Source organism: Siniperca chuatsi, linkage group LG6 (genome assembly GCF_020085105.1).
Source record: "Siniperca chuatsi isolate FFG_IHB_CAS linkage group LG6, ASM2008510v1, whole genome shotgun sequence".
NCBI lineage: Eukaryota > Metazoa > Chordata > Actinopteri > Centrarchiformes > Sinipercidae > Siniperca > Siniperca chuatsi.
The window spans coordinates 24,949,623-25,237,980 of NC_058047.1; the positions used below are offsets into that span (position 1 = coordinate 24,949,623).

Sequence of the window (288,358 nt, forward strand, 5' to 3'; positions counted from 1 at the left end):
GATCGTGTTGGAGGGTTGCTACTGTGATAGTCACTGTTAAGGAAATGTATTAAAAATGCTTTTTATCTTTCTAGTGCTGGGACAACCAAATAGATTGTTCATCTATGGACTTGATACAGAACTGCTGGTTTTACATCAAGCGAGGAAAGGTAACCTTTAAATCAAACCTTTTACTGTAGAAAAAGATTATTAATAGAGGTTAACTTGCAGGATTATGCACTTTATTTAATCAATGTAGAGCAAGCAAGCAGCAAGCATATAAGTTTGAGGGATTAAATAAGTGTAGATCAAATATCAAAACAAAAGGCTAATTGAACAAATGCTAATAAAATATCATGATTTGATGCCTAGTGAAATATTGATGATATATTTACCATCATAACAACTGGATAAATTTCAAAATTCAATAAACGTCAGTATTTATGTACCAATTCATTTTTAGTTTTTTTCCTCACACATGTAAAATTTATTTTGTGTTTATCTCTTTTGTCAGTTTTTAGCCATGCTAGCAACATGGCTTTTAGTGATGGCAATGTCGGTCTGACGGTCAGTCAGTTCACCACTTTGGTCCAGACTGAAATATCTCAACTATTACATGGATTGTCATGAAATTTTGTACAAACATTCATGGTTGCCAGAGGATGAATCCTAATTACTTTGGTGATCCTCTGATTTTTCCTCTAGTGCCACCAGCAGATTGACATTTTTGGCTTTTACTGAAATATCTTGACAACTGTTGGATGGATTGCCATGTAATTTGGTACACACATTGATGGTCTCCAGATGATGAATCCTAATTACTTTGGTGATCTTCTGACGTTCCTCTAGCGCCACCATGACATTTGTAGTTTTGAGTGAAATGTCCCAACAACTGTTGTAAAGCCCTCAGGATAAACTGTAATCACTTTGGTGATTCCCTGACTCTTCATCTAGCGCCACCATCAGGTCAAAATTCCAATTTGTCTAATACTTTGGTTTCTGATCAAATACCTGCAAAACTAATGACAATCCCATCAGCCTCAGCTGTACTTTGTGCTAATTAGCAAATCCTTGCATGCCAACATGCTGAAAAAAGATTGCATAGGCTTAGATTACAAAGATACATTGGTTCTAGATGTTTTGGCCCCAATAAACCACTCTCATCTGCTTGTCACTTGTAAATAGTAATTTCCCATATTTTGCCTAGCTCTTTTTAGCTAGACAGTCAAAAGCATTTCAGCCATGTATGTAACATCTTGTCCTCTTTCTCAGTTTACCTAAATACTCACAGAATTTTAGCATTATTTCATTCTTATTTCTTATAAAGAGTAATTGTCAATCAACCACATTTTCTTTTTTTTTATCTTTATTCTTGCACACATTTAAAATGTAGAATGATCATTACTTGTTAAACAAATCCCAATGTGTATGAACTCTGACACACAGACAGAGGACATTACATTGACTTACATTCATTTCCTGGAGACTTACCCTAACTCCAGCAGAGCTCCACCTTGAACCTGAGAGACAATAAAACAATACGGGAGTGTGGATGCGGCATGAGTCACTTCCCTTTGTACGCACGGATGGTGATGGCAGCAGGCCTGTGCCCAAAAGGCGTTAACCCCATAAACCCCAAATCCAACCTCAAAACCTAACCTTAAAGACCAGAGAAAACAGAGAAAAAGGACTGTGGTATTCCCATTTGCTCAAAAACAACCAGAATGCAGTGGGCCTGTTGCCTTCAAAGGCCACTCCCACTCCTAAACTTCCCTAATTCCTACAGCAGGTCAGAGCTACTAACGTTAGGCTAAACTCTGCACCACCGGGTAACAAACTGAGGCAGTGTATGTGCTAAGCCTCATAAAAAAGTGCATTGTATGTTTTCACACTGTAACGTTGCCGTGCTAGTAACAAAACACTGTCGCTATTGCACTTACTCTATGCTCAGACGTCCGTCTCGCCCTGCTGGCTTTGGTTGTTTTTTCCAGTTTTTTTCTTTTCGGGATCCACCTCTGTTTCCATTGGTGCACATTTACCGCAGCTGCACCTGACCACTGGGTCAGCTCTGCGCCGCTATCCTCATTGGCTGCCGGTGCTTGACTCTCGGCTATGGCGGCCTCTTCCTCCTCCATATGCTGTAATTCCTCCTCACTGTATTCTGGCTCATATAAGTAGCTCTGAATGTCTGATTCTTGCACTACACTATTAAAATCGTTTTCTTCCATATCTACAAGAACATTGTCTTCTGCCAGTGGTTGTTCTAGCCAGTTGATTTTGGACAGGATGTTTTAATTTTGGAGCAGTGAGGATCCGACTGTCCGTGGAGGCGAGCATACAAAAAATGTAGAAGTACAATCTCTAGTTTGAACAACAGCCCTTGGGACCGAAATGGATGATGCAAAATGCATCATCTGGTGGACTTTTGCCGGCAAATGAATGGGGAGCTTTGGGTGCAGGCAACATTGAGGGAAGTTAACCATTGTTCATTTGCACATATTATCCACATGGTAATGATACAAAGCTGGTTGAAAATCTGCAAAGTTTCCCTTTAACCTAAACCTAACCTTATCCTAACCTTAAAGGAGCAGTGTGTAGGATTTAGTGCCATCTAGTGGTGAAATTGCAGTTTGCAACCATTTGAATACTGCTCGCCTCACCCTCCCCTTCCAAGCTTGTAGGAGAAACTACGGTGGCCGTGAAACTCGCGAAAACGAAATGTCCGTTGCTTGGTTTGTCCGTTCTGGGCTACTGTAGAAAAGGAAGGTGAGTCCCCACAATGTGACTGTGTAAACAGATTTATGTCCCCACAATATGAGTAATACATGTCCACACACACATAACCTACACACAAAATCATTATTATTTTTAACCCACCCGTATTGTATTACTGTTCCAGCTGACACAGAAACACAAACTCGGAGGGTGCCTTTTACAAATAGGTATAATATAGTAACTTTCACCACTTGTCATTTTAGAAAGGCCTCCTCAAGAAAACATGTTCTTTGATCAGATTATCAATGACAATGGATCATAGATGTTTGTTTCTGGCTTCCAACATTAGCTAGTGAGCCTTCATTTTCCCAGGATTGTGCCCGGTGGACGGAGAAGGGTCCAACTGCAGTCCTCCCTCCTGAGCCCCCTAGTTCTGTGAGACAATGGACTTTGAGGATGCGTAGTAGGGTTCCGTTGTATGAAGTAGGCTACATAAACTTTCACTTATTTTACCATAGCAGTCCCCCAAAATCTGTTTGTGGACAAATTTAAGACAAGAAATAAGCAATCCAGTTGCTAAAACTGAACTCATATATAGATAGATCTACAAGGCCTAATTTAAAGGTTTGTCCAGACTTTCGTAAGGCAAGGAAACTACGGCACTTCCAATTTCCACTGCTTTTCTAGCCTGTTAGCTTACTACTGTAATTTCCCATAGAGGTTAGCAAGTTAGCTAACATTAGCTTGCAGTTTACTGCATACAGCCTGTGGTAGCTCATTAGCAGCCAGTGTCTAGCTTTCCAACAAAATTTGCGACATGTGATTTCTAAAATGAGCAGTGGTGAAAGTTACTATATTCTGTTATCAAAGTTGTCTACTTTCACTTTAAAATGTTGATTAAAAATGTTGCTGTCTGTTGATACTTTGGTCCTTTGACTAGAGCTGAAAACTTCTAAATCTAAACATTGAGAAACAGAGCAACTTTGCTTCTTTGTGTTGAACCTCCTCCTTCTCCTATGAGGAAGATGATTGACAACTGGTTCAGGCTCCTTATTGGTGAAACATGTTTTTGATTAGCCAAAGTAAAAACTGATTGACAGTTACCCCGACCATTTAAAGTTTCCGCTAAATATTATCATGCTAACATGCTAACAATGACAATTTTCAAATGCTGATGTTGATAATAGCAGGTAAAATGTACCATGTTCACCATCTTAGTTTCTCTTGTTAGCATGTTAAATTTGCAAATTAGCGCTAAGCAAAGTACAGCTGAAGCTGATGGGAATGTCATTAGTTTTGCAGGTATTTGGTCATAACCCAAAGTACTGGAACATTTTTAATTTTAACCTGATGATGCCGCTAGAAGAAAAGTAAGAAGATCACTACATTTATCCTGTGGTGAACATGAACAAACCAATAGTTGTGTTGTCTGTCATATTTCATTCTGGACCAAAGTGTCTATCTATAATCTCTATCGTCTGACCGACTGACAGACCAATGTTACTATCCATAGTTTCTGCTTGTTTCTGCTGCCCCCAAGTGCCCCCCAAAAAACAAAAAACAAAACAACAGCAACAAAAAACAGTTAATGCAGGTTTAAAGTTTAATTTCACTCAAACCATATCCTCTCACTTACCCCTAGTTCCATCATGCTATGCAGAATTTCTGCTTCCAGCTCAATGCAATGGAGATGAATGGAATTCTATCTGTGGTGCTCACAGCATTGAAAAAATACATTACAAAATTTATCAGCAACATCTTAAGGATCAAAAGTCGACCAGTACTCTGAATATTAAGAACTATTGTAATGTCAGACCAACACGTTGAAGCTTGTGACCTTCACCAGCGACAACACACAAAACTTCACAAAGAACATTTAAATACTTTTTTTTTCATCTTGCAGGAGTTTTGACTCTGTAAGACTACTTACCTGTCTCCATGCATCTTGCAGGTAGGTGAAATTGTGTCAGAAACCTCTACGCTACCGTGGATAACCCACACACTTCACCGTGGACAATTTTCTACCAAAGAAATAATCACTATTTCAATTCATTTATTCATTTTGATTTTGGTGACCTGACCTTTTTAATACGTAATAATTTAGAGCACTTTTAGTGATGTTTTATGTTCAAGATGGTGATCTTAACACTCACTACACTGCAAGTGTTTGTGTGTGTAAAAAACAGGCCACAGGCCATGTTCAATGCAGAGACGTGTATTTTGCCCATGTGGTGAAAGGGCAAAAACAATTTCATCATTTATTTATTGGGTGTAAGCAAACTGTTTTTCAAGGGACACCCAATTGTGTTACTTCTCTCCTCCTTTAGGAAAAGCCTTATTGGATTTCAGACATGTACAATTGAATTTGAAGACAGACTGGCGGCCATTTTGTCTTTTTGTTGCAGGTTATTGACAGTTCATGTTCCCCAATAGGTCCCATTGTGCTTCTGACTTTGGCAAAACACCAGTGGTGTACAAGGAGCAGCTGAGGTAAGACTGTCTATCAGGAGGCACATTTTCTAATAAAACCATACCATCCTTCTAAAAAAGCTTCAGTTTAAATACATTTAAACAAGACATTTTAAGTGCAAAATTGACTGCATTGATGTACATTTATGAAAAAACTTTATTCCATATTTTCTGGTCCTTGGTAGTAATGCACATTTCAAATATAAAAAGAACCATAGGTATGAAAATAGCATGGGTATCAGAAATGGATTGTAGATGCTGGAACCAAAGAAGCAAAATCATGAAAACAACCCCACTCACAGGACACCACGTTGTTGAGGAGTACAAATCTCAACACTTGCACTTTACTGTACCATTGAGTAATGAGATATCTATGTCACACTGAAGCCACAAATATGAAAACACAAAGCAGAAAAAAGTCTACAGTTGAGTATTGTGTATATAGTTAAGTTAGATAGGAGATAATACATGTCAACAAAAATATGATTCACCACTGTTGAAATACACTGCAGATAAAAGTTTGGCTACAGAATGAAAGCTTGTGGTAGAGACACACTTTGTGTACAGCGTCAGAGACAATCCCCTTCATCGTGTACAGTAGCTGTTACTGACATTTTTGCCACAAATAATACAACAGTGGATGAATTGGCAAATGACATCAACCATCTTAGAGCACTTCTAGGCTAATTATTTCTGTTACGCTCATAGTTTCCAATCAAATGCCACTTCACAGTACTGCACTGTATACATGAAGCCGTACTATTTTTTTAAACCCAAAACACAACAATTTCCTCAAACATGATTTAAACCATCAGAGAATAAAACTGAAACAGAAATGTCTTTGGCTTATTCATCACAATAATACTTTCTGAATGTGGCTTAGAATCAATGCAGTGTTTTGTACTGAGTTTATTGTACTTCAAGTCACCAAAACTGCACTAAAACTGAAAATTCTGTCAAAATTTTCAGAATCACAAAAACACGCAACTTTCTTTGCAAGGGATTTACATAGTACGTTAGTGACAGACAGATAAGTTTCATGTCTAAATGTCTGTCCCTCAGATGCCCCATCTGCATAATGCTGCTGATCCTCAGCACAAATGACACAGTGCCCAGAGCTGGTTCACTGGTTCAGTCTGGAGCCACACACATGCCCATACTGGCCTGGGATCAAATCCCAGCCTGAATCCCCCGCCCTGTGTTTACCCCCTTTGCTTTCCCAGAGTCTGGAAAGATATTACTGAAAAATGTGGACTGTCCAGCTGGAAAAACATGACGCAAAATCAACAGCAAATATGACGGGGAGGGTGGAAATTAGCTTTTTAAACTTCAAATGGCACGCAGGAAGCGTTGGGGACAGCGAATGGAATTTATTTTGTCCAAATCTGTCATCCTGCATGCTAACTCCAATCTACAGTTTTTATTAAAGCATATTAGACAATGTATCAGTTCAAGCTGAATCTTTGTCCTATGTAAATCCCTTAACAGCCTTATGACAAAAGATTTTTAAGTACTGTCAATAAGATCTTACAGAAAATGTGATAACAATGAACTTTCAAAGACCATCCTGAGCCATGTTCACAATAACTCTTGACCTTATGCATTTATTACTCAAGAAAAGCCACTGAGTTAAATGATGCAAGAACGTTCTTGTGTCTGTTGCTGCTGTGTGTTTTAGACACTATTGCCTGATAATACAGAGTGAGACAAGAATGAGACAGTCAGTATGATTTTAACAGTCAGGGCCCTGTTGTACGTTTCTATTGGCAGAATACAAACTTACAAATGGGTGCATCTCAGTGGCTCAGCTGGTGAAGGTGAACCAGCCTGGGATCTCTGTCACATGCCTCCCCTTTCTCATTCAGTTATCTAATGATGGCAAACATGCCCCAAAAAAGTGTATGTTCTTTGAACTTTAATCACTTTTCATCCCAAAATGGTAATGGCAAGAGTTATTGTAAAGTATAGCACCACTCAGATTACCTTATTGCATCACCCTTCATCTGTCAGCAGAAGGGAGTCAGAACACTGTAACATCTGGGAGTAATGAATCAATTAACACTGCAAAACAAACACTGATCATAAATGTGATATAAAACAATAGTTTTGCATTCACATTGTGGCCAACAAAATACCACGTGTAGCAGGTTAAAGTTTGCTATTGTTATTATTATTATTATGATTAATTGTATAAATGACTACATTGTCATAGAAAAGAACCAATCAAAGACAGTCAGGAGAACTGCTGTCAGTACTTTGTGTTTGTTGAGGAGATGAACAGGTGCACTAACATATGTGGCTGCATCCATTTTCAGTCAGCATCTTGTTTGTCTGCAGGCACAGTAGGCGACACTTTGCACCAGGGCTGGCTGAGTTGAGTGTTCCTCTACTATTGGAAATAATGACCGTTCAGTTTAACATCTACTGCATATTGCCACAATGTGAACGCAGCATCAACCCTGGCATCGCTAAATACCCCCCACTTAAAAATTCATAATTCATTTTTTTCCTTAAGATTTTCATCACCACACTCAAAACATCAAACATATTAGTGTAACCATTTCAAACTTGCCTGAAAACATAAATGACTGGGCACATATGTGAAATATTTGGCTGGCACATACATAGCAAATATAATAAAAACAAAACAGCTCAAAAAAAGGGATATAAAAAGTTCCACTTAAGTATACTGCCCAAGGCAAAGAAGTAGCCTTCACTAAAGTGAGGTCTTCACCACCTTGCTGAGGTTATTATCAGAGGTAAATATGTATTTCTGGTGTTCATCTCAGCTCTGTGCGGGCTACACTAAGGCAATTCAACGGTTGCTAATGCCAAATCTAAAAACAGGGAAATCTAATTATGATACTTACAGTCCATATTAAAACTATAATTCTATCTCTGAACGTATTACAACTTCTTCAGGGTAATGTTTAATTGTCTATTGCATGCAAACAAGAGTCAACGGCCAAACAGAGATGAGTGATCCTAATGAGTGGGATTATCATATTTGTGCCTACAGTAATGTACAAATGACACCCATTATATTTCATTTGGGCATCCCGCTCACCAACTGTGTTCGGAAAAAAAACGGCTGAAAGAAGAAACACATCTGCCTGTTCACTTCATCTAGTGTGTGTTAAGAGCTCTGGCAAGAAGAGGCTGCTGTGCAACACCAATACATGGTGTGAATATGTGTTACATCTAGAAAAATAACACTCATTTGAATTATATGCATGGCTGCCTTTGTTCCCTCTGTGTTTCATCTCAGAGGGCCCCAATCTGTGACAATGCAGTTGGTAGACATTATAAACTGCTTTGTTATGTCTGCTATCTATAATTATATTTAACTCAAGATTTGTTATTTTTACAACCCCTAAAACCACAATTAGAAGATTGATACCAGTCTCATGTCTGTACGCTGAATCTGAAGCTAAAGCCAGCAGCCATTGTGCTTAGATTAGCATAAAGACTGGAAACAGGGAAACAGCTAGCCTGGCTCTGTCCTGAGGTAAAAATGAATCTCAGCAATTAACACATCTCGTTTATTGAATCCGTACAAAAGCCAAAGTGCTGGTAGGCAAATTTAGTTACCTTTGGACAGAGTAAGGCTAGCTGTTAGCCCCTGTTTCCAGCCTTTACACAAGCTAAGCTAACTGGCTGCAGACTGTAGCTAAGTTACATATTTAGCGTACAGACATGAGAGTGTATGCTGTTCCCAAAATATCCCCAAACTATTCCCTTAAAGGAAAGGTATTCTTTAAAATATGTCATGGTTGGTGCTCTATGCTGGATTGTCTTTTGCACCCACAGCAGTTAGCAAAGGTACTTTCCCATAATACTTTTCGTTTCTCTTGAGCCCCTGGGTGCATATCCAGGATACTCTGATGCCTGCCATGAACACAAACATAAATAAAATAAAAAAGAACAATTCAAATAATTGACGTCACATCCTCTTACGTAAAAAAAATCTGCCAATAAAGCACATATTGTTCTTTCTGCTGTAAGGTGAAATTTAAATCGTTCTCTTCCCTGGGAACCAAGTTATTTATTATACTTTATACGGGTACTAATAGTGTTGCGAGCAGGAGGAATGAGTGATGCCCAATGGCTGAAAGTCAGTATGAAGAGATAAAAACCTAATGATTTTTTATGTGGTTGTTAACAACAAATGGCTGTTTTATAAATGTAAAAGCTCTGAATGAGAACAGCCATAATCAGTCAAAGCCAGGCTCTTCTATTTCATTAATTTTTTTATAAATCATTATTCCCTGATTATTGTAGCAGATAGTATCTACCCCTCCAGAGGAAGGCACTATGAATGGTTTGAATGTCCTTGGATTTTCATCAACTGGATTTGACTGATGGCTGGATAATAACGTACTGGTACATTCCCTACAACACAAGTCATCCTCCTGATTGTGAAGGTTGGGGTAGCATTGCAAAGCACATTTTGTTCTTTGTCTTCATATCGTCATTAGCACACAGTCCATCCTGTCCTCCCTCTGTGTACAGCATATGAAGGGAATCAGTAGAAATCTCTGCTTGGCACAGGCCTGCCGACACACACTGTCCTCTCTTTTTATCTCCAGGTGACTGCTTCAGGTACCACAGGAAAGAGTTTATTTGGTGTTACCTTTTTATTAATCTTGAATTTCTTTCTGTTAAACTGTGCTGTCCTTCTGTTGTGACCACGCAGGCTCCTGCAGTGTGCTAAAGGTAGAGATAGCCTACCCAGTAGACGACGTTGAACAGCAAGAAAGAGGTGGGAAAAAAGACGCGCGAGTATGCGTCCAGTTCAAGTAAATCTATGTGGAGACGTCCTTTTCTCCAGGCACCTCCTTTACACTCCTCGAAGCAGCAGAAGAAGCTCTGGCAGTCTTTTCCGTCCAGACACTCGTAGACACAAGCATCCTCAAAGTCCTGCCAGTACATGGAGTTGTTTAAAGTGATGACGGTGTGTGGAGGTCTCACATCCAGGACGGAATAGTTCTGAGAAGAAGAAGAGACAGTCACACGGAGTCACAGGAAGCATGCTTTTTTGTTCTGGTACAGACTAGTTGTTCTACAAGGATTTTTAGTGGAACTTGGATAGGTCTGTTTTCCCATTAACAACTAGAATGCAGAATGCACCGTGCTTTGAAAAATGTAAAAGTGATTCTAGCATGTTTCATCAACTTGTTTAATACAGTACTACACTATTACACTCACAGACTGTTTACAATTTGTGGTCGCTTTGCTCAGTATTTATTATCCACATCAGAACCATCACATCACATCGTTGTTTCGATGTACAGAAGACTAATGTAACTGTAATTTTGACCCTAGTATGGGTCAAAAGTTCAAAAAAGCTGGATCCTACCCTTACCATAATGCAACTGCAGCAAAAAAGGGGTAGATGGTGGATTGTACAATTTACAAATATGAAGTTAGTGTATAATACACAATTCATTTATATTTCTTTTTTGAACATATTTCAGTCTTGTAGAGGGATGTAAAGTCTACTAGTCTCAATCATGTGGAGATGAATGAATGAATGTTTTTATTAGTGTATAATCACCTGAAAATAAGAATTGTTTTTATTACCTAAGAATAAGCCATTTTTATCTACATAGGGAGCGGGTCCCCTTACACGGAGGTCACCATGTTGCACCACCATACTTCTACAGTAGCCCAGAACAGACAAACCAAACACTGTCTCTACATAGGGCCGTTCGCATTTTCCGCGAGTTTCGCAGCCATTGTAGTTTCTCCGACACGCTTGGAAGGGGAGGGTGAGGCGAGCGGTATTTAAATGGTTGCAAAATGCAATTTCACCGCTAGATGCCACTAAATCTTACATACCTTTAATGTTGATGTTTCATGAAATGTGCGCTAAAGATGTGCTTTTGGAGTTTATGGAACAGGCTTACACTTGTTTTTTTCTCTCCAAAGGGACCACCAGTCACTCATAGTCATTTGGAAATGTGTGAGGAAAAAATAGTGTTTCATTTCAGGCGACAGCAGAGGAGAGCAGCAGTTAAAATTATGGAACTTTTTCCAATATTAACATTTGATTAAAAAAAAAGATCCTCCAGTTAAGGGCATTGACTGACTTCTGCTCAGCTTTGAATGATGCTCCCAAGTCTTCATTGTAGTGGTGCGTATTATTCCTATTAAATCATTTTATTTAATTTTAAGGTGATTGAATAAGCACTTGGATAGACCATCCTAGATTTACATGGGTGGGAAATACATTGATTTCTCTAAAGCTTCACCAAGCTGGGGTGGGGAAACAAATTTAACTAAAAAATAACATTTAATTTTGTTTAGATACTTGGTGTTCCAAAGGCTCATGTACGAAATGATTTTCTAACTCACACTGTTGTAGCCTCATATTATCTTATAAAGTCTGTGGATTTTGTTCTCCATTTCTTACAGTTGTGTTATGAAGGGATCACTTCAAAGCCAGTATGGACAGGAGGAATGATTACACACACCAACAACTCTTTCAACCTGCAAATGGCATGTGTATGTATGTGTTTCATGTTATGTTCAGGAAAAATGTTCTCACTCTTACAAACATTTACAAAACTTCTTCCAAAGGTATGGGGACACCAACTCTGAAACACTTGCGAATATATATTATGTAGTTTGACAGAGATATAGGCATATTTTCATTTTAAAAACAATAAAAATGTGCTATTTTGGAGGAAAAAGCTCACACTAATATCCATAGTCACTCTCCAGTGCATTAATGCACACTACTGATAAGAGTTTTGTTTTTTTTGCAGAGAACATGAGGTGACAATCTGCACTCCCTTCCTTCAGTTGTTGTTCCTTCTGTCTTGGAAGCTTATTCAGTCTGATGCAGTGTCCCTTAAAATAGTAACAGTCTTATCAGAAGAGCTTATAAAGGGCAGCATCACATCATCTCTACCCTGAAAGGTTTTCTCACTTCCATGTTGTGATAACAAAACCAAAGCACTATCAGAGAAAAGCTACTTTTGTAACAAGTGACAGTACTCCTGTACATACGAGCATCACCTCAATCTACATTTCTATCATTTCTATCACTCATGAGTTCACTATTAGGTGATTTTAAGGAATATTGCTGCAAGAATATTTAATATCTGTATATAAAAAAACTGATTCAAGACCAACTTACCGATCTTTTAGGTTCCATGCAGCTGGGTCTTCGAGCGCTGTATGAATAGTAATTTAAAGTTGCATACTCCATCAGAGCAGCAAAGACAAACAGGAAGCACACAGTGACGAAAAGGTCCATGGCAGTAACATAAGACACTCTGGGTAGTGACGTCCTGGCCACACTACTAAGAGTAGTCATAGTCAGCACTGTGGTTATACCTGAAGGAACAAAGAAAGGACAAACTCATCTTAGGCACTGCTAACAGGTAATAATGGAAATCACCAAGGTTTGTGCTGGGTCTACTTTCAGTTTGATTGTGACATTGAAATTAATTTAAGGTCATATTTTCTATTTCCTCTACCTGACGTTCATTTTAATGAAGAAATATGAGCTAATGCAGGATACAAAGAACATACAATATAAAATCCTGTCTTTGTTTAAGTGCAAAATCTAAATTGACTGAGTCAAACTTTTGACAGATCCTTGCATTGTTTGCCTCAAGAGCCTTCATGATCACTTTAAACTCAGGAATGAGATGAACACTTCAGTTTTATATAGCCTTGGACTGGTTTCCGAGAAGAGAAAGCAGACTACATGAAAACATTGTTGACCCCTGAATTTGAAGCTCAGGAGCAGAGACCAATTATACTGTACTGTTCCTGTAAGGTTTTATGTTAGTAAAAGTTTTTTGGACAACCCCTTTGTGCACGCATTTTGTAATGTTGTGCATTTGTTAAGCTTTTGAAATGTGCCCAAAACAGAATGTAAAGAATCCCACCACGCTGTGCTCTTAAAATGGGAATTGTGTCAAATGTCCAAACGAAGATAGTGAAAACTCTAAATCCACAGAGACAGACACTTGGACTTGACACATACTGTATGACAGGGTCAGGTACACAGATATGAGTTCCTAACCATCCCATCATAATGTACATAAAGTTTAAAATCTGCCTAGTCATTACAATGGAGAGGGACGCAGTGAGGGAAGAGGGAATTTCGTACTAAACAGACTGTAACTTTGGAGAATACCTTCTTGATTTAGCTAACTCAGATTGCTGAAGTCTCATGTTAGCTTTGAATTAATGAATTATCAAGGAGCTAGCCTGACTATACCTTTTCCTTTGGAGTCAGGCTAGGAAGGGATCACTTTATGGCTGGTATGAACAGGAGGACTGATCACAGTAACCAATTTGAGCATATGAGTATTATATTAAGATTCAATATACATTTTCTCCTTGCTCTGCTAAGAGTGCTTGAAGAACCTTTATATTTGAAAACTATTCTCATCTTCAATAACACCTTAGTGTTACATTTTTCTTGGCCACCTAGGAGCAGTGCAAAAAGCTGTCAACACAACACTGACATATTATCAACAGCTGTTGATACGTGAACCTGTTAGCAAACAGTTGCTTTTTTGTGCAAACACGGAGCAACATTATCATTCATTGGAAGTTGCGTCTCTGGCCACCTGACAAATGTAAGTAAAATATTCACTCTCTTTTAAGCTCTTTTTTGGTTCTCCACCAACTCCTGAGGGAAAAATCTTTAGGTCTCTTTAGCTGCTAAATGGTCCACTGTGTTTACCAGCTAGTTGCTAACATTGTTTGTATGCTGTTTGGTGCTGAGCAGGTAGCATACAGTGGGTTTCTAGAGCTTTTTCGCAGAAAACAGTCTTCAGAAGAACAGAACAGTCTTCAGCTGCACATGAGACACTGATGAAAGCAGTGAGACTGAACCAAAACAGTAAAGTCACAGCCTTAAAACCAAAACAATGAGCTGAAAGAAGCTAAAATGCTCTGTAGAGCTGAGAGGAAGTCGAATGATAATTCTCTGTGGGTTCATCACTTCAGGCAATTCCTTTCACATTACACATATTTATTTGATCTATTTTTAATATAAAAATATTGATTGGTGCAGCTTTAAGATTTTCTGGATTCAATGCATGTAAAAGTACCTTTTAGTAATTTGTTTTAATGGTTAAACTAACCTTATCGTTCTCTTAGCATTGTCACTTAGCTGCTAAGTTAGAAGCTAACATTTTCATTTTGATGTTGATGTCACTCAGATTGACAGACATGAGAAAAACCTCTTTTCCTGTTCATTCTTTCCTCTCCCATCTCCTCCATGAGCATTATAGAGATGCCTATAAGAAAAAAACATCTGTGACTGTTTCACTGAGGTTCCCATGGTAACAAGCTGGCCCCATCTATTTCAGGCGGACATCTCACACTTTTCCTTTAGCCTCTGCTTGCCACAGTGATTACACTTACCTGCCTTCTGCTGATGCTGTGGCACAGATTTGAGAGTTTTTTGCTCTAAACAATAGAATCAACAACAGGTTTGAAGAGAGGAAAACTCTCAAAAGCGTTTATCTTTACTGACAGCTTAATGTGGAGGAAATTGAGGTTCTGTATATAATGTGTCAAACATAAATGGTTCAAGGGCCCAATGTATGTAACCGCTTTCCTAAGAAATTAAGTATGTAAAGTGTGTGGTAACTTGCTACTGAGCTACAAAGTTAGTACTGTAACTATCGGTCATTAAGGCTCAAACCTGAGCTGCAAGGTTTGCTGCCCTAGGTGGACTCACCACAGTCTTTTTCTACACCTAAAGGGCTTTATCTTTACTCCCACACTGGCTTGGCTTGCCCCTGTACTTCTATCCATTCATTATCTTCATTTCTTCTCCTGATTTGCATGCAATTGATCCAGATGCTTTACAGCAAAGATGACCGATTCATAGTACTCGTTAATTTTCTACCTTTGTCCCTTTCATCAGCTGTGAATGTACAGTATGGGACACAGTGGCTCTGAGCAGATGATACGACTGCTGCAGGGCCGAGTGTGACACTGTGAGGAGTGGCTGGTGTAATGTTTTTGTAACACTGGGCACAACGGGTTAGATGGTTCCTTTAAGAGCTGAGTGACAAGCACACATTCATACAAATTATTCAGAAGCCAAGGATATAATTTCTTAGCTCAGTAGTTTGCATTTGTATTGTTAAAAAAAGGCACACTTACACACTTCCTTCCTTATATTTCTGTAATGTCTGTCTACTTAAACTAGTATTTCTTAACTGAAGGCCCAGGCAAACACAACCTCACTCCCTCGAACGTGTGAATAATGGATAAAATGTAAACAAAGACAAAGAAAAAGAAATTGGACGAAATCAATTACCTTCACCTTTACCTTCCATGGGACTGCACAACAACAAATAGAGAGCACGTACAAAAGAGTGAAAAAGCATAACCAAACAGAAAAAGCAGATGGAGTGACTCAAGTTAAGTGAGAAACACATATCCACGCAGTATAGCTAAAACAGAGCTTTTTCAAAGTAAAACATGAAATGTGAACCTTGAAAGTAGGACCTTGAGATGATGTCTGCATCAGTATTTCCAATTATCTCTACAGCTGAAGCTTAAAGCAATTAAAAGCAATGTTCCAGACATAAACCTACAGTGTGTCCTGGTATGGACAGACCTGTTGAACTGCAGTGAGATCACAGTACCTAAAGCCGTTCTGGCTGGCGTGGCGTCTTTTTTGATCCAGAAGGAGACCCAGGAGAGGACCACGGTGAGAATGCAGGGGATGTAAGTCTGGATGGTGAAGTAGCCCATTCTTCTACTCAGGTCAAAGTACACTGTCATCACCACATAGTCACCTGTGTGTGAAAACAACACGACTTTATATGAAACTTCAACCACATGCCTCCAATCACTGTAGGCACTGGCTAAAATTTTGCCAGATGACTCAAACAAATGTGGGTTAAGGCTGACATCTTTGAAGGTCCTGCATGTAATATGAGAATACAAGAGTGTAATAGTAAACAAATTGTCACAGATCTATATGTAAAATAACTCTATAACTAACATCATGGTAACACTCCCATTTAGCATTTATATGCAGAATATAAACACATAACAGTAGGTTATTACACACTACAGTACATTATACTGTAGTTGTAAGCAAATACAAGGACATTAAGTGTTTATTAATGTATTTGTCAACAACTATAAGTCCTCATATGAAGCAACTATAACAGATAATGACTGACAATATAAGCTAGCAGTCGTATTCATAAAATATGTCTTCATATGATGTATTAATCATTATCAATTAAGTACTTATTAAATGTAAATATATTATGAAGGACTAATCCTAAGTAGGTAATTATATTCATGTATGTATTCAAAAATACTGCTTCTTCACTCTCATGACAACTGAACAAACTCCAGCCGCTGATGAAAGCCCTGAGATGTGGCTGAAAGCTCCAGAGGAAATCTGGTAAGTGGACATTGAGTTAAAATGGGGGTTAAAGTGCTTACTGTAAAGGTTAACTGTCATGCAAATGATGCATAACATTTCTAAAAATAAATGAACAGAGTCTGCTCTATGCAGATCACGTACAGCATCATCAAGTGATTCCTCTCTTCAGCTGATTTCGGTTATTATTACCGGTAGTAAAATTGAATTGCATTATAAACCTGTATAATAGAAATTGTGGTTGCCAGTGAACTGGTCTGCAGAGAAGCCTTCTTACACACTGACAGTTATCTTTTTGATGCACGCAATCAATGAAAATCCATATGTGATCAGTTTCTTGCCCCAAAGTTGTTTCAATGACACATTTTAATTTTATTTTCAGCAATACCCATTCAATGTATTTACATTCTGTAATTATCTCTCTATATAGTAGTTTTCATTGTAAGTGGCGGAGTCCGCCTACCTACGCATGAGGGATTCACAGGAAACGCTGCAGCATGCAATCCAGCATTAATGTATGTAATCTTATGTCATTGATAACAGCCTCATTGTACTGTTCACTCTCCGACAGCTGTATCAGAGCTGTATTAAGTTACTGCTAATGCTAAGCTAACATTTCCCACTACTTCTAGTTAACATTAAAAGCCTTCAACTGGTGAAGCCTGGGGTGGCTTTTCTTGTGAAGCAGTCACAGGAAACGCAATGAGTTTGTCACCAAAGTTAGCACTGACCAAAATCGTTCATCAAAAATGCATCTACAAAACAAAACACAGTGAGCTGTTAGATGAGGAGCTGCAGGCGACAGGCTGCACACCTCCAACTCCTCAGCGAGGTAACCAACTGTGTCCTGCTGTTGTGTGGAAAACTACTTGCGCCGTGCACAGCATCAAACCAGATTGCGATAGCAATTATTATTGACTGACTTTTTTATTAAAACAACATGAATTTGTTTGTCTGCTATGTAAACAGTTGCTCTTCTGTTGTATTTCTAACAAATTAGCTGCTCAAGGAGAATTTGCTGCAGTATTAAACTGAACTTGCTGTTACAACACTGGTGTCAACCAGGACTGAAATCTTAAGGAATAAAACCTTAACTTAAATGATGTCAAAGATCTGTAGCATGACAACATTTTATTCATGTGGAAGAGGATTAGCAACTCTCTGAAACAGAGCATGATGATGTAGTCTTAAGTAATAAGGACAGCTTGCTCAGTGTGGCGCCTGCAAAACTAAAATTCAAGTGGTTTAAAAAAAGATTCCATGCAGTGGATGGCAACAGCAGATGGCGTAGAGGAGAGATAGGTGTTTTTGTGACTTGTACTTTCTATCTTTCGAAAGCTCAGTGTACAGTAAACGAGATGACGTTACATAAGCAATAATAGGACAATAAGTGGTCTGACTTATGGATTTGTCCGTTTATCTTGGAATTGATTTGGTGATCTCTACAGGAGCTTGACAAAAAGGCAGAGTTTCCTTTTCCCATTTACAAACTGAATTAAATTGTGGCAAGTACTAGTACGTAGGCAGGGAAAACTATAGATATCAGCTTATTTCTTGCCATATTTCTTGCTTCAGATTGCCAATACATGTTTTCTTGTGTGATATTCATTTAACAATCATGTAAGTTTCTTCTCCTCAAATCAGTTTGGCTGGACTTTAATTTCAAAATTTTGAAAACTAACAACAATGTTCATTTATTTATCAGCATTTCATTTATTGTGCAGCATGTTGTGGTTGTCAACGTGACAACCACAACATGCTGCACAATAAATGAATGAAAAGGACTGATAATGAACTGAAACTGATTTCTGCCACTACTTCTAGAAAGCGAGTGTCTCTGTCTGTGTACTGACACTGAACATCAACATATTTACAATGAGCTTGTCAACAACACGTTTGAAAATATTCAAAAGAAACAGTACAATAGACAGATCCTACCTGCTGTAGTCTTTATTATGTCTGTAGTGTTTCTCAGGCCCATAAAATCAAACTGGTAGAGACGCCAGGACTTTTGGTCAGCTGCCTCCACAGAGTTCTTCCGCCACTTGTAAATCATCTCATCTCGTGGGTATCCATCTGCAATTACACAGAGCATGTGTGTGTGACCCTTGGCGCTACATGGCACATTCTATTGATGGATAACCTGTGCAGACAGACCTAGGGCCACCCAGAGCAACATTTGTCTTGTGCTGGAGGCTGGCTAATGAAAGACAGTCTGGAATGAAGACAGAGGCAGAAGGAAAGTAGATTAAATGAAAGCTTTGGTTCAATAATGTACTGAATCCATCTTGATGTTGGACCTGACCTTCATATGATGCGCACGGAGTCTGGGAGTGCTTTTACAATCGATCATGTGAGGTTAATGATTGCATTTCTGCTTTGGTGTCGCACTAGCCTGGATCTTTCCTGTCTTAAACAGACACATAATCATTTTAAGTTGAAAAGCTAACAAAATTATGATCTTGCCTGATAGCAATTTGATGTAATAGGCTTTCGATTAACAAAAACATTAACTGTGAGCGAAGATGTTGCCCAAACTACTAATTGTTTTCAAACATGCTTGATGAATGAATTCCATTAACATTTGCCACAGTTCTCTCATTTGTTATTAATGATGCCATTAAAGATTCAGCAATAGCTACTCATATCAAAATGTTCCGAAAATAACAGTTTACTGTTGAAAATAGCTCTTTAACCAAGTAAACTTTTATGAATGGCTATATTCTCTACGACATTTGCCTAAAACATTAGTAATGGGCTCAAAGCACAATTCATTATGCATTTATAAATTAACAATATTTTTAAGACTTAACACACATTAGCCTAACAGCAAGACATAGTACCTTTCACAATAAAAGTGCTTTAGAGTGCTTAAGTAGTTATCCCTCGAATATCTCTGCTTTTACAGTGTGAAGCACAGTAAATGTGATAAAGTAAATTGATTTGTCAGGTATTTTGGATTGGATAAGCCAGAAATGGACATCTGGTTACCTTAGCTATGAATGGTTTTTCAATGAATTTAGAAATATATGTACAGTACTATATCACAGTGTAAAAAGGATTGTATCGATATCGGCCATCCCTAGTCACACCTTAAAGGAGTACTGAACCCTTGCATTATGTTAGACATCATCTATCTGTTAAGTACAGAACATACAGTACCATACTGTATGTTCCAGGAGGTAAATGTTGTGGCACCTACTTCAGTTAGTAGTTCTCCGCATGCCTGACTGTGCTCCTTTCAGCTGTGGATTATTGTTAGCAGAATGTAACTAAGTATATTTATTCAAGTACTATTCTTTAGTACAATTCTACTTTACTTGAGTATTTCCATTTAAATGCCACTTTTACTCCACTACATTTCAGAGAGAAATATTGCACTTTTTACTACACTATATTTATTACTTGATAACTGCTTTCAATTTGTCTACTGTATGTATACTGTATCTTTCCCTATCAAATAAACCATAAATAAATTAATACGTTTGACAGCAATAGTTACTGGTTACTTTATAAAGTAAGATTTGCCATACAAAACATATGAAGAGCTTATAAAATATATAATATATGCATTGTTGTAGATTAACCAGCAGATAACCAGTAGATGACCAGCTACAACACTAAAATGCTGCTTACACATGCATGTATCAGTAATAATCTATTGATATAATAGCATAACATTCAGAGGGGACATTTGTCTGCATTGAGATACTTTCACTTTTGATACTTTAAGTACATTTGCTAATAATACTTATATTCAAGTAACATTTTCAATGCATGACTTTTATGTACAGTAATATTTTTTACTGTAGTACTTTCTCCACCACTGATTGGTGGAAATCGTGGTATAGTAATACTGGTGACAGTGAGTGCTAGACTGAGAGTGTGAGTTTTCCCAGTTGAAAATGTGTCATGCTCCTCAAATGCCCCTTTATTCTCTTTGAGCTCTGGTGTAAAATAGCAAATTTGCAGATTTGTAAATCCGATTCTTATTAGCTGACAACAATTTTTGTCATTTGTTTTGTTTTTCTGTTAAAGTGCTTTGTAGTGTAGCTACAATTACTACACTGGAATCATCTGGATGTGACCAATTATCTGCTTTAAAAGTAGAATAGGCCAGAGTCTCAGTGTGGCAATTTTAGCAGAAAAATCCAATAAAAAAGGATTATCATGATCCTACAAAAGAACTATGAATTTACAACTAGAGGAAATTGGACAACACTCAGTAATAACATTGAAATGAAAAGGTCTGATCATCCCAAAACATGTAATTCTATGAGTCAGCAGCTTTATGTTACTGAGAATTCCACTCCAAAAAGTTACTGTATTGGAGATCTGTGTCTTTAACATGGAAGTACTAAGCCATAAAAGCACTATATTCTTCATAAATATGAAGGTATTATGACAGTAACTTGAGTTAAACGGCACTATTTCAAATAAATATTTGTGTTCATTAATGCAGAGACTTGACCGAATCACATTTACTGCAAAGCAGTGCCTGCAATGAAAATACTGGGCCAAAAATATGTTGTTCAAAAGAATAGCTTTAAGTTGGGTACAACTTGACCTTTAGCAAAGTCCTTAAAAGACTAAACTAAACCTATATTAATTGATTTTTCTTTTTGCAACTTTTAGCACAGCAGCAAGTTATAAAGTTGGTATGGCGAACTTGTTAGCAAACAGCTACCTATTTACACTTCCAACACACACACAGCAACATTAGCATCCATTTGAATTTGTCTTTCTGACCACCTGGAGAATAATATTCACTCTGCTTTTCGCTCTGTTTTGGGTCTCAACCACTTCCTGAAGGAAAAACTCTGGCTCTTAAGTTGCTACATGCTTCACTATGTTCACCAGCTAGCCGCTGCTATGTCTGTCTGCCATTTGGTGCTGCACAGGTAGCATACAGTCTGTTTTGAGCATTTTTGCTAAAAAAACAGCTGCCTGCAGCGACTGGAAACAAGGTTAATGAGAGCAGTGAGAGTGAAACAGTAAAACCAAAACAATGATCTGGGGGATGCTAAAATGCTCAGAAGTAGGGGTGGGCGACACCGCAAAATGTGGTTTCGATATGATACCAAGTAATACAGAGCCAGAATCGCCAATATCAATACAGATACTTTTTATTATTAAAAGTAGCTTATGTACTTTCATGTAGGGGAGAGCAGTGTGTTATGATTTATGAATTGAATGCATCATCTGAAGGCTACATCTGAATACATTTTCATGACCACTAAAATGATTTGCCAAAAGCTTAGCAATCATTGTACGGTTAGCTGAGTTAGACGGTGTAGTCCCTCATTCGTCCAGGAGTGTTCTATCGTAGAAAAGGTTTCAGTCGTAGTCATCTGGACACTGTTTCTCAATTGAGAATGACTTCCGGATGGGAGCCGAAACGTCTTGATTCTGAAAGCAGTGTTCAGATGACTACGACTGAAACCTTTTCTACGGTTAGCTGAGTTGCAAAATTTCTACCTGCCACCTGTGAGACCCGGGTTTGACACACACATCACAGATAACAACGTTTTCATTCACAACTGTGTAATAGCTCAATGGTCATCTTTCGTTCAGCCATCACTGTAATTATGTGTCAGATTGAACTAGTTAGGGTGCGCGGACACGTATGTTGTTTGAGTGCACAGTGGGGAAGCAAAGAGTAGAAGATGTGTTCATGACAACGGAACGTTTGCACAGACAGTTCTACTCTTTGATGAAATACGAAATGGGTACAACAGAGAAGAGACAAACTGATCCCTTTTTTGGTATTGATCCTATTGATGTGAGAATCGATCTTCAAAACGAGACGCAGTATCTGTAGTAATGATATTTTGGTATGGATCCGCCCACCCATACTCATAAGAGCTGAGGGGAACTGCAGAGTTGAGTGATGATTCTTTGTGGGTTCATCGCTATGAGCAAAGCTTTTTACTAGCGATGCCCTGATCATGTTATTTGCCGCCAATACCGATTGCTGGTCGTCTGAGCCATATCGGCTGATTCATTTTTGTTTTATAGCAGCTGGTATAGCACTATTAAAAAATCAAGTACTGGAATACTTTGAAAATAGCCCCCTTTTTAACAAAGTGCTAAAAAAGTCCTTGAAATTCAAATGAACCACATAACTATATTTTGACCAAAGTTTTGTTCATCAAGGCATTATAAATAAATTGCTCAGAATCAGAAATCGCTTAGCTTTTTCTTTTTTTAAATTCTGACTTGTCACCAGCTCTCCCTCTCCTTTCTTCCTCGCCTTGATGAGCCCGTTACCGAACACTAAATATGCCCAGGGAGTGTAAATTTAATCCGACATGGCTGGAAATTGAGCGATTGGCTTTTGACTGCTCTGTTTTATACTCCTGACTCCTCTTAACCAGCTGGTAGGGGGTGGAAGTGATCAACAACTGCTAGGCTAAAAACAAGGCTTACTTAGTCTATTGTAGACCACATTTTGGCCTTTGTCATGGCTCAACCAGAGCATCTGCAGATTAATTTCATATCCGATATGTTATGATCCACTAAAGTTAGACACGATACGAGATGTATAAATCTCCGTTTTTGTTAGCGTCGCCGCCATCTTGACTGAAAGGGAGCCTGCTGTATGTCGCCACTATGCGTCTGCTTGGTTGCCATATTGGTGAGGTTGCTATGCGTCTGCGCGGGCGCCATATTGGAGAGGTCAAGATCTGCTAGTAAACAAAATGTGCATTCTCGGTCGGTTTTCGCAATTGGCGACTAAAAAGCATTAATCCCGACCCTCTGATCGCATATTTTTACTGAATATAGGCCAATAACTATCGGCGTCCAATCGATCTGGGCAGCCCTACTTTTTACATTAAGCATAGTCATTTGATCCATTGTTAAAATAAAAATATTGATTATTGCAGCTTTAATAATGTGAAGAATTTTCTCAAAATTAGTTGACAAAACATGTCTATCTCCTTAATGGCACATCCTAAATATGCATTCATTTAGAGTTGTTTGTTGAGTTTTTTCCCAGGTCATGATTGAAGACTACAAATATTGTTTCTATCTTAGCAGGCAAGCTGACAAGCTTTACCAGATGTGTGCTTATTATCTACAGAATCTATACGCTGCTCCCTAAATGTCTGTCTATTCAACTATGCGTCATATTTGCATTGTACTCATTTGATTATTCCAATCCCCCAGAGGCCTGATGGCTTTAAAGATAAGCAATTTTTTTCTTAATCAGAAAACAGAGACGTTGTCATGGAAACCAGTGTAATGCCTGATGTTTTCCTTAGGTAAGAAAATTAGTTTGATGGATCACAGCAGGATGGGCCGACACGCGGCAGTACAGTGAGCAGGTTTTAAGCTCTAATAGGCTGCACAAGGTGCAAGGTCTTATCACATTAAATCACTCTATGAGCTTGATAATAGATCTCTGTGAGGCGAATATAGGTCCACAGCAGAAAACACATGCATACAGTCATACAGCATGCTTCATTTTCAACACACTGCTCCATTCCTCAGAGCATCATCAGGTTTACTGGATGTCTTGTTAGATGGACTGACAGCCCTGTACATGTCATACATCTAAACACCAAACATTCAGAATAAATTCCACAATGTTAATTTTACAGTGCAGTTTCGAGTAGATAAGCAAATTTCACCCCGTAGAGCTCTCCCGTTGAGCTTACTTGGACCACAGTACTGTATATTATACAGTATTTGCAATACAGATGAGGAAACTTTTTTCTTTATAATGGGGAGGGAATCTGCTACTGGTGATTATGCATTTAGTACTTCAGTGCACTGCAAGTGCTTGAATGCACTTATGCTTCAGTTTACTGTACTTATCTTTCCCCTAGTTCTGTAGACACCTCTGTGTGAGCTTCCGCTAAGTCAGACTGTTCAAATGTTGCCATAGCTACCTGCAAACCAGCCTGAATTTGAGGGCTAAGGATATACCATGTTGCTTCCCAATGATGGCTTGCAAATGAATACATTTTGGTGCAGGTTTTAACACATGAGCATTAATCATGGTACGGTACATTTTATGTGGATCTCAATAATGATAGATTTCGGAGGGGGGGGGGGGTCTGTGACACTCCTGGCCACCAACCTGGCCACGCCCCTGGAGAGTGAATGCATACCAACTCCATGCAAAAATTTATTTGCTGTCTGTGTTTAGATTTTCCCTTCATGGATTATTAGCACACTGCAAAAAATGCCAACAAAAAAAGGGACTATTGACATAAAAGAAACATCTTTTAACTCTGCAGTATGTACAGTGTAGTGTAAGTGTGGCATAAATAACAGAACATTAATTACTTCTTTTCCCTGCTGGTGCACTTTACTTCATTACCATCATTGTCCTCCACCACTACTTGCACAGATTTAAACCATCGCTTCTAAAATCATATTTGCTTATAAGTGGGCACTTCAAAATTATTCTGCATTTCTCTGTCTACTTTTTTAACACAAGCTGTTCACAAGCAGCTGTATCCAGATGTGACAACAGTGATGGACATTAACATCAGCTCATGTTCAGTGAGTACTTGCTGTGTGGAAAGACATAAATCCAACATAATCACCTGAAACATACCAGATAAAATATGGTATTTTGTTTTACAAGATACTCCAAAACAAGTATTTTAGTTTTTCATACTGGGTGATAATTGTAAATAAATGCTATAGACAGACATAGCACAATCAGACTGACCCTATAGAGAACACTACATCGAGCAAGGTGTACTCACAGCTGGAGAAGATGAGCGGACAGGAGTGTTCGTCCATTGGAAAGTTGTGCAGCTGCAGCTGGCATTCTGCGTTTATTGTCAGCCTGAAAAGAGAACAATAGAATCGGTTTGTGTTTTTCTTCAGACTTTCAAAGTATCACATCTATGAAAATAATTTGTTGGATATTATCTAAAAAAAGGGACAAGAATGCATGCATGAATGCATTAATGCACGTTAATTTTGATTAAAAAACGCTCTCAGCCTTGAGTGGGGCAGGGATTTTTAACTAGCCGTCATCAACCTACAGTGTTGGGATTCAAGGACCATAATCAGTTAGTGGGAGACAGCTGTGAGTGAGTTTCAAAATCACCAAGCTACAGTACAGGTCCTATAGGGGCAGAGGAAGAATCTGCCCTTCATAGCTTGTTTTAATATAAATTGCTTCTTGAATTTCCCTCAAGGCCGTTTGTAGCCAGCAAATGTAAAAAACATTATAAAACAGTCTTTTAAAAGTCTAGTCTAAGTTTTTCAGACCCAGACAGATAATATCAACAATCTGACCTTTTACTCAGTTTACATCTGATTCTTTAAAACACACCATCAGATTTTAGCTCAGCATGGTGCCCTGTATACAGTATATCGATTAGTCCATTAATCGATGAATTAATCGACAGAAAGTTAAAGGAACCCTGTGGAGTTTTTGACCATTAGTACAGCTATGAAGCATGTTTTGATGAGTGGGTCCATGTTTTGTTTGCATGTTGTATGGAGAAGCACATGCTAACACACATTCCTGCCAATTGTTTTCACTATTCTACTGATCGACAAGTGGCAGTAATGCTCTAAAAAAAGTAGCAATGCACCAGAAAAATCCAGAGAAGATGACTGCAAGCTTGTAAACACGGTTGTAAACAAGGCAGGCTTAACCCCTCCCCCCAAAAGATCACTTTGCAAATGTTTTATTAAAGATATAAATGCATTCAATACGTTTGTCAGGCCTCAAGGACTCACACAATGCGTTTTGGTCAGAAACAATGAATATAAACACAACTTTGCTTGTTTTGAAAAAAGTCCATTGGGGACCTTTAATCTGAAACTATTTTGAAAAATGACTGTTCTTTAAAGGTCGGGTATGCAATTCTAACCCAATACACGTCTTTTTGTCAAATTCAATGAATATCTCCTCATGGCTGTCTGTTCAGTGTGTGCGCTGAAACAAATTCCAGCTTCTCCAAAATTTTCTTTTGGGCATTTTGCCTTTATTGGACAGAGAGAGAGGGGATGACATGCAGCAAAGGGTCCCAGACTGGGATTGAACCCAGGCCATTGCAGTAAGGACCCAGCCTTAATGGTATGCAATCTACCAGGTGAGCTACTGGGGAGTGCTCTTGCTTCTTCAATATGAAGCTTTGCCGCTTTTCTCTGTTTTGTATCATTGTAAACTGAATATCTCTGGGTTTTGGACTGTTGCTGATTAATCAGTCAATCAATCAATCAATCATGAAAATAATTGTTAGTTGAAGCCCCAATTTAGTGTATATTACTATCCTAAAATGACTGCATTTGGTCTGTAGTTCAAGTATCAGGAACTATAAATTTCATATACTGTAAGTAGTTGAAAATAATTTATATTTTCCTAGTATATATCAGTGTAATTTGTTAACATGTTCTCACTGTTACCTTGCATTAAATGACATACAAGTATCTATGGGCGCAATAATCTTAATTGAAAAATTTAAGGTGGACTTCTATGACTTTTATCAGCCTTCAGTGGCCTGTAGTTCACAAAACTCATAACAGACACAGTGATGGGACCAGCTGTAGTCACTCTGTGGACTAGGATTGGGAAAAATTGGTGTGGGGAGACAATGTGACATTGTATCTTGATTTTCCCCACTGCTCTGCTATCATGTGTACTTCCGCAATGATGATGATGATGATGTACCAACAAACCAACACACTTGTCTTAGAAAACAGCCCACTGCAATTACCATGTGTAGATTCTTTGGAAGTCTGTCTGTCATGTAGCTAAAGGCCAGCAGTCCCTTCAGACTAGACACACCCATGTAATTATGCAGCCAATGTGTTGTTGACCCTCAATTATAAATCAGTTAAAGAAAGCAAGTAACATTTATTATCTCAATGGAAAAAGAGGCTACAGGAAGCATTAAGAGTGCCCTGACCTCTTTAAACATGATGAAATAGAATGGCTGGTTTCACACATCATGGATGCTTTGTATGAAACTACAGTACAAACCACCTGACTGAGAAAACAACGAAGGCAATATGAAAGAAAGTATGTTGAAAGCAGGGTATTGGTGGTTAAAGGATGTGTTGCATTTTTCCAAAATGGTTTTGTCAATCAGATACAGAGAGTGCAAGCTAAAGACCAAAAAAGAGAAAAAGGACAAGAATATTTGTGAATTATATATGTAATGTTAAAGAGTGGACACATAGGGCAGGAAAAAGAAGAAGAAAGTAGAGAAAAAAGTCTTTGTAATGTAATTCTGGTATGATCTTTAAACCTCATTAAAGCATGGAATTGGGACAATACCATGCATGTGGGAGAGGCATGGATATCACAAAATGTCATCTCTGTTTACTGCAGCCAAGCCAATGCACAATTAATACCCAATGACATTTCATTGTCTTTCTCTCATGCCATCAACGGATATTACTCCTCAAGTTTGCACGCTCCTGAATACTCAATATCAATGGAACTGCATGAGGGAGGATCTAGCCGGGCTTTGTTTGTGACTTGACTTGCTCATAGAAATGGTGTTACATTTTTTGTTCTGGCGGAAGTGTGCTAGCTTTGTGTGAATTGTTACGCTTCCCCAGGTCCAACACAATGTTTTACAGACTGACATTAATTGAAAAAGTCACTGCAAAAAAAGTTTTAGAATGCTCGACTAATTGTATCTTCCACATGTACAATACATTCTACTAAAACAGCGAAAAGTCAAGTAAAGTAAAGTAAAATATTATCAATTAAAAATCTAGAGATATCTCAAAACATAAGGACAGTTCCAAAAAGATTGAGGACAGTCTAGAGATGCTTATTACTGAAGGAGCAGTTTATATTAATGTCGAGTGCTCCAATTACAAAGAGTAAGTAGTAGTAGTACAAAGAGTTGGTGGTTGATTTAGTAAAGCTAAAGCTCAAGCAGGCAATTTGCACTTACAATTGGTAATGACAGAGGTTAATTGCTTTTGCGCTGCTTTTTGGGGGGAATGTTTTGCACACATTTCTGAGTGAATAAGACTGCTACAATATCAAATGATTGATAAACATCATTTATTCCCAAGGGGAAGTTTAAATGGTCACACTGCACAGAGAACATGGAGATTCAGGGAACTAACTATAGGAACCATGTTGAGAAATGTTGATACAGCTTTCAGAAAACAGGCTACATAATATCCCATAAACAAGACTGTATATTAACTGTAAGTAAAGTTCTAAAAACTTAGAAGGAACCAAGAAGCCCCAAAATTCTCCAAACCATATTAGCCTGTTGCGGTGTCCCAATTTCATACTGTACACTAAAACTATGTACTACATAATCTTTATAGCATAGTTTTTACAGTTAGTATACAAGAAGTTGAGGTATTTTAGCATTTTGTACAAAAACTAAAAATAACACAAGTTTTGTGCAAACTGGGATTTTGGGAAACTAATAGACCAGAAACAATTAATCCATTAATCAATAAATCGACTGACAGAAAATTAATCAGCAACTGTTGATTAATTTCAGTGATTGTTCAAGAAAAAACACCCAACATTTTCTGGCTCCAGCTTCTGAAATGTGAAGATTTGCTGCTTTTCTGTGATTTATATCATTGTAAACTGAAAATTTTGGAAATCTTTGGGTTTGGACAAAACAAGCAAACATCAACTTAAGCTTTGGAAAACTGTGATGAGCATTTTTTCACAATTTTTTGACATTTCATAGACTAAACGATTTATTGAGAAAATAAATGGCAGATTAATTGATAATGAAAATAACTGTTAGTTGCAGCCCTTTTAATAAACAGAAAGCTTTATACTTTTTTGTTATCGAAGATGTCCCAGGAGTTGTCGCATCGCTGTGCATAGTTTTAGAGCTGTGAGCAGCTTTTCATTTCTGTTGTGCACTGCTTTGTGAGACAATAGTGTCCATCAACATCTCACACAAAACTTAAGCCAATTTAGCATGCTCAATGACATCTTTTAGTATACTTAATTATACTTTTCCAGTATTAACACACATCATACTAAAAACCCAGTAAGAATAAATAAGTACAATGGAATTGGGACACAGCTAATGTAATTTCTCAACAAGTTAGAACATCACAATCACAAAAAGCAGAGCTGGTATGTTTTCACACTAACATCCCATCCTGCAAACTAGCTAAGATATTGCTGAAACATCACACAGTACACAAATAGAGTGAAACAAGACAAGAGTTTACAGCCGTGCTAACAGCTCTGTGAGGCTGTACTTAGTAACAATGGTGTTTTGTGCTAAATGCTAAGCATTCTAACATGCTCACAATGACAATGCTAACAGGCGGATATTTAGCAAATATAATGTTTATCTCATTTTAGTGTGCTAGCATGCTAACATTAGCTAATTAGCACAAAATACAAAGTACAGCAGAGGCATAAAGTCATATTTAGTCATAAACCTAATTTTGACCTGATGATGGCACTACATGAAAAGTTAAGGATTCACAAAGTTATTACATTTGATCCTGAGGGGAACATACATTTCTGTAACAAATTAAATGGCAATCCATTCAATAGTTGAGTTTGAGATATTTTACTCAAAACCACAAATATAAACCTTGTGGTGACGCTAGAAGATAACTAAAGTCAGTAGGACTCATCCTCTGGGGACCATGAATGTCTGCATTATAATTTAATGGCAAGCCATCCAATAGTTGCTGAGATATTTCAGTGTGGACCAAAGTGATGGACCGACTAACCGAGCAACATTGCCATCCACAGAGCCATGCCACTCGCATGGCTAAAAATGTCAGCATCAGAACTCCTGCACTAAATACAATGAGGTGCATGTATGAAACCAAAACAGTATGAGGTATATTCATGCCTTACTAACCTCCTACAGTTTGTCCAGCTCCTAATTCGGAATATTCAATAACTTACCCAGTCTATTTTCCCCAAATAATGGGGTCGTCCTGTGTCCAGTCATAAAATAAACTACAAAAGACAGCAAACCTGGTGTCCTACAGTAACACTCGATTTTTCTGTGCATTCCAACACATGCAATTTGATCTTAGACATGCTGACACAAGTTGTCAGGTAACAGCATAGTCTAACTCACTGTTATGAGTTATGTATGATAATATAGTTATAGCTGTAGTGCTATTCAGTAATGATTAACATGATTAAAATATTTCCCCTTAAAATTTGCTTGGGTATGCAGAACATAAATTCTGCATAAGCTTTTGCATTTCTTCACTGAAGCACTGAAGTCCTCCACTCTAAAAGAGTAGCTTTGGTTTTACTTCACCAGGGATAAAGTGGCCAAAAAATCTACTTTTCTGTGTTTACCTTAAGGTGTAAAGTATCTTCCCATCGTTCCATATTCTGAGCAGCTGGTTAGGCATTGTAATCCAGTGGGAATCTGCATTCTTGGAGTTTCTGAAGATGGTATCTGGTAGCCAAATAAGTCCAACCATATTGCTGTTCAAAGTCAATTTTTTCATTGTGCTGTTGTAACTGAGACGGCTGTCTGTCCACGTCTGGGCAAAGATGATGTCGATTTGGTATTCCTAAAAAGAGAAAAACAAAGACATGTAAGTGGATATGCAGTGCTGTATCTTTGATGCTATTTCATTTCAAAAACATAAAAACATCACTAATGCTGTTCTGTGTCCTTCGCGAAAGAGAGAAAAAGGAGCGATTTCACCTGCTACTCAAAAGTATTGATTGTCTTTTTAAATTGCTGGATTATAGGTTTCAGCAACACATCTCTGGATGCCATGTATCATTCATCACTTTCACCAGTGGGAGCATTTATGATTTTACTTGTTCAATGACCCATATGTCAAGCACAGACTTTACCTGGCACCTCTCAGTGATTTGCAAACTCTTCATGGCTGCAGTGCATCTGGGAGTGAGCCTGTGGTTTTAAACTCCTGTCAGGGCCTCCACAGCAACTCAGTGTTTGTTGATAATTGTTTGATAAATAATCAAAAAGCATAATTTATTAAATTTTTTAGTAATGTATGGAAAAAAATATGTCCCAGTTAATGTAAAGTTAATGCACTTGCCAAGTTGAATCACACCCCTGGAGAGTATGCAGTCAATCAGATTGCTGATGGACTGGCCTATAACAGATATGTTTGACCAGTGACCATATTTGACAGTAAATTTATCTAATCAGTTATACATTCATCCACTCCTTTTCTGTTATGATCGTCGGGGAACCATGAATCTCTCCACAAAATTTGGTACCAATCCATCAAGTAGATATTAGATATTTCACTGGATAAGTGAAAGCTTTTGACCTATTGGTAGCGCTAGAGGAAAAGTCAGGGGATCTGTAGGTTTCATCCTCTGGGGACCATGAATGTCTGTACAAAATGTAATGTCAAACCATCAAATAGTCGTTGAGATATTTCAGTCTGGACCAAGTGGTGGACTGATCACATGACCCAAACATGGCAAAAAAACAAAACAAAACATAAAAATATGGAAATAAAGCAGCACTGTTTTCGTATAGTCTATGACTCAGAGACCCTCTGCAGAGGTTAACAGCATACACGTTGCTCGCTAAAACGTCCTGTTGCTTTGCAGAAACCTTTGGCTCCTTTATCCAGGCTGCTGTCACTTAGAAATCCGTCCAACTCGCTGACTTGCTTTTTCTTATTCTTACTAACAGGGGTTATGTGGTTGAGTTCTCAGCACAGTGGAATTAGGGAACACAAAAGTAAACACAGCAGATACATGTGTGTTTGGAAACCTTAAGGGTTTTAAGCCTACTGATGCTTTGTAGTTTCTCTGTACAAGGAAAAGGACCCAGATGCAGACACTCTGGCAGAGCAGGCTGAACTAAAGGCATTTCTCTAGAAACTGTGGTCAATAAACAGGCTTACAGTCAATAACTTGGAGACCAGGATAACAAATCCAAATGGGTAAAAGCAGGACTTATACACAGGCTGCAGATAACAGGCAGGTTTACAGGTACATGGGCATGACTGGACCACTGTATCAAGAGAACAACATTGATGAATACATGCTGAATAGCCTGCCCATAAATCATTGCCTTGTAAGACTACTAACTATGCCAAGATACCAGGTAATGGTTTCCTGATCCCATTTAGCCTGTTGTTAGAAATGCATGATGTCTATATCAAGTAACCTTACATTATCTCATTCATTCAGGTAGCAAAACGTCAAGTCAAAATGAAACCATCCACTAGGTTGCTGTTGCAGAGATGAACATGCTTTGGTTTCAACTGATGAACCCTATCAATGACGTTGGGTATTTACTATAAGTGTCCAACCAAATACAAAAAAAATATATTTTTCACATTTTTTATTATGTTGTATTGTTTAAATGAAAAGAGGGGGGCCCGTTTATAGGTGATAATACCCTCAGATGTGTCAGTTCCTGGTGATTTTAGCACCTAGAGGTGTAAAGTATTGACAGTGAAAAGCCAATTCATGCTGGTAACACATTTCCAAGGAGTAAATGTACATTCTCAACATACATCCAGGTATAGTTGTATAGCCTTACATTAATCGGAAACTAGTGGCAATGAGGCAAACAAATGCTCCATTAATTGTGTATAAGATGATATGTGGCTACTTATAGCTACTTACTGTACATAGGTGACGATGCAAACAATGTTTATGCCGCAACAACAAAAGTTAAAAATTATGCAAATAAACATGACTAGTCCCTACTTTCTAACTGGCTTGACAGCGATGCCGCTGTGCAAGCTCAGACAAAGCCACAAATCTCTTCAGCAACAGTTCTAAGGGTCCTCTTTAGCAACAATACAGATAAAGATGTACAGTGTAATGAAATTAATTATAGTCTGCCCACCTCCAGGAATCTACACCTTTTCATGTTGCTGCCACCGCCTGAAATGCATTTGACCTTTTACCCGTCTCTGCACCAGTTTGAATAGCTCACCAATTAGAATGAAGTCTATAATCAAGAGAACCACTGGACGCTCATGACCTTTAATTGTATGGAGCTCAGGGGATTTGAAAAAACTGAACATTATCCAGGATTTAATGACCAGTGGAGGAAAAGTGCTACAAATTAAATAAACAGAACTAATAGGAGCTGAAGCAATCCCATCTGGAATTAGAAATAGTCAGTTGCAGATGGAGGGTGAAAGGTAAATCTCTAATAACACACCAAAATATCAAGCTTTGTAATCTCTTAAATAATTTCACACTAGAAGGAAATTATAACTATGCTGAAAGAGTATCGATCTCATTTCCCCTCCCCGCTGCTTGCAGCTGCTTTTCAGCCCCTACAGCAGGCACTGCTATGAAGAAAATGGGTCTTTCACCTCAACTGCCTCAGAGGAGCTGCTATATTGAGGTTGCTGATCTGGAGGTACTGTATATACGCACAGTAAAATCAAAGATATTCCTGTACAGTTGACATAGACCCCACATGATAAATTAATTCAAACTGAAGTACAGAACAATTTATCCCCTGAGACATGCAGCCCTGATAGATGCTTAATACTGCATGGAAATACCACCTGGAAGTGTCAGGAGACGAGAGGTGTGTCTGTTCACATATTGTTGTGTATTGTTTTGTCTGTGGCTATTTTTCATGGTTTGGACCAGTCCCCTTAGTTCCAATTAAGGAAAACTTTAATGCTACAGCATTAAATAGCATGTTAGACAATAGCACTTCCAACTTTGTGGCAACAATTTTGGGAAGCCCTTTCCTGTTTCAGTGTGACAACTCCTCCATGCGCAAAGCCAGGTCCATAAAGAAATGGTTTTGAGTTTGGGTTGGATGAACTTGAATGGCCTGCGCACAGCCCTGTCCTCCACCCCATCCAGCATCTTCAGGCTGAATTGCAATGTCAACTGCCAGCCATCAGTTTCCGACCTCACTAATGCTCTTGTGGCTGAATGGGAGAAATCCTTGCAGCCAGGTTTAAAATCTTAAAGCCTGAAACGAGAAGAGTGGAGGCTGCATATTACAGGTTTTGGAATGAAATGCTAAATAGCGTAATGTTCAGGTGTCCACATACTTTTGGTATGTGGCCATCCGCCGCTGCCGTGTTAGGTTTTCGAGAGAGAGAGAGAGAGAGAGAGAGAGAGAGAGAGAGAGGTTTTGGGAAGGGGGGGGGCGCAATGCAAATACCACCTAGAATTGAACACCCTGTTTTGTATGCAAGAGCACTGCACTGCCTTTCTAATATGGCAGTGTTTATATATATGTCGCTGCTGATTGGGTAACACCTCCGACACACCCACCAAACGAGAGAAAACATACCTCAAAGCCCGTTACACACCTTTGCACACCGTTTTGAGGAAACATGTTGTTCAACCCGTTTTCAGACTATACGTGCCCCAGGGCTTCAGAAAGCTGCTGCACTGTCAACGTAAAACTCTCTTCTCTGCCTTCTGTGATTCAGTGTGGATTTAGTTTTAAAAGATACCGTGTGGAAAGTGAAATATTTAATTCCATCATCCATCATTCACTCCTGTCTAAAAGATGTTAAGTTGGGTCACGCTGAACAGATTTACTCTTATAATGGAATATTTCCCCATTAATTTTGAAATCATGTGGACAAATGAGAATATTACTCATTATTGAAAATCTGCACATGGCTTAATGTCGACTGTGGTATGTGTGGAATTATTCTGCCACAGTTTATCCGGTGTTAAAAATGACCAGAATACAAATCAGACAGCGACTGGGCTGACTAATGGCTCAGGATGGAATAAACAGCTGGAATGTGAAGCAGCCTGGTTGAAGCCACCTACCATGATGACACCATTGCTCTGCAGTGGTGCAGCTTTTCATTTCTGTGAAAAGAGAGCGGAAGCATATGCCACTGACCTTCCTGTCCACTTATGCAAATAAGGCATTAGTAATGATTTTTTTTAGTAATGATTTTTTGAGAATTTTGAACCTTGGTACACACTATGTTGTCTGAGCAGGGTAGGATTCCCCTTATCATCACCACATTCTGTATATGCAGAGTGCAGGCATACTAGTACAATAACATCCCATTACTAATGTTCCTTCTTGTACCCCTGTATGGAATTGTGTGTGTATAAACTGGTATTGTAACTAAGAAACACACAAATACTACATTTTCCTGCTTTTTGTTGGGTTGATAAACAAGATATTGGGGAAAACATGCAATACAAAAACTACCTTTTTAACTTTCTTTTCTTGTATTCATGTAGGTTTCTTTCAGTAGATTTTGTAGTTGCACCGTTTAGACCTGACATTATTGTGAACTCAAGGACTTGGATAAAACCTCTATGTTTCAGCTCTCCAGCCCTTTTTAACCGAACAGAGTACTTAATCTCTTTTAAACACTGAACAGTCTTCTTCTCCTCCCACAGATCAAAGTAGAACTGATCCATTTTCAGATGTAAAAAAGTCAGAACATCCTAGTCAAATAAACATGTTCCTGACAATTCTATGGTATATTTAAGTTAGATAGTTAATTTCCAAAAGTCCAGTACTGGTCGCTGCACCAGATACTGTAAACTAGGACAAAGCATACGGCTCAGGTTCTGCAGTGTGAAGGTGGCACTTTATGACTATGCAGCAAAAGCCATACAGCGCATACTGTATTTGTCCTGTGCTTTGAGACATCTCGTCATGTTCATGTTGTTGGCTTGAAGTCTCTCCTTGTGTCCTCATTAGAGGCAGATAAAGGTTGCTTGGAACGAGGAGACAAACTTTCATCATCCACCTGGTGTGACCTGCTGCTTTGAGTTTTTGTCAAGTGCACAGATACAGCATGTTAGGGCTGAAAATAACTCTATTTGATTGTGAGTGTGACGATGCAACAAAATCCAGGTTTTCAAGGAGCACAGCTGTTCAGATATTTTCATCTACGTTTACTAAATGTGTCCAAACCGCCACTTTTAAATGAGAGTAAGCAAGCCATATTTTCGTGAGTTTCCTCCCATAGTCTGACAACATGCAGGTCAGGTGAACTGGAAACTTGAAATTGCCCAAAGGCTGTACCCCACCTCTCGCCCAGTGCATGCTGGGAAGGGCTTCAGTCCCCCTTCCACCTGCAGAGAATAAAGGGTATAGAGAATAAATGGATGGATGGATAGAGGTTGGAGTTTGTTAACAACATGCTCCATTGCCCTCGAGGTAGCTTTACACATGGAACACTTGGTTTTGTTGTCTATTTACAGTATGTTTCACAGTTCACTTAATTTAATCAACCTCCAACATAACTGTTCAACATTGCTCTCTTCAACTTTGTAGTTACTCTTTTCTACTCTGCAAATTCTTCAGCCTATCACACACACAATATGATGGTTAGGGATTGCTTGGCCCTCCTCAGACCCAACCAGGTTCTGTCTTTTTGGTGCAAATAAAGTTTTTCTAGCTCCAGCAACTTCCAACATGGCGGGGAGAGATAAACACAAATCCAAATTTAAAAATGGGTACGTCACAGATGCTGGGTCCTTGTTTTTCTATAGTCTAAAGGTTAAAGTAACATTTCTACCCGTAAAAACATTTGTTGACATTTCATGCGATCAAGGAGAAATTAAAATTGGATTTCAGTGCTGCAACTGTCAGGACTGCAAAGGAGAAACATGTGAAACAAGCACCCTTTTTCTTTCTTAGTTTTTCTGGAACTTCCCTCTTCCCTTCCAAATTTCAGTCTGCTAAGTATATCATTACTGAGAGCAAAACATTTCTAAAGTACAATTTATGCAATCATCAGGAGGCAGACGCACATCCATAAATTCTTTGCAGGTGCTGGGTAACAATAATCTGCACAAAAAGATGACAAAATTCACACTGCAATCTAGTTCCCAATCTTTCAACCAATGGCCTTCTATCACAAGACCTCAAAAGGCCTTCTACCTGAGAAAGACCATTTGTGGTCGAAATGTTGTACTATCCACGTAAAATAAAAGAAGAATTGGGAACGAGACAGCAGTCTTTTTGTCTTTATATACACCTTATAACATCAAACTGCACATGAAACTGGCAAGGAAAGTTCACACTAGCTTCTCCAGGTAAGAATGTTAACATTACTTTTGGATGTGTAGGGTGCAATGTGAATAGCAAGTAATAAACTACAGTGCAACTGATAGATAGATAGATAGATAGATAGATAGATAGATAGATAGATAGATAGATAGATAGATAGATAGATAGATAGATAGATAGATAGATAGATAGATAGATAGATAGATAGATAGATAGATAGATAGATAGATACACACACATATATACATACATATATATACATACTGTATATATGTATAGTTACACACATAACAGAAATATTTTTCATAGGAATTGTGACCAAGATATGTACTGAACGGGATATTTTACAGTTATAAAATAAACTTGTCAGTGAACTCTGGTGGACAAACTATGTAATGAGACACTAAATTACCTCAAGCATATATTTGGAATTTCTGTACTGCAATTATATGTAACTTATTATCTGCTGTATACACCAATACAGATATATCTGCAACTGCAGAACTGCTCAAATCTGCTAATATATCAGTCTAGCTCTAGTATATATGACACTACGACAATGTGACTGTTATGTTTGGGAGATATTGCAAGATTGATTTGCTTGTGAGCTTAGCAATCAGTGTAAGTTCTCATCATGTACCAGTGCAAATAAAGTAGCAGTTCTCAATACTTTATACACTATATCTTTAGCAAGGATGCAGGTAACACAAAAAGTGAATATATAGTCCCTTTGAGTGCCTGCACTCTGAGATGCCTGCATGAAATATTCTATGTAAACTATGCTAAAAGGAACATCAAGATATACAGTATTGTGGCCCAACATCCAATTGTTTGATAACTGCTAAATCAAACTGAATCTCAAACTCCCCTAACATTACACCCTGAATCCTCCTTTTTTGCAGTTGCTACATAAAGTATCTTCTACCACGCCTCACTCAGTCATACATTACTCCTTCTAAAACGGTCGAGCAGTGGTAGTACAGTACATCTGCTCATCTTTCTTGTCTTGTTAGGAATCAAAACACTATACAAAGCAGTGCCATGGTTCTGCAGATCAGGTACTGTCTGGCTGCAACACAGTAAAACAGACAGAGGATGCTCAGTACTGTGGACACACAGGTATCATGAAAGTCACGAACACTGGTGAAACAGGAAAGATATTTTTGTTAGTTCATTACATGCTGATTGAACCACACTAACAGCATATTAATATTCCACTGAGATCTGTTCTGTTTGTGGCGTTACCAAGAGCCTCATTATATGATCCTCATGCTGATGACTTCATTACCCAAATCTTCCAGCCAGAAAAATGAAAAAAATCTAATGCATCACTCAGGCTTATTAAGTGAAAACATACTTTTCTTTTTGTATCTGAGCCATCCTGTAACTAAGTTGAACTAGCTGACCCAACTATTGAAGAAAGATTTTTATGGACTGAATAAAACATTTTCAAGGCAATTTTCTATCACAGCAGGTATGAGCCAAACAATTACAGTAGGTTGCAAATTTCAGGAACATTACAAATTAATATTGTGCTGGGAGCTAAAGAAAACCACAGTACCAAGGATGTTGCAGTAGTCCTGCCAGCAGCTCGCTTACGCAGTGGGAAATGAACTGGCATGAATATTGTATTTCTCTGGGTATCCAGTGTGTGATGGCCTGTGAGTGGGCAGCTCTCTCCACAGGGTGAGAATAGCATCAGGGACCCCACTGGCACCGACTTTCGTTTTGGCAGGAATTCCTGGATGACACCAGGTTGCCTTGGACACTGCATGACCCAGAAGTATAAAAATAGCTTCTTTATAATTACAAAGACGCTGCCTTCTCCAATTTAACATATTGTTCATTGCCTATTAAAACATCGCTCAGTTTATTGTTTATTCTGAATGGGTCATTCGTGGTGTGCTTCATCGTCACTGTGCCTAATGAAGAGAAAATGAAGAAAGAATAAACAGGTTTGCCATTTACAAACAATGCAGGATGCGTGTGCAGCAGGGGGTAGAAAACACATTGCCCCAATGCCATGATAGCTTAATTATGGACGTTTTTTAGAATTTAGAAATGAAGCAACTAGCTGGAAACCAGGTAAAAAACTGTTAAAAGGCATATGTGTATGTAGTACTTGTCCTTGTATTTTTTTAACTTTACCACACACCTGTCTTGGCACAACATGACACATGGAATTCCAGTTAGAAACAGCAGCTAATAGAAATGATAATGCTAACCGAGACTATACACAAAGCTGTGCAGGTAGTGAGAAATGAACTGTGAGTGCCAAACCATCAGCAAAACTTCCCACCACCTTTGCACCATATATAATCCAGGGCTCTGAGCAAATCGCTATAAAGCTAATAGCTAATTCTGCACTCTGAGCTTACCTGGATGTATACTCCTTGGGATAATAAACTTTTTCCACCCATTACTTTGGTGATTGGTGCAGTTTAAGGCACAAACGTAAGTCTTCATGTTGATCTATCCATAAACTCTCAGTCATTTTGGTTTGTTTTCTACCCCCCTCGTGTGGGCGCATCTCACTAATGGCGTTGCTCGGAAACCCATCTATAGGCAGTGTATTACTTTTTTAGTGATGACAAAGTGTTTGTGCTTATGTGGCACATAGGATATTTAAGTGTATTGCCCACTTAAATCTGTTAGTTTATGCGTATATGCACTTTATCTTGCATGTTTACAGACACCCCCCCCCTTCAATTTTAAACAATTCTATTCTGAGTATAAAAGGCACGAGATCACCTAGCGGGTATATCAGCTGTGGGCTGGCACTGCGTTCTTCAGTTGGCAGTTAAGCCTGAATCAGTAAAGCCACTGAAGACCAGCCGACTCACAATATTGTTTTTCATTCATTCTTTCAGGTGGGTAAATATCAAATAAGCATTCATATAGTTTGCTGTCAGTAATGTAGGCTTTCTGTGTAGTGTACTGTTTGTAGTTTATATTTTCTTCATTTGTTTTATTGTTAGTGACATTCAATGGTCAAAAATGATCAGATGAAATTATAATGTAATAATATTGCCTACTTCGGCTTAAATTGAATATATCTAGTGAATGTATGGTTTATTACTGTATTTTTTAAATATTGAGATTTTGATATAATACTGTGATTGATATTATATTGTTATTGTTTTACATTGTGATATGTATTGTTCCAACTAAGTTCGACTCACAATATTGTGTCAGAATACGCCCTTTTTAAAATATGTCACCCCTTGAGTCAGCTTGCACTCTATGGGTGTAACACTAGCCGTATTCATGCTGAACTCTGATTTGCTTTATTTGAGGAAAACGTCAGCATTTTTTGGTCAGGTCATGTTTAACTGGTTCACTTTTCAATTCTTCGTTCAGGTCTTCTCAGCCATTACAGTTATTGATATTCCATGCAAATGATAAAGGCTACTTCATGTGTGCACAGGTGTGGTGGAGTCATTGAGGCTCTGCATACATAATCTTTTCCCCTTTTTTCCCCTCTGGTGTCTTAAAACTACAATTTTGTCATTTTGTGTCTTTTTTAAAAGACACAAAATTGGTCCTTACCTTCTGGCAGGGATATGCTGTTAATTAAAGGGTGTTGCAGAAAAGTAATAGTTTTCTGAATATATTTATCTATATTAACCTGGTACACTATTTGGCAGTTGTCCATCATGTATTTGTTAAATGTCAAAACTTACATTTACATGTATTTATGCTTTTGTGGCTATTTAAGGGGAAACTTCCTGGTAATAAACTTGGAAATGTGTGACTTAATAAGGTGATGAAGAGTGCCAATTTGAACCATTGATTTGGGATTCAGAGTGAACTTCCCAGCTTTGGAAATTCTTTTGGGCTACTTTAAAATTAAATAAACACTACAACTTATAAGTGTTTCCAAATTTTGCATTCATTGTAATGCTTTTACATTTAAGTTATTGTAATTGATTCATATTTTATTGTTTCAGACAAAATTTTAATTTGGCACAGATATTTGTGACCTGTGCTGTGTTAACTTCCAGGATGTGGTCTTCCTGGCTGGTATGCTTGCTGTAATTTCAATATGCAGCTACTGTATATCAGTATAATTTATCATTACACTGTGTCTCAATAGTTGAATTTTTTTTTGTTTGGAAGTTATGCAATTCTAGCACTTGGCATGAATTTTTTTTACAGACATTCATGGTCCCCAGAGGATGGATCTTACCAACTTTGGTGATCCAATGACTTTTCCTCTAGTGCCACCATGAGGTTAGGGTTTGAGTGAAATGTCGCAGTAACTATTGGATGAATTGTAATAACATTTGGAGCAGACATTTATGTTACCCTCAAGATGAATTAAAATCACTTTGGTGATCCCTTAACTTTTCATCAAGTGTCATCATCTGGTCAAAATTTCAATCATCCAATACTTTGATCTATGACTAAATTCCTGCCACTAATGACATCAGCCTCAGCTGTATATTTTGCTTTGTGCTAAGTAGCAAATGTTAGCATGCTAACACGCTAAACTAAGATCGTGAACATTATATTTGCAAACATCAGCATGTTAGCATTGTCAGTGTGAGCAAACAAACTGAATTTAGAAATAGCAGTAGGTGTGAGTAGTAACTTAGTAACTGTAAAACGAAGAGTACAGTAACTTTCTAAGATTACTTTCTTTGTTGATCTCCTTGAGGATATTTGACCTGCCAGAAGTGCTTGTTTATTAATTTAACTGTCAGACCATGAGAAAGAGCAAGCAAAATTGCCTTCAAATTTTCTTATTAACTACTACTTCATCTGAACGATACTTCAAGAATGAATCGGTCAACTGGTTGAATACAAGTTTCAAATACACTTGCAAGTACTAGAATGTCAAGGGTGCATGACCCTCGCAGCCACCATAGTTTCTCCTACACGCTTGGAACAGGACGGTGAGGTGAGCGGTATTCAAACCTCTCAGTTTGGGACCGGCACCTATTTGATTGGATCCGGCACCTCCTTTGTCACTCTCAGAATCTGCATACCGGTAGATACACTGTATGCTGGCATGGTTTAATGCTTTTTGGTGTCTAAATATTTTGGCATATGATTACTGTAAGCCCCACAGCTAAGCAGGGGGGCGCTTGTGCTGTGAAATGGTGAAATGAGTATGGCTAAATTAGGGGGTGCGGTACTGTCAAGAGTACTGAAGCGGAGCGGAGGAGATCGATAGACAGGCAGGCAGAACACGTCACTTAGTTCGGTTTCTTGTTTTTCCTGGTTGCAAATACAACTTTCGGCCCTAATTCCATTTCCCCCATTGTAGCAGCGATCCACAGACAGAAGGGAAACGACGGGGAAGTGAAGGGACAGTCAACGAGAGAGAGCTGCAAACCCCAAACAGCTGTTTCTACTTTTGAGTGATTATTGTGATTAATAAATGTAAATAAATAATGCTTTGTTTGTGATGACAGTTTTGCTTAGGTTTAACAGCTAGCACCTAGGCGTTGTCCACTGTGCTCCAGGCGCTGTGGATTTTTGATGCCTTCCATGACTTTTCCTCTCCCCCTGACCCACCGGAGCAGCACCCTCTCTGTGCTCTGGGACCTCCTGATTTACAAATTAAGCACTGGCTAGATGGATTACACATCCCATCTGTCCTGAGAACGCCTCAGTAAGTGGTGAAAAATGGATGGATGAATGGATAGATGAAAAGATAAATTAATAGGTTGATAGCTCAAGCATCAAGTGATCACCTTTTGTTAAAGTACAGTACAAATGGAAGTGATTTACTATGAATGAAAAGCTGAGTTGCTGCAGTACACTCCAGCAGCCACTCCCCACCTTTCCGACACTGTACGTAGGCCACCTTTATGTCAAAATACTTGGTACAATAATTTTGTGGGCTTATGAACATTATTAAGCCCATTTCTTTTGAATTTTAAATAGAAATTTCTCCGAAGGTGTGCAGAATAGTTTTCTCTTTGATTGTACTTTTGATGTGAAAATGGCCTATAGCGAAGGGAATTAATCACGCCTGTCTCCTGGAGAAGTCATGACACCCTGAATTATACACTGCATTGTAATTAGAAACAATAGATGTATGACAACTGATACTGTATATGAATTCTTCTTTGACAATGGGGCTTAAAATTAGCTTGTCACACAGAGGGGGTGCTTGAGTGCTTTCTGTAGTAGCACCAAATATGCACTAAAAATGCAGTAGTACTTATTTAAATTAAACCAAATGACAGGCTCTCATGTATACACACTGAATATTCCACAAATGGCGATATAAAGCACAGGCCTTTGTCATGTGGATACAACTTCCCATATACTGGTGCAGCAATACTGAGCCATTTACAGCTGCAGTATATGACAGGATTAACAAGAGGGACTGCACTGTTTGATCTATAACACTAGTAAGAAAGCATGTAAAAATCCTTCTCACTGGAGGCAGAACATTTGGCTCAAAGTGTCACCTTTCTGTGACAATAAAAAATACATTCAAAAGCAAAACATTGGTCACTTATTAGTTGTTTGTTGGTTGCTCACATAGGTCTGTGCAGGCACAGATTATTCCTTTTTCAGATACTCTGACCAAATGTGGCTCTCAGCTTGCACCACCAGCAGGTGTTCTGCCAGCAGAATTGGATCAAGATCGGGGGAAAAAGCTGATGCCTGCTCAAAAAGTAGTTCAGTTCTTTTTTGAAATAAAGTCACAAAAGGGTCTGAACGTTTGCCAACTGTAGACTCTAAGTCACTCAGGTGGTAAACAGTGACGACAAGGTTAGAGCCCCACACACCCATGGTACAGGCACACGGGTGTTTTCACTTACTGTAATTTGGCTGATTAGACCTCATCAAGACTGTGTGTGGGTGTGTGCAGGCTGCTTGATACAACAGTAATGTCGCAAATGCTAGAGTGGAAAAACCTACACCTTTATGTTAAACCCAATTTAAACCTGAGACACCCAGAATAACTGAAAACACCTGTGTGGTTTAGCAGGGCCTTTAAGTTAATGCAAACATGTAAATGTTAGCATGCTAACATTAGCCTGATGTAGGCTATAGCTAAGCTTTATAATTGAATGTGAGATGTCCGGAATATTCCAGCCTTATGAAATGTGACAATCTCATGAACAGAGTCCACACTTCAAGGAGTAGTTCAACATTTTTGGAAATACGCTTATTTGCTTTCTCTCCAAGAGTTAGGTGAGAAACTATAATGTCTGTGTGTTACTGAAGGAGCTGTAGCACGAAGGCAACTAGCTTAGCTTAGCATAAAGACTGGAAGCATCTCTAAGCTCACTAATTAACATCTCGTTTGTCAATTCTTTAAAACAAACAGAAATGTAAAAGAGGAAGTTACATAATGTAACTATTTCGTAACAACAGTTTAGTTTATAGGTATTTTTCAACTTTAGACAGAGCCAGGCTAGCTTTTTCCCCCTGCTTCCAGTCTTTATGCTAAGCTAAGCTAACATCTCATGGCTCCATCTCTTTTAAACGCGCATACATAAGAGTGGTATCAATCTTCTCATCTGACTCTCACAGTGAAAGTAAATAAGTGTATTTCCCAAAATGTTGAACTATTTCTTTGAGCCTCTCTTGTATGAATAACAGTAATATTCTTCATATTTTTCATAAGAGGCAAGGAAAAGCTCTGGCATTATAGGTATAACATAATAATAGTGTGCTATTAAATTTAATTTACCTAAGTCTGCAACTAACAATTATTATCATCATCAATTAATTATTTAGGCAATACAATGTCAGAGAATGACCAACTGTCCAACACCCAAAGATATTCAGTTTACTGTCACATAAGAAAAGCAGGAAACCCTCACAACTGAGATTGTGGAATGTTTGGCAGTTTTCCTTGAAAAATGACGTAAACATTGATCGATTAGCAATATACTGTACTTGCAGATTACTTTTGTGTTAACCATCTAATTGATTCATTGATCGCTTGTGTCAGCTCTAAATGTATGTTTAGGTAAAGAGAGAAAACTAGATTTACAGAGCACTATGCAGTTAAAAAGGCCATGACTGAGAAACATACAGTATCTTATTTAATAAACATTCCATTTAGCTGAAGAAACTTTGATGTATAAGTGGAGCAGAGGGTTAGACAGGTAGACAGAACACAGAGGGTCTTTAATTCACTGACTCTCATGTTTGTTGCATTTTCTCATGTCATAATTGATTCATTAATGTGTAAGACGATGTCTGTTGGTCCTCTTGAGCCAGCATTCTGCTTCTGTTCCCACTCTGAATGCATGTCACACTCTCTCAAGGTTTGGACAGTGTTTTCTGCAGTCATGATCAATGAACGTGGTCATATCCTGCCTCTGTCAGAGTCCTACAATACAGTATGTCTGATCAACATCATTACATGCCTACTGTACATGAAGCAGACAATGAGTTGTTTGAAGGTGCTATGAGGTGTTTTTTATGACGTACAACAGAACAGACTTCATAAGCTTTCATGAAAAAATGCATAAAGTGGTTATGAGCTTGTAAAATGCCTTGTGACTGTTGTAAAACAGCATAATGCATTATAGCACACAGAAACTTACAAATTACCTTACATACATACTTTATATGTATACTTATGTTATAATGCTTGATGTAGGTACAAATAATGCATCACTATACAAATGTGGGATTCACAGAAGTGTTGCCACTGGTAATATTGGAAAATATGATACAGCAGTACAGGTGAAGGTCTAATGGTTACTACTGACCATGCTGCACTGTCTGATAGTAAAATAATGAACAGAAAGTGAACATTACAATTTACTAGCGATGAAGGGATCTTATACTCTGGATGGGTGACTTTATTTAGTGGATCAAGCATCAGCCATGACCCGATTTATTTCTTTGGCTGCTCTTTGCCTTGTCACTCTGTGCCGACCCACTTTTCAGTGCCACAGCAATCCTTTGCCTTGTGTTTCCTTACATACAAATGGATTCCAAAGAGTTCCATGCAATGAGGTGTACAAATTTCAGTATCATAATCGATATTGGGAGAACAAAAGTTGGATCAGTGCAACGAGCCATCAAAGTATATCTCAACTAACCTCACCCACCCTCCCAGCCACACTTGTACATAGGGACTCACTGATAGGAATCGGCTCAGATACTGACCTCATTAAGCGGATCAGGTATCGGCCAAACGTTGCATATTCACTTTAAATACGCTAATTAATTTAATACACTAACTACATTTGCAGGGATTAGTTAACATGCGCAAAGGTACCGCTGAGACTTTGCCACTTACCGCATGTAGTTCACAATAAATGCATCTTATCTTAATGTGAAGGCAGTGGTAGGCTTTAACTGTGAAACCGGAAGTGTTGGCAATGACACGGTTAGCTGACGTTACCAAAGATTTACTCCATATAGTTTTTCTAAAAGTAGATTTAGACATTTTACATATCGGAGAATGGTTCAGGAATTAAGGACTGGTGTTATGTTTTAACAACAATCTTTTAGCAAATGGAGTTTAAAAATACTCCTGGAGGAGCTACTTTGTTGTGTAGGTCTTGGCACTAAAGTGCTTTGGTTTTTGGAGCAACACCAATGATACTAAATTGTGTGTGTTACATATTACAAAACATAATGTGTCTGTCATTATGAGGTTGATGCATTATAATGATGCAATTTCGGAAACCCTCGATTTTCATAAGCCTAAAAAGTATGTTGCTGTCTGAACGTATGCACTTATAGTTAAGAAGTGACCTGTAGTTACAGATCTTAGCTTGCACATATCATATATTAATCTGTTCAACATAAAGAGTTTTTGAATTTTGCATTTTTGAAAAAGAGAGCACTGGTATCAGATCAGTGCTCGGCTGATACCCTGAGTTTGAGTTTGGGTTTGGAATCAGTATAGGAGAAGACATATTTGGATTGGTGCATCCCTACCTGCACAGATACTAATGATATGAGCCAAATTATTAGTCTGACCATTTGCCCTAAAACACAGACCTCATAACAGAATACAATATCAACAGATGTGATCCTGATCAGATAGGCTGCCCGAGAAAATGCCTTATCTGTTTGTCTTTCAACCTGTTTCCCCTCTCAACTAAAGATCTCCTCCCTCCGCCTGTCCATCTGACTGTCGATACTCTCTGTATCCTTTTCTAAAACCCATAACGCTCCCTCCCTTGACCATTCTTCACCCACACTCAACTCTAAGTATCCTAAAATCTCCTGCCTTTCACCCATCTCTTAAGAATTTCCATGCTTTCCTTCCATTTATATAACCATCCTAGACTCCCTCATCCCTCTCTGATCTGCCTCTCCCCTTCCTTTCCTCCCCTCATCCAGTAAGTCACACCTTTGACACAACTTTGCCAGCACCTTTATGAAACAGCAATGTCTCATAAACGGTAAACAGATGCTAAATAATAAAATACAGAAACACTAGTATATGATCACAAATTAGACGCTGATAAATTGCCATTGCTAAAAAAAAATCTTTACCCTTTTCTTTTATCCCTGCAAACCCAGACACCCTAAAATCTAACAGCATCAAGGCAGTTTGACGCTCTATTGGACATCTTGAGTGCATTCAAATTGGTGGTCATGGTGAGTTCTACAAAATCTGCCATCTCAGTTAAAAGAGTACTTCACCAATTTAGCATTGCACTCCTATAACATTGTCACACTCACGATGGACAGTTTAAAAAAAAAGGGATCAAAATCAATGCAGCAGAACTAGAGATATCGTCTTTTTAAGTGACGTAACGAGTGACATCACTTGAGTCAATTGATCAGACTTTGCACAGCTCCCTCTGCAGCAACAAACAGCTTTTTAAAGTTGTTAATTGTCCTCTGTCATTCTTGTGACGGCCCTAGGCCTTATGCCAGTATTTGTGTTGGCCTGCTTCTGCTTCCCTCTTTCCAGATTCTCCCTGATTGTCTGGCCCCTTCCATTTCACTGAGAGAGTGGTGTCACAAGCTGGGTGATTCCAAGATGGCTCCCACCTTTCTTTCTGTTAACTATTTCCATAAATTGCACTACTTTATATTCATTGCACTACTGTTCTGCCCAGTCCAATTCATTATTGTACATATCCATCAGTATACTTCTGTTTATAGTAATTCAATTCAATTCAATTTTATTTATATAGCGGCAATTCATAACAGAAGTTATCTCATTGCACTTTTCCTATAGAGCAGGTCTAGACCGTATCCCATCATGGCCATGTAATATAAAGTCCATAAAGTCCATAGTACCACTTGTAAAATATTTTCATTATACTGCTCTATCCTGCATTTATGCACACACTTTATATCCCGCACTTGCTTATTGCACTTCTGGTTAGACCTAAACTGCATTTCGTTGCTTTGTACTTGTACATGTGTAATGACAATGAATCTAATCTAATCTAATCTCTCTCTCCCTCCTGGAAGGCTGGTGCCTTTCACACACCCACTTTGGTTTTGTTTGGGTTTTGATTGTGTTTAGTTTAGCCTCGGTTCATGTTACAAATAGTTTAGGTTTGCACCTACAGTCTCATAGCACCCAACACCCATCCTCCGCTACTAACTACTGACTTCCTAGTTTGCTTATGTTGAGTTATGCTTAATAAATGATTTGTTTACTTAAAATGTTACTGTGTGGACCTCCCTTCGTTGTTATGCTCCTGAACGAGCCAAGCATAAAATTCTGTAAAACTAATAGACCTTTTATGAACTACTCCCTTTTCAACATTTGAATGTGAATGCAAATATGCTAAATGTTATTTAGATTTTTATGTGAATAGAGCACTCATGTGTTGTGAGCAGATCAGCTAGATATTGGATATCAAAAAAGCTATCAATGCATCCAAGAAAGCATTTGAGACGGATTGAAATCCAATTAGTTAAACCACCTGAGGAGGTGATTTGAAATACGTTCTAGCTGAATGATGAAAAGGTGTAAATGCATCCCATTAGCCCAATAAAACCAAGATGGCTTGCAATCAGATTTGTGAACTGGCCAACGGAGACACATATATGTGGCTAAAAGTAAATGAAAGTGTATTAAATTGCATCTGAATTTAATTCAGGTACCAGACACTTAAAATGACAAATGTAAATAGGGCCTCGTGGCCCTGGGTTAGATCTGCAGCATGCATTGCTGTTTGCCACATAACAACTACATACTACCACCTGATGGCGCCAATGTAACGAATTTTCAAATCCTACACATAGCGACTTTGAAGCGGCTATAATCTTTTTTTTTTTTTTACAATAACAATGTATCAAATGACAAATGTGAAATCAATGTGACAATGTGAAATAGGTCACTTGTAGTGATGAATCTGCAGAGAATTATCACCCGAATCTGCAGCTCCACTCGGCTTGATGGAGCTTTATATTGAGTTTCAGCTCGTTGTTTAGCTGTCCTCAACTTTACTGTTCTGGTTCACTCTCACCGTTCTCATAGCATCGATTCGGCCGCAGCAGGCTGCTGTTTTCATCGAAAAAGCTCTAGAAACCCACTGTACACAACCTGCTCAACACCGAACAGCAGACAGACACATTTAGCGACTAGCTGGTGAATATAGTGGAGCATTTAGCAGCTAAAAAGCCAGATATTTTGCTCAGGAGTTGGTAGAGACCAAAAACAGAGCTAAAAAGGAGTGAATATTGAGCTCACATTCATCAGGTGGACACAAACACGACTCCAAATGAATGATCATGTTGCTCCATAACTGCTAGATGTGTAAATAAGTAACAGTTTGCTATCAAGTTCACCATATCAACTTAAAAGGTGATGATATGTCAATATGGCCAACATAATCAGTTATTGCAGTTTTGAGTAGATGACATTTTGAGGGCTTATTTGGGGACAAATAATCTTTATTGTTGATATATACGCACAGCGCACTTTGCGCAAAGGGGTTGTGTGAGGTGGAGCATTCGGTAAGTAGATGGTTGTGGTGAGTTATTGACCCTGGTTTTGTTTTTGTTGCACATGATTTAAGGAAGATAACCTCAACAGATTTAAAAGAACAATTAAAAGCTAAAGATATAAAATATATTTGCCACCATGAAGACCTGCATTTGAACAGATGCAGAGCTGTGCGTATACGAAGTGTAAAGAAAATAGGAAGAACATAATAAAAGGGATGGACTTACCATATTTATCGATGACACTGGACCGATGCTGTTCACAAATATGTCGACATCTATAACAGTTGGTTTAACTGTGGAAAAAAACAACAAAATAATTATTGATCAAGACTTTCATATAGGCACCATACCTGCCTCTTTTGTAAATCAAAGGGAGGCAAAGTGAAGATCGATGAGACTTTGTTGTTCTGAATCCTTTGAAGAGCGAATAGCTGCTTGTGAAGCAGCCCTCAGGGAGCTGTGGTTGTTAATAATGATCACACATTATTCACAAATGATTTGAGCAACAGGCCACTGACTGCACCATAACGCAACATAGTATTAGATATTGCTGACAACACCATGTAGAATATTAGGGGAACATCAGAGGAAGTGCAGGGTAGTCCACTGGTTCTCAATCCCACTTATCCCTGCTGGTTTTCACTCCAGCCAACTAATCATGAACGTAATTACACCTAGGATGCCAGATGAATGCAATTAACTGATAAACAAGCAGCGCTTCAATCCCTGATTGGACTAAGATGAAGCGTTGTGGTGGTCTATGTCCTACCCCAAATTCCAATGTTTTCTACCTAACCTGAAGGCAGAAGATAATTCCACAAAAAGGGCCAATCCCTCCAGTTTGAAACATTAAACAATGCTGTTCATTAGCAGCAGGATAGGGAACACAAGTTTGACGCACAGTGGCCGAATCAGTACAGCTAGCGAGGAGCTAACAGACTAAAAATTATTACCTGTGGTGGGTTGCCTTATTTTACAAACTACTGATTTAATCACAGCTTGATATAAATGTTATTTGACCATAGTCTTGTTGAGATCATTTAGTCTTCATTCAGTTTACATGGGATTTACCTGGACAATAATCCTACAAAATTTGGGTCTGTCATCATCTTGATGTTAACGTAATCATTTTATATACCTTAGGAGGAATAAATAAGTAAATAATAATGATGAAAGTATCTGAATGTAATGGACAATGAGCCCTGTGTTGTGAGTTGAATCAAATTCAATCTGGTAAATTTCTAATCAGTTTATATGACCTTTTTCAAAATTCTAACATCACTATAATAACATCATAGAAAAGGTTTCAGTCGTAGTCATCTGGACACTGTTTTCAGAATCAAGACGTTTCGGCTCCCATCCGGAAGTCATTCTCAATTGTGAAAATGGTCTGAGAACTCAGAATTTTAAGCTACTCTGTGTTGCTTAAACCCTGCCCTCGGGAAGGAGTCTTCCTGAGTGCTGTTTACCCTGCCTAGTTTCACCTGAAACTGACCTTCTTTTGTTTCCATGATGGTCCAGTAATCAGGCCTGTGGTTTTCTGGCTGCACCTCCCTCATCATTGTTAAGTACCTGATTAGCATATGATTGGCTTGACCATGGTGTTAACACAATGTGGTAAACGGTTGGCAAATTGAATCTCAGACCACCATTTCTGTTTAAAGAGGGGTTTTCTTTTTTCACAAAAATGGCTTCTTTGACTCCTCTTTCAAACAAACTCTTCTCTCTACTTAGAATCTTCACCTCACTGTCTTCAAATATGTGGTTTGTAGCTTTTAGATGCAAATGCACGGCGCTCTGCAATCCCAAGTTAGCGTAAGACCATTGTCACAATTGAGAATGACTTTCGGATGGGAGCCGAAGCGTCTTGATTCTGAAAACAGTGTCCAGATCCTACGACTCAAACCTTTTCTACGATGGAACACTCCTGGACGAATGAGGGACTACACCATCTTATATCACTATAATAAAATATTCTTGTGGTAACTCAAAATGTTTCACTCAGTATTGAATTTATTCATAGTGACTTTATCAAACTTGTATAATATATTTTTATTTTATATTTTTACAAGATGTTTTGAGTGATGTTTTGAGACACTGTTATAATAAGAAAATGTATTTAAGTATTTTCTGTAAAAATCTATTAACTTCTAGTTAAAGTTACATTAATTTTATGGCCACTTGGGGGCAGTGGCACAAGCCAGACACACATCATTGACATATTATAACCTTACAATTCGATTGGCAAACTAATGCTTATTTACAAATCCAGCAGACACAGAACAACATTAGCATTCATTTTGAGTCATGTTTCTGACCACCTGGCAAATGTCCAATAATCACTCTCCTTTTAGCTCTGTCTACCAACTCCTGAGGGAAGTTGTAACTCTTTAGCTGCAAAATGCTCCACTATGTTCAATAGCTAGCGTTAGTTGTTAACTTTGTCTGTCTGTCTGTCGTTTGGCGCTAGCCAGGTAGTGTACAGTGGGTTTAACAGAGGTATTTAACTGAAAACATCTGCCTGCTAGTGCTGGAAACGGGGTTGATGAGATCGATAGAGTGAACCAAAAGTAAAGTTGCGACCTGTAAAACCAAAACAATGAGTTGACAGATGCTAAACACTCTGTGGAACTGAGGAGAACTGCAGAGTTGGTGATAATTCTCTGTGGGATCATCATTGCGAGACACCTTTTACATTACACATAAAAATATCAATTAGTGCAGCTAAAAAGGGGAATTCCACTGATTCTACACAACAAAGTCTGTTTACAGGTCTTGGGCAGTACTATTACCTATGTGAAAAAAGTTGCGCGATGTCTGATAAATTGCCTCAAGTGATGTCACTTGAGTTAGAGTCGGTGGGGGCTGAAGACTAAATTTGAAAATGAAAAAAAATCTGGCGGTGTGGAGTTAGAAAGAAGTGAGCTTACAGGACCTCTGTAGCAGATCGAGGCTACTAGCAAAACACACCCGAATCTTCGACTGAACGGTCGGCAGCTGCATTGTGGGTAATGTAGGTGCCAGATTTTGACAAGGAAGAATAATGCATGGAATAAAAAAGACGTTATCTCTGGTTCTGTTGCAGGGTTTTTTCAGCTGTCCATCTTGAGTCCGACACATGTTGTAGGAGTGCAATGCTAAATCAGTGGAGTACTCCTCTAATGCACCTTTGCTGTGAACTGTCAGTGGGGCTCAGTCATATATAATTACACACGTGTTACACTTAGTCAACAATCTCCTCCACCAGGAAGGTCCTGGTAGACTGAGGAGAAAGGTCTGCCACGGTCTTCCAACCAGATTTCATAGCCTGCAGCACCACATCAACATACCAACACGGTCCTCACAGTGCAAACAAACAAAATAGTAAGAATACATTCCTTTTCCTTACTATTGTCTACAATCTAACTCCTCCTCCCAGTTCAGTCAGCTTCACTCGTGGTGGAACACCCCTGGCTTTCCCCAACTTTGCTGCTCTCAAGGATTTGATGCTCTGCGTAAAAGTGTCATTTGAAGCTTCAACTTCGAAACCAGCTAAGTGACAGCTGTGACATACTGCTGCCATGAGCGTTCACATTTACATAGCAAAGAGCTCCCCAATCATTTTACATTACCTGTCTTTGGAGTCTTCATGTCTCGGCCAATTAAATCCACAGCGAGAATTTTTCCACCTGCCAGTCTCCGTTCGGTTCACATGCTAACAGATGGCACACTAGAGAACACTTCTGGAGAGTCCCTGCTGAGGCAGCTTTTCAAAAGCACTATAATCATAACCACACAACACCTGGTGAGCAAACGGCATAGATCCACTGTATAAACCTCTATAAATAAAATACGAAAAATAGCTTTAAAGATCTCAATGTAATATTTGACAAAATCATTTCAAAACCTTTTATGATTATGACTGTTCTCATTTGTACATTTCTGTAAATCACGGTATAACCAGCACCTGTTTCATGCCATACAACCACCAGATGGGACAGGGCTGCAAACACTTCAAACACACACCTACAAGTGAGTTAACAGCTCATTGTGTGGAAGCTGTCAGGTAATAATGGCAGCTCCTGCAACAGGATGTGTTTTGGCTAGCACGGGAAGGATGGTACTGTAGGGGCTGCAGCCACGTTAAATAGTCCAAAACCAAACTAAAAACAGGCTATATAGAAAAGCGTCCAGTAGTGAGGGTGAGGCTGCGTGTTATTTGTACATCCACATGTGTATTTAGTCAGAATTTACACTGGTTTTTACACTGTCTGGAGGCTTTTTGCCTGTAAATCCAGTGTATTCTTATTTCGTTGAAATAGAATCTCGGTGTCCTCTCGTGCGCACAGAGCAGCAAATAACCCATTGTCGACTTGTGGAGGTAAGGAGATATAAACAAACATCTACACAGAGAAAGTACTGACAGCTGCTCATTCTGAGGACAGACAGGATGGAAGTCTATCTAAAACATGATGCATCATTAATAACAGGTTGAATAAAACACCAAAGTAAATGGTAATCAGCATCCATACATGTTAAGCCTGTATGTTTAAGATTTTTAAACATTGTTGCACGTTTAGACTACTGAAAAACTACTGAACGTTTAGACAAGTTCTTAGACAAGAATTGAATTGGAGACAATCACCCCTGCTGGTTGGCCCTCAACACAATGCTGATCTTCTTTCCCAAACAGTGTCTCCATATGCAGCTAATTTACATTAGTAATTTATGTTCAGCAGGAAGTAGCTTGACGTTCATACAGTACAATGAAAAGTAAGAATGAAGAGGTCGTGTAGGCGATGGGCACACAAGGATGTTATTGAAATACACTGAGAGCGTTTTTCATCTTCCTGCACAGATTACATTTGAATTGATTATCTTTTTATGATCTTCACCTTGTGTCTCTTTTTAGATTAGTACCCACTTTAAAATGATAAATTACTAATTTAGACATCCGTGTGACGTCATGTCCAGCAGTACAGTTATAAAAAGATGTCCAACAGGAACATCTGGATTCGCAACCTCTACATAAAATCTACAGAGAAAAGATCAGCAGGATATCCAGATTTGAATTTAGGATGCGGTCATGTAACTCATGATAAATTACAGACTATGCAAAAGCACCTATTTTCATTCATATCGGCACAGTGTGCTATGCGCTAAAGGGTCAGGTGAAGTGGACTATAAATCAGAGTGATTTCTTATTATATTCTCAGATACATTTGATGATTCACAGATTTTTAAAGGCTGTGCCAATCACAATGGCACAAGACGAAATGACCAAACGGAGAGCAAACTCTAGACCGGCTTTCTCCAAGTAGGAAAATAGGAAAATGTTCGGGAAGAGGCTTTTCGGGGTGAAATGTGAAATACGGTCATGTCATGGTTTCTGTGCTTAATGCTGTACATTTTAAGTTTGTACACCATTGATCCAAATAATAATCATTATGCATAGTTAATGTTGTATTCTTGTGACAATCACATTAAAGTTGTATTTTTGATCCGTTTATATTGGAGAGGATATGTATATAAAAAGCATTTCTTTACAGTATTCTGCATTATTCTGTAGTTACGGCACAGGTATTTAGCTTGTACCTCCTGCTGGTGTCACTGAGAGACACTATGTGTAGAATTTGAAAATGAAAGACTACTATATTTTTAACAAAGTTATAATCACATAATAATTCTACACCTAGTGGCTGTCATTATTTACCGAGTAACATTGTGCTTAAAAGAGACCTGATGTCAGTTGACATGTCCAATCATAGCTTAGATACTGTAACTAGGAAGGTCTGTCAAGCTTTTGAATTCTCCACATGTTGAAGCGGTGTACATGTGGCTGTATAGTAAAGTAAGCATCCAACATTTACTGTACTATAACTAGCTAACCTGTAATACAATAATAATGCTGCTCCTATTTTCCATGTCATCTCCATGATCATTGACTGGTGAGGATGGTGACTTTTTGGCTTGGACATGTAGCTTTAGCCTCAGTCTTTTCACATGTTATCATGTAAGAGGCCATGAAGCGCATATTTAAGACCCTTTTTACAGGGTTCTTGTCTTAACAAACTAACGTCTACAGCCTGAAGTATCATTGACGACAATGCAGATAACCAGGATAGAGTAGAACTGAATGTTTACTTTTTGTGTCTCAGTGGTACAGGCATCACATATTGACTTCCGTGTTATTTACCTATCACTCTGTGCTGCGTACTACACATTTTACACGTCTTAGACATATCACAACACCCCCCCCTGTTTAGCTGGAGTGCCCCACAGACTTTAACATAACAAAACCTGTTCTAAAAGTCTTGTAAATATTGTCTCTTGGAGTAACATCAGATTTTTTTTCTTTCTTTAAAGAAACCAACATATTTAGAAACGTATACATGAAAAATAAAGAAAATACAAGAGTCCACATCAGGGCAGGCTATACTACTGTTCTGGATGTTATTCTGACTCTATACATAGTCCTTGTAGTGAGCTGGTCTGGTTATAGTCCTTCCAGATCTTATGCGTATTGGATTTGGACTCTTAAGTTCCTCTGAGTCTATGTTGGTTTCACAAGGTGGTGTGGTAGATGTTTTGGCCGGGTTACTGTGAGACTTGTGAGCTTCATCTTGAGGTTGTGGCTCAGCAAAGCAGCAGCGCTGGAGTCATGGCAGTGCAGCATGTAGTGGTTTTGCACATATGGTGACAAGCAGTTTGTGATCTGTTATCACAAGGAATGACTTCCCGTACAGGTAGGTGTGGTATCGCTGCATCCCATAAAAAATGGCAAGCATTTCACGTTCTATGTTGCTGTATCTCGATTTGTTTGAGCCAAAAGCAATGGGTCTGTTGTTTTGCACCAAGGCTATACCTAGGCCTTTCTGTGATGCATCTACTTCAAGGGTTAAGGGTGTGTTTGGATCACAGTATTTTAAGCAGGCGTCCTCAGTGATTGTTGACTTCAAGTCTGCAAAGCATTTTTGGTGGTCAGTGTCCCATATCCATGGCACTTCATTCTTTAGTAACCTTCTCAAGGTGTGAGCTTTTTCTGCATATGTAGGATGATAGATAGATCCACATTCCCATGAACCTATGCTGATCATCTTTGTTTTGGGGAGTTGGCATTTTTTTGTATGTCTCTGAACTTGGCTGGGTCTGGTCTGATACCGTTGTCTGTGTACAGAGTTCCGAAGAATGAGATGCTACACTGTTTTGTGCATTTGTCTCTGTTGAACACCATACCTGCTTCAGCTGCTTGTTCCATCAGGTTTATCAGGTTCCTGTCGTGTTCTTCCGCATTTTCTCCATAGACTGCTATATCATCGGATATGACTGACTACGCCTCAGAGACCGTGGAGGATCTGGTCTATCTTGGCCTGGAAGAGATCTTGAGAGACCAAATGGTAGGTGTTTCCAGCAGTACCTGGGTCTGGGTTCACTAGATCTGCACTGGTTGCCATGCTTTTTGGTGGATTTGTTTTTTTGCCTGTGCTTTTTCCTTTCTCGGTTACTGTATCAACACTGACAGTTACAAGGTTCAGCAGTTCACTTGTGTGTAGTCCAACTACAGCTGGCCCTGGTACATCCGCAACGTAGAACTTGGCATTGACCCATTTGGACTTTTTATACTGGCATGGAATGTTAATAGTTCCAAGGCAAGGGATCTCATGCAGATATTTTTTTTTTCTGGGCACAGGATTTCTTGCCATACATTTGTCTGTACGTAGTGGGAGCGTATTTCCTGACACCTCTGTATCAATTTTCAGACGGAGTGCATGCCTAGGGTCTGGTAGGTCAGGTGGTCTCACCTTCAAGGTTGTGTATGCCTCCTCTCTTTGTGGTTTTCTGTCATTGCAATGCATGCACTTTTCACTGATGGTGATGGAATACAACTGTTTTTGGTATATGCATTCTTCATCAGCCTCTTTGCTGTCTATAATGTCAATGTGGGACTCACTCCGTCACCTGTTGTTATTTTTGGAGGTCTGGTGTCTGTGATTTTGTTTTGTGGTGGTCGAGACTTACTGCTTCAGCTGAAGTGTTGTTGTCTCTTCCGTTTGTTCTTTTTGCAGCATCTTGCCCAGTGTCCTCTAATACCACAAGCAGAGCATTCATCGTTATATGCAGGACATTGACGTGGCTTATGATTTGTACCACAGTTCTGGCATGTTCACCCCCTATTCAGAACATGGATTTTGTCAGTGTGTGACAGACCAAGTTGATGTAGCTGTTCATTGCCTGCAGATAGGGCTTCATGTTTTCGTCCTTCTGCAAGTACATCAGCTAAAGAATAACCTTTGGGTTTGCTGTAAAGATCATTCCTCACGGCATCACGGGGTGTGCTAGCAATTATAAGCTCGATCAGACGTTCATTAAGCTCTTCATCAGTAAACTGGCATTTTTGTGCCTAGCTCTGGTCACAAAATCATCAATGCTCTGATCTGGTTTCTATCTATATAGCATTAAGTGGAGCCTATGGATTCTAAAGTTCACATTCAACTTCAGCTAACCTTAAAAAAATTCCACTGATTAGTGGGCATTTTCTTGTCATCCTCACTGAGTCCTCTAGCATTCAGCCGTTTTAGTCCTTCATCTCCAATGCCACGACATATTATCCTTGCTTGTTTGGCTGCATCTGGTATTTCCTCATCTTCTAGGTAAAGAGACATTTTTTGTTTGAACAGTGAAATAGCCTCACTCAAAACAGGGTCGGACTAATTCATTGTTGGTAAGTGTGACGCCATTATGTCCTCCCTTTCTTTTTCTTTTCTTTTGGTCTGCACACAATTAGCTGCTGCTAGCACTGCTACAATTCACACCTACTCCCTCCAAACAGTGACAGAAGTTATCCACAGAGTATCTCCTATTTATCTCTCATTGTGCACAGCATTTTGGCATTCTCATAGGCGTTTCATTACCGCTGCCACCATGAAGTATTAATGATGACAATGCAGACAACCAGGGTAGAGTAGAATTAGAATTAGAGTTTACTTTTTGTGTCTCAGTGGTTCAGGCATCACGTATTGACTCCCGTGTTATTTACGTATCACTCCGCATCTATGTACTATGCATTATACACGTCTTAGACATATCACAACACAGCCATGCTAGCAGATCAGTGAGGCTAAACTTAGGCACAGTAAGCTAACAGCTTAGCAAGCTAACATTTGCTAATTAGCACTAAACACAAATTATGTCTGAGGCTGATGAGAATGTCATTAGTTTTGCTGGTATTTGGTCATAAACCAAAGTATTAAATTACAATTTTGGCCTGATGATGGTGCTAGATGAGTAAGAGGATCACCAAAGTTATTATAATTCATAATTTTTTGGTAATGTTAATCATTCTAATAGTTGATATTTCAGTCTGGACCAAAGTGATAGACCGACAGACCGACATTATCATCCCTAGAGCAACACCGGTAGTGACAGTTCAGTTATTTCAGCCAACAAGATTAACTGTCGCCATTTAGATGAGAAGCTGCTTTTGTTTACCTCTGTGTGAAATCAAGGACCCATCGTTTAAAAAATTATTTTAGTGGTGAATCTGCCATTGTCATTATTGTAAACTGTATGTGTGACATGCTACAATGGAAAGCTTGATATAACAGTAAGTAAGGGGGTGGGGCTTAGCAAAGGGTCAACTGTCAATGTCAAAGAGCCAGTATTCAGCACCAACTAACAACACCTCACCACCGCTCTCATTTTGTTGAGTCTTGCCATGAAATACCAAGGGGACAGACAAAGCAGATCTCACGGTCAGGAAAGTACCATATTGTAGCACTGCTTGTCAGTCTTTGCGCTGCAGCAAAAATAGACCCTAAGGCGTGGGTTGTAAAAGACTAAAAACAATAGATGGTTCAGTTGTTAATTATGTCCCTTTGAAAATTTGCACCTTTGGCAATGAAGGTGCATTACATTACTTTCTTCATTATGCGGTGCTAATTGTGTTGCAGGCTATAATTCTGCACCTGCCAACAGCGCCACTTAGCAGCAGTTAGGCTCATTCAGTAAATGGGAACAGCTCATTAACTTTAGGAAACTAGATAGCATGAACTAGAAATGAATTATTAGTTGTGTGTGGGTTATTTATCAGTGAAGCCATCAGTGAAACATGGTATATTAAATATACTGTGTGCTGTTCAGAATGCTGTCCCCTCAGATACCAATATAATAGAAGTATATTGTCTGAAGATGGGCAGTTTTAAATAACAACAGGAAGACAGGAGAATAACAAAGAATGAACTCTCTCATGGGACGGTATAATCTGCTCTACAATGGTGAACGAGTACTTAGAGACATGTATAAAAACATCCAGTGAGGGGGAGAGGGAAGCCAACCCCTTGTGAGATTTATTTGTCATTAGGGTGGGCAGAGGATGATGAACAGGTCCACGGAGACATTAGCTAATCTCTGTCCAGGTCTGCCTGGCCCTGTCTGATGAATGGATGTACATTAGCTGCTAGTGAAGAGCGGGGAAAAACTGCAGCCTTGTCTCTCTATTTGAAAAACTGATAGTGATATTTATGGCAAAATAAGAACATGTGACCAAGGCTAGATATTTGCCTTTTTATGTTCATATAAAATTAGAAGTGTCCTTGTCAGGCCTGTCTTCCATATTCAAAGAAACTGAGTTTGAGCAAAAAAAGAAATAAAGGAAGAAAAGAAAAAACAGACATAGAAGATTCATACAGGATTCAAAATCCACAACACGCTAGTTACAAATGTTGAACACTTTCTGCACTCTATTCTAGAATCAGACATTCTGATTCTGATTCTGATTTCTTATTTCTGATCAGACCTTTGTCACATTAATTCCAACTTCTCTTTACCGTTTCGTACCTTTGTCTATGTGAACTGTTTACCAAATGAAAAATCAGCATTGCAGATGCAGATTCATTGTGTCTGTCCTTACCAAGGGTATCTCTCCCTGTTTACGGTCTGAAATATTTAATGAGTTGATTAGACTTCCACTTATGTGAAGCATCAAACGGATCAATTCTTTTGACCTCTGTTGGCCTGCATGTGTCCATGAGTGGGTTTGGATCTTCCCACCACATCTACTGAATGGCTCCTCAGTCAGGAAGATAATCCATCTTTGATTCTCAATAATTCGTCATCACCAATTACAAAAAAGGTACGGGGCAGGGAGTAGGCGTTGCCTACACTGCATATTAGCAATGGCTGGTCAGTGCCAGAATAAAGAGGATTAACTCTCCTCTTTGAATTCAAAATAGTGCTGGGCAACTTAGTAGAAATATGAGCAATTTATATAGTATATAACTGATATAGCAAAATTGCAAAATCACAAAATAATCATACTGAGGTTCACTGCAATGAACTGTTATGAAAATTCTTCACACACGAAGCAAAAACTTTAATAACTTTTTTTGTTTCTAATCACAATTTGTTCTGATTAATTTATTTGGACAACAGAAAAAAATGGTAACAAAATATGATTGTATCATCATAATACAATAGCACTGAAAGTCAATATATAATTTTTAAATCATTTAAAATAATACAATTTTAAATATGAAAAGACACGTAAAAAAGACTTCACTAACATAGATAAACCTGCCCCAAAGTATGGAAGCCCATTCCGCCAGGAAAAGGAAAAAATAGATAAAAAATTAGACTTGATAAATATAAACATACTCATTGTTAGTCAAAACTCTGACATACTATGTCAATATTATGAGTTACAAAGTCAAAATTATAAGATAAGTCAGAATTTTTTATTTATTTCATCATTTTGACTTACTGTCTTGTAATTATGACTTAGTAACTCAAAATTGTGACTTACTAACTTTTAATTTTGACTATCCGATCATTTTGACATGATAACTCAAAAGTTTGGCTTATTATCTCATAAACTGACTTTGTAAGTACAGATTATGGCTTCCTATCTCATAGTTTTGACTTACTATCTCATAATTCTGACTGAGTAAGTAAAACGTTTGACTTAGCATCTCAAAAGTTTGACTTACTGTGAGTATATTTACTTTTACCGTGCACACCATAATTTTTCATCTGCTTCTTTTCTTTTCCTGGCAGAAATGGTCTTCCGTACTAACGTGTAAGAATAAAATGTATCTATTATATTATATGTTACTTTATTTCCCTTGAATACTCTAACCTTTAAGAGCAAAGTAGAGTTATATCATTGTCTACTTTCTCAAACGTGGGACGTGTTTCTTGTCTGTCCCAATCTCTGGAGTAACTGGTCTCCACTGCTGCACATTTTTGTCTACTCATTAATCACATAAGCTAGCAGGAACTCCCGATGACATAACTACATGTGGGAAAGTCGCAGCCTATTCTTGGTTGGCGTCTATGTACTCTGAGCTGCAGCATAATGACTTATGGCATAAAGACTTAAATTTCTCCTCTCACTGTCCAGGCTCATTACTAAAAGAAATACCAAGGGCTCTGAAATATTCAAAAAGCAGAACAGATCACCTCCCTCCGGCTAACTGTACCACAGCCAATCATCTGTCACCCAGTAAGTAGCTAGATACCAAAGCTAGTTTAAGGAGGGCACATGAATGTGTGGGAAAATAACAGCAGCTGCAACAAAAAACTAGATATAAATCTTAGTGTATTTAACACATTTCCTCCGTATCTTCTTGCAAGTATAAATGGAGTAAGTCTGTCATTCTTTTTCCAAAAAAACAGGTGCAATAGCCTGTTGAGTGGCACTGTGGAGTGGTTCAAGTTTGGTTGGTCTATGAAATGTGAACTCCAAATCCAATTATTAGCATACTACAGAATGATGTTAACAAATAATGCCCTAGATATCATCATCAAATAGAAGAGACCTGTTGAGTCTTTGATACCCTGTCCATTCATTTCACAAACATGGGAGGGCATAATGCATTTTTAGGGGGCTAAGCACCAAAGGAACATTGGTACACTATTGTTTTTGTAAGCTTCTTGCTTTTTCTACAGTGAAAGTGTGTGGAAGCCTATTAAACAGAGTTTTGTATTTGCCCTGTTCAGAAACATCACTAATAGAAACATATCAGCAAATATTTCTCTGAGTTCCTCGGGTCAAGACAACTCCATCAAACATTGTGAGGTCAATTTTAGCTCATTTATTTGGCTGCCAATTTGACTGGTAACAAACGCATTTTTTACTACTTCTTCTACAAAATTGATCCAGTGTTAGCAGTGACGATACTGAAACAGTAAGTTAAGTACATCTATAATGCTTTTCTCCATCATGATCAAAATTTACTCAGTACAAGCCATCAGCCTCTCCATTATCCTGTTAGCTTAGCAGTGGTACAGGTAACAGTGATATATTAGAGCATTTTGAAGAAAATTGTGGTCTGCAGCGTGAGTGCTTTCAACATTGAGTTTTTGTTAACAGCATGAATTACTCTCATTACTTGAGTTAGCTTTTTACATGGGCACGGGACTAATGTACGGTGGCCGACAAAACACAAGCAAATTAAGAAAACATCTTCATTAACTTGACAACACATGAGCAGCACTTAGAAAACAAGCTGCAAATCCAAAAACGCGCTGCAAAAACACACAACACAACCAAATACAGAAACGCGCTGCAAACACAAAACAACAATGGAAGTGTTTCCAGAGGACACTAAAAATGTTTGTGACTTATGATTCTCTGTATCATCTGTTTATTGTTTTTCTGTTTTGTTTTGTACTGTTTCTCCACTTTGCGCATGCGTAGTCTGATCTGCAGCGTACACTTACCCTGCGGGAGCACACAGATTCAAAGATAAAATTTGTAAAGCATTTTTGAAACTGAAACGTAAATAAGGTAAATTTGAAGGAATTTGAAAAAAAATGTTGGAAAACTACTGTTAATCAGAGATAATAGCCAAGTTTATCAGTGTTGACAGACTGCAGCCTTTCTGCAACGTTTCCTGCGTTAAACCCACTGGTGAAATTTTTCGTACTCACATCGTTTTTAACTGTGGGAGTTTAGAGTTATCCTGTGATGCGCTATGAGGAGACAATAAAGCGCCTTGATTTGATATGCCTAGGTCGTACAGCGGCATCTTGTGACCACGGTCGTCAAAGCGGCTTCATTAGTTAAGATAATTTTGGGATGTCTTTCCAAAACATAGCTTGTCAACTTTTGGTGAATCAGTTCTATTTGTGACACACAAATAGAACTGATTCAAATAGAATTTATTCCTTACAAATCATTAAAATTACTGATAGAATTCCACTTTTTTGCTCTGCAAGATCTTGCGAGGTGCGTGCAGCGGTCAGGAATGTAACTGGTAAATTTCAACCTTGTGCATTATTTAAAAATTATTCCTCAATCTTCACACAACTCATTTGACTGTGACAGACTGAGCTTCAACATTTCTAGAACAAAACTCAGAAGGTTTTCTGCTTTCCCCCCGACATTGGAACATGCAGCTCTTATTAATTACTGTGAACTAAACATACAATGTGTAAGGCACATCACTCAATCACTGTCATCTACTGAGCTGAGTCTGACAGATCCTGACAGCATCTTTTGTAACCAACTTAGTTACTAGGTGATGGTCTACACAAAAGCCTCAGTCATTTTTCTGTGTGAAAGGTAGAGTTTGAAACAGGCACATTCTTATTTTCCTTTTTCGTGGTTGATGTTCTTCTGTTATGCCATGCTGCTTTGAAAGCCTATTATACTACTGAGATGGTGTCAGCTTTTAACTGCTTTTGTCTTGACATTATGCACAATGGAGAAAGAAAATACACAGCTGTTAATTATAAGGGGATTTTCTCAAAGTCCATCAGAGAGCTACACATGTACTCTTGGAACTGGAGCTGCATTGAGATAACTTTCCAGTTTATAATTTTAATCTTTCAGATTTTCATGAAATCAAACCCCATTTTTGATACTATTTATGGTCTGCATTTTTTAGCAGTATTAATTCAATGTATTTACATTCTGTAATTACCTCTCTATGGTAGTTTTTATTGTTAGTGGTGGAGTCCGCCATTCCTATGCTGGATTTCAATTGTCTACCTACGTACGAGAGATTTATAGGAAACGTTGCAGCATGTAATCCAGTGTTACTGTTTGTAATTTTAACTCACTGATATCAGCCCCGCTGTTAACTGTTAAATCTCCTAATGCCAACATTTCCAAATGCTGCTAGTTTACATTAAAAGCATTCAAACGATGAAACACAGGGCAGCTTTTATTGTGAAGCAGTCACAGAAAGGTCAGCTGTGACCCTGATACTTCATCAAAAATGCCTCTACAAAACAAGACATTGTCATTTTCGGTATTTTGCATTTTTAACATTAGGTTTAAAGTGAGTCTATTTAACTTTTGCTGAACAGCGGCCACAAATAACATTTGCAGGATCATGCTATATGCTAAAACCTAGCATAATAGTATATATATATAATTAAAAAAGATTCATTAAGTCAGTGAACTGACTCAGTAATGTCAGTTACACAGCAATATCTGTCTAAAGTTTGCTAACACTGGATAGCATTAGCTACAATAAACTGCTGGTCACACCAGGGCGTACTGAATTGAGTGAGAGTGTGTTTTATTGCTAACGAATTAAACTTCATTTTTAACACGAAGCAAGTGTTATTTATTTCTTCTTTCAAAAGTTACATAGTCTCGCTTTAAGATATGACACTAGGTGAAAATAATGAAGTCCAACTGAAAGTCACTTTTTTAAATATTCCTCTCTTGTAAACATTAACCATTAAATACCACTACAGGCAGACATGACATGAGACACTGCTCACACGTTCAGTTCAGTGTGGACTGTCTCTCAACATCACCAGCACAAGTATCACTTTACATTCAAGTCACATGGTGGAAATGCCCCTTGTTTAACCATGGGCCATTACAAGCTTTAAAAAGTCACATTCATTAATGCTCAAGAGGACAAGGTCAAATGACTTTCGTGCACCATCTGCCATCAAAGGGCCAGCATCACAACAAATGACTTTATAATTTACTTATCTGTGGTTTGCGGTCAGGGGAATTGAAAAAAAACGCTAATTGCCCACATCCTATTTATCATTGCTTCTTTGAAATTATCCATACAAGTTAATTTAATCAGCTTTGGCTGGGCAACCAAGGAGGAATACAGATGTGTGATACACAATAGAATAATAATTTACTGTGTGATTGAGTGTGTGTGTGTGTGTGTGTGTGTGAGGGTAAAAAAACTGAGAGAAAAAGAGAGGATCTGGTAGTCCCTAAAGTAGCTTAGTGAAAAGGTCACTGTGTTTAATACTCAGACACTTAGTTGCTACATCCAGTGGTTACCAGCTGAACAGTGTTGCATGCACAACATCCATAAAATGTGACATTTCTTCTCAATTCATGATGTTCACTGGTTTCCTGGATTACTTTATTACTCCTCCATTACATGTGCAACTATAAACATAGTATGCAGTTTCTATGACTCATATTTTCCAGCTTATACAGTGTGCTCAAATTTAAAAATGATTCATTATAAAGTTATAACTGGACAACTCCTTGGCATGTCCATACTTTTGTGCATACATAATGTTATGCACTGTTTCTTCTGTCTAGAAAACTTAAGTCATATTGACAGTAATAGTTTAAGTTAATTATTAATCAATAATCAATATTTTTATATTAACAATGGATCACGAGACTGCTTGTATGTGAAAGGGGTCGCCAGTTGTGACGAACCCAGAGATAATTATCACCAGACTCTGCAGTTCGCCGCAGCTTTATAGCATCTGTTAGCTAAGTGTTTTGGTTTTCTCATAGCGTCATCTTCTTCCACAGCTGTTTTCAGTGTAAAAGCTGTAAAAACCCACTGTTCACTACCTGCCCAGCTCGAAACAGCCGACCAAGGACGTGCACAAGGCCAGGCAAAAGTTGCACAAGCAACAGCCCGTTTGTCCTCTTCGGCTGAGCCGCACCGCTCTAAAGTTAGACCAAATAAAATCGCCATAGCATCCAAACTTTTATTACTTTTTGATAAGCATGCCTCCGCTGGACACAGAGATGGGGGGCCCTATGCCCCCTGTCATGTGACACTGTAGCATCAAAACTTGGTATTGTTACCGTTGTGTGCGGGCTCCAGTGAGTCTTTTGAAGTTGTGGAAATGAGTAGCAACCAATGGTATAAACAATGGGATGCCTTATGAATAAAAATCTCCACATATGCTTCCGAACGATGCACAACGTGTCCTTATATTATGTGATCACATGAACCAATCTTAGCTATCTAAGCTAGCTGGCTAACATATAGGCAGCAGACTAGATGCAAGATAACTCCTCAGTTATGCAGGCTGGAATGCTTGGAGATGGTAGGAAAGCACACACAAAAACTCCTCATAACTTGTCATACACGGGTCATATGAATAGCCTTATTATTATGGGGGCTAACGTTCTGATAACCCCCAAACTTCAACAGAAGTTATTTTTCTCTAAATTGTATAAATGTCTATAAAGTTTCTTTCTGACAAACGCTTTGTTAAAGCACTATAGAAATAAAATGGAATTGGACTGAAAAGAATAATAGCATTTTGCCTGGCACTGTCTTTATATTATTGTCTCTGGAAATTTCATAGACTGAAATGTTTATTATGGAAATCCAGAAATTCTGTGGTATTCTTTCATGGAGATATGAGTACAATCAAAACTTGGTTTTGGATGATACAGTGAAGTACATGAAATTTGGAATGACTCAAATTTGCAAAATCTACTTTTAAATTGTTACTTTACATGATGTACACAATATCAACTCATAATCATCTGAGTCCAAAGAGTTTCTGTTTGAAGTTTGAATATTGTGGTTTTCACTTTTTTGGTTTCAAAAATGTTTCCTCAAAGTTTGAATGCTTTACATAGCTTCTGCTGCCATTGTGCCATGTTGAAACGGTGTGATCACCTACAGGTACACGTCTTTTACAATCAGGGATAGATGGCAGTGTTAAGATCAAAATGCAAAATCATATTGCTGCTTAAACTAGTTACATTAAACTATATCTGCAATAATGTGTTAACTTAAACACAGTGTGCAGTTTTTTTTAGGGTTTTCAGGTTAGATCAACAGCCCCTCTAAAGGTCTGTCCACGTCCCTGCAGCCGAAAGTCACAGTTAGCTACTAGCTGGTGAACATAGCGGAGTAGCCAGACACACGAAGCTAATGCTGCTCTCTATCTGCTGGATGTGTAAATAAACAACTGTTTGCTAACACGTTAGCCACCTTAATATAAGTCAGCTTGTTTCCACTGCCCCCAAATGGCCAAAAACATTATTGCAGGTTTAAAGTGCTCAGAAAAAAACATCTACAATTCCACAACAACTGGGAAAACTCCATCTGCTGATGAAGATCAGGTGATATGATTGAAAGGACCAGATAAATAAACCTTGAGGTGAGATTATTTTGTCAACTGCTGTTGACAATACTGTTAATATTAAGATTACATTTTAGACACTACAAAGCTTTGCAAAACTTACATAGAATTTATTCTCTGTAATATATTATTCTCTTCCCGCAGGGCAGCTTGGTCGGTATTAGTATTCACTTTTGTCCTCTGTCACTTAAAGATTCACCCACTCAATGGCAAACACATGGCCAACGTAATGAAGAATACAGTCGAGAAGATGAAGAAGCTAATTTGCATGACATGGTTTATTTAAAAGTAATTGTGCAGCTGAGCATTCTGTGACTCTAAAAGATATCTGTTATTTTAGGTCATGGAGACCATCAGTGTGCAGGGATAGTGCATAGTCCCCTTTGTGTTTCCCTCTCTGAGTCTTTTTTTCATGTGAAGAGGCTACCAACTGATTTGTCAACATAAATGCTTGGGTGGAACATTGTCTGTATGTCAAAACGATGTTGCTGGAAAATCTTTAATTGATTACACTGACTTATGTTTGCATGCGCTAAAGGAGACAGAGGAGTTAAAGCATTGAAATAAAAGCACCTGAAAGTGTCCACTGGGTGATTGGAAGTACAAAAAACCTCAGATGCGTTCCATACGAAAAGAAAGCGAGAGGTTATGGTTATTTATTGGAGTCAAAGTGACACATGAAGAAACTGACACAGAGAAAATGGCACTTAGGATGTGAGAGAGAGCCATCAACTCTCACAGGACAGCATCAAAAGGTCTTTTCCACCGCTCAGTGTGTGAAGGCATCTACATCTGCCCCTCAGTGACATCCTGTGCACCAGAAATATTTGTTCTTTTCTGTTGCCTCTCTGTCAGGCCAAAATAACAGAGCTTACCTTACTTGTTAACAATAAATCAGGGGCAATACTGCTTGCCAAATTGCTGGCCAAAAACTTTACTGACCTGGGCCCCAGACCCTCAGGGACACAGAGAACGCTAGGTCCACTGTGTGGCATTTCCTGTGCGGTTATTTTATAAATCGCACATTTGCTTGGTGCTGTAATATGCACCACTCTAGCACAATATAAACTGAAATGATAATGGCCTTAAAGGAATAGTCAGATATGGGAAATACACTTATTCGCTTTCTTGCCGAGAGTTAGATGAGAAGATCGATACCACTCTTGTGTCTGTACGCTAGATATGTAGCTGGAGCAAGCAGGTGATTAGCTTAGCTTAGCATAAAAACTGGAAACAGCTAGTCTGACTCTTTATGTTAAGCTAAGATAATCACCTCCTGGCTCTAGCTATTTAGTACTCCGTACAATTTTGAGGGCCTTTCTTCTAAAGGGACCCTAGGTCAAAGTCTAACTTTAACACCATTATGCTCACAAGGTGCATATTTCTAAATAAATTTGTGTTTATTCAAATCACTACTTGACTGACACACGGAAAGCCTGACAGGGTAGTATTCCAGCATTGGAGTACTGCTTTTTTTCTGGGGTTCAAGGCAAAAGATAATGAAGCTGGCTTGTGAAGTCTGCCATGCTCTCTCTAGCTGATTCGCCTTAAAGGCAAAAAAGGGCAGTGGTGGCCTAAAGGTTAGAGAAGCAAGCTTGTGACCGGGAGGTCATCCCTTCAATCCCCAGACTGGCAGGATAAATCTGACAGCGCTTGCCCCTCCCTCATTACCACCACTGAGGTGCCCTTGAGCAAGGCCCTTAACCCCAACTGCTCCAGTGAAGCTGCTCAGTGGCCAGCAGATCAGACTGTGGTTGTACTGGGCAGCATCCAGGTGTGAATGTGTGTATACTGTGCGAATGTGATCTGGGTGTTCCTGCAAAAGAGAGGCTTCATCTCAGTCAAACTTCCCTGAACAGATGGTGTTCAGAAAGTGGGAAAAAAGGGGGGCATTTGGGTGTCCACAGCTCACATGTGCCCTGAGCTACCCTAGCAGCTTAAGCCAGTTCTGACTGTGCTATTATGCTGTGAAATATGTGTGAGTTACCCACTTTATTTTTTTCAGGTATAACTGTGCCATTGCAGCAACCTGCAATGTACAGGTATTTACATCACATATTATTTGTTACCTGCAATGACTGATTTCTAGGCCACTTGGGGACAAACACAACAATGACACATTAACACTTTGTGTTATTGATAAGGCGATATGTAAGCAAGCTGCTTATACATCCAGCTGACACGGAGCAACATTATCATTCATTTGGAGTTATGTTTCTAGCCACCTGGCGAATGTAAGTCCAATATTCACTCTCCTTTTATCTCTGTTTTTGGTCTCCACCAAAAATATCTGCCTCTTTAGCTGTTAAATGGTCCACTATGTTCACCAGTTAGTCACTAACTGTGTCTGCAGGGTTGGTGCTGAGCAGGTAGTGTACAGTGAGTTTATCAGAGAGCTGTTTTGCTGAAAACAACTGCCTGCTGTTGTCTGGAAACCACGCTAATGAGAGGGGTGAGAGTGAACCAAAACAATAATGTTGCGGGCTGGAATAACAAAAACGTTCATAGAGCTGAGGGGAACTGCAGAACTGGGTGATAATTCTCTGCAGGCTCATCACTACACATTATACATGGTCCATCTTACATATACTAACCTCTTAACAAAAACAAGTACAGAAGCAACAGTCATATTAAGATGAAGGGGTGAGTTTTCAAATACTGATGACACAATTCACAGAGGAAGTTAGCCAGATGCCAGCTGGTCTACCACTTCATCAGTGATAGACACTGCAGAATTTCTAAATGTATCAAGACATGATGAAAATCATGACAAGTGCTAAAGATAGACAAACTGCATTTGCAAAGAAGATTTGTGGTCACAAGTTGAAGCTGAGCATGTCTGAAGCAGTGCATCTATAATACAACAGGTTGTTGAAATCCTAAGTGTCAGCTGGGCATCTTCTTACAGTGACCATGTGTACTGTTACAATTCAGTTTCTCGGGTGGATGAAAACCTGACCTCCAGCTCCACTCTGAGCTATGGTAACTGTGGTCTGCAACCAATTTGTGCTTCATCAGTTTGATGGTTAGAAAATACCATAACCTAGTTTTTTTTGTTTGTTTGTTTGTTTTTTTTACCAAAAGAAAAAGCTACAAGTCCATCTCCATCTCGTTATGCATCCATTATAACTCATAAACCGTATGGCAGGGTATGACTGTCATACTCTGTCTTTATCCTGACACCAAAGACATTCCGAGAGGAAAGAGAGGCAGGGCCTGGTTAAAGGAAGTGAGTGTGAATGCCGGCTCTACATGACCAACAAACAACATATTCTCAGATCCTCTCACATTGTATATGACATGAGAAAATACAACAAGCACAAGAGTCTGTGAATAATAGAACTCCTCGTGTCTTTCTCCTGCACTCAAAGTTTCAACCTCCAAATGCAATTTATATTCATGAGGATATGCTGATGAGTAACATCTTGACCTTTGTTGCTGTAGGTCAGCAAGTAGCAAACAGCTGAAAAACTGGCGGATTTTCTTCTTGCTTGAAACCAACAACCAAGGATTGAAAAATGTAAAAATGTTAGATATGTCATACTGCACGTATTCCTCAAAAAATTAGTTTTTGCTATCCCCCTATTGAATTTGTTTTTCTTTTACCTCTTAAATGAGGTTTTTGTATCATTACATCAACTGTCCATAAGTGGGTCAAAAATGACCCTATATGGGTGTATATCTGAGTCAGGTATAGATTACATTTACTGTGGCCACACATCACTTGTCATTAGCATTACCACTCAGCAATGTTCCCTGGTAATTACTCAAAATTGTGTGTCCCTTATTGAAAAGTGTTACCACACATCCTAAGCTATTCTGGTATGGAAATACAATACAAATATTTATTTTGTGCACAATTATGAGGACGGCACATCTTTATTATTAACATAAACTACTGATTTTGAAAGTGATTTTGACTACTGATACTGGTTCAAATGACATATATGCTTCTAAGGGTTAGGTCTTAAATATAAAAGCACTCTGACTTTAAGCAGACAATGTCACAACCACATTACAAAAAGCACAAAGATGTTACCTTATCACCTCACTTCACCGCAGCTGTAATGCCTGACCATGTAAAGTATTATAACCATGCTTATGTGCCATAGGAATGCAGCTATAAGACATCTTAAAGCATTATTACATTGCATGATTTTTGCATAATCATATTGTATATATGGCATTTTTATAAAGTGTAGGCCCAGTTAATGATGACATATTTGTTGTACTTTAATTACAAGTGACTCTTAAGACTGACAGGCACTGCTCATTTATCAGATTATAATACCAACTGAATCTCCAGGTATACACAGGTCATTTCGAGGTGTGTGTGATTAGTTGTGCTCAATGCGGGCAGCAGTTATCAGTGCCAATTAAATAGCTGATTTACATCTATGAATGTCACGGATTAACAGTCTGCAGCTAGTTAGGTGCAAAATATCTTTTAGAATCTCTTTTGCCAAAACATGACAGTGGCTGAAACAAAAGTGTCAAATACCTCCGATGTCTGGTCGCAGTTTCTTATCATATTCTTTCAGTAAATTGTTGAGTATTTCCGTGGCGTCGGTTTCCTGTGATTTAGGAGCCAGCATTTGATTCACAGTGACATCCTCGTAGTCCTCGTACTCGATTGTTAGAGAGCTGTAAAGGTGAAATGAAAGAAGGCGATGCCATGTAGTGTGTTCTACAGATTGCATGCATATAAACATCATCTCAGTGTCATCGAGAGTTCTTCAGATAAACTTAGAGCTAAGCATAAAGTTGTCTTTAGGAAAATTAGTGACAAATATCTCCGCATTATGAGAGCATAAGTTTATCTTATCCAACGTCCCTGAACACAACACATTTTCCCCCACAGCTTTTTAGAGCTGTTTGAAAGAAAAGTAGCTACGCCACTTACCATGTATGAAGGACAGACAGGAGTAAGACATAAGCCAATAATTTGGATGGCATGTTTCTCGCAGGATGACAACAAGTAGAGATGTGTCAGATGATGGTGCGTGTCGGTGTCTGGACACGGTGGTCACAGCTGCTCAGAGGATAAAGCGAGGGAAAAGCTCCTCATAGTTTGTAATCTGACAGAAATTTCCGTCATTGTTAAAAATTAGGCGGTTTAAAAAAAAAATCCTTCCCCTCAGGCGTTTTTCAGACGAAGGAGCAGCTTCTCACTTGTAAGGTTGCAGATTGCGGACACTGCTGGTCTTACGCAGGTGCGCACACTCTGAATGCATCCTCTGAAAAGCCCCTAATTCATCCAAAACTCCTCTATGTGTAAATCTGCGTCACTCCACTTTCTTAGGGACTACTTTACAGTTCCCATTTGAACTGTTAACCCCCACCTTCTTCCTTCATAATTATTTGGGATATATGCCAAATAAAAATAAAACATGCCTTTGTGATTGGATCGAACTGGACTGGAATACTTTAGGAGAATATTTGAATTATACAGCCTATTATACTAGTAGACAAGGTATTAACTAAATCTGTAATATAAATTATATCCCAGTTACCAGTATTTGCAAGTCCTTCATGGTAAAAAAAAAGTTATTGTAAATATGCTTATTTTCTTTCTCTTGTTTTTAAAATGTTGTGATTACTGTTATTATATTATTATTTTCCATTGATTAATTAATTTATCTGTTTTGGTGATGCACCTGCAGTTTGAGCACATGGTGATGTGGACCTCTTTGGAGCTCTTGTTAGTTGCCACATATTAATTTGAAAGCTTCCATATCAAAGTGCTGCAAGAGCTCTTTTATAGCTGCCAAATTCTACTAATTGGCATGCAACCTAACACAGCATAAAGCCACCTTTGTACCAGTGTTTGTAATTGTAATTGAGGGCCCCTGTCCTGCTGTGTTTATATTGTCTATCTCCTACAGTAGCAGTGGTGTGCACAACCAGTGGTAGAGATTTAACACTTGAAGGAGTACTCCAGCAATTTAGTATTACATTTTCATAAAGTCTGGGGACTCACAAGAGACAAGTTTAAAAAAATAAATACAAAAGTCAAAACCTGAAGTGAGTGGCTGAGATATCCTGAGTTTTAGACATTAGTATGGGTCAAGCTCCCAAAACACAGAATCCTGCATTTCCCATAATGCAATTGGATAGTGCCTGCCTCCTAAATGCCCTCTTCTTTCAAACCCCACACCTCCAGTATATAATGCAGGCTTTCTGGTAAAGATTTTAAGTCTGAAGCCAAAGCCAATTTCACTAACAAAAGACCACGTCAATAAAGATATGGATTTAGAATAGTTTAATGTGTATTATGGATGGAGGAGAGCCAAGATGATGTAGGAGGGATGGATTGAGGGATGGGGGGTGAGGGTTGAGGGAGGAAGGGTGAGGGATGAGGGTATGAAGGGTGAGGGATGAAGGGGTAAAGGTAGAGAGATGAAGGGATGAGGGGAGGAGGGGTGAGTGGTGAACAGATAAGGGGAGGAATCAGGGTTGTGGACAGATGGATGGAGGAGTACGATGATAGACCAGAGCCAGCTGGTGGCGGGAAGATAGGAGGGAACCAGGGGAGTCAAGACTCTGAGTGGGGGAGCCGTCTCTTAATGTACTCTGATTCAGATAGAGCCCCAAAAAGAAACTTCAAATGGAAAGAAGTACGTGGATGTTTCTAATGTCACTCAGATCATTATGGATGAAGGTAAGGTGTGCTGGAGAAGGCCAGCGGCCAAGAATTTTGATGATGTGGTCAGGGATTTCCTGCCTGGAAGCAGTGGAGGCGGCTCCAATGCAGAAGGAATGACCTGAGTGTAGTTCGGGGGATATTCCAGTTCTGGATAGGATTTGGCTATCAACAGCAGTGAAACCGGAAGCGTGTGGCCAGCTCATCTGTCTCTGACACGAATGGAGGGTCTTGGGGGGAAGCTCGACTTGCTAGTCTTAAGTTTACGCAGTCATGTGTAGGTTTGTGTGGACTTGGTACGAGTTGAAAGAGGTAGATGGGTTGAGGTAGAACAGACTGGTTGGTCTAGCTGAAATTGAGGTGATAGAGTTGTTGGACGACTGGATGGAAATGTCAAACATAGTTGTGTTTCAAGATGGATATGTTTGAGGGTAGAAGCGGTGAACTCTGAGCAGCGCAGAAAGCTGAAGAATGCCAGAAGGAACATGGAATCTGAGACTTTGTCTGTGTACGGAGACAGGTAGCCTGTGTGAAGAGTTCTGATGCAGCGGGCAAGGAGGTCTGAATTGAGGGGCGAACGTTTTGGTGTGGGAGGTGGTTCAATCTTACAGAGGCCATTGATTAACATGCTGATGTGACTAGGACAGGGTGGGACACGGTGCCCCTGAGGACAGTTTTGCGAAGAAGTTAATTCCACTGATGCAGACCTGTATGGTGGAAGATTTAATCTTGAGAATGGAATGGGCGAATGTGATAAACTAGATTGGCGAGAGGATTCGGGAGGGATAGGATGAGGGTCCTGTACAGTGGGATGATTAGGTTCGAAGGGAGGGATGAAAGGGGGTCGAGGGGAGGGATGAAAAGGGTCAAGGGGAGGAATGAAAGGGGTCGATTGCATGGATATGAATGGGGGTTGATTAGAGTCGTGGCTAGGGTCGAGACTCAGGGTTGGGCATGTCTTGATGAGCTTCTGCTTCATAATCCCCCCCCCCCAGAAAATCCCTGACTTTGGCAGAGGTGGTGGTGGAACCAGAAGCGCGTAGCAACGCTGCCTGATTTGGCGGTGAAGAGCGGAAATTATGGAGAAGCGCAGTGGGCTAGTCTCTGGTTTAGGAAGGTTTGGATGGGTTCGAAAGGGCTCAGATAAGAGTTTAAATGGAGGAGGAAAATGGGGTGAGTGAGGCCGAGCTGGTTGGTTTTGCTTGGTTAAATTTGAGGGTATCTGGAGAGTGGATATAAATGTCAGTGGATGAGGTGGTGGTGAATTCCGAGCATCATAAAGAACCAAAGAGGAATATTGCTTCGAGGGTTAAGTCGATGGATGGGGATAAGTATCCTGCACAGAGAGTTTGGATGCAACGGATGAGGTCTGCTGACAGGGATAAGCATTTAGGTGCGAGCTTAGGTTCTTAGGAGTGCATTATAGCACAGAGACAGCACTGGTGAAAATTACACATAACCTTTTAATTGCATCAGACAATGGTCTCTGTACTTGTCTTGTTAGATCTTAGTGCTGCATTTGACACCATTGACCATCACATCCTATTACAGAGACTGAAACATTTAATTGGCATTAAAGAAACCGCATTAAGCTGGTTTAAATCCTATCTATCAGATTGATCTCAGTTTGTACATGTTAACGGTGAGGTTCTGTGCTTGGACCGATTCTATTCACCTTATATATGCTTCCTTTCGGCAATATTATTAAGAAACACATAAACTTTCATTGTTATGTGGATGATACCCAATTATATCTATTAATCAAGCCAGATGAAACTAATCAGTTAGCTAAACTTCAAGAATGCCTTAAGGACATAAAAACCTGGATGACCTGCAATTTTCTGATGTTAAACTATGACAAAACTGAAGTTATTGTACTTGGCCCCAAACACCTCAGAGACACATTATCAAAAGATATAGTTACTCTAGATGGCATTGTGCTGGCCTCCAGCACAACCGTAATTTTGGCGTTATCAAACTCCCACATGAAACAAACTTCAACGACTGCCTTCTTTCACCTATGTAACATTGCAAAAATCAGGCACATCCTCTCAAAATGATTTGTTACTTCTAGGCTGGATTACTGCAATTCCTTATTATCAGGTTGCCCAAATAAGTCCCTTAAGACTCTCCAGTTGATCCAGAATGCTGCGGCACATGTACTGACAAGAATTAGTAAGAGAAATCATATTTCTCCAATATTAGCTCCTCTGCACTGGCTCCCTGTAAAATGCTCAACAACTGCTACAATTGTTATTAATAGTCTTATTACTATTATTATCATTATTATTCCTATCACGTTCATTCCTATTATTGTTATTTTATTAGTATTGATATTACCACTACCATTACATTATTTTAATTTTAATATTCCAGGTGGAATTTGCATTGTGCTTCCCTCTCCCACAACCCCCATCTCTCTCTCTCTCTCTCTCTCTCTCTCTCTCAATCCAACATGGCAGCAGCAGATGGCCACCCACCTTTCAATCTGGTTCTGCCCGAGGTTTCTGCCTCTTGAAGGAAGTTTTTCCTTGCCACTGTCGCCAAGTGCTTGCTCATGGTAGGATTTGTTGGGTCTTTGTAAATAATATTATAAAGAGTATGGTCTAGACTTGCAAGGAAAAGTGCAATGAGATAACTTCTGTTATGAATTGGCACTATAAATAAAATTGAATTGAATTGAATTGGGACAGGGATGAGAGAAAATAGGAAAACACACAAGAAAAATCAGACACAGAGTGAGTGGGCACAAATGGTGATACGACCCGGGCTGAAGTAGTTGTAGTGGGCTGCGAAGTGACATCATTGGCGTGGAATGGGATTTGCCCTTCCTTGAGGGGGCACTTGAGGCAGATGACTATCCAGTCAGAGATGGTTGTGGCACGGGAAGGCGCTGAATCCGGGGGCTGCGAGTTGGCCGCTGTGGGTTGGGCGTTGAGTATCTGGCAGGTCGGAAGTCAGGCGTCTGGAAGAATGGGTCAGTGATGTCGGCTACAGCCTCTGTGTGAGTTCGGTATGACTCGAGTAATGTGTATGTCTAAGCCAAAACATATTGTCCTGAAAACTGAGTTGAAAGTGAAGTTAAGTAAGTAAGGGTAAGGTGTGCTTCAATACTTGTGCATGGAAATGGGATGTGTTCAAGGTGTGGTCTTTGTTCCCGAATCTAGTTCTTCATGTAACTCTAATGACATCACTATGAAATCATGCGGGTTATTTTTTCAAACTTTGGAAAGCTCTCTCCAGAGCTGAAAACTGAACTTCATGTGTAAAATCTGTGGAGTTCCCCTTTAAATATAAGTTGTTCTATCTTTAGAGACATGCACCAGAGAGAGAGAAGAGAAATGCAGTAAGTGTAGTGAAAATGGCAAGAAATAACACAAATGAGCACATGCTGTATATAAGGGTACCTTCAGTTAGTATTAGGAGGTATGAAGTGGTTCCCTCTCAGCAGTCCATATAAAGGGTCATTCAGAGGTTTTCTTCAGAGATTAATGTGACTGTCCCTTAGCTCTTCTTGGCTATCATGTCAAATGAATGGATAACTCTGGCTGAGCCTCTGTAAAGCACTTTCACAAGAACGAAACAACAATTTCTCCCTCTGTCGGCCTCTTGTGTTTTTCCTCTGACACTTAGGCCTACAAGAGATTCTTGACGGTTAGAAATGAACTGCTGAGATAAATAATCCCTCAATGACAGTCAGCTACCACAATATGGCTTAATTATAATTTCATGTGGTTTTGATGGTACCAAACAATGTGAATCATGTCTTTACAGCATCAAAGTAAGACTAATAACATATTCTCTTTCACCCTGACTTTAACATAAACCACAGCCACAGTAGCAGCAAGAGACTGTACACAGCTACAGGAAGTAGGCTCAATATGTTGTTTAACAGACAGTAGGATCCCCTGACATCGATCCTGTCTGCTGCGCTGCTGTTGTAGCTGCCTGCTGTCATCCTCTGCTGGTTTAAAACAGAAATGCAGGCAACGGAGAGTGAACAGTGGCGTAAACAGTACAAGATTTGCAGTGGTGGAAGAAGTAGATTTTTCAAAGTAGCAATACCACAGTGTAGAAATACTCTGTTACAAGAAAAATCATGCACTATAATTTAAAAATATAAGCATCGAAATATAATTTAAAGTACCAAAAGCAAAACTAGCTACTCATTCTGCAGAATGGCCCATTTCAGAATTATGTATATTATATTAATGGATTATGATTATTGATGCATTAATGTGTACATCACTTTAATATTGCAGCTGGTAAAGTTTTCATTTATTTAAATATATATATACCCTGCCTGTTAACCGGTGAGTCATGTGTTGCCCACTGCAAGAAGGACAACCTCAATGGTCCCATAGGAAATGATTATGGACATGTTCATTTTTTATCACCTATTCTTTTGGCATAAATGGACTCTAAATGTGGTCGAACTGTTTATATTCAAAACAAGTTTCATTTTAATGGTTTTAGAGTATTCTGTTTTATATTCCACATAATAATTATCAGTTTTTTCCATGCCATTAAAACTCATTGTATTTCTAGTCCTTCATATTTAGTATGAGTTATGGTATGTTGTGCATATCAATTCTCACATGAGCAAAATGTAAAACATTTTACACTTTACATTATTATAGAAGCTAATAATGCTTTTTGCCCCCATTATGTGTGATGTATTCATTCACAAGCCTCTTCTTACTTTCTTACTTTACCAAATGGATGGATTCTAAATATGTTTTGTTATGATTGCATTAAGCACAGTAAGCCTGATTCAGTCTGTAAAATTGTGATATTATACTGATTAACTCTGGGAATACTGTCAATGATTGTGCAAGTGTGACAAGAAGAAGGAAACATGTGACCACAAAAAGACATATGAAATAAAAAAAAAATCACATATTGGAACTCCTGGGTTTAAAAATGATTTATTTTAGGGTATCTTTGCTCATTATAATGCAGAAGGGGACAGAGAACAATCCAATAACAGCCCATCCATGCGGCCAATAATTTTATCCTTGATAATCTCTTTGAAAAGATACTGAAAGCACATATAGTATTTTACAAATGCGTTGTCTCAGATTTCACCAAAGACTTTCAATATGTAAACCTCTTGCAAAGAGCCATGCTGACTTGCTAAATTCTTAACTTTATACACAAATGCTGTGCTTACATTCAGAGTGCAAAGACTAAATCACATTTTCAGTCCTCAGAATGCAGACACCTTATATATTAGCACAAGTTTCAGTACACAGGTGAGCAGCAGTGCAACATAATTGCTAATTACTTTACCATGTATGGCAATAGTGGTAAAGGAATGACCCCCCATCATTTCAAATGCTGATTTAAGCACATTTATTATTTGTATATTTGTAAACCGATGACCATCAAAAACTCTATTATGATGAGAATGAGCTACTATTTAACATCATTTGATAATGACCATTTAATTTTCAAATGTAACAATGATTTAAATGATTTGACAAGCATATACAGTACAGTGTTGTGATGCTCTGATAAATTTACTGTATGATGCATTACCTAATTTGACATACAGGTGTTTTCATGTTGTGTGCTATGTGAGATTTTGCAGAAATATAGGATGTTTTGTTAAGAGTTTTGCAAAGTGAAACTCTGTTGTGGAAACCAAGATAAAACTATTGAAAAATACTGTAAATAGCCGGCATTCTTTTATGGAATTAATAATGAAGCAGGGTAACATTTGTTGTCATGCATCATTTAATATGTGATAATATAGAAAGTTATAACTAATAGTTTGAACTTTTGAACATTTTCTACTGAGCTTTCAAATGGCTTTTTTCATGTCTCATCAATAAATCACTTTTTTGAGTTGTCGCAGTCTCTGCGTGACATGACAACACTGTGTGAGCATTCATCCAACCACCAATTTAAAATACACATTATTGTAACATTCCTGCACAATGTGCATTGACTGGGAAGGGAACAGAATATTGTGTCGATTAGATGAAAGGTCACACAGATAATGTTTGTGTAAGAAGACAATTTTCTTTTAAGGCCTCTTTCAATGCAATCTTTGGTCAGTTCAACATCCAACAAAGCCATATCTTTTTTCCTTCATGTGAGGTTTCAGGTGTTGTACATTAAAGACAAGATGTGAAGATGTCAATGCTTTGCCACTGGCACTTGTAGACTTTGAAATAACGTACTGAAGAAGATCAGGCTGAATGATTTGTTTTAACTTTCAAATTACTTCTTTAAACTCTTTTTTATAGTCTTGTTTTTGTGTAATGTCCTTTCTTGTTTTTGACCTTCTTTTTATGTTTGTCTTTATTTAGTATTTCAATATTTCCTTCCTGTTTCATTATTTTGCTGTGAAATTTGTATTTTCATCCTTTGTTACTATGGTTTAAAAGTGATATATTACCTTAAAAAGGCTTTTTCTTACCCGCATGCAGCTGCAGGGTTTGAATCGAGGTGACCAAATGACTTTTAGAAACATTATAATTCACTTCTATACTGGTGCAATATTGTGTACACTTTATTTGCAAATGACACTAGTAGAGATATGTGATTTGATGTAAAATCAATACAGTGATATTTTTTAAGCAGTACATTGACCGAGACTGTATGTTGTATAAGGTTCATGGAATGCTAAGGTCAGTTACATACATAAATATGATACAACTTTACATGATACAATATTACGTTTTTCTGTGCCACAACAGCAGAGAGTGCTCACTCAACATTCCAGAAATCAAATGACATCAGTGAGCTACATGCAGGAGCTACAGGTATTTTGTATGCTGATAAAGTAGCTGCAGTATGTGTCTGAACATAAGGTACAGCGAGTGTCCTCTCATCCCTACTGACTAAGCAGTTTTGCAGACGTATCATAGATAGTTCCCATAATGAATAGTGCCTTATATTAAAATTGCCTTTACATACCTCACAAGTTTTTACTCTCAACACTTTCCCAGTTCTTCAAATGGCCCTGAGCCACAGCCTGTATACACCTTACTGATGCCTGTTTTTTGGTGTATTTGCTACACAAACATATTTTTTGTCTATACACATGAAAAGCCCACAATAAAGGAATCGAGTTAGTTGACAAGATTGATATCACTCTCGGACCTGTACAGTAAATGTAAAGCTACAGCCAGTAGCTGGTTAGCTTAGCTTACCATAAAGACTGGAAGCAGGGGGAAACAGCTAGCCTAGCTCTGTCAGAGCTATTAAAAGCTGCCAACCAGCACCTCTAAAGGTGTGTTCAAACAGAAAGTGAAGTGAATTTTCACCCTGCGTCACTCGCTTGAATTTGATCACTGGACCGTTTGTGTTTATCGCCCCAAACAGCTGATGTACCAACTGTACAGACATTAGCTGTAAGTTAGCTAGCTAGAACTCTGTTTTTTTCTGTTATTTCCCTTCCCTCTCTCTCCTTTTCCCTCTTGTCTCTATACTTTTATGAAGCAAATTCATAAAGGCCCGGATGCGAGCAAATTTTTCGTTAAAGTTGAAACATTTTCAACTCAAACGTCTGAGCGTCAATTTGCAAATTTGCAAATTTGCGTAAAATTGTCTTCACATTGACTTTGTATGTAATTGCGCCGCCTCTAAAAATAATTTCGTGTTCTGTTTGACAACACAGTAAAGCTCACTAATTAAAGGATAGCTTCTCATTTGTTTCAAGTCTGTCCTAAAATTCAAAGCGTTTCTGTTCACTGTAATTGTTTCTCCTGTTCACATAGGACCCAGTCCTCATGAAGCAATTTCAGCGTAAGTGATGGGGGACAAAATTCACAGACATAGTCTGTCACAAAACCGGCTGTAACACCACAATGTGTCATTTTTACACTTTGGTTTTTGTACAGAGTAAACAAATAAAATATAGCATGTAATTCGATAAAATAAAATTGACCTTCTGGTAGAGACAAGCTAGCTGTTTCCAGTTTTTGTGCTAAGCTAAGCTAACGCATGGAAATTGAGATTGAAGGGCTGGACCAATTCTCAGGAACATATTTCATCAGAATAACTGTATTTTTGTAGTAACATAAAAATTCACGTAGTGGCTTTAAAGACAAACATAAAATCATTTTTATAATGAAAAGCAATATATACAATATATATAATGTATGTATAAATCTATGTATGCATGTGCATCTATTTATGTCTGTTGATTTAGCATCATCCTGCCTCAAAAATAACTGAAACTGCCTCATTTTCTTTGGCCTAATCAGTATATCATATGTAAAATGAGTGTATGAAGGTCAGCAAGCACAAGGACATTCCGATAGGAGTATGTTTTGATAGTGCTGTTGTGGTGGATGAGTGAGGACGGTCCTCTTCACCAGCATATACTGTAGCCCATCTTTGCTTCTCAAGCTATATACTATGATTGATGTCATTTGGTGCCATCAGTGACAGCTTAATTTGGTGTAGAGTATGGGCCTGCTGAATGGAAAAGAAACTTAAATGGAGCTAAATCCTTGACAAACAGATGTGAGCCAGATGTTACCGCCACAGAGACCCCCAAGATGGATTTACCAGTCCACCAACTGTAAAGGCTGCATGATCTCGTTGTGCATGTTGTTGTAATCAAAGGAGTAACAGCACGAGCAGACTGTTGTTCCATCAAGCAAGATTAAGCCAGCGTTTTATTACATCCACTGCATGAATGTATCTAAATTTGTACTGTAGATTCATACACAATCTACTGAATCATACTGTGTCTTTCTGTATGTATTTATCTGGAATCTCACAGGAGAGAAAACTGATGAAACAGGAAAATCTCTGATCCGTGTCTGTTATGATCTGACATTTACAACATCATTATCACCAATAACAGCAGACAGATGTAGTCAGTGAAGCTTTATTTGGAATCAGGTATGCATAACAATTAAGAAAGAAAAAAAAGGTTTCAATAGTGGCCCAGACCTTTACATTGGTCATCTACACTGGTTAAATAAAATAAAATAAATAAATAAATACATTAAACATGGTCAGAGAGCACTGTGCTTCCAAAGAGGGAAGGGCGGAGCTAAAATGAATCAGAGTATAGCCATATATAGAAAAGACTATTGCCAAAAGGATAAAGTCTGGATAAAAAGACATCAACAAAATGAAGATCAAATGATCACATATTACCATAAACAGAAGTTGTTATTTATATGAGCATTATTTATTGCTTCAGATATTTGCATTTAAAGAACAGCCTGTACCTAAAATTCACTTAAATGTAATAATACAAGACAACTGGTGTGCTCCATAAACTTATTAAATAGTGGCAGGCCACACAAGGCATAAAGTCACATGAATAGATCACATTCATATTTTAACCCTTTACCCAAACAGACAACAGGCTCAAATTGTAAGTGTTCATTTATGAGAGAACTGTGAAGACTGCAAAACTTACTCTGCTGAAGTGAGTGCAGTGCATGCAGCCTTCGGAGCGAGTATCATGTAAAAAGCTTGACTTTATATGGTCCTAATGTGACTTTAAAAGCGCTTTAACTGAAGTTATTCTATTGAATATGCTTATTAGCTTTCTTGCTGAGAGTTAGATGAGAAGACTGATGCCATTCTCATGTCTGCATGGATAAAATTAAGCTGGAACCAGGAGACGTTAGCTTAGCTTAGCATAAAGACTGTAAGCAGGGGGAAACAGCTAGCCTGGCTCTGTCCGAAGGTAAAAAAATGTACCTTCCAGCACCTTTAAAGCTCACTAATGAACAACAAACACTGACCCTGACCTTTGTTTGTTTAATCCGTTCAAAAACTGAAATGTAAAAACAAGTTGTGGTTTTGAGGGTTATGTGCTGGACCTTTCCTTGGCCGGGTGCAGTGACTTTCAGCAGCCTGTTTAATTTCAAATGTAAAGTCAACACAAACTGCTAAGTTGTAACTACTTAGTTTCACAATAAACTCACCACTTTCTTAAGTTGCACCTCCTTTACTATACTTATCATATAATTTAACAAAGTCGACCATAACCAAAGCATTTCATTTCACCTTGTGCACCATTTGGGTAAAATGAGAGAGAAAACCACTATTAACTTGTGATGGAAGTTACAACAGATTTTTTTTAATAAAAAAGAGAAAGTAAAGTATGCTATCATGTCATCATGAATGTAAAACCACACAAAACAAACAACACTTAATAAAGCAAGTACCTGCTCAGGGGAGATTTTAGGGGTAAATTTTAAGTTATATATTAAGTCTACATTGTAACTAACTTGTAGGGTGAAACCCGTTTTTATTAAGTTATAGTGTAACTCTTCCACTATGTTCAAACAAATGCTACGTTTTAACTTAAATATAACTGGTGCAACAGCATGCTGTAGTTTTGTCATCACCAAAGGTCACTGGCTCTGTACAAACAAGATACAACGGATTTCTTTAATTAGGACAGATGTTTCCCCTTCTTTGTAGTCTTTATGCTAAGCTAAGATAATTGTCCTCTAGCTTTAGCTTCATATTTAGAGTATAGACATGAGAGTGGTATCAATCTTCTCATTTGACTTGACTAAGAAGCAAATAAGCATATTTCCCAAAAAGTCGACGTATTCCCTTAATAGAATTACCTGTTTCCAGTCTTTATGCTAAGCAAAGCTAACTGTCATCTGGCTGAAGCTTCATATTTACTGTACAGACATGAGAGTGGGATCAATTTTCTCATTTAAGTCTCGACAAAGAAGCAAAGAGGCGTATTTTCTAAAAAGTATCCCTTAAATGGAATTACCTGTTTCCAGTCTGAACTAAGCTAACCGGTAGCTTCAAATTTACTGTACAGACATGAGAGTGGTATCAATCTTCGCATTTAACGCTCGGCAAGAAAGCAAATAAATGCATTTCACAAAATGTCAAACTATTCCTTAAGATAACACTGTGCCATTTAATGACAAATATAGATTATTATATGTTAATGCATCATGTTTTTGCATAACAAATCATGATTTAAAAATGACAATGACGAAATGCAATAACCTGGTCATTGTGACTTTCTGTCTCTTTGATTGGCCTGACAACCTGATAAGCTCAGGTCAGTCTCTTAACTACAGCAGTTACTCTAAATTATGACAAAAAAGTGATCCTGCTCAAAGCATCCAAATATTTATCAAGAATATTTGCAAGTTTGCAAATATTTGCAAGCTTATAGAAACAACAAACTGATCTAAAAAACAAAATGTTTTAAAAAAGCATTGTATATTCTGTCAAAATTGCTAAAGCTCAAGCTATTCTGCTCATTTCTCAATATCCAGTCAATGAAGCACTAGACTAGAGTAACACTGTGTTGCTGTATAGGCATAACATAGAAGGTAACCTTACTGGCTTAGTGGTACTTTTCTAAAAGCAGGGCATATATACATGTTTCTTAAACTACGTACATACATACAGGATTCTCAACATGGTGACCTGGAAACAGAAGCTGCCGCTATCACTTTAGCTTAAAATCTGTCCCCATTTAATCTTTACATAAACAAAAAAATATATATTTATGGAAAACTGGCCATTCAAAGTTGAGAGAAAAGTAGCAAAAAAACAAAAACAAAAAGAGAAAATGATTGAATGAAAGTTGAAAAACTGGCTTCTGAAAAAGTAACTGCAGGAGATTTCAGTGCATTCATAATGAGTTATCACACTCTGAAGGCAACACTTTTAGCATGGCTATTCATCTGCTTTTAACAAGGAAGCAAAGTTCCATGTGCCTGGGCCCAGCCTCGCATTCCTGGACCTCCAGCCCATTTGTACAAAGTAAGAGTCATAAAGGTAAAAGCCGCTTTTGAGTAATAAATAACACAGTAAAAATGTTGTTTTGCATAGCATTTGGCCTTGCTGTACCATTATCTACTGTAGACTCAACAAGAAAATATAAATGCCAAATGCCAAACATTTTTAAATATCAGAATTTGGCAGAAACTAATCAGTGACTGGAGTTCTAAAATTAGATAAATTAAACTGTCTTTAAGGAAAAGTTGTATATCATACATGTACAAACTCAAGGCAAACATGGCAACATTTTCCTGAAGCGACAGACATGCAATGTTATCCAATGAAAAAACACATCTATGATACAATGACTAAGTGCTTGGCAATGATTTTGAGTGCGTTCCAGTTATCAAATCCTGAAGTGGTTGTCAGGAGGATGAATGACCCTGATCACAGAGCTTACACAACTCCTTTGATCACTGGCTCCCTATTAAGATAAGTGGCCCAGTACACCAGGTTGAAGGTCCCAAACAGCACCGGGAACACTATCCTGGACATCTTGTCAATCTTGCTGACACTGTTGTAAGTCTTTTTGGGGTCTGGGGCCTTGGTTTCAGAAGGTTTGAGCTGAACAGCAGTGCTATTTGAAATGGTAGAGATGGATGCGTCCTTCGTAAGATTGGTTGTATAATTCACTCCAGCTGAACAGGTGTTGTTTGGTTTTTTAGACAGAGCCAAAGGGTCTTTCTTCTGTGGGCAGAAAGAAACATATTGATTGAGCGTACACACAATTCTGACCAAAAAAGGTGCTGCACATTCATTGAACATAATAAAACAAGTAGTTAATATCACAGACACACACATACATAAAAACACAAAGAGAACAATGAAAGATGGCCAGTGGAGGTTGAAAGTGGGGATCAATGTCCTTGGGCAATAATGAACTGGCACTGTGCCACAACACTGAAGGCAGACTGAACTGTGAATTTATTGATCCACCATTTCTGAACTTCTTCTTCTTGCCTAACTCATCTCTTACTTAATTTCACTCCTTTCCTCCCTTTCCATACTACCACTCTTCTATTATAAGGAAGTAACACAGAGAAGAGAGAATGAATAGAGTAGAGAAGAAAAGGAAGGGAAAGTGGAGTCAATTTTGAACTGCTATTGACATTGCCTGAACCCTCAGTAGGGTTTAAAGCTGCTGTGACGTTAGCTAGTAATGTTACCGCCTAGAAACCAGCAGTAACATCAGCTGTTTTTTAAAGATAATTTTCTAGTTTTTTTCTATTATATGTTCTAGAAATGACCAATATTGGAGCAGTTACTCTCATGTCCTCTACTCCTGGGATAACTTGAAGCTGAAGCAGTAGAAAAGTCAGTTCCTGGATCACAGAGGTGTAGAGTAGGACTTTAGGATGTGCCCCATAATAACAGCAGATTTCAGGAGATAAATGTTCTATTTTCTGTTCTGTGTGTGTGTGTGTGTGAGTGTGCACATGGCTGTGTATGCCTACATATGTCACTAAGGGCGCAACTTGTGCATGTCTGACTGTGCCTGAGTACAGGCCTTCCTGTCACAAGCACTGCCCATTAGCTCTGGAAGCGGGTTCGTCTTTTCAGAATCAGAATCAGAATCAGAAATACTTTATTGATCCCCGAGGGGAAACTCTTTTGCTTCAGCAGCTCACTGTCACGTCAGTGCACACAGGAATAGAAGTACTAAGCAAAAAAAAATAATATAATACACTATAATACAGGTCAGAAAATAAATTAAGTACCAAGTGGGTATAAGTATAAAATAAAATAAGTGTGAAGTACAAAGTGGGTTTACCAGTTGATGGCTGGAAAAGTTTCTTCCACTTTTTCCCCGGCTAAACCTGCACTGATCAATTTTTTTATATAAACAATTGCTCAAATGACAACATTTAATGTGAAAGGGGTGGCTTATAGTGACCTATAGAAAATTACCACCCAACCTTGTAGTTCCTCTCACTTCCACAGAACGTTTCAGGATCTTTCAGGTCATTGTTTTGATTTTATGCCTAGCAACTTTAACTTGACTGTTTTTGTTCACTCTCACTGCCCTGATCAACCTCATTTCCAGGCACAGAAGGCAGTTGCTTTCAGCAAAAAAGCTAAACTGTACACTACCTGCCCAGCACCAAACATCAGAAAGACAAAGTTAGCAACTAGCTAGTGAATATAGTGAGGCATTTAGCATCTAAAGACCCAGAGTTTTTTGGAGTTGGTGAAGACCAAAAACTAGCTATAAGAAGTCTTACATTTGTCATATGGCCAGAAACACAAATGAATACTAATGTTGCTCTGGATGTGTAAATAAGCAGCTGATTTCTAATATGTTTGCTATATCAACTTTATAAGGCGATAATATGCCAAGAGTTCTGACCAAAGTGTCAAGTGTTTCTTAGTCTTAGTTTCTTAGTTAGACTCATCTGCAACCCCCCTACTACCAACCAATGGGCATTACTGAGACTGCCAAATAGAAACATAACAATCTGCATTCTCAACCGAGCTGAGAGACATCATCAACTACAGGCAGAAATGCCTCTTCTGAAATGTGGTGAAAAATACAGCCAAAAATGTACACAAACAGACAGACTTATAATTGTTGTCGGGACTCTCCGTTGATTACATTCCTTCTCTAACCTCCAATACTAACCTTAACCGTAAAACCAACTATTACCCCCAAAATAAACTGGTAAACTTGTGGAGACCAGCTTTTCAATGGCCAGAATAGTTTGGTCCCCACAGCGTGAGTTAGCTGCCAGGTTTGAGTCTCCACAATGTGTTATCAATAACACATGTACACACACACACACATAAAAAGTATATACCTTGGGCTGTTGGGCCTCCATTGCCTTTTTTCCATCCCAGGCCCAGCTCCTCTTGGTGAAGTAGTTAACTGTGGCAAACTCAATGAGGGCGGAGAAGACAAAGGCATAGCACACTGCGATGAACCAGTCCATGGCAGTAGCGTAAGCCACTTTAGGCAGCGAGTTTCGAGCACTGATGCTGAGAGTGGTCATGGTGAGCACTGTGGTCACACCTGGTGGTGGAGAAAACTGGGTCACTTTTACTAACCAGACGTACTATTGTGTTTTTATTCCAACAGATTAAGTCATAGTAAAAGAAGGGCACATTTCAGAGCATTATAGAGAAATAATGCATGATTTCATTCAACTTACATTTTTACACATATTCATGTATATTTCAACAGTATATAAACTCAGTCATCTTGCTGTACTAGTATAGTGTAAAATCATTGGGTCATTTCCAAAGTTATGTTCCCAACTCACCAAAGACAGTCCGTGCTGGCACAGACTCCCGGTTGAGCCAAAAGGAAACCTGTGACAGGATTACAGTCATGAAGCAAGGCATGTATGTCTGGATGACAAAGTAGCCGATCTTCCTCTTCAGGTAAAAGTGAGCCATCATCACGGTGTATTGGCCTATAGTAAACAGCAGAACAAAAGAGGAGGAAATGTTCAAAGTGCTGACATTTTAGTTTTCTGAAAATATAATCCTTACTCTGAATAGTGAAGAAGATAGCATACAGTAATTCTGAAGGAAATGGGATGGGATGTAGAAGGTGGTTGAGTGTATGATTTGGTACAAAATCAACCAAACAACAACTATGTGTCTATCAGGAGTCTACCTGTCTCAAACCTCAGTGGTTTAGCACAGCAAAACCCACCCCAACAAACCTGACCTGCGGACACTGAGAATGAAACCTATTAATAGACTACACCAGAATTCATCATTCACCTTCATTACCATGAACACAAGCACTGTTTATTTTGAGTCAATCCCACATACACTGTCCTGCTGCTGTAAACACTCACTAGAACACCAAATGTGTAATAATCCGCGGTTTAAAATAGTCCCCAACAAATGCACTATTTAAGCCTGTTTGAGTAACATTTGCAGTGCTCAGCTGTTTTAAGAAAATAAGGTAAGGGGAATCTGAAAGTATTAAGAGATGGACCAACATGCTTTTGGTGTTGGTCTTTTCATGGAATTTATTGACAATAACAAAAAACAGAGTATCACCAGCCTCATCCTCCATGGGAATAAAATATGAGTTGTTACAATCTAATAATATTACTACAAAATCAACCATTTGCATCCATATCTTTTGACCAGCTTTTGTTTTTTACTAAAACAAAGTTACATCCTTTTGTTTACAGTTAACCTAGGACATTAACTTATACTGTATGCACTTAGTACACAAGGCGTAGAATTCAGTCAAATATATGGTCTCTCTGGAATATATAACAATACAAGATAACCAGGGTCTTGTGCTAGGGTTTGCAAACATAAATTATTTGCAACTATTGAACCATTTGGACACTAAAAATAACCCAGTTTCTAACTGACAATGTGGCAAAACTCTCTATTCTCTGCCAACAAGATTTTGTTTTTCACCCATGAGGTCACTGTAAATCTACCTGTGTGCTTTACACCAGTCACATGTCACAATGCCACATGTTCCATTTTGTGTACAATTTTTCCTCATTTTGCTGCTGCTGGTACATACCACAGTGTTCCACTGATGGTAGATGTCCGTGGTGACTGAGAGTGCTGATGTCCCTACAGTGAGTGTCTTCTCTACTGTATGATGACCATGATGATGCTACTGATGAAGGTAAACTATTTGATGTTTGGGTTCTTTTATGATCATTTCTTTTATCTCTGACCTGTTTTGAGGGGGATTTCTCTCTGAGACTCTTTTAAAAGTCGTTCCTTTTTTCATTATGTTTTTTTGTTGCTGTTTTTTTCATTTCCTTCAATCAGTGGGTGTTGTGTAGTCCTTGGAGGGCTGTACAAGTAAACTTTACTTGACAGCACCCCAGGCCAGACTACTCCTCTGAATATGAAAGTGTGAGCTAAGTTATTGAAAAACAGGTTGGTGGGAAATCATCATATCCTGTTAATCAACTGAAGATTGCATTTGAAGGATTTTTTTTCTCTCAAAAATCCTGTCGAGCCATGGAGTCTGATAAACTATAGAAAATCCACAGATGACTGATGCTTTCTCCTGGCAAAATCGGATTTTTCCGTCTCACTAATCCCTTGTCACAATCTGCATCCTGTATATCTCTCTCTCTCTCCCTCTGTCTCTCTCTCTCTCTCTCTGTCTCTCTCTCTCTCTCTCTCTCTCTCTCTCTCTCTCTCTCTTTCTATGTGTGTGAGTGTGTGTGTGTGTGTGTGTGTGTGTGTGTGCAACAGACACAGTCCATCCCATTCTGTCAGGCCAGGCCACTCTTGATTGGGGACATACATCCTTGTCTGCCTGAGCTCGAACACTAAAACAGACCTGGAGCAGCGGTGATTACAAGCAGGTGCACAGATGACTGATGCAGAGGGGGGTTGAGAGGGACTGGAGGAAAGTTTGGATGGTCTGTGCAATGCGGCGACAAGCATCATGTCCTTAATGAAAAGGGCACCTGTGTTGCCTTTGCTCCGAGGACTACTAACCAGCAGCCCTGCTCTGTGGTGGCACGACTGGGCCAACCCAACTCTAATCTGACCGCCTGCTGGGCTTGGAAGTGGATGGAAATCTCCAGGGTGTGAAAATGCGGTTGTGGTGGATTTTACTGTTTGGTTTTTGGAGTGTCTGTGGGGAACTGCCATTCATAGCGGAGAATAACGCAGCTATGTTGGTCAACTGGTAAGTACAGATCAAAACCATCTGTTGAGCTTTGCCACTTTCTGTTTTGATCGGAAAGCGCTGATGTGTGTAATGTAATGAAATTGCAAGGTTTGCTTATCATCAATTCAGTTCCTGTGTCTCTATTTTCATCCTCTTCCGCTTAACTTCTCAGGTCAAAGGTCACCTACGCCCAGTGTGAGCCCTTTGCTGAGCTATCCTTGGCTTGTTAAAGAGGGTTTGTACCTCAGATTAGCAGTGCTAATTAAGGCCACGCTGGCTCTGTGGTGTCTGAGCAGTGCAGGGTGGGGAAAGAGTTACACACAGTAATCTGAATTTGCTGAGCATTTCGAGCCTGGGTCTTTCACTGGCAGCACTATTGGATTTTCTCCTGCTACTTAAAAAGCACTGTGGTATACTTAACGGTAAATGTGTAGTTCTCATACATTATCCAGTGTTAACAGCATCTTTCCCCAGCAGATACAGGATAAAGCAACTATCTCTGTATACATTACAGCTATAATAATGCCCCAAAAAAAATAAACTCACCAGCAACAAGCAGCAGAAATGTATTATCATAGTTCTTTACATAACAGAATTAAGCAGATGCCGCTCGCCCCCCTCCACATGTCTCCGCCACAGCAGCCAATCCCTGAGCTGTGACGTCACTCGGTAAAAGCACAACTGATGGGCCTGCATACGGATTAACCCTACAGACCCAATGGCTCAGACCACGGATACGTGATTTTTTTTTGCCCCCTTCTCTTCTCTTGGCAGCACAGAGACAGCTGGCTATGTGTGGGAGGCATTCTCAAATCCTTGTGATTTTTTCATTGTCTCTATCCAGCTTGATATGAAAAAAAATTCTTCTCACAACATCTTTGGATGGCACACACTGTAATAACACAGAGCTGAATAATAGGGTTGAAGTGGGGGCTTAACATCCCTGCTCCTGCCTGAAGCTACTGTATGACTGGTGTTGTATGGGAGGAAATAAGATGAGGGATTTAAGATAACAGAGGGATGAAGCCACATGAACTCTAGCTAAGGCGGAGATGTTCGCATGTTTGATAGAATAGGTTATCTTTAATCCGAAGCCCGGTCGTCCAGGTTCAGGTGGCAGTTTACTCTCTCTTCACTGTACCTCGGCTGGTGTAGATGTCCTCTGTCCCTGCAGTCTGACCAATTAGATGATACTGATTGAGCCGAGAGCCTTCCTCTGCCACCACCACTGACTTGGCTGCCCCCTGAGTCCACGTGTAGACCACCTCCGAGACTGGATATGCATCTATGACAACAAGACAGAAAGATGTGCAAACTTGATTTTTGCATCTGTTACAAATGTTAAAGAAATGCAACGTTGTTTAGATTTTAAATTCAATATTTTTTAAAGAAAAAATGCCAAACATTAACTGGTTTCAGTATCTCAAATGTGAGGATTTGATGCTTTTCTTTGTCATATATGAAGGTGAACTCATTTATTTTTTTGACTCCCTTTTTCAGTATTTTCTGACATTTTAGAGCAATGCATGCAAGGAAAACTTTTATTTGTATGGCACATTTGATTCCAGGGCAGATATAATGTGCTTAGCAGAAAACACACTCACACACACACACACACACACACACACATGCATATACACATATATAGAGAGAAATTACTGTCACTGTGTGGAACTGATTGCTCTTCTGCTTTTAAGGTAATATGAGGCTGTACAGTAACGACAGGTAACAAATTAGTTAGTAGAGATGTCTACATCAACATTCTTTGTAGGCTTGAGCAAATTAATAATAAAATTATTTTTGAACGTTTAGATTCATTCTTGACCTAGGGGAAACATATCTGTGGCAAATTCTAAAAGCAAGTTCCAGTTACTTAGCTATTCCCGGAACCTTCCACCGTACCCCACTGTTGAAAGCTTAAGGATTAGCTAAGTAAGACCTTCCATTTAGAATATTTACAGCAAATGTTATCTTGAATTACATTCTTCTAGAAGGTTTATAAAATTGCACAAATTGCAGAGTTGCACGCCTTGCTGGTACCTGATCTGTTTCCTAAGGTTATTTGGATCCACTGTATATCGGACCAGTAGATCACTAAAGTGTATATCAAGTGTCACCTAGAATCAAATATGGACATTAATAGTGACAAGTGTAATCACAATCTTTAACTATTCCGTAACCAAAAAGAGTTCATTCTGAAAGAAACAGATATGGGATATACGGGTGGCAGGTGAGAAGCAATTTCTGAAGAAATTGCAGTGTGATTGCTGGCTGTTGAAAGGCTTACGCTAAACTGTATTGCTGGCTTTAAAAGTTGAATAATATCAATAATGTATGAAAATTGTCGAATATTTTAAGGTCTGTTGAAAACTTGACACTAAACTAAATTGCTGGCTTTAAAAGTTAAATAATACCAATAACGTATGAATGGAACAGGTTTGAATGGTGTTTCTAGCTGACAATGCGGAAGAGTAGATATAAGTTGGAAAAGTGGGAAATGGTATAATTAGTAAGAATGGGATTTAAAAGTTGAATAAAACTCTGAATGTAAGATGTAGAACATTTTAAGGTTTGAAAAGAGTTTCTAGCTGAAAGTATGAACAAGTAGATACTCTTGAAACTTGAATTTATTTTTTTTTTAAAGTGTGAAAAATGTCCAAGACTTGAATTTTTGTGTGTCAAACTGACCTAATCTCAATAAGCTGTGTGTCCTCAGCCGCAGTCAAAGGTTGCCATGGGAAGCAGCACTAGGCTTCACTGAAGACATTGCTATATAATATGTTTACATACTATACTCTTTCAAATGTAGGAGCTGTTAATTGTAGGGTTGGTGATTCAATTCCCTGGCCCTCTTGTCTCCACGTTGAAGTAACCTTGAGCAAGATACTGATCCCTGAATTGCTCCTGATGTGTAGGGTAAAAAGTCACTTTGGATAAAGGCTTCTGCCAACTGAATGTAATGTTATGTGGTGGATCAAAACAAAATCACTAGATCATTTCCTGATTTCGAACGCTGAACAGCATGTGCATACACACAAGCCTATACACAGTAGCTGTAACAGAAAAAAACGTCATTCCCCATCAGCCCAGAAGGCACATGTTTTGTATATTATTTCCAAGTTCTCTATGAGCTCATGTTGTCACTTCCTCTCAAGCAAATATGAGTTTGATAAATGACATGTTACGTGAATACAATTATATAAGAGTTACATTTTTTAGTCATGTTGGTTTTCAGGTACAGGTACTCTGTCATATTAGGCTCCCACTGTGAACTTTTATATCATAAAAATCCTAACATGGACTCACCGTTAAGCAGATAAACTCACATAGTTCAGTTATTTTGCCATCCTGTAGTCCTTCCGAATTTGATGAGCCACTAACATGTCACTTTATTACTCTTGGCTCATCAAACCAGAAAAATGTAAACAAGAAACCGCATGCTCAGGGATGCGGTTTCTTGTCCCAGAATTGTTTCTAAATAAACTACACTTTTAATGACAGTCACAATTAAGTAATGTGTCATTCAGTAGGGCTTTTTTATGTGTTTTTTGTAGTTTGATGACAACAAAAAGTTGTTGGAGTTCTATGGCAGGAGATAAGATATATCAAATTTGGCTACACAATACTTGTCTACTACTTACACAATAAGACAATACTTGTTAGAAGGATAAATTAATTGTTGGTTTTGGTCTTTTCATTTTCATTCTGATTAAAAAACTAAAGTAAGAGTTAAATGTACAACAGCCTTATCCTTTAAGGAGTGTTTTTCAGTGGTGTCAACACTATATACAGAAGGAGGGCAGAAACTAGTGTTATATACCATGCAGAATGTTCTGATCAAATATTCTTCAGTAGGACTTGCTTATGGATATTCACATCAAATACTGTAAATTGTTTACATGTTGTTGTTACTCTTGCTCCTCGGCTTCTAAGATGTTGCTAGCTAAGAAATGTGGCGGGGCTGTGATACAACACTTGACCTTTCACCCACTTTGCTTCATTACACAGAGATTAACTTGGTGTCGCTGTTAAGAGCTCGTGTTTGGATCCGATGTAATCAGTTTGAGCGTATCACAATAGATGCAGATGTTACTAATGGTATGATGTTATCTGTGAATGTTGGCACAGTTTGAGAGATTGCCTCGAATGATTCTAGGTTCGCTTACGGGATCTGACCTTTTAGCTTTGGAATTAGTATTTTAGTTGCTTGTTTACTGTTGTGTGTGAGGCACAGCTGATAGTAAGCCTTAGATTCTGTTTGCCTCTTTCATGTGCTGATGCATTTCAAACACACTCTGACACACAGTCTTTCATTCATGCAAGTTAATTTTGAAAACAAGCAAGCCCTGCAAAATGCAAAAACATCCTTTACTTGCTCGTACTGTACTGTAGAACAAACCGCACACACAGAGTAGATGTACTAAATCTGTGTGTGGTGTGGTGTGTGTGTGTGTGTCTCGCTCTCTCTCTCTCTCTCTCTCTCTCTCTCTCTCTCTCTCTCTCTCTCAATCAGTGCAGTGTCCAATCTAACAGTATTGCACTAATCCAGCAACTGTGGTGTTAGATGACTTCACAGCAATTTAGATTGACCCCAGTCAACCAGTCTGTGGATTATCGTCTCAAAGACACTCTGCATTGTCTGAAACAAGTCTTTGTAGAACTGCGTTACATGAGCAGTTGAATTTCTTTTAGAAGCACACATTACTTTCACTTTTTATGAGCAAAGTATGGCAAAAAATATATCACTGACAATTAACCTCCCTCTGCTCCTAATGATTTTGTCTACACTTGAACAGTCCAGAGAGCTTTGTCTGTAGATCGATGCTACAATTTGTACATGGGAAGATAATAGATACATTATGTAATGGATTAGTCAATCATTGCTTTAAAAGTAACATAAAAAGACTGAGGGTTTCACAGTTTGGTTAAATGTGTTGCTACTGCATTCTGAACAAGCTGCAAAAGGGAGTTTTGTGTTTTGATTGATTTTAAATAGTCAATATGAAATCAAATAAAGGAATCGATTACTTTATTTCTAAAAGCAATAACGCATTGCAATGACCTAATGTTAGAGATAGTTAAGAGAGTTTAACATATTGTTGACTTCTAACAAGACTTTCTTAGGCCAGAATAAAAAACAGCTGCCAAACTTCTGGCAGTTGGTTTGACATAGTTACCAAAATGTCAAGACTGTCATATTGTAAATTCTAGGAGTATTATCTTGTAGGCAACGGCGACATCAGATGTATCATTAAGATGAATAAGATACCTAACATTTATTATATGCCTTTTTATAGGTTGCTGCTGGTTGCCAGGCAACCTCACATTGACGACAAGACCTGAGGAAGTCACTGCTTCAGGCCAAGAAATAGTCCTGCACATTATTCCCCGTAAAACGACAAATTGTCGTTTTTACACTTTGGTTTTTATATGGATTAAACAAACGAGATATAACATGAGCTAGCTAGACACCAGTACTTTGCTTTCTAATTCCACAAAAACGTTTAAAGGATAGGTTCACATTTAATTAAGTTTGTCCTTAAACAATACTCTCATGCCCATATGAACATTGAAAAAAAATGTGCTTGCTGTAATCACTGCTCCTGTCTGTACTAGCCATTAAAAGATCCCTTCCTAGCATGACTCGAATTGAAGAGATGGAGGACAAAATCCACAGTCCTCATTTCACGGAAACATGTATTCAGAATTTTATCTGCCGTTAATGTGTGGTTTCAGCAGTCTGAGTTAATTGAATCAAGTAGGTAGTTTTGTATAAAATTCCCTCTTTTTCCTCCCTGGGCAGTGTTTCTTTGCTGAGCTGCGTTGGAGGGCTAGTAACACAAAGAAGGATTCTGTACTAACTATATAGAAGATATTCACTTGATTTAAAGAGACCGCTTTTTTACGTATTACAAGGACTGTGGATTTTGCCCCCCATCATTTACATTGAAAACTTGTTTCAACAATCATATGTGCACCTGACTATCGTTTTAAGACAGACAACGAACCTAAGCATAGTCTTTATTTCCAATAAAAATGTAAATGTGTCACACATGCAGACTGACACACACATTCTGTGTCACAGTATAGTATTAAGTTTCTGCATTTTGTTTTCAGAAATTAAATCAATTTAAAGTACTAGTGACAATAAATAAAAAGCAGGTTGTAATTCTGTCTGGTTTTATTTACAGATGTACTGTAAGTGCAGTGAGTATCCAGTGTCGCTTTCATTCAGTGAACCAGCAGAAGTCATACAAGGAAGGGGGGACAAGTTGAATGAATTGCAAATGGAGAGTGTAATGAGCTTCCTGTGGCTTAAAACCATGGTAATAATACATTTTGTGGCTATAAATAGTTTGTTGTTTCAGCTTTTGCGGAGAAATGAGGCTGTGGTCAGCTTCAATTCATGCCCATTATAATGGAATCCACTTTTTTTTTACGGCCACTATCAACGTCCATAGTGCTTTTTTAACCACTCCCACAGTATAATCCACTTCTCTACTGTCTGTCCGTATGCTCAGCATCTTAAAAATCATATTCTTCCCCCAAATATGTCTAAATGCATTGTTTCTGTCTAAAACCTCACGCACAGCTCTTTCAAGTTTCAAGCAGGTGCATGCGTTGGTTGGCCTGCACCCACCTCCAGCACTGAAAAGTTAGCAAACATCCATTCTTCCTTTTTAAATGTGTTATTTAAAATCACAGACAAATCACAACATCATAGTTACAGAAACACAGGAGCACTTTACATAATGCTGTGACCTGCTTGATACAGTTCATTGCAAGTGTGATGTACACTGGAAATACTAATGCAAGTCCTAGCAGCTATGGTTGAATACTTTAATTCTTATACAAAGAGTCTACCGTCATGTGTAAAGGAGCATAGTTAGCATATTGATTGTTACAAGTCATCCTGAAGAGATATTCCCAGTACAGTGTTATAACATCTAAACCTACAGTACACAGTAAGTTTGGTTTTAAAAATGGGAAAGATGGAAGTATTACATGGGTCAAAATGTCTAATCCTTTGTTTTAGTGGCAAGGTGGCACTTGTGAATTTGCAGACACAGCTGTTTCCCAGGTCCCTGCCTTATTCCAAGCCTTTCACCTGCAGTGCACCCTTTTGGTAATTTCCTCCATCCCCCACAGACTATTCCAGAACACTTGTCAGTGAATAGTTAAAGCTGCCTTTGCTCTAGCTGTTGGAAATGATGATATATGTCTTACATTCCCACCCATGTTTTCTGTCCATCATTAAATGCAAAGAGACATATGAGCTAATGTAAGAATACATGCTCATAATCTGCATAATTTCAGCATGGGACACATTTTAATAAGCAGGATGTGATCTAAAAGAAGAAATAAGCTATTAGATTTACTGAGTCAACAAACTGTCTGAAAATGAGACAATTTTCTTTCGTATTTCTATTTGCATTTCAGGTTCATTTACAGGTGCTCCTCCTCTATTCATTTGTGAGATGCAAGCTATTATTTCAGCTATTAGATTGGCTGCAAGAACACATCAACAAAATTAGCATTTTACTATGATATGACCCGAACATAACTAAGGCGAGAACAGCAACAGAAAGTCCTACAAATATACCAACAGGCTACAGAGGACCTTACCAACTCATTCCTTTTTGTCTCTTTCTCAACTCACTGTGTGCTGTTTCTTCTCCCGCTGTCATTTTCTGTAGACCACAGCTGTATTGTCAGTGAGTTTAATGTAATAGTTTGACATTTTCTGCTTAATTGCTTTTTTTGCTGAAATTTAAATGAGATGCTCGATACCATTCTCATATTTGTCAGTTAAATATGAAGCTACAGCCAGGAGATCGTTAGCTTATCTTAGCATAAAGACTGAAAGCAGGGGAAAACAGCTACTTGGCCAAGAAATATAAAACATAAAATTAGAACATTGTCGTTTTCACACTTCAGTTTCTGAACGGACTAAACAAACAAGATATAACATGTTAATTAGATAGCTTTAGAAATGCTGGTAGGCAGATTTTTTTTTTTTATTCCTTTGGACATAGCCAGGCTAGCTGTTTGTTTCCCCCTAATTCCAGTTTTACGCTAGGCTAAGCTAACGTCTCCTGGCTGATGAATGGACAGATATGAGAGTGGAATTTTTCTCTAACTCTCTGCAAGAAAGCAAATAAGTGTGACAGAGAAAACTTTGCAGAAAATCACAGTGGAGAGGTTTAGAAATATTTAATGACTGCACGTGAAAACATTAGTAACAAAGCAGAGAGGGACAACTGACAGTTGTCAGAGACTTTGGCGTAAGTGGGAATGTACTGTGTACCAAAATAACACCTCACCATGTGTGACTTTTTTTGTCAACCAAAGAGTTAGAGCCAGAGATTAAATGTGAACAAGTGAATGAAACCAATGCAAAAGACCATTACTGTCACAGATTGTTTTGAGCTACAGTAAAAGAATCATGAGGCAGAGAACGAGACTGATGATAGTAGAGCTCAGTCCATGAGAGGTGATTAACACAACAGCAAAGGACAGGTCTATTGTAGCTCTGAAAGCCTAGAGCTCATGGGTGAGTGCTGTCCATTAGGTCAAAGGATTAGCTAGGGTTAATGGAGTTGGAGAAAACAGGATATACTGCACCACGGTAACTTTTACAGCTTATAACCTCGCATTTTTATGGTCAACAAAGTATTTCTTATTAACCTATCAATCTATAGTTTTTGGTGGGTACTGTGCCATTCACTATGTCACCTCTGTTGTTAGTGATAACACTCTTACACAGCTTATAAAAGCTTGTTAAATGAAAATACAGTACATACGTGTCTAAATACATAATACTGCAAGGACAATATATAAATGAGTCAAATTCTGAGAAATATGAACATTCCATCATATCAATGCATTTTAAAGTTTAATTACTTTGTGTGTTTTAGATATTTTTGGACATTTACATTTATTTATTAATGTATTTATTACAAATAACAAATACAGTTTTTAAGCTTACAGCCCTTGTTGGTTTTTGGCTTTGTGCTTAACAGTGGCCAGGTTTCCATCCAAATGTAGCGCAAATTTTAACCAAATTTCCAGAAAATGTGAATTAATGCACATTTCCATCCATGATTTCCATCGTGATTTATTTGAGAAGTCTGTTTCCATTGAACTTTGACACATTTTGCTTTTATCGATATGACTTTCCCCCTTCGCCAAGCATAAAAACTGATTTTTCCAAAATTTTGGCACTTCTACTCAGGTTTTTTAATATGCAAATTGAAAATGTACATAAAAACAGGTGGCTGGAAATTTACTTAGGGTGTGTATTTGTTGAGCTGGGTGGTGAACTGCTGCATACAATTACCCTTGCAGGTATAAATAAAGCTGTAATGAATTGAAGTGCATTGAATTTAAGTATCTCAGTCACCTGTAATCTGAGTTACACTGAATCTACAGGCTATAGGAATCTACAGGACACCAGCTAAATACCTCTGTAATTAAACTTTGCATAATGAATTCAAGCAGGTTTAGGGTCCCTGATAAGTTAATCGACATCAGATAGCTTGGCATCAGGTACACAAGCCAATGTAGTCTCAGTTAGTTGCTCTAATTATAGCCATCCCCGGTTTCAGCTGGGGTTGAGGGGACCAAAGCAGGTGTGGGAGTGGCTAAATGTCATGACACAGAGCATGCAGCATACTGTAGCTCTGCTTCCGAGCCCAGAGAGTGTTGTGGCCAAAGATAACCCTCCATATGTCAGTAGCAGGGAAGACCTCAAATGCAAATCTTATGCTTACATGACTGGAGCTCCCCAGATATTTTTGTACCACTGGAGCTATGTGAGGCAACCTAACTAGCTTAGAAGTCATGAGGAAGGCTGGACACAAGCCATAAGTGTGGTTTAGCTGTGCATGTGCAAGGTGTAGGATTGGATTTTTACCATGGTTACCTTGGTGGTAAATGTAGGTTTGGTGTGTGTGTGTGTGTGCCACTAGCTGTTTCCACTCTGTGTGTTTCAAATATTTCCCATTAAATGTAGCTGAGGCAGTGAAGGATGCAGGAGAGCAGCCTGACATGTTGATTAATGGCTTAATCAGGAGCAGTGTGTCAGTGTCTACATGGCTATCTCCTGCACTGCCACAACAATAGCTTTGCACCTGAGGGAAACACACCCAGGTACATCTGTCCCTATATTCCCTGCATGGATAAAGACACTGAAACTGATGCTATGTCAAAACTACATGCCACTTTTCTCACTAGATACCTTGTGTTTTTAGAAAGTTTTGGCAACACTTTCAGTGCTCATGTGTCACTGGTGCTTAGGCTGCTGGAACATTCACGCTGCACCTTTTCCTGCGTCATTTAATGCTTTTACTCACTGTGTACATTTGCTTATGGGTGTGTTTACTCACAGCTTCCAAATTTAAGGGGACAAGCATGGGCGTCCATTGGGAAATCCTCCAGTTGCATGGGACATTCTGCTGATATAGTCAGTCTGAAAGAAGAATTCATGCATCCAAAGTCAGAAAGCAAATTAACTGTGTGAGATGAGACATCATCATCATCACCATCATGATCACCATTTTCACAAATTAACATATCCTCTTATTATGAATAATTTCTTTCATTTGGGTTGTGCTTCATTTTGTGTACAGCCATTAACCAATAAAAATCATTGTCTTTCTTCATTAGTGTGTCTCAGATAGTTATCAGCAGAGTAAAATGTAATTTTCCCAGCACAGAGCAATAAGCTACTGAGCCACCAGAGGGACCCATGATGATTCCTCTCTAGTAAGAATGATGCAACTGTATGTGCAAAAATGAGCTTGAGAATTATTTGAGAAAGCAATTGAGGAGTAAGGGTGCCACCTGTCTGTGGAATTGCAAAAAAGCACATATAAAGCTTTATTGGAAACAAAACACGAAACAAATGAGCTCATCTAATGGGTATAATGTATGAACACTAACTGTCAGCAGAGGGGGACAGTGAAGCACACAGCCTTATCTAATGCTGCTCTCTGCTGGCCAAAGTTGTAATAGTCAAACTGCTGTCATCACCATGGAAATCAGTTTATCCACACAATTACCGTCTGATGCCACCAGACAAAATAAGAATATGTGACACTGACTGAAAGACATTTAAATGCCTACTTACAATAACATACCATAATACTAGGTAACAGTATTACCTAGTATACTCTTTCTACTTCTTCTCCACTACAGGAAGGGAAGTATTATACTTTTCCTCCAGTACATTTGTTTTATAGCTATAGTTAAGAGTGACTTTGCTGATTAAGATTTAACATACAAATCATACAATCATCTTATAAAATATGATGCATTGCTGTAGATTAAAAAGAACCAGCCCGATGGGTAGTCATTACAAACTCTAGCTGTGCAGCCAAATATTGTTACCACAGAATTTTATTTCAAATTTTACGCGGGGGCCCAGAGTTTCCCAAGATACCAAATATGTCAGGCTGAATTTGATGGATTTAATATTGTACACAGTGTAAACATCATATAGCCTAAACGAAGAGATGGACCAAGCTTATATATGACACAGTCGGACAGTGTGGAATAAGATAACAAAAGGGGAAGACTTTATGGTAAGAGTAGTGTATATAGAGTAGCTAAAATAGCTTCACATTGACCCACTATGACATTAAAATGCATCAGTAATGCTAATCATCCATCCATCCATCCATTTTCTACCGCTTGGTCCCCGTTAGGGGGTCGCGGGTGACTGGAGCCTATCCCAGTGACTTCGGGCCTTAGGCAGGGCACACCCTGGACAGTGGCCAACTCGTCGCAGGGCGAACACAGACACAGACAAGGACAGACAACCATTCACTCACACATTCATTCAATACGGGCAATTTAGAGTTATCAATTAACCTACACATGCATGTCTTTGGACGGTGGGAGGAAGCCGGAGAACCCGGAGGACATGCAGACTCCACCCAGAGAGATTGTGTGATGTTGGTCCGGTCCGGGAATCGAACCCACGAACCCACGATCTCCTTATTGGGAGGCAGGAGCTGTAGCCGCTCTGCCACCGTGCACCCCTAATGCTAATCAAATAATATAATATTATATAATAATATACCACTGTGATAAGATAACACTTTGAATGGGACCATTTTGCATAATAAGTACTTTCACTTTTGATTATATATATATATATATATATATATATATATATATATATATATATATATATATATATATATATATAAGATATTATATATATAAATAAATAAATATATATATAGAAAATCTTTATGGTGTAGTATTGCTACTTTTACTAATACAATGCATAAATAAGATTTCAATTGACCAGAGAGGAGGGATTTCAGTGTGGGCCATCTGCTGTCTCAGCTGTTTTAGTAAAAATATGCCCCACATCAACATACACAAGCCTCGATATGTGAATAGTGAGAAACAGAAATAGAATAGAAATACTGATGAGTCTGGAATTCATTGCATTATACTGAGCATGGTATCTTACAGAGCATAATATTTTGCTGTATAATATCAGCATTAGCTCACTGGCCTATTCAGTGGGTCTATGTTGTGTCCTATATCACTCCCTAGTGGACTTCTGTATTATGTAAAGCTCAACTGAGAAATTGAGATTGCACTGTTTGTGTTTGTGTATTGCAAACAAAGTGCGATTTATCTTAATTTCCTATTTAAGAACAAGTTGCATGTCTCAATTAGAAAGTATCAGAGACTATTCAATTAATCGATTGACAGAAAATTAATTGATAATCGATAAATGTTTTATTCATTTTTCAAGCAAAAATGCCAAAGATTCTCTGGTTCCATCATGTCTTTGGGTTTTGGACTGTTGGTCGAATAAAACAAGCTATTTGAATTTGGCACTTTGGGCTGTGTGAAACTATCACTGGCATTTTTCACTATTTTCTGACATTTTATAGACAAAAAGATTACTCGACAAACTGAGAAAATAATCTGCACATTAAATCGATAATGGTAATATATAATAATAATCATTAGTTACAGCCCAAGAAAAAGAAAAATCTTTATTTTAGTAACAACAAAGAGCACTGTAATTATCTGCTTCTTTAGAGTTGTCAGTAGTTTTGGTGTTAGAGTAGAATGTTTTTATATATAAATTAGTGTTAATTTGAGACGAATTACTAACATTAAGTCATAATCAAAGTGCAGAACTACAAGCTGATATCCAGGTCATCCAGGTTAGTCTAGCTTTGCATAGCTCTGAGCTATGATTTTCTGAGCATCACTAATATCCACAAAGGGGCTTTACAGTAAATGGGCAGCGCTGAATGGCTTTAATCAGTGAAGTCAAATATATAGGGTGATGGCTCCTTAATAAATCATAATGACCAATAAGGACAGCGCAGACTAGTAGATAAATTACCAACTGAAACAAAACAGCTAAATTGCTGCCATCATTCTCATTTCATACAGGTAAGGCTTATGTTTTAGATTAATAGGAATTTATTGTGACCTATTGTGTATTATTACTAGTGTCTCTGAAATATACTGTACTGTAAGGCTTGCACTGACTGGATCGAAACGCTGTCTTTCCTCCGAGAGATTCTTTCATGGTACACTAGCTAGGGCACAGCACACTACTTGTTCTGTGAACAACCAATGTAGGAGAGTCACACATGCATAACATGTTTCTCTAATAACCTTGTTCCCAGAACACAAACCCATTAATGGGCCATTGTGGACCCATTTCTAATGGCTTGTAGTGTTAGCAAATGTACTGTAGATTTGTAGCAATTTTAAAGTCAGTGGATCGATAGTCATTTCTGACATGCACCCACGTCCATTTCCTTCAACTTGGAGGATTTATTGTCCTGATAAGATAATGACATGAAAGTGGATGTCAATGAGATGTTTCTCTCTAGGATATAATATCTCTCTCTACAGTGTGGACTGTAATGCATTGCTCCCAAAAAGCACCCATACGCCATTCTAAGCACTAATAAAGAATGGAGTGTGCTTTGACTAGAAAAACCAGACAAAATGACATGTCAACTCTTAAGTGACTTTTAGGTAAAAGAAAATACAAACAAGATGTACTTCACACCTGTCCACAGCAGCTCATATGATTACACATCATTTAACTCATGGCTACAATATATGAAATGGGAACTGTGTTTGAGTCTTAGAGCATTAATAAGCAGAATATGTCAGGCTGTTTTTCTGTCAAAGTCAAGGTTTCTGTGATGCGGTGACATAGCTATTGGTGGAGGACACCCTGTGTCAGAGTGCTGGGTCAAAGCAAACACTTCCAAGTTCCTCTGACTTCCAGTATACAGTATGAGGACAACATGATGATGCTTCAATGCACCACTGAGACATGTAGTATGAGTGTGTGGGCTGTATTAGTGCAGGAGGGGTATTTAAAACCATTATCAAATAAGTACTATAGGCTGATGGATGTTTTAGTCATCTCTCCTGCTCTAACTAGATTACACAACATTTCTAAACCCCACTCATCAGCTCTTATGGGTGTGTTGTTTTGTTGTTTTAGTTGTAAGACTGACTGGAAAAGAAATATATATCTACTGTAGTCCAAAGCAGGGTTTAAGGTCAACCGTGGGAGAGCTTACCTCATGGTGTACAGCAGAGTCCCATCATCTTTCAGCCGCAGGAGCTTGTTAGGTGTAGTCATATTATGTGCGATGGATTTCTTCCCATTGAGGAAGAAGGTGTCCGGAGTCCAGATGTTACTCGCCAGGAGATTATTCAAGGGAAGCATCTCCATTGGGCCTTTAAAGCAAAGTCTTTCATCTTTCCAGCTTTGACGGAAGAACACGTCAATAGTGTATTCCTGCAGAAAAAATAACACATGTTAAAATTAAGGTGCACATTAATTGATTAGTTTAATAAGTACTGTTCATGTATATGGGGAGTAATGAAAGTGTCTTAACACGTTATGAATATATTCAGTACATACACAACTGACAGCATCTTCCACATGTTACCCACTACTGATGATATACTAAGTTATTTCAAACGCAGATATTTTTTTTGTAAATCGCACATTATGAAAGATCAGCATGCCATTTAGGTAGAATCAGTCATGATACAGCTGCATTGAATGTGGATGTATTTTAAAGTTGCAACATGTAAAGTTCTTGTTTTAATAACTTTACAATCAGTTTACATCATTTGTATAATAACTGTAATGTGGTTGACTGATTTTCAATCTTACATTATGACCTGTAAAAGAAAATGTAATGTAGTCAGTATATTTCAATGTTATTTTTATAACATATTTATAGCTACAGTACAGTATTATGTGAAAAAGTCATGCCGCATTACGGCTGGATTTTAATAAAACATTTCAAATCTTCTGATCCCTTCAGTATAAGTTAAAAATGTGACTTACCATTTCAGTGTCAGAGACTGGACCAAAGCTTGTGACAAAGATATTGGTTTTGATCTCTGTCACCTTTTCTGTAGGAATAGATAGAATATTGTATAAGTGCATGCATTATCATTCCGAACAACATCTATTCTAAATATGGCAAAATGCAGGTTTTTGCTTTCTGTGACATTACAGAAATTAAATGAGAACCAAAAACCAAATTCCCTAACCCTGAACTTAGTATACATTGTTGCAGTATCTACTATATATAAAGCATAAATCAAATAGATAGATGTGTTAGTTAAGAAACTGTTTTAATAAACTCTGATTTCTGCCCTGTTTAACACATTGTAACTTCCATGCTCAGATTTTAATACTCAAGTACAATCTGAATGGGCAGAATAAGCATTCTACAGAGTTCTTAACAAAGATGCCTGGATGTGTGGACTAGTGCCGGTTTGAGGAGGAAAAAAATCACTAATCCGAAAGAAAAAATCACTTCTGGACAAGCAGTTATAGAAAGCCAGAATGAGCCCTAACTTAACAACATTTAGACTGAGGTTAAGTTGCACATCAAAAGTCAATATTCTGCATGGTGTCAAACCTTACATTTTAATTAAAGCCAGAGTTTGGCGACTCCTAGTGGTAATATGAAAAACGACACTGTGGCATTCCTTATGTTTTGAGTAAATCAAACATAAAACTAAGGGTCTTCTTTCAAAGGAGATCCTCTTGGATTTAAAAGAGAATCTGTTTAATAATAGTCAATACATGAAGTACATGTGTTGAAAGCTATTTAGAAAGAATCCTAATTTTACAGTAGCTTCATGTTGCATTCACTGGCACACTCCAGACCCATGCAGCATGTCAAAACCAGCCTTGACACCCTGAAGCTATCAGAGCAGCTCAGTGCCCTCTGGGACAAACATCTGCAGGACCAGTGCGATACAGAAGGTGTGTACAACAGCACAACATTTTTACTTTAATAGGGCCAAACAGAGTTCATGATGCATATTCATTTAATGGTGTTTATCTGTAATGATCTAAACACTGTACTGTTTCATAAAACATTGCAATACTAACATCACAGTGTAGCAGAAGAGAAACATTTTCTCTACTTATTGTATTGACCAGAATCAGCATTTTTTCATTTCTCCTTTGTGATGAGAACTTTTCAGCCGTCGCCTACTTTGGCCTGCTTCTACTGAGAACAGTGGAGCTTATGACAGGAATAATGGCTTTCTCAAGGTCACACCAGCCCACCAGCGTATGTTCATAGTGGCATTAAATCATACTTAGAGGAGATGTAACCGGCAGATCATGTCTCTTTGTCAAAGATTTCATGAATACAGACACATTTTCCTTGTGTGGAATAAGCAGAAGACAGATGTTGCAGTGCAGAGCATTGTTCTCCGTGTGGACTGTAATCTTTCATGCAGAGCTATCGATACACAGGCTGAACAACACAGTTTTCCTTCATCTATATGCAAAAGTACAGAGCTTTCTGTATTAGTTGTTATTAGAAAAGAGAGACCCCCCCCCAAGACATTTTCATAATGACATAATCAGCTCTCACCTAGAATATGTGTGACTGTTTTAATTACCAAAATGGCAGAGGTGTTGAGGTTTGTATATGCAATGGGCCTACCTCCCAATCCAGGGCGGAGTCTGTTGTCATAACCATCCAGCAGTCCATCCAGGATGCGTGTGAAGATGGTAATGTTGTCATTTAATTCGGCCTCTTTGGGAGTTCCAGTTACATCCTGGGAGAGGCTGGATATAAGAGCATTTTCAAATCACGACTTTAGAGAGACGCAAATTAGAAAAAGGCAAAACTCTTAAAATCCGACGTAAAGTAATGTAAGACAATCTACCTTACTTTCAAAAAAGTAATTTAAACCTTAAATTTCAATCATTCAAGCAAATATTACAGAAGCAATTTATATTTACTAAAAATTATTCAACATGCGTCTTTATGTTGTCCTGCAAAGTTACAGGAGTCAGTTGCTTACCTCAGACGGCAGGTGATGCTCACAAGCAAGACACAGACCCACAGACGTCTCATTGCAAAGCTGTAGCACATTCCATCGCCCATTCCTGAAACAAGACATGCTCACTGGTTTAAAACTACAACTGTGTTTTTCAACAGCATTGTTGACTAACTGTTTTTAGCTTAAATTGCAGCAGTATTAATGGAATTTAATTTTAGAATTATTTACTGTATACCCCCCACCTCCTAGCAGTTTCACTGTGGAAACGAAATCATAAATAAATAATACACATATACCTCTAAAAAGGTACAGTATTGCAGTATTGTAGCCTAATCAATCAGCCCTGTTTTGCAGGCATTAACTGGCAGCAAGTATTATTTTACACTCACTGCATGCATCTGGGTGGAAAGTGATCAGTAAATCTTTATCAGGTGCACAAATGGTTTCACTACTACATCACAGAAGCAAATGCACAGAAATGTGCTAACAGTATTACAATACCCAATGCAGCAATGTCCATGCACCCAAATGTGTACATAGTTGCCTTTCTAAACAACACTGGACAATACAGGACAACATCTGTAGGACCTGCAGATGTTAGCTGAGGTCTGAATTTGAAGAAAAAAAAAAGAAGCTGATAATGCAAAGTTCCTCTTTCTTAGATCTTTAGACTTGCAAACAGCGTGTCCTCTCTTTGTTGGACCCTCTCCTCGCCCACCCATATCACTGCAGGAGCCTCTATTCAATTTCACTAATTAACGTTCCCTATAAGTTGATGACTTCTGACAGGACACAGGCTGAGCTGTGCTGTATTTCCCACCGCTGGATATCCAGTCAAAGCTAAATGTGTGAAATGCCTCTACTTGTCTACATCTACACCCGTCCGAGATTGTCCACAAGCACAACTGTAATCCCGCAATCTCTTCACGTACAGTAAAGCCCCCTCAGTGTTGCTGTGACTGTACGCACCCTGCACCGCATCCCCTTCATTCACGACTCACTCATGCACACCCCTACACAAGCCGTCTAATTTCCCTTCAGTAGAGCACAAAGTGTGAATACCCCTCTTCCTCCGGCTTTCATCACCACCGTCCGCGGCTCCCTAAGTCTCCTGTCTCCCGGTGCAGGTCCTCTCCAGCAGCGGCAGCGGCAGCAACAGCAGCACACCGCGGGTATACACTACTGTAGCCTATAGCCTCCAATGCCCACACGCCCCGCTACATCTCGTACTGTACGCTGGCCTATAACAACGCTGCGCTGCACAGGCGCTGAGCCGCAGTTGCCGAAGCTTACCACACAAGACGCTGCGCAGTCAAACTTCTCCCGGCTCCGTAGATATCTCACACGCAGATTGGACTGTTTAGTAATTGGCATCAATTCTGAAGAACGTCACCTCCATCCGCGCACAATAATTGCATATTGGAGAGGGAGACGGAGAAAAGAAAAAAAAAGAGAAGAAGATGTGGACTAATTTCACTGTCAGCGAGGTTTATTTCGCCCCAGAGCGATTAAAAGGTTGGCAGGGAAAAAATAAAGGCTTCCCAACACTTCTGCTGACTGACCATCCTTTAGTTTGGTCTCCGAGGAGCCGCAAGCGCACAGCAAGCTTTGCAAAAAATCCAATACTGTATCCAAAGGCAAAGTACAATGCAAATAGACTTTGGTGCGAATTAAATAGACGAGCGTGCAGTCAGTGCAGCCAGAAAAGCAGGAGGATATATGGCCAGTGAATGGAGGAGAGATGCTGTAGAGAGATGGGGAGGCAGATAGGGGAGGGGGTGCCATGGCAGTGAGAGAGAGAGAGAGAGAGAGAGAGAGAGAGAGAGAAGGAGAGAAAAGGAAAGAAGAAAGGGATAAAGTATCAGTAGTAACAATGACAACCATAAGAGGGATATCCACAACAGCATACACCTCTTAAAGCTTTAATAATCTCCTAATGTTGCTTTATCAGCAAACTATAGCGCCACACATCTCACAGTCTGTATATTATGGGTAATGTTGCAACAAACACAATACTCACTACAAGAATGTGACTGCAATTAGCCACTGGGGTTCTTGGGGTTATAAATGGTATGCAATGATACAGTATAAACTCACTTGCCAAAATGTACAGTGAGGAAGTGTCAGGTGGTTAAATTGAGCCTTTTTTTAAAAAACTACAATTGTGTGGAGAGTAGGGACGCACTGATCTGATCCATCAGGTCGTTATGGGCCTGATACTGTCTTTATTAAGCAGATCAGGTCGTCTCTGCTCGTAGTTAAGAAATGATGTGTCGTGTGTTACAGCCTCACGTTAACATACAAAGCAATGGTCCAAGTTCTACGCAGTGAGGTAGCAAATCGTTGATTTTAGGTATAGGAATCGGTTATGGAAGAGAAAAAGTTGGATCCTTTTAGTAAAACTCTTTTTTTTTCACTTTTGATAGTGCAGCCTATTGTAGGCCTGACTTAAGTGGGACACAAACCTGAAAAAACAGAGTCCTCATTTTTTTTTGGTTAATGATCCAGATTGCAGGAGGAGACAATATGTCACACACATGCCAGCAGCACAAAGAAAACTCTACAGCATATTTCATCATTCTGCATTCATCTCCACCAGGATTAGGGTCAACTCACTTCCAACTGAGTCACTTATAAGAACAAGTGCAAAGGGTTGTTTGTGACACTGCAGCACCTTTATGAATTTGGACTCAAGGTGAAAGCCTTCTGTAACTTGTGTTTCCTGACAGTGTGCATTCAGAACTGGATTCAGAAACAACTCTCCAGCTGGGACATGGAAAAAGTCAGAGTCAGGCAAAGTCAGCATTGTATTAACACAGAAAGTAATCCCTCCTTCTTTTGTATTTACAGGAATGCTGTTGATGGGAACAAAAAGCTGTACGCCATCTATGATACAAGGTAAGAATCACTCCCTTAAATGTAAGTAGTATAGAGTGTTAATTCTGAAATGTATCTTAAGACCAGTGTCCATCTCTTGAATAAATGGAAGGAGAAATTTGTTGGGAAGAGTCCAGTTCAAGCACACTCTCATTCCCTGCAGCATTATTGAACTTCTTCCACTACGGCAAATAGTGTAGCAAACAGAAACAAGAGCTCAGAGAGAAAGTATACAGATAGCATTCTCATGAAATCTTCACAGGAACAACTTAAGTTGCGTGACGCAAAAGTATTTCACACCAGATCCAAAGATTCTTTCTCACTTCAAGAATCAAGAATAAACTTGTAAAGGTCATCAGGAGTAGGTTTAAGCAAATCTGTTATAGGAGACTTCTGTGGAGCCAAAAGATGTTTATATACCAAGATGAGAATTAATTTATATTTTTAGTATAGGTATAGTACATGTATCCTTCCAAGTCCCCTTTTGCCTATCTACCACTGATCTTTGCCATTTCTCAAACCTGAAAACAGTAGTCAGCTGATTTTTTCTATATCTCTATACATCTTCTAGACCAAGAAAAATATTTAAAATTTCTTAAACTGGATTCAAACCGAGCCTATGTACATTTTGCTGAACAGCGACTGATGTGGTCTTGAGTGATAATTATGAGCTAATGGTAGGCTAAATGCTAAAACTTTGCGTAGCCTTATAGTAGCATGTAGCAAGTAGAAAAGAGTAATAAAGTAAGCACTGGCACAGTAATATCCTTTATAGTACAATAAAGCAATATCTAGCTAAAGTTGGATAACGTTAGCTAACATCAGCCTCCATAACTAGTGGTCATACCAGAGCAAATAAGGCTCTAACAGCAAACTGCTGAGTGCACTGAATTGAGCAAAGGTGTGTTTTACTGCTTACAAATTCAAAACCATGCTTCATTTTTGCCCACTTTTTGTCACACCAGAGTGGGACTGGAGCAACTCATAGGGGGGCATTTTAAGAAACCACTGGGGCATGTGCAGGCATTTGAGACAACCAGAGAGGCTCTTGGGTTGACAAGAGACACTTGGGCTGCTTAAGTGCCCCTCTGGTGTGACATTTGAGCAAAAATAAAACATGGAGGTGTCTCATCATGGCACACACATAGTATTCTTGAACAGCTTTTCAGAAAAGGGCCAGAGCCCTCCTACCTTACCCCACCTCTCAGCACGCCACTGCATCTTAACATAATTGAACTCCTGCTCTGTCTGAGACTCCCAATTCAGGACAACCGCATAAGCTTCTATATGCAGTCTGTCACGTGGGCCTGAATCATTACCAGGACAGCCTCGCGCACACTGAAATGAAGAGTCATATTCCAAACTCAGAGTTAGCTACAGCATGAACACGCTCCGTGAGGGATTTTTTTGAACCCGGGCGACAACATGTGTGCACTTGTGTCCTTATACGTGACCACAAGTGCGGTAATGGATAATTGACAAACACTTTGTAGTGTGACTGTGAGCTAACCCGCGAATAGCTGAAACCTGCTAACCGGAGGATGGAGATACGGAGCAGCCTGCATGAGGCTTTACGGTTCCGCTGTCGTATCACAGGCAGCGATAAACACATTTGACATCCAAGTAAACGCGCCTCTGCCTCATGAAGCATGTTAACACAGGCTGCGCCAGAGGTAGACATAATGTGGCAGAAGTCTCACCTGATTTAGCGGAGCTCGGTGGGAGTGTGAGCACCGTGGCTTCTTCATTTAGTTTTTTGTTGAACGCTGGACAGCACCCATCCACCCAGACACCACACAAGGGATGTGGGGACCCCAGAAAACAGGGCTCTTTGACATTCTTTCATTGCCGCTGGTCGTGGCAGTGATGTGCTGTGCCCAGAGGTGAGTACCTGGGGCTTAAAACCGGACACTAGTGTGGGCGTCAGTCTTCCAAAAGAGTTAACGTGTCATCCTTGTTGTCTGTCTCTCTTTCAGCGTCAACGAACCGGGGAACATGTCTTATGTCAAAGAGACTGTGGATAAACTGTTGAAAGGATATGATATTCGTCTTCGGCCAGACTTTGGAGGTATGTCTGGGGTCCCTCATTTGGTGTGTTTCACTCGAATGGCTCCCCGAAATGTTTCTTTACACTACTTTTTTATTATACTGAATTAGTGTACTCCATAGTTAACTTAATTTTCTGTCTTTTTAGGTCCACCGGTTGCTGTTGGCATGAGTATAGACGTGGCAAGTATAGACATGGTGTCAGAAGTCAATATGGTAAGTTACATTTCCTCAGTCATTTACTGAGTCATTTGTAGTTTTGGTGGACCTCTATGGACTGCTTTTTACCAATAATATACCTCAAATGAATTATTAAAAAGTGTTATACTAAGGGGTTAAGTTCATTAGAATCTTGAGTACCACTTTCTATTAAGGCCGCCTTTATAAAGGGGCTATACGTTGTAATTAATTGCTTTATTAATAGTTAACTAATCATTTACTAATGCTTTATAGACCAGTTTTAGGTTGCCAGGTTGTGAAAAATCCCTTTGGCTGGTGTTTACCCAAATTGGTAAAGGGTTAGGAAGTGTTGGTAATCAGTTAATAAATCATGGGTTTCTCACTTCCTCATAAGCCATCACGTCAGCAGTTATATATGGTGCCAAGTCATTTGGATTTTTACAAGAACCCATCCAGTCTGCAATTGTGAATGTTAATAAGTTGTTAATAAATGCCTTTTGCTCCAGATGGTTCTGCAAACTAACTTGGCAACTGTGATGTTGTTCTTATTGATAGCTTATAACTGATCTATAAATCATTGGTAAATGAGGTATTAACCATAAATATAGCCATTAGTTACAACATATTACCCTTTCTAAATGCTGTCTAGTCCGAAAGTAGTACCAAAAGGGGTGCCAAAATGAATTTTCACAACTTGGCAACCCAAAAGCTGTTTATGTTACTTGAATATAACTATCTATAAAGCATTAGTAAATGAAGCATTAACCATTAATGAAGCCACTAGTTACTTCTTATAAACACTTTTTAAAAAGGTGATTTATTAGAAAGTGTTATCAAATCTAGAACAAAAATGACAGCAAACAATCATCTATACAACATCCTGAACTGCTCCAGTCTAGTATGTAAACAGAAAGATAATGTCGTTGAGAGCGGTTTGGTCATCTGCTGTATCAGATTATGGCTGGTTGCTTGGTTTTACATCCTGGTTCACTGGCTGTGTGACTCTAGCGACTCCAGTGATGCCCTAATGGTCCTGTTAGAAGATGAGGTTAGTAAGTTCTGTTGCCACGTCTTCTCCTTTCAAATATGAGAAACAAGCTAGACCCTCAGAAGTATGTGTCATTGTGTATGTGCATGTATGTTGAGGTTGGCACACTACCAAGGGGAAAGAGCCCCTGACATGCTGTCCTGACAAGTATGTGTGATGAAATGTACCTGTCTAGCATTTTAATGTATCTCTACACAGCAGCAGAGTATAGCTTAGTGAGAGCCACAGAGAAGCTAAACACTTGCTTCCAGTTACAACTGAGATTCATATTTTGTGAGATAGATGGTTGAGTAAATTTAGTTTGTCATGTTAAATAGGGTGGTTATATTGTGAAAATACAGATCAAGTTTATTTTATTGTTATAAATACTGGGATCAGTTTTTTGTGTTACCAGAGTTCTTTCATGGATAAAAAGCTATAATTTTCTGAACATTTAATTTGCATTTTGTAATTGGATTTTTAAAATGACAAAATATAAAGACTAATAATTACAGCAGAGGCTTCAAACCACTTCCCCAGGGGGGCACGGGATAGTTGAAGGAGGGAGAGACATAAGGCGTGAGCCTCAATTTGCGTCAAAATCCGTACTCCTTTTCGAAGTCACAACTCATGACATGATACACATATTTTCAGATTTAGTGTGACACCTCCCGATGATATCATTATGTCCGATGCCGAATACACGTCCATAAATCACAGAAAAAAGACGCTCCTATTAACCAATTAGCCAAAAGGTTAGGGGGGTGCAGTTGTCTCAATTTTTTCTGAGGGGGGGGGCTTAAAGTGTCAGACTTTGAAATACAGTAATTGGCTCTATATATAGGCGAAATAATGTACTTTGTTAGCCAGCTTCACTGTTCTAATACTGGACATGAACAGCAACTGTAATTGTGGACAGCGTCTTGTGTGGCTGATTTTAAGCCTTTGATTGCAAGTAAATAGAGACACAAACATAATTTTTCTATCTCATTAGCTTTGAAAATCTATAATCAGTTAACTAAGTCTCAGCACTTATTGGGCCAAACCTAATTTCCACGATAGAGACCACACCCGCTTTTAACTTCAGAGTTGCTGTCTACGTAGCCATACTGTATTAAAGCAGTTGGCCTCCTCAGTGGCGATCATATCAGACTGTCTGTGTTAATGGTTCTAGGCATGCAGATGGGACAGAGGAATTGCTGGAGGAATTGGACACATCTAGAAAATAAACACTCCCAGTGGCATTTGAGCATGTGCTAAAAATGATTCACTCGATTGCATCCTGTCCATGAGGCATTATGCTGTTTGATTTGCCAGATATCCGAAAATATCCACACCATCCTGACGGAGTACACAGTATCAAACACACATGAACCAACAGGAGCACTGATCACTGGTCAGGCTGCTTCAACATATTGGACTCTGCTATGACTTAGGAAGAAAAGTGACCTCCATTTATCTTTTTGAATGCCTGGAGCTATAGATCACTTTTATCAGGGTATTCTGAGCAGCTAGAGCTACCAAACACTGTGGTAGTTTATCTGTGGTCCTGAACAACATTGTTTTGTACTTAATTACTGTACGTGTAGCAGCTCTAGCTTCAGTCACCATAACTGTTGTTTTTTCTTCCTTCTTACACTTTTAAAACCTTGATTCTTGGGTTTCTGTTATTGGCTTCTTTGTCATGGCTCTAAACATTTCTAACCTTGTTGCCAAAGCCCTTTGCGATGTTCTCTGAACAATTTAATACACTTAAGTGTTAAAGTATAGCCTCACAAAGCCAGACTGTATCTTACAAGCTCAGTTTCCACAAGATTCAAGTCTAATGAGAATCTCTTGAGCCCACCAGATACATTTCCAACCACTCACTGATGTATGGAGAGTGTTTAGATGATGAAACCATTAAAAATTCTTGAAACTTGTGAACAAATAGTTCAGCTAAATGAGGCATGATACTGCAACTGCATTGCATTATTTTTTGTCTCAGATTTCTTCAGAAACCTATTGTGATGAATAGTGGTAGAAATTTGACATTTCCAGAACAGCTGCCATGTCATTCCAGTTTGAAATCTGAAGCAAACACTAATGACAGCCCAGTGACTGGCATGTCCAGCGTCCGGTCAGATCATTGAAGGCTTCATATCGATGTCTGTGTGAAGATGAGAAGTGTCATCTATTGTATAGCTTGATTGAAAAGACATCTGTCCTGTGCAAAAGCTGAGGCTCATGATACCACATTGAGAGAAGCCATTTTTGTATTTTTGTTCATGTGAATGGGGTTAAAAAAGAACACACCTTCCATTACTGCTGAACACTAACTACTCTAGCTCAAGGTGAATCCTTTGGGCTATATTAAACACCTCACTTAAATGTCTCATGTTCACCTTTGAAATGCCAGGTTGCTTGTAAAGTGTATGTGTGAGTGCACGCATGATCATATCTGTGTTATTTGCAGTAACTTTTAATCTGTTAATAGGATAAGAGACTACATTTAGTAAATCAGTGTCAGTTGTAGGTGCACAGTTGTGCTTTAAGAGAAGTGGGAAACAGACAGATTAGATCTGCAATGCAGTGCATGTCTTGTCTCTTTTCATATACTTCAACAAGGTCCTGGCATGACTCTCTTTCTTCACATGTAGTCCAGAGGAGCAGTGAAGTTGTGTCTCTCTGAATTATCTGCAGTCCAATTGCACTTTTCACAAATTGCTGTGATTATCAAGTGATGATGAGTGTTTCTTGGGCCACCGCCATTATACTGGACCCTCTCTTTCTTTGAAATGTGAAATATCTAAAGCTGTTTCTGTGTCAATAAAATCTAATTTAACAATGTGTTTGTAAGAAACCACTTTATAAACTAGTCTTACAAAACTTACAAGTCAAATTTTAAAGATGTGTCTTTAGCGTGTCTGCTCTTTGGCACTGGGCCACTAAGTGATGTTCAGGGGCCCTTGAAGAAAGACCTGTGATTGTGGTCTATGCTGCAGTGTCTGCTTCCCTGACACAGGCAGGTTGTAAAGTGGTGAAAAGAAGGGCAGAAAGGAGAAAACTTGGCTCAAGATCAAGTTCATCTCCCTGACTTTTAGAAGTAGCTGGATGCTTTTCGATGTGATACGCAGCTCTGTTCCACATACCTCACACTGAATCAGACTATCCTTTACTTGGTTGAAGTTTTCTCCCATAGAGAATTGTGTGACTTTACCAAAAGTAGTTTTAGAGCAAAACCCAAGACATTTTCTTTTGGGGGGGCATAACCTCCAAAATGACATATTAACAGTAGCTTTTAGCCATTAGAAATATACATAATGAGCTTCAACCTGTCAAATCTTTAAATGCAATTTCTCAATATTATAAATAAATGTGGCCAAAATTGTCAAACTTAAAGTAATAGTGTGACATTTGGGAAAAACGTGTTTAAATACGTGTATGTAAGATCAATAGATCTAACAAAAAATAACGTGCTAGTAAGTGAGGTTTAAAGGTGCTGATAGGCAGATGCAGATTAGCTAAGCTAACTGGCTGCTTGCTGTATTATATAATGGACTGATATGAGAGTAGTATCAATCTTTTTAGAAAGCGAATAAGTGTATTTCTCAAGTGTCAAACTATCAATGAGATGAAACCAAGTGAAAATGTTGATTATAGCCTGACTGATACTGGTCGGTGTTTGTGGGCCACCTTCTGCCCCCGTGTTCCTGTTCGACAACTGCTGCTACAATTATATTATTATTAGTCTTATAACTATTATTATCATTATTATTCCTGTCACTATTATTATTACTTTATTAATATTAATATTACCACTACCATTACATTATTATTATTTTAAAATTCTATGTGGAATTTGCATTGTGGCCCCCCTCTCAACCCAATGGGCAGCAGCAGATGGCCGGCCACCTTTGAGTCTGGTTCTGTCCAAGGTTTTTGCCTCTTAATGGAAGTTTTTCCTTGCCACTGTCGCCAAGTGCTTGCTCATGGTGGGATTTGTTGGGTCTCTGTAAATAATATTATATTATTATTTATTATTATTATACATTTTGACATTTTAATTTTGTAAAAGCATCTTGTCAGCGCTCTCTGGTGGACAAACTATGTAATAGTGGTACTGTTTCCAAATGACTTCAAACTTATATTTCTTTACTGCTATTTCTCATCACTTGTCTGCCATCATATACGCCGATATGATATATCTGTAGTAAGCTAATATCGGCCAATATATCAGCCTGGTCAATTTATTGGTCTAGCTCTAATGTTGATATAGTTTTCTGGTTTCTGGTCACAGTCCTTGCACAGACCAAAGCAGAATTTCCCTCAGAGAAGTGAAGCGCATAAAGGTGTTGCTGGCGTGCTTTCACACAACCAGAGTCACACAAGGTATTGGCCCATTATAGCCTGTGTGGGCGAGCTGCAGAGCTTGTTGTCTAGGAAATGAGATTATTAATATATTTCTGACTCTACTCTCTCCACTCCATTATTTTTAGCTTGGAAATTAAGATTGCTCTCTGTCCTTTTCCATTCTGTTGTTATTTTTAAAACTCTAACTTAACCAGACGTCCATGTTACACAAGCGCACTCTAGGAACAAAATGCAATATTTGTGTATTCATTAGGGATCGCTCCTTCAGATGTGACCCACCAGAGTTTCTACACTTTGCAAAGAAGCACCTGTCCACGTGCTTAAAGCACCTTAAGCTGTAAAGCAGATCCTCCCAGCAGTGTTGTTACACATTTATTCAGTAGCCACAGTATGAGTCAGCTGCAAGACGAATCCATCATGTGCTAAAACACCCGTCCTTTTTGACACTTTAACATTATCCACCTTCTGCCTGAAGGAAGCATTACCCTTAAAAACCCCATACTACAGATGTTCTCCCAGATTTATACTGAAGGGCTTAGTTAATAAGTCAGCCACATAACATACCAAATAGCCTCAGGCTCCAGCTACTCACAAGGTAAGGAATAGCTAGAAATACTAGTGTAGTCCTCTATATACAACATGCTGAGTTTTCTACTGTGCTGGAACAATGCTGAATGTATTGTTACACAATAGTGGGATGTGGCCCTACAGGAATATAAACCCTCTGTACAGCAGAATCATTCTACTCGTCACTCTTAACAAGGTGCTTAAAATAAAAATGGAGCTTCAAGTGCTTTTATTGAGTTGATACACCTGATTCAGATGAAACTAATTGTGGCTGAACTTTTGATTTATGCAATCAATTGCATTTAGGGGGCACAACGTGAGGGAATGCTGAGTGCCTTAAGTAAGCGAAGTGACCCCCAACTGCCATACAATTCCCCCATGGTTTTACGACATCAGGTCACTCCTAGTGATGAATCCACATAGAATTATCACCTGACTGCAGTTTCCCTCAGCTCTATAGAGCTCTTTAGCATCTTTCACCTCATTGTTTTGGTTTTACATCCCACATCTTAACTGGGTTTTGTTTCACTCTCACTGCTCTCATCAGCGTCATTTCCAGCAGCTGTTTTTAGCTCTGTTAAACACACTGTACACTGCCAGCACAGTACCACATGGCAGTGGGTCAAAGTTGGCAACTAATGGTAGCTGGTGAACATAGCAGAGCCTTTAGCAGCAAAAGAGACAGATATTTCCCTCAGGAGTTGATCAGCAAAACGGAGCTTTAAAATGTTTGTCAACGTTGTGTTTACATCTTGCTGTCTACAAGTGGCCAAAATAATAAAACAATGCAGCTTCACTGCAGCCAAACCATCAGTGGTACATATTTTAAATTGCTAATTAACAAGCTGCGTTGTGTAAATGTGAATAAATCTTATCAAAGTTTTGGATTTCAAAATACTGTTTGTTATATGATTTTCCACCAAATTCACGGACCCCTTTTAACCAGGTTGAAGACCCTGGCTTTTAGAAAAGAGTTAGCTTTTGTGGGTTTGGTCTTGTCTTGGCTTTAGTTGTTTAATGTTTTTAGTTTCCTTAGTTATTGATATGTTGGAAAGATATCTTATGATGATCAATCATGACTTAAGGCTTTTATTTATCTAACCACGTACCATAAATACTTAGCAATGGTTAATGTATGGTAATTCTTAAAGGATTCATAATTAATCATTTTTTATGCTAAATTATGATAAAGACTGTCATTGTTGTTCTTACAACTAGTTCATGGTTAAACCAAGGCGCTAAGTATCTAACCTAACATGTGGCCTATAAAATAATAATAATAATTGCAAGATGATGTGTATGTATGAAGGTCTTATTTTTGTCAATTTTTCAATACTACTGTATAAGACTGTTGTCTTCTGGGATTTTTGTGGTTGAATGATTTTCAAATACTAAAATGATATGCCTTTTTCATTTAAGAATGAATATTGGAACTAAAATATTATGTCTAAGATCCAGTGTTTGGTTCTGTAGACAGTAACTTCTGATTGAACACTTCTCAATGATCTAACAGAAAAATAGCTCTTGTGCACCCATCCCTAGACTCCACAAAAATAGCTCACCTGCGACGTTGCTCTCATAAGATACTTACCCTGTTTTAAGGTGGTGAAAGGAATTAAATAATTTAATGAAAGGCTTTGTAAAATGCTGTGTGGGAGGATGCAGAGACTGAAATGATTAAACGCATGGTTTGTAAAACATATATCGTACACTTTTGAATTCTACTGGGAACACTTAGCTGTCTTATGGAGTGATGAAAAGCCCCCCTCTCGCACGGGGCAAGCATCTCTGAGTGCTATTCCTGTATTCCCAGCAGATATCCTGGTGTTAAGTTGACGTAGACAATGTTTGACTGGCACACAGTAACCATGTCTGAGTATGAGACTGTGCACTCTCCGAGCCGAAGATGACACGACAGTCTCATCCTCCCACTGGGCCTCATTTACTCACTGGTGCTGAGAACAAACCTCTTTCTGTCTCTTGTGGTCTACATATCTGACAACAAACAACACCACCCTTTAGGGTGCCTAAACACAAATCAAAGTAAGGAGTATCTACGTACATGTATTTTCTAAATTTTAGTTTTTTATTATTAACATTTTGAAATCCTCCATGGGACAGTCTTCGAAAGCTTTTGGTTATCAGATATGGCTATTGGTAATGTAATTGCCATATGATGGAATATTACACTCAAATTATCTCGATAATCTGCACTGAAAGTTCATTTTTAATAGTGCTGGGACATAATTCGATATTATCATTAATGACTTTCAGTGGAATCGTTGATATGAACATATTGTGTTAGCGTTTTGCAAAATTCTGTTGTAAGCAGAAGCAATTTGTAATCATAAATGGACCATAGCATTAGTTCAGGCAGAGCACTGAAGTCACGTTTGCATTAGCTGATTGGCCTCAGCTGTTTCATTCATGCTTCACAATCCCCGGTCTCATTCACCACCTGTGTGGCTATCGGCTGACAAGTAATGTCCGTTCATATTTGTGCAGGTGTACAGCGTGGGCCATTTCAACCTGACACTTCTCACTATGACTCTGCCGATATGCTGATGCCAACACTGTTTGCCACCCCAGCCTCCTCCTTATGTGTTGTATTTTTTGTTTTTGTTGATTTAACTAAAATTTAATGTATTTGGGGGGATTAGTTCTCCCAGCAGAATCCTCGTTGCTACTCAAATTCTTTAAGGGACTCCATCAAAGATTGTTTTTCTGGCGAATCTAACTGTATGACCATTTGCTGTAAGTGAACAGTTCCTTCACATAAGTGTCTCTGAGTGAACTAAGAACATTCCAACAGTTTTCATATGATATACAGACAGATGACAAATTGAAAACAGCAAATGAGGGAATAGCTATCGCTGGTGTTCCATCCCTCCAGAATCTGTGTTAAGGAGCAGTGAAGCGGTTCTGGAGGCTCATGATGAAACAACATCTTACTAAGACACTTTAATTTGTTGTTTTTTTTCTTCAACGTGTCTCAGTAAACCTGTCTCAATAAGACCAGGACCTTGAAACTAAAGAAGCTAAATGGAATTCAGCCATCATTCATTTTATTATTTCCGACTGTACTTCTCCTGTCATAATGTCATAATGTAAAAGGCCTATGATATATCGACTGATAGTCATTCTTTTACATAAACACATAACATTAACAAAGGATCTATTAATTTGTTTTTTAAAGAATTGCGACCATCGGATGTACTGAGTGGGATATTTTACAATTAAAAAGCTAAACTTGTCAGTGCTTTCTGGTGGACAAACTATGAACTGAAATGGCGACAGTTTTTGGCATTTCGGTACTGTAATTTCCTCTTGCTTATTGGCCAACATACAGTACACCAATACCCATATATCTGCAAAAAGCAAGTATTGGCTGACATTACTAGCTCTACTGTAATATATATGACTGGTAATTTTGTGGGGATATTTTCTTTGAAGTGTATTTACTGTAGGAGATCACAATCAGATTTCCTTATTTATATTATCAAATACATTCAATGTTGATTCTATTGTGGTGTTGAAGAAAAGGTGTAACCTATGCAAAGCCAAACATGTTGTCAGTTGTAATAATCTTGAAATAAATTTCATTGCTTTAAAAAACAAAGAGCTTTACAGAGCATGAGAACAAGCAAGTGTAAAAGCCTTTACCTAAAAAAAATGGTCTGATGATGAAATGAGCTATTTTTTGCTAAAAACAGTGGGCTGTTGCAAATATTTTCACAAATGAATTAGTGTATGATATGATCCAACACATGAGCCACTTTTTTAGCAGCCGATAACTTTCATTGGACACTTACCTCCAGTGTGGCTGCCAGAGGGTGCCCTGTACACAAACTGACCTCTGTGGGGAATACGCCCAGCCCTGGAATAGGGTGCTGGGAGCCGGAGGACATATTGCACAGTATGTACAGTCAGAGTGATGTGGTATAGCTTTGTTTCTGAGATGCTAAAGCCATGTTTAAGGCAGCCAAAGACAACTGCTGAGTTGGGATGTGAAGATCTAAAACAGACTAAAATAGTTGCGATCCAGACGTTGAGTGAGAGGGTTGGTAGATGGGCTCCACCTCTGTAATGTAAGAGCTGTTGTGTAAAGCTGATTCACCCAGCCCACACCTCTGCTGCATGTGGGAGAGAGCGTAATGAGGGCATCTTCTGTTCACAGGGGGTGAAAGAGAATTGGGAGGGCGAAGGCATCTCTAAAGAGACTCCAAAAAATAAAACAGTCAAGTCTCAAACCAGGGATTTTTTGGATACATATTGTATTACATTAACTACTACAGAACCTACACCTACTCTCTGACAACTTGAAAAAATGTCTATGGCCTTCTCTTTAGATGCAGACTCAGGAGAAATGTGGTCAGGAGTATCATAATTTTTTTGCTGGCAAAATACTATAAAAGGACATTAAATGGATGAAAACCCACAGAGTTTCATTAACAAGAGGCAACGGGTAATAGAATAAATACGTCTTCTGATTGTACATAATGAATTATTCATAGGAATCAATATTATATTATACTGTCAGTCAAATCACACAGTGTAATTCTTTCCAAACACAAAACAAGCCTACACTTTGTCAGCCATGGATGAAGCAGCTGCCCCATTGCACCAATGTGTGTTGTGTATAAAGTAGAGAGTAGAGTGTATAATGAGAGAATCAACAAAAATAATGCAATTCTTTATTTTGTCAAAATGAGGTCAGCAGTTTCCGAGGTGAGGAACCACACAGACCAACTCGTAGTAAAAATTAGTTCAGTGTGAAAAAAGAAATACTGATATTGATTTTTGTATCCAAAGGAAATCTAGGCATTTTTGAACACTTTATGACGAATATGTTATTGCACCAGAGAATTGAAATGTAGGCATTTTCAGCACGGGCCAAATTTTTGTTTATTTCCTGAGACCTGCTCATTTATTTAAGAGAACATTAGTCAGCAGAACAAAACCAAGTGAGCTAGTAGAGAGCTCCATTAAAGGCCTGGAAAAGCTTTTGTGTTGTGCTGCGAATGAACGCCCCATAAAATATTTAAATATCATGTCATTGCATGTATGGCTGGTGATATGTAATGAAATCTATCTATCTATCGATCTATCTGTATGCTTGAGATATGCAGTGTCGTTTTGGCATGCTGGTAAAAGTGGTCAGTCACTAAGCTGAAACCTACAGTAGTGTTGATGCTGTGCCTGCAGTAATGGAAATCTATAGTCTAAGGGCTAGTGCCAGTTTTGTGCACAGAACAGCTGAGAGGGGTTTCTCATTGAGACAGGTCTTGAAATATGGTCACACAGGGCAGACTGATGAGAATCAGAGCTGTTTGACAATTCTATAAATATCACCTTTGTTACAAAAAAATCCCTCCCGAGCTCTGCAGACATTCAGCGTTGAAACTGATAACCTTGTAAGAAAGTCTGGCTTTAGTTTGAACAATGTCTGGCCTGAAGAAATTGCAAACGTCTGAAACAAAATTACTTTATTTATACTGTATCTGCCAAAAAGTATCATTTCATTTCCCTGACTCATATTTTTTGTTGAGTATAACTACATTAGGCTGTTTTACTCCCCACAGGACTACACGTTGACTATGTACTTCCAGCAGTATTGGAGAGATAAGAGACTGGCCTATGCAGGGATCCCTCTCAACCTGACACTGGACAACAGAGTAGCTGACCAGCTCTGGGTCCCAGATACCTACTTCCTCAATGACAAGAAGTCCTTTGTTCACGGTGTCACTGTTAAGAACCGTATGATTCGACTACACCCGGACGGCACTGTTCTCTACGGCCTCAGGTGAGAACCGTTACCATAAATTCTCAAATAGTGGCCTGACAATGCAGTTCCCCAGTTAATGCAAACTCAAAACCGCCTCCATGTTTACCTGTTGTCTTGATAAATTCAGTATAATGTCCATTTCCTTTTGCCCTGAACGAGCTACCATAATAATAATAATAATAATCATTAGAGCCCGACCAATATGGGATTTTTGTGACAGATACCGATTTTAGAGGGGAAACATTCACTGATTACCGATATGGCAGCCAATATAGTGATTTTTGAGCTTGAATGAAAATAAACCTTTTCTATATGTGGATTGTGCACCAATTTGGCACCGATATGCCTATGAGTGGTACTCAGAAGGCTGTTTTCATAAACAAATAACTTTATTAAACATTTTTATTTTTATTAAACATTTAAGTTAAATATTCTTTAACATGTTAAATAATTTAACATATACATTGTCAACCAATTCTACAAATTAACACTGAGAAAATAAAGAATAAATAAAAATAAAATAACTAGCTAAATAAACATCAGTACTATATGTTCAGTATCAGTCAATTGCTGACCAGTTTCATGTAGGAACCATTGGTAGAAAGAAAATAGTGAAACTACATGAAACTGCTCACAACAAATCTATGGATTATCTTGAGTAACTATGATTTCTGGAAAGAAACATTTGAGTTGAGTTTTTAAAATGCATTTTTTGGCACTTTGAGCACCACAAGCTGGGTGCCATGTAGTCCCATTATATTGAAAAAATGCAGACATCTCCATGGCCGATATCTCTAAAACTCGATGACTCACACCAAAACAATCTAGATGGATAAATAGCACTACACCTTTATTACAAAAAATCCTTCCCAAGCTCTGCAGACATTCAGCGTTGAAACTGATAATCTTGTAAAAGGAAAATATGTATTTTTGATTTTGGGATGAACTGTCCCTTTAAGCATTGATTGCAGCTAAAGGCCTATTTGCACTGGCCGATTCATGTGTCTCATATCCTGATAAAAGAATGAAAAATATATGATACCCATTTATTAACACTTACACATACTGTATATGCATCTCCATTAGCCAGATAGGAAATCCGATTGGATCAGTCTTGGTTTTCCTCTGCCTTCACACACTTCAGTCTGAACCAATTGGGAGCAGTAAAGATTACATATGCATCTTGGAGAAACGGATATATTTACACCATATCTCACACCACCTCCTGTGGTTGTTTAAACGATTGGTTAGCAATCCATCGCTAATGCTTATTGGTTGCATTTACTCTTGGCTCCTTTGTTATCACATAGCTATCCAATCTACCTAAGATGCATGAAGTGACTAAACATTTTTTTTTTTGTTGAAGCCATTTAAGATGCAACTCTCATAACTTGCTAATACAGCGGGTCTCACATCATCAGCTCATTTCACATAACTTGTTTGATATGTTTATTTGCAATGCGGCTCAGGATTGGATTCTGTATATAACACTGCAGCACTGAAAAGCCTGAAAGTGCCATTAGCAGTAATTGATAGGAAGTCTGATTTTCAATCAAATAATAATGAATGCCACTGCATTGCCAAGATGTTTGTGTCTTTATGTTATAATTTGTTCTATTTGAAATTAGTTTTATCTTGTTTCTACAGTGACTGTAAGTAAATGGTAAATGGACTGTACTTACAGTATATGGTGCCTTTCTAGTCTTCCGACCACTTTGAGTGGTCGGAAGACTAATCTGCTATCGTATCTTCCGCTATTTGACATTATGCTTTGATAATAACCACACCATTTAAAACGATGTAAGTAATGTTTGTGGTTTTGTTTTGATTCAGAATCACAACGACAGCAGCCTGCATGATGGATCTGAGGAGATACCCACTGGACGAACAGAACTGCACTCTGGAAATTGAGAGTTGTAAGTTTAAGCCCCACATCTTGTGCTTAGTAAAGAAATACAGCGGACAGCTGTACTTTTTCATCCCTTAAAAATATGAACAGCACTATGATTCTCATAAAAAAGTTCTCACACTCCTCATCTCGTGGAGACAGAAACTGCACAAACTGCTGAATTGCTTTCGATTTATTAAGCTGTCGTATGTCATTGAGATTGCTTGCTTCACCCTCTCCAGTTAGAGCTACTGTGTCTATCCAGAAAGCTTTCAACCAGACAGTGATTTCCATAGTAGAGCACAGTAATGAGTCCAACTTCATCAAGCTTGACGACATGTTTGATCTGTGCTGCCATAAAACTATTGACAGTTATGGATCCCATGCATGTGGTATAAGTCTGTCTGCCTGCAGTGACACACATCCCCATGAAGATTTACATCTCATGCAATCAGCTCTTACAGCCAGCCGAGTCTATAAGATTTCCTGTAAATCAACTGTAGCTATTAGGCTCCCAGATTTCACTTAAGCAAATATAAATACATTATTAATTTTAGCCCTCCAACAAAATGAGACGGCTGCACTTTTCGGTGCTTTTCCGCTCATAGGAATCACACCATGCCTTGTTTCCTCTGTCCTTGTTTGCAGATGGCTACACAACAGATGACATAGAGTTCTATTGGAAAGGAGGAGACACTGCTGTGACCGGGGTGACACGCATTGAGCTCCCTCAGTTCTCCATAGTCGACTACAAGCTGGTTTCCAGGAATGTGGTCTTTTCCACAGGTGAGCTCACAATAATGCTGTCCACGTGCTATATAATTGTTTATACATCAGACACTTTCCTCACTTTTGCTAAAAAACTCAATCGCTCCTGTGTTCATGTTCAATTTCATGCCCTTAAGCTAGCTGACAACCTAAAATCTTATGTATTTCTTCATAACATTAAATATTCATGACTAAATAAGCTACATCAACGTTAAAAACATACTTAGGTATTATTTATGAAGAGTTTAACACAAAAAAACTCAATTAACTAATCTGCTTCATCAGGACTGTCAACAGAGTTTAATTCAAAAGTTGCTGAATCTTGATTGGTGCACAGAAGTACATGACATCCGGGCGCCCTGGTAGCTCACGTGGTACAAGGCTGAGTCCTTACCACAGTGGTCCGGATTCAAATCCAACCCATTCGCTGTATGTCATCTCCCAGAAATCTCTCATGTGAAATATCAGAAAGTGTTCTAACTTTGGCAGAAAATTGTGTTTTCATGTACAGTCCCATCACTCATAGTAAGAAGATGATTTAGAAAATGAGTTTTCAGGGCCTTAAAGTTTCTCATAAGGCACCCAAATATTGTTTTGTATTGTATTTGTATTTGCATCATACCATGACCTCTCTCACTATAACACCAGAACTGGCAATAATCCCCTCTGTTTCTTGACATTAGAATGGGGGCTGTACTTACAGTAATGTAATGTATTCATGAGGAAGAGTGCAGACAGCATGAATTATTCTCTTATAATACAAAAACTCAGATGCACCAAAACAGGGATTATTCCCACAGCTGAATTAATGACATGTTAGATGGATATTGTCCGAACATTTCTGAGCAGATAATACTGAGAGTGCTATTAGAGCTCATTACAATCAGGGTCAAATCTTGATGCAAATAAACTCTAAGGGGTGTCTACAGATGCTTTTAATATCTTCTCAGTTGGTGGGTTTAGCATACAGGGAGCAACACAGGTGTATGTTTAGTCACTTGGTTAGCTTTCAAAAGTAAACATTAAAAGGCAACAAGGTCACCTAATGTTTACAGAGACGTATTTGTGACTACATTAGAGTTTCAGGTACAGTCTCATCCACAGTCTTCTGTCTTGTTCTGATGTAAATGAGCAAGAAACTCATGTCACTCTGGCAATAGCAACAGTTAAAGTTATAGCTGTCATAAAGTTGACTTAATCAGTCCTTATTTCTAAGTGTAAAGTAAAACGATAAGTATGCATGTATTCGTTCATTCAATAAATTATATGTAAATGTTGCCTATGAATGTTAAACATCAGTTTTAGTCAAGTTACAGGAATAGTTTAACATTTTGGGTATATGTGTGTGTGTAAACAGACGTTTTTGCTCTGCATTGTGGTGTTCGCACAGAGACAATCTCAAGGCTAAGTTTCATAAGATGATTTGTAATTTGAACCATGATTGCTTGTTTCCATGGTGATGAAACCAGTTCATGTGGCCATCGCCATAGGAACCAAAACAAAGTGCTAGACATTCCCTTGTTCCTCTTGACTTAAAGAGGGATTGTTCTTCTTCACTGTCTTTTCCTGCAGGTGCCTACCCTCGACTGTCTTTGAGCTTCAAGCTGAAGCGAAACATCGGATACTTCATCCTGCAGACGTACATGCCCTCCATCCTCATCACCATCCTATCCTGGGTGTCGTTCTGGATAAATTATGATGCCTCAGCTGCCAGAGTTGCATTAGGTATGATGTGTCCCGTGCAGTAGATTGACCTTAGCTCCGTAGTTTCACCTTCAGTTAGATGTCTTTTGTGTTTCATAGTTTGGGCCTGCAGGCTTGTGCACAGTGAGCGCCTCTCTCCCAAAGCTAGAAACAGATGGAAGACTTTAAACTATGATATCATCAAAGTGGAGACCCTGCAGTTCCACAGAGAATGAATTTGGAATTGACGGTAAATGTGGCTGTAGGTGGATTGTCTGGGAATCAAAGAACACTCAGGTTCAGAAATACAGAAAAAACTCATTTGGATCTTTAAAAAGTCAAACACATATGATGTGATGCTACTGATTCAGTCTTAGGTTCAGTGTTATGCAACAGAGTAACTTTGTACCAGAATTGCACAAAATCTCTGAGACACAAAGCACTCAGGATAGGGCGACAGTGTGGAGAAAGAGAATCAGACATATTATGTTGAAATGAGCAAAAAGTAAAAAGCCTTTTAGCTTTAATTCATCAAAACAGAGTGACCTGGATCTTTTGATTTGATGAGATTTAGTTAAGTATTTGTCAGTGTAAATGTCACAAATGATGGAACCAAGGGTCTGACATGTATATACCATTCCATCAAACAGCACTTTAGGAAACAGTTTTCTTGAAACAAATTCAACATATTAATTTGTTAAAAAAATAAAATTAAAAATACATATAGACAAAATATTATTATATGACATCTCATGATTTTTCTGCTCTAATTCTACTTTTCTCTTCAGAATGGGATTTGCAAATCACCTCTTTCACTTTCCTCTTTTTCTAATCTAAAGAGAATCATCACCAATGTCTGCAGTCCCCCTTAACTCTGGTTTTTAGCCTCTTTTAGTTCATTGTTTTGGTTTTGGCTTGCAATTTTACTGGTTTGGTTCAGTCTCATGGCTCTCATCAACCCACAGCAGGCAGCTGTTTTCAGTGAAAAAGCTCTGATATACCCACTATACACTACTTGCCCAGCGCCAAACAGCAGACAGACACAATTAGCCAGCTGGTGAACATAGTGGAGTGTTTAGTAGCTCAAAAAACTGATATTTCTTAGGAATTGGTGGAGACCAAAACAGAGCTAAAGGAGAGTGAATATTGGACTTACATTCATCAAGGTGTTCAGAAACACAACTCAAAATGAATGCTAATGTTGCTTAGTGTCTGCTGGATGTATAAATAAGCAACTGTTGGGTAACACGTTCGCCACAACAACTTAACAAGGTGATAATATGTTAATGCTGTATTGCTGCTCATTTCTTCAGCCAGCACTAAACGCGATTTTCCCAGCTCAACTTGTAGCGAGGAGATGGTTAGCATTTCTCCAGTAGCCACCATGACTACCAGGGTTTGTCCCCCCTCTTCGGGTGGGTTTCCCGGTCTGTTCTTCGAATTGTTAGTCTCGCCTTTTGTAGACATGTCTAAAGAGGCACCAGCAACGTTTCGAAAACGAAAAATGACAAGCTAAATGTGTAATTTGAGTGTGTTAGCTAGGGAGCTACTGTCCTTGTGTCAGCTCAGCGCCATACCGGAAGTCATACATTTTGACTGCATTTTATTTTAGACACAGTTTGTGTGTACCCACTCGTTTTTAGACTAACATTTGCTAACAACCCAGGTATCGTATCAGCACTAGTATAAAAAAAGGGCAGTGGACACAGGAAAAAGACTGTGTCTAAGTGATACGGTTTCATCCATTTCAAATGCATGTAGTGCACTATTGGTGAATTCTTCCCATACTTTAGTCATATGTGAATAGTTCATTCAAAATTCTAAATGAACATTTTATCATGGCTGTGTGTTCCTTTCAGTCTGTTTCTATGTGGTGTAATAAGAGACTGAACCAGATCTAAGACACACTTTCCACTGACCTCTGGGACTGAAACAAATACGAGGCTCAGTTCACCACTGGAAAACACCCTCTGATCCCTAACTGCATTGATCTCTGCTAGAATATTTGCCTTAATGGAAAGCATCTACATTATGCTCACAAAGTAGTGACTGTGTTAGAAAGAGCATGTTATTGCAGCATTCATTAAATCTCAGTTGTGTAGTCACTGTATATATACAGTGGTGTGCAAAAGTGTTTGCCCCCTTCCTGATTTCTTATTTTTTTGCATGTTTGTCACACTTAAATGTTTCAGATCATCAAACAAATTTAAATATAAGTCAAAGATAACACAAGAAAACACAAAATGCAGTTTTTAAATGAAGGTTGTTATTATTAAGGGAAAACAAAATCCAAACCTACATGGCCCTGTGTGAAATAGTGATTGCCCCCTAAACCTAATAACTGGTTGGGCCACCCTTAGCAGCAACAACTGCAATCAAGCATTTGCGATAACTTGCAATGAATCTTTTACAGCGAATTTTGGCCCACTCATTTTTGCAGAATTGTTGTAATTCAGCCATTGGAGGGTTTTCGAGCATGAACTGCCTTTGTAAGGTCATGCTACAGCATCTCAATAGGATTCAGGTCAGGACTTTGACTAGGCCACTCCAAAGTCTTCATTTTGTTCATTTTGTACTAACATTACCCTAAACTCTGATAGCATCCTGTATCAGCTTCCACACAGTGGGGAAATACTACAGTGTATATGCTAGTCCCGATATGTATATGCTAGGGACCTTTTTATCATAACCTGTAACATCACAAACTAATGAAGTTAGTCAGTGATGTGCTCCTTGGCCTTTTAAGTTATGCTCTGTAGGTAGTAAGCTTGTTAGCTGGACATGCTAAGGATTGCAGCTTACGTTACATTAGATAAACACTGTTTACTCTTACACTTTTGCTCTTGTGTTTTTGATTTTGAAAAGCTAAAAAAGACACCACCTTCCAAACCCTTCAAACGGCAATTATCATCTTACTACAGCCCCACGCACATTGCTTTAACAAGTGAAAAAATCCAAAGCTTGACAGACCTGCTGTGCCTAGTTTCTAAGGCTATGATTGGACAAGCACTGTTCAGGGGAGGGGTTTATCAAACGGTCAGTAATCATCTACAAGATGTCATCTGTGATCATCATATCTTAATCTGTCCCTGTACTTTTTACTGATGCAATGTCAAAGACACCAGTAAACGCCGCAGTACTGCACTGAAAATATTTCAGGGATTTGTTGAGTAACCCTCTCCTCTGAGCTCTTAGTTTAGATTCTTGCTCTTCCCTTTGTTCTGCAGAATGCAATCGATGCCATAAACCCACAGTGCTCTTGACACTCCCACACATGCAGTACTGTACAGAGCAACATTTTTGGTTTAATTATGTAAGCCTGAGTCGACAGAAATAGACACACTGTCCAGGTTGGTGAGCCATCCAGGAGACACAAAAACAACACAGACACATTTATTGTTGATGGAGCACATTATCAAGAGAATTACTACACTGCTGTTTATTGTGTATTTGCTGAGTCTGTTCACCCATCGTATGCTACATGAGCAGTAAACCATATAGTGGAGCATTTTCCGCTTATCCATGCTAAGTAAATTCAAACTTGCCAAGAAGATGCACCCAGGAACTTTCATCTGAACACTTTTGAAGGCTTTTACTTGTTTTTGACCTTTTATAATCAGGTTTGATGGAAATGTTTGTACCTGATGAAAATGACTCATGTTTAGACCTTGACTGAAAAGTACAGTGCTTTCTCTTAATGAGTTAATAGCATTCTTATGCGTATACCTTCATTTTAGCCCCTGTAATGCCACACTAATGGATGTTTAATTAAAGTTGTAATGAAAGAAACTCTTAAAGAGACTTTTTGCTAGCCTAGCAAGCAGGATTCTCTTCACATGGAGGTCTGTCAGCAGGAATATGAATTCTCCCACATACACATATAGAGGTATCACTGTCTGGTTAGTAAATCATTTGAATCCACACCATAGCAGCTGATGTCAACTTTTCTTTGATCAAAGTGACACAGTATTGATATCAATAGACTCACCCATGATTACTTGATTCAAAACAGTTCATCCAAGCCAAAAAAGTTTTCTTAGTTCCTGGCCTGCGGCCCACATGTTAATTTTTTTTTTTCACCTGCTTTGTATCAAGTTCTGCCCTACTGTGCTGTGATTGGCTAGCTTGTTACTTGGACGCATCCTTGTGATTTGATGCTTGCTCCACTGGTTTTTCTGTCAAATGTGCATTAGTGTTTCTCGCCCTGGCCCCGCCCCCGTTCACCTCCACTCCGCCCATAGATTTTACAAAGGGATGACATCACACACACACTCACACACACAAAATAGTTTTTCTAGGCTCTAGAAAAGTTTTGCAAATATAAAACATTCATGGTTTAAAAATTCATAATACAAAGAATTAATAATTTAAATAAGTGACCTTGTTTGCAGTTTGAGGTGTCCTGTCAACAGTTTTACAAACGTTTTTTATATAATGGTGGTCTTTTTGAGCCGCAGGCCACTGGGGCAGATGAGTAACAGAAACAACCATGGACAGTATTTGTTGACATCAAAAAGTACCCATAACCTTTTGTGTGACTGAGTTTGTGCACAAAAATGCGTGGTAGCTTTTTAATATGGCAGTAAGCCAGGCAACATAGCATCTTTAACCAGGTTGTTGTAGTTATGCCATTCACACACATTCACCCAACCAGAGGTACACCAGTAACAAGGCTAACAATGTAATCCTTTGTGCATGACAAGGTATAAGAAAGGTCACTGCATTGATAAAGCACAGGTTGTTATACTGACACTAGTAACACAACTATAGATTCAATGAAATAATTATTCTACACTAGATATTGAAAAAGCTATTATATCTGTCAGTGATGATCTAAAACCACATTTGATTAACCACTTTTCATCAACAAAAAGATACTGACTGCTTCCAGTGACATGAGCAAATTAATACAATTAGTGAAAACTAACAAGCTCTGTCCTGTGTGTTTTTAGAAAACCGCCTCTTGATAACTGTCTTATGAGTTAGCATCAAATTTGTGCTGAAAGTCAGTGTCACTTCACATCTTTGGTTTAGGAAGTTGTCTCTGGAAGACTGCATCTGTACTTATTCATGACCATGCAATTTATATTCGAGGTCAGTTGTGTTTTTTTTTATTTGCAAGATGGTGATTCGATTTCATTTTTTTTTTCTTCCAGGGATCACCACTGTCCTGACCATGACAACCATCAACACCCATTTAAGAGAGACTCTGCCCAAGATCCCCTACGTCAAAGCTATAGACATGTACCTGATGGGCTGCTTTGTGTTTGTCTTCCTGGCTCTGCTGGAATATGCCTTCGTCAACTACATCTTCTTTGGAAGAGGTCCTCAGATGCAGAAGAAACTGGCTGAGAAGGCGCAGAAGGCAAATAATGACCGGGAAAATTTTGATAGACCCAAGGTGAGATCATTTCCAAACAACAGAGAATCAAATTACACTCATCATTTCACAGGTTCAGAACAACAGGCCGCAGTGTTTTAAGAGCTGTAAGTAGCATTTTTAACTAACTGCAGTAAAGCGGATCTTTATTGTAGGACTCAGTGTTATGCATATAATTTGAAAATTTCCAGCTTTGGCACACCCAGTGGTCGTAAGTCACTGTGGATGACAGCAATTCAATGTCAGCCTTCACTACTTCAATAAGTAGGAGAAACCAAGATGAGTAGCATATATGTAGATAAGACTATTAACATGTACTGTTCAGTGGGGCAATTCTCCATATCCATGGTATAATTATTTGTAATGTAAATGTAATGTAAATGTAAATGTAATGTAATAATTCCTTTTAACAAAAGTAACATTAAGCAAGGTTTGGAAGTCCAAATATTAAATTGCAATCATTCAGTCAAATTGAAATGTAGTTATTTGTGTGCACATGATAAAATAAATAATTAAGGGTTGCTCCAGTAATTTAGTTTTACACTCAGAGACAGATTTAAAAAAGAAAATGGTCAGACTGAGCAGAGGCAGGGATATCCTGATCGTTAGTCCCTCGTAAGGTTTAAGGTTCAAAGACGCTATATCCTTTATTTCCCGCAATACATCCAACAGCATCTTTTCATTGGACCCTTACTGCCTGGTTAACACCCACGTCTTTCAAACTCCACACCTTCAGTTTGTAACACAGGCTTTCTATTATAAATTTGTAAATTCTAGCTGATGACATCACTAGGGTTATTTTCTCAGACTTGACAAAGTTCCTCCAGAGCCACAGAAGACATCATGCAACTGTCTTCACAGGCTGAGTAGTGCTCTCCATGACTAGTAAACCTTTATTTGAAAAAAACTGGTGGAGTGGCCCCTTTAAAATTTAATAGTCAACTTTTATTTTACATTTCCTTGTTTGAAAATGCATCATTGCTGTCGAAATTATAGTTAAAACAGAAGTACCAGTGGCACAATTGTGCAGTATCCTCATGTGTAACATATTTAATATTTAGAATGAAATGAAATGTGAAATGTATCGTACTTTGCATTTGCAGTTTCAAACTGCCAGACTGGGATTTTAATATGTTATTAATGTAGTGCAATGACAGATTTCATTTTCATTTGAAATAGGTAGGTTTACTCAAAGCCTGGTGTCTGAAAATCGGTCACTGTTCTTCAGAATTAGGACCTGTGGGATAAAACCAAGATTAGTCTCCGTAAGCAGAGCTGTCTTACTCCTAATGACAGAGGATCCAACATGCGTACGACAACAATTAAGCAGTATCACTACCTAAAAGATCCACTGGCATTTGTGAACTCCTAAGTGACAATGGAAGCTCCAAAAATACATTTCACATACATTTATATTTTAAAAATGGCAGGATTAGGCATTAGAGTACATTGCAAATGATGTCAGTGGATTACAATTGAATTATAACATCAACAGTAATGTTGCATTTTTAAACATGGAAATGAAAATGAAAGTTGAATTATATATTTTTATTTATTTTCATCTATATCACGTGCACATTGGTAGAAATGAAATCTGACTTTGATTAAATGATTTCAAATGAACTGTCAACACTGGACTTGTGGGATCCATACAGTCGAACAACTCCCCGATTCTCCCATCGTCCTTTCTGAGACGTTTGTGCCCGCTGTGATTCTTTGCTTCCTGATTGTGAAGCTCTGGGAACACCTCAGCTAATACCTGACCAAAGCTCAGACAAAAAGGTTTCTGTTTGTGTTTCTCCTGGCTAGTCCATTCTGGAAGGAGGCAATTGCAAGTCTTCGTCTGTTAAACAGTCCAATCAGATACAAGGGCGTCGTCACTCACGACGGGTGAGTGTCTGTCACTGCCTGTTGTGTCACATCTGTGAAACTTCCACTGAAACTTTGCTGCTGCAGGGCAAAGTTTGACCTCCCCATTTAACAAAGGAACATGCTTAACACACAGCATCTCAACCAGCCATCTCTGTCATAATCACCATCACATATAAGTATATTCCTCTTTACATTCCCTCTTCCTCTGTGGTGTTTTACCTTTTGATTGATGTGTTTGTGGCCCTAATATCCTGCACAGTAAATGCAAACAAACCACTCTATAACGAAGGATTTTAATCTTTGTTGTCTTTATTATATCATACAACATATACAACTAGTTGTCTATTAGTACCTGATAAAGTCGAGGATTTAGCGATGTATCATGATGCATGCGCAGGGATAAAATATTGACCCCCGTTTGAAGGTCACAAGACCAAAACATATGCATAAAAATGTCAGAAAAAATTTGCCTTCTCTGTGGTTTAATAAATTGTCTAAATGATAACAAAAGTTCCATCTTTAAATAAATGAGATATATCTTTTATCCCCTTAGCATGCTATAACTTAAATACATCACCATTACATATAGTGTAAGGCATAGGATTTTCTATAAGGGTAATGAGGGAGAGAGTATTTCAGCGTAACTCACAGCTTGTTGCGACCATTTCCAAATCTGAACACTGTTTAGAATCACTGGATTAGTGGTCAGTTTCATGGATTCAAGTTAAAAATAAGGCAGGTGTTAAGGATTCTTTTCTTGATCTGTAGGGTGAGGATTCTACCTGGTTTAGGAAGCTGTTTATCTCTCCCTTGGAATTTGCTGTGATAAAATACTATTTATATGATTTGTGTCCAATGACGTGTAGGCCCTACAAATATTCAGTTGAATGACTTAATAAGACATGAGATTGCGCTAATTTTATCTATCATACACGTGATGTCTCAGGTGGATCTCAAAATTTTCATATTGTATTGTTACATCATGGAATAAGACCAGTTTCTGTCATTAATAAGAGTAAGAAAATAAATATTCACCTTGTCACCTCCTCTCATGTCTTGTAACCACATTGTTTTATTGCTGTGTACATCCTGTGCCTCTATTTTTGCCACGTAGGTCTGAATGATTTATATGTTTTTGTGTGGGAAGCAAGAGCTGTCATGACATTAGTATTAGAGCCATCCAGTCCAACCTTGAGCTGATTCGTGAGAAGTGATTTAACTTTGGGACAGGAAACCTGGTTTTGAAGGCCGCTCTCTGTTTCCCAGGCTGCAATCTGTCAGCCTGCTAGAAGACGCCAGCCCCGGGGCCTGACGCATGCTGCACATGTGTCATCAGTCACTGAAGCCTCAGCTCACAGCCCATTTTTAACAGCGCTCCTGTCTGTTGTGCCTAGGTCGACTCCCAGGGGAACATTTTGCTGACAACCTTGGAGATCCACAACGAGGTGGGAGGGAATGAGATCACAACCACCGTGAGCGAGACCCACAACTCCTCCTCCATGGTGTTCGACAACTCGGGCGTCCAGTACAGGAAGCCGAGCGGGCCGCGCGAGTCGGGCCGTCTCAGCCTGGACAGGAATGCGCATCTAAAGAAAACCCGTCTGCGGAGACGATCCTCGCAGCTCAAAATCAAAATCCCAGACCTCACCGATGTGAACGCCATCGACAGATTGTCACGGATAATATTCCCCTTCAGCTTCTCCCTCTTCAACTTAATCTACTGGCTTTACTACGTCAATTAATACGTCATTGTTTATTAAACCCATCTCTGTCTCGTTTTTGTTTTTGAATGAGAGAAGACTTCTTTATGTAAGGAACATAATATGGTCAAATCCTTATGAACTTTTTTTATCATAGTGAGTGAAGATTTGATGACAGAACTGTCACTCAGACAGTGTGCATCTGTATATGCACAAACACAAGGAATTATCTACAGAACATGTATTTTACAAAGACCTTTGTGTACTGTAAATTACTCTCTGCTCTGACCCCTGTGAAGACCTGGGACATTGTATCTCATGGGTAGAAGCACAGACTCTTTACAGTACACTGCTTTAGGCCAGTTATTACAACTGTGCCCATACTTTCAGTTTAAAATGTGGTCACTGTAATACAACTTCTTGCTAATGACAAGACCTGAGAGATTCAAAGTATTATTACATTTCTAGTAGTCTGTTAATCTGCACATGGAAAAATATGATCATATAAACACAGACCAAACTCTGAGTTTATGATCTGGAAATTATTTGCAATGAAACCAGACTTAAAGGAATGTTTCAGTCTATTGGGATATAAACTTATTCGCTTTCTTGCCAAGAGTTAGATGAGAAGATTGACACCATTCTCATGTATGTATGCTAAATATGAAGCTATAGCCAGCAGCCGGTTAGCTTAGCATAGCATAAAGACTGGAAACAGGGGGAAACAGCTAAGCGTATTTCCTAAAGTCTCAAACTTTTCCATTAATTTGCCTTGGAGTTGATGCCACCAGCTGTTCACTGGTGGTTTTGAAGTGGACACTGGAACTGCTGTGACCTTGCTCCTAAGATTAACAGGGGATTTAACACTGTGTGAGGATGTCAAAAGTAACTTTGATTTCAAAGCCTAGTTTTTGTTAACAAGAGAGAGGCTAATGGAATCCATGCCAGCATTTTATACAGTTGTCATTCTGTCATTCACTGCCATTATTTCAAGGAATATTTTGACATTTTGGGAAGTATGCTTATTTGCTGAGATTTAGATGTGAAGATCAATACCACACAGTCAGTTAGCTTAGCCTAGCATAAAGACTGGAAACGGGGGGAAACAGCTACCCTGGCTCTGTCCAGGTGAAAATGATCTGCCTGCCAGCATCTCTAAAGCTCACTAATTAACACGTTTAATCCCATTTGTTTAATTCATACATGAGAAGAATCGTAAAAACGACACAACTTCTTGTTTTCACATGTGTGTACGGATTAAACAAGCAAGTTTTTACGTGTTAATTAGAGAGCTTTAGAGGTGCTGGTAGGTGAATTTATTTAACTTTGGCAAGAGCCCGGCTAGCTGTTGTAGTTTCCCATCTTTATGCTAAGCTAGGCTAACCGGCTGCTGGCTGTAGCTTCATATTGAGTGTAGAGACGTGAGAGTGGTATCAATCTTTTCATCTACCTCTCGACAAGAAAATGAATGAGTATTTCCCAAAATATCAAACTACTTCTTTGACATTTACAATTACCCATTTGCTATTGCTTTTCAGTATTCAAAAAGCATGCTGTATACCCAACAACAAATGAACAATTTATGTGTCACATGACAGTAGAAAAAGGTTCCCAGGCTTTTACAGTAAATATGTACAATATCTGACCAGTTTACACAATTTCACTCTTTTATCATTGTGCTTTCAGGACTGCTGTCACAATATTTTATTGATTTTGTGAAACAGGTATTCAATGCAGAATAATTCACATGGCCTTTTTTCTTTCACACTGCATGTTGTATTGGGGACTGAGTGCAGACTCATTTTTGCAGACATGTCATGTCAGATTTTGATCAACCTTCACATTCAGATTCCTTGATTCTCCGTGAATTAATAATTTAATGTACATACTGTAACTGCACATTTTCTTTCAGTTCACATTAATTACATGGCTTTGTTGTCAACAGTGTTTTGCTCAGTGATTTCTGGCCTCGCTGTTTTGTTTTGTTAGTCTTTACATGACATTATAATTTCCTGTTTGCGTTGTAAATATATTTCCATTCTTTCCTAAATAAGTAGATCATGTGAAATACACTTAAATGAAGAAGGAATTGGGGGGCACTACACCATCTGTACTGCTCGATTGAGCGGCTCGCAGCGCATAGGAGTGACACCACCTGTCAGAAGCCCACTCAGCTCAACGACACGCCTGACGGAGCCCAACATCCCGTAACAGATCAAACAAAAAGCATACCTAATGTACCGGGCCGGGCTTGATATTTTGGCTGCACTTTCCTGCATGTTCCTTCAAAATTGTTGTTCAGTACAGTATGTTTGGTAATTGCCAGTCAGGACTTCAACTACTTTTATTTGGCTTTACTATACTGGCTCTGCAGATATACATTTCTGCTGTGTGTCATATACAAAAGATACAGATATGACTTGACAAAGGCTTAATGGGTAACTCATTCCTTCAAAACCCCTCTATTTAGCATTTATAAGCAGTGAATAAACTCTAACACATTATAATGTAGTTGTAAGCAGTTAGGAGAACATTTGTAAGTGTTTATTAATGCATCTGTAGCTGGTATGAAAACATAATGAATGACTGATAACACGGTTTAGCATAGCTGTAATCAAATATAATGATATATGAACAAATCCTTTACTAACATTTATTAACTGTTTATACACATGTACAAATCATTCACAGCCATATTTAAAACTATAAATGTGTTATTATTATACTATATTATTATATTATATAGTTTAACAAAAAAAAAATCTTAACTTAAGGTCCACTTACTAGATTTTTCCCAGGCTTTCAGCGGCATCTCATTGTCGATGGTGTTTGCTCAGTTCTTGTGGAGAGTGAAGAAGTATTGATAAATAAATACAAACTTAATTACCAAATATAACTAATAAAATGTAGCAAATAAATACTTATACAATACATATTTTATGTGTGTTATATTGTACTGTCAATCACTAATTAATTGTTTAGACATTGGTTACTGATGCTTCGTAGGAGGAGTTATAGTATCTATAATATCTATTAATCAACTCAGGACAAAGAAATGCCCTTATCTGCTCAACACTACATTCTAATGTGTTAAAAACATTTCATTGTTTTTGCTTTTATATGCAAAATAAGGGGGGTTTGATATATACATTTACTGACTTGGGATGGAATTAAATGCACTCAACAGAAACAGCTGTGTTGAATAATAATGAATATGGTGTTAACCTGCTCAGTGACCAAAATAATGTAAAACCTCAGCTGTTTCTTGCAGGTCTACTGAACAAACCTCTCGTTGAGCAGGACTGAATCAAGACTACAAAACAAAAATTAAATGCCCCCACAAATGAAATCCTGTAATTTCCCGTATTGGGATACATCAAACCTTTAAAGGATTTCTTGAAAATCTATTGTAGATATAACCATATAAATATAAAGCTAACATCTCATGAAAATAGCCTATATCTAATCATCAATACCTCATCATCAAGAGTCTACTACAGCTACGCTAGCAGCTCTGTGAGGCTGTACTTAGGCACAGCGGTGCTTTGAGCTAAATGCTAGCGTGAACATGCTAACATGCTCACAATAACAATGCTAACATGGTCATATTTAGCAGGTAAAATGTTTACCATGTTCACCATCTTAGTTTAGCGTGTTAGCATGCTAACATTTGCAAATTAGCACTAAACACAAAGTGCAGCTGAGGCTGATGGGAATGTTATACGTTTTGCAGGTAGATCACCAAAGTCCATGAACGTCTGTCCAAAATTTTGTCCCACTCCATTTTGTAGATGTTGGAATATTTTGCAGAATAAGTAAAAAATATGGCTGTTACAACTGTACACTTTTTACGCCAATCTATCCAATAGTTCTTGAGACATTTGACTTAAAACCACAAATGTAAACCACATGGTGGTGCTAGCGGAAAAGTCAGGCGATCACCAAATTCAGTAGGATTCATCCTCTGGGGATCATGAATGTCTATTCAAAATTTCATGGCAATCCACCCAATAATTGTTGCGATATTTCCGACCGATAGACCGATCAACATTGCTTGCATGGCTAAAAATTCACTTGAACTTGCTATAACATCTCAAATATACCTCACAACCCAAAAATATACTCAGAAATAAACTAAGTTTGTTCCCACCTTTCATATATCATGTATATTTACTGTTACAGCATAATAAAATCAAAGCATAAATGATCTTCGCAGCAGTGGATATCATAAACCAGCCAGGAGAGGCCATTTTCTGCTGGGACCTCATCAGCATAAACAGCACTGAAACACCCATAACAGAGATATGATATATATGATATGTTTTATTGTGTGTATCAACACCAGTGAGGTCATGGCACAACAGCTCTCAAATGAGCAACGCTGGTATAATTTTCATAAGCTGCAAGACAACTGTAACCATTCCCTTAAACATTCATTAGTCATCAGCATTCTTCATTTATTCTCTCCGTCCTTTCTCTGCTGTATTATATTTCAGCAGACGTTAGTCATTCTAATCTCATTTTGGTCACTACGCCTGCTTGTTCCTTATTCCCCCACTCGTGTTAGTGTTGTGATTGGTGTAGTGTGGGATGAATGGATCGGAGAATTCGTCTGCGTGATATGCTGGAGCCGTAATAATTCAATTTGCAAATTACGGCAGATTTATAGTCGCGCATTTCAGATTAAATGAAAAGCAGGTGTGTGTTTCGATGTGTGCTGTACATTATGACGATGTGACACACGAGCGGCAGATTTTAGCACTGACATTTCTCTCCCTCTCTCTCATACATTACCATGAAATCTGAATTCTGGAACCTCCGGTCCTCTGCACTCTGATTAAAAGGCTTTGTTCTGGTGACAGATGAGATTAATCAACCCACTGGAACAGCTCTTGGATGTAATGACTAATAACAATTGAATGAAACAGGGATATTGTACACAATAGCAGTGCCCTGTCTTTCTCAATACTACAATATACAATCATATTTTAGATAAAAGTGTGCTTCCGACTTTGTGTCAACAGTTTGGGGAAGTGCCCTTTCCTGTTTTAACATAACGTGCACAAGGCCATAAACATAAAGATAACGTTTTCTGAGTTTGGTGAAAAAGAACTTGACTGGCCTGCACAGAGCCATTGTCTGGAATACATTTTTGGACATGTTGTGTGTTTTCATCACTGTTCAGAGAATATTTATGTTACTTCAGTTTTTGACTTACACTGTACAGATCTTAGACATCAAAAAGCCAAACGGAGTGCAACAAACCGTTCACCTTCTGAGAAATAAAAGTCGGAAAATGCATTATGATTCAAATGTCACGGGAAAACTGTAATAGAAATTAATAGTAACGCTTCAGCAATTCAGCAATTTCCTAATAATCTAAAATAATTTCCTCTTAAACTCCTAGTAAGAGCTGCGTAATTTGGAACAAATTACAGGGAGTCATACAAGCGAAGTGATCTTTGCTCACCTGTACAGGTGCTGAGTGATGAGTCAACATAACAAAAATCAGCTCCCGCACACTGTCAAGACTTATGGTTAATTTATTGTGTTTCTACCTATCGGAACAGCAACAGCAAGCAAATGCCTGGCGAAGGTCGCTGTACGTAATGTAGCCGTTCGGTAAATGTAGGTGTTGATAGTGTGCGGGGGCTTAGAGTATTTTTTTTTATTAGAAAATGTTAGCATGCTAAGACGCTAAACTAAGACAGTGAACATGGTAAACATACCTGCTAAACATCTGCAAGTTAGCATTGTCATTGTGAGCATGTTAGCATGCTGATGTTAGCACTTAGCTCCAAGCACTGCCGTGCCTGAATACAGCTTCACAAAGCCACTAGCAATTTAGTACCAAATTCCCTTCTTTTGCAGTTTTACCTTGCTGAGCCGCAGGGACGCACAGTAACACAAAGAGGAGATTTTGTGTTAAAAACACAATAACTGTAAGATACCCACCTAATCTGACTAACTGTGACTGCTGAAGCCTCATATTAACTTTGGTGAAACTGCAGTTTGTGGATTCTGTCCCCCATCACTTACACTGGAACGGCGTTAGGAGGGGATCTCTTCATGGCTTGTACGAACAAGAGGAAAAATCACAACGACCAATAACAATGTACATTTAATGTACATATGGGCCTGTGAGTGTTGTTTTAAGATGGACTTGAAAAAACATGAACCTATCCTTTAATAATGAATGAATATTTACTTGGGTAACCCTGTTCTAACTAAAACACCTGTCTGAGATCTCTGTCTTTTTCTCTATTTTCCCTATGGTACCAAGTTACATATTTATATTTTATTAAGAAATTACAGAACTGTAAAATAAAAAGCATAAATAAATAAAGCATTACCAAACAAAACTATACTGAATGCACAAAATGCACTGTTGCACATCATTAACAAAGGACTGCACGCTGCCAAACAAATCTCTAAAGCTTTCGGTCCAAACTATGATCTTAAAGCACCGAACAAGCCATGAAAAATGTCAACCAATTGCTGCACGATGACAAAGAAACTGCGATAAAGTTGCTGCATCAAAGCAGGCACGCAGTGTGTTCAGAAATGACAACTTTTTGGAGAAAGTCTGGGGAAATCCCTGAGGATGCTGGACAATAAATCCTCCTCGAACAACACTGCTTTGAGGACTTGGCTGTATAATTAGGATTTTTACGGAGAAACTGTCAGAAGGGTGGGTGAGAGAGTGTCGCTCAGTAACTGCCATGTAAATCAGGGATCAGACGGTACAAGGCTGGTAGGGAAGAGTTTCATGACTGAAATTAAAGTAAACAGTGAGATATTTTTTCCCATGAGATAAGAATACAATACTATAGATTAAGGAATAAGGGAATTGTTGTTAGAATGAAAAAAGTAAAGTTTGTTGTAGTTTGTTTCTCACCTCCATGTCTTCAGATTCTCTCCTAATGAACCTCAGGGCATGTATGAGCAATAAAAGCAATAAAGGAAACAAGTCAGAGACTTGATTGGGCTTCTCTGGGAAACTACGAGGAAGATAATTAGACAGAGACAATAATACATTTCTGGGTATAATGAGACAGACAGTTTGAATATCTGTACTTTCAAGCAGGATAATGAATCTAAACGAGTGATATTAAAACTGGAGGCGGGAGCAACAACAGCAGCTGCCTGAGTAATCCCCAGAGAGCAGGTGGACCAATAACCAGGAGGCAAGGTTGCAAACACAAATTGGATCTCCAGGTTCATCAAAGAAGCTCTTCATCACCAACGGAGTGTGAGCGCTCAACGAAGATGTATGATACTGATATCACCAGCTGATACATTGCAGAGCATTTTTTAGGAATAAATCCTGTGAAAAAAAATTACAATTCGTTAAAACAATATAGTGTAACATTTTCCGAATAGTTCAAAAAGACTTCATGAGCTTTAAGAGCTCTTTATGTGACTGGCTGTTATATATTTAGATTTTTTTTTTTTTTTTTTTACACAACACCAACTACTGTTGCTAGGAGATTTGTGATGCAATTTTATAGCCTCATATGGGATGTTATGGATTGGTTTCATACATTTTGTATCTTAATAAGTTGTTAAAAAAAAATATATATATATAGAAAATAATAAAATGAATATTAAATTAAAAATATAATTTTATACCCCATTGCTTAGACTGTAGGAACTTTGGCCTTTACATGCAGATATTCACCTTTTTACTATGTGTGCTGTTATTTTAGATTAAAGAATAGGTTAATTTTTTCAAGTTTGTCTAAAAACAATACTCACATGTGTGCACTGAAAGTGTTATCGGTCGCTGTCATTTGTCCCCACTGTCCATGCTGACTGAGCCTCTCTGTGTTACTTTCCCTTTGCTGCAGCTCAGCATGGACACACTGTCTGCGGGAACATATCCACAGAGTATATCCACTGCACTTCAACAGTTATTATCAGCACGCGTGCCCTTGACTTTGATTTGTGTCAGACTAAAGTCTGACAGTGTCATATATAATACACATATACACATATATAAGTGTCATATATGTGTAAAGTGAATGTTAGTTCATGTGGGGATTTTTTTTTACGTATCAACAATGGATGTATAGCTAACCTTTACTGTACAATACCAGAAATAATTAAGGAGACATCCCAGGCAAAAACATAGTTTTGTCATGCCCTGGTTAATTTTGAGATTTTGGGCTAATTTGCGTCCATAAAATGTCTTCTTTCAGACTAATGGAAAGAAAACACCTAAAATACACATTTAGGTGTGTATTTTACTACACTTTGTCTATTTGCATCTGTAGATTTCTCCTAAATTCACCAAACGTTAGCATTAGATGCCTTATTTGCATATTTAAGCATACAATTTCAGAGAACTTACAGTACAAAAAATAATTGTCTTAATGTAAGTAATCAACTGGGGAAGTTTCATGGTGATATCTAGCGGTTAAAATGTTTTGCCCTATTCACATGTGGTGTCTTGCAAAATGTATGGAATTTTCCAATACATATCTTTAAAGGTCGTTTTCTCAAAATGAGTTTTTCTCAGACTCAGAGGCAGAAATCTCAGCTTCAGTAGCACTTACATGCACCAAACTTTCCAGTTTTATTGCTGTCTATATTCTGAAGGTTTTTACAGAGGGGTTTGTTCATATATCATTCATAGCCTTATCTAACATTTTATTCCTAAAATGGATGGAGTGATAAAAAGAGATATCCAACTTCTCTCTGTAAAAACCTTTGACTCTATAATGTCAACAAAATGAAACAAGAATTTTGAACCTGGCTTTATCCAATGTTCAGATTTCTGTTCTGGAAATGTATGCAAATTAGCACATTTTTAATTAGATAATTCCTCATTTGCATATTTAAACATAACATTTTGGAAAATGACTGTCTTGATGTGATGCTGTCATGGTGATATCTACTGTATTAGTTCAAACTTTGACCCTATTCACCTGTAGTGTCTCCCCTTAAATTATACTTTACAATCCTTCAAACATTTGACTCAGAAATACATAGATCACCAAACGTTTATCAGTGTAAGAACTGGGTAACACTTCACTTTGAGTCCCACTACTAAGCATTCATTAGCACTATATAAACATTTAATAAATGATTAAAACACACTATAATGTAGTTATAAGTGTTTATTAATGTATGGGCACCCATATGTGGAGGCTGGTGTATAAACAGATAATGAATGACAGTACAGTAAAGTTGCAATCATAAAAATATTCTGTGTAAAAAAAAATATATATATATATATATATATATATATATATATATATATATATATATATATATATATTATAGGAGAATTTATAATTGCTGGAAAATACTTTGCTGCATGGATAACCACTTAAAAATGTTCTTAATTTCCCATGTTGCATCATGGGAAAATGTAGGATCTTTGGAGCTTGAACCATACTAGTGACTAAAAATTTAGGATATCTTTGGATTTTTACCATTCTTTTCTTTTTATTTTTAATCTGTTAGTTGTGAGTCCCCCAACTATATGGACGTGCATTACTAAATGACTGGAGTGCCCCTTTAAAGTATCCTCATGTGGTAAAAATAAAAGCAAAGTAATGCAAAACAATGCAAGGGTTTTTTTTCTTTATCAAAAATGTCGTTATTAATAAAAAAACAAACAAATAAAGTTAAAATTTCACTATGACTTTTTTATATTTCACAGCTTTAATAAAAATCCTTTTATGTCCTTATATCATGTATGCAAATGACCAATGTAGATGTGTAGCTCCGCTCTCTCATTAGCGAGAACACCATTAAGCTGACAGGAAAATATACTTTTCGGACAAATGTACAGCTCACCACCTGAACTCATCACTTTTATTAGCACACCTCAGCTGGCTGTTAAGAGCGCAGCGCTGCTCACCAGCTGGTCTGCAGTGTGTCCAGATGGTTCTGCTGCATTTGCACCCAGATATATAGTCCATCGCTATAGATGCATGGAGAGCTGAAATGGTATAAAATTAATTTTGTTGTTATAAATGTGTCATATAATCATTGATATACTACTTTGTAGTGGCTGGGTAAGGAAAACGATCTCTCAGTATGTGTTATTTTGAAAAACCACTCCTGATCTCAAACCGTGACCCTCACTTCATCAGACTTCTCTCTCACTTTGATCTGCAGACTGTATATCTGTGTGCATGAATAGTTCACAACCACAGAAATGAATCAGGGTCAAATCATACGTGTTCACATTTCTACTGCGCTCACACACATTGTAGGATTAACCTTTGAACTAATTACATGAACCCTGCACTGGTGGTTCTCTATACACACTTCATCCCTCTCAGTGAATCTCTTCAACGTGTTTTTTGCATTAAAAAAAGACTGAAGCATCCAAAAACACTGCACTGTGCTTACTTCAGCTTACTTGTGTGTTTTCAATTATCGATAAAGCAGAATGTAATAAATAATCACTAAAAATTGGAATTGAGCACATTTCAACATTAAATGTTAATAATTTGATGATTGCGGTTAAAGGTTAAAATAATGGATGTTTCCTCATCAGGAAATTACACATCAGTGCATTGCTATTTGTTACCAAGTCCTTTCATATATCAGTACTGTTAATAAATACAAAAACACTTAAAATAACTGTCTTAGTTACTGGTTCATTAGTTATCATGACTTGTTAGTAGTGCTGACCGATAAATCGTATTTTCATCGTCATCACGATATGAACATGCGCGATAAACACATCGCAAAAGACTGCCTGAAATGCGATGAATAAGAAAAATCATTTCATTTATGGATGGGTACCGAAAGCCGGTACTAAATGGGCCCCGGGGCTAAAGACCATTCATTATCACACTGCAGCCTCTGCCCTGCTCTCTGTGTCGGAGCTGAGCTCCTCCACATACACACACACACACACAGCGAAGATAACTCGAAGATTACTCAAGCTGAGGACAGCTACGCTCGTTAGTGTAAGTGCAATAAAACCTTTGCAAGTAAAAAGCCAACACACAAGCATAAACATGTAAACATGTAGAAAGCGATAGTAACAGCGATAGCGATAATCTGCTCTGTCTGCAATCTCTCATATGTTTTACACAACCACAGCGCGTTAGCTCAGCTAATAGCGAAGTGTTACAAACAAGCTAAAACTAAGTATGTATGTAGTCTGTTTATCTTAGTTTGCCACAAATCTTTGAAATTTGGCAGATTCTTGTAAACTTACTGCTGGCTGAGACAAACCAGCCCCTCCTCGCTCTGCCAGCAGTACCTGCAGTGAATCACAGCAGCAGCAGAGGGAGGAGGACCGAGGACAGGAGGAGGGACTGATACTGACTGACGTCTGAGTTCTTCATTCTTTCAAAACTTCGCTCTGTATTTTAATGTCAGGAATATTATTTATTTAACTGACATTTTAGATTTGTTTCCAGTGAGATATTATTTAGTTTATATAGTGACTTTGCTGTTGCTGCTCTAGAAACAATGTTTAGTTATATTTATATTTTAATCCTGTTCTGAATTTAAAGACGACCAGGTTGACATAGTAACTGTATAGCTAATATACACACTTCAATATTTGTTTATTTATCGGAACTCATATCGTCATTGCAATATTGAACAAAGTTAGAACATAGAGCGCCAGCCTCTGGGTCAGACTGTATACTTTGAGGGTTTAATATGAATATTAACATGCATATGTTCTGGGTGTTAGTAGTAGTTTGAAGTTTTTCTGTCCTTTAAGGAGGTGAGTGTCTCATTTGAGAGAAACCTGGACCCAGAATTCCCTCAGTGAAGAGGTCAGATTCCGTGCCTCAACCATGTCTTTGTTGGCACTGATCAAATCAAAGCAGCTGAAACATCACAATGAATCACAAAGGTTCAAATCTCAGAGTCAAAATGGGTTACGCACAGAACGTGCAATGTAGTATCCATCCTAGTCTTGATATGTTAATTGCTTGTTATTTATTAGTTGAGCGCACACACACATACACACACACGCACACACACACACACACACACACACACACACACACACACACACACACACACATGGCACAATGGCAGCAGTTGCTATGTAAAGCATTCAAACTTTGAGGAAACATTTTTGAAACTAAAAAAGTGAAAACCACAATATTCAAACTTCAAACAGAAACTCTTTGGACTCAGATGATTATGAGTTGACATTGTGTACATCATGTAAAGTAACAATTTAAAAGTAGATTTTGCTAATTTGAGTCATTCCAAATTTTATGTACTTCACTGTATCATCCAAAACCAAGTTTTGATTGTACTCATATCTCCATGAAAGAATACCACAGAATTTCTGGATTTCCATAATAAACATTTCGGTCTATGAAATTTCCAGAGACAATAATATAAAGACAGTGCCAGGCAAAATGCTATTATTCTTTATAGTCCAATTCCATTTTATTTCTATAGCGCTTTAACAAAGCGTTTGTCATAAAGAAACTTTATAGACATTTATACAACTTACAATAGCAAAGAAAACCATTGTCCACAGCATATCTTTCTCTTTAACCCACTCTTACTGACATGGCCCTTTATAGTAACTCTCTCACACTCAGCCATTACCACCCTCATATTTATCTGTCTGATGTGTCGCCTGATGCTCAGCATGCTCTGCCTCACTCTCTGGTCTGGAGGCTCATCTTAAATTCAATTATTAGAATCAGAATTAAGAATACCATTGTCCACCGCATTTTCCATTCAAAATTGTTGGGGCATTGAAATATTCGTTTTTAGTTAGTTATTAGCCTACTTCCAACTTAAAAAAAAACTTTAAATTAATTATGTAGGAAATGGTTGCTTGACTTTTCCATCATAATGCTTCACCTGCTGGCCTGCTGGTAGTCTGACTCAGCTCTGCAAAATTAGCTCCTTCTCTGCCTATATGTTAGCCAGCTAGCTAGCTAAGCTTGGTTCATGTGATAGCATAATATAAGGCAATATTGTGCAACTCGATGAAAACGTGACAAGCTGCGCATTGTTCGGAAGCATATGTGGAGATTTTTATTCACAGGGCATCCCTTTGGTTATACCATTCGTCGTTAATCATTACCACAACTTCAGAAGACTCATCGGAGCCGCCGATTTTTGAATTTAGTGCTAATTAGCAAATATTAGCATGCTAACACGCTAAACTGAGATGGTGAACATGGCAAACATTATACCTGCTAAACATCAGCATGTTTAGCGTTGTCTTTGTGAGCATGTTAGCATGCTGGCATTAGCATTTAGCTCAAAACACCACTTTCCCTAAGTACAGCCTCACAGAGCTGCTAACGTTGCTTTACTCTTGTTTTTCTTAGATTTTTATAATGTATAATTTAATTGCAAATTTAAGTAATCAATATATAATAGTTTTGAAAAGTTGTGCTTGTATTGATTGATTACAATTAAATGTGGTAATATTTTTCTAATTTTTTTACTCCACACACCGGGATCCATATTAGGTCAGTAGTGGATTATCAATGAATAGAATATTTCTATATCTTAACATAAATAATGACTGGATAGTTTAAAATACCCCATGTAGTGATTTAAATAGCAGATCAGGATCAGGACTATCTTTATTTTGTTGTCTATTGATTAACACATTCATCTTACTGTATTTCCAACTGCAGGGTTGGTTTTTATACATTTATGATTCAGACTCTTACATGATGTATAGCAAAGGTTAACTTGCAACCTTTGTTTTTTCCTCCTCATATCAGCACACCATAAACACATGCTCATTATACTGAAAAATTAAAGAGTAAGTGAAATGGTGTGGAATTAAAAAGCGACTGTGCAATGCAGCAAAAGTGCTTGTTTTTTGTGCAGGGTTAGTGTTTGTGAGCAGTCCGAGCACAAAAACAAAATATCCGTGGTTTTCAAGTTCCCATCACTTTCAAGCATGGAGCTGAAAAGGGCTTGGTAAGCAGTTAGTGCGCTCCAGAAAACTCACCATTAGTTCAAGGTCAGTAACCAACATACAGTAACTGGACTATGATTGCAGATGTTTTTAATGAATTTCACACACAATTCCTCAATGAGGAAACATGAACTATAATCATTCATTGTAGAATTTAAATTGTTTTATAACAGAAAGGAGAAAGTGGTGGTGTTCTTGTAAAATGATCACATTATTTTTGCACAGTGATACAATTGTTCAGTTTCATATGGAAGTATGAGGAGATTATCTTTATAGAAGAACCGACAACTCTCTAACCCACTGCGACTGTGATGTATTTGAACTTCATTTCTTTACAACTGATTAGATATCTCAGAGTGGAACATTTTTGGACTTGACTGTGCACTGTCAGCAGTCTTTGGCAAGCACAATGTCTCAGCTTCTCAAAGTACCCTTTCTACCGGCTCCAACTTTTAACGATACAGTCATTATTACAATCAGCAGTAATGCCCAGGTCGTTGACTCTGTCTGCTTAGACATTTATGTGTATGTAGCCGGATTTTGGCATGAGGCAAAATTAATGCGGTTGGTTTCCTCTGTGGATCAGCATTGACTAAATATCTAGTAAAAAAGCTTAGTAATAGTGTTTGAATTCAAACCTGTTTTTTTTTTTTTTTTAGTTTAGATAGGTTTGGAGTATGTTTTCAATTTTATTTCATATTTATTCTCATTATTATCTAGCCAAGATCTTTTGTAAAAAGAAAAAGAGAAGAGTTTAATGATAAATAAAGAGATAAAAATGAAACACCAAAGAATGGTTTACTGCCTTTTGCCTTTTATTTTGAAAAGGCAGCCTAAACTGCAAACAAACGTAGCACAATGAGTTCAATTATTCACTGTATCATGTACAGTAACAGCTGCTTCAACCATTGTAACAGAATTAACATGACTTGTCTTGCAAACATGCAGCCTACAATGAGACGGACACACTGTATTTTATTTCACAAATAACTTCCATCGATCCAAGCAGAATATACAGTCACTCTGTATGTAACACCTGTAATACTGTACAGCTCTTGCCTTAAAAGGTCAGTTCACCCAAATTACAACGGAACATCTTTTCTCTCTTACCTATAGTGGTATCTAACTATACATGTAGTTTATTTTATGTGTCCATGGTTTCTAATACTTGCTTATGTAATAATTCTAGATAATACAGGATGATAAAACTATTCATGCAAGCAGGTATACTGCAGCAGCCAACATGTCTCTGAACCAAAGACACACCAACTCAGTGCAAACAAGAGGCTGAGACTCTCACTGACTGGGGCTTAATATGTGGCCCAATATGTGTTTCACACAATGTTAATATAAGGGTGCGTAAGAGAGGATTTTTTTTTCAAGAGAGAGTAGTTCTAAAGATGATGAGTATATGTTTAATGCATTCCAGTCAAAGTTGGAGGTCGGAATTTCCCAGTTGAAATTTCCGACTTCAAGCATACCAGGTGCACAACGTCAAACGTTCTGCACCTGGAACGAATTCCGATGTGAGTTGTTGAATATAGGATGCATATAGTCTTAACAGGTTTTAACAGCATGTCAGTGGCTAGGTTTTTTTTAATTCTACATGTTGAATACGATCAGTGAAAATGCCGCTGAGCATATGTGAGATAGACGTCTAAAAATGTACACACAGTTTGAACTTGGACGCCTTGTCGACCTGGATCAGACTATGAGGCTACAACTTGAATTGAATCACTTGGTACTGAGAGTTACCCAGCCCTACTGAACAGCATATAGCATGTCAGTTTACAGCCGCAGCCAGGTTTACAGGCACAGGAACACATAGTTGCATTCACGCCAAATCATGAAGGCTGGGTAAACAGGCTCAGTGAATTTGGTGTGGAAGGTGTGGAGGTGACTCAGTGTGTTAGATGAGACTTTATAGTAAGACAGAGTGCCACCAGGCCAGTCCAGATACACTCCAAGTTGGCTGCAGCCAGCGGATGGAAGAGGGGAATATTGGCACTCCTTATCGTGCTCTGCATAGAGTGTAGCTGCAGGTGGGGACCACCTGTGGCCTAAACACCAAGACATTTCATTCCATCCAAGCCTGCACAATTGACTGTTTCCTTTCCTAAGCATTCCTTTGTAGCAAACACCTACAGCAACATCTTCACTTGAGCCAGCACTCCACTCTACCTCCCAGTAACACTGCCTAGTCAGCCCCTCGCTGCACAAAACCTGAGAGAAATGATCAAATCTCTGTGGCAGATAAGGATACGGTTGGAGTTCTGTGTGATATGTCGCCTTCATGTTTCCCTCGGAAAGAGTGAGGTGTGTGTTTGCTGTGTCTGGATCCAGGGTGAGAACACAGGCATCTGATGGAGAAACCAAAACACAAGTTACTACTCATCAGAATTACTATTAATACTCAATTCACAGCATTTCGCTAGGTTACAAGTTACAGTTTTTGATAATTCTGAAAATATCTTTTATGAATTTCCAGTATTTTTGGTAATGCTTTAGGTTACAGCCAACAGGTTGTAGTGTAAATATTTTGCAGATACTTGTAGGGTATCTTATATGGACAAGCGAAGAAGTACAGGAAACTAGGGGGTACCAAATTCGCATTTAGTATTTCATTGATACCCTGTATACATTCAATAATTACACAGTAATTTGTGGGCTGTAATCTAAAGCCTCACCATATTTTTTAAGAAAAGTTCAAAATGGAACCTGATTAAAGGTATGGTCCATCATGTTTCTGAAGGGATACATTTGTTATTTTTTAACTGAAAAAGCATAAAAAATGACTTACACCAAATTAGAGCACTTTTGTCTTTGATAGTCTCTACAGGAGGCAGTTCGGGCTTTGAAAAATCATCAGTGATCAGAATGCCCTCTTTGTAATGGTAGATGCTTGCACCCTTATATTCCTCATTGGCTATAGCGGATTCGAGGAACCTGAATCTCCTGTTGTTCTTCAGGGCTTTGGAAAGCTCATGAAAAGCTTTGGCTTTTTGTCTCATGTTGGTTACCACTTCGTCTGAGAAGTACCAGTGGTCTTGTGTAGTGACACCCACAGAACTGTGTAATTTACGTGGATCCATGTAGTCTGCCAATTCCTCAAGGTAGGCTTCAGTAGTTTCCAGTGAGGTGAAAACAAAGCACAGAGCATGCTCTACACCTGGAGCAAGAGACTCTCTGTCCAACTCTGACTGGTTTGGGACGATCTTTGCTCCCTCCATCATATCTACACAGGACCCGATGACATTGATTTCTCTCTCTTTATCTTCCACCCACTTGGTTAATTTGTCAGGACTGAATGGTGACTTGTCTCCATCTTCAAAGATTTTTTCTAATTCGCTCCCATCTTCTTCTCCTGCCCTGATGAGGAGAAGTTTCTTTGCGACATTCTGTTTTAGTGTGGTTGTGTAAAAGATACAGAGTTTCTGGAAGCTGCTCAACTTTTCATGAATCTTTGGAAAATGTTTCACTACTTTGTGTTCCAGAAAATCATTGCATCTTTTTTCCAGGTGATGTAAGTCTTCCAAAGCATTCTGAAGCTTTCTTACTGGTCCAACGCTGATCTCAATCATCGGCTGAGGAGGTTTGGAAACCAAATACCTTAGCGGCATCAGCCAGACCTTCAGCGGAACAGTGTTATGTCTCTGTTCTCCCAGTAGCTTGGGAAGGTATATGTAAGTCTTCACTGCATTTTCAAATGTAGCAGGGTTGCTTTCAAGAAGGAAGTCCCCGTAGAACTTGCAGGATAATGTGTCTGTCAGGGCTTTATCTTTGTCAGTAAGCTTGATATCAACCTTCCCCTCAATATCAAAGTCAGGAATCTTCTTTATCACAGCTTCCATGCTACCCTGGATGTCCTGAATGCTGCTAGCCTCTAACTTCTCACTGTCGAATACAAAGAAAGCATTTGCCCCATAAAGGATGCCTATGACTACATGTGTTGCCAAGCCCGACTCTATAACATCTGTTTGTTGTATATCAGCGCTTCCAAGATGAGTCATTAACAACTGTTTGAAACTCGTGGTAGCTTTGTACTGAAGTGTCACTCTGCTCTGATGGTGGAATTTCTTCTTGTCATTCACGTACTTGGCAGAGCCTTCAACTTCAACCAGTCCACTCAGGAAACTTGCCTTCAGAGAAGCATCAACATCCAGCAGAGAAAACTTGTCTTCAATGGAATCCGATGCAATAATTTCAAACGCACTGCTGTGCTGAGATCTCTCAACTGTGTGCGCTTCTAGAGTGGTTTCATCCCACAATGTGACACCTGCGGATAATGGAAAATATCAGACATTTTTTAAAGTTGGAAAAAAAAATTCTTAATATAAAGTCACAGAAAGAGCTAACATGTGCAGCGGCTGAGAGAGCTCAACACACTGCAACTTTAGAAAACGAATTTAACAGCATATATGTGGCATGCAGGAAAACACAAGCAAATCTGTTCCTAAAACTAATGTCCACACTAGTAATTAATAATAGGCTAAGGCTAGGTTGTTTAGCAAATACCTCCAATGTCGGAGTCATGCAATCACAATAATAAGACTAAAATAAAGATTGTTAGCTCAGTTTCCAACTAGAGCTGAAACGATTAGTCGATTAATTGATTAAATGATTAATAGAAAAAGAATCGGGAAAAAAATCAAAGTTAAAATCTAAAAATAAATGTTTCAGTCATTTTTCAAGCCGCACATTCTCAGGTTCCAGCTTCTCACATGGCAGGATTTGCTGCTTCTCTTTGTCATATATTACAGTAAACTAAATACGTCACTTTGTGCTCTGCGAAGTTGTGGCATTTTTTCACAATTTTTTTATTTCATACACCAATCGAAAAAAAGAAAATCGGCAGATTAATCAATAATAAAAATAGTTGCTAGTTGCAGTCTTATTTCCAACATCAGTAACAAATAGTTGACTTCAGCAAATCACATGTCTCTGCACGTTCATCAGTTTTTAGTGTCTCGCCGGACCCTCTTTTGTGTTGCAACTTGTTTCGTTTTCCTCTGTAAGACTTGCACTGTTTCTATATTTGCAGCACGTGTCTTTATGCTGCTATGTGCTATCAGATTGGTGAAGTTAACTGTTTTGTTGATTCTATTGCCACCAACAGTGAAGCGATGAACAAGTGAAAAGCTCTGAGGCTTATCAGAACTTGCACAGTAATAAAGTCGAGCTCGTAGAACAGAACTATGTCTATCTCAAAGCAGGCATAGAGCTGAGTCAGAGCCTCAAAGTCCCACATCACTACACCACTTAACTAACATAGTTAGCTATCCGAGGCCACTTTGTCAGGTCGCCCTCCTGTCCCTCACTAGTAAGGCTATGAGATGAAGATATGATCACATTATCGCCGTTTCAAGAAAAAGTTCGACAATTTGGGAAATACTCGTATATGCTTTGGTGCCAAGAGAACACCACTTTCATATCTGTGCTGGCCACGTCGCCAAGGTTAGCTTAACACATTTTATGCTCGCTTTGATCTCCTCAACAAAGAGTCAGCTGTTAAGTTTACTCCGCCTCCAGAAGACCAGCCACTGTCAGTATCCACAGCGGATGTGAAAAGAATCCTGCTGAGAGTGAATACAATATGAGTAAAGCTGCAGGGCCTGATAACATCCCTGGCTGTGTATAAGAACATGTGCCAATCAGCTAGTTGATGTCATTACTGACTTTTTTAAGATATCACTGTCACAGGAGATTGTTCCCACCTGCTTCAAGACAACCACCATCGTCCCTGTATCCAAAAGGTCTACAGTGACTGGTCTAAACAACTACCCCCCTGTGGCACTCACCTCCATTCTTATGAAGTGCTTTGAGAAACTGGATCACCAGCACTAAAGGAACAACATCCCAGCCACCCTGGACCCCCACCAGTTTACATGCAGAACCAACAGATCCACAGAGGATACCATCTCTCTGCCCTCCACTCAATCTTCACACATCTTGAAAATAACAACACCTACATCACAATGCTGTTTGTTGATTTCAGCTCAGCATTCAACACAATCTCCCATAAAACTGATTGGCAAACCTAGCACTCTGGGCTTGAGTACCATGCTCTGCAACTGGATATTGGACTTCCTCACAAACAGACAGTTCAGATTGGAGGTCACACCTCCTCCACTCTAGTGCTCAACACCAGAACCTGTGTGCTCAGCCCCCTCCTGTTTACACTGTACACCCATGACTATAATGCCCAACATGGAGAGAACAACTGTTGTGAAGTTTGCAAACAACACCAACATCATCAGCCGGATTACAAGCAACAATGAGAATTCATATTGGGAGGAAATCAACAATCTTGCAGAGTGGTGCACAGAGAACAACCTACTGCTCAGTGTCAGCAAAACCAAGGAGCTGATCATTGATTTTAGGAAAAAGGAGGCAGACATACACCCCTGTCTACATCAGTGGAGCTGGTGAACAGTTTTAGGTTCCTGGGAATCAGCATCCCAGAGAACCTGCCATGGTCATCACACGTCTCGACCTTGGTCAAGAAAGCTCAGAAACGACTGTATTTCTTAAGGAAACTTAAGAAGGCAAGATTCATCAGAAGATCATTGCTATCATTACCGAGTATCAGTGGTATTGGTGAGGTGGCTGCGCAGAGCCCAGAGGATACTAAAAGACAGCACCCACCCAGCCACAGCCTGCTCACCCTGCTGCCGGCTGGAAAGAGATACAGAAATATCCGCTGTCGAACCACCAGACTACAGAGCAGTTTCTTCCCTCAGGATGTGAGACTCCTCAACCCCACCTCATCCTCCACACTCCACCATAAAGAAATAACATGGAACTTTCTGTTTTGCTGGTTTTGAGCATTACCATACCACTACTTTTGTATAATATATGTATATAAGTAACTGTATATGTTGTTTTTTATTTTTATTCTCTTCTAATTTTAAAGGTTAGTATGTTCTGTGTGTGTAGTGTGAAGGTGGTTACAACTTTAATTTCATTGTGTAACTTTGTGTTTTAGAATGACAAATAAATGTACCTTCAACCTTGAAATATGAAGCCAGCAGGCAGCTAACTTAGCTTAGCAAAAAGACTGGAAACAGGGGGAAACGGCTAGCCTGGCTCTGTCCAAAGATAACAAAATCCACCTACTAGCACCTCTACAGGTCACCAGTTAACATGTTATAGCTCATATGTTTAATCTGTACTTAAACAAAGTGTAAAAGCAACAAATCTGCATTATACAGATTTTAAAAATCCCTCTAAGAAGGGAAGACACCTGTTGCAAACCGTTAACTCTTGCAGACACTGGTTCAGTAAAAGAAATAACCCAAACTAGGGATAAGGTGGATATTCCAAACATATTGGTATATCTTTGTAAAATTGTGATTGGTGTGTCAGTTGAATCAGTGTTTTGTCAACGGATGTTTCAATAAAACATTGTAAAGCAAGCAATAAAATAAATCTCCATACATATCTGTCCTCAATTACTCTTTTTAGCTTATGAGATGATAAACTAAATTGAGTTCCAATGATAAGATATTTTCATACATAATTTTTTCAGTGTAATGGAATTGAATTAAATATTTACCTGGGATTAGTTTGTGTTGCAAAGCATCATAAAGCATCCCTAAGGTGAAAGGTTGACCCAGGGCAGCCACCTCCATGACGTCTGAAGACATTTCTCCAACCTGGTTGGGAAACGTAATATGTCAAGTCAAAACCCCACAACCTTCAACATTTGATCAAACAACAAGTCTGTGTACTTTAATAACAAAATAGCTAGTTTGCCTTTCTACATAGCGAACCGTATAAGCATTCAAAAAACAAGGCTTCCGCCCCATGGTTAAAGTCAGTTTAAGGTCAGGTTAAGTTTTGGCAACTAAAGTTGGAAAAATATTTCCATCAGTTCAAGGAAACCAACATTGACTTGGTGGGGATAAAAACAAATATCTGCCTGGAATGAAAACATTTTTGCTCAGGGGAAATCAACGTTTAAAGCCAATATTTCAGCAGACTGCACTGGTTCCAGTAAATAAGAAGAGCAAAGCAGAGTGGCACATTGTGTGGAAATGTTGGATTTAAAGTCCAACTGAAATCACATTTAGTCATCCCTTTTTGTAGTAAAAAATAATGTCAATACGTTTTTATGTATTGATGTATTGTTAATAGTTTTTTGTTATTGAAAGGAAGAGAAAAGGTATTTGGGCAAATATCAGAAATGCTCCTTTTTGTCAGGACAGGTGCAGGACAAGACATGTGTCCATGTCTGTAAGGTAGATAAGACTTTAACAGGAAAGTTAATGTGGTTGTTGTGTTGTGTAGCAGGCTGCCGTCTGGCTCAGTGTGACTGTGTGCTCTGCCTATGATAGAACGCTGACATTACAGCTTTAAGCAAGATTTGATGTATCGAAAATAAGGTCTCCATCTACATAGACAGAAACCTAACGGTATTCCTTCAAATTAATGCAAACCAAGGGGGGCCATCATGAAAAATATAAAATATAAATTTCTCTCTTTTGGTTTCAGATTTTTTCTCAAAGGAGAACACAGGACAAGTGATTTACAGGGCAGAAATGTATGCTGTAGCAGATAGTATAGATTGACGGACAACTTGCTGGTGGATTACAGCGACCAAATTACTGAGTAGCATACGGAGTGCTAAGGTCACAAAAAGCCAGGGGTAACAGACTAAAAGGTGGGGCTAATTATGAATAATGAACTGCTTTGGTTGTCTCTTTATCAGCCATAATAGCTACTAATAATCATGAACTTCAGCACATACTGCTGTACCACACCACAGTTAAACTAGAAGCCAAAGTGTTTTTAATTCTGATTTGGGTGAACTGTCCCTTTAAAGGTACCCAGTGAATGTTTTTTGTAAACAAAAAAAGTTATGTATCTTTGAGGCCTAAAGAACGAGTTGAATGCATTTCCTTCCTCATTAAACATTTGCAAAGCTGACTTTTGGAAGAATTTGAAACCTACATCGTTTACATCATGGACTATAAGAACTGGATACTGGACTCCAAGATGGTGCCCATTCACTTGAATTAAAACTGCTCTCTGAGCGCATAAGACAAAAGAGTTTCCTGCATGTAATCTGATTGAGGCAATCTTTATGCTCTCTGAGATACGAATGCAGTCTGGACACAATTTGTCTTCCAACCCAATAGTCATTTCATATTTTCGGCTGGTGTAGAAAATATTGCTCCATTGGAAAAACTTTTGTGTGTTTGTTATTACCTATAAAACATAAGTACCATAATTATTCCCACCCACTCTCCAGAAGAAAACATAAATATTGGATGATTATGCAAACCCAGGCAGGATTTCATGCCAACGTTTTTTAAATTTGTTAAACCCAAAGAAAGTACAGCTGGGCTGAGATGTTGTATTCTAGCTTTGTGATAAACTAAAAACATTTCAGCATTAAAGTCAATTATTTCAGCATGTCAAATATCTACTCAGGGACATTGTACAGCCTATTAGCAGCAGAATGAACAGAATATATGATAATGAATGTAACATAATGAAATAATAAAAAATCGAAACCCTAAGATACAGAATTATGCACTACAACATTATATGCAGGACATATACAGTATACAGTATTACTGCTATCACATTATCTAAACTGAAGGAACATCAGGATTCATGCTGTAGAAATACCCTGATGTTAAAATACTACTGTTAAAAGTCCCTTTTGTTAGAGATTGTAAATGTTACCTTACCTAAATGACCAGTAGTGTGTGTTCTGGAGTCTTGGAGTGAAGTGTGTTCAAACTGAAACTGACAGCGACTACTTATAGACAGCTGAGTCACTGCATCATACTTTTTTTTTTTACAGGTTGTTTCCGAGAAGTGCACTTCAGGGAAAATAGTAGTTACATGGATGTAACTCCAATTCTATGAGTACTTGTGTTCTCCCGCTCACACCCAGCCGGGTAGTATGAAGTGATGAGCGGCAGCGATTAGCTAGCCAGTGAGACACGAACAACCTATTAGCCGCCGAGGCGGAGTGTGGTGCTCGTGAAATGGAACCAGAGGAAAAGCAGGCCTCACACATCACCTTTGCCTCACCTGGCTAACAGTGCTAATATCTGAAATATCCTGTGTCAGAGTAACATAAAGATGAGAGGCCAGGGAAAAATGTGCATCAGACATCATCTTCCCCCTTATTCACCTTACCTGAGTTCATGCGACAGAAAGAGCCCCATCTCTCAATGGGGTGTTTCTAGTCAACATATGACATGCATCTGAAACAGCCTGTGTATCAGTGTAGCAATGTGGAAGTGCTTAGGTGCTCTACAGGTAAAATTAGGCATTTGGGGAGAGAATGGGAGCCAGAGGCTCATTCACCCCACCGGTTAGGGAGAGAAGAAACAACCCCATTGGAGTGAAGTGTGTTCAAACTGAAACTGACAGCGACTACTTATAGACAGCTGAGTCACTGCATCATACTTTTTTTTTTTACAGGTTGTTTCCGAGAAGAGCACCAGTTAGGGAGAGAAGAAGCAACCCCATCCCAGGTGTGGTGCCTCTAATCAACATATGTACTACGTCTGAAGGACAGCCAGTGCTTCAGTGTAGTACAGCAGGCCATGATTCTTGAGTTGACAAGCCCAGCAAAAGAGTCTGAAGTTGAAGTGGACTGCACGCACTCTGCTCGATCCTGACGATGAAAGCCTGGGAAGGTGGAGGGAAACCGGCTGCCGCAGTCTGAATGTAGATGCCTTGACCGCTGTCGAGTAAGCCAATGAGGGAAGCAGTGTTGCTAGCTAGGTCTAAAATAGATAGCAGGTCATGATGTAGCTAGAGCCTGTTAGCTAGTGACACAGCCTGAACGGTACTAGCCTACAGTTAGCAGAAGTGTGCTATGCCCTCAGGGCACCAGCGACACGAGGCCTCTGCTATGGATGCGACGTTGCCACCCATGCAACGCATGCTAGGAAAGCACGCTGTAGCTAGAGCTAACCAACAAGTGTACCTAGTGACGCATCCCCAGCAACACTAGCTAGCCTAGCAATAGCAGAAGTGCGCAGTATGTTGTAGAAGAGGCAGCGGGAACGCAGGAACTCCTTCACAGACGTGGCAGTCATCTTCTCTGTGGTACAGTACCACGGCCGGGCAGAGTGGAGGGAGCAGGCAGGCCAAAGCAAGTAACGAGAAACTAGATAGGACTCAGAGGAAAATCTCAGCGATGGTGACTAAGTAATGTTTTCGCTGAGTGTTGTGACTGTACTCAAGGTGGTTGAGTTGGGTAAAGCCCGTTAGAGGGCAGCGCATGTACGAAATAGAAGTGCATGCACACATATCAAAGACTTGATGGCTCATAATTATATTAATAAAATAGACAATGAGATAAATACACAAGTGATTAAATACACTAATAAGATGTTAAATAAACACCACATGAAAAACATAAACATCTCTCACTAAATTAAATCAATAAGCCATTAAGTATATATCCAAGTAAATCACTATCCACTGAAATAAATAATGATGTCTATTATTTTGATAATCCATTCCAACTCTTTTCTATATGTTTTAATGAATTCCCTTTACTCCTGCAAAGGCCTCTTTTATTTATTTCATGGTGTATTTAGGTGAATTCATCACCGTCAGGTTATACAGCTGAAGAATCAAACATCACCTGAACACTCTGGACACACTGGACAAAAGGTAAGCTAATTGTGGACTGTATAAACCACCAAATTGCCTCCAGCACTACACACTTAGATCTCAAAATCCTGGACCACAAGGACCAGGGCTAGGGCTTCCTTCTATATGGTAATAATACCTAATTAATACCGCCTTTGATGCTAGTTTAACTTGAAGTAAGCCACTGTCCTATCTATTCCATTAGTATCTCTCTGCATCAACACAGCTCCGACTCAGAGGTCACATGTATCCACCGCAAGCTTAAATGCAGCTCAGAAATCAGGCGCAACCAACACAGGTTAACTGGATTAGATGGCTTTTAACATCTCTAAAGCTCTTTGACACTTTGCTGACCATTCAAACTTGACACCGTATCTTAACAAGTTGCTCAACGGTACTGTTACTGCAGCAAAATTGGGTACAAATTCCAATAGAATCTACACATTCCCAAGCTTTAGAGGTACTGCTAGGTGGATTTACCTTTTTTTACCTTTACCTTTGGACAGAGGTTAGGGCAGCAATCTCAAACAACTGTTAACCTAGCCTATCCTGTCGATTTTTTAATTTGTCCCACTGTCCTCTTTCCTTTTCCACAAGTCATCATCCCACAAATGATCTGGCAGTCGAAAAGCTTTTCACGCAGCTTTTCACGCAGCTATAAAATATTTTTTTACGGACCTGCATGATTCACGTGGGTCACAATTTCGGGTTGGAAAATACAGAATTCCGGATTAATCCGGAAAAATCACATCCCTGATTGCTTATTTCTTACATGCGGCACACCATTCACTTGAATTACGACGGGTTTGCGCATACGCAATGAATTCAGTTCATTTTGCCATAGACAAAGTGAAAAATAATTTGTGTATCCGCCCTGTCATTCTGATCTGCTCCAAAATGTAATGGGTTCTTCTTTGGCCCCTGCTACACCCTCCCTCCACGTTTCATGAAAATCGGGCCAGTAGTTTTTCTGTAATCCTGTTGACAGACGAACAGCACTGGAAACATAATCTCCTTGGCAGAGGTAAACATAAAATAATCATCAACAGTGACATCAGCAAATGTGTTGATTATGTGGTGATCACAAAGACAATAAAATCATTCCCCAACCAAAAAGCCTGGATGAATGGAGAGGTAAGGGCCCTATCCAGAGCCAAAAAAGCTGCCTTTCGGACAGGTGACAAGGAAGCATACGACACTACCACAGACTGAAAGCTGGCATCAATGAGGCAAAGTGGGGAAATCAGGAGAGACTGGAGAGAGAACTCAACACCAATAACACCAAAGATATTTAGGAAGCGATCCAGACCATCACAGGCTACAAAAATAGGAGCACCCCCATCATGTGTGAGGCCACGTCGCCAGATGAGCATAACGCAGTTTATGCATTTTAAGAGTCAGCTGTTAAGTTTACTCCACCTCCAGAAGACCGGCCACTTTCAATATCCACAGCGGATGTGAAAAGAATCCTGCTGAGAGTGAATATGAGTAAAGCTGCTGGGCTTTACTCAGCAGTAACCACCTGCTGCAGCCACCATACCACCCTGCCAGTGTCAGCACCATAAAAGGCAGCAGACTAAGCAAAGTTGTAACCCTGCATGTAATGAAGCATACTGTAGATCATTATAATATCTCTAAATAACATTAGCTCTATGATGCTCCACTACCTTGGCATACTTCATCTGAGCTGGCAGGACGCCCAGAAACTTTAAATTAATGAAATAACTGTACATATGCTGTGTTCACCTGCTTTCTCTGGGCCTGCACTGATTCTGCAAGCAAACACTTCTCCTGTAGCACCACTTGGCCTCTGGATTCGCTTTGCAGATAGCTAAAAAGAGAACTTACATACCAATATTCAGGTTGAGACTTATATGTCGAGCAAGAAGAGAGAATGTGGATCTTTGGATCGTTATTTTTTTGTTTATAGCTGTGTATTCAATCATTTTACTTAAATTGAGTGTTAACTGATTTATGTAATCATACAGGAATGAGGCTGTCTTTCTTAAGCAAGGTACCTGGGCAAGTAAACAATATATGCTGTAATCAATATTTTTATATCAACAATGTAACAAATGGCTATGTGTAATGTGAAAGATTATAGTCATTTGTTCATAGTGCTCATAGTGACAAACCAACATAGAAGTATCACCCAACTTTGCAGTTCCCCTCAGTTCTTCTACTTCTGCTTCTACTTTTACATGTGAGTGTTTTAGCTCTTTCAGCTCAATGTTTTGGTTTTCTGGCCCAGAACTTTACTGGTTTGGTTCACTCTCACCACTGCATGCTCTCATCACCTTTGTTTCCAGACACAGAAGGCAGCAGTTTTTCACGACAAAGCTCTAACAACCCACTGTGCACTACCTGCCCAGCATCAAACAGCAGAGGGGCAAAGTTAGCAACTCCCTAGTCAGCATACGTGGATCATTTAGCTGCTAAGAACCAGATATTTTACTTAGGAGTTGGGCCAAAACAGAGCAAATAGAAGAATTATTGTTGGACTTACATTCATCAGGTGGACAGAAACACAACTCCAAATGAATGCTAATGTTGTTCCTATCAGCTGGATGTGTAAATGAGCAACTGCTAACATGTTCACCATTACAACTTAAAGGAAAAGTCGACATTTTGGGAAATGTGCTTATTCTCTTTCTTGCAGAGACTTAGATGAGAAGATTGATACCACTCACTTGACTGTATGTTTAGTATGAAGCTACCAACAGCAGCCAGCTAGCTTAGCTTAGCACAAAGCCTGGAATGAGGGGAAAATATCTAGCCTGGCTCTGTCCCAAGGTCACACAAAAACACATTTCCTTTAAAGGGTCAGTGTTGTGTTTTTAGCTTTGTTTTCATCCCAAAAAAAGTTAATGTAGGTTTAAACTACAATAATTCAGTGGTTCTCAATCTTTCTGAAACAAAGCAATGCCTTCTTACAACCATTTCTAGGCATAGAATATAGAGCAGTGGTTTGGGACAGGAAAGCAACAAAAAAAACATTTCTGCCTTTTTCTTATTAATTACTGCATCATTTTACCTAATGGTCTAAAAAATGTTAAAGTCTGAAAGGTAAAAATTACTCTGTGATTGAACTGTTCATGACCCTTACACATATGCAACCTGTGACAAGCAAGTAGATATACCTTTGTTTTAGGAGGTCACACACCAAAAATGTTGGGAGTTACTGCTGTAGAGTCACCCCAAATCAAGTCTCCAATGTACTTACACAGGTCCTGCTCCTCCTCTTTTCTGGAAGGACATTAATGTCATCTGAACTCAAAAAGTGCCTGACCAGCTGGATTTGAAAACACAAAACCCTTTAATGAAATTACAACTTGTTTATGACAACTCACTGTAAGCAGAGAGGTCTGCTGGCAGAGCTTTCTTTTCTCCTTCCCTCTCCTGTGAGATGTGTCCATGTCAAACCCAGCTTTTACAGAGGTTACTGTATCAGTAGCACAATGCTCCCTCTGAGGCAGCACAAACAGCAGAGCCATCTTGATGTTAGAGGTGTGAAGCGCAAGTCTCTTATGGTTGCTGTTTTTCTACTTTTTTCCTATGCTGCACTTGTTCTATGACTCTTCACATGAAGGACTTGCAGTACAAAGCTGCATCTCCCTCAGGCAAACCCAACCTCCGTGTCCCCCAGTAGAAGAGAATGTCACTGCTGTCTGAATAATTGCCTTCACAAAACAGCCACTGGCATCCCTATCTAGGAATGCCGAGTATCATAATTATGTATTTTTTTTACCCATGGATCTAAAAGAATATTAAAGATAAAACATTTTTTCTTGCTACTGGAATCTTCTGGAATCTTTTGTGTGCTTGTTCAACATGTTTAAGTTCTTTGAAACTCACATTTGCAACTGAATCTCTCTCCTGCCATTGCATGTAAGCTCGGCTCCTGGTATGCATTGAGTAATAAGGATTACTAGACACCCTGAGGGTCAGGACTCTCCTCAGTGTGACACTTTGCCCTTAATGTCCTTATTCATCCAGCCATGCTTTGGTTTGTGCAGGCTCTCCACATGACATGACACAACACAGCACAGAGAATATACTACATTAAGTGACCCAGAGTTTGTTTCTCTGCCAAGTATGTCAAAAACCAAGATATTGTCTTTTCCTTTACTCCTTCGCCTCACTTAACGGGAAATAACTTGATAGAAATGAGGCGAGGAATAGAGGAGAGGCAAGCACAGGGAGGGGGGAAAGAGGAAAATGAATGCAGGATATGCCCTTTGACTCATAAATGAGACATTAATTAATGACTTTATGCCAATAAATGTCCTGTAAAATGAGTTGTATTATAATTTTACTGCATTATGTTAGCTTCAGTACGCATACTTCGAAACAGTATCCTGGATAAATGGTTGCCTTTTGTACTTTCACTGACTGTTTTTCAGAGATTTTTCCTGCAAAGTAGATGTTCAAGAAAAGCTCTTGTTTGATTGCTCACAAGAGTATCTGATTGGGCCAGTAGAGCAATGACCAGTTTACACTTTTTAGGCATTTCTACCATAAATGGAAGAAACAGTTATGTTTCCCACCATAGCTAATACAGTAACTCAATAACAGGTGGTTAAATGGTGCATACTGGTTAACATGGAGCCTACCACTGCAGTTGCACCTGCATGCATGCGTCCAGTTTATGAACTATGTGCAGAGCTGGACAAGAATTTTATGTTGCTCTCACCTCAGATCAAGGATGCATTATACCCACATCCATAGTTGTCTCTTCCTTCTGTACTGGAGTTCAAGCTTGGTGAAACTTTGTGAAGTAAAGGCTAGCTTTAGCGATAGAAGTGCTCAATGTTACAATAGCCAGCAAGAACAAAAGTTTGGAGGAGTGGTAATGTTTTATACTGATCACAAGGTACCTGTTTTATACCTGTTATAGTTAGATAAGACACAAAATACATGCTACATGATTTGGATTATTGTGGTAAACCAGAGAAATATTGTTATTTTAGAGTTAGCTTTAAGCCTCTAGCCCATTGGTTTATATAGGTGACATTTTTAGCCTAGCTACTAATGCTAAAATATACATTTTACAATATATGCCATTATGTATAAGTAATAATGGCTTAATGTTTAATGTTAATGTACTTTCATGACAATGTAAAATTAACTCTCCTTTCTGGAGCATTCAATGACACTGTGGCTGCTGCAGGAACAACAGATGGCGAGCAGAGCGCCAGTGTTTAAGATGTGCTGACTGTGGCCAGAAAAAACACACAGTCGTAAGTGAACACTCGACACTAGCCTCAACACTATGATTTATTAGTAATGTCAAAGTTTCAACTACAAAGTTGTCTTAAAGTCTGTACAGTAATTGCAGATTTAGAAGACTGTAGTTAAAATGTTGGGTGTAGTAGCATCAAGGCTAGAGTGTGACTGCCATTTGTACCATGTTACATCCATATTTAAAATGATTTTGGTCGCACCAGTGGTAATGTGACCACAGACTACTACTGGTCCTCCATTTAAGTAGTACTATTAATCATTAATTGTAGGAGTGGGGGCTGGTGTTAACACATTATTGTGTGTTAAAACCATAGACTGTATATAAAGATGCAGCTCCACTTCATCCCACTGTACAAAATTGAAGCCAAAATATACAGGTGCTGCCATCTTGCACTGGTGATGTCATTTGGAGCCAGAGTCTGCACAGTACTGATCAGAGTTGGAGCCGCGGTATCGAGGTCCCGCCCATACACCCAGCCGACTCAATCGCGAGCAGGGCTCAGCTGTCAATCATGATGTGAAACCCCCGTTTTATAGCATCAAATAACTAATTAAAACCAAACTTATCAAAAAAAAAAAAAAGATCATACATCAGCATGATAAAAACTACCTAAAATGACAGAAACCATCTTTGGAAAACATTTATTTGTACTTTGATTTTTTAGTTTTCCCATTGATCCCATCTGCTAACATGGAGGGTGGCGAGGTTCATGACGTATACTGCAGCCAGTGTTTTGGCTTCACTTTTACAGACCTATACAGTCAATGGTTAAAACTGCTTTTTCTGTTCAAAATTAGCTTGTATGTGTCTGCTTTGATATGAAAGTTATGAAATGAATGCGTGATGACATCATCAATATGCAAATTTGCTTATGACATCATCTGGTGACTTTTAACGACTTGTGGAGCAAGAGTTGGCAACACTGTTTGTGCCTCTCACACATGTCTGCTGGTAACATTAGAAAGCATTCGTACATGGACGAGAATTATTCCAGACAGAAAGAATCGTACTGTATTCAGGAGAGTAAGTATAAAAGTGTGCATCTAAGATTTTATAGTATGTTTAGGAGAGCATTGCGAGAGCATTGCGGTGTATGTGCAAAATTACAATGCTGTGTGCGGAGGCAATGATTTATGGCCTCAACAGCCTCTCATAGATGGTAGCCGTGACCAGAAGCATGGATTTTCCGCTCACATTTTACACTGACATTCAAAATTGAAAGCTTCTATCATCTGCATGACAGATAATGACATTCTGCAATTTTATGTTAGATTAACCATAATGACATATAAAGTGTCATTAAGTAAGAGTGGCATTAAGGCCATGACTGATGACCAGAAAGAAAGATAAAGTAATTATCCAGCCTTACTTTAGTCTGCAGAGGCTCCCCAGAATATACCACAAAAAAGGGACACTTTAGGTTTCTAATATGACTTATAATTGTTTCTGCTTCTTCAGAACACAATTACAACCAGTTTGGTAAATGTCTTTCTCTCCCTTTGCAAAGTCCACTCATCAATAGTCAGCTGCTTTAAGTGGGGACAGACATTTCACTTCGACTTATGAACCATTGGATACTTAATTTTGTAATACAGGATTTGTAAGAATATGATTAATGAAATGAACTCTAATCATTAATCCCCCTATACAGCCAGCAGGTGAAACTCACACACCTCATTAGCAGATCAATTGTTGACTGATTTTGTTGGACACTGTTGTGTGACTCAGTGTTGGTGATGAGGAGTGGCCATTTTTCCCAGCCTTTCTACCTTTAGGGTAGACACTCTTGTATGGATGCAAATACAATCCTTCTCTCTGTTTTACCTCAGCTTGGAAAGTCACTGTCAAATCCATTCCCATTACCCTATCCCAGTGGGTCGGCAGAGCTGGAATAGCAAAATAACTTTTAATGATTTGTGTGCAATAACTCTTCCTCAGGTCTATGAAATCCATACCTGCCCAAGAACAAACTGCTATTAATTTAGAATTAAATATTGATTCAAGTCATTCAACAATGTCATGGGAATCAACAGTGCTCCTGCTATTTTTCATTTGAAAACAGCCATTTACATTAGAGTAATAGATCACACTGCAATGTTTATTCATTACTGTGCATGTAGTATGGGTATGGGTCTAGATGCTGTTCACTTTGTGGTTCAGGGATGGCAATGTCAGTCCGCCACTTCAGTCCAAACTGAAATATTGGATGGGTTGCCATGAAATTTGGTGGAGACATTCATGGTCCCCAGAGGATGAATCAGAATGATTTGGTGTTTTTCTGACTTTTCCTCTAGTGCCACTATGGGGTTCATATTTGTGGATTTGAGTGAAATGTCTTGGTAACTATTGGACAGATCGCATTAAATTTGATACAGACATTCATGTTCCCCTTGGGGTGAATTGTAATAATCCTTTAACATATCATCTAGCACCATCGTCAGGTCAAAATTAAAAAGTTTCCAATACTTTGGTACATGACTAAATATCTTCAAAACTAATGACATCCTCATCAGCCTCAATTGTACTTTGTAGTAGTAGTACTTTGTAGTAGTGTGTAGTGCTAATTAGCAAATGTTAGCTAACATGCTAAATTAAAATGGTGAACAGGGTAAACAATATACCTGTTAAACATCAGCATGTTAGCATTGACATTGTGTGCATATTAGCATGTTAGCATTTAGCTGCTAGCATGGCTGTAGGCTCTTGGTCTTGTTCATACACAGAAGGAGTTGTTACTGGATGCTTTGGTAACATTGTGAAGTCACACCATGTGGATGTGAGCTGTCATTCAACAATATACCTATAAATGTCCAGATTTTGGAAGGTCGTCATGCAGAATAAGTATTAACATCATGAAGCAATCAGTAGCTATAAACTGTAACAGTGATCAGCCCCCCAAACTGTGTCTCTCTCATAGTCAAACTTTCTTTCTGTAAGCAATACAAATAATCATTAACTCAGGGCTGTGTATATCTCACAGTAATAATTAGAAGATGAGGTTCATTTTCAGAAAATCTCATTTGAGAATGATCATTATCTGCTTGACAGGAAGTGTCGCCCATTCTCTGCTTTAATTTTCACATCTGACTGGCATGTATCCACCACTCGATCATTGATTAAAGGGTCATATCGTGGCTGTAGATTCCTTATAATTAAAAGTGCCTTACCCTCTGGCACAATGTGCCCATAGTTTATGCAAAATCTCTCTCTGTGTGATTTCTCCGAGCCCCACCAGCTGCACATTTCTGCAGATTTAGCAAACATGTCTCCATTTTGCGCTGAAATTCATCAAATCAGTTATTGAGTTAATTACTTTGATTTATTTGGGCCTCTGCACATTGAACTTCTGAATGCATTATACATTCAAGAGGCAGTCAGCTAAATCCTTTGATAACTGGATCGAGCACGCACAGCAAAGAGTGACTGGTGTTTTTCGAGTGCTATGGATCAACAGTAATAACAACACAGAGGCACTGTGAATAATTAACCAGTATAGGTTTTTGTGAAAACAAGACTACATTTCTACATCACATGTTAGCGGCTCTGTGAGGCTGTACTTGGGCACAGCAGTGTTTTGAGATAAATGCTAACATCAGCATGCTAACATGCTCACAATGCTAACATGCTGATGTTTAGCAGGTATAATGTTTACCATGTTCAATGTCTTAGCTTAGGGTGTTAGCTCTTGCTAATCAGCACTAAATACAAATGCTGATGGAAATGTCATTAGTTCTGTAGTGTAGTCATAAACCAAAGTATGATGGCAGTAGATGAAAAGTCATTCATCCTGCCGGGAACATGAATGTTTATACCAAATTTCATGGCAAGCCATCCAATAATTGTTCAGACATGTCACTAAAAGCCAAAACTTTCAACCTGGTGGTGGCGCTAGAAAAAAGTCAGGGGATCACCAAAGTTAGTAGGCTTCATCCTCTGGGGACCATGATAAATTACTGTCATCAGTAATTTTAATAACTTGAATAGGCATTGTAACAGTTTGTCATGTTTATGTTTTTGTCAGCCTAGCCAGTCATTAAACTTTCTTTAACATGTTCAAACAAAACTCCTCCATTAGGTATCAAAGTCATTTTTATATTGCTAAATTTTATCTTTTCAAATTGTTACTGCAGTTTCCAGCTCTACTTCCCTGTTTGTGTCACATCAGTCCACATTCTCGAAGGAGCAGAATTTAAAATTAGGATGCACAGTCGCAGCTAAGGGAGATAGTAATTTTAAAGTCATCTACATCAAAATGGCAACATGTCTTTAATTAAGCAGATCAGTATCCACATCATGAACTCTCAAGAGAAATGTTCGTTCAATGAGCTTTCTCATTAAACACCAATCAGACCCCGCATTCTTTGTACACAGGCTTTCACTTAATGCTGCTGCTCTTTACATTTGCTAATAAAAGCATGCTACTACACCCAGAAGAACCCATAACACATTTCTGACTTTATTAAAGTTAATGTCATGCTGTTAATCAGACTTTTCCGCCAGTGCCTGAGGGTGTGCTGGTAATGCCTAATGCAAGTCTCTGTTTGTGATGATTTCAACACTAATTTCCAAACAAGGTCTCCTGTTTCCCACAGCAATTTGAGGACATGGTTGGAGTAGGTGTTTGTGTTGGTGGCATCCCAAAGTGTGGGTGGGTACCAAAGGTGCAGAGAGTTTAGTTGAAAGCTCTAGTATGAGATTCTCCATAGCCTGGATGCTTCTTTTTGTACTTTCACAGATAATAAAAGGTCACAAAAGCTTGCTTGTCCTTTCTACATGTGTTGAGGATTTGGAAAAGGCCAGTGTCAAGTTCTACAAGGTTTCCTATATGACGTCTGGGAGTATGCGGTGCCAGGGCTGCTGCTATGAGCCCTTCTGTCCTCATATAAACTAAAAGGTTGAAGAACTTTGAATTGTGAAAAGTATTACACATGAACAAACAGTTGATGCTGCATGCTGTCTGTCGACCTAAATGATCTACCTCTCTATTAGCTTTGTGGGAATTGTCTCTTCTTCAGAATCTTGATGGTCACTGACTCTTTTGTTTCTCTCATTTTTTGCACTTTTTCAAGGTAGCCATCAAATTGGAAACACTTTAGGCGGTAGCAGCTTGGCTCACTTTATAGTACATTGTGCTAGTTACCTCTAGAACCATGCATGAACACAGTCAGAGTTGATATCCTGATATTCAGACTGAAGAATTGAAAAAAGAATGCAGCTCATATGAACTATTGTAGATTGTTTAGTTGGCCTAATTTAAGCTGTCTAAACAAGGTTAGAGGTTAGAGGAGCTGATAACAAATTAAAGTGACATGAACACGTATGACTTTTGGATGTTTTTGGAGAAAAGGTAAAGCTGCAGTCCTCACCTAGTGTGGACAGGAAATTTTGATCCCTGCAGCTGTTGCTAATGTTAGGACCACATCTCGTGTAAATATTTGCAGTTCCAGAATAAAATGTCATTCACCCTTAATATCAGTTGAGACCCAGCCAAACATTTTTGACACTAACCCTGATGTCCCTCACAGTCATAATCCACAATTATTGACTGAATGGAGGAGAAGCCTAAAAAGAAGCAGGCGGTATGCAGGGCCAATCAGAGCCGAGTTGTCAAGTCCTTACTTTTTACAGCTTGCCATTGACATATCGTATGTTTATTGATGATGATGATGAGTGACTGGCTTTGGAGCCGAATGCAACCTCCTTTACTGGAGTGGTGACCTCAGCTATTGGTGGATTAGTGGATGTTCCATACATGCAATATAGATCATTTAATGTAATTAATAGTTTAAAGTACTTAATTGTTTGTATTACCATTCAATTTTTTTTACTGCACAACAGCTAATTTGCAAAGTACGTTTTAGCTAGTTTTAGTTTTTTTAACTAGCATACAAGCTTCAGTCATAGCTACTCTGAAAAGACAAGGTTACATGCAATTATGAAATTATTTTACCTATGAATGTATCCTTCTTCATAGAGGAGAAAATCACTGTATTTTATTTTATATAAAATTAATTATTTTAATATTTTTGTTTTATTATAATTTATTTCATAATAAATAATTAGATTTTAGAATGTACTGTACGTATGTTTAAATATTCATGTTAGATTAAATCGAGAGCAGAGCAGATTGAGAGCAGTGAGTAAGTTTTAAACAACTCAAAGGTCATGGGGGTTTCAGATAGTTTTGAAAAAAATGAAAACAAATTCCACATTGTTCAGTTAACAGTAATCTTGATACTAATGTTTTGTACAAAACTGAGGGAAAACGCACACCTATTCCAGTGAGGTGCTGGCTCGCAGGCAGACGTTAAATGAAACAGAATGGTAAAGCTGCACACTCATCACTCTCATACATTTATTTAACGTTATAGCAAACTGCCTCTTCAGGATAAGATACAGTCATCTGACTGTCATTTATACCGACGAGGACAGGTGTTACAAATCAAGGTCATCAACTCGAGAGGCCAATATCAGAAAATGTGCCCACTTTGGTCCAGACTGAACTATTTCAACTACTACAGTATTGGGTGGATTGCCATGAAATATTGTCGAGACATTCATGGTACCCAGAGGATGCATCCTACTTACTTCGGTGATCTTCTGGCTTTTCATCTAGTGCCACCAACAGGTCAAACTTTTCACTTATCCTGTGAAATATCTCAACATCTAATGGATGGATTGGCACCAAAATTTGGTGCCAATCCATGTGTCCCAGTCAATGAATCCACCTGACCTGTGACTTTTCCTCTGGCGCCATCATCAGGTTTACATTTTTAGCTTTCAGTAAAATATGTCAACAACTAGGTGGATTGGTCAACAACTAGGTGGATTGCCATGAAATTTAGTACCATTTAGCACTGAGATTGTGAACATGGTAAACACTGCACCTGATTAACATCAGCATGTTAGCAATGTCTGAATATGTTAGCATGCTGATGTTAGCACTTAGCTCAAGGCACCTCCGTGCCAAAGTAAAGCCTCTCAGAGCCGCTAGCATGACTGTAAATCCTTGTTGATATTGTAGATTTATTTTTCACACAGCGACATAAAAGATACTTAGAATTAATTTCACTTTCTTTATTTGACCTTTAACATTGAATTGAATCGCATCATTTGTGTAGAAATGCTGTAGATATGTATTTTGTGGATTCTTTCTCTAATTTGAATGGAAGATGTAAGATGTATCATTTTGTCCTGTATTTTTCTGCTTTGTGCTTGTTGAATTCTTGATTATGTGATTATGTTTTTAGTTTCAGCCCTTCCTTGGATTGGCCTCTCAAGGCGACAGTCCTGATTGGTAAAACATCTGTCCTAGTTAGTATAAATGTCAGTCAAGTGACTGTATCTTATTCTGAAGAAGGCAGTTTGACGAAACACTGATCTTTATGAGTTCAAATCAATGCATCGGAGTTATGAGTGTGCAGCTTTCCCGTTCTCTCTTTTTTTTTTTAACAATGCTTAAGACACCTAAATCACCTATATATCTCCCTGAATGACTAATCACAAAATGAACAATCTGGAGTGTGTTTCTTTCTTATTGATTACTTTGCTGTTGGACAAAATCAAAATTCCTGGAGAATAGAATAGACTGAGAACACTGCATATGACACTCATTGTTGATATAAACCTCGCTGGCAACATTTACTGCAATTATAACGTGTGTAGTGTAAGAGGCAGATTTGAAAATGTTTGAACAAAATTTACATAATGTATTAGCCAGCATGTATTTGCACATACGGTACATTGCATCATTACATCACTATCACATTAACTGGCCGATGTCATGGACGTGATTGAACCAGAATCCTTAGACACTGCATAAGGAAGTTAAACACACGAGGGATTTTAATCATCCATCTGCTGTTTGTGGAAAGCACATGTGTATTTTTTCCTGGGTTATGGATGCCATCTGCAGTAACTGATTACTTTTGTTAAAACGGCCTCGAGCGACTGTACATCATTCCAACAGATTGATCTGCAACTTCAACAGTATCAGCAGGTTTCCTCCCGGCTCACCTGGAAATCAGTGCGCTTGGCAGTTATCGCTTATCTGTGTGACAAAGGTACTATCCATCCCGTGGATTCATCGTGAAAAGAGGGTGAATTAGGTGATCTACGGTCAGTGAGACGGATGCTCATTCACACCTACTCACCCGTGTGTCTGTCCTCATCAGTCTAACGTGACCTATTTTGTTTAGCTGGTAACACTGGACTTCATATTTTTGGATGCTGACATGTTAATGATATATTTGCTTTAATTTCTAGAGAAAGCGGACTGAATTGATTCAAGATCTATTTTCTTCTGTAATCTCTTCACGGTGTCAAAACATTTTCACACACCAGATGCAAATAGCACAGTGGCTAGACAGATGGTAAAAAAAAAGTTGCCGTGTTTTGTTATAGTACAAGTAGTTGGAGCTATTGTCTGTCTTTTCATGTACATTTATGGCTTCCCCGTGGTTTGTTAACACCTACAGATCACTTCATACAAACTGAGGTGGCAAACATCGCACTGTCTCTAGGCAACAGGAGCATGCTATTTTCAGTATAGATCGTATTGTCTGATTTCACAGGCCTTCCAGTCAAGTAATTCATGTCCAAACTCTCTTAATTTGTCAAGGTCAAATGTTCCATGAGTGAAGAATTGTGAATTGTGTCTGTTTGCTGTTGTCCATTCGTGACTTAGTGTGATCCGAATAGAAAATCTTCACATTCACAATGTGGTCATCTGATAGACTTCTCACCGGGTTTATTGAGGTTTGATATAATACAATTTGGGAGTGAACAACACAAATAAACAGAGAACTATGTAGAAGATGTTGCATTTGTCATGTAACACCTACAGTATGCTCATTTCTAAGATTCCCTTCTCTGCACCCACTCACACAATGACATATACATGCGTGCACAGACACATGCCGTAGTGGGAGTAGTGAAGCACCAAGTGTGTACTGATTGGAGTATCATGCCCTCTTCTGGCAGGTTGCTTGCTGTCTGAGAGAGAGGATGAACTGCAGCTGTATCTCTGTTAACCTCCAGTCTGCTCTGTGCATTTCATGTACAAGCCTTCGTATACTGTCTGACTGTGAGTTTTTTAATTCGTGAGGGAGGTTTATTTTCCTATATTTGACCTACTACTTGAGGGTAATTTAAAAAGAGGCTACAGTACAGTACAAGGCTCCTTGCCACGAGTCAAATGTCTATGAGCTGCTAACATTTCCATCAGAGACATTTCCCCTCGAAACTTCTCAGATGGTTTAATTTAAGTAACTGTTCGAGGCCCAACGAGGTATAACTCTCCAATATTTCTGTATTGGAAATATGGAAACAATCAAATATTGAAAGTTCAATTTGTAAGGCCACTTTGTTTCTCGATTAATCATTTGGTCTATAAAACATCAGAAAAGAGTGAAAAATGCCTGTTTTGCAGAGCTCAAGGTGACTACATCAAATGTCTTCTTTTGTCTGGCCAACAGTTCAAAACCCCAAAGGTTATTAACTCAGGCGGAAATGCAGCAAATTCTCTCTGAGAAGGTGTAACTGTCAAGTGTTTGGCATTTTTGCTTGAAAAATTACTGAAACGATTAATTTACTGTCAATCGATTAATTCACTAATCATTGCAGCTCTACAAATTTATGTATCTATCCATGTTCTTCTTTTCTCTCCCATTAATCATCTCACAACCCCTCAGATTTATCGTGTGTCCCTTTGGAGGGGAACCACTGGAACAATGCTGTTTCAGTATAGATACATCAGTATTAACAATCTAATAATGTAGTGTATGATAATCAGTCACAGTACATAGGATTTTGAATGCAGGATTTAACTTGTAATGGAGTATTTTTACATTGTGGTATGGGTACTTTTACTTAAGTAAAGGACCTGAGTACTTCTTGCACCCCTAACACACTTACACAGGTTAGTTTTGGATGTTTTTATTGTTGGATTTGTTTTAGAGGTGGTGTTTTCAAATAGCTCTGATCGATTAATAAGATTGTACAGTCTTGTGTTTGAAGCATTTCGCCTCTGTAAAAGTACATTTTGTATATGATTGCATGTTATATGACAGCTGTGTTTGCACAAAGACATGAAAAATGTCAAACTTTTGGATGATGTTGTAAGCTCCTGAGGAAGTTATTTCGTGCCTCTTCTTCCCACCTACTATCTCTGTTTGTGCAAATCATGTCATGCTCCTCCACACTGGCAGAAATCTAATTCTGGGGGAGAAATGCTGAAACATTTATCTATATATTATTTTGTTAGCCTAAAAGTTGTAGAACATATTTGTTCAAAGAAATCTTCAAATCAGCTTAAAACACACCCAAGATGTGTATGTTCTTATTTGAAGGAAGTAAACTCCCCCGAAGTTGCTAAAACCTCCAAATTCACACAAAAAAACAAATAAAAGTAAATGAGAGTTGTAGAAATCTATTGTTTGGATAGGAATCTACAAATTAGTGTACAGCCTGCAAGTATGCTTTTTCCTGCTCAGCTTTGCCTCGCTCCATCTACTCATAAAATGCTGAGTAAATGAATAAACATACATCCATGATACAGTATACAGTAGTGCAATGGGCTGTCCTGTGAGTTTCTCGTCGAGGGCAGCATGTCAGTTCACTCTGGGAGAGCGGAGTCCTGGTGATGTACTTTTTATGTTACACTGAAGGACACCGGGATGGAATCAAAGTGAACACAGATGGAGAGTGAACTGGTATTAAAACAGGAATCGAAGAGCGTCAGCCTCTCATCACTGCATCTCATGTCGCCATGGAGAGACACTAAAAGACTTTTTAATATTCATTAAAGCAACTACAAGGACCTTTCATTTTGTGTTGATTTTGGCGGCCCCTGTGGAAAAAAGCGGTAGTTTTTACCGGAATGAAGACTGCATTTCCCATGAGCACCACTGCCTTGTGTTGATCTAGCTAGCGTGTGCATTTGTTTTGGAAGCGAGAAAGCAAAAAAAACATGCAACTTATTATAGTTACTATTTTTCTTTTTTAAACAGCTGTTTGCAGGATGCATAGTGATGAGGTAATGTATCTATTTGTGGCTATGTACAATTAATAACGTAATAATGACGCTGGTGAAACAAAGTAAACTTTGTTTTAGTACCGTTCGTACACCTAGGTTACATGTGAGCCTACAACTAGCAGATTCGGTTGCTCGGTAATGGTAATTTTGGTGAGAAAGCTAAAGTTATCAACATTCCCTAGTAATGTTATGTCTTCAGAATAATAAGCCAGCAGCGAGATACAGCTCGGTAGCAAGACCAACATAAAATGTTACGTTGTGAGCCAGCTGTACTACAGTGATGTCCACCGTGACCTATACCTCCATGGACTGTACAGCCAAAAGCAGACATATTACATACCTCTCTAGGAGGAAGAAGGCCAATTCAGGATCGGTTTTGAATCCTTTCAAATCCCATAATTCTCTCCATCTGACCAAAGTTGACTCATGTTTTCGCCTGTGCTCTATCACTGTCCCTTTTTCTCTTTGCTGATCCTGCCCCTGTATCAGCCATGACCACAAAATATACGTCAAAAATAAAATTTTCTAAAGAAAAATCTCCTCCTGCTTCCTTTTAACTGGCTAACGTACTACTCACTGTGAAACTTTGCCTGGGAAAATGTAAACATATTCTCTTCTGGTCTGCGTGCTGTAAATCGTTTTGTCTGATTTTACCCAGTGACAGGCATTTAGAATAACTATAGAAATAGCCAATCTTCTCGCTGATGGTCTTGTTTGCTTATGTAGGTCATATAGAGGCATCAGTACTAAATTGAGACTGTTTCATAACCAGCTAAAAACTCCTTGTAGCTGCTTTAATAAAGCCAAGTGTTGTGGCTACCAACACTTTGTGTAAAATCCATCACATTTATTGAATGTTTTCACAACATGAGAAATTATTCAATATTTTAGGGTATTTTTTAGAGCTTTGAAAGAATTATAGGACTTAAGAACTAAGCTCCATCACAGCAAGGATGGTGAAGGAGCAGAAAACATGAATATGAACTCCATTCAGTGACAAAATGGAAAGGATCAACACTCCAAAAGCAGATTTAACAAAATAATAATTTAATAAAATAAATGGAAGGGCATTCTACTATGTTCTGTGCAGAAAAAAGAAAAGAAAGTTCCCAATACTTTGTGGTGGAAACCAGATCTAAAACACAAATTCCACCACTGCCACTATTGTGACACCAGATAATGATAGCCTACATGTGAGTAAATTTTGTGATGTTTGACCCTCTGAAAAATACTGGATACACAAAACATTATTTTCCAAAAAGGAACAAAAGTATGGGATGGTTATAGTTTCAGAAGAAGAAGCACAACCTGATTTAGTTTTGTTCTTATTGTTTGCTCAGTGCAATAGCTGGCTTTTTGAGGCCAGAGTCAGCCTGTTTTCTCAGATCCACCTCACTCCGGTCATTCATCATGGGGAAATTGAATTGTTCTCCATGCCAAGATGCCACAGTTTACAATCAGCCATTAGTTTTTAACCCAACAGCTGGATGCTCCTGTAGCAAATTGCTGCAGACTGCCCTGGGATAGGCCTTTGATTTATCTCCTCTAGGGAACCTGCTGGCTAAGTGGCCAGTCAGTCTCTGGAGGTACTAAAAGTTCAGAGCGCATGACTCCACGTTTCCTTTCGGAATGTCGTCCCACAATATAGTAGTGTACACCGAGTATTGCTGTGACTCTGAAGCATTTTTTAGGGCTGCATGGGTCATCTCAAATTGCTGCATTTTAAGTCCATGCAACAAACTTTAAAGCCCCTATGTGTAGGATTTTCTGACTCTGGTGACGCCTAGAGGTAGAATCTAAAAAGGTACAGCATGGTGTCTGTCAAATGTTATATTTATATTCATTTTTTTATTTATATCATACTGTGTATTTATATTACTTGATGATCATTTGATAAAAATATTACACTATATCGTTAGCGTAATGGCAGACTGTAATATCTTAAAACACTTTGTAAGAATAGTTGCTCAAAAAGTTTGACTCTTGTAAAAAAAGAACAACACTATTTTACTTTAATGGGGTAAAGCTGTAAATAATTAGATGGCCACTGATTTTTCATGCTTGAATATGGTGCAATATATTTGCAAAACAGTGGGAAAAGCTGTATGAAATTTTACAAAAGTACATGATAGTGCTTCAGAAAGACAGCAGGATAATGAATCAAATACAGCTGTGGATCATACACGTGTATACACCACAATCCTTCACTAACTTCACTGTGGGTCAGAGAGCCTTTTGCCCTGTTTACACCTGGCATTAACAAGCATTTTGAGTGATCCGATCACAAGTGGACAGGCGTGTATGCACCCAAGACGCACTAAGAATGTGTCCTGGGCCAGGACTGCCTACTCAAGAAGCCACAACAACAACAGGCAAATTGATTCTTGTGGATGGAATACACACAAAACACGCTGTCTGATGTCCTCAGGCTGCTCTACTTTAACTCTCGGTGAGTTTCCTGATAGACAGATAGCTTTACTTGTTGCTAAAGTAACATGCATGGCTAACTGTAGCTGTTCAACTCAGTTAGCCGTGCAGCTAGTGGTCCTAAGGGAAACTAAAGTATTTTTCAACCTAGACCCTATTTTCCCATGTTTTTTGTTTTGCCACAAAACGGGCTGCAATATCCTTCCGGGCAATAGTGCACCGTCAATGTACATCAATTATTTGGTTTCTGTCGAGTTTGAAATTAAGTGTTATGATGTTACGATGATCTGCGAGGTAAAATTACTGTATTTGTCAATGGATATAACAGCTGTTTCTAGCTCGGAGCACTGGGGGACTGTTGCTGTTTACGACAATAGCACAGGAGCTTTGGACCACAGGGAGGAGGAGGTTTAACTTAATGAAGGTAATAAAGCCTTCAGCTACAGTTAGCAGCAGTAGCGGTTACTTTAGCAACACGTAAAGCTATCTGTCCATCAGGAAACTCTGTAAATCACAGAGATGTGGAGACGCATTCTAATGCCACGTCTGAACTGACATACTTAGAGCTGTCCACTTGTGATCAGATCACCCAAGATGCATGTTAATGGCAGGTAAACAGCCTCTTTGTGACTTAAAGCTGCATTCATCAATTTTTGGCCATTAGGTGGCAGATAAACATCAAAATAAAGTGACAGACACACAGCCGCCAGGTACCACAGGGTTAAATGTTATGGCTAGCTGTTAACCAAACAATTGGCTTCTTTCACATAGCAGACACAGAGCAACATTAGAATTCATTTGGAGCTGGGTTTCTGTGTATTCACTCTCCTTTTGGATGCCTTTGTCTCTAGTAGCTCTTTAGAAAAATGTGTTTCTTTAGCATGCTAAAAGGCTTGCTAACTTTGTCTCTTTTGTTGAAAGTGGTGTAACGTTACAATATGGTTTTTAAGGTGTTGTTGATTAATGTGGATGAGGAGGCTCACAGAATCAGAGTCTTGTATTTTGTAAACTGTAAGTGTTTAGATCCCAGTTAGCCAAAATCATGCTGGTGAGCTAGCAAAGAAAAGTAATATGGCTGACGGTTTTTCACAGTGTGCACAAACTCCAGATAGCTTTCTGTGTGGATAGCACACAAACAAGTTATTGTCCCGTCTCATCTGAAACTGTAGTATAGTGAGTGAGCACTTAAAATTCATCTTAAAGTAAAAAATAAATCAATAAAACTCAATTCAACGCCATTCTATTGAGAAATCTGTCTTAGTATATTATCTTTTAATAATATATGCACTAGCTTAACCGTCTACAGAATATTACTAAACACTGGCATAGTATAGCTACATATAAATTTTGATTTAGAGTATGGTCCTAACTTTAATGTTTTAGTTCACTTTTTATTTAAGATATTAGTTATTTATGGTTTTATTACTTATTATCTACCTGCCCTCCTGTTGTTTATTTTGTGATTATTATGTGTGATTTGGCTGATGTAGCAGTGCGAGTTCCTATGGCATTTAAAAGTAACTATCTGTCTATCGTACATTATCATTATTTTTATTATTAGTATTATTATTGTAGAAGTATAGTGATACCCAAATAACTTCTACATTAAATATTCCCCATCACAGAAAGGCAATACAAAGAAAAAAATTCTTACTCTTTTTAAGTGGTATAACTTATTTTTTCTCTCTCATCAAACTGTTTTGCTTGTATAAAAACTGCATACACCTATTACACTGTTGATATTTGGATGCTTCCTGTGAGTCAGTGTAAACTCCAATAATACCGCGTGGCACTTGGAGACAGAAAAAACCCAGGTTGGATCTAGGAGGGGCCTGCGGGTCAGATTTCCAGAGGAGTGCGACCCCTGACCCGCTGACGAACGTCCTGTTTGTGCGCAGCCTGCGCGCGCCCGCTGCTCTAAACACACAACACCAGCACGCGACCGCTGGCAGAGGCCGATCCGCATTATCTACAAATCATCTGCCGAGCTGTGGGAAGTCCAACAAGTTATGCCTCCCTAATATCTCAGCATCCTTCCCAGCAGTAGGAAAAAAGGAGAAGCTAAACAAGCAAAAGTTTTCCTCTGACTCGCGAAAAGAGGAGTCGACATGGATGAAAAGGAGCTGTTTGTGTGAATAAGACTGACGAAAACATTCTTCACACGGTAAAAGAATGATAACATAGCTAACACTTTGCGTTGTTTTGTATGAGAGGACACGAAAACCTCAACTGTGGGAAAGTTTGAAGCAGGGACTGGCTATGGCGCGGGAGACCGAAGACCCTGGGATGGCCAAAGCTTCAAAAGTCAAAAGGCAAAGAAAGAAGAAAACCAAGGAGAACAAAACCCGGATTGTCCACGCAAACATACTGTATGATCACGCCAAAAGGGAGGAAAACCCAAACCGACACTATGCAAATAACAAGATTAAGACGACCAAATACACTGTGCTGTCTTTCCTGCCAAAGAATCTTTTTGAACAGTTTCATAGGTTTGCCAATGTTTATTTTGTTTTCATCGCTTTGCTGAATTTTGTTCCAGTTGTTAATGCCTTTCAGCCAGAACTTGCTCTGGCTCCTGTAGTGTTCATTTTGTCTGTCACTGCCATCAAAGACTTATGGGAGGACTACAGGAGACACAGGTCGGATAAAGAAATCAATCACATGGATTGTCTGGTGTACAGCAGGTAAGTTGGGCCTAAATACTAGCAGCCAACCGTGTCCAGCTGTTGCTGAGACCTTGTGTGTTTTAGTTCATTTTCCCATCAGAATTCGTCATACAAACTGTCCTCCACCAGTGCATCTGACACACATTCACATCAGCTGAGGAAAGGCAGATTGTTCCAGACCAAAAAACAATCAAGACACATTTCTTCACTTTCTTGCCAGACCATGCAAACTGGCCTTCATGCTAGAACCCATCTGTCAGCCTCTCAGTCTCTCAGTTTGTGGGTCCAAGATGTGAAAAATCCGAACATTTCAGGCCTTGGAGTTAAACCTGGCTAACACATGAGGAATATATACCACATGTGCAATCCAAAAGTCCAGAAAACCTCTAGTTTGCTGCCCACATATCTGTCAGAGAGGTGTGAAACAGTTTTTCGGATAATACAGATGTTGCCTTAGTGCTGTCATTATTAATTATGAGTCAGTCTGTTGCCTGACAACCTGTTTCTCTCTCAAGCTTTCTCTACTAACTATTTTCCTGAGTCTGTGTGTGAAGACTGTATTTTGCTAATGAAAAGCAGCACTGTTGTCCATGTACAGAGCATAATTCATGGTAGTCAAAAGGCTCAGTGTGTAGTGGCTCCCCAGTTTTAGCTAACTCTTGACCCAAGTTGTTCTGTCAAGGTTGGACATAATTGAATGTTCTGCTGTAGCAATACTATGGAAAAAAATCCCCTTTCTCAACCTGGCAACAGCTGGCTTGACTAAACCGACATAGCAGCGTTATTTAATTTTTCTCAAGCTTAAATACAAAGTCACTTAAAGAATCGATCACTTTCTTTCTCTGGAGAACGTTTTACTGCAGGTGAACCACATCTGAATGGTTTACCTAATGCGTCTCATCTCCACACAGACACTTTGTTTCTCGTGGCAAAGCAGAAGGGAGCTTGCATTTATGATATGGGAAGTTCCATTTGTATCAAAAATGCTAATATTTCCAAAGTGTGAATGATGGAAACAGCCATGTGCTGGTAAATGTTTCTTCCCATTTATCATATATATCGTCCCATTTACTTCTTTATACTACTTGATATTTTGGAGAAGCTACAAAGATGTAGACATACCCAGTCACATCCTGCATTTGCACTAATTAATTGAGTTTACTGGAATGTAAATACTTTGCTCTTAATCTGTTTTACACAGTGCCAACAACATCGCTGCACGTCCAGTTTGAACACAACAGTTTATCTTGCTGTTGTCTGTCTAAGCTGATATATTCTTCCATGACTGGTTGATTAATTAATGACTTGTGTGGTCCATCTTTTCACTGCTCTATTTACTGTAGTTATTTTGTGGTCATGCCCAAAGAATGAAAGATTAATTTCACATTTAAGCATCACAGAAGGACAGACTGCCAGTAGACTGCAGAAATAACGAATTTTCATCAGACAGACCCTCCTCGTGTCACTTGTTTTTGTTTGTTTCAGAGAATACTTCCAGTGGGTTTTAATGTAAATTTAGAAAAACAATAAAAAATAAAACAATAAAATAATTAAGTATATTATAGCATTTGGAGAATCTTAATACAAAAGCCACAGAGCTGCTGTGTTTCCTTCATTCAGGACTATTGCACTCATTTTAGCATTAAAGTGTCTGCAGTAGCTGTGACCTTTTTAAACAAAGATCACCAGTAAGAAAAGCACTCAGGGGTATTTCCAACAGACATAGTATTCATAGATGCACTATCTTGATATGTAATGGTTACAGTTGGCTATGTACATTTAATGTGTAAAGTCAAAGATAACGTAAACCATGTGCTCATTAGATTCACAAACGTCTTTTTTAAAATTGTGTTTTTAGTTCTCGATTATTTGTAACCACCTACAGAATCTCTGTCGTATAAAAATGTTCTTTGTTCCTTTCTCCAGACAGCACATGTTGCACTCAGCCGAGAAGTAGAAACTGAATAGGGCTGCAACTAACAATTATTGTCATTATCGATAATAATCTGCCGATTATTTTCTCAATTACTTGATTGATCTTTTGGTATATAAAAGTCCTTGAGCAAACCCAGAATCAAAATAAGTGTCTTTTCAAGTAGCATTAAGTAATTTATTTAATTATCCACTTCAGGGAACTAGTTGACCGATCAGCCAGCGTCGGTATATCAGTTAGTGTATTTGTCCTTTGTATAAATGCCTCACAGCTTGCACTGAGCCGACTTTTTCTGTGAACTTTTCAATCTGGGTCACTTATTTAACCATTCTGTGCTCTAATTTTGGCGAGTCTATTCTTTGTCCTCGGGCTATTGATCCATTTTCAGGCAATGGAAAAATAGGGAAAAGAGGAAACGCTACTATCTTAAGTTTTTAGTTTGTCATTTGATTTAGTTCGGTTCACCATCTGTTTGTCCAGTCTAGAATATAAAGTGCATGGGAAAAGTCTGATTTTCATACTGATACCACGTGCCTTTCAGTGACAAAATTCAAGCAAAGGAATGTTTTTATATGATCGGATGTGAGTCATTAATGGGGGGCGGGGTGTTGTGTTTTTTCCTTTCACTTCTCAACTGTTGTGTATAGCTTGATATGCATTATTTAGCATATTTGCTACCAGAAATATCACATTGTTCAGAAATGAGCCCTGGTCACCATTAGCAAAGTCTTATCCATCCGTGAGTGTTGATGGCTGAGAGTGCAGCAAGTTCTGCAGAATAGTGACATCATTTACAGTATCCCAACGCAACACCACAAACTCATTTGTGGTAAGAAGACTCAGTCTGTTGAAATGGACTAAAAATAGAAAACCCCCGTGAGTTTTTCTGTAAACAGAGACAATGTTATGTCATACAAGTGGGATCGTTTCTCATGTTTGTTTAACCCTCTGAAAAGGTCTCAACCCATCCACCTACACACAAATCTGTGTATTATCCAATAACAATGCAGAGTTATGTTGCTGCTAAGCTACGTTTTGAACATGTTTTGTATTGTGATGGACATACTGAGGAAGAAGCTGAGAGGAATATCTCTGGCTAGGCGGAATTTGGCTTTAGCATCAACAAACAGGCTATCCTCTTTTATGCATAACATATCTGCTGTCCCGTACAGATTTATGGAAGTCGTGCCGAAGTTTCTCTTTATAGAACCACCAATTATTCTTTCACCCCGCAGCTTACACCAGCCGTTTGGCCTCTCATTGTTCTGACAGAGCGGCGCGACGCTATGTGGAGAAGTACTGGAAGGAGGTGTGGGTGGGAGACTTCATCAGGCTGCGATGTAACGAGATCCTCCCCGCCGACGTTCTGCTGCTGAGCACCAGTGACCCGGACCGCCTGTGCCACATCGAGACCGCCACACTGGACGGAGAGACCAACCTCAAGCAGAGGCAGGTCGTCCGCAGCTTCTTTGACCTGGTGAGGCGGCCCTCTGCTCAATTTTTGTTTCCATCTTGTCATAATTGGTTCTACGTCACACAAATTGTGTGTGTGTGTGTGTGTGTGTATATCCACCCTATTTAAATCGATGAGGGTAGACCAATTACAAACACCTCTTAGTGTAACACAGTGTATATGTTAAGCAAAACTGAACAAGGCACCATCCATTTCTAATTGGGACTCATTTGGTCAGAAATTGAAGCCGCTGCCTAAATAATCAGCTGTTTGTTTTGTGTTTGCAGGATTGTGATTTTGACCCTTTAAAGTACAACAGCATAATTGAATGTGAAAAGCCCAACAATGACCTGAACAGATTCCGAGGCTACATGTGAGTACTCTCTTGTTTAGTCAGCTCTGTACAGTATGTGGCTGATGGCTGCCCACCATGTGGCGGTAACGTTTTAAAACAACTGTTTTGAACCCAAGATGCTCAACTTTCTTATGTGTTAACTCACATTAAGGGTTTCATGTTTCATTTTCATTTCACTGTAAATTAATGCAGCGACATTTTGAGTAATGTTAAGCTCCAAAGTGGAAATAATGTGAAATTGCGGTTTGTTGACAAGCCAGGAGTTTCCAACTTATAATTATGACTTAAACAGTTTTTCCAAGGCAAGATTACGATTTGCCTTCTTGGGATGTGGTTTCATGGTTTTGCCCATTTGACCATGCACATTTGAAGATATATGTGCGTCCTCATGACCTGAATAAACTGAAGCATCAGCTTCTCTTTGCAACCTGATTACCGAAGCTGGAGTTCCTAGACCTGTACGAAAGCTAGCCAGCTTGAGTATTTAGCAACTGCAACTCCCCCCATTCTCAAATGATTTCCTGTGTTTCACCTTACTTCCTTTTTTTTTGTCTGTTTGCAAGATGTTTTTGACAGGAGATGAGAAAGGACGAAAGTGTGACTAAGTTTCACTCAATTATTTAGCACATCCTGTTGCAGTACTTTGTACCTCTCCTTTATTATATACATTTAAGCTAATTGCAATGTCTTGTGGCTATTGAACTAACCAGTGACTAACCAGTATCTGATTAGTGACTTCTGTTCATCCACGTGTAGTGTTTTATACTGGTCAACCAGCTTTGATATTACACTTAAATGTCATTTTACTAAACTTGACTCCAACGTTAACCACAAAGTGACGTTTTTACATTTTGGTTTAAACAAATGAGGTAAAACATGTTAATCATTGAGCTTTAGAGCCGCTGGTAGGCAGATTTTGTTACCTTCTGACAGAGCCAGGCTAGCTGTTTTCCTCTGTTTCTAGTCTGTGTGCTAAGCTAAGCAAAGCAGCTGCTGGCTGTAGCTTCATATTTACCATACAGACACGAGAATGGTATTGATCTCATCCAGTCCTTGGCAAGAAAGCGAATAAGCACATTTCCCAAAATGTTGTACTATCCCTTTAGCATATTCATGATCATGTTTATCAGTGGGATGCAGCGTGTTAGCTCCCTGCTATTGTCAGAGTTTTCAGAGGCCTGGATTTATACCAGGTGTGTCTACTCTGTCTCATGTGTTGAATAAGTTTGTGTGAGGCAGACGACGAGAAACGTACACTAAAGCAGCCGGGCTGATCCGCACTCACATGATTATGACATTTATTCTTTGCTCAGAAGGAGACCAGATGCTGCAGGTATTCAGTTGCCAGGCTACAGTGGAGCACAGGGCACAGCGGCGGAGGGGGGGCAGTTGTCTCAGCACTGTTTTATTACATTACAGCCAATGGCACCAAGTCTAGTCTGGGAGAGAAAGCACTCTGTGTCTCAGAGTGTTATCAATTTCTTGAACAGTGTGTGAGCTATGAACTAGGACGAGCTGTGTGCTGCAGCTGCTCGGAGCTCAGGGACACTGTTATTAATCTATAATGGTGGTGACGTGTCAGTCAGCCTGCTGTCAGAGGCCAAAGGATGAACATTCCTGTTAGTAAACATGCTGATAGTTGCGTGACACTTTGAAAGAAGCTACAAACAGAGATGATTAAGCGGCGCATCCAGCTAAAGGTTGTGGGGCTGTTTAACTAACACACTTGTAATCCTTGATTTAGTAATGGGATTAAGGCTGACATTAAAAGCTCAGCTCTAGCCCCACAACAGGCACATTTGCCCCTCATTTAATACAGCTCAACATACATCTCTCTTTTAGTAAAAAAGCCTTTTCTAAGAGGGGTTTGAACTTCCTTGGTGGGCTGGCTAGAAGCTGAATTCATTCTTAAAAGCTGAGATCTGTGGGTCAGCGATGAAGCAGAGAATTGCCCGATTGACTCTAATCCTTGAGGGGTTTCTGTGCAGCGGTAGCACGGTCAGTGCTTCTATGTCACAGGGAGTTTCTGCTGAGATAAGGGCTCCTGGTGAGGGAAGACCATGATGCTTTAAAGTGTGATCGATTGAGGTGCTCAGCAGAATAAACAGATTTTGTCTTATGGGCTCTGGTATAGGGAGGTACTCTATCTCTCCTATGGCATCAGTATATTTCACCTGAGTGTAAAGACATAACCATGATCGTCTTGCCTTTGTTTGCATCTTCTAACCTGACAGAATCCATCGAAGTGGCAGAAGAGATGCACTTTACAAAGATAACCTGCTGCTGAGAGGCTGCACCATCCGCAACACGGAAGAGGCTGTGGGAATAGTCATTTACGCAGGTTAGCCCCCAAAATAACCGTGTTGTTAGCTGCCACACTCCATATTTAACCTCTGACCAGCTGCTGCTAAAACGCTGTGTGTTTTCGCAGGTCACGAGACCAAAGCCATGCTAAACAACAACGGCCCGCGCTACAAGCGCAGTAAACTGGAGAGACAGATGAATGTAGATGTGTTCTGGTGTGTCATCATTCTGCTGGTCATGTGCCTGTTTGCTGCTGTTGGTGCGTAGCAGTGTAGAGTTTTGTTAACAGTTGTTTTGGAAATTTTTGTGGTTTCTATTAAGAAATTTCTACTTAAAACCTTCATTTCTTTAGATTTATTGTGGAAAAAGTAAAGAAAATCTCCTTTTGGACCTCATTTACTGTGGTTTTTATTTATATCTTCTCATTCCAGTGTTTATATGAGTTGACCTTGTGGTGTTGCTGTTCCAGGTCATGGGCTGTGGATGTTTCAGTACGGAGATAAGAGACCTGTGTTTGACGTTCTTAGTCCAGAGGGGACAGACTTATCACCCATCATGTCCGCTATTTATCTCTTCCTTACTATGATCATCGTCTTTCAGGTACGAAACAGAGAGAAGCTTAAAGAAACAAAGCTACAGATAAAGATAGAAACAAGACACACAGTATCACTGAGTTTGAAATGTTTTATCCCACTGCACACAAGCATTGTTGTAAATCAAAGCATTGGCAGTAATTATTTCAGCCCCCCTGGGTGGCTGACCTCTAGATCTTTATCTTCACATTTAATCTGGAAAAGCGGCGAGGAGGCACTTGCTCCATACTTCAAAATAATGTTTATAATACAGGATCAAAATAGGAAAGAGTGCCACCTGACAGCTATTGATTTGTTTGCTTTGGGTTGTATTTGGGTTTTTTTTTTTTTTTTTGCTTGCATGCAAAAATGTGAGTGAAAATGTCGCCCTGTCCTGTGTCAAATGTTGCTGCTAGTTCCCTTGACATCAGGTAACGTTGAAATAAATGACAAATCAGTGAAGATAGCAGTTTATATTTATACTATACAAACAGTAACTGTTTGAGGTTGGAGACCTATCAGCATTGCCAGACATTGCTTGATACACTTTCAAATAAACACATGACTCTGTTGGCATCCAGGCACAGGGAGAGTGTGCAGGCTGAACTGCTCTCCCAAAAGCTATGACTCATTTGTCTGGACCTACTTTCCAGAAATATTGCCTGGAAATGTCTCACTCGGGATTGCTTTCTTTAAACAATCAAACATTTACCCAGTACACTTATATCATTTCTTAAATTATTAACATTTTGACCTATAGAATACGTAACAGAAAATCTACAATTCTCTAAAACAGTGATTCCCAACCTTTTTTGTCAGACATACCCCCACAGCCCTGTCAGAAGAACCCCTTCATTGACACCACCATTTATTTGAACCATTTAAAGGGACATTTCACCCCAAAATCAAAAATACAGATTTGTCCTCTCACCTGTGGCGCTATTTATCCATCTAGATTGCTTTGGTGTGAGTTGCCGAGTTTTGGAGATATCGGCCGTGGAGATGTCTGCCTTTTTTGAATATAATGGAACTATATGGCACTCAGCTTGTGGTGCTCAAAGTGCCAAAAAATACACTTGAAAGATTGTCTCTTTCTAGAAATCATGATCCGGTTACTCAAGATAATCCACAGACCTTGTGAGCAGTTTCATGTAGGAACTATTGGTAGAAAGAAAATAGTTCCTACAGGTAAGAGGAAAAATCTAATAATGATAATAATAATAATAATATTTTTGATTTTGGGGTGAACTGTCCATTTAACCATTACCTTTAGCTAGCTATCTGTTTTAACCATTACTTTTAGCTATTATTTATTATTTATCACTCGCTAACTACTTTTCACACACTCTCATCTTGTACTGTTCAGGTGTTGCAGTTGACTCAATATGTGGATATATTTTTTGAAATCGTAATTTGTATTTTTTTCCAATTAGTTGAGCTACTCCACAATTTTTCCACAAATCCACAAGCAACTGCCAAAGTACCCCCTGGTTGTGAATCACTGCTCTAAAATGTATATACTGTAAATGTCTCACAAAGTAGGATGGGAAAAACTGATAACCAGCTCTACCTCTTTCCTAACAAAAACTCTGTCCTGTCATAGGTGCTGATACCCATCTCCCTTTTTGTGTCGATCGAGATTGTCAAGATCTGCCAAGTGTACTTCATCCATCAGGACATGGATCTGTATGATGAGGAGACAGACTCTCACCTGCAGTGCAGAGCTCTTAATATCACTGAGGATCTTGGCCAGATGCAATACATCTTCTCTGACAAGACAGGCACACTGACAGAGAACAAGATGGTGTTTCGCCGCTGCACTGTGGCAGGGGTGGAGTACTCCCATGATGCCAATGGTGAGACAAGCCAGCAAACACACACACTCCCTAACATAACAGTTAGCAGTTATTGCCTTTTAAAGTCACTCCTAATGATGTGTGTGTGTGTTATCCAGCTAGAAGACTTGCTATGTACCAGGAGATGGATTCGGAGGAAGAAGAGTGTACGTCTCACGGTGGCACCCTGCCCAGGCGGGACAGTGTGACCAGCCACCAGAGCGCCCGGGTGGTGCTGCGTTCCCAGAGCACAAAGTCCCACCGCAGGACGGGCAGCAGGGCGGAGGCCAAGCGAGCCAGCATCCTGTCTAAGCACACGGCCTTCAGCAGCCCCATGGTCAGTGCTCTTCACTGTCACGCCGTCCTCGTACTCTGTGCTATGTGTCCCCCCCCCCCGATAAATCCTCCTCTGTCCTGCAGGAGAAAGATATCACCCCCGACCCCCAGCTCCTAGACAAAGTCAATGAATGCAGCAGTCAGATGGACTTCATGCGCTTTCACAACCAGCCCATGTCCCAGCTGCCCTCTGATCTCGCTGACATCATTGATTTCTTCATCGCTCTCACCATCTGCAACACGGTGGTGGTGTCCTCCCCCAACCAGCCCAGGCAGAAGGTAAAACCTTCAAACCTTCTCCAGGTCAATAAGGGATTACCTTTCACCATGTAGAAATGAATGAGATGGTTGATTTGGTCAGATAGGCTGCCAGATTGTTGATCTTTATTCTGCATTCAGACTTTCCTCCAATCTTTGCTTTTATTTTAGCCATGCTAGTGGCATTGGTCTAGGGGTGGCAATGTTGCTCAGTCGGTCAGTCCACCGCTTTCCAGGCTGAAATATCTTTTGAATGGTTTGCCATTAAATTTTGTACATACATTCGTCATCATCAGTGGATAAATCCTTATGACTCTGGCGATCCCCTGACTTTTCACCTAGCGCCATGATCAGAGAAAAAAATTCCATTTTACCAGTTTTTTATATAAATACCGTACTTTGTGTGTAGTGCCAATCACCAATGTTAGCATGCTAACAAGCTAAACTAAGATGAAAATAGATACTAAAACATTATACCTGCTAAACGTCATTGTGAGCAGGTTAGCATTCTGACATTAGCATTTAGCACAGCACTAACACGAGGGCCTCTCTAATGTTGCGTGTGTTTTTTATATTTATTGGTTGTTGTTGGGGGGGGGTTGAACAACATGGGAGTAGTTTCCATCTTTTGACAAAAATAATTTAATTTGTTGCATGTTCTTTTGCCTGCTTTTCTTTTTTTTTTTTTTTTTTTAAAAGCAGTCTCAAAAGCACAAAAACCTTCTACAATACTTACAAAGTCTCCTTTTGAAGGTAGCTTTCACTGCCTGTATCTTTTGATGTGCTCGGCCCAGTCTCAGTTGTGTATCCGTGTTTTGTTTAGTTTTTTTGTGAGCCTGGGTGTGGTTGTCCTGTTCAGTGTTGATATCCTCTCCTCCCCACACACTGTGAACCAGCTCGCTGTCCTGCCAGTCAGAGGCACAAACTTGTTCAGATTAAGCTTCGCAAAGTGACACATTATTTATGTACTCTGAGTTTCTGTTTGGAGGTTATCTGATAAGATGGAAGGAAATGTAAATCTGCACAGAACCACTGGCTTTGATACAGTCTCATTTGTTTTTTTTCTTCTCTTTTATTGTTTGTGCTTTTTTTGTCCTTTGGGTCAATGTAATTGTTCACATTTTATTATGATGCCCTTGCAGCTAACCCAGCACCTGAATGATTTATATCTATATTTGTGAGAACTCCTGCTGCCAGGAGTCCTCAAAGTGAGCCACTCTCTCTGCTATTGTACTTCACCACCTTGGGATAAAGGATTGGCTAAAGGATAATAGCCAGGAGGTGCATTTTCATCAGTGCTGAAGTCTTCTGTACCACTAGAGCTGGGCCTGGTTTCTCAAAAGCATCTTGATCAAAAGCTAAAATGATCATTAAATCCACCTTAAAGATTTTCTTAAGCTCAAGAAGTGTTTCCCAGAGGCAACTTAACATCATCAACAGACTTATTGATTGATGAGTAGCCCCTACTACAGGAGAAACCAAAAATGACACTGTTTTTCTTGTTTCTGTTTATACTTAACGCTATACTTTTTATCATGACAATGCTCTCTGTTAAGTAACACACAAAAAAAGTAAGCAAATTAATTTAACAATTATTGATTTACGCCAAACTGGCCATGTGTTGTGTATCAACTGACTGATTTGCATCTGGCAACCTCTTCTTGTCATGTATGCCACCGTCCAGACAGCAATAATCACAGTGATGACTGCAGCACTGTGACGGAGAAACGTGAAGGGTGCTGGATTTTTTATTTGTATTTATTTGTGGCAGCGACGCGTCAAAGTAAAGGCTGTTCTTTTTTATGTTTCTATATCTTCTCTCTTTATTTTTTTCTTTTCTGGTGTGCGTATGCCGTTTAGCATGGGTCTAATACAGGAATAAAGGCAAGAAAGACATCCGTAATCAATGACGTGGATATTCATAAAACTTATAAGAACAGTCACAGCTTGATTTCAGGTTTAAGTAAAGGCGCCAGTATACTCCACTGAGTGTTTGTGGCGGAACAGCTTCGGAAACACACCCCTTTATTGGTGTTTCGGGGATTAAAGGCTGGGTACGGGAACGGGGGAAAGCCGGTCATCATAGAGATGGGGGAACCATGGGGATAACGGGGCTCGTTTTCAGACGTTCTCCCCTCAAAGGCATAAATAGTGTTGCACTCAGTTGTTGATATGAAAAGTGACAGAAATAGTGGTGCAAAGAATGAAAAAAGAGAGCTAGAGAGACAAGTTCAAACCCTACCTACTTTCTCACCCCCCACACCGCTGGTCAATAAAATGACAGAAATGGTCGGACATAGCCCGTCCTAATCCGACTGTTCGACCATCTGACAAGCAATTCTGATGGAGTATACTGGCGCCTTAATGTCTGCCTCGAGCAGCAGCTAAAAGGATCAGAGTTTACTGTCTTAAGCTGACTTCCAGCCAGTAACATGAATTATAAAAGTCTGAGCATTGAGCTTCGTAATAATGTTTGCAGTTGCATAATTTTGAGAATAAGTTCTGCTACTTGCTGCTGCAGGTGTGACTCAGTTCTCCTTGTCCTCCAGGTCCGGATGAGGTTTGAGCTGAAGTCCCCAGTTAAGACCATCGAGGACTTCATTAAACGCTTCACCCCCAGCCGACTGACATCAGGCTCCAACAGCAGCAGCTCCTCCAGCCTCATCACCAACCGCTCCTCCAACAAGGGATGCTCCAGCTTGCTGCCCTCCCCCTCTGCAGAGAGCACGCTAACCAAACTGGACGAGGAGCAGCCTCCTGGAGGCCTGGAGCGCACCTTCAGCCCCGTCCCGCCCTGCTACGACGGGAAGGCTTGGAACCTTGAGGAGGGCGAACTGCGCTATGAGGCCGAGTCGCCCGACGAGGCTGCACTGGTCTACGCTGCCAGGGCCTACAAGTGCTCCCTCGTGGGACGCCTCCCTGACCAGGTGACTGTGGAACTGCCACACCTGGGGAAGTTGACCTTTGAGCTGCTGCACACTCTGGGCTTTGACTCCACCAGGAAACGCATGTCCGTGGTGGTTAGACACCCTCTGATGGATCAGATCACTGTCTACACTAAAGGAGCAGACTCTGTCATCATGGATCTTATCAAACCCCCTGACACAGGTAGGAAACACTCATTTATACAGTCGGTTTAGCCACTCTCCGATTGTTGTGTCCAATTAGGAATTTATCATAACATGAAGGTGAATTTAGTGGTGGTACACTCTTGATAAATGATGACACTGCTGTCAACACAGTCTTATGATGTGGTTTGGAGTGGTGTGTTGCCGGTGCTGTATCATGTCTGCAGACTTCTCCAGAATTGATGAATCGTGGCTGTGAACCCGCGATCGGCTACAAATCATTTGATGTAATCTTCACATGGCACATGATCTTACTGGACATGTCAGTAAATTTTCACCTCACTCTCGTCAATCCCAAATGATGGATTGTTTTCAGTTGTAGCTGCTTCAGGTTTTGTGAAAAAATGATTATACTGTGCACTGTCTGTGGACTAACATGCCTGCACAGGGAGGAGGGTCTTTGTCTTTATAGAGCACCCAAGGTTTCACCCCCCACCCCTAACCTTCATACTTTCCACTGATGTAAACCTATAAGGTAACATGTTATGTAAGAACTAGTATTTTTAGAGCAAGTCACTGCTGCATACCTGAATGCCTCTTGGTACCTTTAAAAAAAACACGTCCATGTGTATTTTTTCCTCTGTGATCTTAAAACCTTGTTCCATACTCTTCAAGTTCTTTAATGTCCTAATGGCAAAGGTGTACCAGGTTGTTAGTATTCCAGGCACACAAAGAGCTACACAGGCACTTGTCACTAATGCTTTGTACACAGTCACCAGACATCTGGCCAGGGGTGCTTAGCGAGGACTGTTTCAGCCCACAGATGGAAGGCTTGACACAACACGCAGTTTGTAGTGCTGCAAATTATTTTCATTATGCATTTTTTATTTTGTTGTTTATTTAGCAGGGACAATGCACAATACATGTACTGTACCAGATATAGCTAAAAGCAAATTTTCAAAAGTAGTCCCTGGGTGGAGGCCATTAGTGTTGCACAGGTTACAGAGATAAAAGATCAGTTGTAGTAAATCAAAACCTTACACTTTGTTAAAAAAAAAAAACAGACAAAAAAAAGACCATATGAAAAACAAAGTAACAAAACAAAAAATAACAACTACCTTGAAATAAAACAGTAGAACAATACTAAATTCCCACTAGGGAGCACCCCATCAGCAATCCCAACACCATTAAAAACAGACAGTTCATCAGTACAAGAAATTACCAACCAATCACTCAGTACCAATGCTGGCTACATTCAGTGTCTCTTAGCTCAATGACTACAGACCTGATTGTCCTTCGACCATGTTTTCAAACTAAATTTCAAATATTTAAAAGTACTGCACTCTCTGATACTCAGTGGTAAAGAATTCCACATCCCGGCTGCCTTAACTGAAAAAGCCCAGATGTTGTAGGCCGAAATTTAACATAACGTTCCCCTCTAGAGGAAGCTCTTGTTAACCTGGAGCCAGATCTACATGTTATGTTTACAAACTGTTTAAGAGGTTGTAGTGCTGGATTGTGAATGATCGTATATAATAAACATGGGCAATAAAAACATTTTCAAGTATCAAAAGATTATACTTTTTAACTATATTGCAATAATGATGAGAGTTTCTTTTTGCAATAATATAAAACAGAAACGCAGCAAAACCACACATCTGAAAAGCTGGAACAAGCAAATATTTGGCATTTTTCCTGATTTAATGATTTAAACAATTGATGTATTAAAATTGTTGGCGATTAATTTTCTGTCAGTGTACTAATAGTTTTAGCACTGCTTTGGAATCCATTCTGGTTGAGTTTTTTTAGGAAAAGCTGCAACAGAGTTGAGACTGTCTAAACTGATGCTCCACCCCACTGACTTCACACATGAAGTTTAGTTATTGGGAGTACTACTCGACCTGTAAAAGCAGTTGTAAAATGGCTTCTGTGAGTGAGCTTTGGGCTTAAGTCTGACTGAGACCAATTGAAAAGTTGGGTTTCGGTCCGGTTGTAATTTTGTGATAGTATATGTGTGTTATGTGATTTTAGTATGAAGAACCAAACTACTACTAAATCCATCTGCAGTCCACGGATTGTTAGGGAAATGGTCACCATATCGGTTCATGCGACGTATAGTATTTATAGACTGTATTTATGAAAGTTGATTTGGTAACCATGGTAACACATATGCGCATTAACACGAGTGTGCAGAGATTTTTCCTGATACATCAGAAAGTGAAAAACCAGTTAAAACAGGTGTGTTTCCCACTCTGTATATTTCAAGTCAGAACTAAACAACAGTGTATCATTTTTTCCCCCTTGGTCATTACCAAATGAACTGAAATACAGGTGTGAAAACACCCGTAAAGACATGGGGCAGGGAGGGTCTAACATAAGATGCTATTGAGTTGCAATGTGGGTAGGCCTGTCACGATAACTACTTTTGTTGGACGATATATTGTCCCGGCAATAATTGCGATAAGCGATATTATTGTCATCTTAAGGGCATTTGCGTGGCATTCCATCGCACTGATTTGTATAAAGCATAGGGGCTGTGTCAGTTGCAGCAAGGGGGGGATAGAGAAATCTTAAGCCAAATAATCACAAACTCACTACAGGGACATTGTATATTTGCCCCACACGCTGTGACCTGCTGACTGTCTGCACATGGCGTAAGAGGAGAAACCCTGCTGTTTATTCTGGCATCATGTTGGCTAAATTGTTGGTGACATTCTTATGTAAACAAACACGCATGTAAACACAACGGGCAATATCGAGGTCAGCAAAAATCACCGTGGTCATGTCCGTGTATCGTACAATAAGTCGAATTTGACTTTTCTTTACACACTGGCCGTGAATGGATTTTTTTTCAGGATGTGGTATTGGGTGTAAAAGCCCCATAAACTGATCGTATATATTCCACTTATTTATATTTTGATGGGCTGAATCAACCTGTGCAGCAACTTGTCTTGACTTGAGCATGCGGTCATGTCATGCGGGTAATTCATTTATTTCACATGCCTGGTTAGCGGCTCCCTCCTGTTCATTAGAGGCAGGCAGTTCATCTCTACAAGGCAGCTCGGCTTCACAGAGAAATGGTTTCCTGCTAAATGATCCTCCTACGCTTAATGAAGACTTGTTAACAGTAACACATCAATGAAGGAAAGCACTCCTATCTTGTTTTGGCATGTTTTCCAGCTGACGTGCTGTCCTATTCTTTGGAGGAATTCTGAATTACAATATGATTTATTATATTGATTTTCCATTATGAGGACCACGCTGGCCCCTTTGCATTTAGGTTCAGGGCCGTGCTGATTGTTCATCATTTTTAATGCCCTCTATAGAGCAATGTCTGAGCTGGCACAGTGTGCCATTTTGAGAAGTTTTTCTCTTAGTTAAAATTCAGAGCGGTGCTGCTCACTGGAGGAGAGAGACTCCATCGGGACAGTTGTCACACAAACCCCCAGCCCTTCTCCACCATGTGTATCAGTTCAGCAGCTTTAATGGCATAAAGGGTGTGTCTTCACACAGACAACTTGTTACTGCTTTGTTTTACCATTGGGTAAAACCAGCCAATTAGAGTGCAGTATGAGTTGGGCCTCCTCATAACATAGACGTCCATAATGGCTCCATTCAGGCGACGAGGGAGTTGTTCAGTGTCACTCTAATAACCGTGCACATGGAGGAGCTGGACGTAGACTGTAGACCCTTGGGTTTAGAAGTTGGAGTGTGTGTGTCATGGTGTAAATCCAGTCTCACTCCTGTTCCAGGGTCCTATGTAATAGCGAATTCCACCTTTTTTAAAATAGAATTTACATTTTAATGTTATTTTTCCTAATCTGCCATTTTCACTAATAGAAAATCTTCCACTAGCAGTAAATTTAAAGATATTTAGATTGTGATGACACTGCAGACCGCTGGGTCCTGATCTTGGCTCTCTGAATTTAACAAAATCTTATTAGTAGTAGTAGTAGTAGTAGTAGTAGTAGTAGTATTAAAAGCTGCTATAATCAATATAATAATCCTAACAGTGGATCAAATGAGTTTGTTTAATGTGAAAAGGGTTGCTCATAGTTACAAACCCACAATTTTCACCGAACTGTGTTTTAGCGTCTTTCAGCTCATTGTGTTGATTTTCCAGCCCGCAACTTTGCTGTTTTGGTTCACTCTCACTACTCTTATGCCATCGTTTTTTGGCCGCAGCAGACAAACTCTAAAAACGTACCTTATGCTACTGCCCAGAACCAAATGGCAGACAGACACAGTTAGCAACTAGCTGATGAACATAGTGGAGCATTTAGCAGCTAAAGAGCCAGTGCCCAGTAGCTCAGGTGTTCATTTAGGAGTGTTGCATAAAGCCTTTTAGGTTGTATCCTTGCCTAAGTGTTTAGACTAAGGCTTTCACTGTAGTTACTGTCATAATACAGCACGTGCACTTAAGTTACGATGGTTACGCTTCACTCATATCATTAGCATTATTGTCAGTGTTAGCTAGCTTCTCCAAAATGGACAACAAAGATAATACAAAAAGAAAAAAGCCAAACTGGATGGAAGATGAGGATGTTGTTCTCCTTCAAGAATATGGAAAGCACTAGCACATACAAGTAAATTTAACCCAGCCATAACAATACACACAAGCAGAAGATGTGGCAAGAAGTAACTGACAAAATCAATATCAGTATTAATATAATATTACTGTGAAACGAACCGTAGATTAAGTAATGAAGAAATATGAAAATATTACTGTGACAGCACGAAAGGGGTCGACAACAACTGGTGAGTTTCAATAAAACGATATAGTTAACGTTAATATATGAAACAGAGTTATGTGAACGTTTGGCTAGCTAGCCACAAAGTTGCTAGTGCAAACCTTAATGTTAACAAAAAAACAAAATTTTACTGTTGCTAGGCAACCACTCTGTCCTTCGCCTAACCATAATTATGCTGTGATGAAGTAAACAAACAGATCTGTACCATTTATTTATTTATTTATTTATTTATTTATTTATTTATACATAAATAGACAGGCGGAAGGCACTTGCTCTGGCAAGTAGTAGTAATAGTACGCTGGACACAGGAAAATGGGAAAACGGAGATCCGTGTGGGTATTTGGGACCCTCAGAAATAGGAGAAACGGGGAGGGCCACCAGCTGGTCCAGGAGCTTTGTCTGGATGATGGTCGGTTCAGTTTGATAAAGTGAGCTAACGATAGCTTAACACAAACCATGAACTGTATGCTACCAGTTAACAATTAGTGCAGTTTAAATTAATGAAATTACTTACCTGAAATCTCAAGTACCGCACTAAATTGCCTCCAGGCTGCTGTTTTCTGTTCAAATCATTGTAACTACGTTTGGTAAAATCATATAGCTTCAGGTATCCAGCAACAGCCACCACTAGTTTCTCCTCCATGATTGTTATTTCCAAGCAACTGTAAACTTTGTCATCACCACCACAGAAGGCCCGCCTCTCAATTCATCTGATTAGACAACGGGGAAAAAACACAAATGATGTTTGAAGTTGCTCTGCGTTGAAGTTTTTTCAACTCAAGCCGCTCAGAGCGCTCCGCAAAAACGTGAGGTGCTGCGAGCGTCTAAAACGCGAAGAGCCCAGGGCATGTTATCAGCACACAAAACACTTACTGCTCTCAAAAACAGCGTCCTGTCTGATCGCAGCCTTAAGTCTGCCTTTTAGTTTTGAATAAAAACACATTTCGAATTTATCTTTTATCACGGTAAAGAAAAAGATCATCCTTTTTTGTGTTTGTATTCTTGAGATCACAGATAGTTCTATGTTAATTTGTTGTTTTTGGTCAAAGATAATTTTGCGTGGCGGTGCGTGTGTAGCTGTGCCTGCCAAGCTGTTGTGTTAGTGAGATTCCAAGGCTGGTGATCAGTGTTGGCTGGTGCATCTGAGTCAGGAGACTGAAAAAACCAATCTGCACTGTCCCCCTGCCAGAAAGATACCCAAGATGCTGCGCCAAAGAGGCTTAAGCAGGACTCTATTACGAAACATGATACTTGAACATCTAAAACAACATGAAGTATTCAGTCATATTAAAATTATTCAGACCATTAATTGAAATAGATTAATTATGTTTGTAAAATGAGATAGAAAATCATTTTATCACATTTGCTCAGTATAGTCCAGACGCAGCTTGATGACTAATATGAAGACTTGGTGAAATATATTGAGGCGCAGCATACATGGTTAATTTAGGTGTGAAGACAGATGGCTTTCATGTGCCTCTTGGAAGAAGCCTTTGGCAATCTGGAACCAAAATGCTGAACGACTTGTGCAAATTCTCTAAAAACAAGGATATTCAGTCTTGACTCTTCTGTCCTTTTATATTTTTTTAAGGAAACTCCAAAGGGAAACGCCAGAAAAAGATTGTCAACCGGACCCAAAATTACCTGAACCTGTATGCTGCAGATGGCCTTCGCACACTGTGCATTGCAAAAAAGGTAACAGGGATCCATAAACCTCATACGAAGTGCTGAACAAATGCTCTCTCTCTCTCTCATTAAACTGCTTTAGAAGTTGGAGATGATGTGTCTCAGTGGCTTTTTGGCAGGTTTTGTTTGTAGCCCAGCACAGATGATCACATGGACTGGCCCTTCCAAAGTGACATTCTTCGTGACTCAGCTGCAATCTGTGCCACTTTCCCAGGCTGTTAATTTATGCTTTCACAAGCCGGGCTCATTATATCCCTGCTTGTGCAAAGCCTGTCACCAAAGCGATGTGATAAAACACCTTCTCAAGGTCTCACATTGTCCTGTGTATCCTCCACTGCCATGTAGGCAAAGAAGGAGAAGCTGCTCCACTGTTACATTTGCCGCAATACTTTAACAGACGATGGTGTGTATATGTGTTTGTGACTGTGTGTTTGTGTTCCCGTGTCAGATTCTGAGCAAGGAGCACTATGCCTGCTGGCTGCAGCATCACCTGGAGGCTGAGACGGCCATCCAGGGAAGAGAAGAGCTGCTCTTTGAGTCGGCCCTGCGACTGGAGACAAACCTCCATCTTCTGGGTAATTGTTTGATTTCTTTATTGATTTCTTTTAGGTCTCCGAAAAAGACGCCTCATCCATACTACACTTGTAGATTATACCTGAATACTAGTATTACTTATCCACTCAATACTGTTGTGTGGATGTTTGAGGGTGTGTCACCATCATGTTTCTTCACCCGCAGGAGCGACGGGCATTGAGGACCGGCTGCAGGACGGTGTACCTGAAACCATAGCTTCTCTGCGGAAGGCCGGCCTGCAGATATGGGTGCTGACAGGTGACAAACAGGAGACGGCTGTCAATATTGCATATGCCTGCAAGCTGCTGGACCCTGAGGAGGAGATCCTGACGCTGAATGCTGATTCTCAGGTGAGCGGCAGAAGCGAGTATTTCATAAACTCAGACTTCCTTCGCTGAAAAGACAAAAATTTAAATGACAGCGTGACATTTTTGGCCATGCTAGCACCGTGGCTCCAGGTATTGCGTTGTCGGCCTGTCGGGCAGTTGTTCTACCACTTTGGTCAGACTGAAATATCTCACAAACTATCGGATGGATTACCATAAAACTTGGTACCCATGGTGCCCAGATGATGAGTCCTAATGACTTTAGTGATCCTTTCCTCTAACGTTACCATCAGGTCAAAATTTCAGTTTGTTCAAATCTAAAACAAAAATGTCACTTGGGTTGGCTACTGAAATTAAGTTTATGTGTATATGTTAAATAAATAAAACTATTGATAAATATGCCACTGCACAAATTGTGCAAAGTACATATTCTTAAAGGAATAGTTCAACATTTCAGGAAATGCTCTTATTTGCTTTCTTGGGGTAGAGTTAGATGAAAAGATTAATACCACTTGTCTGTGCAGTAAATAAGCTATAACTAGCAACTGGTTAGCTTAGTCTAGCATAAAGACTGGAAACACAGAGAACCAGAGCTTTTTTTGTTTAATCTGTACTGAAACTGAAGTGTTATGGGGGTTATGTGCCAGACTATCGCAGTGACTTCCTGGAGTCTCCTAGTTGCCTGGCAACCTCACAGTGATAACGCCAGGAAGTCACTACACCCAGCCAAGAAAAAGTCCAGCACAGGACCCCCATAAAAACACAACTTGTCGTTTTTACACTTGGACAACGACAGGCTAGCTGTTTCCAGTCTTTATGCTAAGCTAAGCTAACTGGCTGCTAGCTGTAGCTTCATATTTTACTGCACAGACATGAGAGTGCTATCGATCTTCTAAATCTAACTCTTGGTAAGAGTGTGAATATGCGTGTTTCCCAAAATGTCAAACTATTCTTTTAATATTGTCCTTTTAGTCATCGAAAACACCACCTTTGTTTAAAAATGAGGTTGGACGATCATTAGAGGTCCAACAATGTTTAATTCTGTGCTGTTGAAGCATCTGTTTGCCAGATGTGAAGCAGGTCAGGCAATGTGATATTAAACAACTTAGTGACCTGATCGTGAACTCCAGCCCACTCTGTGCCTGTCTCTGAACCAGGAGGCGTGTGCGTTGTTGCTGGAGGAGAGTTTACACTACATCCAGGCCAAATTCCTCTGCAGCTCTACAGACCACACCGCCAAGGCCTTCCACAATAACTTTGCACCCTTTGAGATCTATCCCTCTTCATCTCCGTCCTCATCCTCCCACACCGCTCCCTTCATGGTGCATCAGCTGGGCCTGGTAATTGACGGGCGGACCTTGGCCTATGCCCTGGATAAGAGTTTGGAGGATAAGTTTCTGGCTGTCGCGCGGAGCTGTCGTTCAGTGCTCTGCTGCCGCTCCACGCCGCTGCAGAAGAGCATGGTGGTCAAACTGGTGCGGAACAAGCTGAAGGTCATGACTCTAGCAATAGGTAAGTAAAAGTTCAAGATCCATCAAGACACACAGTCGTATTCTTATAACACCCCTTTTTATTTGAGCTCTTGAGCCAGATGCTTTAGACGTGCTTTGACTGCCAGTGGAAAAAAGTGTTTATGTCCCACCTCGTGATCACATTTAGACCTGTGCAAATGATATGCGTGTTTTGCTCTCCATGGTTCCATATTTGTCAAAATTGTCAATCAGTGAACAAATAACCTGTCCTAGAAAGAAAACAACTAATAGTCCTATTCTGAAGAGAAGACTTTATAATGTCATGCTTGCACGTGTTTTTGGTGTCAGACACATAAGAACCCGACGCGGAGTTAAATTTAGGATTAAATATTCCTTAACAATTGTTTAAACTATAAGCTGTAGTCTTGAACCTTTAGGCTATCACCAGGTTGTAAGATCCAAACAGATCAAAACACGCCTGAGCCCCTGCACACAGCTGCTGACAGGGGAAAATATCAACTTTAAAAAAAATGCTCAAAAGACTCTCCTACAACTTCAGTCTGGCTCACCTTGAGTTTTTCATTTTTTTAAGTAGTTCATGTAAAGAAACTTGTTTCCTTTTATGTCAATAATGGACAAAACTTTTCAATTTTAGCAACTGGTGATTCTGGTGAAACTGACCTGACAGGTGTCTTGCCTCAAGCCTGAAGCTCTTCACCTTCACCTGAAAAATGTTCCTCAGTAGTGTCAAAAAGTCGCCTCTCCAAAGTGCTACCTAGTTTGCTTGTCACATCATAACTCAGACTTTTGCTGAGCCTCACCTTCATCATTCCAACAAATGTGTTTTTAGACAATTGGTGAAACAGGTGCTGTATCCATTTCCTAGATGATTTCCCATGTATATGATGAGTAACAGGGACCAGCATCTGAATCAGAGAGACTGTTAGTGAAATATTGCTCTTTAATAACACCTAGTGGCAGCCACTACTTTTTTTTGTGGTGATAATAAAAGAGCTGCAAGCGCTGCCCTTTCCCGTTCCCCACCCAGATTTTCCTGCAGGTCTGGTGATCAAACGAACGACCTCCCGGCTACAAAGTACTTTATGTACTCGCTGGTCTGGCAGTGTGTCAAAAATCTGAGCAGCTGATCATTTTAGTGTCAGAAGCTAAAATATTTGGGCCATCTTAGCAAACTAAATATTCATAATTCAGTGAGCTCCTACAGTGCTCTTATGACTGTCAAATAACCCTGCAGCAGTTGTTACTCGTACACAGGCAAAGTTAAACAAATTCCTCAAAGTCTTCAAGCATCATGAAGATAGGAGATCTTTTCCTGTTCAGTAATCAATGAACAGATCCCACATCATGTCCCTATAGGATGGATGTCAATGTGGCAAACTCACTATAACACAGATGTAGTGAAGCTCCTGGATGTTCCTCTTGCTTTGGTATCAATATGAGTTGACTTTGAAATGTTAAAAAGCGGTGCACACTCATCACACACCTCAAAACAGTGTTATTTTAAGGCACCTTTAGTGATTATAGGCTTTGGCTTAATGAAGCTGTAGAATAATGGAGGAGACATGAGGATGTCCGTGTGGCTTGTGACTGTCTTTTCCTTGTTTTCCATTTATTTGTTCCTGCTGCTCTCAGGAGGATCCCATTTTTGCCAGCCAAGCACTTTTTTGTCATTGCTGTTAGCAGTAATGTGGCGGAAACACTGCAGCTCCTCACACTCCTTTATTTTACATCTCTGTGAGGACAGCAGATGATTTTATTTATTTTTATTTATATAGTGCCAATTCATCACAGAAGTTATCTCATTGCACTTTTCCTATAGAGCAGATCTAGACCGTACTCTTTACAGCCTTTAATGGTGAAGCTCTAATATCTATCAGTACTCTAAGCTTATCATTACAACACCACATTTTCAGACCTCATTTGCTGTTACACCGCTAACAAGAATGGAGCCTCCCCCTTCTGTAGTCTATATGTAAATTATATTTTACTTCACAGAACATTTCAATGTGTAATTTGTTTTCTTTCTATTGCAGCAATTTAAATTGTTTACAGTAGGCAAGAAAAAGATGCAACAAATGTGAATATAATATAGACACGCCTTGTACACTCTGCTGAATGGTTAGAACCAGGCAACAATGTTAATGCACATTAGTAGTTATGAAATAACCAGACAATCAACAGAAAAATAATCACCAGCAATAATCAAATGTGAGAATTTGCTGCTTTTCTCAGTTTTATATCATTGTAAATTAAATATCTTTGGGTTTTTGACTTTTGATCAGACAAAACAATGTAATAGTTAAATCATTTGATCACCTTGGGCTCTGTTATGGGCATTTTCTGACATTTATACGCTAGTCAATTAACATACAGTAATCGTTAGTTGCAGTCCAATAAGTGTTCAATATTAAATAAAATAATGAGACAATATAGTCATATGAATATAATATAAAATATAAATTAACCAATACATTTTAAAATACATTAATAAATTATTATAACTCAATTAATTATTATGAAGAACAAAAAAATATGAAATGTTATTCTTTTTTTTTGTTTCATTATAGAAATTTTTGTTTCAAAATGTCCCTTTTTAAAACGTGTTTTTATTTCATAATGGCATTTTTCATGTGGCGTGGCGTTGTCACCGTTGCTCGTCCCCCTCACCTTTTATCACATGTGCCCCCAGCCTCTTAGCCAGCCTCTACCAAATTTAGCGAGTTAGCTATGTTAGCTCGAGCAACAACAAAATCAAAGTAATTCAAAATCAACGAGGTACAGGGTTCTGTAAATATACACAGTACACAGCTACAATAACTAACGTCTTCTCTTACTTAGCTTAACAAGGCTGCACATGCAACCTAGCTAACCGGCTAACTAGCTGGGTTGGCTTGTGAGCTTGGATTTCGTACTCAGCATTAAAGTTAGGAGACAGTGTTAGCTGTAACAGCTAACATTGGCTGGTTAATTTGGTGTTAGCTCAGCAGCGTTGTGATTCTGAAGAGATTCTCAGAAAAAGACACACAGCTCTGTGAAAAGTAAAAACACACAGGGTCTTTACTTCTCTCGGGTTGTTGTAGCCAACTTGATCTAGCTAGCTTGCTGGCGGTTGGTTTTAAGTTAATATTGAACACTTTAGGGCTTCATAGATTTAATAACTATTCCGTATTACCAATATATCATAGATACCTTTTTTAAAATAGGGCAGTGGGGATAGAAATGTGCCTGTTCACATGCCAGTTAATACACTGCTGCAGTACCAGTGTCTTTGGATAGATTTTGTCATACTGGAACAGTATTTGCCAGCTAACACAAACTGGTAACCTCCGTTTGAGCGCTCATCACCACCTACCTCTCATATTCAGCCGATGCTGCCACTCCAGTCATGTTTGCTATTGTGACAACAAAACCCCTCTCTGCCCACCAACACTTCATCTCCCACTCCACCAGCTGTGGTGACAAAAAAATAAAAAATATCCACAGCCCTCAAAATGGAGCAAAAACAAGAACACTGCCTGTCAGCCACCACAGCAGGCCTAGCTCTGCCTAACCAGAGGGACAGTTGAGCTGGTGAAGGGCACCTGATGAGAAGCAGCAAATAATAAACACACACATACAGCGAAAATAACGGCTAATAAGAAACTGACAGCTCTGTGAAAGTTTGACGTTCCTCCCACGTACATAACAATACAGCTCAGTCTTGCCATAACCACGCTCAGTAAAGTTCTTTCTGCTTGCAGGCTGCTGGCAAACTGATACCAAGCCAATCTCCTGATTACAGTTTATGTATTAAAGGTGGGGTATCCGACTCTTTTTGTCAAATTCAGTGAATATCTCCTCACGGTCCGCTAGCTGTCCGTTCAGTGTGTGCGCTGCAAAAAAACTCTGGTGTTTGTACGCGGCCCTGGCTCTGTAAATGGGAAATAAACAAAGTGGCTCGGACTCACACAACACTATTCCAGCCATGATTTGTGTGTCAGGTAACGTTAAGTGATTTGCCCACGGACATTCAGCTTACTTTCTAGTTTGCCAAGATATGCTGTTGTTGTTGTTGTTGTTGTTGTTGTGATGTTAGCTATAGTAGCAGGAGAGTTGTGAGTATCGCTGTCTGGAGCTGGTGTGCTGCTCTGGGAAACCGTCTCATCCTCTCTGGCTGTTAGCTTCACAGCAGCAACTGTAGCGACAGTTTGCTAACCCACAACGTAGCTAACATTAGTTACATTACTTGCTGTGTCGTCGTTCGCTCTATATCATGGTTCAGAATTGCATACCCCACCTTTAATGTATCTTGAGGCTATCTACTCAGTTTCCTTTTCTTTCTCTCTCTCTCTCACTACATTAATCTCAGGTGATGGGGCCAATGATGTCAGCATGATCCAGGTAGCGGACGTGGGCGTGGGTATCTCGGGACAAGAGGGCATGCAGGTAAGGAGAATTCTGGGCAGGACCTGTACGGGAATTTATCGGGGGGTGAAGTGGGTGACGCAGAGAAGGAGGAGTGGATGCGGGGTGATTTGAAGGGGATCATAAAAACATGCAGTATGAGAGATCCTGAGAGGTTGAGCAGGGTGGGAGGAGCGATGGGTAAGAGGATAAGGGGAATAAGGGGAGACACTGGCATTCTTTAGCATAGTTAATGTGTTTTCATTACTCTTAAGTGCTTGTTCTAGCCCACATCCATACACATCTTCTAAATAGGATTGCCTGTGTGTTGCTGAGTCAGGAAGCTTGTCCTGTGTCCTGCAGTGAAGCAGTACGCTTTATGGGTGCTTTAATCTCGACTCCATCCACACCAGCTTCTCTCCCTGCTCTAAGGTCACGGCCAATGCCACAGCCAAGGCAGCTGGCAATAACGTGGTAAAAAAAATGTGTGTTGACGCCCCGCTCATTTAACTCAAGCACCCTGTTCCAGAAAGGTGATCTTGCATAGCAATAATGGAGATTCCCAATTAACTTCTATGGGAGGCTTCGGAGGCACGCTGCTGTGTAGCACATCTGTTAACGTCTCAGTATCCTGTCCTTAACTGGGCTGCTAGATTAATCATTGTTAATCAAATTTGCTCCTAATGAGACAGCGGTCACTCCTCAGGATTCCATAGTGTGCTGAGACGCACACATTTCTGCGCCCATGCCAGCACATACTGCATTATGATTAACACACCTTTCTCCTGTCAGGAGCGCACTCCCCGTGTAGCCGTTACAAGCCCGTTATGAGAGCGCAGCAGAAACTAAATTGCTGCACAACGAGGCATCTGCCGTTGTTTTGTTTTTTTTTTTGTTTTTTGTTTTTTTTGTTAACAGATAATGTTGACAGTTGAGATGTGTCATAAAGGGTTAGCGGCGCCGTTTAAAATCTAAGTTATAAACCCGGCTCTACTACAGGGAGGGTTTTGTTTTTAGATGTTGATAGATGAGACTGACAGCTTGCTGCTGCTGTAACGATGAATCCCAAAAGGTGGACAACTAGTTTAGCGGTTATTGCTTTGGAAAGATGATACCCACTAAAGAGTCATTAAAAAGGAGAAAAAAAGCAGGTGAGTGGAGCAGGGCCAGCCATTTCCTACAGTTATTCCCTAATAACTGCACAAGTCACGTGTGTGTGTGTGTGTCTGTGTGTGTGTGTTGATGGTGTGAGGGAGAGAGAAAGCATAGGATGGAGGAGACTGAATGTCGGGTCCTTCTGGTGTTTTGCAGGCGGTGATGGCGAGTGACTTTGCCCTCCCACGTTTCCGGTATCTCCAGAAACTCCTGCTGGTCCACGGACACTGGTGCTACTCCCGACTGGCTAACATGATTCTCTATTTCTTCTACAAGAATGCTGTAAGCCGCTGTTACCTCTGTATATACTCGTCTCACAGCATCTGTGCAGACGCAGATGTTAAAGTGAACATAGCTAACATCATTCAACAGTCAGCAAATATGTGATTCAGATAAGTCGACAAATAAGGAAGTGATTTTCCCCAAAACGGTGTGTTTTCTTGGTTTTCTGTCCTGCCTCCTCGTGTGAATTCATCCCTGTTATCTTTTGTTCCCACAGATGTTTGTAGCGCTCATCTTCTGGTATCAGTTCTACTGTGGATTCTCAGGTTCAGCCATGATTGACCAGTGGTATCTTATCTTCTTCAACCTGATGTTCTCCGCCTTCCCACAACTCATCACTGGCACTCTGGACAAAGACGTGTCAGCAGAGACTCTCCAACAACTACCTCAGCTCTATGTGAACGGCCAGAACTCCGAGGTCCCGTCTACTTGTGTATTTGTTCCTCCTCTTTTAGTGTTAATACATCTGTGAACATGGTAAACATTACCTGCTAAACATCACCGTGTTAGCATTGTCATTCTGTTAGCACGTTAGCATGCTGATGTTAGCGTTTAGCTTGAAGCACCACTGTGCTGAAGTACAGCCTCGCAGAGCTGCTAGCATGGCTGTAGACTTTGATTCTTGGATGTGTTAGCACTGATTCACACAAATCAGAGATTTGTTTCAAAGGAAACCACAAACACTCTCCCTGTTAAATGAAATTACTCTTACTTGTATCAGTAAGCCTTTCATTTCTGTTGTTAAATGTGTACAATTACAACTTTTTTGTGAGTTCATGAGTTTTGTGTAGATTGTGTAAAAAGCAACAGAAATGCACTCTTGGTAGCTTTGTCAAGGATTTCAAGGTTTTTGATGGCTATGTTGAATGGAATAGAGAAAACCTATAACATAGCAGACTTACTCTGACTGAGATGTGTTATTAATCATTAGTGATTAGTGTATGGATGTTGGACTGCTCAGCTTTAACTTTATGATTATGACAGTATTTTTATATTATTCTGCACCTTGGTATGATCTCAACTTCTGCTCAGTCAAGTTGATGAGGTTCGTGACTGTAAATCTCTGGTTTCATCTCGCAGGAATATAAGCCATATATGTTCTGGATGAACATGATTGATGCCTTCTACCAAAGTCTGGTCTGCTTCTTCATTCCTTACTTTGTGAGTCTGGTTTTAATTTCCATCAGTTCAGAAATTCCTTGTTGCTCTTGCTTACTCATCATTTCCGCTCTTTTCGCCCGTCTCCTCCCGTTCTTCTTCTTCTCCCCAGGCCTATGCTGACTCTGACGTGGATCTGTTTACATGGGGAACTCCCATCACCACCCTCGCTTTATTCACCATTCTGGTGCACTTGGGCATTGAGACCAAAACCTGGGTAAGGAACCTCATTTTAGACCCATTGACGGCAATACTCGAAGATTTCTTCACTTGCATCCTCTCTCTCAGTGCTGTTTTTTCTCACTCAAATCAGCATCTTGGCTTTGTGAAAGCGCTGGTGTGAAGGCTGACAGGCACATGGATATTTAACTCCGGCTGATTAGATTGAACCAGAAAGCTCTGCAGCACTGAGCCTATATATCAGCTTGACAGCGTGTCTGCTTCCGTCCAGGCCCTCTGCAAACTGTCTCCACTACGCCGCATCACAGCACACCACCACTTCACACTGCCACAGAGCTCCAAAATACCTGTTTTTTCCCCCCTCCCTGCCTTGGTTTTATTCTCAGGTATCCACGTGTAGTTTTCGTAAACGGCCCGGCAGTCTTGTTCACGAGCCATTTTAAATTTATGACCTTGCATTGAATCAGAGTCTTTTCCATTATGCTGTGGCTGTAAATTTAGCCTGACAAGTTTTGTACATGAAAAATGTCCTTTTCACTAACTACCTTCCTGGACATGATGGCCCCTCGTGCATAAAAGTATTCATGGTGAGCAGCTTTGACCGAAGGTAAACATTTCCAAATGCTCAGCTGGCAGGTACTTCATTCTCTGGCTGCTCAGGAACATAATGCATGCATGATTGATAAACGGCTGTGAAAGTCAATTAAAGGTGTTTGAGGTGACAGCAGGCAGCGCTCTTTCTCTTCTCCCATACAGTAGCTGTGAGACAGTAATTAATTATGTGCTTCTGTGTGTGCTTGTGTGTCAGGAGGGACAATACTCCAGTGAATTCATTGTATAGAAATTACTCTGTCAGATGTCTATCAGCCAGTCTACTCAAGAAGACCTCAGGATGACACGAGTGCAGTTTGTCCTCTAACTGCCTAAACTCATTAAAGAGCACAAGAACACATATCTCCATATAAAATATTTAGTGTGCAGACTCATATTAATTCCGCTGATAACATTCATTGGTTTATATACCTGCTTAAAGAAAAATTCTGGTTTCATATAACCTCAGTTTTAATTTGTCTTGGCCATCAGATATGGGGACACAGCGGCATCGCTAAAACCACGACTCGCTAGAGTCCGACATGGCAAGGAACATGGGTGGTCAGACAGGTTGTGAACAAACGAGTTTTACTGAAAAACTATATCTTTGCACATCTGGATGTTGTGTTTACAGCTTGTTCTGCTGCCCCCAAGTGGCCAAAAAAAAACGAATTAATGCAGCTTTAAAATGACTAATGAATAATGTATATTTACTGTATTATCAGTCTGTTGCACTGTAAACATCTATGAGAATGTAAAGACAGACTTCCTGGTTCGACAAAGTAGTTTTTGTAATTGTGTGCAAGCATGCTTTATTTATTTATTTATTTATTTTGACATTTGGCTGCACTCGCTTGGAGTTTCATTTCTAAATAAGATAGTATGGCTAAATGGGGGTATATTTACAACCTGTGTGATAAACTGTTCCTGCCCTGTTGGACTTTGCCACATCACCAGATTCCAGCAATGGTTGAGCACATTTTTTCAGTATCATCACCTACAGTATGGCTGACACTAGAAAAATAGACCCAGATTACTACAAAAACGTCCCTTGAGACTCGGATGGTTTGCGGTGTTGGTGTGAGATCAGAACACAGCCAAGTTTAACAAAGCTAATGCCATGACTACATGGCTTTAAATTACACCGCTTATCAGCAATGATGTTGGAGATTCGGTGAACAAACATCATAAAATGTCATGTATTAATAATTATTTATCCTCATGGAATACAGTATATTTGCTGGACATTGGGTGGACTAACTTGTAGTTACTAATCTTATTATCCAGGTCAATTTAATGCACTGTGTATTGCTTAAGTGGTGTTATTATTTGTTATAGTTAGAGACCAAATTATTCAGCATTTCTTTCCTTATAACATAAAAATGTTTTAAGAGTACAATAGTAGCATCTTTAGTGAACACAAGTGGTCATCTGCAATGTCCACCTTCACTTAATTATTAAGAATCTTAAATGTGTAAGAACTGACTTATATTAGAAAACTAAATTAAGTATTTTTCACACACAAAAAGAAAATAAAAATCATAATACTTTTCCTTGTCTCCTTCCCCTGTAGACCTGGATGAACTGGCTGTCTATCGCCTTCAGTATAGCCTTATTCTTCACAGTGGCTCTGTGTTACAATGCCTCCTGCCCCACCTGCTACTCTCCCTCTAACCCCTACTGGGCCATACAGAGGCTGCTGCAGGACCCCCTCTTCTACCTGCTCTGTGTCATCACGCCTGTAGCAGCACTCCTGCCCAGGTACACTGTGCTTGATTTGTGTTTGACTGAATACACAAGCCCGTTTCTCAAATATTTATGACCCGTGCCATGAATTATATCTGTACCAGATGCCTTTCATGTTTATCCCTGGTATTCGTCTTTGGAATAGTGCTGAAGTGTGTCCTGATGTCAGGCTCTGTTTTACTTTCCAGATATTTCTACAGGGCGTGTCAAGGCACACTGTTTCCCAGCCCGGTCCAAGTTGGAAGACAGTTGGATAAACTCCCTGCTGAAACCCGCAGGAACATCCTCAGCCTCAGCAGGGTCAAGGTGGGGTCACCACTCAGCCCCAAGCCTCCCTTCCTGTCCCTCAGTAAGCCCTCCCCTAAAGGTTGCAATAAAAAAGACCAGAGGAGCTTCCCTACCTCCAAGACATCACAGCAGCCCATTTTACAAACAGATGAACAGGGCCAGAGAAGCCCGCTGGGGCCCACAGACAATGAGAAGGGCCTCTCAGATGTCTACACATTAGTTCCTACAGAAATAGACACTCTTCCTTACACCAAAGACGCTCCTCCGCTCTCGGGGGAGCCGCAGCCCCCTTCCACCAAAGACTCGGAGTGTCTTGATAAGACTATAGAGGCGTCAGATCTGAGTCTGTCCAGCTGGCTCACCTCCACGCCTCTGCTCACACAGACAGACAGCGTCCAGCTGAACCTGCCTCCTGACGGAGACTCCCAGTGTGTCAAATACACAAGGAACTCAGAGGAAAGACTCAAGTCTGACCACACCGTTCATCCAGCACAGAGGACAGAGCAGGTGGCAGAACAGCCGCTGCACACCACCTTGTGATGTCTTACAGTCTTAAGTATGTTACTCAAACTCCAATTTGCACGATAGTTTTTTAATCTAATTTTATTTTATTTTCCGAGGAGATTCTTTTATAAAAGATACAAATAGGTACTTTATATTTTGGATGTTTAAAGCTTGAGATATTTTCGAGGCGTGGGAGATGGAAAAACTGGAATATCTCCCGTTTGTTTTTTTTAATTCTGGGAAAAATTTTTCCCAACTATGCATCTCAGTACTTGATCAGGTTTTAATGTAAGGAAGAGCAGAGTAGAGACATTCCACTGCTGGCTTATTTGGGAGGTTGTTTTCTCTTTCTGAAATGGTACTCTGTTCATTCTTTCAGATTCGCCTGTAAATGCATTAAGACCTGGATCAGATGCCACTGCGGCCTTGAATCAGTGTAGATAATCCTGAGAGGAGTCATTTTATATGTTTTAAATCCCCACAGAAACTTGTTTCAGTGCATATTATCAAAGAGTTTTATCTTTACATAAATCAGCAAATAGTGGCATTGGCTCAGTGCACATTTCAGTCTTGTTGCTGGATTTGCAAAAAAAGTTTTGCTAAATTTTAAAGTGTGTTTATAGCTGTTGTCGCATAGTACATTCCACTGAATAATTATGAGAGCTGTTGACTTTAAAATATAATCATTACGAGAACTCACCAAGAAATTGGAAATTGTAGTGTCAGGCTTAATACAGCAAGAATCTACCAGAAATGATGCTCTGTGTGTGTGTGTGTGTGTGTGTGTGTGTGTGTGTGTGTGTGTGTGTGTGTGTGTGTGTGTGTGTGTGTGTGTGTCCACTGACTCATTGGATCTGTTTTAACAGTGCCAACAAGTTTCACATTAATAGAATAGTTTGGCATTTTTGGCAAATGAGTTTATTTGCTTTCTTACCAAGAGGTACATGAGAAGATTGATACCATTGTCATGTCTGTCTGTTAAATATGAAGCTAAAGTCAGGAGACAGTTAGCGTAGCTTAGCATAATTGATATGTTATCTTTTTCGTTTGTTTAATCCGTACAAAAACGTGAGTCTCGCGTCACCTCAAGGTTGCCAAGCAACCAGCGGAAACTCCAGGAAGTCACTGCTCCTGACCAAGAAGTAGTCCAGCATAAAACCCCTGAAAAAAACACAAAATGTTTAGTTTTTACACTCCAGTTTTTGTATGGATTAAACAAAAGAGATACCATGAGAAAGCGAGGGTCATTTCAGAAGCATTTTTTGTTGTATTTGTTGAAATTGTCTTTATATCCCGACAGCAATCAATAAATCAAATGTGGCTGTCGCAGGGCTGTAATAAGCCCATCCATTGGCTGGCCTACCAGCCCCCCTGCGCACACTCTGCCCGTGCACTCATTGCACATGAAAATGTGTTTTGGGGGAGCAGCTTTGGAGGGAGGCTTGAAGGGAGGGGGTGGGATTTTTTTGGTTGGATACTTTAAAAATCTAGCTGTCTCTTGCTAGTTTCTCCAACGTTACCTACCCCTAGCTTTCATTTGGGAGCTTTACAAGTGCTAGTGAGCAGATGTTATTACCTTTGGACAGAGCCAAGCTAGCAGTTTCCCCCTGTTTTCAGTCTTTATGCTAAGCTAAGGTAACAGGCTCCTAGCTGTAGCTTCATATTTGGTGTACAGACATTGGTATCAATCTTCTCCTCTGACTCGCAGTGAGAAAGCAAATAAGTGTATTTCCCAAAATGTTGACCTATTCCTTTAAGCACTGTACAGTAGATTGACAACAAGCTACCATCACATTTCATAAACAAGTTTACTTGAAGGTCCTTTTTTAACAGTTTATTTCACGTGCTGAGTTTATCTCAGCCCAGTCCAGTTCTGTTCTGCAGGTGCTCGGCTGTAAACCAAAAGCTCAATGGTGAAAGAAGGTCTTTCCCAAATGTAAAAGATGCGGCTTTAAGATTTAAATTTGCACTTTGAAAGCATTATTTTAGAATTGCCATTGAGTATTGTTGGTGCTGGTGGCATGTTCCGTGCTCAGATACAGTATGAAAAGTTTTATTCCTTTCACACTTTTGAAAGGAATCAGTTTTATCATGCAAAACTAACTAGTAAAAGTATGGAATATTGGAAACATGCTATAGTTTGTTCACTTGTTAAGCATTTAAAGCAGCAGCACCTTTTTAATATTTTATGATTGTTGTATCTCTTGTCATTTTTGTAAAGTGTATCATTTACCAAAGATCATTTATATTTCTGTATTTTCTAAGCAATAGTATGTGCCTTAACACTGGATAAGAAATTACAAATCTAAGTTTTCTTATGATGCTGAAGCTGTATTTGTTTAAAGATGACGATGCATCTTGAGGAGCATTTTGTGTTGGTGTAGATGATATATCTGGGGCTACATGCTAAGTGGTTTCTTCCCCCCTGTCTGTTTTTGCCCACGGTGCCTTTTTCTGGCATGTTGTTCACATTCTGACTCTGCAGTCTGTCCACTTTGTTTTATACTGTAGGTTCTGTCTGTTCTGTTTTTTGCATCACACTTTAAGTGCCAGAATGAAGCTTGAGCGTATTCACTGCTGAATTCCAACATACCCACTTTCACAAATTCCTCACAGGAACATTCGCTCTCACCGCACACGGCCTTCAACATATCTGAGCTCGATTTGTTGATTTTTTATTTTTTTATTTGAATTTTGGTTACAAGGTTGGCCTACTGTATAAGTTCCACATCTTATATTGTAGATGCAGCTCTCGTAGCGGGAAATTATCTGCTGTTAAATCACTGCGTTCAGTGTCATTCAAGGCATTAATCTATATATTTAATAGAACCATGGTCACACAAAGTTCTAGCCTCTCTGGAAACACTGAAGAGCTCCGGCCCAGAACAGCAGCATCTTGGAAAAACTATATTTTAAGTTTTGTTCGGATATTTGTTCGGAAATTTTTCTTATCAGTTCTGTCATTTGAGTAATTTGAAATTACTTGCACCATGGCTACTTGTGAACAAAATAAAAATTATAATAATAAAAGATTTATCCTTTGCTACCTGTTTGTGTGTTCAGGAAAATGTACTATTTGCTTAATAAAATGTCTCACTTCCTCAGTTTTTATATTATCTTTGCATTTGGCCTGCGTTCTTTAAGTACTACACTTCATACCTTTGGGGTCGGGAGTAAAAAGAAATCAAATTGTTAAAGGCTTACCACACTACATAGCTCAAAGCCCGGCTGTCTTGTGTTATTGCAGTAAAACTGTAGATGCTGAGGTTAGCTTGATCAATGTGTCTGTCGAGCTGAGCTTGGGTTTATTTTGAGCTCCCAGAGTGTGTAAGGTATAAACAAGTTCAACAAGTTACTCCATACAAACTGGGTTACAATATATTTAATGTACAGCCTCAAGGAACTGTCGTACTAAAATATTAATGTTTAATATGATATTGGGAATTTATTTGAGATTATTTGTGTCTTAATTCTGATTTTATGTGTTTTTCTGTCACAGAATGGGCCACTCCTATTGTTATGTCATAGTTGGGAAAGCACATGCATTAATAATAATAATATTTTGGATGGCTCTGTTCTACAAAAGTGTCCCAGCATGCACAATACCAGAACTCTGAAACCAAACCCTAAATGGAATTCAGCCATCATTCATGTCATTATTTAGACCTGTGCTTTTCCTACTGTGAAAATGTCTTCTGTGTAAAAAGGCCTCTAATGAAAAGTTGAATTCATGAGTAAAACACACCCCTGCTCAATTCAATACATCCTGGTGTTTTGCTGCTACAGTCTGCATATCTTGGTCTGATATGACCCCCACCTACCTTATGGTAGCTAACGTTAGCTAATGGTAACTAACTTTAAAATAGATGCAGTGTGACTGAGATTAATGAGTGAAGGCGCTGACTTTATGCCTTTTGTGTTTGTGCTTCCGTTACACTACATTTAAGCATGTCACAGATGAACATGAAGATTTCTTATAACCTGCATTAACAGATTTTTTTTTAGCCACTTGGTGGCAGCGGAACAAGCTGAAAACACTACATCTGTCATAGTATCACCTTTATAAAGTTGTTATGGCAAAATTGTTGAACAGTTGCCTATTTACGCATCCAACAGCTGTGGAGCAAAATTAGTATTTATCTGGAGTCATGTGTCCACCTGATGAACATTCACTCTCTTTTTAGCTCTGTTTGGTCTCCACCAACTCCTGAGGGCAATATCTGGCTCTTTAGCTGCTAAATGCTCCACTATGTTTACCAGCTAATTGCGTTGTCGTTTGGTGCTATGTGGGTGCTGTACAGCGGGTTTATCACTGAAAATAGATGACTGCTGTGGCTGGAAACTGATGAAAGCAGTGAGAGTGAACCAAAACAGTAAAATTGTGAGCCGTAAAAACCAAAACAAGGAGCTGAAAGACGTTAAAATTCTCCATAGAGCCAGTGGCATGACCAGACTTTTTGAACTGGGGTGGCCCAAGTGGGGCACTGACTTATGCAGCCTGGGTGGCATGAAGGACGTGCGCACGCACACGTCGAAATAGGATTAATTTACCATTTCTCATATCTACTTTAATTACTAACATTACAGTATCTCACAGTTTCTTACATTCCTCTGTTTAAATTTTGAATTTAAAAGATAAATAGGCCTACCAATCACAACACAACAGAGTGGCACCATACACATCTAATATAAAGCTTCCATGCTTTATTCTTTAAGTCCTCAAAAAGAAATTGTACCTCCAAAAGTAGGCTACATACAAAAGAAAACAATGCACGTTCAAAAATACTCAAAGAGTTGGTTCGAACTAAGATCCCGCCTCTGACCGGGCTGATCATAATTTATGGCCAATGGCCAATCAGATTTCCACTACCTAGACACGCTCCTGCACAGAGCTGAGAGGAACTGCAGAGTCGGTTGATGATTCTCTGTGAGTTCACCCTCGCTTAGTCCATTTGCTTTTCAAAGAAGCTTCAGTTCCTGTAGGAGCTAGTGGTCTTGTGTCTCAATAATATACAGTATATCTGCACGAATTCAGCTCTCAGGCTCTTTGTTCTCATCTGCTCACACATCTGGTCAGAGGTGTGATATAAGAGGCCCTCAGTAGATGGATGATCTTTGGCCTGGTGTTGCAACAGTTTGTCTTTGCCTGGCGTGGCATAACATCTGCGATGGCTTTCCGGGGGGGATTATTAATGTTTCTTTTAAGCCACACTGAGGGAAAAGGGACAGACAAGGCTCTGCTGATGCTGCCTTTAGTGAGCCGCTGCAACGGGCCAAATTACTGACCGCCGTTGCACTTTGCAAACGCAGGTTCCTCGTCTGAACACAGAGATAATGATGACTCCTCTACCCTCGCAGTGCTGCTCTCTCCATCTCTTTCAAAGCCCCCGTGTAAACCAGCCGGATTGATCAGCTGTTTTTTCTGCATACTACGTGTGTAAGTGTGGAACTTCTGTGCCACTGTGCAAAGCTTTAGTCTCTGCACAACAATCTTTTTTGCGATTCATCTGCTCTCAGTGGCATTAGATGAGCAGCACATGCAATCAAATGGATTTTTGTCACACGTGTCACATATTGTGTCATGAGAATTCATGTGAAAGATTGATAGTGTAATTAAACAGGCTCCTCTCTGGAAATGAACGGTTCCTCGCAGTCTCTTCTAGTCTTCTTTCATTTTCTTTAATGACTTTTTTGATTACCTGCAGTCTACAGACAGACAGACAGGAGACTAATACTGCAGAAGCTAATGGAGTTTGATTAGTATTTTATCAAAGAGGAGCTTTATTGATTCTGGCCATTAAAGTTGCCTTGACCCGCTTCATGACCCATTGTTTTAACAAGCTTAAATCAGGACATTTTCAATTTTCTAAGCTGCCTCGTACATAATCTGGTCCAATGAAGCCGTCAGAGACCTGGATTAAGGGAATTGTTTATGTTTTAAAAGCCTTGCAGCCTCTCCTCTCCACTCTTCAAAGTGTAGAGTTTTCCTGAGAAGACTTGAGGACTTCAAATAACAAATGAAGGCTTTTTGCGAGCCAGGGCCATCTGTCTTCCAGCTGGTGGAGGCATTGTAAGGCTCCATTCTGCACTATCACGTAGGAGTGGCGTAGCCAAAGCATTATTGCTCTTTTTCAGTCTAACTTCCCACTGACACAGGAATCCATCCAACAGAAACAGCAGGGACACATACTGGACAGATAACACAAAGATAAGACAAACACCTATGGGTAATTTATAGTCTCCAGTTCACCTGTAGGATGCAACAGGAGCACTATGAGAAAAACTTGACCAGTAATAATAGTTATAATTATATTTATATGATCATTTAAAGAGTAACTTAACACCTGGCTGAAAAGAAGTGTGTCACTGCCCTCTCTGTTTTAAAGTTTCAGGTCTCTTTCACCTCTGACTAACTGTCTAAAGTGTGCTCTGTTGCACCTGTAACCACACCCAGCAGTTATGTCACAGCGTCCTGAAGTACACCTGTACATCACTGCTGCAAGGTGTGAAGTTAAAATGCTGGAGGTCAGCAAAAACAAGATTTTCAGGGAGGGTGTTAATTTACTCTTTAATATTTAATATAAAATGCAGTACATCCACAATACAATACATAACAAGACTAAGAAGCTACAGGCATGCTAGCGGCTCTGTGAGGCTGTATGTAGGCACGGTGGTGGTTTGAGCTAAATGCTAACGTCAGCATGCTAACATCCTCACGATGACAATGGAACATACCAATAGTTAGCAGGTGTTCACCAGGTTCACCATCTTAGTTTGGCACGTTAGCATGCTGACATTTGCTAATTAGCGCTAAATACAAAGTGAGGCTGAAGCTGATGGGAATGTTATTAGGTTTGCAGGTAATTGGTCATAAACCAGAGTGAGACATTTCACTCAGAAAGTCAGGGGGATCATCCAAGACGCCATAGGATTCATTATCTGGGGGCCATGGATATCTGTACAAAATTCCATGGCAATCCATCCAATATTTCACTAAATACTAAAAGTGTCAACTTCATGGTGGCTAGAGGAAAGGTCGGGGGATCACCAAAGTCTTTAGGATTCAGATGCTGAGGACCGTGCTTGTCTGCACAACATTTCATAGCAATCCATCCAATAGTTGTTGAGATATTTCAGTCTGGACCGTTGACCGCCATTGCCATCACTAGAGCCACACAGAAAAAGAGCAGGAACATGTTTCAAACAGAGGACCTTCATGCTGAGAAAACAGTGTGAGGCATAAACCAAGATATAAGCAAATTCCTTGTTTTTGCCTCATAAACATTTCAGTCGACCGTTCGCCCGCTTGTTGTGATGATGTCAACATTCACATTGTGCTGAAGTGTTGAAAATCCCCTGAGCGGATGAGTTTGGATTATGAGCCAGAGGTGAGAGGGCTGATCAGAGACGTTCATGTATCTTCTGTATCACAGAAGACATCAACTAGCTGTCTTGATCGCCTCATTGACCGCTGTCTCTGTTCCAGGAATCACTTAACAACCATGATAAAATAATCCTGTCCACCACGCTACAGCCCTGTCCTACATGCAACCTTCAGTGTCCTCTACTGAACTCTGTTCCACCCTGCAGTCACATTCCTAAACTGCCAATAGAATAATTAAGGTTAATTGATATGTTCCAGGAAAAGAGAGGTGCCATGATAATGTCAATTTTAGGCACTCTTAATCCATATCAAATGTCTCGGAGGGAAATTATATAACCAAAGATTATCACACATACAGTAGAAAGCAATGGTCACCGGTATCGGCTAATGTTCCGTGTAAGAGCTTTACCTTAATCAGTGGCTGCTAAACCCCTAATTTCCTCCATTTGAAACATTAAACATAACACAGCTGAGCAGAAAGGTTGCTCGGGAATGATGATTAGATTAATGGAATGCTCTGACATTTCATACAAAACATTGCTTCATTTTTAAAACAAAGTAAGGGGAATTCTGTTAAAACAATTCCACAGTTAGAACCATATATTTAACATTTAAAATATTTTTAAAATATAAAACATGTAGAGCAAATGTCTCAGGGACACAGGAAATACTGTAGTCTAGACCAGTGGTTCCCAACCTGGGGGTCAGGACCCCTCTAAGCTGTCACAAGATACATTTAAGGGGTCGCAAGATGATAGCGGATAAAACATATCGATAATACGCAGTGGTGAAAGAAGTACTCATATTCTAAGTACAAGTAGCAATACCACTGTAAAAATGCTCTATTACAAGAACAGCACTGACATATTATCACCTTTTAAGTTGATATGGTGAGCTTGTAAGCAAACAGTTGCTTATTTACACATCCAGCTGTTACGGGGGAACATTAGCATTAATTTGGAGTCGTGTTTCTGGCCACCTGATGAATGTAAGTCCAACAGTCACTCTCTTTTATCTCTGTTTTTGGTCTCTACCAACTCCTGAGAGAAAGATCTGGCTGTTAGCTGCTAAATGCTCCACTACGTTCACCAGCTAGTCTCTAACGGTGTCTGTCTGCTGTTTGGTGTTGAGCAGGTGGTGTACAGTGTGTTTTCAGAGATTGAACCGCCGGTGAGAGTGAACCAAACAGATCGACAACGAGCTGAAACTCACTATAAAGCTCCATAAAGTCGAGTGGAGCTGCAGATTCAGGTGATGATTCTCTGTAGCTTCATCATTTCGAACGACCCCTTTCTCAATGCCACACTGTTTTTACATTGTCATTTGATACATTGTTATTATTAAAATATAGATTATAGCTGCTTTAAGTTAAAGTACCAAAGTATTATCAGCAAAATTTATTTTTAGTATCAAAAGTAGAAGTACTATTTGAGCAGCTTCTTTCAAAGTGTTATTTTATTATTATGATATTATTGGAATATTATTACCAATGCATTAACACATTAACAGAATTTAATTGTCACCGCTGGCCAAGGTGGCGCTAAGTTATATACTGTTATGTAGTTTAATCTATAACAATGCATCATATTTTATAAATTGTATGTTTTGTGTGTAAAATATGAATCTGCAAAGTAACCAGAAACTATTGCTGTCAAAGAAATGTAGTGAATTAAAGAGTATAATATTTGCCTCTGAAATGTAGTGGAGAATAAGTATAAAGCAGCAGAAATGATCTAAAATATAAGAAGAAAGAAGGAAAGAAATCACCTTGTGAGAGAAGTGTCCATGAGCCGCATGCCTGATGCTTTGTGTGCTTACAGTGACTCCCAGTGTTCCTGTGGATTACTGCAGCCATGTGCCAGCATAGTGTCAAATCTATACGCTCGAAGAGAAACAAAAGGATGGTAATCAATGCTGTGCACGATTTCCTTTCATTCAACATGACATATTTATTTGGAACATCCCTCACACAATCACAGAGCTAATTTTAGCACACATCTATTAATAATACATATGAAAAGTAACTTGAAAGCTTTCAGGAACATGCTCTTAATAACCTATGAAGGCACTCAGTTATTGCAGGAATATCAATATATTTCCATTTCTCCCTCTGAACTAATCTCCATCTATATTACCATGTATGAGCCTCTGTGTCACACACTTTATTTTGACCTCCGGTGCACCTTGTGGTTTAAGAGGAAACCCTCTCAGTGTTCAGTGTGACACAAAGGACTGATAGGTGCAGAATGTCACACACACGAGTGTAAAACTCTATATCGGGCTCGAACACTGACAGAATAACAAGCATCTGCTCAGCACCATGAGAGCAGTGCACATGGATTAGATGATGCATACTGTAATTCAGTTCAACTTTATTTATAGAGCAATTCATAACAGAAATGATCTCATTGCACTTTTCCTATAGAGCAGGTCTAGACCGTACTCTTTATAATATTACACAGCCATATTGCAGAAAGCGGGCAGGGGTCTGACTAACTGCTATATATGCCAGGCTTGATTTATGGTTTATGAATATGATTTAGAGGTTATGAATGAGATTGCACTGTCTTGGCCTCCACCAACACAGCTAGCAACCATGATTCTTAGTTTTCAAACACATTACACTTTGACTTCTGCCACATGTGTATATCTTTGCAGAGATGTATCATTTTGGGAAGTTATCATACTGAATGTATTTAACATTCATGAATAAACAGCTCTACTCGTGACTTCTGTTCAGCATACAGCAGTCAGAAATAGGGACTAATCAATGGAGTAATACCATTGTAATACCAAATATAGTAATAGGATTTACTGTATTTATGCTTTTGCCACTTTTTCACATATAATAATGAGTGCTTTTATTTACTTTTGATACTTCAAGAACATTTTGTTGATAATACTTCTGTACTTTTACGTAAGTTACATTTTGAAGTAGGACTCACTTGTAATTGCAATAGAGTATGTTTACATTGTGGTATTACTGTAATTCAGATATAAGGATCTGAATACAGTACACCACTGCACAAAGGCAAGCTAGCAGTAGCGGAAAGTAATTAAGTACATTTGCTCAAGTACTGTACTTAAGTACAATTTTAAGATACTTGGACTTTACTTGAGTATTTCCATTTTATATTTACTTTATACTCCACTACATTTATTTTAAGCTTTAGTTACTGGTTACTTTGTAGATTTGGATTATTAGCACAAAAATTATATTTTGTGTTAATATTTTGAATCTACATTTAATAAACTAATCAATGATGATACATTAGTATACATTAAGCTACCCTGCAGTATGTAAAGTTTTAAAATTAGCTCCAGCTTTAGCTGCAACATTAAAGTGATGCTTACACATTAATTAATCAATAATTATAATCCAGTGATATAATATACACCATTTTGAAATGGGCCAATAAAGTACAATGAGAGCTTTTACTTTTGGTACTTTATTATACTATACTATATATTTTTTTATTATATTTGTTTTTATATTTATATTCTATATTAATAATGCCTCTAAATATATCAATATATGTATAGACCTATAGATATTCCTTTATAGTCCTATTGTCTGTCATTCATCCAGATAATGTCTTTAATGTGAATCTTTTAGACATTGTTTCTTTTAAAGTTTGAGTGCATTTATGGCACTTTAAAACTGCCTTGATGTATGAATTGTGTTGAGTAAACTGAGGCTCAGTGCTATTTGCCTGATGAATGTAGGAGCCACTCGGATTGTGATGCTTAGATATCACAGCAAGCTACGTGAGTAAAAAAAAAAAAAAAAAAACGTGGTGGGGAGAGTAAGCGCTGTCATATTGGTGTGCATTGTTTTGGGGGGAATATTGTTTATTTCGGGTGTATTTCTGTGGGTCGTGGAGGTGGGAGGGGGGGCATGATGTTTGACAGCCGCGCGCTGCATGCCGGGATATATCACGCTCTTGTTTACAAGATAGTAGAGAGGGTATTTTGCTCTGACTTACAAACAAAAACGTATTACGTTGCCACACTTGAGCTTTCTTCAGGCTACGTGTCGCTGAACAAATTGAAGGTATTTGACACGGAGCGTCGCAGACTCGAGCGGACTGAATCTCGCTGAAACAGCAGCCCGCAGACTGACTGAGGACATTTTTTTGCACCGTCACTGACAGACAGACAGACAGGACTATATCACTGTTCAAATCACAGGTGAGTGGGTGGTACATGAAACTGCCGAGACTTTTGGATTTTACGTTGTTTTACGTTGTGTTTACTTCCTTAGCATGTTTGTTTGATAACGTGCTAGCTAACGGCGGTGTAAGTAGGAAAGCACCAGAAGTTGCTCTAACCACTAAAAGCCAGTGCTGTTTGCCAGCTCGCAACTCTCAGCTGTCAAGTTTCTGCAATATCACGTTGGCGGTGAAATGTTGCTAATGTGGCTAATAACTAATGCGTGTAATTTAACCAGGCTTCATACATTGGTAATTAAGACATTTGTATGTCTTATTTTTTGTCGTATAAATTAGGTGTCATGAAGGGAAAAAACCCCCATCCGATTAATATTAATAATAATCATGTTTTTAGCGTGATGCAGCCGCTTTCAACCTCTGTCTCTCGCTCTCTCGCCGCCCAAATAAAGCCACAAAGCCACTCCTCAATGAAGACCTACAGCAGCTTTATAGGTTAACTGCTGCTTCCGCACACAGGACAGCGTCTGAGCGTCAGGCTCTTTTTTCCCACATTCCAGCTCCGAGATTGGTCCGTAAACATTACAGAGAGCGTCAAAGCTCCAAAATTACACGGCACATTCGCGTATGTTGAGTTTAACCTCTTTCACTTCGCTGAGTCTGTGATTACATGTCGTTGAATAATCCGTTTATTATTCATTATTAAATACCTGTAGCCGTCACACAGCAGCTGGAACGGCACGAGCGTCTCCAAATAAAAAATGGGCAGCAACGGGAACTTCGATAATTATTTATAAGGGACAGTACGGACTTGTTGGGGTGGGGAGGGGTGCTGAATCTTATATTTCATTTTATATCTAAAAGCCATATTAATCTCTTCGGACCCTCCCCTTGACTGCTATACCCTCCACTCCCTGTCTCAACTCTATTTACAGTATGGCAAACGTAACAAAATGGTGGAAATATAGCTCTATTTTGCAATGAATACCTTCTAAATAAACAGTTATTACAGACACTGAATGAGTGAACCGGACACAGGCTCCAACTCTGTGGCTCTGGGCTTGAGCACCGCAATATTTTTAATATACTAAAATAACTACATATTAGATCAGATGATGTTGTAGCCTGATATGAAATCAGATATCTGGCTGTCCGTCAGAAATTAAAATCAATTACATGATGCCGAGCTGCCTGCCCATTCCTGTTGGAGACGCTTCATCCAGACAGCTGTTCCAAAGGAGAACAGGCCTACACTTAAATATCAAAATGCACGCTCACGCTGTCTGTGCTCGCTGACGTGCATGAGCGTGAGGAAGCTGTGTGCAGCAAGTGTTCGTACTCTGCTGAACTGTGTACGCTCTTTTACGCACAGCTGAGTTGGCTTTTACGCACGGTGACATTGACACTCCGGCTTCAACAGATATACAGATAAATATGAATTTGATGAGATGATAATGTAGCCCGATATGTCATCAGATATCTGAATGTCATAAACCAGTTACATGATGATCTCATAGCCAGGCTTGTTGAAGACTTGAAGTTAAATAGGGCGCAGTTCCTGAATATATTAAGAGGTAATATTGATGATGCGTTTGTCATAACGCGATGCACCAGTGTCTCTTTGTCCAACTGACAGGCGCAAATTAGAAGTAGCACAAGAGAGACAGAACCACAGTCTGAATCAGCGGGAACCCTGCTGGTCAGCGGGACCGGCGGGTGGCCAGCAATTTTCCGCTTCGGATCCCAGATTCAGCACCTTGGCTGATTATTATGACGCAGTAAGCACACAGCTTTCCAGCAATTTGAAATCAGCTAATTTGTCTTAACTTGCATCACGGTGCTGATTCCCCCACAGCGTCATCAGATATGGGACGCTTCCAAATTACGCAAAGCCATTCACCAAATTTGAATATATATTTTGAAATAATCTGAGCAATCCTGCCCCCTGCAGGTGAGGCTCTGCTGTGCTTAGTCTATGCCAGGGTCCCCCAGCTGTGGCTTCTGAGGGGCTTGAACACCTAATACTTTGCCCCACCCCCAGATTCCAAATAGTCCCACCATCCCACCATCTTTGTCACAATTCTTTACACACTTCAATTTAAGGGTTATCAAAAATGTTTGTTCATGATATGTGTTTATGTTAAAAAAGAAAAATATATATTGGCTGATATACCATTATCAGACAGTGATATCAGTATCTGGCTCAAAAATCGAGTGTCTGTCGGGATATAACAGATACATGCCCGTTTTCCAGTTATGATGAATAGTTCCTGACTATTGGGCTAAAAGTTGATGTAAAAATTCCTTAGTTGACCAAGACCCTAATAACCTAATAATCAACTGACTGTTGACTTGCTGTATATTTAAAGTGGGCTAAGTATAATTTGACATCATTGCTGAACTTTTCTTTCAGAGGACTGTAAATTAGGCCTGCAGGAGGGTACCTGAATCCAGCCGAATGTAAGTCACTGTATTTGGACCTGCACTACTAGTTAAACTAGTTTAAACTAATATACTTGCAATTAGTTAAACTAATATTTCTCCCATCTCTGTGTCATTTTGCCTTTGCCTTTTAAAACAAGAACATGTGTTTGTTTAATATTCAGTTCTGTTGGGTAGCGAAATTCATTCGACATTATTTTATTATTTGCATTGCAAGAATGTGTTTTTTTCTAACCATAGATGACTGAATCCTCAGTCTGACTTCTTGTTTAAACATCTCGCGCAGGAACAGAGCGGCTGCAAAGCATCTAATTGAGCGCTACTTTCGGCAGTTAACTGAAGGCTGTGGAAATGGCGACTGCACGAATGAGTTTTGCGCATCATGCTGTGATTTTCGACCTTTGGATAGAAATTCAGCAGCTGCCAAAGCGCTTGAGCTGTTTAAAAATAATGCCAAACTCTGCAATCCTCACCCCTCCAAGAAAGAATCATCTGACACCCCACATTCAGACTCCAGTGCCAACGAAAACATTAATCTGGACAGTAAGATGAGCGATACGGACCTCTGTCCCACCAAGGAGGACTTCTCAGGTACTGTAAAACTGACTAAGACTCTTATGGGCACTGACTTTGAATCACTTCGCTGTGTTAATTAAATTTTCCTTTTACTGTTTTGGTCTAGATGTTCATTATCTCACAGAGAACACTGTATGTATGATCCTGAGTTTCTGCGAGGAGGAAGGAGACTACTCCGCTCTCATCCGCGTCATCGGCAGGATTTTCTCCAATGCAGATGCCCTGATGAAGAGTTTCAGGAAGGATGAACCCAATGCTACTGAAAACCTTGACTCTTTTAAACCAACAGATGTGGACAAGCATGAAGAGCAGAGTGAGCAAACCTTAGAGAAGACGGGTGCTTCCTCTGCAGCTGCTTTACCAGACGAGGGTCCTAATGAAGCGTTCGACCCTTGTGAGGTTACAGTGGACATCGGCGCCGTGAGGAGAGTCTATGACAGACTTCTAAACATCGACCAGGTAGAGGCAGCTCTTGTAAATGCACTCATTTACCTCACTCCAAATATGGAACTTGACCTGGAATACCTTGATGTGTATGAAACAAACCCAGATTACCTGAACATCTTCATCATCGTGCTGGAGAACAGTAACCTTCACAGCCCCGAGTACCTGGAAGTGGCATTGCCGCAGTTCTGCAAAGCGATGAGCAAGCTGCCGGTGACTGCGCTCGCCAGGCTGTCAAAGCTCTGGTCCATGTACGGTCTCCCACACACCCGCCGTATGATGGAGACCTTCCAGCAGCTTATCACTTTCACAGTCGTCAGCAATGAATATGACAGTGAAAATCTGGTAAATGATGACACGACTGTGGTGGCTGCGACCCAGTGTTTAAAAGTTGTCTTCTACGCAAGTATCCTCGGTGGTGATGTTAATGTGGAGCACAACGACGAGGAAGAGGAAGACTTGGAGTCCGATGAGCTCAGCCTACATGAGCTGCTGGGTGAGGAGCGGCTCTATAAGAAGGGTCCCCGGGTCGATCCTCTGGAGAAAGAACTGGGTGTCAGACCTATAGATAGCATAAGACCCCTCATCCCCTTTGAGGATTTTATTAACGAGTCAGTGAACGAAGTGGTGGAGATGGACAAGGATTTCACCTTCTTCAAGGTCAACGCTGAAACCAAGTTTTCTTTCCAGACCTGCCCCTTCATCCTCAATGTCATCACCAAGAACCAAGGGCTGTACTACGATAACAGGATCAGGATGTACAGCGAGCGACGCCTCACGGCCCTCTACAGCATGGCCCAGGGCCAGCAGCCCAACCCCTATCTCAAGCTCAAAGTACGCAGAGATCACATCATCGACGACGCCCTCGTCAGAGTGAGTTACAGCATGATATATTACTGTTGCATGTGCATGGGATGTCAAATTGAGGGTCAGTCCTGCTGTGTTTGTCAATGAATTCAATCCTCCCCTGTGTTGCAGCTGGAGATGATCTCCATGGAGAATCCGTCTGACCTGAAGAAGCAGCTGTTTGTTGAGTTTGAGGGGGAGCAAGGAGTAGACGAGGGAGGGGTTTCAAAGGAGTTCTTCCAGTTGGTCTTGGAAGAAATTTTCAATCCTGACATAGGTGAAATCACAATTTTACAGTGTTTACATTTGCTTCCCATGTGTCCCTGTTTTATATCATATCAACAGAATAGCGCAACATTTTGGGAAATACACTTACTTGCTCTCTTGCCAAGAGTGAGATGAGAGGATCGATACCACTCTCATAGCTGTACAATAAATATGAAGCTACAGTCAGGAGACCGTTAACTTAGCATTGGGAATGGAAACGGGGAAATCTGTCTCTGTCCAAAGGTAAAAAAAATCTGCCTACCAACACCTCTAAAGATTACAAATTAACACGTTATATCCTGTTTTTTTAATTCATACAAACACCAAAGTATAAAAATTAAAAGTTGTCTCAGCTTGTTGCCTGGCAACCTCACGGTTAAGGCAAAACTATAAGACATTTGTTTTGTACAGATTAAACCAACAAGATATTAGTGAGCTTTAGAGATACTGACTCTGTTACCTTTGGAAAGAGCCAAGCTGTTTCTTCCTGTTTCCAGTCTTTGTGCTAAACTAAGCTAATGACTGTAGCATCATATTTATTGTACAGACATGAGATTGGTATCAATCTTTTCATCTAACTCTCGGCAAGAAAGCAAATAAGAGTATTTCACAAAATGTTTAATTATTTCTATAAGTATTTAATTTTTCCTTATGTGTGTTTCTCTCTCTGTGTTTGACTTTCTGAACAGGAATGTTCACCTACGACGACGACACAAAACTTTTTTGGTTTAATTCATCCTCACTGGAGAATGAAGCGCAGTACACTCTCGTTGGACTCGTCCTGGGGCTTGCCATTTACAACAACTGCATCTTGGACGTACATTTCCCTATGGTTGTCTACAGGAAACTCATGGGCAAGAAAGGGACCTACTTGGACCTGTCAGACTCACATGCAGTACAGTAACTTTCTCCAAAGTTAATATACAGTGAAAGACAATACATCAGTTCTGTATTTCCAAATATGTTTTGGAAACAGCTTCAATTGCTGAAGATGATGTTTCATTGTAATGTTAAGAGTTGCTGGAAAGAAACCACAAACATAAAGCTAAATCTTTTTTTACTGTAGGATTAGTCTTTTTAGATGTAACAAAATGTAGCACTCTTCAACACCTTGGGAAACCTGCTTATTCGCTTCCTTGCCGAGAGTTAGATGAGACTGATACCACTGCTGGTAGTTGGATTTAGTTACTTTCGGATGGAGCCAGGCTAGCTTTTTCCCCCCGTTTCCAGTCTGTATGCTAAGCTAAGCTAACTGTCATGTGGCTGTAGCTTCATACTTTACGGACGGACATGAGAGTGGTATCGATCTTTTCAACTAACTCTTGAAAAGAAATCATGCAGGCATATTTCTCAAAATCCGGAACTATTTCTTTAACAGCCGATGTTTCTTCTTGTCTTCTTGCAGGTTCTCTACCAGAGTCTGAAGGAGTTGCTTGAATATACCGGCAATGTAGAGGAAGACATGATGCTCACCTTCCAGATATCACACACTGACCTTTTTGGAAACCCGGTCTTATATGACTTAAAAGAGCAGGGAGACCAGATCCCTGTTACTAAGGAGAATAGACAGGTGAAATGTCTGAAATCCTCAGTTTAAGAGCTGCAGTAACTCTATCATGGTAGTGGAAGGGCAGTGGTTGTTTCTGACATGTCTTCAGATAGTGTCTAGCTACATTATTATCAATAACTGATGTATATTTCTTGTTCCTCTTTTGATTTGAATGTACATTTCACAAGCACAGCAATAGGAACTCAGTGTATATGAAATATGCTGAAAATTATGCAATTCAACTGCCTTTTCCATGACAGTACAATCTGTAGGTCGTCTTTCCTCTGTTGAGAGAAAGTGTATAGAAACATCACTTAAAATACACAGAAGACACCGACTCACTGTTGGTCAAAGATTCACATTCATTTTACTGCAGTTATGAAAGAAAGTAAATAATTGCTTTGCTGTACATTTAACATGTGTTTTTACTTTTTCCATCTGTAATTCACAGGAGTTTGTGGACCTCTATGCTGACTACATACTGAACAAGAGCGTGGAGAGACAATTCAAAGCCTTCAAAAAAGGTTTTCTAATTGTCACAAACGAATCCCCACTGAAATATTTGTTTAGACCTGAAGAAGTAGAGCTGCTTATCTGCGGAAGCAGGGTGAGAAAGCACACCTTAAATTAGATTTTTGTTACTTTATTGTAGCCAGTGTTTTATGACTTACAGAACAATCTCTTGGGATTTCACAGAAACTTGACTTTGAAGCACTTGAAAAGACAACAGAATACGATGGAGGTTATAGCAAAGACAGTCAAATTATCAAGTAAGATTTACCTTTTTTCCACATTAAGACATGTTTTAATCAGTCACGGTCACACTCCATTCATTCATTTCATTGCTGTTTAATAGGTGGTATATTTTCTGCACACAGAGATTTCTGGGAAACGATTCACTCCTTTGGAGAGGAGCAGAAGAGGTTGTTTCTTCAGTTTACCACCGGCACAGACAGAGCACCAGTTGGTGGGCTCGGCAAATTAAAAATGATCATCGCCAAGAATGGCTCTGACACAGACAGGTACAGAACGGTCAGCTTTTTGGAGGTTTTATTTCAATATTTTCAGGCACAATAGATGATCAGGTAAAGAACTAGAGCCCTGGGGTTTTTTTTAGAGAGGGCAGAAACAGGGCATTATTTCTGTAATTTATCATCAAACATGCCTAAAACATACCAGTAACTGACAGTTAGTCTTTGTTATTTTGTTCTTGTGTCTGTCAAATGAGGAAAGATTCAAAACACTCTGTTGTTGCTCAGACCCACACGTTTAGCTTGTCTCAGTTCACATTTGCCCCATTTGTGGCGCCACTGCTCTTACTTTTCATCCCTTTTTTCAGGCTACCAACCTCTCACACCTGCTTTAATGCGCTGCTGCTCCCAGAATACTCCTCCAAGGAAAAACTGAAAGAAAGACTCCTCAAGGCCATCACTTATGCCAAAGGATTTGGGATGCTGTGACAGATCCACAAAGAAAGTTTTCTGACTGCATTTTAATAAAAAAGGGAGTATCACAAAAATACAGAGGGAAGTGACATGAAACAAAATGCTGCAATAACCCCGTGCCTAACCAACCTCTACCAGTCATACTCCACTGTCGGCCTTTCACTCTGAGGCCTAACTTCCTTTGAGAGTTACTTTCATATACAGTACATTTGGTTTCCCAAAGAGTTTAACATGGCACTTAAATGATTTCTTTTTTCTTGTGTGTTTTGTTTCTGGGCAAACGTGAACAATATTTGATTTGTGAAACTGTGAAAGTGCACTTATACACTGGATTTTAGTGAATGCCACATATATACAGTATATTTATTGACTTAGTCTGACTTTTCTCATGTTTTTCACTTCCTCATGGTGTAGCAGTATTCAGTCCTCAGGCTCTATTCCCACAACTGAGTGGACTGAGGATAATGGTGCTCCTCGGTTACAATTGTCATTGTAGTGTGTTGAGGTGAAGCTTTTTATATTACTGCTAACCCAAATAGCCTCACTGACAAGCTTATATTTGAACTTTTTCCTGTCAGTATGAGAACAAACTCACATTAACCTAACGGTTATTTTAAAGTATTTCTGTGTTGTGCCTCTTGTATTACATATAAAATGAATACTGTGTTTTGTGAAACAGTGAACCTGACCAGATAGTGTGGTTTCGATAGCTTGCAGGGTTTCACAATATATTTACTGGCTGGTCAGGTTCAGACTTTCACATCCTAAAAGAAGTGTTTCTCTTCTTTCGGTTTGTTTCTATTAAGTGTTTTTCGATTGCACACTTGTAAGTGCAGTTGCCAAATGTGCAATGCCCCTATAAGGAAAAGAGTCACATGAAATGTTTTATTTGGCCAAATATCTCAGGTACATAAAGAATGTGCAGATAATGTGAAACTCTTATGTAAATTAACTATTATGCAAAGTAAATAAAGGTGAAAAAATCTATCAAATTTGTCATTAATATGCATTAAAGGAATTTCCACTAACAACATATGATATAGATAACTTAAAGCTGCTATAGTCAATATTGTTATATTAATAATAGGTCACATGACTATGTGTAATGTGAAAGGGGTCTAGCATAGGGAGAAACCCCAAGAGAATTACCACTCTTCAGTTTCTCTGAGCTCTACGTAGCTTTATAGCATCTTTGAACTCATTTTGTTTTTACAGTCTGCAACTTTTCTGTTTTGGTTTAGTCTCGCTGTTCTTATGGTGTAGTTTTTGGCCGCAGCTGGCAACTGTTTTCAGCAAAAAGCTCTAAAAATCTACTTTACACTTATTGCTCAGCACCAAACACCAGACAGACCAAGTTAGCAACTAGCTAGTGAACATAGTGGAGCATTTACATGTAGAGGCTGAAGAGCCAGATATTTTTCTCAGGAGTAGATTTTGACCAAAAAGTTTAAAAGAGAGTAAATATTGGTTTTACATTCATTAGGTGGCCAGAAACACGACTCCAAATGAGTGCTAATGTTGCTCTGTATCTTCTGGATGTGTAAATAAGAAACTGTTTGCTAACAAGTTCACTATACACTATCAACTTAAAAGACACAAGATGTCAGTGTTGTGAGCTTGTTTCTGCTGCATTCAACTGGCCAAACAATCTGTTAATGCAGGTTTAAAGGCCCAGAAAAACTTTTTCTCTCAACGTCTTTCAATCAGGTTCTAACTATGACTAATGATTTCCTATATGAACACAAAAGTCTCGATAGAACAGTTTTGGTGATTTCACATGAGAGATTACTGTATTACATTTTTCTTCTCTGTGCCCTTCTCGATTGTTTGAAATGGGGGGTGGGGCTCAGTTTGAAAAAGGTACCTCTATGCACGAATCAGGATTTAGCAACATTTGAATCAAAATTTGATGGGTTGTTTGTCAATCAAATCAAACCCAATCCACACAGTCCTGATGAAGGACGACAATCAAAATATGTATTGTAGAATTCACAGTGCTGCAGAAATTGTTAAAACTTTCTCTCTCACCTACAAAAGGACAATCTAGACATACAGTATATGTTATATGAACATTTTAATGTTTATTCACATTTTACAACTGATAGTGCATGCTGATAATAACTTATAAACAGAACTGCATTTGGGTTTATTTTGTACATTCACATACAGTATCAAATGGATATTACAGTCATTATTCTGTATGAACTGTCGTTCATACTTTACAGATAGATCAACGTATTTTCTGGGGGAAATGTCAATACTGATCAGGAAAAAAAAACATTCCTCATTATTCTAAGGCTATGAAAAGCCATTTTTTTGCATACACATGTGCTTCTGATCAACATACTCAAGTAGTTTCATGACAACATGAAATTGGCTGTCAATCATAGCATACACACAAAAATATGTATTTGCTGTATACACTGTACACAATTTGACACATTATGATGATAATAAACAGAGATGTATAAATAGATATAAACATGGGCCTTTAAAAAGTGTCACTCTCCATTTCCTGTAAAGTTCTCAGGTATCTCACATTACTGCACTTTTTTGTCTTTGTCGGCCACCACTTCTGACAGGTCCTCTGGTTGTATGGATTTCACTTTGGCCTCCATCTGAGTGACCCTCTGCTTCATCCTCGTCTGGCTAGACATTAACTCCGCCATCAGCTTGGCGAACTTGGTCTGCATGATGTCCAGGTTGCTCTGCAGTTTGATGATCTTCTCTTCTATGTCTTTGGGGTCGGCGCCGGCGTTGGCGACCGCCTCATCAATCAGGTTGTCTTTCATCAGGATGGCTTTCCCCTTCTCCTCCAGAGCTTTTTTGGCGTCTGGATACTCAGTGAGAGCTTCCACCAAGTCATCTTTGGACAGGGCAAAGAGATCAGAGTAGCCTACGCTTCTGATGTTGGCTGTTCTCCTGTTGCCTGCTTTACTGCCCTTAATACCCAAGATACTGATTTCCCCAAAGTATGCGCCATCACTGAGCACTACAAACTGAGTGACTCCATCATCGGCCACCACAGCTAGCTTCCCTTCCTTGATAATGTACATCTCCCTGCCAATATCCCCCTTCTTACAGATGTAATCTCCAGGACTGAACACTTGTGGCTGCAGCTTGAGCACCAATTCAATCAGCAGACCGGCTTCGCAATCCTGGAAAATACGCACTTTTTTCAGCGTATCCAAATGGACGTTGATGGCAATCTCAGCCTTGAGCTTGTCTGGGAGGTTCTTCAAAACTTCCTTCTCATCACAGGTCTTCTTCTCAGTCCACAGGTAGTCAAACCACTTGATGACCCTGGCTTCCAGGTCTTTGGTGACCTTTCGGAACTGCATGTACTGCTTTATGGAGTCGATCTTTGCCTGGAACTCAGCACGAGAGGCGTTCATGTTGGAGATCATGGCACCAACGTTACCGACAATACTAGCAAAGATCAGCACACCAGTGAGGAAATCGGCAATGACAAAGAGGTATTCAACATCCCTGACTGGTGGTGGGGTCTCTCCGATGGTGGTGAGGGTCAGTGTGGACCAATACAGGGAGTAGATGTACTTTCTGGCCAAGCGACCGTGCTCTGGGTGGCTGATATTGGGATATACCCACGTGTCAGATCCAAAACCAATGGTTTTCGAAATGGCAAAGAACATACAAGCATTCCAGTGGATAATAATGAGGATATAAAGTACGAGATTGCTGATGCGAAACATGTTCGGGAAGCTGGTTCTGGTTTCAGTCCGCTCAAAGAACTCAAAAAGCCTTGAGATTTTGCAAAGACGGTTGAATCTGAACTCTGGGTTGTTGAATCCAAATTTCAGAAATAGCAGATCAGTGGGTATCATTGAGATCATATCGTATTTGAACTGAGATGTTGTTCTGTATTTATTTCTTAGTTTCTTGGAATCTTTTACCAGCAGGCCTTGTTCCAGGTAACCTGAGGGAAAACACGAAATTAGGAGCCAAATCTAAAAGTACAATAGACTCAAATTGGTGTACATGTGTAAATTCTGTCTTGAAACATTTTCAAGAATCCGACCTGTTCTTGATCTGACAAATGTGTCCGCATAGTAGATGAAGTCTGAGCTGTAGTCCAAGACTATCCAGAGGTTTGTATATGTGTCCTGGAGTTCGTTAAAACAGGCTCTAGAAGACAAGGAGAATACATTTTATATTTTGTGCGCGTCCCACTGAGTGAGTAAGTTTTAAAGCATGTTAAATGGACAATACCTTGTTACAATCATCATCAGGTTATAAAATACTGGGCCTGCGATGACGGTCAGCCATTTGTAGTACTGGTCTGTGGCTGGATCCATAATCCAGATTTCTTTCCTAAAAACAACTCAACATTATTTGATGTTGTTGCACGATTTTTAAATTTTTTATATACAGTAAGTATGAAACAGACAGATGTGTGTTTTCTATAATTCAATTTCCTGTATCTGGTGTACTTACGGTGGCTCCTCTTTCTTTTTATCATCTTTCTTATCATCCTTCTTATCATCTTTCTTCTCGTCTTTCTTCTCATCCTTTTTGTCATCTTTCTTCTCGTCCTTCTTCTCCTCTTCCTTTTTGTCCCCGTCTTTCGTCTCGTCTTTTTTCTCCTCCTTTTTCTCATCTTTTTTAATCTCCTCTTTTTTGTCCTCTTTTTTGCTATGGACCACAATTTTAGTTTTTTTTTTATGGTGGTAAAAAAGGACGGAGGTAGTCTATGAGGAGCTGTCAGAGGGCTACCAGACTACATGAAGGGGGTCTAGTGGAGGTTTCACAGTTTTGGATTCAATGCTTTGTTGGAAGATCTGGTGCAGGTCATACGTTTGTCGAGCAGATGGAATCATAATGCAGGTAAGTTTCCATGTCTTCTTTCAGTTTACCACTTCACAACCACTATAAGCTTACTATCAGAATATGCCAGATATTCCCCAAAGGTTAAATCAGTGCAACCCACATCATAACTTTCAACAAAAAAAATCCCTCAAGCAAGCAAAGGGACAGAGGTATCATCTGTCTAATGCAGGAGGAAACACCAAAAAGGAAGGGAAGGAGAATTGGAAGACATGTTTCAAGGACTTCTGTGCTATAAGCTATGCTATTTACTGCAGATTATACCACATTAGCTACATGATACACAAGACGCTAAAATGTCCAGCATGATCCATGACTAATGTATCTATTCTTCTATTTGAATTCTATTTTCTGACACAGATATACACACACTTACTCATCTGTGTTGTTGCAGTTATTCATGTTGTAAGCAGCTAGCGGCCACTTACTGGCAAGACTTTGGAAAGAAATAAAGGACAAGATTTTTATACAGTGAACCCTCAGTGTCAGACATTAAAGCTCTTAGTCTTTAAAGACATAGTCCCTGTGTTGATTATTCACATCATTGCATGCTAAATGTAAAAATGTAATTTTTGAGTATTTTAGTTTGTTAAAGATCCCTCTGTCTTCCTGTAAAACTATTTTTGATGACTCATCTTGATCTCCCATAAATGTATCCAATCAAATGTGATTTGGGGTGACTGGTACACCGCTCATCATATAAAACCACACTTGACCATTAGTGGTTAGCTAGCAGAGCAATATCATAGTAGTAAGGTGTGTGTTTGGATGTCAGCTGGCAAAGACTTTGTTTACATTTCCAAAGAATGTGGTTGAGGTCTAATGTATTAGTTTCACTCCTAGTCACCTCCACCTGATCTAACAATGCGAGTGAGGCTGGTTTGTGTGGCGGCCAACAGTCCTCTGAAGCTCCCTTATCTCTCCACAGCAACATTGGTGAAGCTAAAGACGCTCTAACTTCCGTTTCAATGTGACTTTAACATCATTTTCTAATTTCATTCAGCCCAGTGTGACTCGTCAAAGATTTGAGGAATCGATTGTACTCTTGTTTGGTGGGTTTGTTTGAAAATGTTCAAACAAAGAAACCATTCTCACCGTGAGTACTGAAAATGAAACTTTAAGGCACTGACCATCACAGTCCAGTACTTACTTTCTCTTACGGATTGTGTCGTTGTGGCCCACAGACTGGGCATTGCTCTCTCGACTGGAGAAGTCTTTGAGCTCAGGGCCTCTGAAGCGCTCGAGGAAAGAGTCATGCCTCTCGGCTTCAGGGTTTACTCTGTGAGACGCCCAGTTCCACAGCATGAAGAAGAAGTAAGAGAGCCTAGAGGGTTAGCAGGAGGTAAAACAGAACAAAGTGACACCCATCTAGGCTAGGAATGGACTATTAGTTTTATCGTCTCACAGAATATGTAGATACCAATGGTGGAGGAAGTATTCAGATAGATAGATATACTTAAGTAAAAGTACCAGTATGACAATGTAAAAACACTCCATTACAAGTAAAGGTCCTTCATTCAAACTTCTACTTAAGCTGTATGACATTATTAGATTGTTTATACTGATGCATCAGTGTGTAAGCAGCATTTTACTGTCGTAGCTGGTTGAGGGGTTGGTAGTTTATCTACATCATAAACAGTTGGGTAGTTTAGTCCAGTGGTTCTCAACCTAGGGGTCGGGCCGCCTCAAAGGGTCACCAGATAAATCTGAGAGGTCGTGAGATGATTAATGGCAGAGGAAATAAGAAAACAACAGATATGTTTTGATTTGTTGGACTTTTGATTGAATCTTTGCTTTTTTTGTGAAATATTGGACCATTTTGGACGTTTTTTTGTAAAGGGTTACAAGCCGAAATGATTGGTAACCACTGGTCTATACTTTAACAATGTGTCATATTTTATAAGCTTATTATATGTTTTTATTTCAAATCTTAATCTCAAATGTAACCAGTAACTGACTGTCAAATAAATGTAGTGGAGTAAAAAGTACAGTACTTCGCTCTGAAATATAGGGGGTAGTACTGTAAAAAGTAAAATAAAATGGAAATACTCAAGTGAAGTACCTCAAAATTGTACTCAAGTACAGGACTTGAGTAAATGTACTTTCCACCACTGGTAAATACCAACTAAGAACTTAAAGTATTACTATTGAAGTTTACCTGGCCATTGCCCCAGCACCTGTAAATGAGTTTCTGTGGGACTCTGAAGACAGCGCTCTCTCAGAGTTGTCTTCACAAAGAGAGTGAGTCCTGGAAGACAGCAGGGTTGGAAAAAAAACATGCTCAAGATCATGCCTTGCAAACTGTACCAGGCAAGTGACTAATTTCAGTCTGTCAGAGGCCCAGAAATGAGTCTTCAGTCGTCAGAACAGTTAAAGCACTAAGGCACAGCTTGAATTGTAAGAATTTCATGGTGATATCAGACCTGCTGTCCCCATTTTCAATGACAGCGAGCTCCTCATCGGGCGTGTTGGTGGACAACCGATGTCTGCTTAAAAAGGACTTTTCGCTGCCGATTTTTGCCATGTTGTCGTATCCGGCTCTGCTGGCCAGGAGCACACAGATACAGAGAAAAACACACTATGAGACTGCAACATACATATATCAGATTTTACAAGCCAGAAATCATATAGCAAAAACCAACAAGTCATTTCCCTCATGAGAGCTGTGTTGTTGATGTGTTTACTGAACGCCACTTTTCACTGTTTGTCTGAGAGTAGCACCTAAAAATACATCCTCATTATGTCCTTAACACTAAACAGGATCAGTGCCCTCTCTCTGTGAACGATCAGCTGGTTTTTAAAATAACTAAGCTAAGGCTTACAGGTAGACTGTAGTTGCTATATTCAGTCGTGTATACAGCAGGTTAAGTCTAATAGGGCACCACTCAAAGAACAGGTACAACTGTACGTGGCTGAGGGCAGTGACTCTCTTCAGTTCTAGGTACAGTCTGGAGAAACAGCCAAGTCAGCCATATGCTCCTGTAAAGTCTCCAGGAGCTGCAATTTAAAAAATCTTTTATATTTTGATACAGTGCAGGTTGATTTTAGGCTTTTGAGAACATTTCTACCCAATTACAAATCTAAAAATGGAATGTGCAATTTGCTTCAAATGATAGATTTTTTTTGTCTACTGGTAAATAATGACTCACTGATCTCTGGGGAACACCAATGGTTGTAACACGTGCACACGTAGATTAGTGCTAATACCAGGGAGTTAACCAACCCCCACTAAATTAAATCACACTGATAGAATCACCAAAAAGCCGAGTGCTTGAAGGGTGACAGAAGGTAAAGCCAACGGTGTGACCTCAGAACGCATGTTTATAATGAACTGTTTTGAGGTTATTAGAAATCAGCGTGATTGTGATGTGATTTACGTCTGTTTTTTTTTAAACTATATTTTCCTGCTTTCAAACGTGACAACCACAACTGAATTAAGTCACAGACTATAGAGGATGATGGTGCAATTGTTCCAAAAAAGAATGAAATGCATACCACTTGTGGTGTATATATATATTATTTATATACTAAAATGTATTTTAAAAAACCCTTATGATGATATACTTGCATTCTAGTGTACAACATATAGCATACATACAATTTTAACATAAAAATAGAAGTTAAGAAAATACACTGTGTTGGGAGAAAGTCCTGTCTTTATGTCCAGTAACAATCTGTGAATTTACTGATGCACAAAACTCGAGCCGGACTCATACCTACTAATATTTGAATGTGATGACGACACTTGCAATAGAAATCAGGCAGTCTCTGAATGAACTGATGTTTAAAATATATGAATATAGGCCTAATGATGCTTTGGTTCAGAGATGTGTAATGATTTAACTGTGCATCCTCTGTAATAGAGGGATCTTTCAAATCAAAACCAATGTTTCAATTATTATTATTTATTATTTTTATTGTTTTTGTTCCTGGAGATTAGTTGCTCTGCTGCACCCAGGTGTCAACACTCACTAAGAGGCTTGAGACTCGACATAAGGTTGTGTATTCATCGGGACATCGCCTTCACAAATCTACCTTTTTTTTCTTTGCTCATTATCATTAAATCCAGTTAGAAATGGAAATGCACTTGTTGATTTGATGAGGAGTTTTAATAGACTGGTAGTTTCTCTATAATCTCCTACAAATGTACACATCTTAAATAAGATGTTAGGCCTGCGCTGTTTAACTAACGCACTATTGGATACATGGCGGCTGCTAAAGACTTATAATAAGGTGATAATTCATATGGCATAGGAATATCTTGTTTTGCTTTACAATATGTCTAATATGTTGTTTCTGTAGTCCACAATTTGTGTTTGCAGTGACATTTGTAACAGTGACAAGTTGCCTAAAATGATGCTGAAAATATTAAAGCCTTGACAGTTTTAGTGGGAATTTATTTGAGCATCTTCGACAATGAACCTGTTGCTGCGACAGGCTGCAGAACACCGGAGAGTCAAAGTGGAAATTAGAAGACAGAAACCGACAGCTAATGCAGATTTCTTTTATACATTTTTTTTTTTTTTTACTAAATCTCTATAAAAGCATTATAGAACAGTTTTAGAGATACAAGAGGAAAACTAAAATGCATCATCTGACACATGATCCTGTTTTCGATTCATCCATGCATCCTGTATCGCAGAACTATTTTCTTTTACCACTGGATCTATATTCAGAGTATTGCACATTCCCAGCTCACCTGTTTAAAGCCTTTTCACGCGGAGTTTTGTAAGTCGACCAAACAAGCGAGTCCCCTCTGATTGCTTCTGTATAATCCCATCTTCAAAACAGAAATGTCATATATTTCTCCAGAGAAATATGTCCGATCCCTTTGTCCGAACGCAGCGTCACCAAAAATATCGATGCCCGCTGTCCATAATTGGTGCTCTGCAGGATGAAGACTGAGCTGACAGGTCCCAGATCAGACGAGGGGAGGAGACCTGTCCATCCCTGCACCTGCCATCACTGTGCACAGCTCACAGCGCAGGCACAGCATGACTGGAGTCATCAGAAAATACATTTACAAGTAAAAAATATATCTATTAATCAAATGAAAGGACTATTATATGAATATTGCTGTTTTTTCATCTATAGTAGAGAAACGGAAGTAGCACAAAATGGAAATACTCAAAGTAAAGTACAAACACCTTCCAAAAGGTACAATGGGAAATATTGTACCTTTTACTCCACTATTTATTTAACAGCTGTAGTTAATCTGCAAAGTACTAGTTACTTTGCAGATTAACTACAAAATATTTTACACAAAACCTATGATGATTTTATAAAATCCAACACATTGCTATAAGTTTAACCAACAGCATAACAGTTAAAAATAGCTCCACCCCAACCAGCTGCAACAGAAGATTCTAGTACACATGAATGCATCATTAATAATAATCCAATAATATAATATGTACATAATAATATAACACTGGCGTGAGACATTTTTCTGCTAAACGAGAACTTTTACTTTTGATACTTTTACCATTTTACTGCTGACCAATCAGACTTACCTTTTTTTTTGAAGCATTTCCTGTCATGACATCACGAAAAGACAAACATGTCATAGTTCAATCCAGTTAAATTCCAAACTAATTTTTGCAGAGAGGCAAAATTGTAATTTTGAGTGGAAATGACATGTACTTCACATACAGCAGTTTTCTCATGAGGAAAATATTACCTTTTCACAATGCAAGTACCTCTTTGACGACAGTTTGATTATTAAAATATATAATATAAAAGAGCTGATAAAAGTCAAAGCTACATGTTTTGCTGTTTTTTTCCTCGCTAAAATGCAGGTGTCACAGGAACAGACGTTTCTTCTGCTATAAGTCTCTAACGTCACTTTCTATACTGGTATGCCAAGATTATAGTGTTTTGTATATAAGCATAGGATTTGAGAGAAAAGACCAAGACACATAATGTATTCACACATAACATGGCGTTTGAATGGACTGTGTGAAGGGTCATATGAATTGGAAGTCAATCACTTGAGCAATAATTCGGGTGATTAGAGTGGACTGAGAGAAGCATCCTACATCACAGTGTTTCTCCTGTCTCTATTCCGGCTCAGCACCACCTTGTCGCCCCGCCCCCCTCGGCATCACCTGAAGCCATAAGGTTAAAAGAGAAATCCCTTGGCAATATACGGAGCTGCACCGCTAATCCCAGCTTAGACTTGAGTATCTATTTCAGCCACCTAATGCCCCCTTATGGATGTGGTCACTTAAAGACATGTACTTTTTGTAGAACATTTGACCTTTTCTGTCAATATTACACTAAATTCATGAGCAGCCAGACTATTGCTGCTTTAAGTTATCTGCGGTCACCATTTTGGCATATGGTCTCTGATTGCCTATACATTCACTCATAGATATTTTAACAATCGTCTATAGAAATCATCCCTGTAATTCCGATATGTACAATACTGCTGCAGAACCTGATCATGTTTTTGTTTTCTGTGAGTCTGTGGTTATCTCAAACTGAAGGGAATTAGCACTGTAACAGACTTTAGGATTGTCCTTACTGAGAGTGGGTTTAGGGCAATCCATTAATAGAAACAGTGTACTGGATACACAGAAAAGGCGCTTATATACAGAGAGTCTGTGGACACTAACAGCCAGAAATAACATTTCTTTAAGCTTCTCCACATATTGTGTCTGATTTAAATATAAACTCACATTCGCTGTGCAACATGTCAAAGCTTTTGTAGGATCTAACGTCCTTTTAAATACTGGGTGTTAGATCATTGTTCAAACCAATCAAATATGTGGTCCTTTTAGCCATGAAGTTGTGTAAAGCTATAACCACTTACATTTTTTTTTTTTTTTTAGAATGCCTTATTTCAGTTAAATTCTGATATGGTGAAAGAAAATCAAGAAATGGTAGACCAATCACTCTCCCTCATTGGATTTAGTACTGTCTCCAGGTGCATAGAGATCTATTGAAAGCCTCTTTACATCTCTGCCAGAAGGCACATGGTAATTACTGCATCCTAAACCCTGCCTTTCCCAGAGTGCACCATGACACAGTGCAACAATTGTTCCTGCATTCTGGCTTCCCGGTGCATTTCCAAGTCAATCAGACTGTGCAGCCCCTTCATTTAAAACCCTCAGCCATTCAACAATGAGCTGAATCCAAACTGATGTGATGAGTCTCTAATCAGGCCTGATCGCCAGCTGCTAGCAAGGCTAAAAATGCGTGTATTTTAATGTCATGTTCGTAGCCCTAAGAGCCAGGTGAAATTATATTCACCTGAAATCCCATAGGATTATTTCTATTCTTTGCATTTATTGCAATATACTATTGTAAATCTTGAGTTCTTGATTTGCAGTGCGTTTGCCCTTGTCGGCCACCGTAGTACGCGGCCAAAAAAACTAAATTAATTAATACAGGTTCAATTAATTCAGTCATTGCAACTCACAATTTACAATAGTGTATTGCAATAAATGCAAAGAACAGAATATAGCAATGACCAAAAATGTGTAGGTTGAAGCCAGAGCTTATTAAGCCTAGCCTTATCACAAAACGATGACGTGAGAGCAGTGAGAGTGAACCAAAACATTAAAGTTGCAGGCTGGTCACAAATACATAGTTTATTTATTTGTTTGTTTTATTATATTTAAGGATAAATCATTTTCTAAAACAGCTGGGCGCTGTGGTTTTTAGCAAGCATTTCTCAGACAGGAGTAAATGGTATATTTCAGGAACATGTCAGCCAGTGTTTCTCATTGATGTGTTTTTAGGCAACAATTGTTGGATTTTGTCTTTTTGTGGAATTTATTGACAATAAGAAAAATATAGATTAACACCAGACTTATCCTTTATCTAAGTTGGATGGATCCTCATGAGACCCCAAGTAGAAATATTGTTGCCGTCTCTGGCTAATGTCCAAGGCAGGATGTGGAGAGTAAACACATCACTGTTGCTGTGCAGATTGGTTCATCCTCGAAATGTGTTGAGAGATGCAGAGTGGTTGGGAGAGTTAGTGTCTTGGTTTTTTTCATGGTAATTCAGTTATTTGAAAGCTGAGTTAGAGCAGCAAATGAAATTCAATTTTTAATGAAAAAAAAATGGACTAAACATGCAAAATATACATGCCTGTAATGTAAAATCAGAGCACAAGCTACATAATAAGGAGGCTCTTAGATGTGTCTTGGCAGTCAATATCAGTTTAAGTGGCCGTGGAACTGCTGCGAGTCCTCTTGTGCTGATGAGTTGTACCCTGTTCATCAGATGCTGGGGATGATTACTCGTACCTTGTCATTGTTTTATTCCAAACAGAGAGGATGATTTATCCTCCGCCAAACACTTACACGGGGTTGCTATAACAACATCAAGGACAAGTTTGTGGGCCTTTGCCAGAGACGTCAAACACAACATGCCAGACATGAGGAAAATCTAAACCTCTAATCTACAGTCACTACATGTGTGAGGCTTTCTTTTGTTTGACTCATAATCCTCTAATAGTGCAGTAATTTTACCTGTGCTGCAATCAGCCACACGCGGGCTGTTTGTTCCTTTTCCCACTTGCAATCAGTCCACAGCACAAGTGTTTGTGTGTGTGCTTACCTTTTACATTCACACTTCTCCTTTACAATCACATGTTCATGTACATGGTTTTAAGAGTGTGTGATTGGCTGCTTGGCTCTTCTGTTGAGCATCCGTGCTCAAAATGAATTCTGGTCTATCTGCAGCCAACCATGGGAGGCTGTTGAGAAACGCAGTAAAGAATGAACTGAGGGTCTAATCAGAGTCAATGGAGGAGGGAGCTCGCAATAATTAAGGTCACACTAAACAGCACATTCACAAATAAATTATGCTTGCAATATCGGCATGTTGTATCAGAGACGTATAGAAAAAGCTGCACTGAGCCTTAGACCAAAAACAGCATATAGCAATGTCATTTTATAACATTTTAGTGGTGATGACATTGAAGAGTTTCTACATTTAGTTGTGAGCAGCTGAGAATGCTTAGGTGTGATTTGTCGGACATTTAGACATGTCACAGTAGGAAAAGCACGTGTCAATAGTAACATTAAAGATGGCTGAATTCCATTTAGCTGCTTCAATTTCAGGGTCCTGGTACTGTGCATTGACTTGTTTATTGAAGGTCTGGGGCATGACAGTATGGGATGCAGAAAGAGATAGTAACTAAAATCTTAACTAGAAGCTGAACTAAAACAAAAAACTAGGACCATACTCTAGTGTCTGGTAATATTCTGTACATGGTTAGTGCAATTATAGTATATACTGGTTCCTCGTTTGAATTACATAGATGAGTATTGGGAATAACTACAGTGAATATATATACACACAGTTATATACGGGTATGTAACAAGAAATAGGAAGGTGTGTAATATAAAGTATGAATGTCAGAAATTCGTCATTGGGAAGATAGTGTGTCCACGTGCGTGTGGAAAATCAAAGCAGCACTTAGTTACGGATGGTAATGTTTTCAAAAAGTTGGTATGAATGTCATTTAAATACAACAAAAATTACAATACAAAACCTTAGACACTAAAATGACTGAAAATCAGCTGTTGAAAACATTTCACTGAAACATGCAATGCTTTATAGTTTACCACACAAAAAGAGCTTTTATCAGATTTACACTGATGGCGTTTATTAATAGATTCCGGCATCAGACAAGCATCAAACAGATTCAAATGACTGTTTTCTGGCAAAATGGTGATGGAAGTACCTAAGAAAAGACCTGCTCTGTGGGAAGCATTTTATTACATGTTCTGCCCTCTGCAGGAAGCCGACGGAATTGCACTCACCAGCCCAGCAATGTGTCCTTAAAGGTGGTTTAAAGATGGTTAACAGACCTTTCTCACGTTGACATTTTCACTTGTCATAGCAGGGAAAGCACAGGTGTAATTAATAACATCAACGATGGCTCAGTGTCATTTAGGTGGGGCAGTGAGCTAGTAAACAAAATAGCAGGGTCCTCTAACCGGCAACGTCATCAGTGACACTTGTGTGACAAATCAAAATGTCAGTCAGAAGTTGCCCTCATATGAACTTAAGAGTGACATAATCTTTACATTTAATCACATTATAAAGGACTTAGTTGTTTGCATTACCTCTGCTACATTACAAAGACTGCTGCATTATTTGCACACATTACATTCGGCACCACTTTCATAAATCTGGTTTTGCCTGTCGGCTGTTCACGACAATGATCCAAAACTCTTTCATAAGTAGCCTATTAACTAAAGTATTAACTAAACAGTGGCATGCTCTGGGTATCTGTCACTCATACACTCGTGTAACTTGTTGACACATCTGCAAAATAATGACAGGGTAGCTGTAATTATAATGAATGTGTTCTTAAGACACCGTCATACCAGCAGGGCTTGTTGGCAGAAAACGTTGCACTGAAGCATTCACACAACAGCATACAACATTTGTGATGTAAACACGCAGGTCCCAGCAATATTTATACCTACTGTTTGCTGTATAGCGTTCAATCTAAATATGTGAACCATTTCACCTGTTTCAGAGGGGACACACAGTAATAAATCAGATCTATACTGAACACATGCGTCTCGCTGCTCGTGGCATTCTGCTGGATGGATGCTTTGCTTCGCAGAAAGTTGAATGTGAACATCCCTCTGGCAATTTACAACTCTGCTTCCAGTCAGAATTCCCGTCTCCCAGCTTGTGCTTCACCCATCAGGCCACCAGCTACAGGCTGCAACAACAACCAATCAAACCAAATCAAACAATCCTCGAGCCTGACACTCGTACAACCATGGCCGGAATAACCGAGGGGGCCTCAGGGCAAAATTTTGTTGTTGGGCCCCTATACGCGTCAAATTCAGATGGAGGGCACGAAGTGAAAAGCAGAATGGACAAGATGGAGGAAAGTTTGTACTGTGCTAGTTTAGACGCTATTACGAGAGAAAGGTATCAAAAGAAAATTACAACATATGGTGAACGTGATCCTTATGTTATGAAGAGGAGCGATTCTTCAACTGAATTGAAAGACTTGCCTGCTATCGAGGGGTACAAACTCCTACAAAGCAAAGCAACAAAAAAAACTTTAACATTACAAACAGTTAGCTAATGTTATATAAACATTGGCACATAAGTTACGTTACCTTTGACGAAGTGGTCACAGCACACACAAGTATTATCCGACTCCGCTCCTCCAAACCGCAGACGAACATTTACAAGCCTTTGTTTCCAGCGTCTTTTGGTCTACTTCTTGCATTTTTATGAACAACAACTTTTGGTACACCCGGTACTCCTTGTGGTTTCTCGGTTCAATCAATTTGAGCAACGACGCAAATCATAGGCATTTTGAGAGTTTATGATAGTGCTTCCTATGTAAATCACTTCCTGCCCTCCATCTGCAGTTCACATCACAGTGACATAAGGTCATATGCAAACAAGCTATTAAACCCCACTGCACATGGCAGTTTCATTATTTCCCCAGGCACACAGAAACCCACCAGTGTTCTTGATTTTCTAGGATTTTGATAGTTGATTAATTGTTTAAGTCATTTTTAAGCAAAAATGCCTGCCAAAGCTTTGGTTAACAATCTTGACATCATGTATACATTCCTAAAACACACTCGTTGTATCAGGCAGTGACTCACCACGATGAGTCATGCAAGTAGCCACATCTAGTGACTAATGGCTGGACTGGTCCTTGACTTGATAGTCTATGACTGATATTCCTATTTTCGATCTTACAGTGACGTGTGATTAAGACATAAGCAACATATTTTTCTTATACTTCTGTCAGTTGTCTGAATTTTGACTAGCCCTTGTCTGAAACTCATTATACTATTTGTTCTTTAGCATTTATTCGTAATTGTTTATTAAAGGCCGCCATTGTAGGCTACACCGTGGATTGTTTCATTGTTATTACTTGTTAGTTCCTATTAAAAAAATGACTTCAGGTTTGTCAGTGAAGAAATTATGTCCATTTGACATTCCCAAAATTTCCCAAAAGTTTGACTAGTAAAACCCAAAATTGTATCATCAATGTCTAGTTTTGTTATTTGTCATTAACAGTTAAGAAGTATTTCAGGGTAGGGTAAAACCCTATATTTAGTAATAAAAAAAGTAACATTTTGATATTTTTAATTGCATAAAAAAAGAGTTACAATACAATCAAAAAGTGTTATAGTAACATGTTAATGCCTAATGACTTAACTGAAGTATCACTTATTCAGCTTATAGCTGTGCATATGGAGTAAGCAAAACAACATTATTTTAACTACTGTACACTGTGATCATCAGTAATGGGGCAGTAGCAAGGCTCAAAACTAGAGCAAACTATTAGTAATCACTCTTGAGCCTCCTCTGCCTTGGTAAAACGCATGTTGACAGTGTTGTACTGATGATGAAAAGAGGCATTGCACCCGACAGAACATAGCTAACCTTTGTCACCCTTGTAATTATCAAACAAGTAATAAGTTTGTAAGCGTTATCTCACTTTGAGTGCTCTTTAGTAATACTGTCTGCTGGTGGTGGACATCAAAACACAGTCCGTGCAGCTACAAAAAAAAAGGCAAATTATCTCTTTATTATGGATATTGTACTAAAACTGCTGAAAGGCAGACATTAACAGCGTTTCACGAGTCCTAGTCAACAATAAATTATGCTCCGGTTTCCATTCATTAGTTCACCTCACCGTAGAGGTGAGGTTTCTTTTAGGCCTAAGGCCAACCTGCGAACCACATGGCCAAACAGTACAGGGTTCAAAGAAAGGATCAAGCTACCAAACTGTACCAGACAAACTACCATCAGCTTCAAGAGACAACTTAAAATATCAGCATGGCTTATCGTGTTGTATAGGCTCGCCGGTCTCATGTTATCATACATTTCAGCTATCAGCAGTCATCTGGCTTTATTGCTGTCAACCATTAACCATTACTCTGTTTTATTGTCCTACAGCAACCACGTGTTGCAGCATTTATATTAATCTTTATGTCATACTCTTTTCTGTCTGTTTAGTTTTATTGAAATTCCTTGATTCTGTCTCTTGGCCTACAGTTGTCCACTGCTTCTATGTTTGTGAATTCCTATCTTACTATTTTGGACCCAAGGGAGATTAGCAAAGAAGGAAGGAAGCTAACAGAGATCCAATAAAATAAGCAACAATTAAGGAACAAACAAAAGAGTAATAATGATTGCTAAAACTGTACTGGACTAAATGTATTCTCTAAAATGTGTTCAAATTAAAAAGACAACGTTTACTAGCACAATACAGATCTCCAAATTAATAATTATTTAAATTAATAAAGGAATTGCTGAATTACCAGTTAACAGGGGAAAATACGGTAGAAGTGGTGGACCCCCGCTCACTCCGCTGCAGCAGGCAGCAGTACACACCGCTGTGTGGCAACTCGTGACGCGTCACGCATGAAGCGGAAGAGGAAGAGAAGAAGAAGAAGCGAGGCTAACGTCCTGCTCTGTAGTTGCGTTAGCTGCTGCTCAGTTGAGTTCGAGTTTTTTCTTCACGGCTATGATTGACAGAGTCAGTAGAGGTTTACACGGGCATGTCCGCACACTCGCTCGGTTGTTATTAGTAACAGAAAGATTTGCAGCATGGCGAGTCGAGAAAGAGCCCAGAGTTCTCGCCACTCACACACAAGGACGAGAACATCATGTATCGGATTTTTGAGGATGTTATTTATTGCTTGTATTCACACGTCGCGGGCCAATAAACAAGGTTTGTAACTTAGCTGGCTACGTCCGCATTAGCTAGCGCTAACTTCCGTAGACATTTCTACGAAGTGTGGGTTGAGGTTACCTCTACGGGCCAACTTTATCACAGCTAGACCGCTACCTCAGTAACATTAGTACCTCTCAAACACCGCTAAATTGTAGTTATTTATATTTGCCATTAACGAAATGTCATTAAAAAAATTGGAGCCGGCTGATATTTGAATTGATGAAAGTGCTATCTTTAGTTAAGTTAGCTAACGTTATATGTGGCCTTAAACGTAACAGTAAACGTTAGCTTCGTTGGTAGCTTGTTGTCATGTTGTCACCCCTTCCATATATGGCTAAGTTAGGCTCACGCTCTACCTAACAGACATACAAAATAGTAGGAGGCAGAAACGGAAAGAGCAGCTTGTTAGCTTCATGGCTAGTACTAATGTTAGCTTACATCAGCTACTGTTTGATCTGAATGTATTAGAATTAAGAGATGTCAGATTGGCATCATTAATGGAAACATTGTCTCCCTGTCGCTGGCAGGCCACCTAACATTACTTCCTTATACTAGACTCAATAAAGGAAATGTTGTGAATCAGTCAGGTGACTGTTATTTGTAAACGTGGCTGAGCGTTTTGATTTTGACCCTGGGTTGGTTCCAACTTGGCACTGGTCAGTCTAAGGGCCAAATGACAGCCGCATGTTATTTATCCAGCGGACTGAAGAGTCCAGCTGTCAGATCTACTGATCATGTCAGGTCACAGTGCTAAGTCTACCAGTCGTCAGTGGACAGCTGCGCTCCACGTCCAAGATAAGCTGTGCCAACCATGAAACGTGTCTGGTGCCGATAAGTTGTTTACATTGGTTTCATACACTTGCAACACAATCCAAGCATTTATCTTTAAAGAAATACACTTGAGTCATAAAGTAGCATTGCATGGGTTTTTTGGCAAATATTGTGAAGTCACTTTGCCATGCTTCTACCAGCGTCAACACTGCAAGCTTAGCAAACTAAATCAGTGTTAAGGAGATCACTGCTAGTTGTGCTTCACTGGTTAAACTATCTGTACAGATTTACACATGCCCTTCCAGGAGAAGTGGCATGTGATTTATAGGCGAGAAATGATCAAACTTGCTGCTTCCTTTCAGTTAGGCAATAGCCAAGAAACCCACAGTTGCACTGGGCCATCAGTTGTGACCACTAGGCCCGCTTTTGATTGGCGTTTTGAATTTTGCCCTATTTGTTGTCTTGGTAGCGGTTTTCTAAATCATATGCTGAATAACAAAGACAGGTGATGATTCAAAGTGATAGAAAATATTGACTTTCACTTTGTGTAGACTTCATTCAGCGCTCTAGTCCAGTGTAACTTTCACTATGGCTTTTCCCCATTTAGTTTTGTTTGTTCCACTGAGGTACAGTAGGAAACGGTAATTCTTCCACTCTATACTTACCAAAAATGGTGACTTGAACTTGGGTAAATTCACTCCCAACTCTAACCAGACCAATGCAGAATAGCTCAGATGTTAGTTGTGTGTGATTTACTTGTGTAATGTCAGTAGTGAAATCTAAAAAGGAAATTAAAGTGTGAGTTGTTGTAGATCACCTGCATTTGCAGTGACATTTTAATCTAAAACATGCTTTATAGCCAGCAGAAGTTAATTAAATGCAGCAGTTTAGTTTGTCAGTACACGTCCAACATAATAATAGTTTTCAATGCTGAAAGTGTGCTGTGAACACGATCTGCAAAGGTTGGTCTTGGAGCACAAGCTGTGGGATTTCGGTGGTGTCAGGTGAAAAGCTTTTCAGTAGAGTGAAAGCCTAATAAATGCTGAGTGGTACACCAAACTTCCACACCAAGTGGAGCAGAATGTGAACACAGATATCAAGCCTGATCTTTCTCTTGTCTCTTGTCTGCTCTGAAAGTACAAGAGATTAAAGTTCAAGTACAGAGTTATTGTTACTAGTAATATAACTTCAGATTCAGGAAGATATAATGAGTGCTAACGGATGACTTTTGATAGCAGAAATCCATTTTTAGTTATGTCCAATTCTGCTATAGTTTCTCTTTCCTGTATTCCTTCCAATATTCATACGTGTTAAATGTTCAAAACTCTCCTCAAGTTAGAAACCGATAGTTCTCCTGTTCAAAGATGGTGATGGTGATAATACTTATAAGCTCTTCCTGTCGTTATTTTTTTTTTTTACAGCATTCATTCAGTCAGACACAATTCTAGAAGTTTTACATTTTGGTGAGGGAAGCCTTTTACAGGTAAGTGCTATTACTTCTACCCCCCTTTGTTGTTTCTATTAAAATTGTACTATTACTCACCACAGACAGAATTTACACCATTACAGAGCAGGAAAAGGTTGAAATAAGGCTGTTTACTTGTTTACAAATGACCTACCTCTGAATGTAATAATGCATTGTCTAGTTAAATAACATTCAACCAATTTCTTATGTCTGTTATTTTTGCAGGCAGAGTCTGACATTGATTTTAGTTTATATCATCAACAAAGGTAAGTTTTTATTTTTCATTTCATAAATATCCTTAACTTTTTGCAGCAAGAACTCCAAACAAATATGTTTGTGTAGTTAAATGCCATTATATTAGTGTGTGTGTCAGGTATGCAGGTGCTGTTGTTCTACATCTTCTACATTAAGCATATATACTGGGTTGCATTCTTTTGTTAAGTGTTGCTACAAGGTAAATGTATAAGTGGAGCTTATATAGTATAGCCAGAGGAGTTCTTGAAGTGAATTCATACAACAGCAGCATGCATCATTTTGCTTCCAGCTTTAACATGACCAGCATTCACAAACAAAGTAGAAAACAACAAAGATGCTCCTCAAATTGTACTGCAACACATTTTCAAATGCATTATCAGTCACTGTGGTCATGTGAACAAGAGAGTACAAAAAAGTTATTTTGTCAAGGCTGACAAACCTGGGTAGGAATTTTATTGCATCTGGCAGGCTACAAAGTGTCAGTTCACAACCAAAAACAAAAAGCTTGAGCTTCATCATCACAAGCTGTCAGAGCCTACAAAGGCGAGACAACAACAACTTGAAGCCATACGAACTAACAAGTTTGGTTAATAGCATGAAATAAATTAGAGAGATGCAAGAACTTTTGTTTCCCGCAGCCCTGTCAAACATGCTGCTAGTGGCACGAGTCGTCAGGGCAACTGCTCAGTCTGTCACCTGTTGTTCAACCACAGCACAGTGTGTCTCTCTCCTGCCACAGCTACTTGAAAGAGTTGCGTATAGCAGGGCAGACCGCAGAGACAGCTAATGCGAGACAGGTTGTACCCAAACTGACAAGGCTGGGCGCAGAGACAAAACCTAGCTGACAGAAGAGCACTTTAGGGAAGTTAGTTTGCTTTCAGACAGACATCAGACTCCTATATCTTGGTACTGTGAGAACTATAGTGATTGTCTAAGAACTGTAAAATAAGTCTACTAAATTGCTTGCATACTGCACAGATTTTAAAATGTTAAGTGTGTGTCTTAAGTGTGTGACTGGCTAGAAATGGTGTGTCCAACAGGTAGAGCTGTTCGAACAAGTAAACACTGTTTCCAAGGCAGGAAACAAGTAAACATCAGTTAGTGGACTTTTTAACATCATGTTTTTGTATCACGGCCTCCACATAACATCAATACTCTGTCCTTAATTTACACATGTGTTCTGTCTGGGTGCAACATACAGGGAGACTTTACTATTCGTACAGCATGTTCAAATCCATAAAAGGGTTTTATTGCAAAGGCATGGCATGACCACTCCCTCGAGTTAAGGGGGTTAGGGTTTTTTGCTGTTGGACTCTGTTGATTCAGGTTTTTTGAATGTTTAACTTCCCCTTTTCCTCATTGTGTGTGTGGTGTGTGTGTATATAGTGTTTGGAAATCATTTTGTTGTTAATCATTATCTCCTCTCTATTACTCGGTGTATGTTTCTTTTGTGAAGAAAGTTGTCAACATGCTAGTCACTTCCAGGGGAATCAAAATGCTTTTCACAGTCACATATTTGTATGCACTTATCTTAAGGTTAGCCTGACACTGGACATGTGCAGATCTGAGGCCAGGAGGCACAGCCCTCCCCATGATCTCCCCAGCTACTCCAATTACACACTGACATTCAACACATTAGCTCTGAAGCGCCGAGCGAAAGGCCGCACAGAATTCACAGCCAGGATCCATTTTAATCCTCAATCCCAAAAAGAATTTTGTCAGTAGTTGTTATATTAATGAGAGAAGTGAGGATAGGCTATAGATGACACATTATACAGGAGGATCACTGCATGGCCGGGGCTCTGTGTGGATTACTGTGCGCCTCCGGGATAGAAATCCATCCCGTCTCTAGCGAGCTCTGCTATTGGAGCACACTGCTACAACCATTGTCTGCTCCCCTACATGTTGGCTTGGTAGTAAATAGGTGAAATTGATCTCTGGTAAATTGTCTGACTCCAGGGTAATGTTAGAGTAATTTTACATGAGTGATGTATAGGTGGATAGTGTTAAGTACCACCATATCAATTCTGGTGCAAAAGATAGACAATAAAACATTTCAGCTCTGGTGTTTCCCTGCATGTAATAGGTTTGTGGCCATTGTAAGTCTTCCACAAATGGTTCTGTATGTTCTTGGTAAAATGAGCATGTGACATTAAGGCATTTGCTTTTTCAACCATAAAATGACATAAAGCTTGGTCATGTACCACACCTGTATCACTGATGAACCTCTCTTTCCATGCGATTTACATAAAGGCTCTCATTACATAGTTCTGTTCACCTCTGCCTAAGAAGAGTTGCTTTTCTTTAGGGACGGCCTTGTCTATTGTTAAGATACACCTGTTGTTAAACAGGTTTGGTGAGTTATGCCTGTGTCTTACGCCCAGGTGGGTGGAACCGATGCTCAAAAGTTGTTGCCTTCGTGTGAGAGAAACACCACACTGAAGGTGACAAGAAGAGATTTGTCTTTTTTCTTTCTCTTGTCCAGTTGTTTGTTTTTTTATTTATTTATTTTTGTCAATGGATTTTCATGGAGATTTCACATATGGATATAGTGTGCTGTGGATGGGAGTGGTCCCATGGCCGTCTTAATACATTGCCGTGTCTCTGTGCAATGTCGAGTGTTTAGCTTCTCATTTTTTTTTAAATGCACACAGACATGGATACTATTTTTCCTATCCTGCTGTTGCTGCTGTCACATCTTCCTGTCTCTCACAGCACGTCCCCGCACCGTGGGAACTGTCGACCTATACGATTTGAACCTCCTATGTTGGACTTTCATGAACAGTGAGTGTTTGGTATATTCTCACACTGATTTATTATTTTGTTTTTGTATCATCTGTGTTTTCATTACATTTCACATAGTTTGAGACACTTGCTATTAGTAATTTTAAGGTGCTTTTTTCTCTTGAACATTTTCAAATCCCAGTGGATAGTTTACAGGGTGGCTGAAGAGGCATTTAAGGCACTTAACAAAACCACATTCTTCAACTCCAGCGCCATCACCTAGCTTCACCAAGGCAAGACTTATTAGAACATTCCACTCTGACAATGGGTGCACACCCATGTATTATGACCCAGCTCCAAGTGTAGCCTACTTTACCAGGATGCAGAATGCAAATGATTCAGTAGCTCTGAGTTGCAGCGTGCCCCTACACCAACTCACAGTGAGAGACCCAGCTGTCCTCCCCTGTCCTGCTTCCTCAATAAACAATCCACTTATCAGTTGTGAATGTTTTCAGGGCATGAAATTCTCACCCTGTCTCTAATACACTGGAAATGAAGGCAGGATTAGAGGGCTTAATAAATCAGCCCACAGTTAGATGCTCAACTTCAGGTGCACTTCATAAGATGTTAAGATGACAGACATGTTTACATCTGGCTTGTTTGTGTTGGATGAACCATACATGCCTCTTCTTCCACTTTGTTTAAATTTTTCAGGTTTAATCAACTAACGTAGAAGTAATCCATCACAGTGGACATTTAGGGGCCTTTAGTCTTTAGCCAAAGTTACTTCGTCATTGTATGATTATGCATTTGCGAGCAGGGAGAATCATAAAATAGTTTCAAGTCTCTGCCAGTTGATTTTCATACCATATTGAAATGAAAGAAACCACAGGCTGCCTGGAAGGTAGAAAATCAAAGAGTATATGGTATGCTTTGGGTGTTGATTAGCAGTAAGGTAAAGTGCAGTATACACAATGAAAGCGTTATAACATGCAAAACCACTCATATGGTACTTCACAATAAATGAACAATTTAAAGATGGTAACCCAGAGGAATGTCAAGTGCATCGTTAATCACCTCATTGAGTGGTTACACAGGGAGCTTATGTCTGTCATTGTAATTTGAAAAACTCTGTAAAATAACTTTTATGACACTCAAAACCTGTTGACCCTTCTTCAGGTTAACTGCCTCTCTTCTTGTCTTTACTGTCTTTAAAAATCCTTGACATTATTGGTCTCTTTTTACAGTTAAATTCCTCACCAAACTAGCCGCCTTTAAGTTTTAGCGTTATTCATCCTCTGTTTAAATTTAAGTCAGTTTCGACCTTTGTGTCAATTTTCATGTCATTGTGACTAGAGTTTCTGTTCATAAGTTACTTCCATATGTTCTTCTGCAATTAGTTCTTCATTTCTTTAAGTATGTTCTTTACTTGCTGTGACAAAGGCTTCTTTTCTTTATTTACAGGCCTGTTGGAATGCCAAAAATGGATAAAGTTTATTTACACAATCCTAGCTCAGAAGAAATTAGTTTGATATCAATATCAGCAACAACAGCACATTTTCACGCATCCTTTTTCCAGAATAGGGTAAGTACTTATCACTTTAAAATCACTTTGTAAATATTGATTTATTTGTCATACGCCCAGTTGTCACAACAAATTTAATAAGTCTAATAAGAACTTTGGAAATGCAGATTATCCTGTTATTATAGAAGAAGAAAAAACAGTTCCCTTGATCTTTAGTCACATGGCTGTGTGTCGATCTGACCATTTTATATTAGATCATCATGCTTCATGAGGTATTTTTTAAAATGAATAAATCAGTGTGATAACTTAACATAATCCTTGTAAATAAGAGACACTGATCAGGAAACACAATATATCCTTCTCCTGTCTCTCAGGTGGCATTTGCTTTCTTTAAACTTCGAACTCTTTAAACTCAAGTAGACTCGATTAGTCAAGGGCCTTCTTCAAGCATCAACAGCATATAAACACTGACAAAGTGGGAAGTGCCCATGCAGATCACACGTGTCATGAGAACATGTGACCACTCCAAAGATCTCTGGGGACTGTTGTCCTCAACTGTTTAGAGGCAGATCGGAGATGAATGGCAGTGTATAAAGAGACAGTACAAAACACAGTAAACAAGATTAAGAAAAGTAAACAGCAGTATCATCAAGATATGGTATACACAGTCTGACACATACTCTTTTAATGGCATTTATTAAAAAACACTTAAGTCGTCATTGAAACCCACAAAATGGAGTGTCCCAAGAGAATGGGTCCAAAATAACTGACATACTCTGCTAGGCAGATAAACTCATTCTGTGCCTTGCTATGTATGGGAAAAGTAATTGAAGTGAAGGGCCTGTTGACGTCATGCGGCCCACCCATTTTTTTCTTCTGTTCCATTTGCTATTGCTGGCTATAGTAAATACAAGTATAAAGTCTCGGCCCTGATTGGTTCACACAGCCTGCTATATATTTCTCAGAGTTGGAAACGCACGTCCACATTTATGAGGAGGTCATGTGACCGGACACTGCCACACCCACGCAGATGTCAGATTCAAGAGACGATCTTTGGTGCAAAGTTACGTTTGGCCTTTACTAGCTTACAAAATGAGACAACTAGCTTACTTTGTACTGCAGTAGCTGTTTCTATGGTAACAAATATCAAGAGCTCTGATGTTTAACTTATCAGTACAATGATGCACGTTATTAACATTATTTCACATCATCTTGTCACCCCTACTATGTAATACGATAAATATTTTATTGCTATAATGTGGAATATAATTAGCTTGTTACAAAATAAGAAGCCCATGTCATTGCTGGACTGTGCAGTGTAACAGTGTAACTAACCAAACGAGTCTCTACTGTCCACTCTGTTTTGGATAAAGAAATACTGTTTTAGCACGTTTTGAACAGCCCCACTCGTTATAATATCATATCATTATAAACACATAATTAAAACACAAATACCAACATAGTCTGACCAGTCACCATGAATATTATAAGAGTAATATGACCAGCTGATCCCAGCACTGTGCAGGAGAACGGATCCAATTAGCGGCGCTATGTAAAACAGCGGTCTATGTTTGTCAGACTGTTGTAGTAGAACGTCTGTCATTTTCTTTCAGCTCTGGCAGTTCTTAATGCTGTACATTATATTGTCAAACTGGCCAGGTACCTGCTAAAATGCAGGTTAAAGGTGATCACAAGAAGCAGATGCCCGCCCACGCAACCCAACACATTCCCATTTCCGGAAGTTAAAAGACAAAATAACGTCAGAGCACTTCCTTGTTACTGAAACGCATAAGGTCAATAGGATAAAGAACTTCTAAAGAACTATATATGTATAAATTATAATGACATATTAGCAAACAAATCATGTTTTATGTGAACACTCCCTTTACAGGAAAGACCTGTTCAGTCACTTTAGGCACAGTTGCTGCACACCTAAATATTTACTTGTTTAAGTGAGGCTAGGGCACTGTATAGTTCTGGCCAATGTATTGCCCCAAGACATTAATAATATTAGTTAGGTCGTCTAGTGGGGGATGTTTGTTGCTGTTGTGCATATCAGTGGTAAATGTAAGAATAATTTCATCTTCAGGACATGAGACTCTTGTTCACAAAGACATTCAGTAGGAGGGAAGTCATTGTGGTTTTGAAGATAACAACCTGAGGCCTCTAGTCCTCTGTCACGGGATATGTCTGCATAAATTCTTTCTACATTAGGGTAGACAAAGTCACATCAGCAGGGAGATTTAGTTTTATTTGGTAATTATTATAATTTGACATAGGTGAGCCTGCCTCTAGGTTCCACCAGATTTTTGTGTTTTGATATCCTTTTTCGTTCTGCAAACTACTCAGATTATTCTTGCTCCAAGGCGTAGAGTAAAATTACCATTATAAAAATCTTGATAGGATTTTATAGACTTTGGTTTGACATGGATGTTTTTCTTTAATGAATGCCAACTACATGTTATGTTTATTAACTGCGTATAACTGATGCATACCGTGTATCTATTGCTGTTTATTTTGCCACGTGTTATTTTACTATGGTTTTATGTGTTTTGCATGGTCTGTTTATACACTAGGATTCTTCTATGCGCTCTAGCCCTTGTCTAGTTAGAGACTACAATCCCCAGAGATCTCTGCTGTGGTCAGATGTTCCAATGGCACGTGTTTTGCATCAGAACTTACCAAGTGATTGTCAGTGTTTATTAGCTGTGTCCCAACTTCATACTATGTACTAATATATAATATATAATATGCAGTGTATAGTTTAGTTTAACACATAACATTTACTGAAACTTGAAGACAAAGCAAAATGTTTATCCACAAAAATATATATTTCACCTCCTCTGCATATTTTCCAAATAAAAACAATTATAATTTATTCTGCAGTTTTAGTTAGTTAGTATTCTCCTGAAAAGATGCTTGAATAGAACATCAATCAAAGGTAAAGCACAGAGCTCTTTGTAGTAAAGATGCATTAAAGATTTAAGTAGGGTTAGTGCATTAACAACACAGCAGAGGTTTATATAGTATTTCTATTCTTTATTTTTGTTATACTAACATTATTATGGAAAGCGCAATAAGCAATTTCATCAAATTTCTTTTTTACCCAAATAACATGCAGAGGAAGTAGATTGTTTTTAAGTGTGTGTGTGTGTGTGTGTGTGTGTGTGTGTGTGTGTGTGTGTGTATAAATATAAAAATAAATACATTTGAAACCAAACCTACAACCTCAGTATGTAGTATGAAAATGGCACAGCATATATATTGTTTCCTGCTTGAAGAAGGTTCCTGGCTGAGCAGTGAATTTCTCACACTGAAGTGGATGTTAAGTGTTTTCTGAATTCCTCTGCATTTATACTCCTTCCACTATCTGCATTTTTGAGACTCTCTGTTCTGTTCTGTTCTGTGGTGTGGCATTAGTGTACAACATCTTACTACATCAACAAGATATTCCTTTTTTTAGCTTGTTCTGTAGAAGTTCAGGATTCTATAAATGGACAGGGGAATTTGATTCACAGTCACCACCTGCAACCACAGTCACCACCAAAATGCTAAAGCTAGAGTGTAACTGTAATGTTTTCATAGCACCTTTAAGGTCAGGTGATGTGGAAGTGAGAGTTAAGATTTTTCAGGGTATTAACCCAGCTGTTTGGGTGTCAGTATGTGTGAATAACTCTTGAGAGGCTGTATTCTGCTCTCTGTTAAAAAAGTGTTTGTTGTATTGCACATCATGTATATTGTGCCAATTTGTTTTCATCTGTTCTTTCAACAGATAATTCCACCAGGAGGCAACACATCATTTGATGTTGTGTTTCTCGCTCGAGTAGTTGGGAATGTAGAAAACACTTTATTTATTAATACATCACATCATGGAGTGTTTACATACCAGGTATAGACCAAAATAAACAATGCTTCATTTTTATAAGTTGAATGATTGGTGCCAGGAGAAATGTGGCTGATTTTGCTTTTCCATCTCCATCGTGAAGGTTTTTGGGGTTGGTATCCCAAACCCCTACAGACTGCGGCCCTTCATCGGGGCTCGAGTCCCAGTAAACAGCAGCTTCTCACCTCTAATACACATCCACAACCCGTACAGTGAGCCACTGCAGGTATATTAGAGTAATTAGAATCTCTAATGCTTACATGTTTGATTTGTTTTTGTATGAAACAGCTGATTAATGTTGTTGGATTGATTTCATATGTATGGGGTGCGTCTCTTTTCCATATCTTACTTCAGGTTGTCGAGATGTACTCCAGTGGCGGGGATCTGCATCTAGAGCTTCCCACAGGTCAACAAGGAGGCACTGGAAAATTATGGGTTAGTTTCTTGTCTCAATGTTTTTTGCTGCAGTGTTTGTGTCGAGTCTTAAGATGAACGACGAGGGCAGTCAGAGTCGAGTCACTGTCACCCATGCTGACCTTCTCCCTCCAGGAGATTCCTCCATTTGAGACAAAGGGGGTGATGAGAGCCAGCTTCTCGTCAAGAGACGTAGACAACCACACAGCTTTCATCAGAATCAAAACCAATGCCCCCAATGAGGACAAGTTCATCATCCTCCCTGTAGAGGTGGAGGTCACATCAGGTGTGCTGTCTAACCCTTGTGAATACATTTATTGTTAATAGTCAGTGTCCTTTTGTCTGTCAGGTAATTTTTCTGTTTTTACTCATTTTTTTGCAGCCCCTGGTATATACTCCTCCACAGAGATGCTTGACTTTGGTACGCTGCGGTCACAAGGTATGGAGTCTTACAAAAGCAGCTACATCTTTTCTTGAGCAGTCTTTCTCTGGGCTTCTTTGCTCACCCTCCCTCTGTTCTCTTTTCCAACTACTTTGTTGTACAGATCGTCCAAAACTGCTGAATCTACACCTTTTAAATTCAGGAACAAAAGATGTTCCAATTACAGTAGGTATCCTTAGTAACCTTTTTAAAATTCTTGTTTAATCGGTTATCTTAACTCTCATGTAACCCCATCCTTTATTTTTGCTTTACAGAGTGTACGTACAACACCATCAAATGAAGCAGTCACCATAGATTTCAAAGCAGTCACACTGAAAGCTGGAGAGAGCAGATATACCAAAGTTGCAAGTATTAGTTTTGATGGTAAGTAGTGTTTATGTGGTAATATTTGATGCTTTTTCTGTTGAAATATACACTCAGTATACCAAGCTAAAACGAATGCAGTCTAATACAAAAGTCCTGCAGTAAATCTTTAAGGTCATAATGTTTTTGCTGGAACTGTCTTGATTGATGATTTTGGAGGCTGCAGTTTGTGGTGCTGTTAAACTGAATTGCGTTATACTGGCAGGTGTTTCTATTATTTTGTCCACCCCATTCATATAATTGAGGGTTAGGCAAAAAAACAGAAACACCTCTCTTTTTAAGGATATTTCCTTGCAAACAAGCTTTTGACATACAATCAATGGAAATCCAGTTGGGAAAGTTCAAAATATAAAAAATACCCCCCCACCGCTCCCTCCAGCTGTGGGATATGATGCAGACACAAGTTAACCAAAACTACATTAAGGAATAAAAACACATTTCTTCACTTTAAAATACTGCAGTTAGATGCACCATTTCCACGGAACCCAGGCTCCTAATGAGGAAACGCTGAACAGTTGGCTATTAAGTGTGAACTACAAAGCCTGCATGATGTCAGTTTCCTCCCTCATGTCTTCACTGGCAGACAGTGACATAGAAAAATCATCTTAACAAGAAGTAAAGAATGCAGGGGGATTTTTTTTGTTTACAGTGTTTTGTTTTTTTTGCGTCAACTTCCTTTTAAGAATTCTTATACTTTCACTCTATTTTAGGTTTATTCATATACTTGGGTGAAAATAAAAAATAAAGGAATCAGAAGTCAATATCCTGTCCCCTTGTGTGTGTATGTCTTACATATTGACTGTTTATAAGTAATGATCTGGACATGCTTTAGCTTTAAGAGTTTTACATCATGTCCTTACTCTAGCAATTTGTTACACTTTTTAGTTTAGTTTTGCACAACTTCCTCTTGTGGGGCCTGGAATCTATTTGCTGTGCACTTATCTGCTGGTTCAATCTTGTTCTTTCATTGCAGCCTCAAAAGCAAGAAGACCATATCAGTTCTCTGGTAAAATAACTGTTAAAGCAAAAGAAAAGAGTTACTCCAAGCTTGAAATCCCATACCAGGCAGAAGTTTTAGAAGGGTGAGTTATTTTGCAGTTATGCATGAAGAGTGGGTGGCGTTATGTATTATATAGGAGAAAAATGTTCCTATAAGAGTTGAAGTTTTCTTAAACATATTTTATTGGTTTGTCATCTCTTCTGGCAGCTACCTGGGCTTTGACCACACAGCTACATTGTTCCACATCAGAGACAGCCCTGTCGACCCCGTGGACAGACCCATCTTCCTCACAAATGCCTTCAGCTTTGCCATCCGGATACACAATGTGTCCCTGCCCGAAGAGGCCAAAACCATGTTTAATGTGAGTTTCACCAGAACGGGTTAACCGAGGGCATTCTCATTGTGAAGTGTTGTGTATATGTGTAGAAGTCAATATGGCATCACTTTTTCTCTTTTTATTTTAGGTTCAGAACTTCAGTGCACCCATCGTCATTCCTCCGCATGAGTCGCGTTACATCTTCTCCCTCCTCTTCCGACCAGTCCGACCCTCCATTCACATAGACAGCAATATCCTGCTCATCACAAATGCATCAAAGTTTCACCTGCCTGTCCGGGCCTACACCGGCTTCTTGGAGGTACACAATGGCCATTTTCATGTTTATTTAGAAAAGAAATCTTCTTCATATATAGGTCATTTACTTACCATCAAAGTGGTACTGAAGAAAGAGCTGATTAACCTTATCAGTGAATGTTTTCATCCAAGTGTTCATTACATTTCTGGTTAGCTGGCAAACTGGCATAGATAAGAGACAGATAGATAGAAACAGATAGAAAGGTTGTAATAACTTTTATGGGGATTATTTTACCCAAAAAAAATGTTGCCATGGAACCTACATAATGTCCATCATTTTACTATTTATGTTTATACTGAAATCAATATGAGGATTTAGTTTACAGTTTAAAACATTTAAATATTTAGCTTAACCACACCACACTGCATGTATTCCACTGTAGTCAAAAGCTGAGATGACAGCTACTGAGATCTGCTAAGCTAGTTACCTTTAGTAGTTTAGCTGTGTTTTTGCTCTCCATCATGATTGGATTTCACTGCTGCCTCATTTAGTTATGTGAAATAACAAACTCAATCACTGTCTCAGTTCCTCAAAATGGATATTTGTTATATACAGGTATCAATCAATCAAAATCAATAGATACATTTAGTCTTAGCTTTAGATAAGGCTGGCCGTGGTTATTTCACCAGCTAGCCTTTACTTGATATAGCTCTCTTGCTTTAGCTGTCCAGCTGGCTGTTTCTCTGTGACAGACTGCAGGAAGTGTGGTGGTGGTTTTGAGAGGCCACAGTTAGCTACTTTCTGCATCCTAAATGCAGTGACTAAACAACCAGAGTACATTTTCTGCGGTTTGGCTTGGTTTTTAGCTCTGTTTTGTAGTTACTGCAAATTTAAAAAAATGTGCATTTTTATGGCATAATAAGTTTCCATATAGTAAAACAGATGTCAAGAAGTCAGATTCATGTCTTAACCAAATTTTGACCAAATATGTAGTTACTGTGCTTTGCCTTTTGTAGGACAGAGTAGATATCATAATTCTTGGTGAGTATATGTCCGTAATGTGGGCTGTGTTTTTTGTTGCCTGGTGTGAACAGCCACTGGTCCTGCCTCCCAGTCTGAAGGAGAACCTCCTGGACTTTGGTGTTCGCAGTGCAACTGACACCAGCAACATCATTTTTGTGGTGGTCAACAGTAATCCCATAGAGGTGAGATCACGCAGTACACTGCATGTATTGGTACAATACACATATAAAACAGTAGCTGATTATGTAACAAGTGTCAGATTTTCTACATATTTTGTCCCGGAAGGAAAGTAAAAAGTTATGTGAAGAACTTACTTGCAGTAGTCCAAAATGTTGTGATTGTCTTTCCTGTTCATTGCCCAATACAGCGTTAGGTCCACTGTGTAAGGCACAACACTTTTGTCCTTTCTGTCCTCCAGCTGGAGATCAAGTCCTGGCTGGTCACAGGAGACAGTCTTTCCATGGAGCTTCTGAAGACAGAGAAAGGAAACACAACAGTGGCCCTGAGTCGCCTGCGAGAGCTGCAGAACACTTCAGCCTCCCATCACAAAACAGTAAGACTTCCACAGCGTCATTCCAAAGCTGCTTTTGGCTTTGTGTTCTGATCATCGTGGTTCAATGTCATGGCCATTTTGGAGGTTGTAGTGTTGGTTTTCACACATATTTTACACTGCAAACACACACGAGGTTACTATTTTTACTTACATGCAATTTGTTATAACAAATGGAAAAAAGTTCTGATGTTTTTTGTAAAAAGAAAAAACTTGAATATATATTTTTTTTTTCACATGACATGACACTATTCTTTGACAAGTCATTAACATTTTGTGTAGGTTTAAATTTACTTTCATGCATTAATGGCCCTCTAATTTGAAAAAAGAAATGGTTCTATCTCCAAAGTCGGGAGAACCAATCAGGTTCTGCTTTTTCACCGTATTGCCTGACTGCTGTGGGACTGACGTTAAAAGAACTTAAAGAGTCATGAAATAGTGTGGAAGCAGATGTTTTGAAACCTCAAAATTGATGAGTCATTTTTATTAGCTTCTTTGGTGGACAACTAGCTTGCTAAGGTTATGCTCATGCAAACATTTGCTATCAAGAATTACACTCACACTGTGACGCTAACTCTACTGTGCTGCTGACTTTTGTGTCTGTTTACAACTTGTGTACTGCTGCTGCAGCAGACATGCACCAGCTCAAACACACATCACATGTGTGATGTGATGACTCAGCTAGAAAGCATCTACAAAACACCAGTTCTAAAAACAAACATTTAAAAATGGGATTTTGATATTATATGTTTAGAGTACATTAAGAGTTCCTGTTATTTTGACCAATAAAGGATAACTTTACTGCACGTCAGTTTTGCCATCTAGTATGTGAAAACTTTGAATCTCAGTATCTCAAAACCACTCAGATCACAGATAGAACCTTATTAGTTCACAAAGTTGGTACTTTACAGCTAACAGCTTCCCCATGTTGAGAATCTGCAGCCTGAGCACGATGAGGTTTCTTGCATAAAAAAATAAACGCACATATTTTTGTCTCCACGAAGGTGATATTAGCATCTGGCTATTATGCAGTATTCAGAGTGACACTTGTGGCCAAGGCACTGGAGGGCATGTATGATGGAGCCATACACATAACCACAGATTATGAGGTAGGTAGCCAGTCAAATCTGCTGTTTATGCTGTTCTTTCAAAGAAGCATTCAGTGTAATGGTGACATGGGTTTTTTTTTTTTTCCTTTTCTGTCAGATATTAACCATCCCAGTGAAAGCTCTCATTGCAGTGGGAACATTAAACAGCTCTCCCAAACACATCATTTTACCGCCTTCATTTCCTGTAAGTAACATTAAGATCTATTCATCAGTTAAGACTTCACACCTGTTCTGTACTGGCAACAAGCAGAAGATGAGATAATGTGTCATATGCAGAGCCTACTTTGTTGTGGTGTTATGGCTCTTGACATGTCTGCATATGTGTGCTTTTTTTTTTCAGGGGAAAGTTGTTCATCAAAGCTTCAGCATACAGAGCTCTTTTACGCAGAAAGTGAGGCTACAGCAGATCCGCTCCCTGACAGAAGATATACGTTTCTATTACAAACGGCTCCGCAACAACAAAGACGAGCTGGAGCCAAGACGTAAATCTAAGGTAGGCCCTCATCTCGCTGAGCAACATTAATGAGCCATAAGTCCTTATGAACATAAACTTATTTTCTTTCCTCCATCTTTTTCAGGTGGCAAATATTTATTTTGATGCCAGCTTGCAGTGTGGTGATCACTGTTATGTGGGGCTACCATTTGTGCTTAAATGTAAGTTATTCGAGTGTGTGTGTGTAACATTCAAATCTCACAAAACAAGAGTCAATATTTTTTAGAAAATATATTATTTTTCTTTCGCAGCTGAGTCCAAGCCTCATGGGCTGACATTACAGGAGGATATCTGGGACGCTGATGTGGATCTCCACCAGAAACTCCTCAGACGATGGAAAGAGCTGAAAGAACGCTCAGGCCACAAGTAAGAATATTAGGAGTTAGGATTCAGTGATCTTTGGACTTTAATCAAATTATACTGTTAAATTGGTTGTCCCACACCGATGAGCTATTTACAGAATGTCACGAGATTTTTTTCTTTTCTCACTAAAGGATTGAAGCTGTATTTGAAGTTAACACGGACCTTCAGAAAAACGTGCAAGCTAAAATAACAGCGCACTTGACCTGGCCCTCACTGGTCAACTCTTCACAACGAATTATGTTCCCTTTGACCAACACAAACAGCTCCACTGTGAGTAGAAACAATCCCGCCTCTTGTTCCTACCTGTGCACAAACACACGCAGGAATGTTTGAAGGTGTTGTTCAAGTTTAGTGTTTGACAGTGAGGTGGGACACCTTTCTGTATCTCTGCAGGATGAGGAGGTGATTCTGCAGAATCCCGCCGACGTCCTCGTGTATGTCCAAGTTCTCCCCTTGGCCCTGTTACCCAACCCTTCAGTGTTTTCTGGGAAGCTGGCCGACAGGTGAGACTGTCTCCACAACCCCAGCACGTTCTCGTTCTTTATCCCCTCATCTTACTCTGACAGTCGTCTTCTCTGATTTTATTTCCCAGGTTGCCATTAGGAAATTTGTCCAACATCAACATTGACACAAATACCTTAGAGTTCCAGGTTCACAGAAATCAAGTGAGTTCTGCAAAAGTGACGATCGACTTCACCGTTATTCAGGAATTCAGAGAATCAACTAGTTTGCATTGCTAATCACAGTCCTCCGCAGTCCATGGCGGAGGCAGCATGTGGAAGCTGTTTGTCTCTAACAGCCCCTCTGTTTGTTTGGCAGACATCCCTAATGAAGAGCAGTACAGGGTTCGTAGAGGGATCAACCAGACCCTTTGTGTACAACCTGCTCCTGCTGCCTGGAGAAGTCAAGTCATTCAGCGTGAGGTTCACTCCCATCAGCAACCACAGTGTCTCTTCCCTCCTCATAGTCAGGTAATGTCAGTTTTTTTTAATGGAACTAACCAAACTCTCTTTATTTAGTAAATATGTGTTTCTCTTCTGAAATTGTGTGCTTCACTGGGAATCTGTTTAGGAATAATCTGACTGTGATCGACACAATCATACTTCACGGCCGAGGTACGACGGAGAGCCTGAAAGTTGCAGGAAAGCCTCCGGGGCAAGGCAGCTCGCTGAGGTTCAAGATGACTGAGGCCCTGCTGAAAGACTGCACAGAGAGTGAGTTTGTGTTGCTGCGGCCCGGATCAGTGTGACCAGTGTGACCCCCATTTACACTTGCCATTTCAGGTGTCTCATATCCGGATAAAATCCAGATGTGATTTAATACACTTTCATTTACACTAAGTCACATATCTGTTGGCCGGATCACAAATCCGACTGTACTCCGTCTGTCTTTTCCCGGGCTGTATTCAAAGCAAGTCAGCCCCTAACAACTATCCATAAACTAACACGAACACACAGATATATCTCTCTCTCACCTACACAGATGATTTAGTGGTTGAACTGATCAAGTGTCATATAAATCAGGGAAACGGACCACTTATTTCATTGTAACCTAGCTCCGTTATCATGTAAGTGGCTACTTCCACAGAAGGCTTACTGACGTAGTTACACTAGGGAGGAGTAAACATTGTGATCTTTCATCTCTGATAGATCTGGCTAGGATGTGTTTCAAACGCTTCTGGGTTACAGTTAGCCTTTTTAGAAGGGATAGCTATCCGATCCGCCCAAGACGCATGAAATGACAAAGTGTAAATAGAGACTTGGAGTCTGTTTTACTTTAGCAGACGTGTTTTAACATCTACCGGTATCAGAAAGTCTAAACACAAAGTACAATAGTGAGATTATCAATGCATTATCTGTATCGCACATTGTCACTTCTTGCTATCCAAAGTGTTTAAATAATTTACTAAAACAATTTATAAAAACACATAACACATTCTGTATGTTTCATGTATGACTAACATCAGCATATTTAATGAGGTGTATAGTTTCTATCAATTCATTTTCTAGGAATAAGTGCACCATATTGTACAAACACTGTTTCCTTCTGATGTTTCCATTTTCCAAAGCGGTCTCTCGTTATTGTTAAAAAGTACAATGTCTTCAACTTATTTCAGTCCTAATCTTTTGGTCAAAGCCAACATAATGAAAGACAGACAAGAAGGGGCCCATACATATTTTTGATGCATTGACACACTTCTATATTGTTTCTAAGCAATTTCCCAACACTTTTTGGTTCCTCCTTCACACATTAGACACAGAGTGACAAAATAAAAGCATTCTGTTTAGCCCAAGAATCTCACTGATAATAATAATAAATCCCACAAAATTGCATATCCGGTCTTAAAGCTAAGTTACAAAAACTCATGTAACGCACTGAATAATAATACACTTTTCTTTTGCAGTATATTCAGTGTCCATTAATTACTATCCCTTCATTTGTTTCAGAGACAAAAGTCAAGGAGCCAAACTTCACTCTCAAAAGAACCTTCAGAGTGGAGAACACTGGCTTGCTCCCGATCACCATCAGATCAGCAGAAATCAACGGGCAAGCTTGTGAAGGATATGGATTCAAAGTTCTCAACTGTCAAGAATTTGCACTTAAGCCAAATGGTTCAAAAGACCTCATCATTCTGTAAGTAAACAGACGTGTTTTTTCTCTTTGTCCATGCGTGTTTCACTGAGTCTAATTTGGACCTGCACTTTGAGGACCAGGTTATGGGCATTGCATGGAACGTGTGTGTGTGTGTGTGTGTGTGTGTGTGTGTGTGTGTGTGTGTGTGTGCTCCCCATCACCCACAAGCTCTATTAATACTTGTCCTCAGCGTCTCTGGCTGAGTAAGCCTTCAGTAAGAGGATGAATTGGCTCTCTGTCTTTTCTGCAGCCTCTGCTTGCTCCCCTCAGGTCTCAGTTTTCTTCATCTCTTAAAGTTCAAGTCCACCCTCAAAATGGCCACATATTCACTTGTTAGATGCACACTTTATCCCTTTACAAATTCAAAAAATACTACTAAATGTTAGCTGGGAAATATTAAAGCCAGGAGGTAGGTGAATGTAAGTTAATTTGTCCCCTACCAAGTATTCTGACCTATCAGTGTTAAAACTGTATCCTGCTGGTTTCCTGTGAGAATGCAAAGGTGTCATTTAAAAATAAAAAAAAGTCCTTTTAGAGCACAACCACTGCATTGATATTTGCCTGGTGAGAGCTTTACAGAGTTTTACAGTGAGCCAGGATGGAGGAGATTTTGTTTGTTGCTGTGTCTAACCAGTCGGTATTCAGCACAAGAAGATACGAATTTCGCCTCAGCGGGCAATGGCCACTCGCCCGCATTTGCGCACGTGTGCCCATGCCCTAACACTGGATATTGCACATTAAATGATAAGCTTGTTTTTTTATCAAACTATTCACATTTGGATCAAAGCTAGTTAAAATTTACGAACAAAAGTCTCAGCCTTTTTGTCTCATGCTATAGACTTTTCTCATGGCAGACATTTTGACTCGTCATAGCAGGAAACGCACAGGTGGTACAACAGTGGCAACAATTTTGATGGCTTTGTTCTATTTACAGTGGCACAGACAGTAAACCGTGCCAGTTAGCCAGCATGCATCAAGGCCCTGGAACTGGAACGCTATTAACTGCACCTGTGCTCTTGATAGGTTAGAAAATTAAGTTTTACCACAATGCACATGTGCATGTACTGTAAATGTACCCTTATCAGCCCCTACCTTTAGCAGAGACAGAGTAAACATCATATTTGAAAGATGTACACTTCCTTCAGTTTGTGACTAATGCATGGTTTTAAAAATTAAAGTATTAGAAGAAAATGCGAAATGCAGCCGCCTTTCTCAAACAGGTTTGCTGCATGCCTCACCTCAGAAATGGTTATTTTAACAATGGTTTGTCAGTCAGTCAGTAAAGGACACTCACTATCACTGGGCAGATCATTTAACGGGTCGAATTAGTCCATTATGGTCATTTACAAAATGAATATATCCTGACGCATCTAAATGACTCAGATTCCTGAATCACCAAGATACCTCCAAGGTCTTCCAATAAGCCACCACTTGTGTCCTCTAGAAGTCCTACTTTGTGGCAGCATCGATGGACCACAGGTTGATTTCAGATGCAGATTAACAACTTTTTAAACTTCGACATTTCCTCCCTTTCCTTACAGGTTTACACCCGACTTCACTTCGTCTCGAGTGATCCGGGAGCTGAAATTGGTGACATGTGGAGGCTCTGAGTTTGTGTTTGTCCTGAACGCCTCCTTGCCCTACCACATGTTAGCTACATGTGCAGAGACCCTGCCCAGACCGAGCTGGGAGCTGGAGCTCTACATCATAGTGTCTCTCATTATGAGGTGAGTATCGCTCTGAACTGCAGTATAGCATCAGCACCACAAGCAATAAAGCACCACTCTGTTACATTTTATTTTGCATTTCAACACACCCAACAGTTCACATTTGCTTTGTTTGTGTCTCTTCAGTTCCATGTTTCTGTTGGTGATTGCCACAGCCTACCTGGAGGCTCAGAGCATATGGGAACCTTTCAAGAGACGTGTGTCAGTGGAATCCAACTCCACGTTGGAGACTGGGAGACCATTTAATCTCAGGGAAATTGTGCAAATTCACAGTGATTCAAAGTAAGTGTAACAGGGAGAAGGCCGGGTTACATCTCCGGGCAAAGGCTGATCAAAAATGTTGATCAAACCATCATTGTACACAAAGGTATAATGTTATTCTGATAAAGAGACTGAAGATCAGTCTAATATTAAAAACAAAGTATTCGAGATTGTTGAGCGCCACATCACCATTTAATTTACTCTGAAGCAGCCCAAGTTTGTTGTTAACTGTTGTTGAAATAATGTTCCATCATTATAATTAATTAGGTGCATTGAAAGGGCTCTGACACATAGAAAAGACAGGGAATGGCTGCTGGGCTGTGGTTAAGTATCTGTGTCTAACCACTGCCCACAGTGTCTGGTACTGTAACCACTAGATGGCCCTTATCACTGGCCATTCGGACAACTTTGCATGTTTAATCTTCGGCAGTTGGTGAGTAAGAGCTACCTGATTAGCTGTTCTGCCAGGTGAAGAAGTGATTATATTTATTTTAATTTTTTTTTTAACTTTTATTGCAAAAGACAACAGGCTGACAACAGCAGGCCATTTAAAACTTTTTTTTATCAGACATATTCTCAGTTTGTATTCCGGCCTGTAGTGAGACTGTTTTAACAATTTCACAGTGTATGAAATTTTTTTTAGTTTTCTTCTCTTGTCTTTAGGGCTGCAACTACTGATTATTTTCATTTTTGATTATTTTTTCAATGAATTGATAAATCTTTGGTCTATAAAACATCAGAAAACACCGAAAAATGACCACGACGAGTTCTGAGAGCCCAAGGTGACGTCTTCAAATGTCTTTTGTCTGACCAACAGTCCAAAACCCGAAGATAAATCAGTTTATTGTAACATAAGACAAGGAAGAGAAGCCTACCCTCAAATGTGAGAAGCTGGAACCATCAAATGTGTAGCATTTGATAGTTTAGCAACTATTAATCGATGAATCAGCTGATCGTTGCAGCTCTTGTTGTCAAGCCTAATGATATGTTTAAGTGCAACTTTTAATAGAAGACATGACACGGTGTAAAGCAACACAGAGCATTTAATCAGTGAGCTTTTGTCAGATTAGTGTGTCAGAGCCCCTAGGATCATGGAAGTATTGCATTTTTAGCAGAATGGTTGACTGGTGTCACAATAAACTCAGATTTAAGTAAAAATAGTCACTTCTAGTAGCTTGAATTCAAGAGGAACTCAACCACAAAAAGAAATACGGTTATCTTTATAGTAATACCACATAATATAGTAGTGGAGGGATCCAAAGAAAGTTGGTTTAAGTGGCAGAAAATGTAACTGCAGAGGGGAGATGCAGCATATTTAGTGTAATTTAACAGACTTTGCTTTCCCCGTTCAGGTTGAACGATTACAGCGACTCACCCCAGAACTCCAGAGGAGTATATGCATCCAGCAACGGAGCTGCTCGGGTTGGAGGCCGACAGGGAAACAGCCGCACCTTATCCGACTCAGACAGCCAAGATAAGAGGTCAAGGATCGGCTTCAGCCGCCCATCTATGCAAGCTACTTCCCCCCAGCTGACCAAAGGAAGTACAACCTCAGGCCAAGAAGGCCCTCCAGCTGCCTGCCAGCTAACCAACCGCAAGGCTCGGAGTACCAAACAAGTGGACCTCCAGAGTCCAAGTTTAGCCGGGTCATCGTTGCCTCACAGAGGCCTCGGTCCTGAGGATGCAGAATACGCCAACCTGATAGGAGCCATGGACAACGACCTCGACCATCCGGAGTCACTTAGTGGCGAGACTCTGCATGACCAGAGCTCTCAGTCAATACAAAACAAAGGTACCCACATTTGTTTTTATCAGAAGAATGTCGAAGGGCAGAAGGCCTCTGTAACCATTTCCAGGTCTTTGAAGTACATGTTAATATCGTTTACAGTTTTGGATTCCAGAGGGAAGCTACGGGGCAAAACAAAAGCCCAGAGGAAGAAGGAAGAGCGAGAGAAAAAATCAACAGTAAAGATTCAGGGAGACGAGCTTAAAGATAACCTGGCTGACAACGACGACAGCTCCTCCACTACTACAGAGACCTCCAATCCAGATGTGGAGACCAACATCAAAGAGGTACACTGAAATAACAATGTTAAGACCAGCTCACATCTGTGTTGTACATCATTACTGCCAACTCTCTCCATGCATTACCAGAGCTTGAGACTTGGACTCGTCTGCTGTGAGACTTGACTGACTTGAGACCCGAATGCCTGTACACTCGACTTGAATTGAGACTTGACTTGGTGACCCATAAACATTCAAAAATGCAGTATTGTGCGTAGTTTTGCCTTTTGGAGCTCTACCAAACTGTCTTGAATAATTAATAGCATAACCAGGATGCACGCAACATCTCCATAACTAATGCACACTTTCAGTAGCAGCTGCTGGCACCAGAATAAAATGGAGAAAACTCTCAATTCAGATGAGAGGAATTAGCCTTTCATTCTAAAAAAAGAATTAGTCTTTATTCACGAGTAGCTCAATAGTTTCCCTTCTTTTCTTTTTTTTTTTTTGTCCATCATGACACAAACCTGTGTACCCCTCCATCTGAACTAATCTTAGTAATACCAACAACGCAAGAGTTGGATGTTACTGTCTATAAATCTGCATTCTTCTGAGATTTTAATGAAAGCTGTGCCTTTGGCTCATCGGTTTAGTTGTGCGCATTCAGCACCGCCATCATCACGGATAGCGCTTCCACTGTAAAAGAAATATGTTGTTTCAACATTAAAATATGAGTGACCACTGCCTTAACGGTCTTAAAATTTTTATTTAACTGAATTAGTACTGAATAGTTTGTCAATTGTGTTCATTACTTATAATCTGAACAACTGAAGAGTGAACCGAGCAGAGATGTGTTCAGATCAAACCCAGGAGCAGGAAGGAACTCGTCATGGGGCTTTTGCACTTCTTGTTGAACCATTTGACACGTTCAGATACTTGCAACTGGACATTAAATGCCCTGTTTCCATTATTATTAAGTATTTAGTGGGACTTGGCCATTGTGCTATTGTAATTTTCATATTGGCATTGACAGACCGGAAAAACTTGCTTTTTGCAAGTCATATCTCTCAGACTTGACTTGGACTAGCCCTCTGAAGACTTGAGACTTGACTCTGACTTGATCCAAAAGACTTAAAAACAGCTCTGGCATCTACTACTGTGGAAATGAGTATTCTGTTATTATACATTTTCCCATCATTTCTTTCAGGAGCCAGTGAAAAAGAAAGGTAGGACAGTAACCGCAGAAAAAGTGAAAGAAGAACCTTCAAATTTCCTAATCAAACCTAAAACCAAGAAACAAGGAACCACAAAGAAAGAGAACCAAGCAGAAAAATCCAGGTCTGTTTATTTAACGGCAGGTGACGGCTATCATCTTTTGTTTATTGCCTCTTTTTTCTTTTTTTTTTTATTCCCTTTTTGACAAATCCTTATTGTTAACAGTTCTCTGGAGCTGCCATATGTAACACCGCTGGAGAACAAGCAACGCAAGAGCTTCACATCCAAAGCTCTCTACCCTCTCACTACCATCCCAAAGACAAGACCTGTGCAGAAACAGAGATGTGAGTTTCTGAAACGTTCACTTAAATGTTTTCACTTTTGCCCTTTGCTTCAATACCAGATGTGTTTGTAACATGTTTGTTTTGGCAGTCGATGGGAAGCTGGAAGACGGGCGCCCCTCTCTGTTTGCCAAACTGTTGTCCAGCGGCTCAGTGCCCGAGCTGGGCCACAGCAGCAGCTCTGAGGGGGAGAAGGAGTTTGCATCTCCAGAGTGGGATGTACCACTTTCCAAAAACAGCGTCCGTAAGTCAAGATCTGAAACCATCCTGCCATGTGTCTGTAGTCATTCAAATACTCCCGATCAGCCTCATAAAGATCTGATTTTCTCCTGTTCTCCACATGCAGAAGAAGATAGTCTTCAGCAGATCTCCCTCCAGACAATAAACGCAGACCCTTTCCTGAAGAGATCCGTCACAGCCGGGACCTGCTCCCCTCCACCGACCTCCCCCAGCTTACTGTCCCGAGGCACCTACAGCAGTGTACTCAACAGTAACAGGTATCCACTTGGTCAAATGTGCAGTAACGTCGCTAATAAAATGACACAATTTTTGCTCATCCCGTTTTAAAATTTGGACCAAACAAATGTCCACTTACCAAAACGCTGTCAAAGATGCCAGGTCCTCCTATTTCTCCAGCATCATTGCCAGTGACTGTCACAACCCTAAACTGTCAATTCTGAAATGAACCCACCTCCCAGCTCTCTTTATCATTTGTGAACGTTTTAAAATCCTTTTTCACCAATAAAGTTAATGATATCAGGTTCCAGATCTGTCATGTCACTGATGACCTGTACACTATGACCCCTGCCTTTCTCTGTGCACTTTAAATCTTCATCAAGTCCTTCAGATATTTTACCTACTAGATTTCTTAAGGTGGCTTTTGACACCGTTGGTCCCACTATTTTAACCTTTGTTAACAGCCCTCTTTCCACTGGCTGCCTGCCTTAAACATGCAGTAATGCACCCATTTCTCAAGAAACCCAGCCTTGACCCTCTCCATTTAAATTTTTTTTATACCTATCTCCAAATTACGATCTTTAGCGAGAAATTAAAAAATAGCTGTTTCCTCAGAATTGATCTCTTTTATGTATATTAATGTGTTGCATTTAACTGCAACTGGTGATTTTTTTGTCTTTTTCCAACCGCTGATGCTGGTGATTGTTCAGTGTTCATTTTTAGTTGTTGTTAGTTCTGCGTTTGATACTGTTGATCATGTAATTTTGTTGAGCTGCCTTTAAAAACTGGGTTGGCATCAGGGATACTGCCTAGAGTGGTTTAAATAGTGATGCCTCTTTTTCGGTGGCCCCTCTGACCTGTAGTGTTCCCCAAGGCTCCATCCTTGGCCCCCTTTTGTTCTCTATTTACATGCTTCCACTAGGTCGCATTATTTGCAAAACACAACATTCAATACCATTGTTATGCAGATGACACTCAGATCTATGTCCCTTTTTTAAAAAACCAGTGAAGAAGGCAACCTAATGTCTAATGTCACCTAATGTCTACCATAAAGTGCTGGATGTCCCAAAACGTTCTCCAGCTAAATGAAAGTAAATCAGAAATTACTGTGATGTAGTAGTAGTAGTAGTAGTGGTAGTGGTAGTGGTAGTGGTAGTAGTAGTAGTAGTAGTAGTGGTAGTAATAATAATAATAATTCTTCTTATTATTATTAATAATAATTATAAAAGAAACCAGGAGAACTATCAAATACAAAATCAGTCAACAAATAAAAATAACAAATAAAACAGTTAAAAGTAAAGATACAATAATGGGTAAAAGTAACATAAACGAAGAGATAAAATAATAAAAGAAGGCAGTGAATTTTCTAGTCTAATTTGCTCAGGTAAGCTATTCAAAAGGGTTGGAGCCCTTACAGCAAAAGCCCCGTCACCCTTGGTCTTCAGTCTTGACCGGGGAATAGCTAACAGGGCCTTTTCAGAGGACTTCAAGCTACGAGCTGGTGAGGAATGATTTAGAAGCTCAGCCAGGTAGCTCGGTGTTAGACCATGCAGCGCCTTTAAAAGTCAAGACTAAAATTTTAAAATAAATTCTAAAATGGACAGGCAGCCAGTGAAGGGACGCTAAAATAGGGGAGATGTGATCATGCTTTCATGATTTGGTTAAAAGTCTGGCAACTGCGTTTTGGACACCCTGAAGCCATGAAATCGTGTTTTGGCCAAGGCATGTAAACACGCCATTACAGTAATCCACACGAGACGTGATTAAAATCACGAATAACTCTTTGAAGATCATTAAAAGTAATAAAAGATCTAATTTAAGAGAGATTTCTCAAGTGAAAAAAACACGAGCTAGTCTTTTAACATAGTACTCGAGTGAGGTTCTGATCTAAAATAACTTGCAAGGTTCTTAACCGTGTTCTCAGGGCCTATAATAAGGATTTCCGTTTTAGAGGAAAGCTGAGGAAAATGTTTTGCCATCCAATCCTTAATGCAGCTAGGTAATTATGCAGGTTAGAAAGTCCATCTTCATTTTGGCTCACTGTGTGCAAATATCACAGCGGCAGCCAGAAACCTAGGTCTGATCTGATTTAATTAAATTTAGTAGTTCTGTATTGTTTCATCTTGATTTTTCCAGGTAAAACATCGTGTATAAATAAAGTTAATTATATTATTTGTTATTACAGTAAAGCATGCTATTTTGGTACACTGTATTTTTTAACTATACCAAAAACTAATCCAGATTCTTGGTGATTTTCTGACATTTCTGCAGTGAGGGAAACCAAAAGAAGGCCCCAGGAAATAAATTGTCAACAGCCACTCCACTCCCGGGCAAAAATGGGAACCCCACCTTTGCTGCAGTAGCTGCTGGTTATGATAAAAGCCCAGGTATAACAATCAACTAACACTTGATCAAAGTGCGTACATTGTTCGTATGGTGGTTTGTTTACGAAAGAAAACTGATGTTTTACGTTCTGCTCAGGTGGCTCTGGCCCAGGTAAAACTGACAGCCAAGGAAAGATTCTGGCACACATGACGTCAGTGGAAAGTGACAGCTCTGACAGGTAATGTGAGAAAATGACAAAATTTACATCCAGACATGACATCAATGTACAATCCCAGTTTAATATTCTGTATGGTGTATATATTTTTTCTCCCATAGCTCTGGATTGTGGAGTCCCATTGACACAGCCACTAGTCAGAACTTCCACTCTGCCAACTCGTTCTCTGCTTTTGGACCCAACAATTCCTTCAACCTGACAGGAGGTAACCTGTGTGGCTCACAGATTTATGAACAAACAGAAGAATGTTATTCTACAACAACTGGTGTAACAGTTTATTGTTGATGTATGGGTGCGTGTGTGTGTGTGTGTGTGTGTGTGTGTGTGTGTGTGTGTTTTTTTAGTTTTCAGTGGCATGAATCTCCCAAAGTCATCAGAGCCTCAGCAAAGCTGGCCTGAGTTCACCCCTGTACACTCCATCTGGGACATACCAAGCAGTGACTCACTGCATTCCTGGCCCAGCAGCTCCAGCTCACCGACTGCCCCAACTGCAGTAAGATCCCTTATTTGTTTTTAATGGAGCTCACAGATACTCTTCCTGCTCATGATACTAATGTGAAGCTTGTCTTCTCTTTTTGTAGTCACTTCTGGGAAACACCCGCAATCCCTGGTCTGCTACCACACCCTTCGGCAGCTCCATTTGGTCAACAAGTGCAGATTCAGCCTTGCACCCTTTCCCTCCGACGACCAACTCAACAACTCTGACTGATCTGGTCAACAGTCCCACCCCGTCGCCGCCAGCTTCCACCGAGATGAGTCGGACCTACAACCCGTGGAACATGTGGCGCCCCATCCTGAGCAGGCGCAGCTCTGAGCCCTGGCCTAGCTCCCCCGACAACGGCAATTAGAACGGCACTTAGCAGAAGCACATCATGGATTTGATGTACTCTGTACGCTAAATCAAATTCTTATATAAACAGAATCCCAACAGAAAGCAATGTTACCTGAAGTGTAATGCATTTGGTAGCCCAGTGCTGTAGGTTACCAACCCTGCAATTTAGTTCTCTGCAGCTTTTTATTCATGGGGGCAGAAATGCTAACTTTTATTTGGATTTGTTTTAACAGGTGCCCATAAATTAAAACAATGGTCGATTGCATGGTATGCTAACGCCAGTGCAGACATTTCCCTGTTATAGAAATGCTGGTAATGCTGCATTCCTTCTAAAAGTTTGGTACATGACGCAGAATCTCTAAAGTTCAGTATTAATGTTGGTACAGACCAACACAGTTGGTACAATACAGATCTTATTTTAAGCCATGTGTTTTTACAATCATTTTGGTTCTTATTGGTTTCTTTTAAAAGCTGGTTTGAAAAGTCAAATTTGCACACATTTGCATTGAAATCATTGTGCTAGGCTTTTATTTGGCAGCAGGGATCTTTCATAATATGAAATACTCCATAATACTCCATGAACATTCATGTTCCCCATCTTAAAGTATCAAAGCCTTCTGTGCAAATAAATTGGTCAAATGATCAAAGAACACTTAAGTTTGAGGTTTGTATTGTACATCGCCTCTATTTGTCAGCAAATTTAAATAAAGGACTTGAGCAAAACATTGTTTTTCATGTTATTTTCTTTCATTTCATCAAACCTGAAATAACTGATTTTTTTTTTGGTTTTGTCTCTTTTTGGCCACTGGGGTTCAGCAGAGACAAGTTGTGAAGACATCTTTGACATAACACCTTTTCAGATGTATGGGAACTTGTTAGCAAGCAGTTGCTTTATTTCCACATCCAGCAGTTACAGAGCAACATTAGCATTCATTTGGAGTCGTGTTTGTGTCCGCCTGCCAAATTGTAAGTCCAATATTCACACTCCTAGTTCTGTTTGTAGGTTCTACCAACTCCTGAGGGAAATACCTGGCTCTTTAGCTAATACGGTGTACTGTAGTACTGAGCAGGTAGTGGACAGAGGGTTTTTAGACATTTGTCACTTAAAACAGCTGCTGCTGCTGCTACCGAAAACGGCGCTATGACAGCAAAACAACAAGCTGAAGCTCACTGTAAAGCTCTGTAAAGACGAGGGGAGCTGCAGCTTTGGGTGATAATTCTCTGTAGGTTCATCGCTACGAGCAACCCCTTGAACATTGTCTTTACATTGTAATTTGATACATTGTTATGAAAATATTGATTATACACACTTTAAGTAAAATGTATATACGTAATGTATTCGGAGAAGAATTGTATAAAGAACTTGAACACAAGACAGCTTTTAAACCTTTTCTTCTAACACTCAAGTTGTGAATAAACCTGAATAAAAGTGAAATTTATAACTCTTATTGGAAACAAAGACCCTTTAAATACAGTTGATTATTTATTTTATTTATTTGGATGTTCCTCTTATCTATACACACAATTAGTAGTTTAGAGTGTCCAATTAACCTAAGCTGCATGTCTGGACTGTGGGAAGAAACCGGAGCACCCGGAGTAAACCCAGGCAGGCACGGAGAGAACATGCACACTCCACACAGAAAGTCTGTGAGGTGACAGTGCTAACCACTGCACCACCGTGCCGCCTTTTATTTATTTTCTTTAATTTGGGGGTAGAATGAGGGGGGTGGCAGAGGAGGTCTGAGCAGGATGGTGAGGTCGCTCCAGTTCATTTGAAGACCTGGAGGAATCTTTTCCACAGAGAACGTCTCTTAGGTTTCTTGTCGATCACTGCCATCTTTTGCTCGAGATCGACAATTCTGTCCTTCAGATGATCTCCGGTGGTTTTCTGCTGGAGGGCCTGTTGTTGTTGTTGTTGTTGTTCTTCTATCATTTGCAGGAGACTGGACTTTTCCTCTTCCCACTTGAGTGTCTCCCTCTTTAGGTCCTCCTCTGCCTGGACCAGCGCAGCCACCAGTCTGGAGTTTTCTTCCCTCTGATGGGCCAGGGAAGTCTCCACTTTCTTCTGCTGATTCAGTTCTTTTTCAAGAGCTTCCTCCAGCTTTCTAATTTTGCGGAGAGTCTCTCTTTCAAAGAACTCTCTGTTAATTATTTGCCGCTGGAGAGTCTTGATTCTGGTCTTGTGTCTGACATCAGCTTGTGTATTGAGAGCTGTCTGAGTCTGGAGACTTTCTTTCAGACGCTCCACCTTGGTTATCAAATACGCCTGCTGATATCTGAGTCTGGTGGTCTCCTCATCTTTGTCCATGAAGTCGAGCTCAGAGACTTCTATCATTTTAACCCCTGTCTTTTTATAGAAAGCCTCCACTGATTTGCTTTCCATAGTTACCTGTGGTCCTTTTGGGGCCACAGCTACCTGTGGTTCCTCGGGGGTTACGTCAGGCTTTGGTTCCTCTGGGGCAGCGGATGCCTCTGGTTCCTCTGAGATCGCAGCTACCTGTGGTTCCTCTGGGGCAGCGGATGCCTCTGGTTCCTCTGGGGCAGCGGATGCCTGTGGTTCCTCTGGGGCAGCGGATGCCTGTGGTTCTTCGGGGGCAGCGGATGCCTGTGGTTCCTCTGGGGCACCGGATGCCTCTGGTTCTTCGGGGGCAGCGGATGCCTGTGGTTCCTCTGGGGCAGCGGATGCCTCTGGTTCTTCGGGGGCAGCGGATGCCTGTGGTTCCTCTGGGGCAGCGGATGCCTGTGGTTCCTCTGGGGCAGCGGATGCCTCTGGTTCTTCAGGGGCAGCGGATGCCTGTGGTTCCTCTGGGGCAGCGGATGCCTGTGGTTCCTCTGGGGCAGCGGATGCCTCTGGTTCTTCAGGGGCAGCGGATGCCTGTGGTTCCTCTGGGGCACCGGATGCCTGTGGTTCCTCTGAGATCGCAGCTACCTGTTCCTCAGGTGGCATGTTAGGCTGCGTTTTTTCGGCTGCCCTCACAGGTAGGGAAACCTGTCTAAAGTGTGTATTGCGCCTTTTCAAATAAAGGTGCATTGGCTGCTCTTTCTGCTGCTGGGGATACTCAATAAAATCAAGCTTCTGGCAGTAGACAGTCCCATTTCCCTTTTGGAGGTTAGTTCTAGTCGATTTCAGCCCAGGGTTAACTGGCTGGGGCTGTTTCCTCTCGACTGCTGGCTTCACAGACTGTTCAGGTTTAGCAGTCTGCTCCATTTTACAGTTCACGTCTGCAGCCAATATGGGAACTGTATTCCAGGAACTGCCTATCTGGATGTTGTTGGTTTTAAGCTTGTTTCTTCCTTTTTTACTTTGCGTTTTTCTACTTGTCTCCATCTTGAAAACGTTTCTGGACGCTCTGGTGCGTTTGTGTGTGTGTGTGTCTTGTGACTGTGTTTGTTTGACTGCTGGTAGCTTGGAGGTAACCAGGTTTTGTGTTCTTTAAAGTTCTAGAATGTTGTCTACGTATCAAAGGATAAAAGGCTATG

General features: G+C 39.3%; 9 protein-coding genes and 1 long non-coding RNA gene across 23 annotated transcripts in view; 5 read left to right on the top strand and 5 right to left on the bottom strand.

The window, feature by feature from the left end:
• The first annotated feature begins 4,189 nt into the window (after positions 1 to 4,189).
• LOC122878015 lies at positions 4,190 to 9,889 on the top strand. Its single transcript, XR_006378384.1, has 3 exons — positions 4,190 to 4,645; positions 5,128 to 5,184; positions 9,860 to 9,889. It is a non-coding gene; the product is annotated as an uncharacterized LOC122878015 (long non-coding RNA).
• On the bottom strand, positions 5,303 to 73,895 carry LOC122878014 (gamma-aminobutyric acid receptor subunit gamma-3). 2 transcript variants are annotated; one of them, XM_044200302.1, is made up of 10 exons: positions 73,532 to 73,895; positions 73,130 to 73,272; positions 50,539 to 50,606; positions 39,011 to 39,217; positions 30,813 to 31,033; positions 25,276 to 25,358; positions 18,491 to 18,628; positions 15,798 to 15,950; positions 12,308 to 12,507; positions 5,303 to 10,152 (listed from the first exon to the last, which is right to left on the bottom strand). In XM_044200302.1, exons 1-10 carry the CDS (start codon positions 73,582 to 73,584, stop codon positions 9,874 to 9,876), a joined length of 1,545 nt encoding a protein of 514 aa, XP_044056237.1. In that variant the 5' UTR covers positions 73,585 to 73,895; the 3' UTR covers positions 5,303 to 9,873. The 2 variants fall into 2 exon arrangements, with proteins under 2 accessions (XP_044056237.1, XP_044056238.1); XM_044200303.1 differs by lacking the exon at positions 39,011 to 39,217 and having other exon boundaries at positions 73,532 to 73,894.
• A 10,211-nt stretch (positions 73,896 to 84,106) lies between these two features.
• gabra5 (gamma-aminobutyric acid type A receptor subunit alpha5) lies at positions 84,107 to 114,680 on the bottom strand. 4 transcript variants are annotated; one of them, XM_044200146.1, is made up of 10 exons: positions 114,557 to 114,680; positions 110,001 to 110,085; positions 109,637 to 109,761; positions 108,010 to 108,077; positions 107,228 to 107,448; positions 103,025 to 103,107; positions 93,778 to 93,921; positions 90,280 to 90,432; positions 89,818 to 90,029; positions 84,107 to 87,709 (listed from the first exon to the last, which is right to left on the bottom strand). In XM_044200146.1, exons 2-10 carry the CDS (start codon positions 110,081 to 110,083, stop codon positions 87,419 to 87,421), a joined length of 1,380 nt encoding a protein of 459 aa, XP_044056081.1. In that variant the 5' UTR covers positions 110,084 to 110,085; positions 114,557 to 114,680; the 3' UTR covers positions 84,107 to 87,418. The 4 variants fall into 4 exon arrangements, with proteins under 4 accessions (XP_044056081.1, XP_044056078.1, XP_044056079.1 ...); XM_044200143.1 differs by lacking the exon at positions 114,557 to 114,680 and adding an exon at positions 111,273 to 111,730; XM_044200144.1 differs by lacking the exon at positions 114,557 to 114,680 and adding an exon at positions 111,042 to 111,250.
• gabrb3 (gamma-aminobutyric acid type A receptor subunit beta3) lies at positions 92,147 to 142,052 on the top strand. 4 transcript variants are annotated; one of them, XM_044200138.1, is made up of 11 exons: positions 92,147 to 92,654; positions 112,830 to 112,877; positions 114,833 to 114,924; positions 115,051 to 115,118; positions 126,612 to 126,832; positions 128,648 to 128,730; positions 129,351 to 129,488; positions 131,043 to 131,195; positions 136,310 to 136,554; positions 138,343 to 138,423; positions 139,800 to 142,052. In XM_044200138.1, exons 1-11 carry the CDS (start codon positions 92,560 to 92,562, stop codon positions 140,145 to 140,147), a joined length of 1,572 nt encoding a protein of 523 aa, XP_044056073.1. In that variant the 5' UTR covers positions 92,147 to 92,559; the 3' UTR covers positions 140,148 to 142,052. The 4 variants fall into 4 exon arrangements, with proteins under 4 accessions (XP_044056073.1, XP_044056075.1, XP_044056074.1 ...); XM_044200140.1 differs by lacking the exon at positions 138,343 to 138,423 and having other exon boundaries at positions 92,155 to 92,654; XM_044200139.1 differs by lacking the exons at positions 92,147 to 92,654; positions 112,830 to 112,877 and adding an exon at positions 114,598 to 114,739.
• Positions 142,053 to 154,496: 12,444 nt separating this feature from the next.
• Positions 154,497 to 163,732, bottom strand: LOC122877646 (stonustoxin subunit beta-like). The gene is made up of 4 exons (XM_044199477.1): positions 163,701 to 163,732; positions 161,558 to 161,657; positions 156,803 to 158,278; positions 154,497 to 156,362 (listed from the first exon to the last, which is right to left on the bottom strand). The coding sequence occupies exons 2-4, from the start codon at positions 161,646 to 161,648 to the stop codon at positions 155,809 to 155,811; spliced, it is 2,121 nt and encodes a 706-aa protein (XP_044055412.1). The 5' UTR covers positions 161,649 to 161,657; positions 163,701 to 163,732; the 3' UTR covers positions 154,497 to 155,808.
• Positions 163,733 to 186,173: 22,441 nt separating this feature from the next.
• Positions 186,174 to 221,269, top strand: atp10a (ATPase phospholipid transporting 10A). Of its 3 annotated transcripts, XM_044200015.1 has the most exons (22): positions 186,691 to 186,826; positions 186,949 to 187,021; positions 190,209 to 190,413; positions 190,677 to 190,762; positions 192,979 to 193,085; positions 193,176 to 193,307; positions 193,518 to 193,648; positions 195,224 to 195,476; positions 195,575 to 195,792; positions 195,876 to 196,070; positions 198,599 to 199,157; positions 205,460 to 205,563; positions 206,003 to 206,129; positions 206,293 to 206,477; positions 207,611 to 207,965; positions 212,295 to 212,371; positions 213,641 to 213,766; positions 213,984 to 214,184; positions 214,847 to 214,927; positions 215,037 to 215,141; positions 217,269 to 217,456; positions 217,630 to 221,269. In XM_044200015.1, exons 1-22 carry the CDS (start codon positions 186,709 to 186,711, stop codon positions 218,267 to 218,269), a joined length of 4,266 nt encoding a protein of 1,421 aa, XP_044055950.1. In that variant the 5' UTR covers positions 186,691 to 186,708; the 3' UTR covers positions 218,270 to 221,269. The 3 variants fall into 3 exon arrangements, 2 of the variants coding, with proteins under 2 accessions (XP_044055949.1, XP_044055950.1); XM_044200014.1 differs by having other exon boundaries at positions 186,174 to 187,021; XR_006378369.1 differs by lacking the exons at positions 217,269 to 217,456; positions 217,630 to 221,269 and having other exon boundaries at positions 186,174 to 187,021; positions 213,984 to 214,243; positions 215,037 to 215,081.
• An 8,249-nt stretch (positions 221,270 to 229,518) lies between these two features.
• Positions 229,519 to 238,342, top strand: ube3a (ubiquitin protein ligase E3A). Of its 2 annotated transcripts, none has more exons than XM_044199360.1 (11): positions 229,519 to 229,808; positions 232,200 to 232,246; positions 232,515 to 232,819; positions 232,911 to 234,121; positions 234,227 to 234,371; positions 235,051 to 235,256; positions 235,767 to 235,931; positions 236,362 to 236,517; positions 236,607 to 236,680; positions 236,767 to 236,932; positions 237,250 to 237,391. In XM_044199360.1, coding segments are annotated over exons 2-10 (2,421 nt in total). In that variant the 5' UTR covers positions 229,519 to 229,808; positions 232,200 to 232,244; the 3' UTR covers positions 236,924 to 236,932; positions 237,250 to 237,391. The 2 variants fall into 2 exon arrangements, with proteins under 2 accessions (XP_044055295.1, XP_044055294.1); XM_044199359.1 differs by having other exon boundaries at positions 229,521 to 229,808; positions 236,789 to 236,932; positions 237,250 to 238,342.
• Positions 238,343 to 239,412: 1,070 nt separating this feature from the next.
• On the bottom strand, positions 239,413 to 247,208 carry cnga3a (cyclic nucleotide gated channel subunit alpha 3a). 4 transcript variants are annotated; one of them, XM_044199361.1, is made up of 9 exons: positions 246,900 to 247,208; positions 244,624 to 244,740; positions 244,359 to 244,448; positions 243,351 to 243,524; positions 242,577 to 242,636; positions 241,811 to 242,008; positions 241,586 to 241,687; positions 241,395 to 241,501; positions 239,413 to 241,292 (listed from the first exon to the last, which is right to left on the bottom strand). In XM_044199361.1, the coding sequence occupies exons 2-9, from the start codon at positions 244,722 to 244,724 to the stop codon at positions 239,896 to 239,898; spliced, it is 2,229 nt and encodes a 742-aa protein (XP_044055296.1). In that variant the 5' UTR covers positions 244,725 to 244,740; positions 246,900 to 247,208; the 3' UTR covers positions 239,413 to 239,895. The 4 variants fall into 4 exon arrangements, with proteins under 4 accessions (XP_044055296.1, XP_044055297.1, XP_044055298.1 ...); XM_044199362.1 differs by having other exon boundaries at positions 243,351 to 243,479; positions 246,900 to 247,206; XM_044199363.1 differs by lacking the exons at positions 241,811 to 242,008; positions 242,577 to 242,636 and having other exon boundaries at positions 246,900 to 247,203.
• An 8,406-nt stretch (positions 247,209 to 255,614) lies between these two features.
• On the top strand, positions 255,615 to 285,601 carry tmem131 (transmembrane protein 131). The gene is made up of 41 exons (XM_044199358.1): positions 255,615 to 255,893; positions 258,089 to 258,150; positions 258,358 to 258,398; positions 261,103 to 261,171; positions 262,576 to 262,696; positions 266,409 to 266,525; positions 266,623 to 266,745; positions 266,874 to 266,954; positions 267,069 to 267,219; positions 267,316 to 267,372; positions 267,479 to 267,540; positions 267,630 to 267,738; positions 268,712 to 268,820; positions 268,946 to 269,099; positions 269,203 to 269,373; positions 270,405 to 270,515; positions 270,752 to 270,886; positions 271,888 to 271,992; positions 272,090 to 272,176; positions 272,333 to 272,485; positions 272,571 to 272,646; positions 272,737 to 272,851; positions 272,980 to 273,118; positions 273,242 to 273,351; positions 273,441 to 273,513; positions 273,668 to 273,819; positions 273,920 to 274,062; positions 275,296 to 275,482; positions 277,024 to 277,209; positions 277,336 to 277,491; positions 278,823 to 279,262; positions 279,359 to 279,543; positions 280,682 to 280,812; positions 280,915 to 281,033; positions 281,122 to 281,274; positions 281,377 to 281,527; positions 283,758 to 283,873; positions 283,968 to 284,049; positions 284,148 to 284,251; positions 284,391 to 284,539; positions 284,628 to 285,601. The coding sequence occupies exons 1-41, from the start codon at positions 255,770 to 255,772 to the stop codon at positions 284,892 to 284,894; spliced, it is 5,376 nt and encodes a 1,791-aa protein (XP_044055293.1). The 5' UTR covers positions 255,615 to 255,769; the 3' UTR covers positions 284,895 to 285,601.
• Positions 285,602 to 286,339: 738 nt separating this feature from the next.
• LOC122877603 (IgA FC receptor-like) overlaps positions 286,340 to 288,358 on the bottom strand; it is a 2,263-nt gene continuing 244 nt past the window's right edge. Inside the window, exons 1-2 of the mRNA XM_044199368.1 lie at positions 287,781 to 288,358; positions 286,340 to 287,726 (exon numbers count right to left, since the gene is read on the bottom strand). The exon at positions 287,781 to 288,358 is cut by the window's right edge and continues 244 nt beyond it. Of these exons, the coding sequence (XP_044055303.1) occupies positions 286,647 to 287,726; positions 287,781 to 288,206 (1,506 nt within the window). The 5' untranslated portion in view covers positions 288,207 to 288,358 and the 3' untranslated portion in view covers positions 286,340 to 286,646. The remainder of the gene's footprint in view (positions 287,727 to 287,780) is intronic.

Coding starts and splice junctions, on each gene's coding strand:
- LOC122878014 (XM_044200302.1), bottom strand. CDS start 73,584: ATGCCATCCAAATTATTGGCTTATGTCTTACTCCTGTCTGTCCTTCAT. Junction 31,034..39,010: donor GGACTACTGCAACATCCTTG/GTACTGTGGTTT, acceptor TTCTCTTTTTAG/GAATACCAAATCGACATCAT. Junction 25,359..30,812: donor AAGATACTTTACACCTTAAG/GTAAACACAGAA, acceptor TTCTCTTTTCAG/GCTGACAATAAACGCAGAAT.
- gabrb3 (XM_044200138.1), top strand. CDS start 92,560: ATGCGGTTGTGGTGGATTTTACTGTTTGGTTTTTGGAGTGTCTGTGGG. Junction 92,655..112,829: donor GCAGCTATGTTGGTCAACTG/GTAAGTACAGAT, acceptor TTGTATTTACAG/GAATGCTGTTGATGGGAACA. Junction 128,731..129,350: donor CACTCTGGAAATTGAGAGTT/GTAAGTTTAAGC, acceptor CCTTGTTTGCAG/ATGGCTACACAACAGATGAC.
- gabra5 (XM_044200146.1), bottom strand. CDS start 110,083: ATGGGCGATGGAATGTGCTACAGCTTTGCAATGAGACGTCTGTGGGTC. Junction 109,762..110,000: donor AGCATCACCTGCCGTCTGAG/GTAAGCAACTGA, acceptor TCTTATATCCAG/CCTCTCCCAGGATGTAACTG. Junction 107,449..108,009: donor CAGTCTCTGACACTGAAATG/GTAAGTCACATT, acceptor TTTTTTCTGCAG/GAATACACTATTGACGTGTT.
- LOC122877646 (XM_044199477.1), bottom strand. CDS start 161,648: ATGTCTTCAGACGTCATGGAGGTGGCTGCCCTGGGTCAACCTTTCACC. Junction 158,279..161,557: donor GCAACACAAACTAATCCCAG/GTAAATATTTAA, acceptor CATTATCCGCAG/GTGTCACATTGTGGGATGAA. Junction 156,363..156,802: donor CAAAAGTGCTCTAATTTGGT/GTAAGTCATTTT, acceptor TTTCTCCATCAG/ATGCCTGTGTTCTCACCCTG.
- atp10a (XM_044200014.1), top strand. CDS start 186,597: ATGGCGCGGGAGACCGAAGACCCTGGGATGGCCAAAGCTTCAAAAGTC. Junction 190,414..190,676: donor TCCGCAGCTTCTTTGACCTG/GTGAGGCGGCCC, acceptor TTGTGTTTGCAG/GATTGTGATTTTGACCCTTT. Junction 190,763..192,978: donor AACAGATTCCGAGGCTACAT/GTGAGTACTCTC, acceptor CTAACCTGACAG/AATCCATCGAAGTGGCAGAA.
- ube3a (XM_044199359.1), top strand. Junction 235,932..236,361: donor TTACTAAGGAGAATAGACAG/GTGAAATGTCTG, acceptor TGTAATTCACAG/GAGTTTGTGGACCTCTATGC. Junction 236,681..236,788: donor AAAGACAGTCAAATTATCAA/GTAAGATTTACC, acceptor TTCTGCACACAG/AGATTTCTGGGAAACGATTC.
- cnga3a (XM_044199361.1), bottom strand. CDS start 244,724: ATGGCAAAAATCGGCAGCGAAAAGTCCTTTTTAAGCAGACATCGGTTG. Junction 242,637..243,350: donor GACACAATCCGTAAGAGAAA/GTAAGTACTGGA, acceptor TTCTTTCCAAAG/TCTTGCCAGTAAGTGGCCGC. Junction 242,009..242,576: donor AACTGCAACAACACAGATGA/GTAAGTGTGTGT, acceptor TGTGGTCCATAG/CAAAAAAGAGGACAAAAAAG.
- tmem131 (XM_044199358.1), top strand. CDS start 255,770: ATGGCGAGTCGAGAAAGAGCCCAGAGTTCTCGCCACTCACACACAAGG. Junction 269,100..269,202: donor AGGCCAAAACCATGTTTAAT/GTGAGTTTCACC, acceptor TTTTTATTTTAG/GTTCAGAACTTCAGTGCACC. Junction 284,540..284,627: donor CACCGACTGCCCCAACTGCA/GTAAGATCCCTT, acceptor CTCTTTTTGTAG/TCACTTCTGGGAAACACCCG.